This window comes from Hirundo rustica, chromosome 2 (assembly GCF_015227805.2).
Source record: "Hirundo rustica isolate bHirRus1 chromosome 2, bHirRus1.pri.v3, whole genome shotgun sequence".
NCBI classification, from domain to species: domain Eukaryota; kingdom Metazoa; phylum Chordata; class Aves; order Passeriformes; family Hirundinidae; genus Hirundo; species Hirundo rustica.
In genome coordinates this window covers 47,925,327-48,194,352 of record NC_053451.1, presented here as the reverse complement: position 1 = coordinate 48,194,352, position 269,026 = coordinate 47,925,327, and the positions used below count along the sequence as shown (strand labels likewise).

The following is a 269,026-nucleotide window of genomic DNA, read 5'->3' as shown; positions in this document are numbered from 1 at the left end:
CATCATCATCACCCTCCACCATAAGCAGGCAAGATGAGTGCAGTGGGTCTGCACTGATCATCCTGCAGATCATATTTTAGCCTTGAAAAACTCTTTTCTTTGAAAAATGATCCTCCTGCAATTACTACATGGCAGTTGCTGTCTCAGAGTAGTTGCCATGCCAAAAAGAACTGACATGCATTTTTAGACAGCATTTTAGGGTAAATCAACAGCCAGGTACTTTCCAGGTACTTTCCAGGTACCTATGACACAATTTCCTATGGAAAATGAAAGCCTGAACACTGTACGAACAGCTGGGATATTTAATCTGTTCACTTTCATAACTTTTGTGCTAGATCACATGGAAAGTGGGATTCTTATGCATTACTTCTTCTGCTCCCAAGCACATATGACTCCAGCTCCAGCCTTCAAATGCACATTTACACAGACTCATTGTCACAAACGTGCCTGTGCCCCATGAAACTCCCAGCTGTATTACTGAAACGTGTGCTCCAGAGAGTCTGCCTGGCACTGGTCTCACATCCTTTCAATATGTATATGGAGGAGGCAACAAGAATAGTGCCAGATGGCAGTGGGAATGGAAATTATATGACGTACATATGTGATGCGATTTTCTTTCTTTTTTTTTTTTTTCTTGTGAATAAAGCATCTTGTGAAAAGAGGAATTAGATGCAGTATTTATAACAGTCCTTCATAAACATCCCCAAATTCCAAGCAGAAGACAAAAGGCATGAATCATATCACAGCAGGCGCTATAGCTGGGGAAGTGGCCTTTATGAAGATTGCTTCCGTAATTTGGGCTCCAGAATGAAAGAGAGCTGCTCTTAGGAGATCTGTAGGAAGTTGATAATGGCTTATTTAATTGTAGTATTGCTAATAAAATCTGTGTTTTCATCAGGAACATTTCCTTTAGTTAAAAATGCCATGATTCTTCAACTATAGTTTGATCCTGTTCATTTTGTCTATAAATGATATAATGCCAGAAAAATAGATTAGGACATTATAGTTTCCTTTAAAAGGAAACTTTTAGACTGTGGCTGCAATCCACACCATAGAAGATGATAATCCCATAATAACTAACTTGGTATGCAGAAATAAAACGATTACTTATAAACCAGAGATCATAAAACAAGCTAATTTGTTCTCTATCAATTATAGAGGAAATGAGGCTATAATTTACTCTTTATGACTTGACAGCTAAAAATCTCCCATTAATTGAGTCTTGCCATTAAAAAAATTCTCCCCTTGCATAATTCTCCAGCAGTTTTGGCAGCAGTTTTATGTTCTTGACCTAATTGGTGACATTGAATTTGCATTGTATTCCTTGTACCAGAAGACTATCACCCCATTCATATTAGTCATGGGGAAATCCCAAAATAGAAAGGATGTGATCTGAAGCAACTTTTGATGTCACTGAAAAGCATAAGACCTTCTAGATTCACAGGACTGTTGGACACCAACTATCAAATCAGAGGGATCTACACTCACCAGTCATTTTCAGATACATCTGACTTCAGACAACCACAATAGAAAATACTAGCTATCAATATAATTTAGCATTAAAATATAAAGTACTTACCTACCTGCCTTTTCCACTATTTAACAGCAAAAGTTTGGCAAAGCTGACAGCAGATCTCAGATCATTCAGCAATGCCAGCCCTGATGTGTAGCTAGAGGTTTTTCCTATTAAAAGTAGGCAGGGATTTTTTGGGAAGCAAATAATGGCATTAATGAGCAGTATGTACTGCTGGACTCAGACACCTGTGAATATCTTCCCTGTACACGTACAACAGAAAGGGACAGGCCCCTGTAAATCACAAGGAGATGTAAGGCAGCGATGGCCAACAAATACCCAATGACTAGGCACAGAAAACAGCACGATTATCATGGTGTCCCTGATGCTGGCCTTGTGCCTTGTTTTGTGGGCCCTGCAAGGCCTGGTTTGTACTTTCCTTACCTTTGTATCAATAATCTCCAGTGCAGAGGATGCAGCTGGATCCAGAAGATGAACAGAGGGCACAAAAGATGTGTGGATCAAAATGGGGAGAAACTCTTCTCCCTGGATACAGATATTTTGGTACAATTCACCTTACCCTGTTTAAGGTGCTCGGCGGCTGGGCATCACTTCATAGCATCTTCCACTAGAGAAGTGCTCACAGTCAGAGCAGAAAGAAACACAGAGTCCTGTGAGAATCCTGCACACTGCCTTGGTAGTGCTAAACATCAGGAAAGCCAGGCAGAAGAGGATACAATGAGATTTTAATGGGAATATATCACTTCCAGCTCATTAGGACTGCAGTCCAGTCAAGGGAAGATAAGGCTGCAGCATTCCTTCGCGCTTTACCATCAAACCAAAGAACTGCAAATGATAGCTGACAACAGCTTTAAGGGGGAGAAATGGATGAAAGCAGAGCTTTCTCAAGCCAAGCTTCAAAGTGTGAAAGGCAAAGAAATCCCAGAGCTGTCTACTTGCAAGCAGTACCAGACTGCCTGCGGATGACTCCAGACAATAACAACAGCCTCAAGGGGATAGGCAAGATAGGATATCATGATAGCTGCAAAATCAAATATTGCCAGATATTCCCATCCCAGTCCCACATAGGAAATTACTGGAATGATAACCAGGGCTCCCTAATAGCCATTTTACAGATTGTCTGACATTGCATAGCATTCAGGAAGCATCATCAGCATGAAAATTGTGTGTGAGAGAGGAAGATTTATTGTGCAGAAATGTACAGTGCAGTCGTGGCTGAAAGCCATGATTTGTTATTGTGCTCATGCAAATTGGAGCAAATTTGATCATATTTAACATATTATCATCAGCAGGGAAAAAATTCTACAGACAGTATTTTGGAAAAAGAGAAATTACAAGTACAATCAGAAAATAAAGACTGTCGGTTTTTGCTAGCTGAAGGAATGGTTGATATTAAGGGAAAAAATTACTTTAGGGAATAATTATTACCTTGATTTCAATTTTGTTGCCTAGCTGATGGGACTCAGCAACTGAGACAGGTTTGCTCTGTTAATGCTGTCAGGGTCACAACACTGAGGGTGACAACTTATTTTCTCATGACTTCTTATCATACAGAGGATTGTCTTACTGATAGACATTAATATGACAACACTGCAGCTGCCTCCATCAGATGTGCTCCCCGGGGTTGTTAAAGCATCTGTTTCTCTTCACCTTTCTGAAGTAATTGCAATTGTCTTCTACCTGCAGCCTCATCATTCTGCTGAGATATTTCTACACTACATCCATTACTGAAGGGGAATGAATAGTATATCATCAACAAGCAACAGCCACTCACTTTATCTTTCTAAATTCCTTTATCACTACAGAATATATTAATGTATTATAATAGCTGTACCTATGTCCTAATATGCATCTATTTCCTTCCTTCCATTATGTGCAGTGATGATACAGTTGTTGCACAGGTATTATTGCTAATATCCATGAAATATCACTGTTTTTTGTTTTGTGTTTGGTTGTTTTGTTTTGTTTTGTTTTGGTTTGGTTTGTTTTGGTTTGTTTGTTTGTTGGTTGGTTGGTTTGGTTTGGTTTGTTGGTTGGTTTGTTTGTTTGGGTTTTTTTAATAGGACTTAGAGATCTATTATGATCTATAGACCTTGATCATATTTTTTCCATTGTAAATTCATCTTTGGTGAGAATTTTTACTGCATTTTAACAATTTTTTCTCCCATATGCTGCTCAAAAATAGTGTTACTATTCAACAGCCTTTCATCATTCATTAGAAAATTGTTGTGGGAGGGGAGGGGAGGCAGCAGAGAAACCTCTATCTCACATTTCCCCTTAAATTCGCCAGAGTTATCCTCAGTGTTTTGACCCTCCCTCCATCCTCTTAAACCTGCTTCTTGCAAGAAATCTGGCCACTGGATGTAATCACAGAAGAATGTTCAGAACTTTGTTCTCCTGTATGATAGTAGGTGTGTTTTTTAAATTTTATTATAAATGTCCACCATTTACTATGGGATTTTACAACACTAAATTCTGAAACTAGGCTGAATTTTCTACTAGCTTAGAAACAAAATCCACTCTTGAAATTCTAGGAATAGTATAATTCCCTCTCTCTTACAGTGTTCCCTGAACCCTGTAAGTATGCATATTTCTTCAGTTGTGCTCATTAAATAGGTAATTAGTATAAAGGGTTTGTAAGAGTCTGAGGTGATTTCACAAAAAAGGTATAAAATATTTTATGTTTAGTTCACCATGAACAAACCATGAAATTGTATTTGATTTAGACTAAAGAACTGCACTAGGATGGAGAATTAAATCAGTCTTTAACCAGTAATTTCAGGATGCTTACATATTAAAAATATGTACTTTGCTACCCTCAATTAAAGAATGTTTTAGGCTGCATTCATTTTAGCAGCTTTTCAAAGACAGGTAAATAGTACCAATACTACCAAGAAAGAAGAACCAGATATAGTGCAAATCAGTTAAAATACTGGTACCAAATTTTCTTCAGAAGATGAAAGAATGAGGATGAAGTCAACCTCACCTCACCCCAATCATCCCCAAATGAGGTACCTAGTCTATACCACACGCCCAGGGAACAGCATGGGGAGAAGAGAGATGGGAATCCCCAGACAACCCAGCCCCACCTCAACCACTTTTTAGCTCTCTTCATCCAGGCTTTGACAAGCAGCATACAGCACACTGCCTGTGCTTTGCATATGACCAAAAGAAATGAAAAGTGCTAATGACACTGCAACAGCAAACATGTCAGATCTCCTGTAAACATGAGCTGAATTTGCTCACAGCAACTAGGAGCAATTTCCAGAGAGGACCTCAATGTACAGTTTAATGAAAAGTTTCAATACCTTTAACCAAAAGCCTTGCTGTCTCATCATGAAAAGAAGTAATATTTAACTTACAGAGCAAAGGAACATGGCCTGTGACTGTCATGCAGGCAAAGCATTGGAGCGATTTGGTCAGACACTACCTGATCTGCAATAAATCTTATCAATGCAAAGTAGCATTAATGGTTGGGTTTGGGATGAGGCACGCTAAAATTGGATTTCCTCTTTTGTTAAACCAGGGCCTGAGGACAGTGAGAGTATCACTTCTGACAGTCAGAAGTGATACTCTTATTCAGAGGTTAAAAAGAAATAGCTGAGCGTGGAGATATCACAAATCAACCTCTCCTGGATTCGCACAGTAAGTAAGTCAAGATTTTTTAAAATAGTTATATTTGTTGTTGTTATCTTCTGAACATGCCAAAAAGCCAGGCCAAAGACATGCAACTCACCTGTCACTGTCTCATGAACCCAAGCTTACAGGTGGGTTGGTAGACGTGAGCAAGGCTGGTACCTCCTGCACTGACAGGGCTCTTCTGGAGCCCCAGAGGAGTGCCAGCCCCTCAAGAAGCACAAATACGAGCAACAAAGCAGGGCTCTCTACCAGTTCAGTCTTCTAAAAACTAAACAAAAGCCACAGTCAGGAAATTTGAAATAGAAAGGACAAACTTCAAGCTGTGATATTTCTAAATGAGTGTGTATTCATTTACCTCTCAAAATGTTTTGTGGGTTTTTTATAAAACAACAGTATTGTGATGTCAGTCCAGACTTCAGAAAGTTTAGAACAAAAGAAGGGGAAAAGAGGGTATTTCAAATACTCACTGTTTCACATGTCCGGCTTTTCCCAGATAAACATTATTTACACTTGAATACAGTATGTCATATTGTAGATCTATTTTCTGAATTTATTTGAATCACTGAAGATATTTAGTGATGTCTTTGCTAATGGGATTTCAAAAATAATAGAAATGTTCAGTTTATAAAGAGGAACTTTTCCCATGTTGACCTGGAGAATGCATGCAAGTTCAGCTCAAAATATTGTACTTTGAAAGGGTTTTCTTGTCATATTACACTTTTAAAGGGTTTTCTTGTCAATATAGAATAAACAGAGCTTATTCAAGTTCAAAAAGAAAAGGTGTGAGAAGGCTTAACCACTTCAACTCAGAGACTGGATTCTCATTGTTGAAATGGGTGTGGATGGAATAGGACAGGCAGAGAGTAAAAACAGTGTAAAGTGATAGGGAAGCTGAGGACACTGGCTGGTTTCACGGGGAGCAGCCTGATCAGCTAGTGACAGCATGGCTTTGTGGTTTCCAGCTCTTTTTCATGCTTCCAAGCTTCACTCACCTGACATCTGCAAAGAGCTGGAAATAATTATGGAAGGAAGCCCAGGTGCTTCTTTGAGGTGTCAGTGCTGGGGAATGAGGCATGGAAATAACAGAAGGTATTCCCAGGCCTCAGGCATACCAGGGAGACAAGAGCTCTCAAGGCTATCACAAGGCCTTAGCCAAAGAGGTCAGAAGAGAGGGGATGTAGGAAACTGGGCATAAGATGCACCAAAGGAGGGCACAGGGTACCAAGGGAGTTTGGAGCGGCAAAGAGGAAAACCACCACAACACGGTCAACAAGAATCAGCAGCAGAGAAGGAAAGAAAAAGACAAAAGATCTCCGAGAGTCAGGCACTGCTTTTCCTGTTTGCCAAATTAATTTTGCTATTAAGTCCCTAAGTGCTTTATTAGCTGCTCTTTTTCCCGTTAAGCAGTTTTAGCAGCCATGGGCATGGTATATAAATACAGTCAGGGAAAGCAGACAGCATAGTTATGAACAGGAGGTTCAGTGTCTGTAAGGCACACTGTCACTACCAACTTTGTTACGCAAAAGCACTTGATAACTGGTTTCCCATTTCCCCACTGCAAATCTAACTTTTTTGACAGACAGAGGCAAAACTTGCTGCTCACAGCAGTGAGGTAAGCTTAAAGTTCAGCAAGTTCTGATCAGGCTCAGGAAGTCACTTTCAAGTCTGAAAAATACTTGTACCTTCTCACAGAAAAAAACAACCACCCCCAGGCCCCTGCAAAAAATAAAGCTTTTTCCAGGATGTTATGACAAATTCATAACATCTGAGTTATCAAACATTTGTACAGCTGAATAATTCAGGGCAAAACTGCCTGTAACTAACTGTATATGCTACAGCCCGAAGTGTGCATCTTCATGCAAATTTATTTGAGCAGCTTCTCCTTTTTGTTAACTCATACAGCCTTTGCCTTGTATGCTCCCATTTTTATGCGCCCAGTTTTTTATGAAATCTTTTCAAAATGCTAGTTCTATACTTCTATCAGCACAGCAGTCCTACTGAAATAAGTATGGCCACATCAGGTAGACAAAAGTCCCCTACTTCAAATTCCCTTCTATGGCAGGGGCAAAGAACAGATGCTCAGAAAACAGGTTAAAGAACAAGTACATATGCAGACTGTTCTCAGGATAACTCCCCCACTTCCAGGAATCGTCAGTTCAGGAACTTCTTGAACCAAGAACTTCATCTGTCATGGTTAGGTTATTTGGTTTAATAGGTCCATGAAGGACCTATTTAAGGTGCTTAACCTGAGTCTTCACACTTATCATTCAACTGGCTAAACTTAATACCTCCCCTTTATGAGCTCAAATTTCCAGGGGAATGGAGATGCTTCATAATTTACTTTCCTTATAGGAGCAATAAATAGCATTCAACACTGTTCTAGAAGAAATCCATTTAGGGTGATGCCTAAAGCTGGGTTGAAGTGCCATATTACTTTCAGCAGTATTGCCCCATCTTCCTGTTTAAGAAATCTTGCAAGGCACTTGTCTGAAAACAGTACATGACAAATCTGCTTCAGGTATTTTCATAATCTGAAAGAACACAGGAAACTTTCTGCTGTTGTTCTGTGATACCTAAGAGACCACCAGGAGACCTACTGTATCTGCAACTATTAAAAAAAAAAAAAAAAAAAAAAAAAAAAAAGTGTAATTGGGGATAAATACCCAGTGATGTTTATGTGCACAAATACACAGCAGCATCAGGCCAGGGAAGGAATTATTCCAGTCAAAGCAACAGGACATATAGAACATCACTTTGCAGATCTTTCTGAACAGGTCTGGGCAGATGTTTGGAAAATCTGGGAAAGGGTATATCTGGGTATTTTCAGATGGATAGGAATAAGGACTGATAACTGTGCCCCCTGCTGCTTTGAATGTCAAGAATAGTTTTGGTGGTCAATGGGCAGAGAAAAAATGCTATTCCACCTAAACCACAGCTAAGCAGACTGAAGTCCTGCTTCCTCTGAAACCTGTCACAGGTTCCCCTTTGAGAACATTTTCTTTTTCCCTTGAAAATCTAAAACTGGAAAAAGTACATGAAAACCCTGTCTGGGGTACAGACACAGTATCACTCACCCTAATTCAAACTCCTTCAAATGATGAAGACTTTGTCACTGATCTCAAGAGTTCAGCTGGACTGCTCAGGCTCAAGCCTTATGCATGGTCCTCTGGGGAAACAGCAGCAAATCTCTCATTGATTTTGAAAGATGAGAACAGCTCATCATCTGTCACCACCTTCCTGATGATACTCAGCTTAAATACTTGTATCCTAAACACATTCTGCTTATTGGTCTCTGTGAAGCTCCTCAAAAAGCTGGTGTTTCTCGTGAAGGCAATGGTGGATCATGAGTCCCTATCTCTGAAAAGGAAATGCAGCCGGCCAGTCTCAACAACTTGCTAGGAATGAAATGCACTTTCATTTAGCAAACGGGCAAAGAACTTCGCTCTAGCAAATTTTTAAGAACATACGAAATTTAATAGCCTCCTGCAGCATGTGACTCAGAGTCAGCCACTCCAGCTCTGCCTCAGCTGCTTACTTTCAATTCCTCGTTAAGGAACTGTCCACATTAAATAAATAGAAATTTTAAAAAGGAGAGAAACCTGCTGTTTCAGATTAAAATATGCAGAAGGATGCCTCTGTCCGCTTCATCAAACGCGTGAAGTGAAACACAGAGGGAGGAGAGGAGCGCTTTGCTGAGTCACTGTAAGCAGGGATATCTCCAGCTCACGGCTGCTGATCATCGCCACCCAATGCACAGCTCCGGAGGGAGGGGACAGGGAGTGGCAGGCAGCACAGCATTGCCAGCACCACCAGCTGTTTTTCAAAGCACATCTAAGGTGCTGAACTGGAGCTGGGAAATGGCTCACTAGCAATTCTGTGTTAAGCAATGCAGTCAGACGAAAACAACTTACATCAGCTATCTACAGTGAAGAGCTGTCACATGCCTAGTACATAAATGTGGTTGAAAGCAAAACAGGAAGGCAAACAAAAGACCAAATCACCTCAAACAAGACCAAGCAGCTGCATTAAATAAATTTCAAATTCTCAAATAGTCTGAAAGCCAGTCACAGCAGATCTAGTAGCTCTTGTAGCTTTGTTTAGGACTGGGCAAAACCAGGACGGGCTGTCTGCACAAGCTGCACCTGAACACAGCGCAAAGGGAGCTGCTAAATTCTTTTCCACTGAATCATCTAAACAGAAAAAGCACCAGCGTGAAGGGCTTTCAATGGAAATATCTAAGTCTGAGATATGAAGTTATCAGAGATGAGCTAGAAGGACTTGCAAATACACAAGAATGAGAGGTAAATAACTGAAAAGCAAAACTGCTGAATAAACCACACCATTTATAAATGGTTGCTGTTATGTGGTGTATGAGATGAGAGGCCAGCAAGAACACCAGTTCCGTTAAGATTTTCTTATTCAGAAAAAATAAATATGTCCTGATGCCTTACATATGCTTGAGGATTCAAACAAGCACAAATTTTCAACACAACACATCAAGAGAGTAAAAAGTGCCATATGGCATGGAGGCTACACTTAGCAGTAGTGCTGGTGCTGTGACAGCGGTGTTCAGAACACCCCATTTTCAGGAACACAAAGTCAGTGGGATGTTGTTGCCCACACCTCTATAGTTACATCTAAACTTAGGTATGCCTCTGCAGAATTACATTACTTACTCTCTCTTCCTTTCTCCAATATTTGGAGAACTTCCTTCATACATCTTTCTTTGCCCTGCTCATGGGCATGACACAGGGTATGAAAGGTTTCTGCAGAACTGCATTTTGTATAAAAATGACTATGCCAAAAATGTGCTTCTCTTCCCTTTTTAGGTTCCTTTTTAGAATTTGAGTTAACCATTGTTACCAAGATAGCCTTGAAAACGTAAGCTGAACATTAGTACAAACAGTACAGTAATGTTACTCTGTAACCCATAAATGACATGCAGAGGGCTAAGGTTCTCAGCAGATTGTTAACACAGTAAATTAAAGCCAATTAAATTTTTAAAAGTACTTAACTTCTTAGGAGGCAATTAAAATCACATTTTACTTGTCAATATTACTTATTAAAGCACTACTGATGGTTTCAGCAAAATATTTCAGCAAAGCATTTCTCCAAAATGCCTTCATCTTCATCAAAACGTTCTGATAGGGGAAAAAAAAAAAAGTTTCTAGTATCAATGATTCATGTGAACATAATTCCTAAAAGTGTGGGAGGGTTTATCCGAACATTTGTATCACTGAAGGTAACAGAATGTCTTTGACAAGCACTGGTGGGATCTCTCAAAAGTCGCCTAATGTTCTGAACTTCATTGCATGCCTTCCTTTTGCATGCCCTGACAGGCAAGCAACATACCACCTTCAAAGATCAGTAACTTGTTTGCCTTTAGGGTTTGTTTTTTTTTTTTTTTTAATTGGATGCTTAGAAAGTGCTCACAGAAAGCCTGATCTCTACAATGAATGCATGTGCTCCTTCAATTCTTCAGACATTAAGGATGTCATAAAACGCAAACCACTGCAAACTGCAGAGCTGCAGCCACCACGTGCCTGTACAGCCTTTGTGAAGCCTGTTCATGGGCGTGCCACTCAAATTTGGGCCAGTGTGAATACTGGTGGAAGGGGAGAGAGGAAAGTAGCTCGCCATGCATCGTGTTATTTGGAAATGCTCAGCTTCAAAGAATAAGCATCACCCAGCTAAGTCTGATCTTAAAAGTCCAATCACATCTGTTGCTTTTAGTTCCCCTTGCAGGGGCACTCTGGAAACCTGTCTGAGGGGAATATGTTGTGTCAGCACTGGAAGATATACATGAACAGCTTCAAGCTGTTGCACACAGGTAAAAAGGTGCTTCAAGGTGACCAGATCAGGCCGCAGGTTTGCCTTCAGCACTGGTGAGATCACAACCCTGCTGGAGCCATTTGGCTCTCTAAACCCAAGCCCAAACTTAAACACGGTTACTAGAAAGGAGAGAAGCAGAGGATCTCTCCAGAACACAGATCCACAGCTGTACTCCTTGGCACTGGGAAGGCTGTCCTGAAGGAACTGTGCATTAAAACAAGTTTGGCCAGCAACCTGAACAGCATTCAGATACTTGAGTTCCTTCATAAGTGGCACACTCTTCAGCACAGCTCGACCTGGCAAGAAACTTAACGGGCCTGTGAACAATATCCCTCTGTGAAACAAATGAAAGTTCCAACAGGCCTAAAATCCCTTCTTCACACTGCTCAAATAAATGTTATCAGCTGGATGAGTGACCTGAACAGCCCCTCTCACCTAGAAGCCTCACATGGTTGTTTTGGTTTTACCTTGTGACAAACAAAATGCTGTCACAGGATGAGTCAGACTTTGGTCTTGGACAGGTCGAGGAGAAGGACACCACCCTGTACAAGCTGATCTCATGCCAGAGTAGCACTCTTTTTGAATCAGTCTGCCTGTGTGCCTCTGTGAGCAAGCCTGAATGCTAGGCCAAAGTACCTGAAGAAAATGATCGAGGTCACTGAGCTTGTATGCTGGGTTGATCCTATGCTAAGAGCACTTGACAAGCCAATGTTGTCCCTAAATTTGGGACCGAATGATGTGTCACATGGCAGTGAACAAGTTAAAGCTTACTCAAGATCATATGAACCACGTTACAGATAATCTGTCATCAAATCACTTTATCAAGGAACTCAATTTTCATGAAGTTTCTAAACTGCCCTTCTTATTTTAAGAGAGCAAATACATCAGGGAAACTTCGAAGTTCTCATACGCTTTTAGCAAAAGGGACTTTTCGCAGTACTTGTAAGGGAGAACCGGTATTTAAGACTGAAAGATGGTCCTTCGGGACTCCCCCCAGCTATGTCACCTCTCCTTGGTCTGCCACACTTGTGACAAGGGCAGGATCATTACTCGGTGTTGCCCTGGGAGGCCGGTGCAGAGCTGTGCGGGTCCCGTGCTGCGTACAGCAGGGTGGGCAGAGGCCGTATCTGAATCGCACAACCTTTCATGTGGAGATGCAGCAGGTGCCCCAGCAGCTGTTCCAACAGGGACGCGAGACCTTTCCCCCGGCACTCGACACAGCGATGCCAGAGCCAGAGAGAGCGAGATGTACCTCTTCCTGGCAGTGCTGGGTTAATGGTTAGACTTCATTTTATTAGAGGTCTTATCCAACCTGCACAGCTTCATGATTCTGCTAATGAGAGACCAGCTGGTGGCTAACAAAAGTTGCTTTTACACACGCTGACAAGCCGAGACCAGCTGTAATAAAACCTCTAAGCTTTTAGAGAGTGGAGCGCACGACGAACGGCGGAGCAGCCCGCCGCGGGTTCCTCTTCGGCCGCCTGGCCCCTGCGCGGGCTGAGCCGCAGGCCGGGGTCGCGGTGCTAACCGAGGCCAGCGACGCCGCTGATCACGCAGATGCTCGCTGCGTAAGCAGCCCGAACACGCCGCGGGCCCGGGCAGCGCTGAGCGGCGGCGTGCCAAGGCGCTGATGTCTCCCGACCTCTGGCAGCGGCCCCGCGCGTCCCCGCCGCGGGGACAAGCGCTCCCGCGGGCACAGGGACCCCGCTCCGCCGCCGGGCCGCGGCCCCGCCCGCCGCAGCGCCCCACCCGCGGGCCCGGACAGAGACTCCGGGCCCAGATGGCGGCGCCCGGCCTCGTCCTCTGGGCGGCCGCGGCCGGGGGGGCGGCGATGGCGCGGCGGGGGACGCTCCTCCGCTGAGGGCCGCGGCCGCCCCCGTCCCGCCTCCCGGTGTCGCGGCACTGCGGGACGGGGCCGGTGCGCGGCGGGCGGCCCGGCGGGGCGGGGGCGGGGGCGCAGCCGCTGCGCGCCGGGACGGGGACTGGTGCAGCGTCCCCCCGAGCGTGGGGCTGTCAGCGTGCCGGCTGCCGCTCGCCTGTTTCGCTTTCACCTCCCGAGCGCCTGCGGTTTGTTTTCTGGCGCAGGGTTTGAAGCCCGGACCCAGAAATGAGGAAGGTTCTGTGCGTGGAGCCCGTCATTTTCGTCTACATTTTTGCGTTTTCCCTGACGAGCCCGCTGGTGCAGCAGTTCATCTACCGGCGGCTGTGGGAGCAGGAGTACAACTCCACTTTCGTGAGCGACAGCAATGTCAGTCACTGCGAGCAGAATAAGAACAGCTCGGCTTATATCAAACAGAAGGCAAGTGGCGGGGGAGGAATAATAATTGTAAATAAACTTGCAGCCAGGAGGTGCTGTCTCGGTAAAACATCCTGTTTTATAACCTTAAGCTTTAATTCTCCGGAAAGCCGCAGTTCTGTAAGCTGCTCTCACTTCACTCTCTCCTCGCTCTATGCTACGCTGTAGGTGGTGATAGTGCTTTAAAGACAATGATTTGTCTCCAGGAAGATACTGAGGGAAATTTCCTATTTTAGCGGGAGTTGGAAATCGCCCGAGAGCATGGGGACCGAATTAGCGGTGGGCTGACATTACCGTGGGCGCCCCCGGAGGCTCCTCCTCCCACGACCATTGTGCTTGTTGTGCTTGTCTCTGTGCGTTGTCTCCGTGGCTCCTACTGTGCTTTGTAACCATGTGAAGTTTAGCAAATGCCCCGTAATTTTGAGAAACAGGATCTAGCTTAAAATACGTGTATTTCACAGGAATTACAGGAAAGAGGAACGGGGGAAATTAAAATAATTTTTTTGTGGTTTTTTTATAACGTGGAAAAACCCCCCCAAACTATCTTTGCGTTATCAAGTACAGTTAGTGGTTTGCCATTCAGAGGACTAGTCTGCCTTGTTGGAATACAAGGACGTCAGGATGACAGGATCCCATGGTCAGTTACATTTTTAGCACTCTTCCGTAGTTCAGTGTGCTGGATAGCTAGTTGTTGACCGGTATCTCTTCCATTGCACTTCAAATGCAGTTTTAATGCTACATTTAAGCAGAGCTAACTGTGAGCTGCCAGGAGAGGAGATGGACATTCTCCATTTCCCTTTCCCCTCTCACCCCGTGTGTTGTATCTCGCAGTTCTGCAGTTACAGGTTATAGTTCGGATTTGAGTGGGGCACTGATTCAACAGAAAGCTCATCTCTTGTTTCGGGGTTGTTGGTTTTGTTTTTTGTTTTGGTTTGGTTTTTTTTGTTTTTGTTTTCGTTTTTTTTTCTGAAGCAGTACACTGCTCTGGCACACTCAGTGGCCACATGATTTCTGTGTCTAACATGGGAGTAGCAGAGGGAACATATTTTCAGAAGAGGTGCAATAGAACCATACTTGTCAACAACAACTGGCTGTTGGGTTGGATAAAGTGAAAGGTGAAACCAGTGTAGGCTTTTACCAGAAAAGTAAATTATTCACCGTATAAATTACACAGAAGTTGGAGTTACAGAAACAGTCAGCTGGCATTCTCTTACACTGCTGAAAAGATGGTACTTGAAAATTTTTGCTCACATCCCATATTTCAATCTCTGGTGTGCTGCGTATGTGCAAGACTGAACGCCTGAGTTTATCTGCCTCATTTGACATATAAAAGGAGATTGTTAATGGTACATGCTTCCAGTGAAGGTGATCAAAGAAATAATTCAGGACTTTTTGTGTGGCATATGTTCTTTGTCATGTGACAGAAGCTGGTCTTAGTAGAAAGAACGTGAATGTAAAAAGGTCAATAGAATGGTGGTCCAGCATGGCTTCTGGGCTGACCCATGGAGGTAATTACCAGTTATTGTTGGAGTAATGCTTGTATGTTACTCCCAAAAAGTGTTTTCTTTAGTATTAGCTCCCCATTTGATGCCGTGTCTCACCATTTTCTGTAAGCATACGATTCTAATTGCAGAGTCCATCAAGAAATCTACATTTCAAATGCGTCTTTGCATTTAGCAACACTCTCAAATTCAACCTGATTTTAAAATAGCCATCACCTATCGTTCAAGATATAAGACTTCATAGATCTTTTTGCAAAACACTGAAGCAGAGTGCTTCATTTCATCTGAAGTTTAGATAGCATCTCTGATGTAATGGCATATTCACACTTTACAGGCCTTTTGTTTACAAATTATAGTTAATTTGATATTTGAGAACATGAGTCTTTCAAGTCAGTAGTTGAATAATGACCAACAGAACTTCTTAGTTTCCCTTTCCTGCCAAATTTCCATTCCCTGCATTTCAGTGATTGCCAATAGGGCATGAGCTTTAGAACAATTACACTCTTGTCTGGATGCCTCGCTGCATTTTTATACCACACTCATTACTGTAGCGTAACAATTTTAAGTGCTCAAAACACGCAATAATTAAAGTGCAAATGGGCCTCTGTGCTGAGTAATAGTCCTGTGTGTGGGCCAAGGAGTAGATCCAGTAACTTAATTCCAAACCCTTTTGGGAGGAAGTATGAAGTAGGTGTTCCAGATTTTCCAAGACCTTCCTAACTGAATTAGGTTTATAGATGTTGTAACTTTTGCTGTAAGGCCCTGTTTGGCATTAATGTTTAAAAGAACATCTTTCTTAACAGTTAATTTAGTGTAAGTCCTTATGTTCTGAGAATGAAGAAGCTCTATACTAATCTCACCTATTTCAAAGCAAAATGTAAAAGGAAATTGAAGACAAAAATCACTTGGAGACTGCATAAAAGGTAGAATATTGTTCAAAATGGTTCTTTGCAGAATTTAGATTAATTATTTTTTACAAGTTGAAAAAAAATAGTCATCTTATAATCAAGTGAGTTTAAAGGTAATTTGAATATAAACTGAGGCATTCTGATCAGCAACTTGGATAATCCCTTTTTTAAAATATCTCAGAAAGAGCTATATTATTAATCATTAACCATTGTTAATCATCCCACTGATTTATTATCCAATCCATTCATTTCCCCTTGCTTCTCAGTAATATTTTAACTTATGAGCCTGTGAGTTTATCATGTCCTTTATATTGTTCAATCTCAGGTGCTGTGCTTCTCTCTGAATTTAATCCTTATATAAGTTACTTGCTTCCTCATTTTCGTTCTTTTGATTTTGAAATAGGTGATTTTAATATCTATTTCTGTCCACTGTAATTTTTCAGAGTAGAGTGAATTTGCTGACTAAAAAACTAGACCTTTCTCTTCAAATATATGTAGTTCCCTTGATTATTTAATGGAGTAATGTGATTTTAAAGCAGCTGAAGATTTGACCTGTCATTTTCTATATTATTTTCCTTTGGCTTTATAAAACCATAGAGTGGGCAGTTGCATGCCTTACACTCTAAATGGATTTTTCCTGTACTTATGTCTGTAGTCCTCTTTTCATTAGACATCAATTTTTCTTATCTCTGCAAGTTCATAGTCATGTGTGGTATCTGGATGTGTAGCCATGCTTTTTGTGTTGCACAACTTCTTCCAAAACAAGGACACCCAAGACTGGGTTTTTTTTAAATTTTTCAATTTCACACTTTGCTATGGTCTGGCAATAATCTTTTTTTATGTGGTTAATGTGAGTTGAGATGATACATTAAACATTTAATTTTATTTTTAATGTAATGGCATTTGTTTGGTGCTCATGTCTTTGAACAAAACAATCCTAGTAAAGAAGCGATGTCTGCAGCTATATAGAGTTCAGTTTGTCAGCAGCAGAGGAGTTAAAGATCAGAATAACATTTTCCATCTCAGTTTATTCAGTCTTCATGGATTTGACCCTTCCAGAGTGACAGCACTGCTGGCCAGTGGACAGGATGTCATGAATGCTAAGGCAGTGAGACACCATAAGGGAAGGGAGCAAAAGACTTTGCAGTGCTGGGGTTCCTGAAGGCTTTCCTTGGGAACCTCAGGATCAGTTGAATTTTTCTCTTGTAATAAAACCTGGTATCTTGTAAACAAAGGAAGAGATTGAACTAGAAATTCATGGTCTCTGCCTATAGATATAAATATGAATTTATAAAGCATTCAGCAGCTTTTTAAGATTGCCCAAAGTACATTCCTGTAAGTTTTGGGGGTTTTTCATAGTTTTGGATGCTACTCAGTCAGAGTAGAACCTGAAACCTGGAGTATAGATGGCTTGAATACAGGCTGAGAAGGGTGTGGGCAGACTTGCACAGTCGTACCTGTTGCTGATTGAAGAGCACAATGCCTGCCCACATCAGTGTTATGCCTCAGAACACTCCAAGAAGACTTTCAGTAGACTTTACCCTCTGCATCTGAAACTTTATGTTAGCTAGTATAAAGGGTTTGTATGAATAAAGTTGTTCCCTTTTCCCCTGCTGTCTGAACAAGTGTTTCTTCTGTCTGATCAGATGGTTGTCTTTGAAAGGAGTGTTGTGGCTGCTCTCATCAGGTCTGCATCTATGCATTAAAAACAAGATCTGAATTAGCTTGCTGAGTGTCCTTTAGCAGCTGGCTTCATAACTATTTTATTTTTCTTCAATTAAACATTCTTTAGTTCTTTTTTTTTTCTGCAGCCGTTCATTCTCTGTTAAATGGTTGTTTTTCAGTTACATTTGATTTTTATACTTCTGTTAAAAAGAACTCTGAAATTTTCCCCATAATGGGTGTTTACAGTTTATTTTTGTAGTGTAAACTGCTGTTCTTTATGTGACTACCTGCTGTGGTGTTATCTGTAGAGACATCACTGCTTTGGATAATTTCTGAACCCAGAGCTTTGCAGGGTTTGCAAAATCCATTAATTCACATACCTGTGAGTCAGTAGAATACTTAAAGCTGTATTTCACATTTTTGGTTGTTACTATTGTTTGTAGTAGTAGTAAGATTGTGCAGTCAGATGTTAGAGCGAATCATGATCTGTTTACTTGTATAGTGTGCTCTAGTCAATGAATTGTTTCTTGTAACCCCCTCAGTAGAATTATTTGGGAACAAAAACAATGTCCTGTGAGGAGGGAGCATGGGGTGTGTTCCTTAATCAATGACTGGCTTACTACTGATTTCTGAGCAGTATTAAAATAGCCCAGTGCCCTTTTGCCATACCCTGTATTGTAGGAGATACTTGCAGTTAAAGATACTTACAGCTCTTGTAAGTGCATGTTCAAAAGGATTGTTCTCTTGTCTGCATTGAAACTTCTCTGTCAACAGTACTTGTAAGACCATGTCTTAAGCATTAAGTTTTGGGTTAAAATGTAACAGGGAATGTTTGAGGAATATTGAAGATCAAATTTGCTAAAGTCTGGATGTGCAATGTATTTTATTACAGCCTAGTATATCATAATGCCATATAATCTTATAAAACTACATTGCATGAATAATGTTTTATAATAGTATAATTTATAATCTATAAACATGTACAGTTGTATTCATTAGACTGCATACTAATAATTATGTATGTAATGTTGCTACATATATTTTTCCCCAATGTATTATAGTGTTTACAATTATTTTTATTTTCTCTTTGCAGGAAGTTCAAGAAAAAGCCTCTGTTTTTAATATGCAGTTGGACTTAACTAGGGCCATTCCCAGCCTTACAGTTGCCTTTGTCATTGTAGCTAATGGGGATCGCCAGGGACACAAAAGGTCTTTAGTTTTACCATCAGTGGGAGCTTTGATTTCTGGTATTAGCTTCACTGCAATATCATATTTTTCCTTGTCACTCTCTATCCTATTTGCAGTTGCATTTATTACTGGAATGTTTGGGAGTCTAGCAACTTTCCTTGGAGGAGGCTTTGCTTACATAGCAGAGGAGTGTCATGATGAGAAGCAGAAAACAACACGAATAGCTGTAGTGGATTTGATTTTTGGAGTTGTATCTGGATTGGCAGGACTGTCATCTGGCTACTTTCTAAGAGAAATAGGCTTTGCATGGACATTTGTGGTAGCGTCTCTGCTCCATGTCATTAATATCATCTATATTGTATTTTTTCTGGAAGATACCGCAGGCGTAGCTCAATTCCAGCATGAAGCACCTGTATCCTGGAAAGAACTTCTTAGGGAGACATTTTCTGGAGTGTACATGCTTTTTAAAACTGCCCCGTATAAAAAGAGAATTTTAATAATTGTCTTACTTTTTGCATTTATGACTTATTTGTTCACTCTGCTGGGTGGGACTTCACTTTTTACACTGTATGAACTGGATGAGCCGCTCTGCTGGAATGAAGTATACATTGGATATGGAGCAGCTGCATTCACTTCTGTGTCGCTGACCAGCTTTTTAGGAGTTTACTTACTTTCCAAATGTCTCAAAGACATTTATATTGTTTTTATTGGGATCTTTTCTTACATTGGAGGAATGATCATGACTGCCTTTGCCAAAACTACCCTGCTTATGTTTTTAGGTGAGTTCAGAATCAGTTGTTCCATGGTCAACAATGTATATGAAAATACTGCTGTATTATCTGTAGTGAATGCAGGTGTTGGATACTGCATGTACCACCTTGAAAGGGTCATAGACAGGTAAAATATAAATGGTTCATCAGACTGATCTAGGATTTAAAAGATGAACAGTGTGGAGAAACAATGGAATTACTTGCTTATGATTTGGTTTTAGTGCCGTAGAAATATATTTGATTTATTAATTTCTCTGTTCTTGGATAATTGTGTCTCAGTGCACATCTAGTCTGACTTTTCTGTTGCATTTTACTATTTGGGGAACTAAGTGTTCAAAAGTATATGACTGATACAGTTGCAATATATTTGTAAAATCCTGGATTTTAATTACTTCAATGTCTCATGGCTGCTTTACAGTGAGGGTGCCATCTTTGTTCTGCTTTATGCCTATACCTGTTCTCCGATCCATGCTGTCAAAAGTGGTTCTCCCTGGTGAACAGGGTAAGTAGAATTGTTTTTAAACAATAAAATAATATGGTACTTCAGAAGAGAGATGCACAAAGATTACCTTTAAACAAACAGATCTGTATTGGTGTTTTAAGATTGCTTTTCTTTCAAGTTCTGTAAAATATGAGCCTGTGTCTTGATATTAATGGCTTCTGGTTCTGAATTTAATATAAACAACATTGTGTTAAAAACTGCTGCAAGTTTCAACTTTCAAACAAAATACTGGTCTTAAATTAAAGACCATGGGGAACTTGAAGCAGAAGAATGCTCAAGATTTACACAAGTGTGATTTCACAAGGGCTTCTACATTCACAAGATTTTGGCATGCAGAGAAAGATATGCTTCTGTTATTTAGTCAATTTCTCATGTACTAATTTAGAAAGGTAAGCAGAAGGTGGTCAATCTTCATAGCACTTGGAAACAATTAGAGTTGGATCCTCAGCTATGGAGCAGGAGCCCAGCTTCAGGCCTGTGGCTTCTAACATGTCCCAAGAAATGTAACATAATACTTCTCAAAGTCCTTTCCTTATGAAACACAAAAAAAAAGCATGTCAGGACTCAAAATATGGCTCTAATATCCCATATTTTGCTTTTCAGTGTGTATTTTGTAGATTTTGGGAAACACATACTTTCTAGAAATATATTCCTGAGTTGATTTGTTTTATTTTTTAAAAAGTTAATCTTACATACACTAAAACAAAGGTCTCTTTGTACTAGCAGTGCTGAAATACACCTCTGGTATTGAGTTTCTTGGCATTCTTCAGGGCTTTGGCTACTTGAGTAGTTTGATGCAGGAATCAGGTTGCCTCTTGTCATGCTTTTCTGCTTACCTAGTGTGATTTTGGTTATGGTCCTGTAACTATGAATGCAGCTTGGGAAAAGTCACTGACAGGATAGACTGCCACCCCAAAGGGTAGTTCAGTCCAAAAACTGTTGTTTGCTTCTTTTCAGAAATGAGAAGGCAGTGGTTTTAAGCTGAACCAGCAGTCCTTGTGGAATCAGTCTTTTCCACATATAAGACTGAAGATTAGAGAAGGAAGAAACAAGAAAGGGAAAAGTAAGAATGAAGTCAAGAAGTGCTTCTAAGTGGTAAAGGATGGAGTTATGCACAACATAGGTAGTGAGGATGAACAGGTTAAACTTCATGTGATAAGCAAACGCAAGAAAGTGGGCATATGACAGAATAATAGTAAAGAAAAAGAATTTCCATCAACAAAGTGTGTTGTTTATTTGGTGGGTTTTTTCTCATTTAGAAGAACTAGTATTTTGTAGGAGTTGCTACAAAAGACACTTTCATAGCAAAGTATGATCCTCTAGTGCTTGTAACTTGTATACTTGCAAAAATACTGTCAACAGATGTATCTTTTGAATGATGTTTAAAAACTTCAGTACTTCGAAGAGATTTTGTTTTATTTTGTTTTTAATTTGCCCATTTATTTTTGGCAGGTGCTGTGTTTGCTTGTATTGCCTGTTTAGAAGTTGTGACCGGCACTATGTCAATTTCAGTTTTTAATATTCTCTATGCAACTACTGTTGCATGGTTTTCAGGCTTTAGCTTCCTACTATCAGCAGGCCTTTGTCTAATTCCACTGTCTGTCCTGTGGTAAGTATGGATCAGGAGGGTTCTTCTGACTGCCTTTGCCAGTAGTTTCTATTTTGACGTGAATTGAAACTGAATAGTTTAGTGCTATAGTTCTCAAACTTTTCTATCTGCTAGTGTGCTGTAGTGGCTCTAGCTTCACACCTTTTCCCTGATCCAGCTACCTTCCCTCCACTGCGTGCTGTGAATTTCCCCCAAACTGAAACCTGTCCTGAATGTACTGCCAGTAGGATACACCATACCCTTGAATGCACATGTGCCTTCCCTTGATTTGAGACCTTTACGTGGTCTTTCTTCCAGGAAAGCCTTGCCCACAGATCATGTGAACGGCATGAGCTTAATTTTGCCATTTGAGCTCTTCTAGATGCTAGAGTTATAAAATATGACAGTCACCCACTGGGTTTAATGGAGAGCTATCTGTCCTAGTCTTTGGTCATGGGTACCTTGTGACCCAGTGCCATTAAAATCTGTAAAAGATTTTAAAGCCCAAAAGAATCAACCTCTAAACATGTTTCAAAAATAGGCCTCTATAGTAGTTTGTGTCGAATCATATCTAGTGACCATCTAGTCTATGGACAGTAGAAATACCATTCATGAGTACTCATAAAGCAAAGATCCCTTTACATTATTTTCAGTATAAATTACTTCTTTTTAGGATGCTGAAACAAAAATCTAAATGACATAAGAATCACTTTTCATTAAATATATTTACAGTTGGGGGATAAGATGTTTTTCTTAGAGGGTGGAACTCTGGCTGGACACTTGTATATTTTTTCCTAATACTTAGACTTCACCTCAGTCACCTTTTATCTCTGCATCAGCTGCATTTTAATATCTAAATAGGCAGTGATAATGCTGTAGATTTAGAACATTTCACATAATTTCAAGTCTATTCCTGCTTCAGTATAATTCTTTACACAGTCTTTACAGAGAGGCCATACTAATGGTAATTTAAGGTAGTGATGGATCTTAGAGCTGAGGGAATTGAAGCAACAGGGTATTGTGTGTGTGAGTAGAATACTTTCCAGTAAAGTAATAAAATAATTGAGAAATTCAATTATATTAACAAAGGCACAGTAAGTACTTGGTCTATTAATTACCTTTAGTTCAGTGTAAGTAAAGAAAGTGTCTGTTAAGAAAGCAAACTCTGCTGCAGAAAAGGTAACTAAAACATATTTACCATCAGTCCATCTTGCATTCAGTACTCTAGTACATCACCATTAATTTCTGATAGTTATTTTTCTTTACCTTCCGTTTAGTTTCAGGTATCTGATCTTTTGAATACCCTTTCTCTGCACCTTTCTTTTCAGGGTGTCATGCAGTGTTACAGTTGGAGAGCAGAAAGGGTAGTTGTTCCAGTCTGTAGCAGGCAGAGTAGTTTAGTACTGTGCTCAAAGGCAGCAGTAATGATATTGTCTGACTTGTGTAATTAGGGCAAAGAGTGTCATTACTTTTGTTTACTGAGACACATCACCAGCTTTGTGCCAGAGAGGATGGCTGCACAGAGCTACCCTGCGTGTTTGTTGGTGTTGAATCAGCATGCTGTACTGAACTATCCCAGCTAAAGATCTGTCTTATCTCTGTTTTACAGCTGGCTTCTGTGCACAAGCTGGAATGGGGAGGACTTGGCTCTGCTGGTACCTGAAGAAGTATCCAGCATAGAGAGCGCTGATAGTTGAACAAAGGATTCACATACTCGGGATTTCTAATCTGACATGCAGTGGCAGAGATTGTTATGTCACACAGAAAACACAGAGATAACACAACAACAATCTCCCAGTGGCCCTGCAGCAATAAGCACTAAATTGGTACCACTCAATACCCAGTCTCTTTTTAGCACTTGACTAAAACTAGCTCTTAACTATGGAAATAGGCTGGCAATTGAGCTTAATGCTGCTTCAGTGTGAAGGAAAAAATACGGCAGGGTGATATTTTTTCCACTTACCCTTTCTCAGGTTTGAGAATGTCAGCTGTGGATTGTGATACATCTTATACCACTCTAAGCTGGGTGACAGAGATAAGCTTAGCTGCCCAGAGGATGCTGGCAATTCTGTTGAAGCCATTGCAGCCTGTGCCAGCTGAGGGTGTGGTCCACTGTGTACATCTTGAAAGGCCTGTCTTAACACTGAAGCCCTCAAACTATCTAAAATTACTGAACTAAAAAATAGTTTTTATCAGAAAGCAAACTGGAGGCAGTACTTACACCTGCAGTAAGTACACTTACTGTTCTGCAACTAGCAGAGTGTTTAACATAAGATGTGCGGAGCTTGCCTGTGACTTAGTTCTTGAAATGGATTTTCACACAGAACTGTAAAAAAATTTCCATCTTGCAGAATGTGAAGTTCAACCTAAACCTACATTTTACAGAGGCCGTATTGCACATTTATCAATTTCCATATATTAAGGACTGTGTACAGACATCTCTGTTTTGTCCCAGAGGTACTTGGCTTAAATGTTTCTTTTAGTGAAAAGCTGTGATAGCATTTCTTATCTGTAGATCTTTATTTTTTTAACAACCCTGAAATGAGGTGATGGAATCAGAATCATGAATCTAATCATCTTGCAACGAATGCAGCATAATTTATGAGCACTTGAACAGCACTTCTAATTTTCAAAGCACTTTACAAATGCTATTTAAAACATCCTTCCATAATAGATACTACCCTCTCTGTGGCATAAAGAGAAATTAACAGAGAGGATAAGTGACATGCCCAGGGCCCCAGTGCAAACTGGTGAGACTGCCAAACCCAGGAATCAGTTTCAGCACTGACTCCTCACCTTTTCCCTTAAGATCTTTAAGTAGAAATTGTCCTGAGTAGTAGGTTCTGGAATGCACAGCACAGCAGAAGTGTGAATAACACTCTGTTAAAGACCACTCCCATCTGCTGATTTTGTTAAGTTTGACAGCCAATATTGTTCTGATCTCTCAAGTTTGTGTGTGACTCTTTCCCCCCCAAAACAGATAAGGTAGAAAAAACCCAAAAATGTAAAGTGGTTGCCATCTAGAGAATGAAGCCTCTAGGAAAGCAACTACAATGACTTCACATGCACACAGCATAAGATAAAAATGCAGACAGACATAGCATGTGCTGTATAATTGATGACCTGCTTACAGCCACTGATACCCATCCTCTGAACAGACTCCTGAAGAACTTCTCAGCGGTACTCCACCAAAAAAATAGTAATACCAAATCATGATACTTTTATAGATCCTTTATAACTGAATGATTTCATTCTTTCCAAGTTACGTATCATGATCAGAGAAGCCTGGAAGAAGGTTCAAATAAGTTAAAGGGAGAACTTACAATATTCAGGAGACTACTATCTGCTCATCACAGGTGAAAACAGGACCATTTATCCAGGCCAGAGGGAATGTGCTAACACCTCTAGCCAGCTCTTACACTTCTGTCCCAAACTCCCAAGACTGATGTTGGCAATTAAAGATCATTAGCTTTCTCTCAGTGGTTTAGACAAGAGCCAGAAAATAAAACTGCTTAATGCCTTTGAGGTGCCCAAGCTACTGCCAACTTGTTGGAAACATGAGCTGAGTTCTACAATAACCAGTGGGTCCAAAACATTATAATGAGTACTTGTAGAGAGATTAAGAAAACACTGATGTAAAGGATTTTAGCACAAACATTACATTGTCTTCCTTGCCTCTTATTATGCAGTTATGCAAGGCTTTTTGAATTTAACTATTTCGCACAAAACTGCCTGGAAATAAAAAAAACAAATGCAGAAGGGGTGTGTACCTTCACTTGCTTTTCTTCAGTGCACAGCCCTTCTAGCACTCAGAAGCTCACAACAAAGCGAGTGGTGCTGTGTCAGTCCAACTGAGGACAAGCACATACACCTCAGGAATGGCTTTGTTATGATTTGATATAATTGCACAAAGTACTTCCTGTTTGCAAAGTATTTCTGGTAGATGGAGCATTTAGAACTGGCTATAAATTTAGGGAATAAACACATGGAGGATATGAACTGTGTTTTTAAAATGCCTGACGTGGTGCAAGCTGAGGAACCAAGTACTAATCCGCACCATATTATTAAAGCAAAATCTTCTAAGTGTATAATAATTTCTTTATTTGTGTATAAATACAAATTATTTTGACATAATAGTAATAAAGTTTGTTTTTTAAATTCTGTTGCATGTGTAGTTCTTGCGCTTTTAAATTTAGTTTTGACAAATGGCCAGTGGCATGACTGATAGAGGATTGTTGGTGTAAACAGGAGCAGCACTACGGTACCATCTATTTTTTATGGTCATAACAAACAGCAGAGCAGGACTGTGCTTTTGCTTCCCTCCTGCACCTGGGGAGAGGAAAGGATGAAACCCAGAACATTGGCACCAAGAGGAGGTGGGGAGCTGCAGAGGAGGGACTGCACTGTGACCTCCAAGAAGTCAGGCTGGGGGCTTGTGTTGCACCTGCCAGAGCAGTGGAGCTGGAAGTGCCATCCTCCCCTTACCCAGGCCAGATCTGTCCCAGCTCCAGTGCCCAGCACACCCCCCCTTAGCTGCCTCTGTGGATTGCTCCGTGCAGCACCTTCTTTACAGAATGAGGCTTGTGCAAAATGGGAAGAATGGGCTGGGGCAGGAAGCCCAGTCCACAGCCCAACCACCTGCAGCACTGAGAAAATGAAACCCTTCCTTTTTATGTCAGTACTGCTTGACTCCTATTTCTCTACTAACAGCATAAATTCTCACATGGACCTCTTACACATACTATTTGCTTTCCAGCCTGTCTAACCCCTAGGATTAGCTTCCTTACAGATATAATGAACATTGCAACTTCCTGGCTCTGAATATGGCTTGATCTCACCCAAGATTATTACAAAGTGTACTAATCATTGAACAAAACCACCTAGAAATTGCATGGAGCCTCCTAATCTGCTTCTGGTTTTACACTGCACTAATGAGAAACTCTAGTAAATTGCTTGTCTTAATGTGGTTTTGCTCAGATGCAACAGCATCTATCTTTCAGCCACCATTAGGAAAGGCCAGCCAGCTCAATACACTGAAGTGGGGAGCTGTAAGGTACCAGTAAATATGTCTGATGGTTGGATGGCTCCCTGTTTTCTTGAACAGTGCTGGTAAGATGGCAGACCTCCTAAGAATCCATGCCAGCACCTTCAACTTGTCCCAGACCTGGCAATGTAATCCCTCAGCTTTTTTGGCCTGAGCCTTGAGCAATACAAAGCCTACTGAACCCCAAGCTTGCTTTATAACAAGTTTAGTTTTGCTTTACACAAAACTGCAGAGGAACTTGTTAATTATAAAACAGCAGACAACTCTGATATTTAATAAAGACTATCAGCTCACAGAAGGACGAGGACAGCTGTAGAAAACAAAAATGTGAGTAGGTCTACACTTGCATGTGCAATTTATTGGTCCTGTGCTTGACCTCCCTAAGGAAAAAAAAAAACAGCAAATTAAACATCTTGTACTGCATAGCACAAGTCTCTAATCTCAAGTCTCAAGTGAAAGAAAATTTTAGAAACTTCATTCTTTAAATGAAACAAGTTTAAATATAAAACCAAATAGGACCACCTCTAAAGTGAGTCACACTACCATCTTAATGTATCCAAAATGCAACAATGTTTTGCACATAAAAGCACTATAAAATTTACAGGACAGAAGCTAGAGGCTTTGGCCCACACAGTTAGGGAATTTATAGTAGCTATAAGCCCATGGAAAACCACAAGGGATGTCTGCAGTTGTGGAAAGAGTTTTATAGCAACATTCCTGCTAAAATTATCTACAACAGAACACTAATTACATTTAACCAAGTCATTAAAACCTGCTGAATAAAGGCAGTTCCTGTCTTAGAAATTCTGTTTCAAGTTCTTAATATCTGACAACAGATAACATTAATAATTTTTTGAACCACAGACTTTTTTTCCTGATATGCCACATTATATTAGCTGCCTTGCAGGATTGATAAACATATACACATGTATGACACCAGAAATAGTTGTTACAACCCTGAATTTAATAAATAAAACCATTTAGGCATGCAAAAAAACCCTTCCCATGGCCTGCTCCTTTAAAAGATATATTTAAGTATAAATATCTCATTATTCCTTAATTAAGATCTGATTTTTGTAAACCCACAAATAATTATTTCTGTATTTGTACCACCATATCTTCATGGTCTTACTGCAGCAGCTTTAGTGGGTACTTTCATAATTCTGCATTCTTTCGTTATACTAAAATACCTAGATCTGGGAGCGCTCTTTTGGATTATGTTCAAACAGATTTCAAAACATCTTCTTAAACCCCAAGTGGAACTTGCTTCTACTTTCAGAAACCAAAATACCCTCTCAAGCACACGAATGAAAAAATCTTAACCCTATTCTTACAGCAATACTTCCAATTCTACACAAAAGCTTAATAGCTCACTTATAAACAGCTGTCAAGAGAGGGATACAATGTATGTAACAGGCACTGCTGAAGTTAAAGACCTTTAAAGACACCGCAATAAAAAAAGACAACACTGGGTCATGGATAAGAGAGTCTTGATTTAGGATTAAATATATTTTGGAATGCAACAGCATTTATAGCAAACTTTTATTCAATAGTTTAAAAAGTGTATGGAAATTTCATGAACAAAGAGTTATGAAACGGAAAATACCTTCCTCTTCCCCCATTAAATGCATTTACCACAGTAGTCAGTTTTAAAATGCCTGGGTATTTTTGAATTTCTTGTATACATATACAGCATTTCCATATTTAAGAAGCATTGTCCTGAGCAGTTTATGAAAAGGCATTATTTAAACTATCTAGTTACAGGACATTTGTATGATTGATAACAAGCACAGAACAATTTATAGACTTTAAACATTTAATGTGCCTTTTCATTAGGAAGGCAAGTGATGACTAGGTCTGCTTAACACTGTGAGCGTCAGTTTAGTACCATGTACTTAGATCTGCGCTAGAAAGACACACACAAAACATTTTTGTGAAGTATATTTTGTTACAATAAACCGAGCTTGTGCTCCATCATCATGTGTGGTTCTCCCATAATCTCACTCTGGGAAGGATCTGGAAAAAGAAAAGTTGACAGCATGAGGCCTTTAGCAAGCTACAAAGACCAGCAACAACTAATAAAGGTGAACATCTCTTTTCATTATAATGCTTAGTGCAGCAGTTACTTGACTGATTTTTGACAGTGTTGCAGAGTGCAGATCTGTAACTCAGATGCCTCTATCCAAAGCACTGGTCAGAGAACAAACATATCTTGTGGAACAGCTTGTCATAAGGACACACACGCATCTCAAGGAAAACCAACCAGTTCTGCATAAGCACAGACTCCAACTGCCTGAATCTCAAAGGGATTACACTGCTAGTTTAGTGTCTGAGAAAACTCAAGTCTGACTGAAGCTTTTCTCCATCCTGTCCTACACCTCCTTCCAACACAACTTCTCTGCACAGCAGGAGTTCACAGTCCTCTCTTCTGTTAGCTGGGACATATTCCTGGTTTCCCTTCTCCACCCAACTGCCTAGCTTCACAGAAATTCTACAGCTGTAAATGTCTGAGATTTCCTCCATTCTGTAAAGTATGGTTGACATTAGCCACTGTACTCAAAGGCTACCAAGGAACGTGCAGAGCACACAAGAGTGGCCAATACTGACAGTATGAACTTTCTATACAAAAAAAAAAAAAAAAAAATTAAAAAAAAAAAAAAAATATATATATATATATATATATATATAAAAAGGAAAAAACAAACCCAGGGCCAGAACACATGTTGTGACACTTTTCTTTATGGGTACATCAATCATGTTTTCCTTCCATAAATAAGACAAATGCCTCTGATTCCTCCAGAGACAACAAAAATATCTACTATACTTCCTGATAAATAAAGCCTTACCAAAAACACTTGTAACCCACTCACTCCTCAGCACTCTATAAAAATCGAACAGCTGTGAGCTGTGGTAAATAATCAAATTTCTACAAATTAGGTTTGACATTGCTCTACCCCTGTGGAACCACAACAGCCCAAGATTCCTTCCCTTGGTCCCTGTATACCCATCTCAGAAAATAACCCCAGATTTACACCATGCCTCTAGATTCAGATTTGTTCCTCTATTATTTCCACCATCCTATCTCCCCAGCTACTTCCATTCTTCAATCCCACTTCAAAAAACTCTGCCTCTTTCCATGTCCTTAAGTACCAGCTAGAAATAATTCGTTCAAAAGCCATTTTCCAGTTTATTCTATTCCACACATATTAACAGTCAGCAGGCTACCACACAACTGCAGCCTGTTGAGTTCATTTGAGGGAGCCTTTCCCCTGCTAAGTACCTGTTTTATTAGTTCTATACCTCTTCTCTAACATTTCTTCTTATTTATAGGACTTAAATTTTGTAACCTCTGCTTGATAAAATCTGCACAAGTTACTTTAAAAGTTTCTGAGGAAAGAGGCATACAACCTATATGAATATTCTACTTCTTCAGAAATCCAGCCTACAAGCAAATACTGTCTTGCTCAATATTTCAGAGTAATTTCCACACAACTTAAAGCTGAATGACATTTATTTCTCCTTCCCCAGTGCTTCTTTGCTTTTAGGATTTATTTTTGTTCTTTGTATTTTGGGAGTTTAATTCTCTTGTTCAGTAGAGGCAAAGAACTTTATAGCTCGCAAAGTTTACCGTTAAATGTTTCCATAATGTTAAAGCCAGAATGTATTTACCATTAAGGATATCCTCAAAACCAATGCATTCATCATTTCCCCTCAAAATATCCATTGCCACGTTTGAGCTGTGAAGAAATGGTAGACGCTGGACCTGTAAAAAGAGTTCAAGCAAGAGTTCAAGTTTCGGCAAATCTGAAATAGAAGGGCTCATATTTGTATTTCTCAGTCTGAAGTGACTGAAAAGTCAACAGGCAGAAAAAAACAATGCTGAAGTAAGAGAAGTATTGGCACACAAAGACATACAAACACCATATTCTTTTTGTTATCTGTTTGAAAAGAACAGCCTTCTAATAGATTTTTAGCTTTCACTGCAGTGTAAGTAGTACAGCAAATACCGCACTTTGAAAAATAATGAAGTACTTTCTGTCTCCTCTGTAAACCTCCTCTCACAAAGTTGGGGAAGTTCACTGCAAACCTCCACACTCTGAGGTCAGTACTGGGCAATTGATTTATACTGAACAGTTTGGAAACTACATTCTAATCCTCCTACATCTCTGACACCAGTCAGGAATTCAAGTGAAAGAGCTATATTGACTTTCACATTTAAACATAATCCTCCTTTAATTAATCTAAATCATAATTAAGTCTCCAATCTCAACAAATTCTTAAGCTTCAAGTCCACTCCCAGTTACTTTCAACAGTTTTCTTGTACCCTTTACTCACAGTAGTTCCAAAATTTTCAAGTGGCACACATAGATTTCAGAGCATAAATATTCTGAGAATTCATTCACTACTACTACAGATACTTCAGTTAAACCACAAGAAAACTTGTACACCCAACATGAATCTGGAAGTGAAAAACCTTCTGATCACTGTATTCCCCCACCCATTTCCAAAACCATTTCTGGAGAGTAGACTAACAGGATATCCTCACCTTCCTCATTCTCTGCAATGTGCTAATGTTAGTTAGGAAAAAGACTCCTCACAACAGCACAGCTGAGACCAAGGAATGTTTTTGTATCTCACATCCTTTCACATCTTCAGGACCAGTAACTTCTGCCAAGCTTAATGCAGCTTATTAAGGTTTAACAGCACCTCATCACTCAAACAGAATACAAAATTGCTCTAACTCACTTGGAAACCTACTCTTACTAGCCTGACAATCTTTGAGAAGACAAAAAGCCATTAGTTTATTGGACCAAAGAGCTTTCTATGTTCCCTTTCTCCAGCTACCCTCAATCCTAGGAGAAAAGAAGGAAAAGGAGACAGACTCAGCTTCTCAATTAAGAGTTAAAACCTTTGAACTTAACTCCCTGTAGACCTCCCTTGATCTTACCACAAAGGCTGAGGAACAATAAGCACATAGCAAACTCTCTGTTTCAGGTTTCACATGACCTCTACATCTACTCCCAAATCACTACCTGCTTCAGACCCCTAAGTCTCTTTTCCCTACAGCTGCAGAGATTCCTCCCTGTGAAGGTCACACATTCCACAGGGGAGAGTATTAATTTTAGGAATTAATATTCAATTCCTCCTGCTTTTCTCTGAAGGCTTACAGGCAGCTATTCCACAGCAAAGCTAGAGCAGTTACCACTTCACCAAATAACCAAAAACAGAACAGCAGCTAAAAGGCTTTAACATATTGACTGTTCTAAAACCTAGTAATTGCACTGTTAGGTTCACTGTTTTTAGCAGCAGCTTTTTAACAGTGAATTCATTTCTTTTGGAAACATAAGGTATCTCAACAAAGAAAGATGTGTTTCTGAAAGCATGTTTCAAGGTAAACGTTTTTTCAAATGGCTTAAGTCATACCAGTTGGATAAAAATGCCTACCTGTTTCACCGCTCTGAATTCCATCTGCAGCTTTAAAGGTGCATGGATTCCTTGGATGTTTCTCAGTGTGGCAAAGTTTGTTTTATCTTGATTTAACTGGAACTGTCACAAATAGTATTGATTTTTATTTTAGAAAAAGTTACTTTAAAGTATAGCCATAGAAGAAATTTGTGACATCCTGCTTACTAAATTTGTATGTAAAAATTCAGTGATACCATCAAACATGTCTCAAGAGTACAGGAAAGAGAGTGATGCAGTAAGATTTGTTCTATGAAGCTGAAATTGGTTTTCTGCTGGATTTTATTCCAAATTAATAGCCTAAGTTTTATTTTGTTATTTTTGATAATCAGGAGGTTAACACCACCAAGTGGCATAGTTTTGCATTACTTTACTACAGTATTTTCTGGATGAATAGGAAGCTAAGTACAGTTTAATGATCACAAAATCCAACTTGATGTCATTAGTTAGTCATCAAAGACTACCTGAAAACACTTGATGCACTTCTTTTCTGATCAAGAAAACAGAGCACCACTTACACTCTTTATGATTGTGAAAAGCAAATGAAAACTTGTATTTTTCCCAACTGCTCTCAAATTTACCAGTAAGACAAAGAAAATCTATTTAATAGAGGCTTTTTAAAGAAAAAGTGCTCACTCATGTATACTGGAGTACAAAGAAGTACGTTATACTTAAATAATCAAAAAAATTTAAATCTCTAACTTTAAAATCTGAACTCCGTCACCATAGCAAAAGCCCATTATTATGAGAACATCATATTTATGCAAAGGGATCTCAAAAACCAAGAGAAAAATAAAAGTCAAAGACATAACAAGCATTTTCTTTGTAACAATCTATATTGAATGCTCTTCAAAAGTTAGCAGAAAATGCTATTTATATGCCTCATCCTAATCTTATAATTCCAGTTAGATTATTTTTCCATTTCTTTTATTTTATAAGGATAAAGATTTTTGGACAGCAGAAACATTTGGCTTCCACCAGTGCTACCTGAAAAACCTTTTTAACATTTATAGTAGCAAAAGCAACCATAACTATCCCAGGCTAACTTAAGTATTTTCCCATTCAAATGTACATGAAAATAATTCTTAAATTGGCCTTAAACTTACAGAAAAATTAACCAAATGCGGGAGAAACAATTTAGAAGACTCACATACTTCTTAGGGGATCACACGGCCTGTCTTATTTCTGTGCATTTTTGTCTCTTTAGCATGCGATCTTTTAATTATGCAGGGTTTGTATGGCAAGAACAGAGTTAAAAACTAAGTTACAGCAATCAGTTCAAAAAAATCCATCGGCAAATAGCTCTGAAACATTCATAGCATTTATAAATAAGCTCACAAATTTGGTGTCACAATAACATCATCCTTTTAATGCAAGACAACACTAACACTGGCTGAAATTAGAACATGTTAGACCTTAGTCCGACCTTGTCCGGTGTTTAACTTAGCAATTTGGAACATTCTATCCAACATCTTCCCTTCAGGATAGTTTGATACATCGTATCTTCTACATGACAAAACAGGCATCAGAGACATTCAGTTCAACCACCAAGTCTGGCTTCCCTCTACCTTCCACAGACCAGTTGTAATGGTCCATGAGAGATGACTGAGCCAGACAAGATCGCAAACAGTTATGACAAACTGTAGGTGTAAAATGCCTACACAGGATCGAGCAATTTATGGAAAACTACATATGTGTTCACAGGCTGAAAGTCTGAAAAGGAAGACAGATGGTAAATCAACAGACAAAATGGGAGGGTCAGTCTTTAAGAGGTGACAGGCGTGCCCTTGGCCTACCTATGGTGGCTGCACACACACTCTTAGACGACTAAACCTGACCACACAAGTCCGTACTCGGAAGCCTGCTTACACACTTGAAGTGGAGAGAGGTACAAGTAAGAGATAATCCTAAAACAACTTGCTGACAATGTTATTTGCATAAATAAAATGTTACCACTGTTGAACACCTTCATTCTGTTAAAGACCCTGCTCATTACTTGCTACTGCACAAAGCAGTCCAGATAACCACACTGTTAATTTAAACTTCGTAATTAGTTAAGAGTGAAGATGACTACATCTGATTTTATGCTTACATTCTTTTCTGTCAACTCCAATGGGTGGCTGGGCAACAATTCATTTTTCAAACTTGTAAAGCTAGAAGAACAAACAGAAAATACATTAACTTCAAATTAATTGGGATATTGTTTTTTAAATTGCATTCCAAAACCAATCTCAGATACAAACACCAGCCCACAGAGACGCACAACTAGCAAAGTCTGAACTACAGAAAAAAAAAAGAAGACTAATAGTGAAGCAGCAAGTAAAACCTCGAACTACAGCACTACCAGAAGAATAAGTTTCAAACATCCTTTATGCTTGGCAAAACAGAATGGTTTCCTCTCTTGATTCCCTTCAGAAAGAGATGAAAATATCCAAGCTACACTGTACCTTATTTTGAAGTCTCCAGGCTTTTGCAATGGAACACTGCACACACCTTCCCCCCACTGCCAGTTGTATGGTATTTTAAACGCCATGAACTTCCTTTGGATTCATTATCCAAGACATAGACATAAGTTTCACACTCATGTAAAAATGGCAAACTCCAAACTATTTTTATTATATTACTGTTGGGGTTTGTCCCAATGCTGAAATTAACCATTTCCCACAGTGTTATGGCACCCTTATATAAATATATATTAAAACTCAGATATTTCACAGTTATCAATACTTTGCTGTTTCTCTTCTAAAGAACAGCATTACACCGGTTTGCAACACACCTTTCAAGAAACTTCTGTAAAAAGCCAACATGTAACATTTACTGAAGTTCAACACTGTCTATGACACAATTCAGCAAGCAAAAGTAAAGCGTACCCTCTGCGCAGAAGATCATGACCTTCAAATAGCCCTGAAGCTGAAGCGTCTGTAAATGAGATACTATCCTTCAACAGAGAAGCAGTGCCTCTGGAATTCTGGAACAAAAAAACCCACCAAAATTATTTCAACAGAACCAGACCGCTTTTGTGTGGCCATTAGGCCAGCCAAATGAAAGGAAGTGCTCAAAGACTCCTTAAAGCACTCCTGGACAAGTCCTAGACTTTGGTGTTTCTTTAAAATACAGGCAAAACAAAAACACACACAAACACCCAAAACCACAAACCGTACACTAATAAAGATTTCTTTCAGAGAGTCTGATAGAAACTAAAGGTACTCACAACATTTTTGGATCTGGTTGACCCAGATCAAGTTAAACTCACAATATATCCCCTGTTTGCTCCCACCCTGGGCTGCAGGGATTGAGGCCAGTCCCGACAGCTGACAGGACAGAAAGCAGCATTCCTTAATTTACTGCATTACTGACACAAGATCAAATTTAGCCATGGTTTGAGGCTGCCGTAAGGAGGACAAGGTGTATTCGAGCAGTCTAATGTGCCAGTTAACTGAAAGAACAAATGAAAACAGTAACTTGTAGTGGATTACCAGAAGTCCACAGACTTACTAAGTACTGCCTACTAGTAACTTAGGCCACTAATTTCACTCTAATTTACCAGAATTTATTGAAGTGATTTGAGAATTGCTCATAAAAATTGCTCCACCAATAGGGTAATGTCTAATAAACAGGACAAGGTGACAGCAATAATCTCTAGAAGGTGAGTGATGAGCCGTTCAATGCAAGGATTTCCCCCAGCAGCACTGTCAGATCCAACAAAAAATGCTTACAGTTAAGATCTTTTGCACCAACATGTGGGCTCTCAGTAACATAAGAGCTGTAAGACAGTCCTAACATGCCTACTGTTACATGCATATGAAGCATCTACCAATTTACACACTCAGCACTGACCAGACTTTTGTGAGACTGCTATAAATGAAAGCGTTAAAGAGATAGGGCACCTGGGGTACGTGACAAGAGAGATTGAAGTTAAACTCACGGAGAAAACCACGAAACACTCCCCAAAGGCAACACTCACGAGTCACACCAGCGCCCGGCCCGTCTGAGGCGGCCCCAGCGCCGCTGCCCAGCACGGAGGGCCGAGGCGAGACCTCCCTCCCCGGGAGCCGCCGGCTGCGGGAGGCTGGGGACCGCCGGGTCTCCTCATCACATCCCGTCCCGTCCCAGAAATGGGCTTTAACCACAGCCACCAGGCGCCCTTGACGCCTCCCGGCCCCCGCCCCCATGAGGAAGCCCGCCATGGCCGCGCCGGACCACCGTGACTCAGCACGGCCCCGCCGTGCCCGGGGACTCCGAGGGGGTGAGGGGAAGGGGAGCTGGCGGGGGCGGCAGGACGGGAGGCACGGCTCGGTCGGGCTCGGCGCGGTCCGGCACAAGGACACCCCCGCCCGCCCGGCGCCGCCGCCGCCCGCACTCACCATCTTGAGCCCCCGACGTGCTCAGCCACTTCCGCCGCCGCCGCGCGCTGACTTCCGCCCCGCCCCCGTGCGTCGCTGCGTGAGGGGCGGTGCCGCGCGCGGCGGGGCGGGGCGGGTGCCGCGGTGAGGGGTGGCGGAGGCGGTCGTGCAGCTCCGCCCGCTGTGGTGTGAGGGGTTCGTGTTCGGCGCTGTGCCCCCTTGGCCGTGGCTTTCTTACTCGCAGTTAGGTTGGAAAAGACCCATGAGGCCCGCGAGTCCAACCGATCGAACACTGCCATGTCCACGGCGCCATGGCGCTGAGTGCCACATCCAGTCCTTCCCTAAACACCCCGGAGCGGTGACTCCACCACCTCCCTGGGCAGTCCATTCCGATGTTAAACCACCCACCACCCGTTCTGTGAAGAAATTCCTCCTCATGTCCAGCCTAAACCTCTCCTTACAGAACCTGAGAGCATTTTCTCTTGTGCTGTGGCTTGTTACGTGAGAGAAGAGGCTGACCCCCACCTGGCTGCACCCTGCTTTCGGACAGTTGTAGAGCAATAAGGTCACCCCTGAGCCTCTTCTTTTCCAAGTGTATTGGATTATGTAACTTAGAAATGTGTATTCTATTTCATCTGTTGAAGGCTGGGGTTTTTCGGGGGGATGTTTTATCTTTCTCTCACCCTTCCAGTGGGGAGGGGGGAGGATGCCCTCTGATAATGGCCCAGCCATTAAATCCAGGTGGGGCAGTGTTTCTTATCTCTTTCACCACCCCTCCATCCTCCAGGGGGACACCTTTTGATAATGGGCCATTAGGGCCCACCAATGACATGACACATTCCATCGTGAGATGCTCCACCCAGTGGGGGAGGAGCCAGCTGTTCCTAGCTAGATAAAACCTGGGACTGAAGGACACAAGCCATTCTGTTTTTCCACTGGATTCCCAGAGGAAGACTGGGCTCATCTCACCACCACTGACTTTTCTGCAGGACTATCTCTACACCACAGAACCACATCTGTTACTCCAGGAGGACTTATTTGGACTGCTTCCAACACCCTGATCATCAGGCTGCCATATCTTATCCCTGACTCTGTCAGGGTTTTTCCAGGATTTTTGTTTTCTTCCTTGCTTGTTTTTTTTTTTTTGTTTGTTTGTTTGTTTGCTTGTTTGTTTGTTTTTGTTTGTTTTTGTTTGTTTTTTGTTTTGGTTTGGTTTTTGGTACAAAAATACATTTCTATTTTCCTTTTTATTTTTAATATTCCTAGTAAAGAACTGTTACTCCTATTCCCCTTTCTTTGTCTGAGAGCCCCTAATTGCAAAATTATAATAATTTGGAGGGAAGGGGTTTTACACTCTCCATTCCAAGGGAGACTAGTTTTCGCTGGCAGACAACTGTCTTTCAAAACCAAGACACCAGTCTAAATCTCCAGCTTATTCTCGCATGCCAGCTGTCTCAGTGCCACCGTGGCCCCAAGCAGGAGCTGAAGTTGACTAATGCCTTCTCATAACAGAGCAGGGCAGCCATGCCTGTGGTGTCTGGTGTGGGGAGCTTTTCTCCGTCAAACCCATCCTGTCCCACTCTGCCACAGGCAGCAAAAACTGCTTGGGTGATTCCAAAAGCATCACAGTGCTGCTGGCCTGAGGTGGTGAAACCAGGCAGTGATGCTTCCAGAGAGTTTTCCGTATATTTCAATGCATAGCTCCACGTGTGTATTTGGGATATTTATTTTTTATATTTCTTCTAAGACATGTAGCTCATTCAACCCTTTAGCCTTTTAATTTGGCTTATGCTTAGTAACCCAAATTGACCTGTTTTTGTAAATTTTATATTGTTTTTGTAAATTTTAAATGTGGCAATTAAACACCATCTCCCTCCCTGACACACAAACACACACAGTCACAGGCAATATTTAAGCAGAAATTTTATATATGTTTTAGTGGCACTCGGATGTGTCAAAAAAAAAAAAAAAAAAAAAAAAGAAGACTGAAAAATTAGTACACTTTATACTCTGTTTTCCTCTTTCTTGGGCAAAATCGGTACACCACTTAAACCCCCACCCCCTCCTACCCCTCATATTCTCAACCCAAGTTCTGGCTCTTTGTATTTAAGTCTTAGGTTTAAAGCAAAAAACTTCAAAAGAATGAGAATGGAGGACTGGTGTTTTTAAAATAATTTTTAGGAAAATGAGTACCACAAAGGTTTCTCTGATCTTATAATTATAATGGGTACTTGGTTATTGTGGTGCTGGATTCATTATTATAGAATAGATGTGAATACAAAAAACAAATCAAGTTCCTGTTTAACTGCAGCTTACAGAAAGCTAGGTTTTGTCACTAAATGTATTTATTTATTGACTGAGTTTGTTGATCAGGATATGACTGTAGAGATGAAACATCTAACTTTCAAAGTCATTCTTGCAGGACACAGACAGGATGCGATCACTCCATGTACATTTTTGACATCACTGCGATCCACAGTCTAGGCTGCATAACATAAAAGGACATACATTGCAAGAAAGAGCTGGTTTTCCTTTAGAGGCTTTCACACTGGGGAAAACTTCCAGACATAAACACAAATCACACATGTGTTTTTTTCATCGGATTACCAAGTATTTCAAATTGGAGCAAGGCTTGATTTTTTTCACAACCAATTTCGCTTTAACAGTCTTACAGTGAGCATCTCAACAGTGGGTGATTGGGTGTCTCTCTGCAGCCCCACTGCAAATAAATAGGACTTGCACGAGCAATTGTCAGGCTGACCAAACCTGGGATCAGAAATGAGAGCCTGTGGTGAGCGATGAGCACTTTGACAGACAGAAGCAGTGGGTGTGGCTGCTCTGCGTGTTGCAGGTGATTTCAAGGCTGCCAGCAGCACTGGGCTCACCAGAGTGCAGACAGGAGCCCACGGGCACTGCACCAGGCACAGCAGCTCTGGAACACAACGCCCTGTGTGCTGAAACCTCCCTGCTGGGGTGCAGTGCTGCCTGCAGGGTTGGATACTCTGCCTGAAGGCATCTACCTGGCAGATGGTAACATGATAGAAAGTGAGATGCAGTGGCTGCAGTTGCTAAAGGGGCCGTCTTGTCTGGGGACACTCTTTTAAGAGGACGTGGATGCCTTAAAATTAGTGTGAAAATAGCTATAGCTCCTCTAAATTGGTGACTTCCATAAAGTTAGGATGATGAATTTCACATGTTGTCTTTAGAGATAAATTCCAAATGTCTTTTTTGGTTTTTTGAGATTTTTTTCATCATTTTGTGTAGAGGAGGTCTGAAATGTATGACTCTTTCAAGTGTTTTCGGGATATTTTTTACCGCAGCTATTTTGGAATGTCAAATCTGGTATTTTTGGTTTAGCTATGGACCTTCTCTGAAGATTCAAGCTATCTTTAGACTATGGATATTTTATCTTTTGGAAATGTTTACTCTTTTTTAAGAAAAATGAATACTGTTCAAATGGTCTTTTATCAGTTAAATTGTAATTAAATAATAATAATAAAAAAAAACCTCATTAAACAAAGTCTAGACAGCCTGACCTAAAGCAAATTCTGGTTTCAGTTACTTGGCTTTCTCTTGCCTGGTTCCTCACATGGCATCATTTCATGGGAGGTCTGTACATATCCCGCTGAAGCCTGCGGAAGGAGGGTGGATTCAAAAATTGTCACACGGAGGCACAACATTAGCTCAAAGCCTGCTTTAACACAGCAGTAGAGTTCCCAGAAGAGGGCTGGCTTCTGCAGATCTCCTCTTCCTTCAGTAGAGAAGGCTGATATGTGGCAGCCTTTGCTACCTAACCCTAACCCTAGTCCTAAAAATTTTATTGTGTGGGGCAAAGGCTGCAAAAGGAGCATGTTCTCCAAGGAAACTTGTCTTTGTCTCCATATTTTATAGATTGATGCAACTTTGTCACTTTTCAAAATATAATTCCTTTGACGTATCAGTGTCAGCAATCTGTTCTGACTACGTGAACCTCTATCAGAAGAAAACCTTTATCCTGTGGGACTGGGAAACTCTTTCACTGTTTTTTGTCAACAGCCAGTTATAACTTGTTAAAGTGAAAGTACTTTTTATTTGTTTTTAATCAAATCAAATAAACACATTTTCTTTGATCTTTAAGAACTCCTTTCTTGTTAACTTGCTTTATACTTTTATGTTTTGGCATTCATTGTAAATCTAATTATTTAAAAAGTTATTTTGTTTTACATTATTAAACCTTTTCTTAATTTAAGATAAACAGGAGCATGTTTTGTTAAAGATTAAAAATAAATTTCACACAAAACTGCAAAACATAGCAAAGATAATAATGTGTAGGCGTCAGACTGTTCCAAAACAAGACTCTCTAGGGGCTCTTCTGAACACACAGCTTCGTTAAAGCCATGTTCTGAAAGGGCTCAGGAAACCCCTGTCTCTAACCCACCCTTTCCTGAAGCTGGTGAAAGTATGTGGAAAAAAGTTACTGTTGCAGGGAGTAAAAAAAAAAAAAAAAAAAAAAAAAAAAAAAAAAAAAAAAAAAAAAAAAAAAAAAAAAAAAAAATCCCACTCATTGCTGAAGGAGCTTATTTTTTCCTGTTTGTTTACCAGCAAAATCTACAGTTTGTAAGATCTTCTTCAGTCAAAACTTTCCCATCCTCATCATTCAAAAGCAGCAAGCAATCCAACAGGTGACCAGAAAGAGAACATCAGGATATCTAGATGAATGTAGACTTTTTTAACATACTGTAACATCTAGTGGTGAAATAATACTGACAATCCCTCATTTCTTTACCTGATTTATAAGTCATCAGTGAAATTTAAGTGAAAATATATTATATCTGTGTAAGTATCTTCGGTTCCTTTTTTGGTGGGTCAGACAAGGGAAGCCAGTTGTGTTTTGATCCAAGTAATGTACTTGGATTAAAAAGGAGTCCTTATTCTCCGGGAGCGTTGACTTATTTTGCAGCTTGTCAGTGCTTTTGTAAGTCAAGGAGCACGCTATTTGCACTAATCCGTTTGTACTCTGCGAATCTGGGCTTCCCTTTGCTCTTTATGCAGACTCAGAAAAGCAGGATGCTGCACCGGGAGAGCCGGTCACTAGGGGATGCTCAGTACCCGAACACCCCGCGCCTGCTTCTCTCAGCGCTCGCCAGCCGCCTCTGTTCAGCTTCGCTCGGATACTCCTGGCAGGGTTTGGGCACTTTTTCACTCTCAGAGCTGTGAGAATTATGAAAAACAAGGTCAAAAGATAAAAAGTAAGGCATGTGCAACAGCTGAAGCTATACGGGCAGTACTTGACAGAATGCTGGTAGGCTTATTTCCCAGTTAATGGATTGATAACTATTTTCAGTAAGCTCTTTTACAGTAAACTCTGTCTCCTTGTGACCCTGTTAAACTAATCCTTCAGGCTGAGTCCAGCGTTTAACCAAGCCAGTGTTCACGTAGTCAGGACCTCTAGTCTGAAACCAGGTGCCTCATGAGAATTCAAAGGAAAATATTTTTGTGCTTCCCCTCAGTCTGGAGTGATTTTTCTCCCAGAAGCATACCCACTCTGAACATATAGGTGAGACTAAGAGCACATTTCCTGTGAGGGTGTCTTCCTATGGGAAACCTTGAATGTAATTAATGGTAGTCACAGCTGAAAGAATTGAATGGAACATTACTTCCTAGTCCTGCTACTGGGCTGGAAAAAAAAAGTCCCACAAGAGTGTGCCAAAATGCCTAGCAGCAAAAAGGGAGTCAGAGACTGCTCTGACTCATAACCATATCCATTAAGCAGCAAAATAATCAGAAGTCACCTTAATTTCCTCCTATGGCTGAATACAATAAATGAAACCATAATCAACAAACTGAAAAGTTGGCATTCAGCACAGAAAACAGACGTTTTCAGCAAAAATATATGCATCGCTAAGAATATTTTTTCTTTTCTCTCTAAGAAACTGTCAATTAAAAGTATTGTCCATATGCATTTTCTGTTATTTTAAAAATGAAATTGTGACAAAGTTTCTGATCCAGCCACAATGTGCTACTTAAGAATTTGGCACATGGGTATTATGGTTGTGTCTGGCTTAGAAATGGTTAAGGCTCGAATCTTCAAAGGCAGTAATGCGTTGAACTCCTCAGGATGTGAGCCAGCCACTGCCTAGGTTTAGCCAGCAAAATCAGAAATAGGTCTTGAGCCTCTCAAACATTGGCCAGGCTTGTGCTTAGGTTCAAATCTGATGACTCATTCCTGACAGAAAACTGCAGTTTGCTCGCTGCTAGGTAGACAGAGGTCGTAGCTTACAGTGAGCTCACATGCAAGCCCTGACACTTGTAGAGGGCTTGCTTCACTTAGAGAGAGTTCCACACAGGTGCAATGATCCAGCAGACTGGAGAACGGAGTTCACTGAAGGAGCAAAAAACAACATTGTTTTTGTAACTGAGAACTATTCCACTGTTTCTGCAGGAAAAGCTTCTATTGCATTCAACAACATTATATTGTAAAGGGTGTTGGAAGTTAATTGTTTCTAAGGAGAAAATAATGTATTGCAAGTTTTATTTTTTGTTCCTACTTTTTAATTGTTTTTATTTTTTGAAATTATAAGTATACATTTTTCATGGATGATTTTTTTGTACTTCCTTACTGCAGGTTTTCCACATAATGGGCTTAACTTCTTTTGATCTTCATATTGCATCTCTTAATCCCGAGTCTTTACAGCTACCAGTTCCATGGCATGAATTACTTTTTTGTTGTGTCATACCAACAGCTTAAGTCGTGTTCCTAAGCTCCAGTTTATTGTAATAGGATACTGATCATGTGTTGGCTGGAACTTTGTTACAATGAGCTTTCCTGTTCAGTTTATATCATATCACGCTTGTGAAAGAAACTGTCAGTGAATTCAAAGAGTGGCAACTTTTTATTTACTAAGTAAAGAATATTGCAGCAAAGAGCCAATACAAGATTTTTTTCACAGTTATAAGCACATACCATTACAAAGTTGTAGAAAGTTCTGTATTTAATATACTGAACTGAAACTAAAGAGAAAAGAAACAAATGAAGATAATGCCACTAGGTAAATTCTGTATTTTTAGCTCTATTTTTGCAAAGTGTGATTGTGGATTGGCTTCAGAGTGACCTTCAATGGAAGGAAAGAAGTAAAAAGGAAAGAAGGAAAGAAAGAAAAAGGAGAGATAAAAATAAGGAAAGAAAGAAAGAAAGCAAGAAAGAAAGCAAGAAAGCAAGAAAGCAAGAAAGCAAGCAAGCAAGAAAGAAAGAACATTTAAATAATTAGATTTAGGCTTGAACAAAGAAGATGCTAATTAACTGTGAAAACTTGGGCGATTTCTTCTTCTGAAGGACATTTTTAGGTTCTGAAAGACTACCGGAAAAACAAACCCCAAGCCATTTATTCAAAGAAGCAAACAGTCCCGAAAGGATTTGGGAAATATATACAGTGGACATTTCAAGACAGACTGTCATATCCTCCTCTGAGAGTAAATTTGCGTGAATACCTTTGTGGTGAACGATCAGAGTAGGCAGATCAAAGCAATATACATGCTCAAGGGAGATGAGGAGGGGGAAGGAGGTTGACATTCGGATTCAACAGCTCCTCAGGACTGAGTCCTGTCCACTGATGTTACAAAGAGCCATGCTGTATAATTATTTTCATAACATCTTAATAAACTTGAATATTAAGTTAACTTGATCTCATTCTTCTTTCTTCTTCCCTGACTGTTCTTGTTATGAGAAGTTGTGCTCAAACCCCATTGTTCCGGTCATGAAAATTTAATGTCTGGACAGAAATTGTTCAGAGCCAGTTTATACCTATTTTTTCTGGTGGCTTTAACTCACATGGTTCTTTCTCCATGAGGAGGACATGAAAACTCTGAATCATCTGTTCCTTTGATAATCCCAACAGTCCTTCCCAGAACATGCTCCAATTTTACATTCTTGAACGTGAGTAGTCAAATTTTTGTAGAGTGCTTCAGATGAGGTCACATCAATACATACACAGCTACAGTAGTACAATTCTTCTCATACAGTTTAGGATCACATTTGGGGCTTTTTTATAATTGCTTCACACTGGTGCTTTATATGATACTCTCAGGCTTTCTCTTCATCTCAGATTGGCAAGCACTTAGTTTGCTGTAGGAAGTTTTTTTTTTTTATTCTCTAGTCAAAGATCTTGTTTTATTCTGTTACTTTTCTATTATTCTCATGTCATTCATGTGTGATTAGTCTGATGTTCATCTGCTTTCAGACCTCCTGACTTTTTGGGCTACCATTAACTTTAATTAACATATTTCTATTTCTTGAGGAGCCATCAGCTATGGAAATATGAAATAAGACTGATCCTAAAAATAGATCCCAAGAACTCCAATATATGCTGAATCATCACATTTCAAGGCACTTCATTCTAGTCTTCTGAGTAAAGTTGTATTCAAATTTCAATTCTACTATTACCACCCTTCTTCTCAATCTTAAACATTTTTTCCGAATAATGTGTCAAGCACTAAATTAAAATTACGCTAGATCAGAGCTGTATTTTACTATTTTCAAAACTTCCTTTTCACAGTCAAGTAAGGATTATTTTATTGCTACGACACAGCCTCCTCTTGGAAATTGTTGGTTTTTTCAGTCTTTTATTTTCCAATTACCCAATGTCTAATTACACTCTCCTTCAAAGTTCATTATAAAATTATGCATATTGTTATAATCAGATTATTGATTCTACTGCTACCTAAAATACTCCTTCCCTCGCTTTCCTAAATAGAGCTCCTAAGTGTACCTCGAGCTAGCAGATAAAACCAATATTTATAAGATTTCTTGAAAACCCTTTTTGTAAGATTTGTGATTACTGTGCTGATTCTTTGAGAACTGAGGGTGAAAATCACCCAGACTTTGACATTTTGGTTATTCAGCTCTCTAAAAATTTTCTGCCACCTTGGAAATAAACATTTCCAGTTCTACAGATTTCTTCAAAATTAACATTCAGTCTTTCTGTGGTGCCATACCTTCTCATTCTTCTTGAAAACTGAGGAAGAATATTAATTTTTGGTGGCTCTGCTCTGACTAGAAATTGAATATACACCAAATTTCAAGAACAGCTATATCTGCACGAAAATTGCGATTTTTTTTTTCCAGATTTGATTTTTCCTCTAGATTCCTACTAAAGCTGATTGCAGGAAAAGCTATAGCTTTTGGCTTTTCTTTGGGAATAGCACACTGACCATCCTGAAAAGATAAAAAAAATCTTTTGAAAAAAGAGAGGAAGGAAGAGTGTCTGGAGCCTTCTCCTCTGGGATATTTATGTCTAAAGAGCATAAATAAGGATCATACCCTAAATAATGTGCTGGATTGTAGCTTCTCAGTGCAGAAGATTTGGCTAAATGAGGACAGATTTTTCTTCTTGTAGTAGAGGGGAAGCATGTGGATCTGCTCTGTGTCCAAGAGAAACAACCTACTTTTTATTATATGTTGAAAAATAGTACCGGGAGTGAGTGATAAGCTATTTCAACTATTTTCTCTCTCTGAATGGCAGATATATTTGACTATGTTTCTATTCTGCCTTATTTCATACCCATTTTCATGAACACAAGACTAAAGCACCAGGCCTCACCATACAAATGCAGTAACTACACTATGCCAGTGTTGGGCCCAAGGATTCTTAAAACAAAGTCTATCCAGTGTGCTTCCAAAACTCTAAAGATCAGGATTTTTCCAATCTTTAAATAAAGAGACAATTGTACTTACATCAAGTGTACATAGCATTTTGCATTACTCTTATTTAGATCATCTGCCAACACGTTTTGTTTCTTCTCAGAAGCAGTGCTCAGATCCAGCCTAAAATATGTGCTTCTGCACATTCCTAGGTGGTTTTCAAAGACAGACTGGAAAAATACTCATTCCTTGAGACACGTTCCTGAAGGTCTACAAACTGGATCCCACCAATTCACCCATTAATGATGAAAGGGTGATTGGGCATTGGAATGGGCTGCCCAGGGAGGTAGTGGAGTCACCATCACTGGAGGTGTTTAAGGGAAGACTGGCTGTGGCACTCAGTGCCGTGGTCTGGTTGACAAGGAGGCGTTTGGTCAAAGGCTGTACTTGATGATCTCAAAGGTCTTTTCTAACCTAACTGATTCAGTGATCCCACAATCTCAGCTGGCTTCTTACTAGTCTGGTAGTGAGAGGCTAATGCAATAATCTACTATTCTGTTTCAATGCCACATTTCCCAACCATTTTTCTGGCAGTTTTCCTCAAAGCTTGTGAAATTAGTCATCCATCATTTCAAACCTAATATGCCGTGAGCTCATACTTTCTTTAGTCTAATGACAGATATTATGGGAAAAAAAATCTGCTGTCCGTTGATATCTTAATCTGCTCTGCTTCCAGTGGCAACTCATGCATGTTGTAGAGGACTGATAACTTGCTGAGTTTGGTGTCACTGTGGCTTCCCAAAAAATTGCCCCAGATTCCAGATTCCAGAAGGAGAGAATTCCTCTGAAGGAAGATTACAGAGATAAGGAGCATGAAGTGATGTGTTTGGTCCTCATTCTAGATACACTTATCTATTATTAACTGCTGTCTGGCATATTTGAACATAATAAGATGTGAATGTTAGGCGATAAGAAAGAGAAGAGTAGATTTCAGGATTATTTCTCTGTTCAGAGGATTTGACGTCTGTCTTATCCCCCCACTTCCTTTCCTAGCATTTAAAACCACAAGCTACTGAGTTATGCTAATACATTATCCTTTGTAATACTGCTAAAATAATTCTATTATTTGAAAAATTATGAAGAAAGAAACTCAACCCAATGCATTTATTCAGCAGTTAAAACCACAGCAATAATTATGGACAAGAACCCCTTGAACCTCCATCTGTGTTTATTCACAATAAAATATTAAGAAAACATAGCTGTCTTGTAGCCAAAGGAAGGATGTTATGTGCTTACTTACTGAAACAAGAAAGCTAAAAAACAGTTTTCCATTGTCTCCCACTCACATATTTTTCTTGCTTTTCCTAATTTCCCTGTAGTAAAACATGACTCGCTGACTTTGCAAAATACGTTATTAAAATTTTGGAAAACATTTCCTATTTTCTGTGTGAATTCTGTGAACACAACAGAGCCAGATTTTCCTTGAAGCTTTGAGAGTCCAGGGAGCCAGTGTCCAAGTATGGACTCCTGGCATGCATTATCAGGTTATCTCTATATCCTCTTACTTTCTTTATCTTTTCTTGAGCGTGGAGCCTTTTTCTTCTCTTGCAATGCATACTCCTCTTTGGCCTTCTTCCTTACTAGCAGTGAAATCCATATTACAGGCATACTTTATAAGCTGGTTTTTTCAAGCAGGGGAGAAGCAGAAGAGAAAAGCAATAAAGACATAAAGTATTTGCTTCTTGTCATCTAGGTGAAGATTGTACTAGAAGTAATTTTTAACAGGCTATGAGCCTTAATTACAAAATCTGTAGGTAAGGTAATGTTTAGTCCTCACACTGTAGCCTCTTCCTTCCTCTCTAGATCACTGTTCCTTGGAGCTCACAATGTGTCTGCATTTTCCTAAAAAATCATTGTATCTTCCTCTCCAGGAAGTGTCTTGTTCTTTTATAGCAAAGCCAATCTTTGTCCTCTTTAAAGGCCATATATCCTCTGCTGTCTAGGGACAACAGCCCTGGATACATCTGTCTAGACATACTAGAGCATGTCTTCCCTCTTCCTATACTGGAGAGCTAACATTCTCAAAAAAAGACTTTACAGCTACCTTCTTGTGTCCATGCAGATTCAGAACTGATTTTGAGGGGTATTTGTCCTTGCACACCATTGTTTGCACAAACATGCCTGTAAGATGAACCATAATTCTTCATAAGTAAGCCTGCATGGGTCACTGGTCATCCATTCTTTCCCATGCTATAAAGCACAAGAAAACAAAATAAAATACATCATGGGGTTTTTTTGAGTGAGCTGGACCCTAACATTTCAAGAATAAAAGACAGCCTATTCATTCCCTGTTGATTCTTTGTGGTCCACTGGTAGGGAATGTGGGGTGTCCTATAAATGTTATTTGATAAAAGCTGAGGCTAGGCACCCTGCTGTTTTTAAGGATCATGCTGAGACAAACTGCTGGTAGGATATGCAAGAGAGCAGATTTGTTTATCCTTATTTCTCCGCTCACATCCCTGAGCACACATGGTTGCTGTTTTTGTTTTGACTAATTTTGACTTTTTTAAATGTGAGAAAAGTGGTTAAAATGAAGTCATCTCTGTCTGAAGTTGGGACTCGTGTGAAACAGTGGAAATGCTGACAGGCCTCTGGCTGGAGCAGAATGAATAGCTGTCCTCCAAGGCTGGATGCTCCCCTGCCCTCCCAGTCCCATTCATAAGATTGTTCTCAAGGAAGAGGAAACCAGGCAGTGGCATAAGAAAGCCCACATGCTTCACACACTCCAGCTCACTGGGATTGCCCAAGACCTTGTAGAAACCTAGAATACGGTGAAAAGTTGCAGTGATATATTTGCTTTTCTTGCCCACTTTTCTTACCTTACCATTCTTCCAAGAGCCAATCAGTATGGGGTTTAAGCATTTTGAATCACATCTTGTCACTAAGCTCTGCAAGCAATGACAGTGGATTGTGATCATTTGTGCCTTGGTTTTTACTTATCTATGAATACATAGATTTTGCTGGTTTCTTAAGCTAGAGGTCATTTTCTTCCCATGCAGGTTTTCTGATAGTTAAAAAAAGTAGAAAATGTTGCTTATCAATATTAGTTATTTCTTTTGTGTAAAATATGCAGGAGTCACAATATAAGACAAGGATCACGGTCTACTAGGTAATGTTCACAGAGAGAATGAAAAGATATTTTTTACTGTAAGATGTTTACACTTCAAGCTTAAGAAAAGTGAAGAGATGGAGCTTCTAGACCAGCCCTGCAACCTTTAATTTTTTGTATCATAAATGAGGATTTAAAAAGCCCTTGGGAATACAGATACATGCTTACAAGAGTGTAAGTCAGTCTGTGGTAGAAGATATTTACGTCATGGGTAGGAAGGCTGTGCCCTAGGCAGAGGGATCTGGACAGGCTGGGTTGATGAGCCAAGGCCAGTTGTATGAGGGTCAATAAGACCAAGCACTTGGTCCTCCCCTTGGGTCACAATGACCCCAGGCAGTGCTACAGACTGGAGGCACTGGCTGAGAAGCTGCCCAGTGGAAAAGGACCTGGGAGTACTGTTCAGTGGCGGGTGAATGTGAGCCAGCTGTGTGCAGGAGGCCAAGAAGGCTGATGGCATCCTGGCCTGTATCAGCCGTGGTGTGGCCAGCAGGAGCAGGGCAGTGACCGTCCCCTGTCCTCGGCACCGGTGGGGCCACGCTTTGAATCCTGTGTTCACTTCTGGGCCCCTCACTGCAAAGAAGACATTGAGGGGCTGGAGCGTGTCCAGAGAAGGGAAATGGAGCTGGGGAAAAGTCCAAAACACAAGTCCTGTGAGGAGCGGCTGAGGGAGCTGGGGGTGCTTAGGCTGGAGAAAAGGGGCTCAGGGGTGACCTTATTGCTCCCTACAACTGCCTGAAAGGAGGACGAGGAGGGTGTAGCCATGTGAGGGTCAGTCTTTTCTCCCACGTAACAAGTGACAGGACAAGAGGAAATGGCCTCAAGTTGGCCAAGAAGGTTTAGATTGAATATTAGGAAATATTTCTTCACTGAAAGGATTGTCAGATGCTGAAAGAGGTTGCTCTAGGGAAGTGGTTGAGTCACCATCCCTGGAAGTATTAGAAAAATGTGTTGATGTGGCACTTGGAGATATGATACAGTGTTGGAGTGTGCAGTGCTGGGGTAATGGTTGGACTCAATGATCTTAAAGGTCCTTTCAAGCCCAATGATTCTATGATATTTTGTTAATTAAATTAAGTCAGGATAACAGTAACAGTGACAGTAACAGAAGAGTGTCAAAGTAGAGAGAACTGAGATGGGATGTTCTAGAAGCATGGTTAGGAAACTAATCTCAGCAGTAGATAAACTGGTGGATTAATTTGCTTTTGAGACAACTCCTTTACATTTATATCAATGATAAAATTGTTGGGAGAAGAGTTTCACTCCAAGAATTTTTTCTTTTACTGAACTCAGGATTGTGAGTAGAGTTTAAATTTTGCTTCTTTTATATATTGCTTCACCTACTGACTCACCTGGGGAATAGTCACATTGGGATTTGTGGAGAATGCAGGCAGACAGACCACCACTTGGAAATATAGGACAGTGTCTACTAAGCGTTATGTGGAAGTCATCTCTAATTTTTGTGGTGATCATGGCATTAAAAGAGCACTGTGCAAGAAGATTTCTGCTGTTTAAAGAACTTGCAAAGATCTCTGTGTTTGTGAGCAGTCAATGTACTTGTCTTAGGACAGTTCCTGAGAATTTTTTTTCCCAAGAATCATTCATATTTAGCCCAAGTTTAATTGGAACCATTTGTTTTTCATCGGGAAGTTTATTTCTTGGAAGTGATTGGATCAGCTGTATGATTTTAATGATCTAGTTTTTTAATACAGATATTACAACATGATTTTTCAATGTGTTATTGACAATGGTGCTGAAAAAACCCATCACCAAGTGCAATTATTAAGACCTTGAGGAAAAGAAAGATCCATCCTACTTTTTATTCTTTTCTGATTAATGCTACATCTGAAGGCTTGAGGAAGAAGCTTTGCATCATCTCTTCCTGGGTGAGACTCTAATAACCAAATCCAGATGTCTACATGATAGATTCCTGGTGCTAAACTTTCCAGCTTTGCTGTTCATGACACTGTTATGGCACAGCTTGCCTTACAGTATTACAAATGATTCATAATTTAAGGAGATACATCCTCTCCTTTGCCCTGTGCACTTTCCACTTGTGCACTTTCTTAAAGTATTATTGAAGGATTCACAAACATCTAAGTATTAACATATTTACCCTTTGACTTAATAAATCAGCAGCTGACTTATAGTGGGATTAAGATATTTGCCCCAAATCAGAAGAGCCTATTAAAATGTTGGAAATTACATATGATCTCTTTGGTTCCAATCTGCCAGGCTAGACAGACCATCCTTCCCAGTTTCAAAGTATTTGTTACCTGTATATTGGCACTGTATCTCTCTGTGTCCTGCAGCTATATTTCTCTCTTGGTTCTGCTTCAGCAATAATTCAAACGCATACTTAAATGCTGCTAAAACTAAACTGGATTTCAGCATGTGTCTTCCTGCATTGTGTTTCCTCTCATGACCCTGCCAATCATATAATCAGATAATAATTTGAGTTGAAGGGATCTTAGGACCTCATCTGGCCTAAGCCCACTCTCTCCACTCCAAATGGAGTCAGCTTTGAAGTTACGCCGTGTAGGTCGGGGCCTTGAGTAGCTCTGAGGATGAGGATTCTGCTGCAGCCTCTTCTCCCACCTGGGCACCTCATTAGGAAGATTTTTCTCTTACATCTAATAGCAGCTCCCCCAGCTGCAACTTTTCTTTCTGAGAAGAATCTGTTTTCAATACCACCCATTAATTAGTTGTAGACAGCAATCAGATGTCTCCTTTGGCTTCTGTCCTCCAAGCTGAGTGAACCCAGTTCTCTCATTCTCACTTCCGACATCATGCATTCACCCCCTTGAACATTTTGGTAGCTTTTCTACCGGTCTTGCTCTAGCTCCTCCTCCTTGTACTGAAGATCCCCACACTGGACACAAGAGACCAGATTTCTCTCTGTCAGATGTCTGTTATCTGTCAGATACACACTGAGCACAGGGGGACACCTCTCTGCTCGGTCTGCTGGCTGTGCTCTCACTGCTGCAGCGCATGGCTCTCGCCCAGTGCTGCACAGCAATACTGATGCACAGCAAGCAACATGGAAGAGAGGGCACAAATCGCAAGCGCCAAGCGGGTTCTGCATTTATTTATAACCATGTGAGATCATTTCTGTTCTTTGCCTGAGGGCTGACTCCTGCCAGAAACAAGGAGAAAATCAGAATGGGAAAGATCCACAAATTCAGCGAACACTGACTGCCTTTGAACTTTGGTTCAAAAACCTTTTTAGTTTCAAAAGAGTATTTGATGATTTATGCATTAGTTTGTCACTGCTTAGTGCAACATATTAGTTTAATGTATGCCTTCCAAGCGCCTCCACTGAGCCACCAATTTTTCTCACGAACATTTGTGAAAGGTGCTTAACACATTGGGTAAGGGATGTGTTCAGTTGAGTTTGACAAAATCAAATACCTCAGACAAAATTCAATTGGTGGTGCACAAATTGTTACATTTCGGGATTCACACCTGCAAAAAAAGTATGTCTTCATGGTGTAGGTTCAATTCTGGGTGATACAGCCTCTTACTGTGTAGAAGACCAAACAATTAAACTAATCAGAAATTATGCTATTAGTCTCTTTATATAGTTGTTGGTTAATGATTGCTTCATTATCTCTGACATTTAGAGCTAGAGGAAAATAAGAAAAAAGAGAAGAACACTAGAAGATGTCAAAGCTAACAGAATAGTGTTCGTAAAAAACTAGTCAGATATCTGGATGTACAAATTCAACATTAGCAGTAGCTGGGATCCAGTTTTTCATCCTTGACCAGTACCAAATAGAGTTTCCTGGCCTGGAGTTCAGACATGCTCTTTGATTCACCTGCAATCCCACAGCCAGAAAAAGCCAAAACATATTCTAACTATCTCTAATGCTCCAGACTCTCACTGAATCCCTGTCCAGCATGTACAAGATTTTCCTTAATCAATCTGTGAAGAAGCGCACAGGCTGGAGTGACACATGCCCTAACCCAGTGATTTTGTAGCACTAACTTGTGCTTTCACTGTTTATATAAAGTTCCTTCTCTTTCGGATGACTTGGCAAACATTTAAAGCTCTTTTGAATGCTTAATATTTGTCTGTAAACACACGAGTCAGTTTTTTGGGGGTGGGTTTAGTTATTGTTCATAGCCTTTTGTGGCCTCTGACTGACATTTCCTATTATTTAAACAGCTAATTAGTCCCTTTTTATTAGGTGTAAATGTGTTTCCATGCTTTGACAGGCAAACACTAATCTCTGAACTTCAGTAGCATGTAGGAATTTATTGCCTGTTAATTGTGCCCTAGGGCATAGTGACTTTTAAAAGTGAAATAACAATCATTATTTCTCTATATATTACTGCAGTGCCTGTATTGTTGTAACATATGTCCAGTTGGATTATAAGTCATACAGAGGGCAGCCATTCAAAACTGTGCTGATTTTTCAAACAAGGTGGAGTTTCAGATATTACTACAAACAAAATACCGTATCTGCTTTTTACGCGTCAGTCCATAAGTGATTTTTTTCAAACGACTTCATATTTTTTTCTTTTTGTCTGTCCTAGTGACAGCATGAGTGCCAGATTCTGTGGGTGTTACCTGATTTTACCCTTTATGTCTAATGATTTTAAATCCTTTTCCGTTCCGCTGCTTCTGTAAGGTCTTACTTGTCAATACAGTATACACTTGAGATATTTTCTATGTCCTGTGTCAGCCGATGTGCTTCTCAATGTGTGACTCAGTGATACCACACTGAGTTTTCGTTTCACTTGTCAACGCATTTGCCTTTTTGTCATAAATGCTGAATGCTTTGTGGGATCTTATTCAGCCACCCACTCTTCCTTCTACAGGCCTTTACTCAGAAACAATAAAATTAGCCAAGATTCCTCTTATTTGTCTTGAAAAACATTCCTCAATGTGACAATGAAGTCATGCAAAGATTCATTATCAGTTTTGGGCTAATTTTCTAAGCTAATATGCATCCTTGAAAAACATACCAGGTGGAAAACTCTGAAGGGACTGAAAGAATGACCCTGTACTCATAGTGCTGAATGTTTTGGTCAAGGACTTCCGATGCAAGTTTCTATAGTATCAAATTAATGCATTGCTTACACATTTTGGAATCCAAACGTGATTCCCTTAGAACTCCTAAGGAAATGACTCCATAACTGCAAGTGATTAGATACAATATAGAGAGTGTGCGTGTGATTGGAAGGGGAAGCAGTGTCCTTGATTGCTCAGTTTTATTCTTTTTGGCCTCCATTCCCAAGCATCTAAAAATATGCTGTGCCGATCCCTTTTATTCTGAGGCTATATCCTACCTCTTACTTCAGCTCCCACTTCCTTTTGGCTTACCTTCTTTTCATTCTGACCCCGAAAGATATACTATGTAGAATTTCTTCAACCACAGATATCTAAAACCAGACAACCCAGTGGGTAACTATGTCCCATTGTTCCAGAGGAGGAACGTTTGTACCTTCCATTAACTTGGTTTAACAATGTCAATTCCTGGCACCTTTAGAATGAAGGAAATGTGTATTGGTGCTAAGACAAAAACATCAGTACAAACTTTTTATCCTGTGTCACGCTTATAAGTCTTTGTCAGAAGACTTGAAGAGTCCACAAGCACAAAGGAGAGTAATATATAGTCCATATTAACCTGTCAATTGGGTTACTAAGTGGACTGTGCCTCTGCTTTCTGGTCAGAAGAAAACACCAACATTTTGATGGTGAATTTGTTCTCCAAATAGTATTACTACCTCCCAGTTGCACTGCTCCTCTGAAAGGCTTTGGAAGGATAAGTTTCAGTGGGAAAAGGAATGAACTTGCTAAAGTTTTGCCAAAATGTTCATGGAGATGCCCCACAATTTTACTACAGAGTGTACAGTAAAGTGAAATCATCATGGGCAGACAGATCTTGAACAGTAAGTTACATTATCTAGAGTGAAAAGGAATAGGGAATGAAGTCATACCAAACAGTAAAAAATAAAGTCAATATAATCCCAAAAATGGTCAGCAGGAGATACTGTAAATTTTAAGAATACTTCTCCCAATTTCCTCTCACAAATGTACTTTTTTCATCTAATGGAAACGTATTTGGTCTGCCTTGAGATCAGCAGTATAAGAGGGGGAAAAAAAAAAAATTAAAAGAGTTTCATGAGGGTAAAAGAGACATTGTTCTTTTGCAGCCATGTTACAGGACAGGAGATCGCATCTTGCTAGTCCTGAGGGACAGCTGCAGGTGGAGCTTGGTGCGAGGTACTTCTGCACTCAGTGGGCTGGGCTGTATCCCATCGTGATATTGGACGGGGCTGGAGACTGATCGTGAGATTGGTGGCTGAGTGTGGTGAGGCTCCATATGGTGTATCCAACAGCTGATCAGGGAAACAAAAGCCTCTAATTCCCTTGATAAACTTGTACACTCCATTCTCATTCTCGTATCATTTTGCTTTGATTTATTTTGTTAATGGTCAGAAAGTCCGAGATCCAGCAATTACTACTTTCAGTAGCAGGAAAGTCAGGGCAATTCTACTATTACTGTATGGGCTGGGATGGAATTTTTATACTTCTCGAGTTTCTTCCTCATTAGTGTAACAGTTTCTGTGCCACCACCAGTATCTCTGTGGTTTACAGGCTATCTCACTATTGCAGTGCCATCTCCTGATAGTACTGTCATCTCTGGCTCCCCTGCCACTGCTATTCAAGAAATTATGAAGTAGCTACTATATTTACCAATTGTCAGAGATGATTTCATTGCCTAATTTTGTGGGCAGCTTACATGCCAGTCTCCAAAAGTCTTGAATTTCAAACCCTGCTGCTTTCTGAAAACCAGATCCACTTAATCAATATTTGGATGCCCAACACCACTACTTCAGTGGTGGAAATTCTGGCTGTGATAGGCATGTTTCTTTCCTGGATAAGCATTTTGATATAGGACAGCTTGGTTATTAACAAGATCCTTTAAGGATACAGTAGCACACATTATGATTGTTTTCTTCTCTGTATGGCTACTTCTTGTGCTCTGTGACAATTCTCACAGCTCCTCCACCAAAATCCATGGACCCAGAGGAATTTCCACTGTTACTTTAAGATCCACTACTTTAAAGATCCATTGCTTTAGTCCACCTTTGAGTCATTGTAATAGAGAGGGTGAGCTAAGTTTGTTACCAATTTTTGAATTTACTGAAGTCTGGGCTTGCCTTAACCTTGTTTTAGTTATAAGACACAGGAGCTGTGTTTTGTCTTTCAATAATGAATTTGATTCTAGCTTGTTGAATAAAATCCTGTTGAATAAGAAAGTCAGGCTAGGTTAGGGGAGGGGATTCAACAGCAACATGGGTCTGTGAATGACTCCAGTCTTTCTTGACTGGAAAGGGGTACATAGCTTTTGTTCTTGAGCTTTTTCTAAAAATAAATTTAAAATATCAAAAAGAAAGAAAATATAAATTATTTGAGATAAGTAGGCATTAAATAATCCACATTTCTATATATTGTGATAATTTTTCTTAATTTTCTCTTGTCCTATGTTGGTAACCTGTTCTGCAAGTTCTGTTTATGATGCTCAGGGGTGTTTCACTAGCTGCAATGGGTTAAATGAAATTTTGGGGTTGGAATAGAAAAATATGGCTTCTTTCTTAGTGGTTTCCAGCAACTTCCAGTAGTCTGAGCAGAAGAAAAATATTCTAAGGTATTCTCCATATTTCTTCTTAGAAAATACAGTGACAAAGGATTGGTTCATCTGCCGGCTGTTAATCGTCAAATCACCACACCAGTTGATTTTTATGGGACTATTTTTTAAATCTTTCCTGTTTCTACAGCATTAATTCCTGTTATATCCTTTGATACTAGCGCTAGTGTTATTTTTCTTTCCTTGTGATTAGTTAATGACTACTTCCATTTCTGTAGCAATCACATTACTATTGTTTCTATGTTATTGTGCTCAAGCCCAGTGCTGTCTGTCAACACACTTCATGTTTTCTTTTTTTAATTACTAGCTGGAAACCCAAAGTAGAAAAGCACAAAAAGATGTATTGGTACATTCTGGAAAATGGTCTGTTTGATAGCTTTAAGGAACTACTCTATAAAGCTGTTAAGAACAATTTTAAAGGCTTAAATATTTAAAACATTAACATTTAAAAGGGTGAAGTGAATTATGACCTGGACATTTTTCTCCTGCAACTGCAGCAACTAGAAAGAGAGATTGAAAAAAAGATAAATGTATAGTTATGATATTTAAGCCAGATGGCAAGGACTCTATTTTCCATTCCATGAGAGACTTTTTAATTTAATTATAGAATTATATTTCAATTTTCTTATTCTTCTGTTTCTTTCAAAAAAATAGGAAGATGCCAGGTCCCTTTCAGCTGCTTCAATAAGAATTACTGATTTCCCAGCAAGTATAACTTGAGTCCAGATATATAAGAACAGTATGGAAGGAGAAAAGAATCAAATGAAACAATACCCCTTCTGGATAAAGTTAAAAGCCTCTATTAGATAAAAAACCCAAATCACTAACAAGAAGAGAGAAGAAATTTATGGAATATGTCACCAAAGAAGTAATCATTTGTGAAGGAGAGAAGGGTGAAATGGACTTTCAGATCAGCAGCCTTCTGACTTACAAATTCACACCAAACAAGATGAGACCTTGGAAATGGTTAAAAATAAAACCCAACAGAATGAAACTATAGACAAAACACTCTAAAAGAGTGCCAACTGAAAATGAAACAGTGTACTATACACTGTCACGTTTCCCAGCACAATAGAAGTGAAAGATGCCAAAAAGAAAAAAATAAAAATAAAAAACCAGAAATGTGCAGGTGAGGATTAACTTATGGGGAAACACTTAAATGTCCCAATGGTTGTGATGAGGAAACATCATTAAGTCTCTGTTCTCTGAAATAAAAGGAAGTTGTAAACACAATGACAAAGAAATGTGACCAAAGTGATTGTGGCATCTGACTGTGTGCTACACACCACTCAGAGGCAGACAAGCCTTCTACAATACTACCCAAAGCAGAATAAAGAGAACAACTGCTGACAAATAAGGGAAGCAGAAATTCAGTTTCTAAAAGGAATATTAGTTCCTCATCCACAATCCTTCAAGCTAATGCTTGTGGGTTAATTTTGATCCTGGAAACTGTAAACCACAGAATAATTTTAATTTCCATATGTGAGCCAGAAGAACACAAGCATTCTGCACTCAAGCAGGCAAGGCAAATGAATCAGTGGAAAACAAACATAAAAGCAGTTTAGCCAACTTTTCACTGAATTAAGTGAAAATCCCTATAACAATTCCACTAGTGACTGTCTTTTTTGCCTGAAAGATTGGGTATTCTTTGCATTAGAAAACACTGACAAGCCCTGAAACAGAGTGCTAAATGGAAGAGGAAAAAAAAAAAAACAAAACAGCAGCAGAGGTTCCTCACTCAGTTTATAGATTTAAAGACAGAATTTAGGTAATCACCACACAAATATATTTGGAAATACCTTAGGATTTATGATAAGCTCTTATAACAAGGAACTCCATCAAAGGTTTATGTAAAGAAGTTGTGTTCAATTTAGATTTCAGCAGTAGAAATCAGGATCAGTTACTTACTACTTCTGGTTTGAATTATTGCTGACATCACTGTGAAAAATAATAGGGAGGCACAGACTGAATACTTCTAGAAAATCTTGATTATCCTGGCAACACAGCATAATAAACTGACAGAAGAAGGTTTTCAGCACCCTAAAGAAAGACTGGAGAACTGGTATCAGAGCTTTTAAACCAAAGCATTTTCTCAGGAAGGAAAAAGAGTCCGAAGTGTTTCAGTGTTCCTACCTTCTGAGAAGTATTTTTCTAGTTGACAATGGTGCAGCTGCATTCACCACCTTCAACAAGGCTTGATTGCTGAAATAGGCAGCCTAAAGGCCATCCAACTTAACTGTTATTCCACCTTTGCTTAAGAAAACACCCTAAGGAAAAAAAAAATACTATGTCTCCACAAGACAAAAGTACCCAGAAGGTAGATCCTCCTTGTGGAAACCAGGCCAAGTCCATGGAGCACATTGCAGAAGGATGTTTTAGCTCAGAGGAAATATCAGCCAAACATGACTGTACTGTTTCCAGATCTAGGCTGGCTTTATTCAGTCAACTCAACTCATCCATCTGCTTAGTGTTTCCAGTTCAAAGGTTAACAGTCCTACCAGGAGGAGTTGAGGTCTCTCTGCATCCCTCGGTGCAATTACAGTTGGGTGCCCACTCTGGTCCATGTGGCGTATAATTTCTGTTGGCTCACTCCAAGCCTTCAGAGATGTGCAGACAGTAGAAAACATCAGTTACAAGGACTTAATTTAAATCTTAATTTAACTCTTTAATATTTTTGTGCATAATGCTTAAAATAACTTAGGACAGTCTGTGAGTCAACCTGCGAGTAAATCATAACTTCATGGAATCAGGAAGCAGAAAAGTACATTGACTTTTGTTCTGAGCATACTCCTCAGAAATATCTGCTGTAGGTTTGGCAATCATATATTGACAATGACAGAGGGGAAAAAAAGAAAAATCTATTCAGAGTCTCAGGATTGTCATGACCCATCAGTGTGAAACTGCCATGAAAAGACATGGTGTTTTCTCATGTTCCACTAAACAGATTTAAAACAGGGATAGGTGTAGGGGAATGCCTATGGAGACAATTCTGTCCTGTGAGAAGAGGATTATAGCAAAAATAAAGTTGATTCTGTGTCTGACAGAAGTATTTATCAAGGAATAAATACCTATAAATAGTATTTAAGCTTGAAAGAAAAAGTCAGCATGAAATCAGGAAAAAAGTCATCTCAACAGGAATTAACTTGGGTTGGAAATTGGAAGAAATTCTCTAAAGTAGGGGAATAAGGTTCTGTGGTGGCAAACAATCTAAGCAATTGGCATTGTTTTCTAAAGAAATGAGAGCTGTATGTGCAACATGAATACCTACATGGCTCATAACGCTACACAAATTCCTCCCTTTGGAATCCCTTGGCCTGTTTGAATCAAAGCTGATGCAAAGGAAGAGGCTTTAAATGTAATTATATTCTGAGAGTTTTCATGAAAATAAGGGCTAGGTAGGGAGAACCCAAATTGGAGGCTATAGAGGGAAAGTCACTAGTGTGAATTCATGGTCTTGTTGTCAGCAGCATGTCCCCGAGCTCATTAGGACATTTAAATGCCATGGGAAAGGCATCGAGCAGAGCCCACAACAGGAGCTCAAACACAGAAGCTTCACTCTACACTGGAAAACAGGTTTCAGTAGTTCCTCTGCTCACATGTGGTGCATTTCTAACACTGGAGCCTGTTACACAGTGAAAGGGTTTGAACAATGTGTTTGTCTGCAGAGGATCTGATGACTTCACCAAGAGAAAACATTTTCTGGCCCAGTCACTCATGCTGTGTGAAATTAGACACATAATTTAATTTTTACATGAACTTCTTGCATTTACCTTTCACAAAGCAGTCAAACTGAAACCTTAAGCTGAATAATATTTTAAAGTCTTTGAATTAGATATGTTACTAACAGCAGTTTGGTTTGGTGGGTGTGGTTTTTTGTTTATTTGTTTTTTGGGTTGTTTTTTTTTTGGGGTGGTGGTTTTTTTTTTTTTTTTTTTTTTTTTTTTTTTTTGAGTCATATTAATAATGAACAGTTATGGATATGCCCCGTCTGGATGAAATCATAATTTGAAACACTGAAATTTGTAAGAAGTTTATACTGTTCTGGGAAATTCCAGGTAGAGGGGAGATTACCTTTTTGGTGTTTTTCTGTTTCACAATTATGAAATATTTCTGTGGCAACTTCCACAATAGCTTTCGTAGAACAGAAAATACAAAGTGCATATTTTTAAGTTTTCATTTGGTATGTCCTATCCTTTAGGGCTGTGCCTATTTCCTCTCTTAATAAGCCTCATCCATCTCTCAAAAATGATGGGCATCTTAACTTCATTTCTGGCTGAGTCCAGTGTAAAGCGGATGACTGGCCACATCCCAAGGTTCTGAAACGCTTTTTGTTTTGCCATGAGGAGGTCCTACACATACAGGCATGGGTGAGTGCAAGGAAACGATCCCTCCCATTCCCAGCCCGTTCCCAACAGACACCCAAGCGGGCAGCTTTTTTTCTATGGCTTAGTGACAGATGTTTGCAGGCAGCTAACTTTTTTTTCCATGGCTGGTGACAGATGTTACCGTAGGCATTGTCTGACACCAGTCATCGCCAGAGGGCCAGGAGTGACATACTCTTAATATTAAAATTTACTTATTCGGTCAAGCCTGAAAACCCCTTGAAAGCAGAAGGTGGCTGATGTAGTGACCTGCTCATGTGCTCATGGCAGTCTCTCCGTTGTTCCCGCTTCTGTGTCAGACGTACTTGCTGTTTCTTCAGCTGTTTCTCGGCTGTGAAATCTCGTAAGCAGAAACTTTTCTCCTTGTGCTCCTTCTCCCAGTGGACTCCTAACTGCCGACTTGGACTTGTGAGTATACAGATGTTGAATTACAGCAGGAGCGACAGCAGCAGCGACAGCAGCAGCAGCAATAAAAGAAAGTTTAGCGCTTTGCCTGTGTCAGACTGTGGGTACTTACGTGATCTCTGTTACACAAATCGTGAGCAACTTTGTAGATTATCAGCGGTCTTTAGACAACTACATCCCTCATTCTGATGGGAGTTAGGCACTTCAATGCATTTAAGGACTTGTGCCTCTGGGGCTTTTTCCAGATAACAGAAGTCTGTGGCAGAGTCGGTGGGAGATAAACTTGAATTGCCCACATCTAAGGGCTGGGGGGAAGGGCAGGCACTACCGCCGGCAGAACGAGCGCGGCTTTTCCTGCCTGCGGCATTCCTGGCCTTTACAGAAAGCCTGGAAGGAGCATGGAGAGCTGGCATGCTGACTGCGTTAAAAATGACTATCTGACATTAGACGGGAGCTAGGGACCACGGACCAGAGCTGGACACGGAGTTGCAAACTCTAACAAAACCCAACCCGGTGTCTCTGAGAAGCGGGACAAGGGAGTGTGTGAATGAATACAGCTGTAGGGTTGCGAGTCCGCCAGCGACATTCAGCACCTTGCACAACCAGCTATACTCAGCCGTGAGCACCTTGCAAGCTACTGGAAACTCGGATGATCTGGTTTACGTTGGGATTTTTGTTCTGATATGCTTTCACAACCAAGGAGACACAGATAATGGGCACCATTTAGATTGGGGGTTTTTTATGTGCGAGTTTTTTGCTTGATTTGGTTTGGGATTTTTGGGTGGTGGGGGTTTTTTTGGGTTTTTTTTTTTTGGGGGGGGGAGGGGGTTTTTTGGGGGGGGGGGAATTTGTGGGGTTTTGCTTTCTATTTTTATATAGAAAAGTTTCTAAATCATTCTTGAAGGCTCCTCATATCCTCTTTCCCTAAAATTCCTTTTACTCAGCCCATCTACATGTGTGAAGAGGAACATTATGCTTTCCTTTTGACTGCAAGCAGGCACATTTAAAGAAAATTATTTGCATTTTCTCATAATGAGCCACTGTCCGTCATTAGTCGGCCAAAGTGATTCCATCCTGCAGGCAGCTAGATGCCAGAAAACACTCAAAGCAAGAGATTGACCCTGCCGCTCTGACTGGACAGAGACTTCCCTTGGAAATGGGTTTTTTATCCCATTAAGAAAGGCAGGAACTCGCCTTTAATAAGAGCTAATAAGAAAGTTTATAAGAACTATTTTAAGGATAAGAATTGTTCTTTCAAATCCTCTCTTAAGGAAAGACTAACCCTTTAAGAATTGTTTAACAATGCCTAGCATCAGCAACATTGAATCTATCAGTATATCCAAAAGAATCTGTGTACCCCCTCTTCTGGACCGACATGACCCTTCTACAGTAGGAAGAATATGTGTTTATTACTTACTTAAAGGAAAGCAAGCCACGATATTTTTAAAGCCTGTGACAGGAAAGCATCGGGACAGGAAAGTGTCCCAAACTGCTTTTGGAAACACCGTGGCTCTTCCTCAGATGTTACTTATCCTTTCCTGCTAAGAATCTGCTGGGACCCGCAGCTGGCGTGCGCCGGTGCAGGGCGGGAGCCCGCGGGGAGCCCGCCCGTCCGCGCAGGGGCTTCGGGGCATCCAGCCCCCGGAGCCGTGCGGGCTGGCAGCTCCCGCTCCCGGGCCCGTAGCGGGAGGGGCCGGCACCGCCCGGGTCCCGCCGGGGAGCGCCGGTACGGCCGTGCAGCCGCAGCTCTACCGGGGAAGGCATTAGCTCCTTCCCGGTGGCGGAGGCTTTGTCATCTGCATTAGACCCGGGGGGTTAAGTGAGGGGGAGGAGAGGGAGGAAGACGCTCCTGATTCCTGGTGACTTTATTCCGGCTTGCACACATCGGAAGCGGGGCCGAAGCAGTGCGATCACTTTGCGTGGAAGAGGAAAGACATTTGCGGGCACTTTTGCGCATCCTGGCCTCCCGTGCGGGGTTGGAAGAACGGCGAAGGACGCGCCGGTACCCTGCTCCGCCGCCGCATCCCTCCCAGCTCCCAGCCCGCACCCGCTTTTCTCTCCACCACCCTCCCACCACCACTCACCCCCCCAAGATCAAAAGCTCCTTGCTGTTGCAAAAGGACCATTTTCTCAGGAGCCCTTCCCCACCACGGCTTTGTGAAAAGGACAATAGACTCTTGTGTCAGTGTTGTTGGCACCAGCCTTGCATAATACAGGAAGCAGCATTTCCTTTCGGGGGTGGAAAATTAACTTGGACTGTGCGTTTCTCCTTTTATTGCTAACCGTACACACCCCGGGAAATTCGGCTCGCAGGCTCTCGGGAAGGGAAGCGGCAGCAGCCTCTTCTCCGCATCCTCCCCGGCGCAGGGAGAGACCCGAGCGCGGCCAGCCCCGCCCGCAGCGGCGGGGGAGTGCCCGGGCGGTGCCGCTGCCCCGCAGCATCCCTGAGCTCCCTGCGGCTGCCTTGTGCTGGAGGCGGCACGGAGACGCACAGCTTCTCTCGCTCTGTGAGCGACAGCGCAGCCTGCTTAGCTCCTTAAGGAAAAAACCCGACAAACCTGAAAATAAAAAATTCTCCGAGAAAAAAAGAGTTTCTTTCCAGTTGTGAGAGTTAAAAAACCAAACGGAGATCTCTGCTGTACCTGAGGCACAGCTTACGGTACCTGTTAAAGTCCGATTCCACAAAATAGGCTTCAATCAGTTTCTTCTAAGGATGTTAGTCCTTGCACAGTGGCTGTACCAGGAAAGTCACGCTTGTTAATAGAACATTTGAATGTCTTTCTAATCCAGTTCTCTCCAGGAGAGATTATAGGGTTAAGAAATATGTAGCCCTGTATAGACATAGATCTTTGGGGCAAATTTGACTTAAAAAAGGTTCTCTGTGTGTGTAAAATATAATGCATATTCCAAAATTGTTTCTCAAATGACGTTATGGTCCTCATTGCCTTGCAGTGCTCAGGCAAAGGTAGGTTTGGATTCTGTGACTGCAGCCCAGTTCTGGCTTCTTCATCTTCCCTCTGCCCACTATTGGGACTGAGGAAAAGTCAGTGCAAACTCTGACTGTCTCAAGAGAACTCCCATCACCAAAATCTTCTGGTCTGCTCTATTTGTCTTTCCTCTTTTATGCCAACAACAACCCAAACCTTACCTTCAGGTGGTGACCTGCTATCTTTGCAAGGTAAAGACACACATGAACCGTATCAGCAGGTCCTCGTGCTTGTGAGGGTAGTTTGTGCACAGATCATTCACCCTGCACCTAGTGACAAGAGAGCATTTCCAGATGGGATTTCTAAGCACCAGTTGGACAGTTCTGAGGCTTGTCAAGTGAGTGGGTACCCCTTTTCTGCATCCTCCATTCATGCTGTTCTGCCAGTTAAAGTTTTCTTGCACCAAAGGAAGCAAGGATACTAATTTCATAACATGGAAATGACACTGTTGCATCACTGAAGTAATGACTGCTCACATCACCATGAGTATCTTGTGGAACTAGAAGTGAAACAATCTTTTAACTATTCCTGTCAGCTAGTTTAATTTCTTTCACACTTCTATGCTTTACCCTTTTCTGCCTGTTTTCAAGGAAGTGTTCTGTGGAAAAGAGTTGTCTTAAAACTGTTGTCATGAAAAATCTCAGTTATGACTAGTGAATGAAAGAAAAGACAATTTTAGTGCATTTTGGAGGAAACTTTTATTCCCACTGGACCAGTGGAGCTCTCCTTGGTCTTCCTCTGTACAATGTCATCCTTGCTACTTGCAGACACAGCTGGAGATATCCCTGACACGGTTTTGGACAAACATTGCAACTAGAGACAGCTGTGTGAGGTTCTGGGCAAACATTGTGCTGGTTCTTCTTTCTTTCCACCTGTTTGGTAGACTTGCATTGCTACTGATTTAGCCCGGTTTAGCCCAGAGCTCCAAACTTGTGCCCTGAACTCTGTCTCCTGAAATGCCTTTCCCTGTGGTTGTGTGAGTGAACCAGCACGTGGAGCATGGAGTACGCTGGTCCTGCTATTTGGGGCACATGTGGTGTAACCGTATGCATTACTCTGGTGTTGCAGGACCGTGACAATGGATACGGGAGTGCCGTGTGCATCCCACACTTCCCAGTACAGCTCCCAAGACACCGCTGTGAACACCGTTTCTGTGGCCACATAACTGTTTGCTTTTGTTCACATTTTGCATCTGATTTGTTCCAAAACAATCAAGGCATAGGCGTTTGTGCACATCACTGACTCACCAGCTTCTCTGGAGCAGCAGCTGTGTGGACTCCCAGCACGGAGGCCTGGTTTGTGTTATGGTGAGGGAAACACTAAACCTCTGGGGGTTAGTGATAGGGCTGGTAAGAGGAAAAGAGCTCTTCACTGTAAGTTTGGTTTTCTTTTCATGGCTCAGTATTTTCTTGGGTAGTTTTCCCTTTTTGACGTGTTTTGGTTTGGTTTTGTGGTTCTTTTGCTGACCTTCTGGTTGTCTTTCCCACTGAAAGGCAGTGACCTTGGCCCAATGCCACAAAGAGGATATGCTGTTGATCCTTTCATGTGGTCTTGACTCTTTCTAAACACTTATCCCGGTACATTCATGCACTTATGGCTCTAGGAAAGGCCTATATATATATCCTCTTGGATGAAGAGAAGAAAAAAAAATGGTTGGGAACTAAATTTCAGATGGCTGGGAGATGAAGCCAAGAGCACTGGGTCACCACCACACTAACCCTGCTATGCTGAAAGTAAGTCATTCCCATATTGATGCAGGTGTGAGTACATGTGAGTGGGGTCCAGCATGCAGTGGAAATGCTTACTAGCTTTCTTCTATTGTACTTGTGTTTTTCAGGGACCAAAAAAACCCAATAATAATAAAAAAAATCTTATTCTACTCTTTTTTTTTTTTTTTTCCTGTTCAGTAAAATATCGCTGAATGCATGTATAAAACCAATTGTGTAGTATTTCATAAGAAAATGTGCATTGTATTAGATTTTGCTTTTAGTAGGGAGTTGAAATCACTGGCTTTCTGCTGTATGGTCCAGAGGAGGAGTTGTGGGCAGAGCCAAAATCATGTTGGATCTGCCACAGACCAGTGAGGGCCAACTGATTCTTAAGTGAGCCAGGGGCAGGAAACAGGCAGGTAAGAGCACCAGCAAGGAGCTAGGATGTGGAATGGCAAGTTTGGGTCAGGATTGGATCCAGAGACAGTTGTCAGACCATGTCTGGTAATTGCCCAGTAGGGCCACAGTCGTGGTACAAGACTGGGCACAGATGCACCTGTGTGAGCTGTGGTGCAGCATAAGCAGGGATCAGTGGCACGGCTTCTGTTTCAAAGCAGCTCCCAAGGAACAGGAGGGGCAGGCTCTCTCCTCTGGCTTTCTCCACATCACTTACTGCCAGTGAAGGCAGTGACCTTGTATGGGACCAGCTGAGCTCCAGCCACTGCAAATCCTGGAAGAGGGACATTCTCCAGGTCCAAGTATTCCAATAAAATACCAGGTAACTGAATTAATTTCTCGTGCCACTTGACTAACTATTGTGAAAAATGAGCAGCATCAAACTACATGTTCCCATTGCCTCTACTTTCTTGTTATGGTTAGACAGCTGCCTGCTTGGCCTGCCCTCAGAAATGAACGTTAAGTGTGATGCAGGTGAACATTGACTGGGTACAAAGTCAAGAGTCTATACAATGTAAGGTAAAGCTCAGCCTTGCTGAGAGAAAGCACCACCACAGCTGTAGTTTATGTTTCTGCACACATTTGCCTATGCTTGTGCCCAGGGAGCAGGTATAAGTTGATGTCCCAGGAAACACTGTAATACAGAGAAGAGGTCTCAGCTTCTACTTCTCACATTCCTTGATAAAGCTAAGGATAATGATGATGGTAAATGGGATTTCCTTGACAGAGTGCTTCTTGAACTCTGTTCCTGCCAGAGGATGTCACAATCACGGTGATTGGAAGCACCTCATTGAAAAGAGAGAGGAAAAGAGAGTCAGAGGAAGGTCTTGGGTAGACCAGCCCATCTCATCTCACCTCTTGCTCCAGGTTACAGTCTCCCCAGTAACTAGATCAATACACAAAGTGCCAATACTCTTCTGGTCTTCACAGCTCACTGCATCTCCATTGTATGGATGTGCTTGCTGTAAGCTGTAGCAGTAAAATGACATGGGTTATAAGTGACTCTCCATAGAAAGTAATCAAGTTACATCCCAGACTTTTTCACCAAACTGTTTTAAACTGAGCCTCAGAAGCAGCTCTGCCAGTGGAACTGACAGGGACTATGGGGATGGAGTATGGTAGACAGGGAGCATTGGAACCCCTCACACTGGTTCTGCAATAAAATTAATGTTTGCAGGTGATCAACTGAAATATTGCTCTGATTAAATTTTCAATCCTGGAAGCATCCAGTCAAATTAAGTTGGCAGATGCAGATTCTGCAGAAGATCTGCAGAGGGAGATCCAATCTGCTCTGATTTGACATCTTCTCTCCTGACAAGAGCTTGGGACCATCTCAGAGACAGTCTATCTGTTCCTGTGAGGTGTCTACCTCTCTGCTGTGAGTACAACACGCATCGTGAAGTCCCTCAGCTGTAACTCTGACCCATGCAGTATTCTTCCCTGGGCAGGCACCTGCTGTTGTATAACGCTCTGAACATTGAAACCAGTGCCACAAGGAGCTATTCTGAGCATTGGTGCAAATAAGGAATTGTTGCCATGACTAGGAAGAGTCAGGTCACTTTGGGAGGGTACCAGCTCGTGGTGTGAATGAGATTTTCCAGGCTCTTTATTTTTGCCAGGTCCACAGGAACAGTCCAAGCAATTCTTCCCAGAAGACTTGGCTAAAGCCTTAACCAAGAATGTTCAAAGTGCCCTGTTCCCATTGAGGAGTAGAAACCACAACTTTGGAATATGTTCCAGTGACTTGACTAAGTCACATCCATAGGGGAGTTGCCACTCCATCTAGCTCCTGAAGCCAGACATGCAAGAGTCAGAGAGCAGACAAGAGGCAATGGGCTGGCTGAGTATTCAGCTATGAAAAGCCCAATATGCTCAGGGTGATATCTCTGTCCCTTTGTCATGGTAGTCTGCTGCTCAACATGCACCTGAGGTCTGAGAGCCTTGATTGCCCACCTTCTCAATCAGATTTCCTGTTGCTCATTTCCTGTGTTGTTCCAATGAGTCTTCCTGGCCAGGGATGGGCAAGGGATGCAAATGGTAGAGTTGGTGCTTTTGCTGCCTGACAACTTGATGATTTTAGTGTCAGATGTGTGGGTTGTTCAAGCAAAAGCCTTACTCTGATCTTCCTGCAGAGCAGGGTAAAATTCAACAATACAAGTTACTGCTGGGCTGCAAGAAAACACTGAAAACAAATGTTGTCTACTGAAAAGGCTGTTTCTCCTCTCTCTTTTTCAGCTTCTGTAGTGCTGGAGATTGAGCAGATGATCAGTCTTGCAAAATGTTTGCCTGATATGTTTCAGAGGGCTTACGCTCAGCTGCTAAATTTGGCTGATTTCCTTCCTAGTATTTAGTAATAGTATTTTTAACAAATGCTAGAAAAATGAAAATTCCCACATTTCAGAGCTAAAGGGAACATACCAACTGTTACATATCCATTATTCATAGAAACATAAAATCATAGAATGTTCTGATTTGGAAGGGACCCACAAGCATCATCAAGTCCAACTCCCGGCCCTGCACAGGACATCCCAAGAATCACACCACGTGCCCGAGAGTGTTGTTCAAACACTTCTTGAACTCTGGCAGGCTTGGTGTGGTGGAGAAGCTGTTTCAGTGCCCTGTCACGCTCTGGGTGAAGAATCTTTTCCTAATATGCAACCCAAACCTCCCCCCTCCCCTGACACAGCTCTGTGATGCTCCCATGGGGCCTATTACTGGTCACCAGAAAGAAAATAAAAGCTACTCCCCCTCCTCTTCACCCTGTAAGGAAGCTATGGTTCACTGTGAAGTCTCCCCTCTTTCTCCTCTTCTCTAGGCTGAACAAACAAGTCACTTGAGCTCCTCCTTCTAAGTTTTGCTCTTGAGGACATTCACAATCTTGGCCCCATTCCTCTGGACATACTGTAACAATTTGATGTCCTTCTTATATTGTGTCACCCAAAACTGCCCCCAGCACTGAGGTGAGGCCCACCAGTGCAGAGCAGAGTGGGACAATCCCCTCCCCTGGTCAGCTGGTGATGCTGTGCCTGAAGTCCCCCAGGATATGTTTGACCTCGTGGCTGCCAGGACTCACTGATACGAGTCACTAAGAGGAGTCACACTGCGGACATATATTCAACTTGCCGCTGAGATTTTCTGTGGTGTTGCTCTCCGGCAGAACCTGACAGACCTGTGGTTATCAGGGTCATCCTCCTTGCCCTCCTTAAAGCCTAGGGCATTAGCCAGCTCCCAGTTGAGTGGGATGTCTCCAGATTCATGCTCGTGCTCCCCAGGGGGCCCCTAGCTCCATCCTATGCTGAGTCAGCCTCTCTTGTGCAAGCTGTCAGTTCCATGTGGGCCTCTCTTGGGTTTCCCCTGGCTCTAGAAACTCGCCTTACTCTCCATGATCCCCTGCTCTGCCGCGAAATGTGCTTTGAAATGCGCTGGAGCGGTTTGCCTCTGTGACTAATGGTTGAATTTCAATCATAAATTTGGCCTCACTTGTGCCACCCACTACTTAGGAGCAAATCAAGGCCCAAGATTCTGGTATGAAGAAATCATATTGCCTGCAGGATAGACTTTTGCCTGGGACAGATCTATGGTTGTCTCATTAGTGTTTGTCCAGCCACAGCACCTAAACTACTCTTCAAAGGTAGTTTGCAGCCGACCGGGAGTTGCGAATTCCATGGTAGTAGTACCAAAAAAAAAAAAAAAAAAATCAAGTAAAGATCAAGTACATTCCACACAGCCCTTCCTTTCTCCCTTTCACATATTCATTGTACATCCATCCAGACATTCCAGTTTAGGTGTTTAGACTGTCCAGTACCAGGCATAACTTCCTACTGTACTTTCCTTCTGGTTTATGGGAATATCTGCTTCTTTTTTCTTTCCCATATCTCACTGCTACGGTCTTTCCATTCTACAAGCTCCACATCTCATCTCTTAACATATAAAAGAGCGAAAAGAGGTTAGGAGCAGATCTTCAGGTTTGGCCTCCCTGGTCCACAGCTACTTGAGCGGATCAGGACCAGATGACATCTGTTGAAGAAGGAAGAAGTTACATCTTTGCCAAAGAAATGTGGTCTTTGGAGGGCCATGACTGATTGCAGCTGTGATGTAGGAGGTGTGAAGAGGATGGGGAGGAACCGGTGTGGCACCGCTGCTGAGCTTGTGATTGGGTTTGCATCATCCCAGACTCAGCATGTACTCAACACTAGGTTGGCCAAAGGCAGGCACAAACTGTTCCCTGAAGTCCTTCCATAGGGGGGCCCTTGCCCCTAGGGGGTCTAAGCTGTCAGGATGCTCAGTGTCCTAGTTCTTGTTGGTCTGTCCTCCCTGGCTGACTGTTTTCCCAGCTGCTGTCCTCTCCAGTGGAGGAGGTGACTTCGTGTGAGTCATCCTCTTCGGGAAAGAAACCTCTGGGTTCTTCCCCCCATGGTGTAAGCAGCTGAGGGGAAAGGTATCCATAGCTATTTTATTTTCAAGGTCTCAGCTGGGGGCAGGAAGATTGGAAAATGAAGACTTAAATTTGTAGCTTAGGGTGTAATTTATGAATAGGAGTCAAACAGACGCATGCAGGAAATATTCTCAGGGACTTTAAACTTTAAGGCTAAACAGTTCTCAAGTTAAAAACAACTTTTTTTTTTTTTTTTTTTTTTTTTTTTTTTTTTTTTTCACAGGATGGTCTGGTGGGACACGGGAGGTCTGAGTTCTATTTGTGTCTCCTGTCACCAGCTTCCTATGACCTTGGACTAGCTGCCTAACCTCTCCATGCGCCTCCGTTTCCTTCTCTGTGAGAGGGGACGGATCACATTTACCTGCCCCATGCAAGTCACTCTTGTGACTTATTTCACAGCATAAAAATATAGGAAGGGCCACATCAGGTCAAACTGAAGACCTGACTCACGCAAGGGCCTTTCTCTGGCTACGCAAGGAAAAAGTGGAAACGCAGGGCCTGAGTTTTGCTGTCATGGACTCTCTGCTGATCTTTCACAAAGTAAAACATATATGGGAAACGCGAGGTATGCGCATAGTGGGGAGAAATATATTTCCAGCCTTGCCCTGGATGTAATAGAGTCAGTGAAGGCCAGCAGGACGGCCGGCAGGGTCGGCTCTCCAAGCATCCTTAGCCAGTGCTGCCCCTTCCTGGCTTCCCTGCTCTGAGCGCTCTCAGCGCTGCTGGCCGGGGACCCGTGCTGCTCTGGGTCCGGCCCCGCACAGAGCGGTCTGCCTCGCGGCTCCCTCTCCCCAGGGAAGGCGGGGAGCGGAGCCCCGGGCCCCCGGGGCACGGGCAGCGCTTTTGGGCGCTCCGAGCATCGCTCCCGGCAGCCGGGGAACGGCTGTAAATGGCCCCGGCCCGGCAGCCGGGGACGGGACGCGGCGCTGTCGAGGTTTTCCGGCGGAGCCTGCGAGGGGCTTCGCAGGACCGGGACCCCACCGCTCAGCATTCGGTCCAGGAATCGCAAGTCCGCTGCACGCCCTCCCCAGGGGAGCCCGGAGACGTGCGAGGGACGAGTCCCGCTGCCCGCCCCGGCAGCGCTGCGGCCACGGCGGCTGGAAGCATCCCAGACCCGGGCTCCGGCGGGACGGCACGGCCGGGCTCCCTGGGGACCGGGAGCGGCCGGGAGCGGGAGCCCCGCGGGGCAGCAACGCGGTGCCCGCCGACGGGGAGGGCGAGCGGGCGGGGGACGCGTCCCGGGGAGGGCGTGCTCCCGGCGGAGGATGTGGGCGGGGGGGGTGGAGGGGTGCGCGGCGAGGGGTGGAGAAGTTATAAATCAGCGAGGCTGGGGCTGGCGGGTATCTGATGCCCGTGGGAGGTGAAGCTGGCAGGGCGGCTCGCAGCGGATACTCCCTTTCCGCAGGTCGGGTCGGGCCGGGGCGGACGGGTAGGAGTCGGGGGCTGCTGGATGCGGATTCCGCGCCTCGCTTTGCCGTTATCTCCGCCGCCGCGGGAAGCGCCCGGGACCGAGGAGAGCCCATCGGAGCCCAGCCGACGCCTCTGCCCCTGCCTCGCCGCCGTCGGCAGGGGACAAGCCCTGCGTTCCCGCAGGCAGGACCATGCCCCGCCAGCTGCTCCCAGGGACCGTGCTGCTGGGAGCCGCCCTCCTGCTCGCAGGTAAGGGACCGCTGGTACGCGCTGCCCCGGCCAGACCCCGTTCTGCGGCGAGCTCTCTGCGAAGGGCCGACAGAGATGTGCCTCGTCGGCTGCGCCTCTCGCGCCCCTGACCGGTCCCGCCGCGCCCCGCTTGTCGGCTGGAGCCGGCGGGCACCTGCCTCCCCTTCGCCCCTCTCCTCTGGGCAGGGCCGGGAAAGGGATCCCTGCTTCCAGGGAGCGGAGAAACGCCGCATCTCCGAGCGGTCGTTATGCTCCGGATCCCCATCGGCGTGCCCCGGGAGCCGTGGTGCCGCTCCTCCTCCAGGCAGGGCAGTGGTGCCGCGGAGGCGAGCCTCTCCCGGGCACAGGGGACCGCAGTACATCATCGGGAGTTGTCCCAACCGGTGCATCGCGGAAAGAGAGCGTGTCTTGGCTGCAGGGCGCGCTTCTTTCCTCCGCATTTTTTCAAGTGTCCCAGCTCTACCCATGAAGCGGCAAAGGTGTAGCTTTTCTTCGCAAAAATCGAGGTCCCGCTGCCTCCCGCCCGAGCAGGTCGGCGGAGCGCCGGCTGCGCTCCCTGCGGCGCTGGCTGCCGGGTCCTACCGGAAAGTGGGATGAAGTTGCTCTCCGGTGCTGCGTCCCGCAATGATGGGGATGGATCATTGCAGATCGGATGTCCTTAATCGAGTTTTATTTTACTTTGAGTCAAGAGGCAGTCCCCGTGAGCCGAAGCACCGCGGTGGGCTGTGCTTCCCAGCGTCGCGTGGTTGCTCACCTGGGAGCAGAGGTGCGTGGTGGCCGGGCAAAGGCCAGTCCCGCGTGGGCTCGTGGCTCGGCAGGGCCGCTGACCCCGGGGATGCCCGCGGAGAGGCGCGGATCGGCGGCCCCGCAGCGTGTCCGCGCTCGGCTCCCTCCCCGCATCCCGACCGGGCAGCGCGGGACGGCGCTCCGCAGAAAGGGGCTGGCGGCCGGCGAGGAACGAGAACAAACCCCGGGTGGGGAAGCGAAAAGCCGAGCTCCCCGCGGGACAGCCGTCGAGGCCCACGATCCCCTCGCGAGTGGCCGGGGGCTCGCTCTGCTCCGCGCCGCTGAGCCCAGGGGAGCGGTCCCGCTGCCCGAGGCTGCCCGGGAGGAGAGCTGGCGGGGCCGCTCCGACGAGACGTTTTCCTGCTCGGGAAGTGCTGATTCATCAGCTTTGATACAGATATATAGGTATTCTTCTACTTTTTTTTTCCTCTTTCTTTTCCCCAGGAAAGTGCTAATTTCCCCACATTATTTGTCTCTGCCTAGGAGGTTCTTATGCCCAGGATGAAATAGGCACAGGCGTGGGACACCCACCCTGGATACAGGAAATGTGGATTCAGATCCTTGCCAGGCTTCCTTCACAGCTTGAGTTTGAACTTCGGCGTCCTGCTCCTCCGTGGGCTCCTGCAGTGAGCAGCTCTGCTAGGGGACTGGCTTCCTCTTTCCTGTCGGAAAGGTTTTCCATTGTGCGCATCACGGCAAGCCCACTGCCCGGGGAGATGGTGGGCTCTGTGAGCCAGGGACTGTGAGAGAGACCCCGGTTCACCTTCCTTTTCATGTGCACCCTAGGCCAGTCCCAGTGGGAAAAGTTTACCTTGCTTAAGGGACAACCTGGGGCTCTGGGTGCTGGGGACAAACATCCCGATGGTCGTTTCAGGTGCTGTAGGCATTGGAAAGTTGCTTCTCTAGTTTGGCTGCGTGCCCTTACAATCGTTTTGCTGGAAATTTGTATCCTCCCCACATACAAGAGATTGTGCTCAAATCAGAATTTAAATGTTTTCAGACTCATTGGCTTTCTTGCGTTTTTGTTTGTTTGTTTGCTTGTTTTCTAGAAAAGCATTCTTGCTCAGCTTTGTTTGGACATCTTAAACAGGTTGATCATTCTTCTTCTGGGCCACTGTCAGAACTCTTGCATGGAGAGTTTGAAGTTATAGTTGAAGTGGTGGGATGTTTTGTACCATACATCTCTCTCTGCTTTTCCTCCAGTTTCACCCCCCTTCACTGCTTGTTTGCCCACTTTTCTTACTCATGCTGCCCAGCACCTGCTGTTTCCAGTGCTCTTGATGAAATTCAATTCATCACTCTTGTAAGTCAGTCTCTGCAGGTGCCTGCTGAGCTTCCATTTACTGACAGGTTCTAGAGGAGATTCTCAGAAATAGTCAGTGGTTCAGAAAGAACCTAAAGAGACCTCCACAAGGAGGAGACAGGAGGTCTTTCAGCTCATATAAGTCTACTTGATAATTTAAAATTCCCCAAAGCGACATGCAGCCTACAAGCTTTGAGAGTTCCCATTTGAAAAATGAGATTAAGGAAGTTAAATTCATTTGCCATGTGAATGTTGGGCACTTCAGCTCTCTTGTGCACACACATATTTTGGTTAACTGTGAAAGAACAGTACTTTTTTTTCTGGGTTTTACATAGTATTCACATATGTTTTCTTTATATCTTATAATTATTTGTTCCATAAATTGTATTGCATATGCTTGCTAATGACTGTACACATAATGATCAACATGAATATGTGGTAGCTGTATTAAGTTCAATCTCCTAGTCCTCAACTTTGTATTATTATAGTTTTTAATCTCTAGCATTTTGGATTGTGAAGGACTGTGTTTAAACCCTGAAAACATCAGAATCTGCAGCATGGATCAAGGCTTATGTGTCATGTTTCTAGAAACATAAACTGATGGTTTAGCTTTATTTCCATCTGTATTTCTGGCTATCCACACAGAAGTGGTACCTTACAATTTGCAGCTAGAAGGTAAATAGACTCTATTACAGTCTTATCTGTGAACAGCACTATGTGGTCTGAGGAACTAGAACATCAAAATCCCCAGTGGACTTTTCAGTTTCATGGCCAGCTGGAAAAAATGAAGAAAGAAATTGCAGGTTAAATCTAATCAGTGCTGAGGCTAATTTCTTGCAATAACTAACCTGACTTCTCTGAAAGTGCTGTTCAGATGGAAGTTAATATGTTAAGGTTTCAATTTCATTTGAGTACTCACTGAAGCAATGACACAGACAGAATGGTCCAATTTGGGATTAGGGCTGAAGTTTTTAACAAAGTTGAGAAAAACTGGCTTTCCCACTTCTTCTGGACCTTCATAGAAATGGGGCTCCCTAAAAAATCACAAACCGTATTTGTACAAAGGAGAAGAGTTAGGCACTTCTATATATCAAAGATATATTTAAAAAAAAAAAAAAAAAAAAAAAGGCATGTGTGGGGCTAAAGCATCATCAAACTTTCTGACTAAAGAAAGCTAAAGAAAATCATGTACCCAGCTAACTGATGTTTTACCACACAGGTATTTTGCCAATGTGCTCCACACAAAGCTAGATTTCATTCTCTTACAGCTGGTCTAAATCTGGAGCAACTCCTTTGGGCTGGGCTAGCATCTTCTAAATTTACAGTTTGTGTTGGATGAAATCAGGACTTGGCCTGTGCTGTAGTAAAGATCTTCATATCCAGAAGCACCTAATATATTTAGAACCCTAAAAATTTGCCTTGGAGGAGATTTGAGAGATTTTTTTTGGTGGTGTTGGGTTTTTATTTTACATCCGAACAATAACAAACAAGCTTTCTATTTTTTGTCAGATGCTTCAAAGACTAAAACCAGTAGTATTTCACATTGTGTGGGTGTATAAGACAAAAGGAAATTGTCCAGATTTGCAGGACAGTTGATAAGTCCTTACACTTTAATGTGGTTTGGAAACTTCCAGTGCAGTGTTTATCAGCTTGCTAGTTTTCATGACTGAGACTGGGAAAGGAAGAAGCTCGGCAGATGAGGCTTAAGGTTCGGAGTTTCAGGAGTCTATGTCCAGAGGGGCTGTGGTGGGGCTTCTTCAGCAAAATTGTTCCTTTGAATCCCCCAGAGTCATGATTTGGGACTTCCTGCTGCAGGCCCAGAGGGAATGGAAAGCAAGACTGCTGCAAGAGTAGGTTTTGCATGAAATGCCCAATCACAGTCACCTCTGCTCTTGGAGACAAGTCTCTCCTCTCCTGCCAGTGTGAGACCTTCAAGAAGCAAACTGCTCCTTCCAATGACATGCTTCATCTTTAGATCTCAGCCCTGTCCCCAGTAGTCTCTTTTTCCCCTCTACCAGTATTTGTGAGAATGTAGAGAAACATTTCTGTATGTATTTGAGCATGAATTCTACCCACAGACAGAACCAGGCTGTTCTCTTTTTGCCCTTGTGATGCATCCTTACTGCGCATATTCCTGCACATGGGAAGCAATCTTTCCCAAGCATCCTCAGCTGGGAATGGTCTGACTTCTTGATGCATCATGAAGAACTAACTGCTTATCTTAAAATTGGTCCAGTGATTGTCAGGATGGTGCTCATACAGCTGGCTCTTACTGAGATGCAGTTCAGTTTCATTCCCCTACAGTTGGAGGTCAGTACTGCATAAATCCTGATGCTTAAAAGAAAGAACTATGCTACAAGGAGGAGCTGGAAAAGTGAAAATGCAGTCATTAGTGGTCTCTCCAAAGCCAGGTATGACATACTATCGTGCCTTTGTGACCAGCAGAATGAACTCATGATGGAATTAAGCAAAGTGCTAGCAGATTGGGAAATCAACAGTGAGGGTAGAGATTTGAAACTATAGCTCTCAGAGGTATTTTTGTCTGAAACTTAAGTCTTGAGCCATTGAGATATATGGAGATATTTGGACAGGGAATGTGCATGACTGTATCTTCTGCATTAAGTAATGTTTGCATTTGGGAGTTTTTTTGTGTGGCACAGTGAGTGGAGATGTGCCAGACTAACGATGAAGAGGAGGATGATTTAGCTTGTGGTGCATCAGTGTATTCAAGACCATTATTGATGTTTGTGCAATAGTTCATAGATTCATTAATCATCTTTCTCAGACTTTGGTTTGTCTTGTGCTACCGCTGAAGCAAAAGGTTCATGTTCATGGTGAGCTGATTTTACTCTCTCTGTTGTTTTCCCCTCAAATCACAGTTGATTTTTCATTACCAAAATCCATATCCACAGTGTTAAGCCACCCCTGTAACATATTTAGAGCATAATTCAATGTGATGTTGTTGACACCGATTTCTCTTGGTATGACTTTTCTGGGTGGTGGGGCTGCTTTTCCATCAGTCATTGGTATGTGGCACTAAGTGCTTGTGCCATACAACTTCTTTTTAAGTTGTATTCCTCCTTTTAGAGCTATGGCCTTGAAACAAGGTTCACTTTGCTGTTGGAGCAGCTGAATGATGGGCAAGGGGCTAGAAGGTAGCTGCATCTAGGATTTCAATGTGTTGAAGAGGCTGTGGCAACGTGGTGCCATTATTTCCACTCCATGCAGGAAGCAGGTGAAGCAGGCAGAGCACAGTGGCCCTTGAGAGCCAGGGACCTGTGAGCAGATGTCTCTGCTCCTCAGATGTTCTCTCAGGAAGCCTGTGCCTGGGAACAGACCCCCTGCTTAGTGCGTGGGGAGCGACAAGGGATGAGTGTGAGGGCATTTCATGAGAGGAATTTCACAATTTCACATAGCTCACTTAAGCGTCCTTCCTGTGGGATTCTTCCTTGACACAGAGTGAAGGAATTCACCCCTTTTGTTCCCATTGTCATTCCTCTATGGAAAAACCTCTCATCAGGATCACCATAGACTAATGTTAACAGAAGCGTGAGAGTTGCCATCCTGGATCAGACAAGGGCTTTTTTAACTTCATGTCACATCTTTAGTGGTGTCCAGCATCTGATCTTCAGGAAAGGTTCAAGAAGCCTTGCAGGAAACAGTTATCTGATAAAATCCTCAAGAGAGGATTTTTTTTATTATTATTATTTTTTTTTTAGTATAATCTAAAATCCATTATTTCATAAGAAACCATGGGACTGAGGTTCAAAGAAACTAAACTTGAGTTGTTGTCTATGTTTATGCAAGTGGATATTGCATAGTGGAAATAAATCACATTAAACTGTATAATACAGAGAACTTCCTTGTTCTGTTGTACTGAAAGTGTTTGGGGCACCTTTCTTTGTCTCATGCAGTGCTCCAATTGACAGTCATCCTAATCTATTTTATAGATACTAGTGATTATCATTTCCCAATGTAATTCAGCCATAGGCAATCTTGCCAGAAGATTTCTGCACGTGCATGCATCTACCTCCTTAGACTTGGTGCTTTAGATGTCATTTAACAGCAAAGTGGGTTTTGCTCCTAAGCTCCTAAGTAAGGGACTCCTCTGTGCAGGCTGTTCCAGTTCTTCTCACCTCTCTATTTTAAATTATTGTGCTGCATTATTTCCTTGCTCCTATTCTGAACCCAGGGGCTTTACTTATAGCTCTGCTTGATAGGTTTAAGTGGGGTGGAAAGTCAGTTTTCTGACTTTTCTTTTTGTCTTGGAGCACTTCAGCTGGAAAGATGGAACTTTGGAAATAATAACCAGCAGCCTTCAGCAAAGTTTAACTTCTTCAACTTTGCTTTACATTTTCTTTTACATAGTTCCTAATTTGTTTCTGTGCTTGCAGCCTAGTGATTACTACTGTCCCAGATGAGTTTGACAAGCCTGTGTTGCTGGCTGAGCAGGTAGATTACTGGCAGACAGGCAGTTTGTCTGCCTTTATGAAAGTCTTCCAATTCAGTCCTATTATACTGCTTCCTTTGTCCTGCCAGGGAATCTCTTACAAATTTTAAGTATCAAACCAGTTAAGAAATTTAGTTTGGCCAGGAAAATACACAACTTTACTTTAAATTCCTAGGAATTCTAAATTGGTTTTGTGTCAATTTTAGCGTACTTGTTTTCTCTTTATACCAACCATATCAATACTTTTCTATTCACTTATTAATGGGATAAAATTTCTGAAGACTATTGAACAGATGATTATGTGCTAGGATCTGTCGGAGTGGAATTAGAGCCAAGGCGCTGTGCTTGCTGACACATGTCAGTAGGTAGATCTGATGGCTCACAGGCATGGTCTGGATGGAGCTCTCTACACTGTGTAAGCAGCACTGGCTGAATCCTGTGTGGAGGCACGAAATGACACTCCTGGGTGAGTGCCACTGGCTGATCACGTGGCATCCCTTGGGCAGGTGACAGAGTCACAACCACTTCTCATCTGAATGGCCTGAGCAGGATCTCCATGCAGGGCCAGGACAGGCGCATCAAGGTGGAGGGGTATGAGAGCCACATGGATTTGTGCTGAGTGTGGCTGTGAAAGTGTTGCTATAGCCTATAGCCTGGTATTACCAGCCTCAGCTGACCTGGTTTGCTTTGCTTTTAAGCTGGGCATTTACTCCACTGCAGTGAAGACCGGTCTAAGGAGGACACAGCTGTGGTGTTTCTCTTCTTTTCTCAATGCACATCACACCTGTGTGTGTATTTTGCCTTCTGGGTGTGGTTTACCAAAGTGGTCCCACAAGGGTTCATAATGGAGGTGGCAGACTGTGCATTTGGATATCCATTTTCAATTCCATGTTCTCAATGGGAAAGGAAAAGTTTGTGGTTATGGCTGGTTTTATTTCTTCTCTGTAAATATATCTTCCTTATATAGCTGATGAAATGAGCACCTTCATCAGGCTAGATATTGGCCAAGATCCTAATTTCAGACCCTGTATTTCTAGAGATTTTAAAACTTGATGGATACTACAGAAAACCAAGATTAGTTTTCTCTCAGATCTCTGGCTGTTAAATATTGAAATTTATTTTTCACTGGCATTGTCTAAAGTGCCTGTGCTCACGCATGGAAGTTACCCGGTGAGTTTAGGGCAAACAAGGCACAAACTTCTGACAAGCTGATGAAGTGAGTGCCTTCAAGTGGGTCTTGTGGGGCACAGAACATGGAACTGCATGGTTGCCCAGCTATGATAGCAAATGTCAATAATTTCAATCGGTAGTAATTGGAATTAGACTTTGTCAAATTACCAGCTGAGTTTGCAGTTTGTTTAATTTCTACATCTAAACTTTTAAATGAACAACCGTTCCCTGCTCTTTATTAGAAAAGGCTTTACCACAAGCTTCTATAAAACCAACCTGACCCATCTAGGGCAAATACTGGCAAAATGTTTGGCAGTTATTGGGGAAATATATATGTGTTTACATTTGCAGCTATTGGCCATATTGGCATGATAGTGTGCACTGCTCAGGAGTGTTAATGGAGTATTATCAGAACTATTGCATTTTTTTTAGCAACTGGGTATTTTGCTTTGGCTCTATAACATTCAATCTTACATCAGTGTGTATACTCATCTAGGAACAGCAAATGCATACAGAGAGTAAATAAATTATAACTTGCCCTGAGGTCTACAACTAAAAAGGAAGGAACACATTTGTTCAAATACCTTTCTATGCCTATGAAGGCCTGGTTTGGGCAGTTGCACATCCATTTTCCTTACTGACTGATTTTAGTTCCACAGCATGGAGTCATGGTCAAGGCTTTTATTCTGCCCAGAACTCATTTAATCTACTCTTACTGACTTTATGCTGTTCAGACTTAACTATGGTGTGTACCATAAAGCAGCTCAGCTTTGCCATCCACTAACCTATCTTTCTGGTTTTTGGCTGGCTGTGACATACTAATGGTACTTTGAATTCTTAAATTATAATTGAGATTGATCAAACTAAAGCATTTGATCCAGAAATCATTTGACATGTGTCACAAAACCTCAGACAAGATGAATGGGATGCTTCTCTTGGACTGGAAAGGGATGAACAAATGAGCTGATAATTTTTGTGTTTCTATGTGTACTTTGTAAGTAAATATAAATCCAATAGTTTTCTTGGTCTTGAATGCAGAAGAGAAGAAAGTTTCAGTCACCACAGAGATATGTACAAGTGATGGTTCTGTTAAGGAGTGATACAGCTTGGGCTGTTGCTTCTATCCTGAGGGTGTTCCTGTCTGCCAACTATGTATCAGCACACATGGTGCCTCTCTGCACAGGAACCAACAGGAAACAAGTACAAAACTACCTCTTGAGTCCAGGGACCTGTATCTGCTAACACTTGTAAATCCCCACGGTTCTTAATTGACCTGCGAAGTTCTGCTTCAATAGAAATAATGGCTACATTTTGCTGCTTCAGGTAATGAATTTGCTCATCTGGACCATTGTCAATGTCAACGTGAGACAAAGTCACACCTCCTTGCTCCTCTCACACTTCAGCTGTCCTAGTTTCTCTTCTGCAGGCTTCAGGTGTGAAATTTGGATTTGCTTCGGAGGAGTGCTGTGAAATTAGATGACTGTGAGGTTTCCTCTTGAATGAGGGCTTAGATGGCATCTGAAAGACCTGGAGATACTACTTTGAGTCTCAGGGCTCATGGTTTGGCACTGTAGGTCTTTCCTGGAGACTGTCTCTACGCACAGGCAATGGAGAGTGTGCTTTTACCCGTGGGAGCAGGAACCAGGCTGTGCTGTCTTGTGTTTACCTGAGCATCAGAAACCCAAGTGAAAGATGAGATGGGGGCTGTTGATGCCATGGGGATAGAAGAGTGTCTCCTCCCAGTAGCAGTTCTTCCTAGCCACTAGCACTCAGAGAAGTAGAAAGCTTCATTATCTAGGGTGTTCCCTTCTCCCTCTAGTCCTGCAGCAGGACCAAGCCAGACAACACATCAAACGGGAAAACAAAATTTTCTTTTCCATTCACCAGGCAGATTTTAAGACAACTGTCCCTAAAAGTTCTCCTATCTTTACAAATGCAAGTATTAATGCTGAAGAGAATCTCAGTGTTGATTAAACTAGAAGGACCTGGTGGTCAAGACTTCTTCATATGGTCAGATAGATGTAAATTGAAATTTTAGGTGGCTCTTAAGAGTTGACCATGAGATTTTTTTCTCTTTATATACCTGTTTCTTCTTAAATAGAGTGAATTGGTGTAATGATGTAATTGCAATTATTATGGATAGGACAACTGTTTGACCAAAAGATAGCTATATCTACTCACAGAATGGATTGAAGAACTTTTTAAGGAGGCAGTATTATGATAGCTTGTCAAGAATGGCTCTGAAATGAAGAAAACTACAGATACCTCAGGTTTCCTTACAAAATGGAGTAAAGTCACATACTCCATTTGAGGTTAGCTGGTGACCATGTTCTGGTTAAGGTGCTGCTGCAGATTGGAGTCAGCTCATTTTCGCTGGAGATGCACTGAAGTTCAGCCCACTGGGTACTGTCACATTCCTTTATATCTCTTCAGGATTCTGGAATTGCTTATTAGTTGTGCACACGTGGGTGTTGGAACCCTGGGGGCTGAAAATTTCAGGCTTTATGAGCTGAGGGGCACTGACCCTCAGGCAAGCACCACATTTGACTTGAGGCCTTGGAATAAGCTTCCGAGATTGTGTGATAGCACAGGGGTTGTGGGTGTGTAGTTTGAGTGGTGTTGTGTGGTCTCACAGGGTGAAAAACTTGGATTTGGGATTTTAGTATAGGGTAGTGTATGTAGGCCAAGATGGAGGATTCAGGGCGTTGCCTAGGTTCTTGTTCTTCACCTTCTTCTTCCTTCTTCTTCATGGATTTGGGTGGTTTTCTCTAATTGGGTGAAAAATGGCCACATTGTGGACCTTTGGTGGTCGTTACTAAGTCAAAAGAATAAATAATATAAGTATCACCTTAGTATTGGGTAATTATCTCTTAAAAAGGCTTAGTAAGAGTTAGAGGCACTCCATTTTGTCTCCTTTCTCTAACTAGCAAGTTAGAGCTCACGCTTTGCGAGACTGTAAATAACTAAAATATAATAAACAGCCAAGACTGAACACGATTTTACGTCTCCCGTGTCTTTCATCCTGACCTCAGCCAAGATAAAGCAAGCAAAACTGTAACATGGGGGTATTCCCATTCCCTTCAGTGGAATGGCCCATAGGGAAGTGCTCATAAGCAAGAGTAAAATCCTGGGCTGCATCTGCATGGAATGACCAATGTTTTTAAACAGCACGGAGAGGTGGCTACCCTGCTAAGAAACAACCTGCCCTCTTCTTCCAATGCAGGAATGTCCTCTACAAAGTACATTTTTGCTGAATATTTGAATCAGGAGAAAATGATATTTGATGGTAAAACCCTCAAAGGCTCAGATATGTTTCACAAGGGGTAAAACGTGCAAATCCAACAGTGACTGAAACAATTACTTCATGATGGATAACTTTATTGCCCACAGATGGCACTTTAAACCCAGAAGGTCAGATTCTTTGTACACACTGAAGCTGCAAAGATAAACTGATCATTCTCCTTAACCTCTCATTGTGTGGTTAAAAAAAGATTAGTCAACACATTACGGATAACAGGAGTGGCTGGAAGACAGTCACAGCCCCAGATTATGGAAAAGATGCTACAAAGTCATCAAACCTGTTAACTTCAAGGAGATTTATAATAACTTCTAATATTGTAACTTTTTTAAACTAAGTGCTAGAGCTAGCTTTTGGATTTCCGTTTTTTAGTCAAAGGTAGCAGAAATTCTCTGTGTATGAAAAGAAATTTACAAGTAGAAACTGGGAAAATTGGAATTGGAATAATAACCCACGTCATGGTCCCAATTTTGAGTTCAGCAAATCTATCATTTTTAAGAGAAACCAAGATTTTGCAGAAATCAGTGAAAGGTTCATCATGCATGCATGGTTAGTCCTTTGTCTGTAGAACTGGGCACATATTGGAAAAATATATGCATGTTCATTTATTTTATCTTCTTTTCATGACTTGTGATCAGAGGGTTTTTTGGTTATCAGATAATTCAAATTTTTATTTACTTAATTCAGAAGAGGATCAATTTTTTTTTTTTTTTTTTTTTTTTTTTTTGCACAGCAGAAGATAACTGAAGAAAGCTTTCTGATTTTTTCCTTGCAAATCCCATATTGCTCTCCGCTTTCATTAAAAATAATATTTGTCCTCGCCTTACTTAACTTAGAATGGCTAACTTTTGCAATCTAAATTAACATTTGCTCATTAATTAAGCAACCCCATCGACTGACTTTTACATGTATCTAATAAGCCTTCCATAACAAATAAAATGCGTCCGAAAAAAATCACCCCTTTCCCCGTGGGAGGAGATTCCTCAGTTATCAGGATTAATTAGTTCTCTTGTTGTCACATGAAAAGAAGTCGCACCCCTCAATGTAGGTCAGTGTGAGGGTAGGCTGCTGATGGTCGCTTAGTGACAGGCACAATGATAAGTGAATGTGTCCTGTTGAGCCATGACCCTTCAGAAAAGACAGTGTCAAGTAAAATGCCCACAGAAGGTACATAGAAGGCATAATCTGCTTCTAAATATTGACAGTAGGAATTTCCCTGCTATTCTCCTTCCTTTTTCTCTCCTGGTGAACACGTCAAACTCTATTTGGTTTGTACTCTGCATCAGTTTTGAAGCATTTAAAAACGTAAGGAAGCTAATGACCCATGAATAGTTAGGATGTAAAAAAAAAGCTATTTTTCTTCAAGACATAGCATCTTGCTGGTAAAGGCCTTGTCTCCCATACTTGTAAAAGCAACAATATTGGTTTGAAATAAGACCTCAGTTTTTTGTCAGTGAAAAACTAAATAAATGAATATATAATCAGGCTTGTATCTCTTGCCAAATATGCTGACATTAAGTCTTGAATGTTACAATGATTAACTACTGGAGTTAAGTGTCTAAAATGTACTTGAAATCAATGATGAGATGCTGGCTTGTGTCAATGGGAGCAGAGTTAAACAAACACTAAGCGCTCTAAGATCCCCCACACAATATTTATAAATACTGCGCTGTCTTTTAGATATGCATAAAATGTGTAAAAGGGCAAAAGCTTGAGTCTGTATCCAGTATATTTGGGTTTCTTTTACCTACAAGATGGGGTGAAAAGATAGAGGTGGTTTTGTTTTTAATTTTTTTATTATTATTATTTTTTTATTTTTTTAAATGACTCTGAGGCAGTTCTGACATACAGGCTTCCAGGCTGCCTTGTGTTGTATGCTACATTTAAGATAGATCTTAAGGCTTTTGCGTCTTTGTTTATATCACTGTAAAGCTGTGAAGAGAAAAACCTTGTGACATTTATGATGGTTTGTTGCTGGTCACCTTTGGCAGACTTTGAAAACAGCAGCAGCCCGTGTTCCCAGGGCTGATCTCCTGGTCTCAGCACAGCTCAGACATGGGCATGGTGCTGCAGGATTGGCTTTTCTCCTGGCCATGGTGCAGTGCCACTGCCAAGCAGAGCCAAGCGCTCGGCACCACAGGCATGACCAGGCACCGCAGACTCGCTCTCCTGTCTTGCTGTCAACACTCGTCACTCACACGGATTTTTCCACTTTCCCACCAGTTTTACACAGGAAGCAACGTACACGTTGCTCTCTAGCAACCAGGTTGAATGTTGCATCTCTAGCAGCAGGGCTTTGATCCCAGTGGTTTCCTCTGGCAGACCATCACTGATGTTTTTTTCATACACATTGAACTGCTTATAAACACTGTTGCATGCTTTCAGCTTTTCCAGAGCCTCCAATAAGGAGCAGTTCAGGGAAGCTTGAGGTCAAGTTTCCCCTGAAGTAGAAACAAAGATTCATAAAGCTGGATATAAACTCTACCTTCTTGGGAGGGCATCTGACCCTTCAAATCTGGGATGAGAAGAGGAATGTGAATGAAATGAGGGAATGTGGAAGTTTCACAAAGCCATCAGATTGTTTAGCTGGAGGATGTTGACAAGCCCTCTCAACCAGAGTGCCTGGGTTGCTCTCCAAGAAGCTGCCAAGGATGTTGTAACATCTTATCTCAGTTTCTTGGTGATCGGCCTCAGAGGCATTGTTTCAGAATGGTGAATGAGAAGACTCATAGACTGTAAGCATCTATGGGAGACTATCCCACAAAAGCACACTTTAGGGGAGCCAGCCCTTCAGAGCTGAGATCCCTAAAGGGGAGGTGTGGAAAATGCATGTTTGCAATGCATATCCCATAACAATTACTTCTGCCAAAGTTTTGCTGGGCCCTTTTTCTCCCCTCTTATCAGCTGGCAGAATATATTAATTTCTAGTTAGAAATTTGATTGTCTAGACAGATCTCAGGGGAAGTCTGTGTATATGTACAGTCTCACCATTCAAATCTATGATGTTATTTGTGGTGCAGTCCAGAAGACCTCTTTATTCTGAAAAGTTGTTATGCCCTTGCTTTCAGCTTGTGCAAGTGAGCTATAATTTTGTTTACATCTATGTTCAAATGTACCCTTTAAATCTTGTTTTGAATTGGCACAGATGTTAGAACATATTGGAAAACTACTGGAACCACGTCTTAAATAAGATATACAGGGCTAAAAAAAAAGCCCCTGAATTTAGAACAGCCATTGACTTTGACATGTTTATACATCAAAATTTTAGTCACCGGTCTCGGCAGGAACTGGTGTCCAAAAGTTCCTTCTCTAGTCAACAAAGGAGGGAGGTGTTTCTGTTGCGTGGTTCATAGCCCCAAGTAAGGTTCATGTATTTCTACTATGTTTGGTGCATACAGATGTTCATACTTGGCTGTGGCAGAGACCTCTTGGAAGGACTTAAAATAACTGAACTAAGACTGTACTTGACTGAGTTTTAGAAGAAAAATCTGCCTTACCCTTGACTATGAGATGCTGCTTCTCCCATATGTTGACAAAGTAATACTTTCTCTTGGAGTACAGTGGTTTGGGGTAGTTGCTGTTGCTCTCTCTCAAGGCTGAAATCTTAACAAATTACACTTGACTCTCAATTAGACTACAACTGGTTTTCAAATTTTAACTCTTTCAAAGTATTTTTATGTTATGTTCCCAGCTTCTGGAACATTTTGCTGTCAGTGCAAAGGCAATGGGATTAATCAAGCACTGTCTCTTCCCTAAGGCATGCTCTTCTGTCATCTTGACATGAAAGGTTTTGTGGCCATAGCCTATTATAGGGCAAAGACAAATCATGGTGTCTTTCCAGCCAGCACCTCCTGACTTGATGAGAGGGAAGATCTCACATTCTTCTGGTGTTCTGACCATGGGGACTTTTTCATGGTCTTCTTAAAAATGCCTCCATGTAGCCTTTGCAAAGCCCACCTGGATGTTTTCAGGTGTCCTAAGCCACCTCCTGTTATGCTGACGCCAAGGGTTTCACCCACACCAGAATGGTCTGGCCACAACAACATGCTTGCTTTCTCAAATAAGCAACTAACCTGGTCTGGAAGATGTCTTGTTCTTGTTCTCAAAATTTACTGTAAAGCTCTACCCTTTGACATTACTTCATTGACAGGAAGCCCAGAACTGGCGAGGGACCATAGGTAACACTGCTGTAACCTTCGGCCAGGAAGGGAAGATCCTTAATGCCCTTTCACTCCTTCCACATCAGTTCCAGCTTTGTAGCAAGTTGTTTGAGTGGGATTTCAGTATCTTAGAAGTCAGTACAAGGCTCTTGCCATGGGAGTGGCTGACTTTTACCTTTCCCGTTGAAGGGGCTGCCATGGCCGTGTTTCCTGAGGAAATACAGCCAGTGGTGTTTGAGGGCACACTTCCTTGGTTAGATGTGGAGCTACAAGTTCCTCAAGTTTCTTCATGGCATGTTCAGTGAAAGGTTTGAGAGGAAAGTCATTGACTGATAGTTTTCAATTCTGTTTTCTTTCCTGAGTAATGCCGCTGGAAGATTATTTGAGTCCTGAGTCAGGGGAACAGGACTTTTCTCAAGGGAAGAGAGTATGTGTGGTGAGAGAGGCACGGTTTTGTTTTCTTTTCCTTTCCAGTATAACAGCATAAATGTGAGTGGGCTGGAAGTGAAATTACTCGTCTTTGTTAATGTTTTGGTTTGGTTTTTTTTTTTTTCTTTGTTTTTCTAGGATCTAGTTCAGGATCAAAACTAAAAGTTCCTGAGCTGAGTGTAGATGGCATACAGCACGTTGTTCAAGCTGGCCAGACTTTAAATCTCACCTGCAGGTAACAAACTGAGTTGGATTATGGTAATTTGGCAGGGACTTCATACACCTGCCACTTTCTTTTTTTTTATTTGTAACTGAAATTAGAAAAAAAATTAAACCTTATGTTGTGGGGAAAGGTGGGGATTGAACTTCAATGGCAATTGTTTAATAGTTCTTTGTTGTTTCTGTTGTTGTTTTTGGAAAACAAGATAAAAGAGAACCCCATAAATAGCCTGATATAATAAAAAAGAAAGCTTGGGAACTGGAGCTATATAATTGCAGCCCAACATAATTGTTTCTGCTTCCTTATCTGTGTTTGCAGGGGGGAAATGGTTCATTCATGGTCTTTGCCTGAAACTCTTAGCAAGGATAGCAAAAGGCTGAAAGTAATTAAATATGCCTGTGGAAGGAATGGGAAGCAATCCTGCAGCAGTCTGACCTTGAGCAGAACTCAAGCAAGTGACACTGGAAATTATAGCTGCAAATACCCAACAAGTCCAGCAAAAAAGAAGAAGGAATCTACAGTCTATGTATTTATTAACGGTAAGATTAAGTTTTTTTAACACTTCTTTGTACTTGCTCTTCAATACAGCAAAGTGGAAAAGTAAGGCAGGTCAGCTGTGGCTGAGTTTTGAATGACATTTTCAGTCTTGCAAAATGGAAATTTACCCATTAATGTATAAAAATTGCCTTCTCATATAGATAGATAGATTTTTTTTTTTTTCCCCCCGAATACAAATGGTAGTCCTTTATCTGTCAGGAAAAAAAAAAAAAAAAAAAAAAAAAAAAAAAAAAAAAAAAAAAAAAAAAAAAAAAAAAGGAAAAGACTCAATCCAACCACTTCCCTAGAGTAAACAGGAGTCCAGACAGAAGTGGACTACAAGTGAATATGTGAAATGGCTATCAGAAACCATATCCTAAATGAATGCATGTGGTGTGATTTCTAGGCAGCTGAAGGATGATAGAGCTGTCTGTCCGGATCACTGACTTGCCTCATGCTGCAGAAAATTACTATTTGCATGTGAAGTCATATTCAAAAATGTCCTGTGCAGTCCATGCCACACAGATTGAAAAAATCTAGAATAAATGGTATCAAATTAAACACAGAGTTGTGTTCAGCAAACAAGTATTGTGTAATGTATAGGAAGTGCTGGAATTAGGTCAGTTAGACTATAAAAGAAATTTTCTGATCCTGTTTCTTTCCAAGGTATTAATCAGACAATTCTGAGAAGAGTTGAATTCAATAGACACAACAATAAAAGAATAAATTAGAGACACTTTAGGGATTTAATTAATATTTTAGTTTTCCCTTATTTTTACAGATTAATATTAATAGATTACTGTAGTATTTCAGTACTCACAGATTTTGAAAGCCCATATTACAGGGAATGTGCAACTGGAAGTTTTCCAAATTCTGAGTCTGCTGCATCTAATGAGTTCACATCAGAGTGAATTAGCCTTTGTTTTCATTTTGTGACATGAAGAGTGAGACTGGCACCGTGAAAAAGCAGAATGAAGTGGACCTCTCACTACACTGATAAAAAATAAGATAGCTTTCCCCGTTACTGTGTGTTGCTTTATTGAGCACTATTGGCTATTTCATGCTGTTCATCCTGCTGTTCATCCTTCATCTAAAATATGCTGCAGAGAGTTTTCATCGCCCAGCTCTTTTCATATGATTCTCTGTAAATCCAACAACAGATGCATCCATGGCAGAATAGCCAAAATAGAATATTCATTTAGTGACCAACAGCCCACAGCCTAGGAAAATGTACAATTTCCTTGGATGCCTTTTGAAAGTTTCCCATCAAGGGACCTTCTTGAACCTCCCACCTTGGATGTCATCCCTGTCTGAGACCTACCCACAATCCTCTCCATTCACCAGAGGAGAAGGACCTCTCTGCTAAACTGACTTTATGATACAAGGGATGCCTTCGCACTCTCTTGGTCTCTTTTTCTGGATCCTAAATTTTCACAAATGAGAGACCAGCCAGTCCTCTAACTCTTTACTGTTTCCCAGCTTGTATGTAGCTTGCCTGCCTCTAAAAGGGACCTTCAACTAGATGATTGTAAACCAAGGTTATCTGCAGAATTCACATGGTGATGAGAGAGAAGTGTATAATTGTAGAAATTGTTTTAGAACTGTCCCACACCAACCCCTGTCCTTCCATCCCCACTAATCATTTAAAGAAGGCTGCTTAAGTGTCTTGGTTTTGTTGATTTTTCAAGGACAATCAGTCATAAATCTTGATGTCACTGTTGAAGAGATGGCTAGATTTTATAACTCCTTCTACCTTCATGGCCAAAAAAATTGTAAAATGTTTAAGGAATAAACCTGTAGCAAACTTAGACCTGTCTGGCACATTAAATTTCTGAATTTGACAATCATTTTGGTTGAAAACTAGTTTCTTAACATTTAAGAGTTAATTGTGTCTCTGTCCTAAGGTGGAGAAAGCTCTATTAGTCCTCCAAAACTTTACAGTTTCAGAAAGAAATGTTGAGAAAATTAGAAGGAAACAAGATACTGAGTACCAAAACTCACCCTTTTTGATAAGTGTAGCATTAGAAAAAGTATTTTCTTTCTCTGTGCTGTCTCATTATCTCTTTTCTATCTGTCTCTTAATATAAGTCACTGTTTCTGTGAGCATGCATGAAATTCAATTACCTAGCTCGAGTGGGGTTGAGATGGGGGTAACAAAGTCCTCTACGAAGAATCTCTTTCCTGAATTTAGTTTTACTTTGCATTAATTTGTGGGTGTTTAGGAAATGAACATTTGTGAAATATGGGTCCCTCCTAGTTTTGTATTGTTTCCTGTGACAGGACGTTGTGTCAGTCCATTTCCCATATTAGCTCCATGTGGATCACCAAGGTGCCTGTTTCCCATGTCTTAGCATGCTGCAGATGAGAACAAATAGTTGCTATTTACAAACACAGAATCCAAATCAGGAAAGTTGATATTGTTTGTACAGGAAGTCATCACTTATTGTTTTAAAAATGTTCTTCATTTCCGTAATTGGAGTGATACTGAATATGAACTGGATGTTTAAAAAAAAAAAAAAAGCCCAAAGACCAAACCACAATCAACCCAGTAAGTTCAGTGATGAAGGTATGCTACAGCAGAAAATGATCTGGTATAGACAAAAACAAGACACAAGGCAATGAGAAGGAGACTGGAAGTCTCACAGGCCCCAGGAGGACTTGAAGCATTTCTGAAGTCCTGCTTTTGGGGGTCAAGGAGAGGCAGGCTGGTGACTTGCCTTGGAGGAGCGAGTCCTGACACCACCCTTCTTTCAGCTGGAGAGGTCACTACTGAGTTGCAGTGCAGAGGGGAGTGAGTGCACAGAGTGTCTCGGCAACTCTTGACCCCACACAGCTCAGGAATTGAGACATTAAGCAAGTGAAATTAATTCTCTTAAGAGTCTTCAACTTTGCCTCAAGAAAACTGATGGCCTGACTTCCCCCACAAGCCATGGGAAAAATCTGAAATGAAGCAAAGCCTCTTTGCCAATTTCTCTACTGTCTCCGACCCAAAACAGCTCAGAGCTTTGTTTTGTAAGGGAACTGCAGCGTAATCGTAAAAAGAAAATATTTGCAATGAACGCTCACTGCATACATTGCAGTGAGGCAGGGGGAATTTTCTGCTTGAAAAGAGATAATGATGGAATAAAGACATTTAAGAAACACCAAATTATCAGCAGGCTGTTCTGAATCCTATGTAAATTTCCCTAAGGATGGTACTAAGGGCATTTCTTTCTGTCTGCTTTGTCTCAATACTTCCAAGGCACTTTTCAATTGCTGGAGCTCATTCATTGTCTTCAAAAATGTGTGGTACTCTTAATTCTCGTCTCTCATTATTTCTTGCCTTTGAACAATTGCTCCCACGGTATGACAGAGGAAAAGCTTGTAAGTTCAGTTACATTGATATATCAAAGTTAGATTTTTGCAGGAATTTAAGCAAACTGTGATTCAAGTTGAAATGTTGCTATTTTCTGTGTTGAAGACTGTTTTCAGCTAGTAGTACAAAAGAGTAAAATCTTAATTCTAGTGCAACAGAGGACAGAATTCTTCTCAAAGTAAAACTGTATTTGGCTCTAGGGTGGTAGCCCATTTCTTGGCCAGTGTTCTCCTTCTCCTTATCTTTCCTCATAATGCTGCAGTGTATGTCTTCTGGTCACTTACGTTTCCTTGCAGAATAAGATGTTTTAAGATCAGACCTCTAAGCTGGGTTAGTTGCCTCTTCTCTTTCTATACTTAACAAAGAACAAAAGGAGGTTTTGGAACGCACTTTTCATCACTGACTTTTCAAGAACAAGCTTAGAATAAATTTCTTGCTTTGAGATGATTTAAACCACATGAGGCAAACCAGAACTGTGCAATTAAAGGTACAGGTCCAAAGACTACTTGTGCTCGGCAATGCCTAGGGTATCAAACATGCCCAGTAGTTATATGTATTTGGTTTGATGTGTATCTTTGGCTCAGCAGTACAAAATGAAAGGCTTTATCATTAGGGAATTGTTCAAAATGTAAGCCATTAGGGAATTGTTCAAAATGTTAGCCTTTGAAATCCCAAAACATCTGGGATTCTGAACTTTTTTCAAGCACTAAAGTTGTATGCTGCAGGTTCTGAGTGTTTTAGAACTTCCTGGGCATCTCCCTGGGAGGTCCTCCTGCTGACAGATAGCTGGATCCAGACCAAGAACTGACATGCATTTAAGATTTAGCTTGAATGGATTGACTCCTGTAATCCTAAAGATACTATTGTTGCAGAACATGGAGGGTATCCAAAGAGTTCTGCAAAAGGGTCTCTTTAGATCAGAAGTATCAAAGTCAAAACAATGAAACAGGTAAAAAAAGCCATAAGATAAAACACCCTAAGAGCTAACAGAAAGGGAGATTTTTTCTTCTTTTTCCTTTTTCTTCTTATTTACAAATAATGCACTGATAAAAGGACCTGCTAAAGCCTGGGAAACTCTTCTTCCCCTGTGCCTTTTTTTTGTCTTTGCTTTTGGCACAGTTTTAACCTGTGAGCAGTACGGTTTTGGCTTACATCGTCAGAGTCAATACCATGATAGCGCTTCTGCTAAGAAGAGGAAACTCCTTGGAATTAAACTATGTTGCAGCTGTATCAAGTATGTGGACACATTTTTAGTTTCTAATGAGGTTCCTGTTACAAAACAGAGACCTCTAGGACTCGCTGACGTCAATGGCCTATAATTGCCGCGCTTTTGTCATTGCGTGTATCACAGGACACCGTGTGGAGCGGGGCTTGTGCAGGCACTTTGGCAACATGCAATGCTCTGTACTCACCCCTCCATGGCCCTTCTCCCTCACCAAGGCTCGTAGCTCCTACTGAAACGAACACCTTTCCAGGGTGAGCCATCACAATGGAGGGATACATCTGAAAGGGCATCCCTTATATCCATTAGCCTTTCTAGGGATTCCTTGCTGAACGCAGTAATAGCTCTATCGTGGATTTCCTGGCTAATATGACTACTTTTCCTGAAGATTTTTAACTGTGTTTTATTTGTGTCATGGTCATATGTTAATGATAGCACAGTATAACTAGTCTCAGAGGAAAACAAACCAATCTTGCCTAAAAATTGTTGTACAATTGTGTTAGAATTTTTTTGTGCCTGAATGTGCCCTAGATATAAAATTAATAATCATATAGGTCCAGGTAAAAGAAAGAAAAACAAAAAAAGGAGGGGAATACTTTATGTCTCGGGATTTCTTTCAAGGTTGAGACACTTTGTATTTGAAGAGCATTATTTTACAGGTAAGAACAGGCAAGAGTGGAACAACCTTTCTTCTAGAATAAAACATACCAAATGGGATTGTTTTTCTTTAAGGAAATTAAGCATATGAACCGGTTCAACAGACAAATTTCCTAGGACATGATTCATCTCATGGTAAAACAGATGTCTAAAACAGGTCAGATGAGTCCCATTGCAAAATTCCCGTTCTCTCACCAGGGACAACACTGTTTGATTCCTAGCTCAGTGAGAAATGTCTGTATTGTAGATGTGCAAGTGAGGCTGGAATGACCCTTGGTGTGCAAGATTCTTTTGGAATTACTTCTGAACAGCCCAAATAATTTATCTGGGATAAATAAAGTCAAGGGGGTTTAATCCCTTTAATGGAAAGGGAATGTGGCAATTGGCCCACGAACTTCAATGAAGTCTGCATGTCTGTTCTTTACTAAAGGCTGTGGTCCTTTATACATGCATGAAGGAAAAGGCTGTTGTGTGAATGTGATGAAAATATTTCACCTCTTTTAGCCTGAAAAGAATCTTAAGGATGAGCCAAGTGTAAGTAGGTATTTTGGAAGAACTTCAGAGGATAAGATTTTAGAGATTTCAAGGAGCTTAGATTTTCCTGCAGAGACTTTTCTTCTTGCAAATGGATGTGTAAGTCCTCTGACTTACATAGCTCAGATTATTAAAAACAAAACCAAACCAAGAACAGTAGCTGAAGCTTGTGGACACCCCCCCCCACCCCCCCCCCCCCCCCACTCCTTCTTTTCTGAAATTGGTATTTCAATGTTGGCTAATTTAGTTGTTTGTGCAAAACCCATAAATAGCCTAGACAGGTTCCTGATACCAGACATAATATTGCTTGTGCTAAGTCTCTTATCAAGTTTTTATCTGGCTGCCAACTAGCTTAGCAAAAAAGCTGCTATTTATGCTCTTTAACAATATAGCAAATGACCTTCATGAATTTTGTGATTTCATGAGCGCTCTTTGTGGTTTCATGTTGATTGTAACTGAGAGATATTGTAAGGAACACAGTCACCCCAGCACACAGTCATTCATTCTAGGCATAATTTAAAAATACACTAAACTGATTTTTAAAGTAACCTTTAACATATGTAAATATTCTGGCTGTCCAGCTTTCATTTTGCTAACTTCACAGGCAGCTCTGAAGAAAAACAAACAAACAAAAAACCAAAACCCCAAACGAACAACAACAAAAAACCCAAACCCAAAAAACCCCCAAAACCAAAATAAACCAACAACTCAAATCAATAATTCATAAAACCAGGGTCAACCCCCTTAGATCTTCCATTCCAAATCCCAGTGAAGCTGAACGTGTAACCTGGATGTGGTCTTCAATCTGTGATGTTCCTTTTACACTAGAGCATTCTAAACATAGAATTGATTGGAGCTGGCCCAAGAGGCTGCTGGTGGGAAATTAAGTCATGTCAGATATGCTGCTAACCAGCTATGCAGGGAAGGCTCATTTACCTCACCTCAGGAAGAAATTTAGAGGAAATGTAGTGGGAGCTAATGGCAGTAGCTGGGATTGTGATGGGAAAAAAAGAGGGGGAAAAAAAAAAAGGCAAGGAGAACTATTGTCTGGGGAACAGAAGAATTCCTTGTTGTTGGCAAACCCTGTCAAGGTGGCATAACCCATCCTCGCGCTGGTGTGTGTTCAGCTTTGCCTCACCCAGGCTGGTAAAGCCTGCACCAGATTCCAATCTTGAGGCACCAAGAGTACCCCATTATGGCATTTAAGATGGAAGGAGTATAAAATCAGAGGGAATCAGGAAAAGCCTCCACGCTCATTATGAAAACAAAACCATGCTAGGAAACATGATGCGTACTTCTTCTAATCAAAAGCAGGAAGACATTTGGAGCACTCGGGGCCATCAATTGCCCTCTGGCCAACGGCGGAAGTCCCCAGTGATGTCAATGGGAGTTCTGCACGCGAATAGCGGGGGCACGGCGACGCCTTGGCGCACACGGCAGGGAGTGTACCATGACAGGCTGTGACCAAGCTCTGGAGCCCACCAAGGGCAGCCAGAGCGCTTACGCCACTTTTATACAGCACTTTGTTGACTTCTCCAGGCGTGGACGTGCATTTCCACTGAAGAAGAAGAAGAAAGAAAAGCCAAACATGGCGTTTTATGCTGGTTTCCTGTCCCTGCCTTCGGACGGGCAGGAATCCTCAGAGGTCTGAGCTGACAACCCCCACCGCCTTGATATTGGCATCAGTCAGTGGTGATACTCTGTCTGCAGACAGCACCGGCAGTCCCCAGAACAGCTCTTCCTCACACTTACAATGATCTGGAGATTATGGAACAGGAAACCACTTTGCAAAGCTTGCTGCTTTTGGGCAGGAGCTCTTAATTTTGTGACAAAGACAAATGAGCCTTTGGGGAGTAGTAAATTGGTTTGTCTGGTGATGTTAAGGGGCAGGTGACCTCTTCTGTAGCTGCACTCCCTGAAACAAAAAAGGTTCTTTTCCCTGTGCTACAAACAGGTTCATTCTTGGTCTTTCCTTGAATCGTACTGCAGAGGAAACGCTGGCCTAACAAGTCCTCAGGGCATTTTTTATTACATATGCATCCTCTATTACTCATAAGTTCCTTTCGCTATCTCAGTGGACGTTTAATACCTATTATTAAATAATACTTCGTGGCTTTCATTTCAGAAAGTTTATATAGCAGTTTCATTAAACCACTTTAGGAAAACTTTTTCTGTAACCGAGAGTAGATTTGAGATCCTCTGCCTTAGGATTCTCACCAGTATAAATTAGAGCAGAATCTGTTTTACTTCCTGTTTGATGTCTCAAACAAAAATATTGTTGCATATAGTAAGAAAAGAGGATCCTAAGGGCAGGACAGTTTGATGACCCTGAGAAGTGCATATCATACTTTTGAAAGACAAGCAAAAGTAACTTACTTGAAGAACTACTTGAGTGAACATAGGCCAACAATCAAAAGTTTGGGGCCAGAACACTTGAACCAAGTGTTGCAGTTTGAGGTTTTTTAAGGGATTGGTTCTTGCTAGCTTTACTAATTTCTTATCCAAGAAAGACTGCCATTGTTATTTCTAAGATTTTTGACTGAGTGAAAATAATGGGATTTGCCTGAAAAAACATTAGAGCTGTAGATAAGCACAAAATTAAGATCTTAATGTTCCGCTTTTCTTAGGAGTTAAAAACCAAACCTTATGTGAATTTGGAGGTAGTCTATCTGCCATGTGAGTCAAACTGAAACTTCAGACCTGAACACCTGCAAAGAAGATTTGGAGCCAGCGCCTGTGGCTTGAGCCCCTCTTTGTTAAGTGGTCCGAACAATAGCGGCAGCAATGTTCCCTGTTCCCAGCGCAAGCTATTTATGACAATGCCCTTTGTTAAAGGGATTGTTCAAGGGACGGTAAATTACTCTGCCAAGCTTCAGTTTTGAGTCAAGAGGAATTAATATTTTCCTGGCATTTTCATTTACCTTGTCACATCAAAAAGAGATGCATAGGTATTGTGATAGTGGGAAGGAGGAGAAGCATTAACTCTCTCTAGTCTGTACTCTCGGAGATGAAAATAGGGCTGGATAATCATGGTAGATTCTTTCTTCTGCAGTCAATGTGAATTTTTCCTATCAATTTCCTTGCAGACAGCAGGAAGTTGTCCTTTGTAAGGGGTTCCTGATAAGTGAATTTTAACTCACTTCCCATATATTTACTTTTCCTGGTGGTAAAAAGATTCAAATGCCATGAAATAAGGAGCACATATCTCAGCAGTAGAGGTGTTGCTGTAATGGAAAAAATTGACTTCGACTGTCCTGAAATGTAAAGATTTCAAAGTACTGTACTGATGTTGAACGATAAATATGTCTTCAAATACTCAGTAATAGTTTGATGAACATGTTTAGACAAAAGTAAATGGAAGATTGATTTTAGGACTGTGTTTAGCTTTCATTATGGACAGGGCTAGTCTGTTTTTTAAGTTGGTGTGGAGTGTTACAATTCCCATACACTGCCTTAAAGTCTCACATATTAATCTTTATTTTTCTTCTTTTGCAGATACAAGCAATCCATTTGTAGAGATGCACAGTGATATACCTAAAATAATAAACATGGCTGTAGGAAGAGAAATGATCATTCCATGCAGAGTCACAGCACCAAACTTTGCTGTTACTTTAAAAAAGGTATCTCTATCCAAGCATGCTCTGAAAGTGTTACTGTGGATGAAGCTTTTGTTTGTTTGTTTACAGCTATTGTAATGTTTTTTAAATATTTCAACAATTTAATATTTCTTATGCAATGTTTCTGGGTGTCAGCATGTTCAGAAATATTTCAGCCCTGGAGGCTTCATTTTGTGTCGCATGGAAGGGCTTCATCAAATCTCCTACAAAGGGTGGGAATTCTCTGAAGAAACTTGAACTTTTCATACTACTTTATTAAATCCTCACTGGCAAAAGTTTCTTAAGCCCAGGAAGGAATTTCTTGTTAGGAGAAGAGATTTCCTCCCACCTCTTCCCCTGCCCTTCCTCCCTTTTCCTCTTCTGTCCTCTGGAACAGCCGGCGAGTCTCTGGAGACTTGCTGTGGCTGTACAAGGATCTTTGCAAGACTTTGCCCTACCTCCCTCCCACCAGAGACTTTGCTGTTTCCTTTTAACTATAAGCACACTTAGACACGGGATGGCTTTCCTTTGTGGGGAAACTTTGCAGAGAAACTGCAAAATTTGATGTGGTGGGAATAGTTTTAGAAAAAAAGAAAAGATATTTCCATGTCTGGGGAAACATTTGTCTCCTTAGGTGCCTTAAGAGTTACATGGAGAGCTAATTGAACCATACTTATGTAGTAAAGTCCCTGGTATCAAGACAGAGGATGGGGCATTTTTTTAAAAGTACCTCTTTTTTTGCCTAAAAATTAAGTGACAGTGGCAAAGAAGTTTTATTTCTAAATAAAGGAAGTTACACACATAGTGACAATGAAAGTTCATCACTGTTAAAAGGAAAAGAGGTTTGTCTCTTGATAGAATAACATGCTACTGCCAGACAATACCACTGTAAGATGCTTATCTAGTGTAACACAAGTCTCTCATTATTCTTCGACTGCAGAGCTTTACATCAACCACAAATTTTATCAATTCTTTCAAGTGCTGCTTTGCTAATATAGATAGTGATTTTGCTGCTTGGTTTTCACCATTAAGTCCCATGAAAGAGAACAAAATGGAAAAAAAAAAGAAAGTGATCTCACCCAGGACATTGCCTTATATGTGTGGGTACACACACACAGTTCTGCAGGAAGATGCACAAGGTTGTGTGGTAATAGAATCAAAAACAAGTGAGACTTAGCATTCCACAGAAGGGGTGTTGTAAAGTGGGAATTTATTTGGGCACTGTAGTGTTGCATCTGAAATCTCAGCATATTAGATTTCTAGCTGAGAAAATTCCTGTCAGGTTTCTCGCATTAAACAATACTAAAATAAATTCTCCTTATTTGGAGAAGATTGAAACATAGCTACTCTCTTTTTTTCATATCAACTTGCCCTTATGTTGGGCTTGTAGTGTAGAGGCACAGCTTTACACCATCAAAACCAGATGTAATGCTCTCAGAAGGAGAAAGAGGAGGTGGAGCCAAGTCTTGAAAGAAAGGGTTGCTTGCTTACATGTTTTGCATTCCAGGAAAAATAAATGTGTTCCCTAATTAATCCTAGAATTTCCTGAAGCATGTAAGCTACAATGCATTACATCATATCTTACTTTATGTATCTTCTGTGACATCCTTATATGAAGATTCCAGCAAGGTTCTACTCACATAGCAATTAAGAGATGTGTTAAATTCATTCCACAGCTGCAGGCATTCTATTGCTGGAGAAATGGCAAGAGCTCTTTCGTGTTTTCCATCAGTGATAAAGGAAGAAGTTGGTGTCCCCATAATGCTGTCCTCTGGAACTGGAAAGAAAATCCCAGCTTTAGTATCATTAGTTTCTGCCTTCTGTATTGTCAGGAAGTAAAAATACAAAGTATTTTTAATAACCTCTCTCTTCTGGAGGGGCTCCCTACAGTTGCATGAGGACTGCCTCCAGCGTTTGTTTCTTTGCAGTGTTACTTCTTAGTTTTAGTGGACCAATGTGGGAAAGGTTTACTACCCATCTTCAAAACTACAGATTATTTTTTAATTCAAACTTCATCTTTACCTTAGGCAAACAGTTTTAGATACTGTGTTGTTTTCATTTTCAGGCTGAACATCTGTGCAGATTGTATTTTACAGCATGGCAATCACACACAACACAGTAAGGGTGGTCTTCAAAAATCAAAAAGACAATAAAACATGGACTGGGAAATGGGGATGAAGCTTTTAATTCTTATCTCAAATTCAGCCTTCAGGTCCCAATATAACCTTTATTTGCAGCATCTGATATTTTTTTCTCTTCCTTATCATATAAAGAATTGTGAAATCAATTAATAGTTTTGATCTAATGCTTTATAGTTAGATATCCTGAGCCTCTGGATCCATCATTCCTATCAACATGATTCTGGCAGCCTCGTTCAGGATCCATAAAATAGGACAAAACTTATTGCAAGTAAGCTGTACACTTCTCTTACCACTTCATTTGCTCTAATCTTGATAAATGGAGAAAGTATCACCTTTTGATACAATGATTTCATCCCTCTGTTTACTGAGAATCCTTTTGGATTCTGTATCATAAAAACCATGACATTCATAGGAATAGAAGTAAATAAGCTTCAGTACAAGGAATAAAAAGTTTAAAAATCCCAAGGGATGCTGTGAATCACTTACTCGGACAACCTGAATTCTTAATAATAACACCTCATCCTTCCCAAACTGGTGGAAGGGGAAACATGAAAGAAAAGACAGGCGTTCGAGACTCTAACATACATTTTTATTAAACTTTTAGTTTTCTCTTTCCAGTACAACCTGCCTTTGGAGATGTGGGGAGCCACAGCTTGACTATAACTCTTGACTACACATACATACACAGTTTGTGGCTGTACGGTGTTAATGCCACCAGGTACCAAAAACATTCGGCAAAGACTGAGCAAAGAAGGAGGCACAGCCTATACCAAAAATAGTTGCATTTGAAACAAAGTACAAAGAAGGTAAAAGGCCAAGAATGCACTGGGAGCCACAGTGATACGGTTCACAAAGATTAGTATGTAGACAATAAATTCCATGTTAATGCAGCCGTCGCAACAAGCTGATTCTTTGAATGCTTCTGACTCGCCGTTGTTTCCCATCTGAAAGCTATTATTGTGGCTGAATTTATCTTCTGCTGCTTCAGTGAAAGTCTCACTGTTACAGCACCGTGTTTCTTCGTAGGTTTTCTACTTCTGTGATGACCAAATGGCCAGGATTTTTGATAAGGCCTTGAACTACACTGGCTGTGGTTTGCATAGGGGCAGGACCAGATGACCTCTGGAGGTCCCTTTCGACCTAAATTATTGTGTGATTCTCGGATCCTCTGTCTTGCACCATCCATGCAGCAATCATCATGGTGATGACCATACCATATTTCTAGTTGGTGGTCTGAAAGCTGGCTTAGGGCAGAGCAAAACAACTGTGGTGGGAAACAGGTAATCTGAGCCAGTGGGGTTGGCAGAGAACAGCGTGGAGAAGAGCTGGGTAAGAAACTGAAGCAAGAAGGGAGAGAGGGTAGAGCTGTGAAGGGCTGTAGGCTGAGCACCCAGCCTCCATCCATCTTCTCATCTGAGACAAAGTAGTGTTATTTCCACCCTCCAAAAGGGACTGGTTACAGCATCTTGGGTTTTTCCCCTTGAGATGTGGTCAGAGACCAGCTATGTCACATTTGCTAGTCAGAGATCTCAGTTTTCTGAAGTTTTCCCTCGAGTAACTTAGTGTTGTGTTAAACTTTCACAGATGCCTGGGTGTAACTTCTCTGTCTTTGAGCTGGAAAAAATTGTACAGAAAAGATGTAGCTCTATGCTTTTGAGGGGTGTCAGATGAGTAAACTGTACAGGCAAAGATTTGCCTCCAGGATAAGTAAGCCTAGTGGATAGCCAGACAGCTCACAAAATTACAAGTTGCAAAATAGGACTCTTCTGGGTGTTTTGGTTACTTTTGTATTCCCGGAGTAAGTCTAATTAAAAGTCAGTAATACACCAGTTAAGTGATGAATGTGCACTGAATGCATATCCTGGGAAATACCAGTCTAGGAAGGCTCTGACCCTCTGGCTTCACTTTCTTCATGAAAATCCACACAGAAATATGCTCAGAGATAGTTTGGTTTCTACCAAAGCAACAAGAGGAGAAATTCAATTGAAGCTCTTGAAAACATATCTGCAAACGAGTTAAACCCAAGTTGAAGTGTATTTATTTATATATTTATTTTTAGAACAGGAATGGCAACAGAGCTCTTAGGGACCAAGATATTATTGAATGGTAGCCAGCAGGCTGTAATGTAACGGGCGTTACTTGTGTGTGTGCTACACACACTTCCCTGTGATTTGCCTGCTTATTATAGCATCTTATCAGCTGTTGTAAAGATAAGGAATTCTACCACGTCATTTTGTGCTCTGTATTTATTGTTCATTTGATTCATCGTGCACTTAATTATTTTGGGGGAAGTGGCATGAGATGAGTGAGTGTGGTTTTAAGGGTGTATTTATTTCTGCACAAGCTGAGCAGGCAGCCACGAGGGTGCCTCATTGTAGAAAGATGTACCACACAGGAAGGAGACAGACATTCATGCTGCCTGCAGCCTCCGACAGCCACCCATGCTGGCTTTGCCTGTAGGAAGGAAAGGGCTGTCCAAAACATAAGTCCTCTGCTCAAATAAAGGGGAAAAAGGATATGAAGGGACACAGTGAGACTGGTGCACAGTGGGAAGTGATGGGCTGCAAGGTGCTTAATTGATCCAGGGATCTTTCCTTATGATAGTAATTCATTTAAACTCTGCCCTGTGCCATCTTTAAAAAGATCTTATTTTCATCATTAAAACAGGTGTTATCATAGTAGAGTCATAGCCAGGCTTTATACTCATGGCTGGTGTCTGTGCTATCCAAATGGTGGCATTTAGTCCATCAATAAGGGGTATAACAAAAGAGCATGATCTGAAAATGAGAGGTTTTGTCTGAGCTTCAATGGCTATGGTAGGCTTTACTTTTTCAGGGTTTTCTTGATACCTTACTAAAATGGGGCTTAAAGTGCAAAGGATCGTAATGTAAAAGATGAGTTGTACTGCTGACAGAGTGAATGTTTGATCCCACATGGCAATAATTTTTTTTGTTGTTTTTTAAGTCTTTTAGGCAAATTAAATATGGCATGCATGGAATTGAATCCTGGCAGGAATTTCTTAAAGCCAGAAAATGACAGTAAATTAAGTCCATTTGTCATCTCCATTGAAAAGTGTGCATTTGTTTCTCTTTGGTGAAACTAGGATACTTAATTATAAAGGTTCCTGGAGATGAGCACTTTATCTGCCAACCAGGAGCCAACAGAAAAGCAGCCCAAGTGCTGAAGCTAATGGTAGTGTCAATCTATTGTGTCATAAATTACATCCTGCTATAAATAATGAAATCCTGGAAACAAACGCATCATTTGCCTTCTTCACCCAGGTTTTTCTTCTATTTTGTGATGAAAATGTGATTTGAAAAACCCACATCATTAAATGCCATCCTTTTCACATTGATTGGCATTTTTTTGGTGCTTTTTTTCCCCACATCCTTTTTAATAGGCTGCTTTTATTAGAGTGTAGACATGAGGATGAGTTGTTTTTATGATGTGTGTTTGGCACCTCCAGATTCCACGAGAAACCCTAATTCCTGATGGCAAGACAATAATCTGGGACAGCATGCAAGGCTTCAGAATACCTAAGGCAACTTACAAATTCATCGGGCTCCTGAGCTGTGAGACAACTGTCGGCGGGCACACGTACAGCACGAAGTACCTAACGCACAGAGAAAGTAGGTGGCACTCTCCACCCCCTGTCCCTCAGAAAGCCCCCTGCCCTGCTGCCATGACTAATTGTTCTCCCTCTTTGTCACATGCAGCCAACACAATTTTTGATGTTCAGTTAAGCACCCCGCGTCTTGTCAAGCTGCTGAAGGGAGACAGCCTAGCAATCAACTGCACTGTCACTGCAGCCTGGAACACCAGAGTGCAGATGACATGGACTTACCCCGGCGAGGTGAGTGCTGTGGTTGGAAAGCAGAAACCAGAGGTTTCCCACAGATCATGCTGCATCTAGCATCCCGGGAGGAATTCTGCTTCAGAATGCTTGCCGTTTTTTGCATTCCAACATTTTGACCCTCGCTGACATGTCTCTTAAGGTTTCTTTTTTTTCCTTCTGATGCTTAATTTCATAAGTAAACATGTTTACACAATGTGCTCTAGTTATATTGCATAATCACATGCGGATGCTAGAATTGTTTCATCTCTGGGAGCTTCTTTTCGACCTGATGAAACGAGAAATTTATCACCCTGTCCCAGGCAGGGGCTCTCTCTTGTGACAAAAAAAGTTTTCGGTGAGGTTGTCTTCTCAACACATTCATTTCAAAGACTGGCAGACAGTCAGGCACCCGATTCAAGCATGTTTAGAAAAGATATTTTGATTTAGCTAGCCAAAATCTCATTTGTTAAGTGTCACATGAACAATCCTCTTGTTTTGACAACTACAGGAATGATCTTGAATGTGCTTCTCCACCCCCCACATTGGGAGCATCCTCATAAATATTTGTCACTTACAGAATAACTGCCAGGGAGTCCGTGTAAAACTGATAAGAAATTTGACATTAGCTTAAGGTTTACAACTCCCATTCCTTTCATGTCAGTTTGATTTATGCTGGTGATTCAAGTCAAGATCATTTATTATGTCACTCATTGTATCTAATCACAGGCTGAAATTATGATTGCATTATATAGGGAAGATTAATGCAATTGTTTATTGCTTACTGTAGCCATTTTCCCTGGCATTTTTTCACTTCAGAAATAAACAACTTAGCAACAAGAAACGCACCAAATATATTATATTGCTCATTGCTGCCCTACCAAGCCCTATCTGGGCACCACACTTGTGAAATTGTGCTTTGTTTTTATTTAGATGGTAACTGAAGGGTGCTCAGTGTTTATAAGACATCAACAATGTCCTGGGTTAAATAAACTTTGAGGCCAAATGCTGAGGGGGAGTTGCAGGAAATAACTCCTCAGAGTCACATTATCTTCAGTTCCACCCTGCTATTCCCTTGCCAAATCTAGTCCCTTTTCCGTCTGTAGTGTTTCCAGAATTCTCCCCTCCTTGTGTTAATGTCCTTTTCTTCTTTGTGTCTGCTTCTTATGGCGCTGAATCCAGGCACCAAACTATGTGCTGCTCCATATATCACGGCTTCAGGGATATTTAGGAGCAGTTCTGGATGATGGCAATGGGGGGCTGGGCATGATGATATGACAGGTTATACAAAAGGGAGGATCTTCCTCTGGAAAGTACTAGTCCATATGCCATGACAGCTTGGGTGAAGACAGGGATGAATTGCTCTTTAAGGTTGCTTATATTTTTTTATTGTTGATCCTCTGGAAATGTTAAACATCTTTTGCTTGTCTGTGTTGTGCAAAGGCATCTGGGATTTTTTTTTTTATTAACTTATGGTGGCGGTACTGAAAAATAAAAAATCTTAATAATCATGAAAATTGGCTTGATTAAGCTCTTTCTTGTTCATTTCTTTGGCTTTTATAGACAAGGAAAAGAGGTTCTGTAACGCAGCGTATTGACCAGAAGAATTCAGAGGCCAACATTTTTTACAGCATCCTCGTTGTCGACAGAGTGCGGGATATCGATAAAGGCCAGTACACCTGCCACGTGAAGAGCGGGCCATCGATCAAGGCCGTCAACACAACAGTCATTGTCTATGGTAAGAAATGGCGCACACTGGTAGAATATTCAATGCTCATGTACCAAGGTCAGTCATGTGGTACTTTTACATGGTGACAGAAGGAAGAAACTAATTTGTAGCACATTCATCATGGGCAGAAAAAAGGAAACGAGGGAGGGAGGTGCTCCAGGAGGGAAAATGTGCCATTTCATCTATGTCTGTTTTGTACTGTTGGCAATAGACATGTTAATGTTCAATTTCATCACCTTTGTCTGCTAAATATTGTGATGGCGTTGTCCTCAATTAGTTTCAGCAGATACAATCAGGGAAACTCTAGTTTGGGGGGGGAAAGAAGGTACAAGCATAATTTAGACAGAAGAACCCCACTTCTTCTTCTATGGTATGTAAGCATTTCTTTCTGTAAAAAAGAAATAAATACCCTAACTCTGCATAGAGCTGGTAGCTGGTAGACCATTTAAAAAATGCAAATCATTAATGGTTTTATGGCAGGACCCTTGATCAAGTTCCCTATGGTTTGTCTGAGCCTTCTGTGAAATCTCGTAATTCCTGGCATTATTTCAAATGTATATGAATAAGGACTTTTTTGCATTGAGACTCTCTGGGAAGTGACCGTCTTTGGGACACCCCTGTTACAATCAGAGCTATCCAGGATCTTTGTATCACCTTTGGTTCTAAAGACCAAGTATCTGGTGGGCGTCCTCTACAACAGATGACTCATGGTTGGAGTAATGGATTTGTTAGATATTTTCAGTGGTGCATCTTTTCTGTCCTGTCTGGAAGTGTGGACTAAGCGCTCTATGTTGGTATTCTTAGAGAGAATTTCAGCCCATTTTCCCTATTTAAGTGCTGGAATAAGGCACTGGGAGCATAAGATGAATCATGATAACCACTTACTGTATCTTAAACAGATAAACTGCCTCTGTCAGAAACTGAGGCTTAGATTAAAATTAAAGTCAGGGAAGTTGGAGATTAAAATTAGGGTCAGAGAAGCTGGAACTGTTGAAGTCAGCCTGCATTCATATAAGCCCCATCAACAGTATACCCATATTAGAAAGACCCTGCCTGAATAAAGGTTTGCAGACTCAGGGCTGTGTCTTTATAACTTGACTTGTGTAATTACATTACTTATTTGTCTTGCGCATATTAGTTTCAAAGTACGTGGTAAGTGTAATTAAATGTTGAACTTGTTTAATGGATATCCATCATCCTTATGCAGTTCATAATGTGAGTAAATATTGCACCATGGGTACCATCAAAAGAACACTCAAACATTTTTTATACTTTGAATGTTTTATTTTGCACAGCTTGGCAGGGGAGAAAGAGATATTTTCCAATGTACTATATGAATTTTATACTTAATTTCCTCTGGTAAAAGCCATCAACTTGGCAGAGAGCTGGAGATATGGGGCAGAGCAACTGGAAAAGAACAAATTCCAGCAGGTTGATATTATTCCAGTGAAGTCACAAAGATCTGTTTGTTTGATGAAACAGCTGTTTACCAATGATACTGAAAGTTTCTGCCTTTTCTTTTGCTATTTCTCTGAAGGTCCCTTAAATCTTCTCTGGCAAAATATTTTCATTTGGAACATTCATTGATTCTTGGCCTGTAGGAGTGGAAAGGTCATCTGACCATCCTCAGTTCAGCCTCCCACATGCTACAGACCACTTTATCTCTTGTGCATTTTTTTTCTGGCTGGAGCACAATGTGAATTTGGCTAACGTGTATCTTCTACAAGCAGATTCATGCCCTGGGAACTGCATCTCAGTTCCTTGTGTGTTTGTGGTATTATTTTCTATTTTATAGATCTCTAGGAGTTTAGGCTCTATTCTTGCTGTTAACATGCGGGAGTATCAAAATTATTAAAGATAACTTTTATTTTGAGTCACATTTTCTTTAGTAAAGCTACTCCTTTTGCAGGATGAAAATCAGTAATACAAAGCATATTTTTATTTTATTTAAGATAAAATGTTCATTAATTTGAAACGTCGAAGAAAAACTGCGCTGGAGGCTGTAGCTGGAAGAAAATCCTATCGTTTGTCAATGAAAGTGAAGGCATTTCCCTCTCCAGAGGTTATATGGTAGGACAACAGTTACTTCCACATATGCATCCTGGACATCTTTTTATAATAGAGTTGGGGAGGATTCTTTTGAAGTTTCAAAGCTTCCTGAGGTTCTAACAATTTATGAGAATATTACATCCATTTCTCAAGTGTGAGAAAGGAGATACGGAAAGTTGAAAGCTGAGATCCTCAAATAGGTTGGATATGTCTCCTCTTGAAATCAATGGGCGTTCTACAGCTAAATATCTCTGCCAGCCTTGACTGAAGTGTTGCATCCAGCTTCACTCAGACCTAGATATGAAATCTGAACTTGCTTTGCAAACAGTAAGAGAAAGAAAAGAAGGCTTTCATTAAAATAAATGATTGGCCTGAGTCATGGAGGCATGCACTGTTTCAAAAAAATGGAAGCTGGTATAGTTAAGCAATGATCTGTAGGTTGTAGATCTACTTTAGCAGGGCATTCACTGGATCATTCATTTTGCCTCATGTACACTGTATTAAGAAATTTTTGGAACTTTCTTTTTTCATTTATCTAAACCTCTTTCATATGTAACAATGTTATCTATTCATGATCTCAAGGGGTTTTTTGTTTAAATAATTTTAAACACCAGTAGCTCTGGCTCAATTTATTGAACTTTAACAAAGGGTCTATGACAAGACTGATTAAGAAAACAAACCATACATACATGAACAGTGTGAGTTCATGTTACAGCCAGGAGTTAATTTTACTCCAGAAGTGTTGTCTTGTTTTACAAAACCTTTACACTTACGGCTCCATGTGGAAAACTAAGGGGTGACTATCAAACTGATGCCAACAATTTATATATAATTTTCTGTTTCTCCAGTGTTTGAGATTATTGACTACACATGCAGATTCAAAATTTCTGAACTTAAAAAAATCTCCAAACATTTTAACTTTTTTTTTTTCAATTTAAAATTGAAGTTGGTCAAACATTGGATTAAATAGTCCAGAGTGGTGGTAGAGTCTCCATTCTTGGAGATACACAAAACCATACTGAAAATGGTTTTGGGCAACTTGACCTTGCTTTGTATAGGACATTACACTAAATAACTTCCAGTGACTTTTTCAGCTGCAGCTGTTTTGTGTTTCTCTAAAATACACATATAGTGAAAGGCCTAAATCCATAAGTCCTTTGACCAAATTTTAGTCCTCCTCTAATAATACTAAGAGCTTTCTGTAAATACTTAGTAAACGCTGTGAATCATTTAGATCAAATCCATCATCATCATGAATATATGTTGCACCCTTCTACTAACATCATGTTAACCTTCTTGCAGCTTGTTAAAATGCCCTTTACATCGTATTTTAGACTTAGATCTTTTGCTTCAGGAATCTGTGTGTGAGCAACAGTTAGTACTTTCTATGTTGATTTTCTGTTATCTTTAAAAACATTCACTTGATAGCACGATATCTGATTCCTGAGTGCTTATCTAATCTACTTACTCTTCCTCTTCCTAAAATCACAGCTGTGCTTAGAGTACTGCAATACTTTGTCCCAGGATGTATTCTGAGGTCATAGAGAAATGGCCAGTGCAAGATGATGCAACCTTGTTTTCTGTGACCAGCTCTTAGCCAAAATGGTTGTCTTTTGGACTAAATGGCAGTCACAGCCATGGACAACTGGGATCTTCAGAGACAGAGTTGCAATTTTCAGCAACTCTCAAATACCATAGAGCCATGTCAGATTCTTTTCACTTTTAATATATGGAACAGTATTCTCTAAAATGGTTTACAAATATCAGCAATCTTATTTGAAAGGAATGGGCAAGTCTCTGGTAAGCAGAATCTCAGACTGGAAATCCAATCCCTTCCCAAAGACTGAGGAATATGATGTACCATGGGTGGTTTAAGCAGAAATATTTCTCAAAATTTTGATTTCTGGAATTCCATGAAACAGGCTAAAAGATGGGCTACCTGCTGCTGAAAAATGTGCCCGGTACATTGTTAAAGACTATTCATTAGTCATCAAGGACGTTGCTGAGGAGGATGCTGGAAACTACACCATAATATTGAGCATTCCACAGTGGAACTTGTCGAAGAATCTTACAGTCACTCTTACAGTAAATGGTAAGTTTGCAACATGTTCCCATGCTTCTCCTCAACATGTAAATTCTCAATTTCCTTCGAGCTGGATTGTCACCAGTCTTGCACACATCCAGGTATTGTGGGTTTTCTTACTGACTTCATGAACCCAAACCAAAGCCTCATATGCAGGGTGAAAGACCCATTTTTGAACCAGAAGATGGACTCTTGTTTTCATTAGAAGTGTTTCTGTCTTCCACAGCCACATAGTTGTTCCTGATGTCTTAAATGCATTACTAACCACTCGTCTGACTTGACTTAGGACTGTGTTTTTATTTTGTTCTTCTGGGGATTTTTCTTGTTACTCACAATGCAGGAATGTAGTATTTTTATAAGAGTGCAATACATTGTAAATAAGCTTGTTTTAATTGCTTTCCAATTTTGACCCTTTCCAGTGAAACCGCAGATATACGAAAAGGCCGTGTCATCATTCCCTGATCCCAATCTGCATTTACTAGGCAGCAAACAAGTGCTGACTTGCACTGTGTATGGCATTCCTCCACCTAAAATTACATGGATGTGGTATCCCTGTAAGCAAAACCATTCTAAAACAAGGTAGGACAACACCTTTACTTTTATCTAGTATGTTTTCTTTTATTATTACACTTAAGTAATTTTTTACAAGCGTGAAGCTTGCTGCAAACCTTGCTTAGTTAATAAAAGTTGTCTAGCTTTTATTAATATATTTTTCAGGGGATACATAGTCACAATTTAACTTTTCCTCCATCATTATTTGAAAATGGAAGGCAGAGCAGTTATTTGTGTTTGGGTTATTGCAGTTATTGCTGTTTGGGTTTATTTACAGTTCACTACTATTCATGCATGCAATATTGGTCCAGAAGTGATAATTGCTTTTGCATTTTCATGAGTGAAGACAATGTCTCTCAAAGTTCACACGCTTTCACACGGAGAAGTTTTCCTCCATGCTTTTCTCCATACACAGTGACTCCTATGTGTGGCTTCTTTTGAAATCAACAGAAAACATGGTAGAAAATTCTTCCATTATGAAGGTCAGATCTGCCCTGTGATATGTTTAGTCATAGGTTCAGTTCAGCAAGCTAAATGTGCCCACCATTCTCCAGATGATATTCAAACAACATGCAAGCTTACTTGACACTGATGTGGTGCTCAACTAAGCCTCTTTTCACATTTTAGTTTTCATTTGAACTCTGTTTCTTATGATTAAGAGTTTGTGTTGACTCACTTACCCACAACTCTTCCTGCGTAATGAAATCTGACAGAAACTTAATGATTAACACTCAACCTCCACAACAACATTATCATTAAGTTGCTATTGGAGGGTTCAAACAGGCAAGGTATTTGGATCACAGCCCAATGAAGATATTTAAAAACCTAACAAGTTCAAGGCACAACATTTTCTCAGTTTCAGTGAAAAAATAATCGTATTCCCCAGGATTTCACTCTTTTAACGCTCTCACAGAATTGGGATTTAGCACCAGGCAAATAATTTAAGTACACATTTAATTGCAAGGGAATAAGATACGTCCTTCAAATAAATAGGACATCTCAATACTAAGGGTCTCAATACTAAACATCTCAAACTAAGAATACTTGTGAGTGCCTTGATATCAGTGAGAGAGAGGTCAGCACTTCCTAGAAGCACGTTATTTTTCCCACTATGTCTTTGGGATTATGCTAATGGCTTTCTTTCCGTGCCCTTCTCACCAAGAGGTGGCACTAGCAATCTCTCCTCTTGCTGGAATAGGTATGACCTGAAATTCTCCATTTCAAGGACAGGTGAGAGCTGCACTTCCTCCGTCTGGTATGTTACCTTACAAGGACAAGTTGCAAAATTTATATTTACTAATATATGCAAGAGAAGAGAAATCACAACATCTCTTAACTAGAGAAACCCTGAGAAAGGCATATATGAACATTTTCAGTCTTTTAGTTTCTTTTAAGGGTTTATACAACTACGAATACTCTGGATTGAAATCCAGTGCAGCACTGTAGAAACAGCTGGTTCTTCCCTGGGAGTCGAGGTGGTGCTCATCTGTTGTCAGATACTTCCTTCTGTTAGCAAGCGCAGGTCTGCGCTCCAGCACAGGAGAGCGTGTCATCAGGAAGAGGAATCAACATCTGCATGCAGGTGTTCAAGGAACGCGCTGAACTGTAGACTCCATTAAATGCTAATTAGGAGTGTGTTTGAGCAGGTGATCAAAGGAGAAATGTAACAATTTGAATCAGCTATTGGCTCTGTTACAATGTTGTTTCCAGACTGGCTTCCAAATTGCCTTCACAATTGTCCTGTGATGATTCCTTTTAACCCTCTCCCCTTCCTTCTCCTTTAAGTACTCATTGAAGAAGTAGTCTGGAGAACAGCATTTTCAATGCTTTGCCTAAAAGGAGTGGGATGACTCCCCCTGAATAATATGAAAATTTACTACTGCAGAAAGGCAGAAACACCTGAGCAATTACATTCTGTTTCCTGCTCCAGGAAGGGAGCAGAGTGGAGTACCTCAGCAGCTGGCTGATGGCTGTACCTTGCTCAGGCTGATGTCTGTGCAGGTTCAGGTGTTCTCCCTGAAGAACTGGGAAACCCTTTAATCCCAATTATTTCATTATAGTTCCCTCTTTGTGTGATGGGAGATCTCCCTAAGCAACAGATTTAATGTGCGTGTACCTTGTGCAGGAGATAAGAAACATTTTGTTCTGCCATTTATTTATTTATTTATTTATTTATTTATTTATTTATTTATTTATTTATTTATTTATTTTTCTGCCCAACATTAGGTTTCCAATCCTAAAATGCTGCTCTATTTGTGCTCAGGTAGTGCTTGTTTCTGTACACAGATGTACCTCTTACTTTGAGTCAATAAACCCCCACAGGTTACCCTTCAGCGTGAGCTGGTAGAGATTCTCAGGGAATTTCTGAGTCCCATGTCAAAGGGCAGAGTGTGCACTGTGAATAAAAGGACACTGTTGCTGCAAAGACCTTGCAGTGCACTACTGGCTCCAAGATCTGTTTGCTCCAACATTTATGTGTGTGCTTAACTTCACACCACTAGAGCATTGTCACTGCAAGCTGGGGACTGACTGCCTGAGTTAGATACTTTTATTTTTGGAGGACTGTGCCTATGGCCTCCTTTAATAGCAACCATTTGGTTGTGTGGGTACTTCTTTCACTTTATTTTCCAAGCGATATTTCAGTTACAAAAATATAAAAATACCTCAATAAATTCTGTTGCTTCTAAATAGATATATAGTTTAATGCTTTTTGATCGATACCATCAATTCTCATAACTCTTCTCTCTACTTCTCTCAGGCCGGTAACAGGAAACTGGCCAAATGAAATAATTTCCATAGTTTCCTCATAGCAAATTAAAAAAACAAAAACAAAACCAAAACAAAACAAACAAACAAACAAACAAAAAACCACAAAAAGAAAAGTGGTAAAATTGCTCAACAAATGTGAATTTTTAAAACATGGAAAGACCAACATCATTAAAAGTTCCCTGTTCTTTGTTTTCTGTTACAATTACTTTGCTTAAACCAAGTCTTGTCATTAAACAACCTTTGGTTAGCTAGCTAGCTAACTAGATAATGTAGGTGGAAAGGTTCACTTCTGATGTTCACCCAAACAAGTAAACATAGAAGGGCCAAGGAAATCTGTTTGGGGCAAAAAGCAATATTCTGGGACTTTTTAAAGCTTATGCAGAGCTATTAAATTTAGAGACGGCAGCCAAAAGAGACAGTAAAAGACTCAATGCAAAATAAAATTAAAAGCTATTAAAATATATATAAATTAGTATTTCTCAAATGATTGAGAAACTGCATTTCCAGGGCTATCTTACTGCAGCGTGTGCTGCTGCTCTGTAGCAGACATTCCCAGGCTGGGCAGCCCCCAGGTGTTCAGTAGATACAGAAGAGCACAGCCCAGTGGGATGCCTGTCCTGAAGTGCCCAGCAGCCCCCTTAGTCTCTTTTTTTCCCACCCTGGAGCCATCCTATCCATCCTGAATTTGTTTCAGGCTTGGTTGTCAACAGAGGAGTATGGGGACAGACAGCAGCAGGGCTTGCTGAGGATCTCCAGAGCCAGGCAGGCTGGGATCCACCTAAAGCAGATCAGTTCTGAGGCTGCAGAACAAGCGTCTGCATGCCAGGAACATGCTTGATGTTAATGGTTCTTGACCTGAATATCTTCAGTAGATTTTGTTCATCTTAAACTGTCCTGGCAGAAGTTGCCAAGAAAGGCATGTGGGATACTGCTAGTGCTCACTGGAAGCACTGGCTTGTTTAGCAGCTGTGCAGCATTGTTTGGGGCCAGCTTATCTCTCTGGACATTTATATGAGGGTAGTTCAAGAGAGATCTTCAACCTCTGCCCAAGGTTTGACTGATTGGCCCTTCAGAAACTGCAGACAGTTACAACACTGAAATTTTACCACGGGTGTTTCAACTCTTCCATCACCTTGCTGCTTCCCTCCTCTTGAGCTATCAGTTTTATTTAGTCTCAAACTGAATGTTATATTATTATTTTACAACCCTGCCATCACATCAATCTGTGGGTTTTTTGGCTTTCAGTTGTTTTTGGGTTTGTGAGGGGGTTTTTTTTTGTTGTTGTTGTTGGTTTTTTGTTTGGTTTTTTTGTTTGTTTTTTGTTTGTTTGTTTGCATGGGCGGGTGGGGTTTTTTTGTGTTGTGTTTTTTTTGTTTTTTTTTTTTTTTTTTTCCTCTGCATTTATTTGCTTGAGGGAGAGAGAAATGTAACAATATTATGGAGTTGCTTACAAAAACAAAGTAATTGGGAAAACTGGTACATGATTCTCTGCTCTCCTGACTAGATATGAACTCATATGAACTAGATATGCCAAGATATGAACTCTGCTTGATGTTAAAACCACCCAGTGCTGGGATTGGAGATGGAGGGCTGAATACATGAAGTGTTTGGGAGGAAAAAACTAGAGGTGTTCCTTAAAACTTCTGCAGAGACTGAAACTATCATAATGACAGTGCATGGCCAGACTCCCAGCAGCTTCAGTGAAAGAGGAGGCAGGCCATGTGTGCATAGCAGTCTAATTGCAGTTCTATGTTGTTTATGTCAGGGTAATAATAAGGGATTGAAAGACAGAATCATTAGGATGTGCTTGGATAGATGATCAGGGGGAAACCAGATTTGGAACATCAGTGAGGTATGTAAAATGAACAAGTAAAGAACAAATGTTAATTGTACTTAATTAGGAATGTACTGAACCACCCAAATTTAATTGTTGGGTGTCTGCAAACATTGATGCCCATTAGTTTGTCCACAGTGACTGGTTTTGTTCCCCATGCCTCCTATTTTCAGGAAGGGAAAATGTGAGTCTTTGGATCTGGTATAAGTAGGTCAGATGCCATTAACGAACAGGTAGCTCTAAAATGCCTTTGTTTAATTTGACATGTGGCTGGATCCTCAGCTCTACATTCACACTGGCTGAGGATCTGGCTGGTGGTCTTTGTGCCTTTGACCCTGTGCTACAAGAAAATCGTCTTACACCAATCTAGTAATGTAAATGTACTTACCGGTACACCAAAATCATGCTAGCTATTCCCTTATTTTGATGTGGTTGGGGAAGCAGATTAGTGTAAATAAAAGTGAAACCTTGTGGTTTTTAACATAACCTTAAGCAAATGCAGAGGAACTGTCATGAGTGTACATTTGCAGCAGCATGGACTTCCAGGCAATGTGAAGCCAAAGGAAAGAGAGGAGTCAAGCAGCATCTGATCTGCTTCAGCTTGAATAAGCAATATGCTCAAGTATCTCATTCTGCACTTCCACAGGGAGCCAAAAGCCAATGCTTGCTTGTGAACACATTCTTTCCTCTGAGTAGAGCTATATCCTTGTTTTCAGTCACTATTATGGAATTTTAAAGTACTTTTTAATATTTTGTTTGCAAAATGCCATTTGAATCAGATCTGGCACATGCATATGGTTACATAAGCTTGACAAATACATGCTTTATACCGAGTACAGTTTACCCCAGTCTGTCCACAGGGTTACACACTGATGAATTTATTCTGCAAGTATAAACTATATACTTCATCATGGGTCTTAGTTAAATCAGAGCCTTAAGCTTTCAAATTTCAATATTGTTAGTTTCCAAATCACTTTAAATCAATTAGAAAAAACTGAAACAAGAAACATCGTATTATTTATTTTGTCATTGATCAATCTTCAAACATAAGAACTACAACAGGATCCAGATGGTCAGGGATACTCTGCTTAGTATCACGCTTTCATTCTCACTTGCCTATGTTGGGGTGTTTTTTGCACTTGCTCTTCGCTTTATTTTTTCCTTGTTTATCTTTTTCCGTCTTGTTGCCTTCACAGGGTGGTCTCTTGGCTTTACTGTGTGCAGTGTGACACCCAGGCGTAAGGAAAAACACTTCAGGGTCACGTAGATGGTGGGATGTTTCTGCTTGATCTCTTACTCGGCGTGGCCCAGCCCAGAGGAAATAAAGTGTGTGACAGGCTGTACGTGGGGACTGCACGACGTGAGCGAGGCCGCGCACGCTGGCAGCGTCGGAGCCAGTGGGGTGTCCCAGCCCGTAGCCAGAAGCCTGCTCCTGCACTAGCAGGGGCTCCTGGCCAAAGGAAGGCACCCGGTCAAACTCTGGGTGTGCTTAGGAGTGATTATGAATGGAGTACTATTACTGGATCGAGTACACCTTTTACAAAAATATACAAACTTTAGCTAGCATCCTCTTTCCTTTTATGTGTATGCCTTTCAAAAAGCCTTTGCAGAAGGCTTTGAACAGGCATGTGAGGTAGGATCGTGCTCAGAAAAAAATATTCAGTTAAAAAATAGAAAACAGAGGTTAAGAGGAAACAACCAGTTCTCGTAGCGTAGGGAGGTGATCAGTGAAGCTTTTCAGGAGCTGATGCTGGGGTCTGTACTTGTCAACATGTTCAGAAATAACCTGGAAAAGGTGGTAAGGAAGTGACAGTGTTTGCTGATGATGACAAGTTATTCAGATTTGTAAGGATGAGGAGCTGATTGCAATGAAACGCAGAACTCTGTGAATCTGGGTATCTGAGTGAAAAAGTGGCAGGTGAAGTTCACTGAAGATAAATGCGCATGATATGTATAGGAAAAAAAGATCTTGCTTTCGTATGCAAAATACGTGTTAAAAAGCTGTTGGCTGATCATTACTTCTACAAAGAGGGGTCTGAGTGCTGTGATAGATGGGTTTGTGAAAGTGAACACCACTATGAGCAGCTCAAAAAAAATCAAGTGCTAGGAATTACCAGGAAGGAAATAAAGACCACAGTACAGAACACCATGATAACTCCACAAATCCATAAGTTATTGACGACTTTTACGCTACAGCATTTCTGATCCTTTCATTTCAAAGGATGCAGCCAAACTGGGAGGTACACCAGGAGCAGCATCAAAAAGGATCAAAGGAATTTCAGAGAATGAGAGGAATGTGTGAAGGATGAGTGAGGAGGGAGATCAAGACTCTTGCAAACTGAAAAAGATGTAGCTTGGGAACCACGGGATAGAGACTTACATTACAGACTTGTCGAGGGCACACGCCTGAGGATCAGTTGTGTGTATCTTTTCCAATTCAAGAGGTAGGGGCCATTAGAGGAAGACAGGAGGAGCAGAATTTGGAAATGAAAAAGGATATAGCTCTTCATGTAGTGGATAGCATATCGATGAATCTCCTTGCCAGAAGGTTTTGGGGATTTGAAAACTTTCTACAGCCTTGGAAGAGAAGTATAGAAACAGTCTATATTGCGGGAAGTTCCTGAGCTGATAATAACTGGTGACTGGGGGAGTATTAGAAGGAAATATCTGAAGTTAGTCCCACTCTTACTCATCCCCAACCATCTGCATATGGTCATTGTTGGGACAGGATATGGGGTACATGGATCCTTGGTCTTACATCCATGCCTGTCAGTATTTTCTTTTCCTGTTTTCCCTCTAATCAACTCCCTTCTCTCCTAAAAAATGTTTCCCTCCATTCTTTCTCATCCCTTCCTTGTTTTCTGCCTGCACTTCAGTCCCTCACTCCAGTCAGCCCAGAGTTGCTCCCAGACCCCTACTTGAAGAGAAGCTGAAAACAAATCATCTTGAAAAACACAACCTCAGTGGATCAATGGCTCCTCTGTCTCCTTTGCTAATCACTGGAAAATGGAAAGGGTGAGAGTTGTGCTTAGAAATTGTCAGCAAGACCGGCAGTATGAAGGACTGTGCAAATAGGCTACTGAAGAGTTAATCCTTTCAAGAAGCAAGTGGACCCAGTTAGGACAGCAAAGGAAAGAAGGAGAATTTTGGGCATTCTGAGAAGGAAGGGATTGTGGGTACATGGATCTTGGAATATTACAGATGTAAGCTTATGTCTAGAAGTTGAGTGAGCTACTAGAAATGAGCTGTGCAAGGAAAATAACTTACACTAGAAGGGTCTGAACAATATCTCGGACTTCATTTTTAGGGAACATAAATTAGAAATAAAAAAACTGAGTGCAAGAGTGGACATTGTATGTAGAAATTTTTGTGGACTTTCTCTTTAGGATTCTGACAGTTCAACCAAATTGCAAGACCCTCTTCCTTGCAGTACTACTGACTCCCAAGATCAAACATTTTTTCCCCCTGAGAGAAATTCTAGGTGCTTGTGAAAATCTCATGTGATAGTTCTACAGTTCCAACCAACATCCTGCTTCTCTGTACAGGACATAATTTTTCCTTTTGCACAGAGAAAGTGGAGGCTGAATCACAGTGGCTTCATGGGAGATGAGAGTGATCACAGTTTAGTAAAGGAGGAAAGAGAGTTGTATAACAAGGAAGGAAGATAGGTTTGGCTGAAATATGATGGCATCCTGTGTCCATGAAACATGCTAAGCAGTGTGAAGCAGAAAATTGAGGATCAAGAAGCAAAATATAATTTTCTGATAAGACAAGGTGAGAAAATTTCAGATAACCTCAGTATGTGTAGACACCTGAAAAATTGCTTTCAAATGTTGTTATGTTCCCTAGTTGCCAGAGATTTCAAGTAATGGCAAAGAAGTTGGAAGTAAAATGAGGTTTTTTTGGCCTCAGTCATCTGCATTTTTTGTTGCGAGTAACTGGTGTTGCAGGGTGCTCAGGCGTGCCATTATAGAAGTGATTTTTTTCCTGTGGAAATCTGAGAGTGGGCTGATGAAATACTAAAAGTTGGGGTAGGTAACGTTATTGATCTTGCTGCTGCTTTTGAGATAGCTCAGATCAATCAGCTTTCCAGGCAGCAAACTGGAATAGTTAAGGGCAAGTCATAATGTTTGGAAAGGATGAGTACAAAAGGAAAACACCATCCAGTTATCTGGTTGCATATCAGTAATAGCGAGAAAGGCAATGTGCAGCTATCAAATGCTTCCTTTCTTGATAGAGCCATAGAAGTATATGACAAAACTCTAAATGCCATCTACCCTACTCTTTTCAAAGATACTTTTGGGACATCAGGGACCTGATCCTAAATAAACAAACAAATAAGCAATAAACAATGTAAAATATATCCCGTTCCTACCACCTGTAGTTTTCCTCCTAGCTCCACTAATGCTCATATTAGGGAAGGTGTTTGGGATGAGCTCCTAGCTGCAGTTTTGCCAGTATTTCAACCTCTAACTGATTGGTTTGGACCTCGAGAAGGAACACCTGGACCCATAGCTTCTTAGAATCACAGCAGCATGACATAGCAGCATAGACAAAGCTGGCAGGGGGCCAGCACATGTTCTTCTTCCCCCACCCCCATAAAGCACGTTTTGCAAACTGTACATGCTCCCTGCTACTATTTTCCCTCTCCGTTTCCTGCTTCAGATTGACTCAATATTCCCAAGGACTCGTGGCTACACCAGCCCTGTGCTATCAATCGCACGGCGCTGGAGGCTGAGGCGCAGAACAGGCATGGCCCATGCCATTCAGATTATTTTGGTAACTTGCAAATAAAAACCAGTTCCTACGTATTCTTTACAATTCCAGGAATTTCCAGAGTTCCTGTCTTAATGTTAGTGTCATCACTGTTGCCTCTTAAAAGATGTGAGTCAGCCCAGCTTGAATTTGTAGCAACACTGCCCTGGCGCTGCTAGGAACTGCTGCCCTAAAAACGGATAGCTGCTGAGAAAAGTATGGTGACTGCCAATAATCACTTTAAAAAATGGGCACTGATGGTGACAGGATGGTTTCCTCTCCCTCCCAACAAATACTACCCCAAGTGAATGAGAATGTGAGCCAGGGGCTTTGCCAAGAGGAATGCTTAGAGAGTTGAATGAGATGTTACATGAGGTAAAGACTGCAATGGCCCTTGGAATCACACAGAAGGGCTTGGGAGGGAGAAGCTGGGAAGACAAGGAGACAGAAGATGTGTATTTTTCCAACTGATCTGTAGATTGAGGCTCTTTCACTGGTATTTGTTGTTGCACTGCCTGAACTGAAAACTGCAGTACTGTCTTTGGGGATGGGGAAGATGTGTCTGGATGGGCTAGATCTGGGGCTCTCAATCAGAACTGACTGTCATACTCGGGGTCAAAGCATCCTATGAATAATTGGACAAATTTCTTACCTCAGCTCCCATGCTCTGCTATAAATCACCGGGCAGCTTTTCTTCTGAGACCAGTAGTTTCATCAGCAGGACTTTAGCTTGGAGCTGGTTTGTAGTGTGATTTCAGTGAAATACATCAAGATGACATGAAGTACACTCTTACCCTGGAAACTTTTCCCTGTTGATAGTTATAAATACACCATGCTATTGTGCTTGGCATGCTGCATGCTAATAGAAGTGAGGGCTCTGAAACTCATTAGGAAAGGGAGCGGGCCGCAGAGCGGAGCGAGGACAGTGTGAAGCGAAGGTTGATCACCAGAGCCTTGTCCAGAATAGGCCATGGGAGTTTTCTTATCTCGCTTTGGCAGGAGGTGCTGCTTGCTTCCTGTGCGAAATCACGAGCATATGCTGCTTTCCTCTTGTTGTTTGGCTTCCTCCGCTACACAAGACGGTTCCCAGCACTGTGATTATCTTTGCATCTTCAAACATGGCACACTCTGCTTCCTCAAGGGCTTGATGTATTCTCGAGTAGGAGGCTGGCTCCCCTCCCCCCGGCCTCTTCTCCAGGGCCCCCGCGGGTGCCAACTCTGCACATCACAGACCTTTTATAAAGCTGGACACACTTCTGGTTGCATAAACCACCCTCAGCCTCTCCAAACTCGTGTAAATCCCCAAAGCTCTGGGCAATGAGCAGGTCTGACAGCAGAACTCACCCTGCCACAGGCAGAGCCACTCTCGCTGCTCTTTCCCCCTGTGCTGGCTTCTTTGAAAACCTTACAGAGAGTTAGTGGCTTCTGTTTTTACAAAAGAATAGACTTTTTCTTAGGCTCTTGACACAAAGGCCGATGCGTGCCTGTGTGGGTGCACCCCTGCAAATGTGCATGCCAGCACGCATGCAGGCACATGGGAAAAACTACTTAGGGTCTCACTAACCTGAGTGCTCTGCTTCTACCGGCGCTCCACTAAGGCAGCAGAGTCTGATTACCTCGCTCTGAGGTTGCGTAACTTTTATAAACTCAGGTTTGTACACACCCCGGTCAGCATTTGCTAAGTGGGATCTCTACACCGGCAGAGTTGCACCCACAAAGTAGAAATGTGAGAAGGGTCTGTAGGGACGCAGGTGAAAGAAATGTGTAGAAATGTGCTGCTGGATATCAGCTTGTTTATCAGTCCCTGCGCACAATGTGTGCTCATTCATTAACCCGGCGGTAACCCTGCTGTAAGATTTCCTGAAAGATGCAAAGCACCGAGGCTCATCCCACAACAAAACATTTCAGGAATTCATGTACTCTGGAGATATCTGGAGTAAGATTCAAATATCTAAAACGCAGTGGGATTTCCCTGCAAACACAGCAAGCTCTTGCTAAAAATGCGATGCCCTTGTTATTTTACTGAGTGGGTAGTTTGAAGAAATTGGTAATTTCCTTGAAATCAGAAAAATATGTAGCTGATGTTATGTGAGGACACGCTATGAAACATCAATCGAGTTAACAGGAAGGCGATTGCCTATTTTGGTTCCAGCCAGCATAGATTTTTGTGTTTTCATTTTTCCCTCTTTCCCTCCAAGCATCTGTGCTCAACACAAACATTTGATTTGATGATTACATCCAAGTTCAGCAGAATCTTCTTTCTGTTACAAAATACCCATTGTTAGAAGCTGAGGTCAGGTTAAGAGGCAAGACTTTTGACTAATTTTTCCCTTCCCCATCTCTGCCTGATGCTGTTGGCTTAGGCAGCACCTTTCACATGGCACCCCTGGCAGCAGTAAGAGGTGGGATGACTTGGAGTATTAACCTGAGTAGCCAGCTCAGGATAGTGGACACAGCTCGTGTGTCGCCCCTGAGCTATTTTAGTGTATTTGAGGTTAAAGTGAAGAGATCTGGCAGCTCATGAGAGGAAGCATCTGGTTCTGCATGCAAAGGGATGAGTCTGAGTCTTGTCCTAGACTCCACCTGGCAGCCGTGCTGCAACTGATCCGTAAACGTTTGCTGATCCAGCAGTCAATGGAGCTGATGTGTGTACAACAGTACTCACACCTCCAGCTGTGTGCTGTTGGATGTAGTATTCTCAGCTTGATTGTGACTCCTTTTTTACTAAAACCTTGCGCAACACCTATGAAGTGTATTCAATTTTCTACTCTAATTGCATTAACGTTGTAATCGCCAGTTTGGATATAGAATGGAATGTGATGTCAGTAGAGTCCACATGTGTGCCTCCAGGGCTAATCTAGCACTTTACATGTGTTTTTCTTGTTATTGTGATGTTATTGTAGTTATGATGGTGTTTTGCATTCTGGTATTAATGAGTAATCAGCACCTTATTGCGCTGGGCATCAACAAAGACATAAGACTGTCCTCATCCCTGAGACATGGCAAACTAAATAGAGGCACTTTTTTTAAGGAATTGTGAGGAAGAGTGTAATAATAGCAACTGAGTCTGGAGGCTCCAGAGCTGTAAGAAAGGAAATTGGAGATGATGCCTTTCAGAGATGCACGAGCAGCTTCTGAATATGCATTATGCCTTCTTTCTGTCCTTTACCAAAATATGTGGAAGGACTTCTGTGGTAAAGAGTACAAATTCCACACTGTAACAGAGAAATATAAATGCATTCTGTGGGGTTAGGAAAAATTAAAAAAATTTAGGAGGCCCCTTTTAATATGGGGTGAAGTGGGATTTTGTTGTCTCTATTTTCCTATATAGATTGCATCCAGTCACAATTGTGCTTTTGATACCTGGCATCACAAATTGAGTTTTGATATCTTCTGTGGCATGAAAATGTTACCAGCTTAGCCAAATTGTCATGCATTCTGTGTTTTATTCTTGTTACAGAACCAGATTTCCCGAAGTTTTAAATGTGCAAAGTAGATGGTATCTAGTTTTCTGAGTAATTTTAACCATTTTCCCCCATCTGAGTGTAACAGGTGCCCTTATTAATGCACCTGTCTTTCATTCACTCTGGCCTCAACAATAATGTATTAGAAGTTGGCTTTTAAACCAGAGGCTGAAAGAAGCGGTTGTGTAGATAGGGCTTTCCTGCCATACTCTTGCTCTCTCTCCTCTCTCCATGCATGAATCTCCATTGCCTTCTTCTGTTGTTTTTTTTTTTTTTTTGTCTTTTTGACACACTGATCCTTTCAGTGGACATTGTGAAATTTGGGTAGCCCAAGTTAGTTTCCATGTCATTATTTCTTTAAGCTGTAATATCTGCTAAGTCATTGGCCAGTTTGACGCAAAGCTGCACAATTAAAAACAATCATGTAAAGTTGGTGTACCATTGGTATTCTAAACATCACAAAGTTTACAGCGCAAAACAAACTGCACAGTTGGCTGAAGGGAAATGAACCTCATTCTTTGGTCAGGATTGCATCATATTCTGTTTTTTCAGTCACTAGGCTTTAAAATTCATTCCTCCAAACAACTGTTATACAAGCTAGAACTATTTGATTACAGATACTGCAGCCATTATCTTTCAAATCCAAGGAACAGAGTGTATTTGAAAGAACTTCATCGAACTGAAGAGTTAATCTCTGCCAATGACGCTGGAATCGAACAAGTAACATCTAAATTCTGGATGAAAAACTGAACTAGATATTCTCAAAGAAGAACAGGGTCAGGCAGCACTTAAGAAGCATTCCAATGTGTTTATTTCCATGTGTACCAAATCAGACTTCAAGAAACAAAATAGCTCCACCATGACCACACCTGAATGTTCTGGTTACAAGCCAATTTGTTGCATAAGGCAAAAATATTTTTTCTCTGGGACTTCCATTCATTCAGATGTATTTGATTTTCTTCCAGTTAAATTATCATTTAAATCCCTTTGTCATTTGGGTATGGTTTTGTTTAACTTCATTTTGTTAATTTCCAGCATTATGCTTATTTTTACTCTGTGTCTTGTAATCATTGAACCGCAGTATTATCTTACTATTTTGTAAACTCAGCTAAAAAAAATTCAGAAATTAAGACCAGCATAATCTTTTGTTAAAACAAAAAGAACCTGCACAGAGTAAAAGAGCATCATCCAATGAATTAAGGAATGCATCTTGAAACCAGTATAGTTTGTCTTGAGTTAAAGGGTAAAAATAGTATGAACTCATGCTTTGGCAATATTTGAAAACAGGAGCATTGGAAATGGGATGTTGGTCTTGTACAGCCCTATATTTAGGCTCTGACTGTAAATTCTGGCCTCACAGTTTGCAGTGGGTTAAATGTCAACACTGACTACAGAGAGCTAATATTCAAGGAGTGGCTGTGGAAGTGAATCCAATTATCAGGCTTCAAACCTCAAGATTTAATGAAAAGCAATTATACTTTCCTGGTCATCACAACACCTGCAGTTTTCCTGATTGATCACTGTTTTCCAAACAATTGTTTTGTCTTATCTATTGAATTTCTATCACCAAATCAATACCATTTCAATTTTTGTCATCTTTAGGCATGGATTTTGCTTTTATACTGAAGGATCTTTCATCCTGAAAGCTGGCAGCAACGTAGGAAACAGGATACAGAGCATCACTGAGAGAACGGCTGTAATAGAGGGCAAAAATAAGGTATGATTTCTAGGAGCACATAATCTTTCTGTGTGACAGCATGTGTTGAAAAGACACTGTAAGATGCTATCAAGGTAACAGAGAAGAAGCCAGCATTTTTATATTGTTTATATTTGGGGACCTGCATACATGCAGGTAAGCTTCATACTTGGTATTTATCTGCTGAGTATATTTTTTTCTGGAGACAGTCAAATTAAGGTAAGTGACATGCCAAGAGTGTGTATCTGTGAGATTCACTGTATCTGCTCTCTTATTCATGGTCTGAAGTACCTTGGGGTACCTCAGGAGCCGAGGGCAGGGTTCCAGGCCATCTTTGCCTCATTTTGTGCAATTGCACAATTTTTTTTTTCATGTTGTTTTTCCTATGAGAATTGAAGTATTTACTCTCATTAGTCAGTTTATTCACAGATATGGTCCTAGATCATTAGATGGCCAAGTCTTTCTTGGAATAAATTCTGAAGAGCCAAAAGAATCCAGATTATGGAAGCAAAGTTTAAGAGAGGTCTCAGTCAGAGACAGCAAGATGGGATTTAGATTTATCCCAGCAGTATTAACCATCTAAATTTAGGTGTTAGTCCAAGTCAAGCATCCTTTTATGGGTCATGGGGAGATGCAGATCATTCTGAAGGGTGTGTGGGCCTGTAGTCTGTTGGTGTCTAATGTGGAAGAGAAAGCCAAGGAGATTAACTTGCCAAAGGCTAAGGACGCTTGTCCATCAGTTAAAGCCTCAAGTCAAGGATATCCTAGATCAACTTCGCTTCCCTGGGATAGACATGAGACTGATTTGGTGTAGTTGGGTGGCCTGTGCTACAGAAGAGCTCATGACACTCTTACAGAGTCTGTTTTCACAGGCTAGCTTGGTTTGTGGCAGTAATAGTTAAAGAGGTTATAAATTTTAAAGCCTGTCTTACTCCAGGTCTTTCATTTGTAATGACACCAAAATACTTTTTGTAATCCTAAGGGCACTGGGGTTATAGGTCTCTTTTCCTTGATGGCTGCCTTCAGTTTCCTGCATATGAAAATGGGTATAAACTGTAGTTATTCTCATGTCAAGGCCCTTTCACACACCGCAGAATAAACAGGGTTTTACGAGCAGCCAAGAATCAGATCTGGGACTGCATTTTTGCCGGCTGTTATATTATTTAGAAAGTATCACAGGTGTTCATGGCATCATTCCAGCGTGTGGGAACAGGCTGGATCCCAGTGAGGCATTTGCTCTATTTAGCTGTCCAGCTCTACATGCCTAAAGATCAAGGCAAAGATGGGAGCAAAGAGTTTCCTAGGGTACACTCTCATAGGAAAGCACATGAAAAATGAAACATAAGGAGGGATTTGAAGGTCGAAAGGGAAATCATTTCAGGCACAGGAAGACACAGTCTATTCCACAGGGGGAATGATGAACAAGATGATGAGAATCAATTCTTTTCCAGCAGTCATACACCTGTGCTATGTGTGTAGTCCTACCTGTCCACACGGTGCAGAAGGAGCTGTCTAATGACCACATCTCATTCTCCTTGCGTACCATGCATTTTGGAGACAGTGGAAAAGGAGTGACTAAAATGTCAACTTCCAGTCAACAGCAAATAAATTCCTCCCTGGAGGAAGATGCTAATAATGGCTCATTGCGGCAGAACTGCAAGTCTTTGGCAAGTAGCCCTTTTCAAAAATGTGCCCAGAAATTAACCAAGGGATGGTCTCTGCACGGAAGGATTTCCAGTGAAACTTATTGGTCCTCCCCAGTATTCCTTGTCTTTTTGCTCCTTAGTTCGACTAAGAAAGCCCTACCTTGCTTTGTTTTATTCCTCCTGGACCCTATGGGGAGGGGGAGGTTAGTGAAACAACCTCTGTACTCAGCTTTTTCACAGCTTTTCTAAAGTTCCTCTATTTCTGCTGCTCTTCCGTAGCTTTTCAAGCACAGCTGGATGGCTATTGTAAGTAAAAAAAATGCTCTCTAAGCTCAGGCTCCTGGCCAAGCTGAGGGCTGCATGATCAGTGCACACGCAGCTGCTCTAGAGCATCCAGGATAGTTCTTTTAAATCCATGGGAGTCTGTGGCTTTTCACTCTTCGCAGCCCAAGACTCACTCTCAGTCTCTCTGGGCAAACTCAAAGAGACAATTCAGACAGAAACCTTGCCCATCTGCAGCGATATTGTCAGAGTGTTAATAGCACTGTGCTCACTGAATGCAGCATGTCACCACAAGAGTCTCTCTGATGGACTGCTACTGTGAACAGTTCTATTCCTGCAAGCAGCTGTGAACAGCTCTCTGAGGCACTCCCACATCGGTGGTGCCCTGCTAAATAAACAGTGTCTACCCCACTTCCACATCCCAACACAGCAAGCGTGGTAAAAAACAATCTCAGAGCTCAATGGAAGCAACAAAGATGTAGGAGACAAAGAGGTAGGAAATGAATGAAGAAACTCAGAAAGTTTCACATTTGGGTTAGCATGAAAGGAGAAATGCGTGTGGTCACAGGATGAGATTATTGTAAGCAAGGGAAGAGATGAACAAGGAATGATCAACAGGTTTCTTTAGTGATTAAGGTAGCCATTTTCACCTTCCTAAAGACGTAGTGCCAGTTCCATAGGCTTCCTATATGTGCAACATCTAAGTGCCAACCTGTGGTAGGTTGGTTGTTTGTCTGTGGTTATCCAGGTAGCCACAAGTATATTCTAAAGTTGAAAAACCTCAAGCCCTGTGCCTGTGCAGTTAAAATAGTGCAGGAAGCCTGCATTACATTATTCTTTGATGACAGAGAAGCTGTGACAACGGTGTTTTAGTAACATTTCCGCTAAAGCCTCTCTAAGCGGACATTAAGAAACTTGAGTGGTACAATGGAAGAACTTCGTAACCTAAGCCGTAATACTTAATCATAAGACAACTCTTGAAGTGATTTAATTCCCCCACCCAATGTTTTAATTTTCTTTTTTTTTTTTTTTGGGACATTTCAGTGACTTCCTACAAAGTCACGCTATTCTTAGGCCTATTGTGTAAACAGGTCCCAGACACTCTCCTGTTGTTCAGCTACTAACACCCATCACTTCTCAGCGTTCCCAGCTAAAGCTGGCTGCTGCGTCTATCCGAGGGCCAGCGCTGATTATTATTCTGAGCATGGTCAGTGTTCATTAGAGTGTCAGTCCGTGAATGACCTGCAGTAATAAGGTACAAAGAGCTGGTGCGTTCATTGTGCCAGTGCATGCAATTGGTAGCAGCGCATGCATTCAGCACGTTCTGTCCCGGGTGTGCAGACACACACTGGCTTATCAACAGCTTTGAAAGCACTTGGTACTCCTTGTACAGGGCTACAAGGGACAGCGCACTGTAGGAGAGGCCAGCAAGGATCCTGGGCATGCGGCATGTGCCGAAGACCACTAAGAAGGCAAGCTCAGATGAGGGAAAGCAAAAAGTGCGGGCCAAGAAGAAAGGATTATAAATCCAAGGGAAGGAGACAGTAGACAGGAAGGCAGTTGAGTACAAGGAAAATTTGGAGAGAGTGAGACAAAACCCTCTTGGTTTTGGGAACGAACGTATTGAGAACCTGAAATGGAACAGAATGTCCCTGACTGCCTCATGCCTCTGCTGCTAGCAAATGTTGGAGTACCACTGACCAAGAGCATGTACCACGAAAGCTGGGTCTGTGTCACAGGGTATGCCTCCAGGTATTGTGTATAAAGGGTAAAAATGCATGAAGCTGGAGCTTACCATGCACATATGTAGGTGTGTCTCTGTGAAAAAGTCTATATATATGTATGTATGTATGTATTTATGGCTCTCTTTTCCACTGCATGAATACCAACTGACACAGGTTTTTAGTGATTACAGCACTCGTGAGTGACAAAGCCACTCGACTTCATGGAAAATGGAACATAACGGCCCTGTAACCTGATTCTGTAAGACAAAATTTAGACTCACCCTTGTGAATCTCTAGTTTGGCTGGCAAAGATCTGGCTGCCAATAAAAATCTTTGGGTCAGCCTGACTGGTGATAATTTTAAGAGTAACACTCCAAAGTGAGGTGCTAGATAGTCAAAAGAGTCAATCTTTCCTGGACATGACTGATAAACATAATCATGCAGAATAGAGGGGTTCCATCTTTCTTGAATCTTCTATGACAATCTCTAAACCTCTACCTCTTTTCTGAGTTCCAGCATTACTGGTGAGATGAAACGTGCTGTGTCTGTTCTCAGTCCTGCCACGTGCCAGCTGTGGCCAGTACATCTGTGCAGATTGGCCATCTGGAGCCCAAAGAGGAAGGGAAAGCTGTTTAGCTCCCTACAGCAGCATTTTGATCTTTCTCTTCTACCCAACATCTGGTTTTCATGACATGCATGAGATCTCATGGGCTTTGAGTTGTCAATAAGTTTTGGTTGAAACTGGACAATGGATTCAAAAATTACTAAGCACATGGCAGGGGAGAGGATGCTGGCAGACAGATGGACAGGCTGGCAGACAGATGAACATACGGACAGTATGATCTTCCTCAGAACCCAGACTAAAAATAGCAGTGGGAGTGCCACTTGCCTCTCTTCAGCACATTGTAACTTCTCCTGGAGCCTTCCTGAGTGCTACTAGAATTGCTGTCAACACTTTTAAGTGAATCTTTGGGAGGTACCAGCAAAGCCAAGCCCTTGGTGAGATTAAAACCAGCAGAACTTGGGGCTTGTTGCTGCCGAGCTGCGAGGTAGCAGAGGGAAAACACAGCTCTGCTTGATGTACAGCAGCAACTCATAGAGATTCTCCTGTCTGACCCCAGGGGGAAAGCGGGTTCTCTCCTGCTCATTCTCATGTCCTCCTGCTCTGGATATTTTGGTGTTTCTTCCATGGTGGTCTTGAAGGTGAAACCTGTTGGCCAGATGTTTTGCACTGATGCTCCTTGCCAACATGTGAGGCATGCAGATCGTACGTCTTTGGCAAAAACAGACTAATCCAGCAGTGCATTGTCGATATTTAGATATGGATATTTCTAATTTATATTCCTTTAGACAAAGATAAATGCAAGGGTGCAAAGAGAGCATATTTTCATTTTTCCCCTTTTTTTTTTTTTTTTTTTTTTTTTTTTTTTTTTTAACCAATAGCTCTTCTTAAAAGCATGACTAGAAGGGAATCAGCAATAAGTGACAGACTTGCACTAACCCGCTCTATGTTGAAAGGGCAGTATTTTGCTTTTTAAATACATGGACTGTTTCAAGAGGTCAGGGCAGCAATCTCTGAACAGAGCAAGTTCACGTCAGTGTCTGCAGAGGCCTTCTGGGAGTCACATAAGAGCCAGGTTGCCAAACATTTTCTGAAAACTTCTTTTCCTTCTCTGCCATCAGCTGGAGTGCTGGGAATCCTCTATCTCAGCTACTCTGAGAAAAGAGAAATTTGAGCAGACCCTCCAGGGGAAAGACCAGCCCACCATGGCTCCAAGAGTAATGATCATGTCAGCTGCCTTGCATTCTCTTTGTCTCCCCAGTCTTTTCCTCATCAGTTTCCACCACAAACAAATCTGTAAATTCCTCTTCCATCTCTTAGGATTTCTGCCTTATGCCTCTTTTATTTGCCCAGCAAAGCAGCAGCAGTAGAGGACTTACTTCCCTAGCCCCTGGCTTTGAGATTAGCCTGTAACATGGTGCTTCAGCTGAGATGATGAGAGTAGAAAAAAGGCATAAAAGGCCAAAACTTTGGTGGTAAATGGGGTTTGTGGACAGATAAAGCTCAATATATTGAGTGTGCCGGAAGGGATTTGCCTGTTCTGTCTGATCATGCCAACTCAATTTAGACTTTCTGTATATAACGTCATTGCAAATCCAGGGCCTGAAACTCCCTGTTGTGATGCCAGATGATACAAAATAGCAAAAACTTTTGCTTCTTTTGCAGCAATAGCTGTACAGAGGAACCATGCTGCACAAACTGATCTCAAACAGCCATCGTTTCTCCATAAACAGCATGCCAGGCTTTGTTTTGTACACACTGCTTCTCTGGTGGGTTTTGGCTGGCATCCACAATGAAAAACACAGATTGCACCACTGGAGGGCTCACAAACTATTTAAAGAGATGTTATCTTATCCTTGTGACTAATTTATAAACTAAAAGATTTACACAGAGATGTGTTGTCTCTAAAATATTCTGCTCTGTTGCAAAGTCAGTCTTGGTTCCTCCTAGACACCGTGGCTTTCTCTGCCTTAGTCAAGTAAAAACACCAGCGTGTGCTCTCTGGCACTAACGCCTCCTGTGCTCACAGCATTTATTTCCCTTGCTTTCCAAAGAGCCATTGCCTGCATGGGGGTTGCCTGTTGGAAATGATCCTTGGCCCATGCTGAAGAATTACTTGGGACAGTGAAAGTTGATCAAAACCAAAACACTGCTGGGGGGAAAAGCTGGCAGTTTAAATCACTGGCTTTCAATGCCGATGAATGTTCTCTCAGGCAATTTTATACACAAGAAAAGGCATCATCTGTAAGTCACTGCAGTCATACTTCTTTAGCATAACCCTATGCACCATCCTCAGCATGATAAAAGTAACCATCTCATCACAGTAGGCTGAAGCAAAAAAATTCAAGATAGTATGCACAATTTTTCATTAAAAAGTAATACCTAATGACGTAAGGACAAAACACAGTCTGATACTTCCAAAACCTTTTCAGACCTTTGGCATAGGTGTGGGAGGAGTAGTCAGCGTGTGTTTTTCAGGCTCAGAAATGCTCTGCCTTTGTGTAGAGTAGAGGCAGGTGTCCTGGAGTCAGGGAGCAAGAACTTCATTCTCCTTCACTGTGCATGTTAGATCACAGTTGCCTCCTGGGAAAAGTTGGTGAGGTGACACCAACTAACAGAAAAAAGTCTACTTTTTGGTGGAAAATCTGGGATGGCAGAAGCAGTTTTTAACCACCCACATTAGCTTTCTGTGGTAGATATTGTGGGGCTTCCTTCTGGTCTTAAGTGTTGATAAAACAGATGCAGGAATCCCGGTGCTGTGTTCCGTGTCCATACTTTAAAAAAATATGTTTAGAACCTGGAAGAAATTCAAAGATAATGACAAAGTATGGACAGGGCTGGGCCTGCCCTTTGTATTTAGAAATTTGTAGAGGTCAGCCTACTGAATTAAGCAAAGCAGGATGATTTTTTTTCTAAGGGCTGTAATTATCTATCTGGTATTACTGACCCTCTTTCATCTCACAGAAGATACAGAAAGGTAGTTTATAAAATTTATAGCTAGAAATATTATGTCGTGTGTTAGCAGACAGGTTGTTGGCTGCTGAGACAATTTTATAGGGTAGAGGTGCTGTTAGCATTACATGTAGTGAATTTACCCTAGCAAAGCCTCCTAAAACAAATAAGTCAAAACCAAATTATTTGCCTTAATAGTGTTAACTTGAGTAGTAAGAAAAGTAATAGACTCTTTCTACTAAAGAATGATTTTGGGAAACGGGAATATCTATGTCATTTAGGGGCTCAACAGGAGTTTGGGAGTAGCTATGGATTCTCCCAGCAGGAGACAAAAGCAGAGCAATGTTCAGTCAGTGTTTATGTGAAAAACATAGATAACTGGTCCTTATTTATTCCTGCCTCATCCTCTTTTGCTTGTCTCTGGACTCCAGCAATCAAGCAGACTTAAAAGAATGTATTAATTGCACAGAACTTATTTTTAAGATTTACAGAAAAGCCAAAAAATTCCAAACAGTGGAATTCTGAAGCCCCACAATTTCCTTTCATCACCGTTCCAGTTCTGCCCGTAACTCCAGCCAAACCATGTTTTACAGAACAAGTAAAATGGCAACAGAAAGACAGAAAATTAAGCTAGCAAGTTGTAACTGGGAGCACATGACGCTGATGAAGACCATATCCATGCCTCATGTCCCAGCTCCATAACAGAATGACACGTCACTTGTTTCTGCATAACTTTCCTCTTCTGCTTAGTGCTCAAGCCATTAGACCATGGCTTTACATCACCCTAAGATGTATAACTCTTATTATTACAGTGGTTTTTATGTTTCTAAGGGCACATTAGGTGTTTTGGATCCCTGGACTTTCAAGGTCTTACCTTTCAAGTCATATAACTCTGAGAAAATATTTAGTGTACTGGACCTCTTAAGATTGTGATAGAATATAACATAAATAAAACTGACATATTATTATTTAATAATAGAAATATTAAGTCCAAGAACAGAAAATAGTACAAAAGAAGATGGGTAAACATCCTTTCTTCCTGTCTCACCTGACACGTATGTGGGAAAAAGAAAGAAATTAAATGAGCTTAGTGCCAAATTGAGCTACTTTTTTCCCCCAGGATTATCCAAACGCCTTGAGGCATGTCTCACCTATTCCCTTTGCAGTCTGGCTCTCCTACAGGCTGCTTATCTCCTTGTGTGAAACACACTGTGTCGTGCTTCATGTCTTGTACCTTACCATTACATCACCAGCAAGTGATAAATCAATCTGAGGGACACATTCGAGTATTTTTGGTTGTGATCGCTTTGATGATATAAGGGTCACCCAAGGAGCATGTTTCCTGTTATTCTTCTATCCTTTGCAAAACTTTACATGGTGACATCTCCTTTAAATAGCCCCAGAGGTGCCCATCACTGAAGGAATGGAAAGAGTGGATCATGGGATTGCCAATAGGAAAAAGAGAAGGCAAGCTTTAACTTGGCTCTTGAGCCAATGAGAACTAAAGCTCTTCTTTCTTTTGCAGACTGCTAGCACTCTCGTTGTAGCTGAAGCCAAATCCTCAGGAATCTACAGCTGTGTGGCATCCAATAAAGTGGGAAAATCTGAAAGAAATGTCAGTTTTATTGTAACAGGTAAGATCTTCTCCTCCATACAGTCAAACATGTTTACTGATCCTGGAATTATAACAGCTAGGCTGTTGTGGCTTTTTAATATACCACTATTTCAGAATTGCTGTAATGTATGCACTTGTAAGCTCATGCCATGCTTTTGGGTTATGCTGGTAGGTTTCATAGCAGCTGGTTTGGATTTCTACGGTCAACAAATTGGTGAATGACTCATTCCTCCCTCAGGTATTGAGCATGACACAAATTACTCACAAATACAGCAGTGAGTAATTCCCCGTTTTGGTTCATCTCTGCAGTCATTTTGTACATGAAATTTTAGTGTATTTTCGCCCACCAAGTAAGCCAGCTTCACCTGTGACATTGACAGTGTCTACAGCCTCATTCTGCTGCCCAGAAGGATATCTCACAACACAGTGTCTAGAACAGTGCCAGTGTCTGCAGGCAGCGTGGTGGTAGAGATGTCTGGGGTACCCCTCACAGATCTCAGGGACGATGACAACTCATAGGTGGAAAAGTGTCAGGATACATACAAACGACAGAGTTTTCTTTCCTCTTCTGAGAAAGACAGCCTGGAATGTCATTTGCACCATGGCACTGAGAATTCTTATCATGGTATCTTCACGTATGCTTTCTGTTATTTTTGCATTATGAGATGTGTTTGGAGTGTTCACAAACAAATGACTTAATGTTTTACTTCAGGAATTACTGAAAAAGCCCACAATGTGTTTTTGGGAATAACTACTGCCTTATTCAGCAACATAAAGTCTGCACACTCATTTACAAAGGATTTGTTTTCTGTCAAAAGCTTTGTTTTGTTTATAAGACGGTAGTTTTATAAACTTGGGCTGTTGGCAATTTTCAGGGTAGATCATTAAAAAAATACAATTCATTTGAAAATATGGGAAAAAGCAAAAAGGTTAAAATATTTAGATGCTTTAATCCCCAATAATAATCTCTGGGGTTTTTATGTTGTCATTCTCTTGCTTATAATTCTGATGAGTGATTTTAGTGAAACTCATTCTATTTCTATTCTGAGAGATATCAAAAGAGAATAGACACACACTCACTGGATATGGTTTAAAAAAAAAAAAAAGGGATAAGCAACTTCAAAAAATGTTCCCTCTCCCAAATATTTTTAAAATATTCTGACTAGCTGAATAGAATACCAAGTTGGAAGGGGCCTCAAGGATCATCTGGTCCAACCTGTCTTGGGAAAAGCACAGCATCTTGTCCAGATGGATCTTTCCCTGGGGAGATTATTCCAATGAGTGATTGTCCGCATCATGAAAAATTTCTTCTTGTGTCCAATCAGAACCTCCCCAGGAGTAACTTGTACCCATTAACCCTTACATTTTCCATGTGTCTCCTTGTAAAATAGGAGTCTCCAGTTTCTTTGTAGCCACCCTTTAAATACTGGAATTTGTTGATAAAGACTCCTCTAAGCCCTTCCTCAAAGCTGAACACACACAGTTCTCTAAGCCTCTCCTCATATGGCAGACTTCCCCGTCCTCTGATCACCTTTGTGGCACCTCTCTGGACCCTTTCCAGACTTTCCACATCTGTTTTGTATAGAAGGGACCCAAACTGAATGCAGTTTTCTGGATGTGGCCTGGCAAGTTCTGAGTAGAGTGTAATGACGTCTTTTTCTCTGCTGGAGATGCCCTTGCTGGTGCCACCCAGCAGCCTCTTGACTTTTTTTTTGCCACAGCAACACCCTGTTCATTCATGCTGAGGTTGTTGTCCACCACAGGTCCCTTTCCACGCAGCTGGTCTATCTGCCCATCTGAGTAGATCTGTTGATCCAGATGAACTGGTTTTGTGCTTCCAGTAGAGCGCCCCTTCCACTAGCTGGTAAAAGAGAAGGAAAGATAGCTTGGGCACCAATACCTTTCTCCGGCACCTCCCAGATTTTGTAGTCTTCCTGGAATCTGCCCAGATTCCATCTGGCTTCCATCCAGCTTGTGATACCACTCCTGCCCACACAGAAGAGTAGCAATGAGTAGTAGTCAGTGCTCTTGACAAGTTGTGGCACTATCTCACCAAGATTTCAGGCCTTAGCTACCAGAAGGCAGCATAATTCCCTGTCATGCCAGCACACGGGCACCCCTGCAAGCGCTCGTCATTTCTTTTTTAGGTATCCACTGTTGTGCTGCTCACGCAGTTTCACCTGGCAGACTTTGTTAGTGGGTGTCTACAGCTGTTAAAGATCCATGTCATAGCGCACTTTCACATTTAGAAAGTGCCAGTTATCTATAAATACAGAAAATTCGTAAGAAGCCTGAGAAGTATAAACAGATAAGTGACACATAAGCAGGTTGTTTGTTAAAGTACAGAAACAAGAAAAATATTTCCACGTTCTATTAATGGAAGTGACAAGAACCTTTACCACCTTGAAGATGACTCTCGTCCCCACTCTCAGTTTTGCTTTCATCCTTATCATTACATTGTGCGTGTTTGGACTGAAAGCTGAACACCACATAGCTCTCCATAAATTAGCATGCCAATGATAGTTTCGTCTTTGTGTGGGTACTTCACATGAAACTTTGAGAAGTCATTGAGAATCATTCCCAGAGAATGCTGCTCTTTAAAGATGCTGCAAGATGCTGAATTTGGCCTTCTCTTACTCTTGCTCCTCAGTTTTCTCTATATGACATGGAAGTTCCTGAAACCAAATGAAGCTGTACTTTGATGGACCCCATTCATTGTATCCAAGCCTCCCTTTCAAAGTTTTGATGGTGGTTTCAAGTATTTTAGTGCAGTGACATGAAGGAATTAATTTTCCTACTTAGACCTAACATTCCCACATCATAACCAAGGATGGAAGGAAATCCTTCTCCTTGCATGAGAACGTGCAGAATGTTATGACTTTCCTTTGAAGAATCTTATATTGGCTGTTGCTCAGAAAGAGGACTATCAGCTTTATCATGGCTTGAAGTTTCTTAACATCTTGACTGGTGGCAAACATTCCTCATAGGGTAGTGAAGTTGAAATATATTTGTCCTATGAGCTCCTGGAGCTGAGCACCTCACTTGTGTGACATGGAAAGTCCTGATCATCCTCTGACACTAGCATTGATTGAAAGCAGTGTAAACAACACTGGTTTTCATCCCTACAAAAATCCGGTTACTCTCACCATAACTCTCCTCCATCAGGCTGAGACCAGACTGGTGTGGCTGGGTACAGCTTGTGTTTCACATCGAGAAACAAACATGTCCAGAATGTGCTGAAAAATGCACTGAGGGAGTAAAAACCTGAGTGTCTCAAATGCTGATGGATGTGAACAGGACACTGCAAAGTATTTCCTTCTGATGAGTCCAAAACCAATACTTCAGGTTTTGTGTGACAGCTTAGGGCTAGTTTATCTTAGGTTGTTGAGTCTGCTGGCGCCATTTGAAGTCAGCCTGAGCCACACAAATGTGTCTAAAACGAAGAAAAGTGTCTAAGCAGGAGGGGATGATTCCTTGTAGGAAAAGGAGCTGCTGCCCTCTGTAGAAGGGACATGACAGAAATTACTCCAAAGAGCAGATGGAGACAAAGCCTGCTCTTAACAGGAAGATCCCTTTCCTTGAAGGCAATCTCCCTCAGCTCTTGTCCTGGGGGTGAGAAAATGCACGTACTCCAGTGAAGTGCCTGCAGTGCTGTGAAGGGTGTCTTTCTTGTAGGCAGAAACCATTAGGAAGGTGCTCGAAGGCAGAACGTGTCACAGCAGCCCTAGTTCGGAGTTGACAAGTTCTGCTCCTTCAGGGAAAGGGAAACATGAGGAAATTAGTGCCAACAGAGGGAACCCAGGAATAACAAGCACTTTCTTTAGTTACTGTAAATATCATTATTTCTGGGCTTAAAGTGAAGCCTGCCCATCTTTTTGTAGAAAGTTTGACAGTGATACACATGATTTTATACACTGTGCCTGAGGGTGTTTGACACGAAGACCATGGGCTGTGAAGTAGCTTTCCTATGGCTTCTGACAGAGGAAGGGCATTTTTGGTGTATTGTCACTGACTTAGCTCTAAAAGCAAATCGTTGTTCAAGACTCAAAAGTAGCCGTGAAGCTTATATAAAAGCAATGTAGAAAGGTGATTTCTGAAAGCTCTCCTGCTCACTGGTATGGAAGCAGTGTCTGTAACAACACCTTTATGCCAAATTTAATTGTATTAGCACCCTTTCCTCCAGCCTGCCCCTTTCCCTACATTTTGGGCTGTTTTGTTGGCACACAGCAGGCCCATGGGTGTGTTTGCAATTACAGAGGGTGAAACAGGAACAGCTCTGCCTTATCTCCCTGGTTTCCCAATGTCACTAATCGCATTTTATTTTGAGATTCCTGATGGTGCTTGGCAAAGATAAACAAAATCTTCCATCAGGAAACCTGGGAGCTATTTCCACAGGAAGCTTCAAATCACTAAAGTAAATAAAACCCTTTTACATTATTCCCAGCCATGTTATTTAGCTAGCCTAAGCCTGTAACAATTGGTGAGAGGTGTCATATATTAGGAGACTCGTAGCCTTTAAACAAATGATTCTTTTGGAATCCTGTGCATTTTGCTTCTGTCCCTAGATTTATTCAGAAAATAGTCTCCACAGAGGGCACATTGAGGAAGAGCTCCAGACCTGATAACATAAAAGTAGCTGTAACTATTATTCTGTTGGCATGCTATCCTTTTAAGCTAAAAATAGTTCATGTGCTTCAGTCCCCAGGGATCTTTAGTTACATCTTAAGAGTTTTGCTTGGCTCTTCCTAGCTTTTACTGAGTACTGGCATCTGCAAAAGCAAAAATTACCGCTATTTCTAACCAATACCCTGGCTTTCCCAACACGCATTGGAACAATTTGAAATGTACTGTGAGTAAGATGCAGCATCTTCTTTCTTCCAAGTACTTATCCATATTCAAAATGTTGGACATTTGATTGTTTTTAAGTGTGTCTGAATGTAATGTTTTTTAACAAAATCAAGTATAGGAATTGCATCTAACTTAAAACTAACTTAAAGCTTATGGTTAGGTATCTAAGTCTAAGCTGATCATGTAGGATCTCTTCATAATTAAGCATGAGGGACCAGGATCTCTGGAATTTGACCCATCTTAAAGGCATGGTTTGCAGTGCCCTCTGGAGAAGCCTGTGTCACCCCATGAACTGTAAACTTTTGGCCACATACAGAACATAGAACATCTATATTCAAGTAGATGTCTACATTTTGGCAGCTGAGGCTAAATATGATGTATTCCATGTATAGAGATGTTTCATCTTAATAGCATTTCCAGTCAACATGTTCTTAATTGAGATTAGAATCTGGCACCACACACTCTTACATATCGAACAGGATCCTGATGGCAGTCACTCACAGATGAGTTCATTAAATTTGAAGATGTTCTTATAGCTTTGTTTGCCAGAGAGAAAAGTGGTATCTCGATGGAATGTAAGTGGAACAATTTAACCCCCAGGCTTTAAAACCCAGTCTGCTACTTTAGCGTCACTGTCTCCACTAGGCTGATCTTTGGAGTGCACACCTGAACTACAGCCGATGACAGGCACACACTCTGCTCCCACTGCAGGGGCACGATGAGTTCAACCAGCAGAAATCAGCCCTTTCCCTGAAAGGCATCTACTGTCAGGAGAAATTTCAATCCAGGACTAGCAGGAGCTCATTGACCCTCTGTTAACCACTCAGGGCTAGATGTGGAAGAGAGGACATTAAGGGGAATAACTGATGTCGGGCTTCCAATAGGCAGAAAGCATTAAGCAGATTATGCTCATGGTTCACCTGAGAGGCAAGGCAGCCCAGTTTGCAATGTGGGGATTCAGGGAGGAGTTTTCTGATGGATTGGTCAATCAATGAGAGAGGTTAATGAAAGAATATGTGGAATATTATTCACTTGGGAGGTACTTTTTACACATTCCTGATGAAGAGACATTAAACCTGAAGCAACACTGGTAAGAATTAACAGAATGGAAGACAGTGTTGAGTTGTTCATGATCTAAGAAACAAGAAAAGATGGTATAATTCTCCCTCATGAAAGAAGAAGCCATTCTTGGGATTTCAAGTCAAGTTTACGGCCAAGTGCCATAGCAATTAGTAGTGAAAGAACAATTGAAAATGGCCACAGTCAATGTCACTTGACCGAGAAGAAGGAAATGAGTTTATCAGAATATTGGCTACAAATAAACCAAGAGAGGTTGCATTCTCAGAGTAAAACTTGGAAGTGCTTTCTCTCAGGAACTTACTTCTACTTTCACTGAGGTCAGTGGTGTAAGTGCCTCGCCAGAGGGATGAGCCCCAGGTGGAGGCAGCTGGGAGGCAGCTGACACCACCACAGCTCTGCACCACTCCCCAGGGGGAGGAAGTTGCAAGTGACATTAAATAAACTGCAGAAAGGACCTTTTCAAGTAAGACTTTCTACCTTGTTGGCTAAAATACTCCTGCCTGAACCATCTGCCATGAAGTGAAAACTTAGCCCATGTCTACACTTAGTAAATTGTTAGTGCAACTATCCTTGGTTTCTCTCAGGTGAAAATATCTTTCACCCGTGTTAATGCCAAGCCATCTAAACAAAATATCTTCATCCTAGTGCTGGCCACCCAGGGCAGAGGGTACTGCTTTTGCTTACCTCTTGGGTGGCTGGTAGGCTTTAAATGCAGGGAGGATAAACACTTCTGTTTCAAGGGAAATCTCAGGACTTGAAGCATTTTTTATAAGAAATAGACATAATTTATCTGAATGCTTGTGAACAACAAGAAAACATGCATGATGAAATACAGTATTTTTATACTGCCCTCTTGAGATTCCATTTCTCTTATGCAGTTCACAAGCTGGAGCTGTGATCAGAATATTCCTCCTCTTTCATAGTCCCACTATGCTGTCTTTAAATAATTCTGCTTTTGGTACCTTCCTCCGGTCTGTCTTGGCACAACGTTTATACAAACTTATTTCTTCCAAGAGCAACTTCAGTTTACACCAACTCACATCTGAGGCCAAGCCTATCATAGGTCCAAGACAAATTATAAGAGTAGCTGGAGCTGAGTGTATGAAAGGAAGGATTACATGCCTGTGCAGGAAGACAATGACATTGATTAGTTCAGAGACTGCCTGATAAAGGGGAAAATATATGCTGCGTTAATTTTGGCTCAATAAACTAAAAAGTGTTCTTGACTTTTGACAGATGTACCAAGCGGATTCCATATTAATTTGGAAAAAATGCCCATTGAAGGAGAGAATTTGGTATTGTCCTGTTCAGCCAACAAATTCCTGTACAAAGACATTGCTTGGATTTTACCTAGGACAGTCAACAATCAGACGAAAGCAAAGAAATCTCACAACAGGGAATACTCCATCACCCTCACTCTGACCATCAAAAATGTTTCCCTGGCACACTCAGGCACCTATGCCTGCCGAGCAAGGAACATATACACGGGGAAAGAAGTGCTTCAAAAGAAAGACGTTACTATCAGAGGTGAGCACTGCAACAAAAAGGCTGTTTACTCTCGGATCCTCAAATATAAAAGCACAAGGAGTGATTGTACAACACAAAGCAATGTAAAACATTAAAGGACTCATTAAACAGTAAGAGATGTCTCATATCATCTTGATTTTTTTATTACTGTTGCTACCTTTCAAGCCCTGAGGTGGTGCTCATTTCCCCATGGGTTGGAAATAGGAGGAATAGCAAACAAAATCCTAACGTGTGAGCTTCCAGTTCAGTTCAGACGGGTGTTTTCTGCTTTGAAAAGGCACATGGAAGCTGGGGTTTGGAAGATCCCCTGTGCTACATTTTACATGTCGCTATTTTTTTCTCTTGCTGTCTCCTACTGAGCAATAAGGAAAACTTTGGATCAATCTTTTCTTCCGCTTTGATATCGGCCTCATCAAAAATGTCAAAGCTGAATAAACTGATTAACTTTAAAAACTGCTGTTTTCAGTCAACAATGGACATTTAATAAGCTAACTTGAATGTGCAGAATGAGCACAATTCAGTTTGAGATTGACTGGACTACATATTTTTTATTTTAATCTGATCTTGATGGACTTATAAATATTACCTGCTGAGCAAGTTCTAATACTTATTTATTTGAAATTATTTTCTACACTAAAGTACATTAATCTTAAAAAAGTATCTTCTAAAAGAAGTATGCAGGGAAGAAATAAAAATGTTGATATAATGCACAGACCTATCATATCATTTATAATAATGATGATTTTACAACTGACAGGCATGAACCATGTTTCTCCAAATAAATCCAGGTAGACTTCCAGTTGCTGTGTTGGTCAATTTTTAAAGTCAGTTCTGCACTAATGTAAAAAACTACTGATAAAAGTGTGAGTGTTGCTTCTGGCCTGAAGATTCAGGAGTTTGTAATGTTGTAATTATTTTATTAAATGAAGAATGTTACACTAACATGACTGACAAGGTTTTACCCAGCACAGTTAGTTAATACATTTTTAAAATACAAATGAAAATTGAAGCCATTAAAACTATTCATTGCTTTTGGTATGCAAATGACAATTGGATTTATTATGGGGATTAAGAACCCGCAAAACTGCTGAAGGACAAATAAGGGCAACTTAAGAATTCCTTGTGAGCATTTCCCCTTTTCTTTTTCTTCGCCATGATTTTGTTATGAGTTGTTTCTGTGTGCTATAAATGCTGTATAAGGAAGAAGTTACTATTTTTAATAGATCTGATAACTTTATTTTTTTACAATACATAGCTTTTATTATTTTTTGGTTACATTTATGATCGATCATTTATATAGCATTTACATAAGCCATAACAAAACAGACCACAATGACCAAAATAGCTACAGCAAAGGAACAAAGTGGCTGTGTTTTTAAAATAGAGGGTGACAACATGACAGTTTCTTGCGCTTGGGAACTCACCAGACTATTTCCTCCTTTAGGTATCGAGACTGTGTCCCACGGCTAAACTTGCCTTTCACGTGGGAATTGCTTTTGTCAAGTGTGAAAGGGTAAACAATAGCATTTCCCCATAATGCCAGTTTCATGGAGCCTAAAATGCTTAGAAAACAATTGATAACCTGGAAGTTGTCAGAGTAAAGAAAAGAATAATCATTTATATCTTGAAATGTCACCTATAGCCCGCTTGTATACAGTAGTTCTTTTGTTCATTATTAGCGTGATGGCTCCCAGAAACAATGTGTTCTTGCAAAGGGATCAGGCTCTCTTTTTTTCCTAAAACATGCCTAAAATGCAAGTGAAGTCATTGGTGACGGCTTAAAAATGGAGCAAGCGCACTCTTTAGCATTTGCAATTCCTCAGAAGAACTACAATACAGAATCCCCTTTTTTCCTAGGGTGTTTTGTAGGAAGACATTTGATGGCAAGGTGGGCGGTGATGACAGGATATGATGAATTCTCCACGGCCTTGGGAGCCGAAGCACGATGATTTTTAGCAGCCAGTTGCCAGGCAATATGAGTTTGGGTCAAAAAAAAAAAAAAAAAAAAAAAAAAAAAAAAAAGAGAGATGTGGCAATTAGACTGTTATGTGGAATTGTTGTGCATTGCAATGGTGTATGTCACTGCTGAGTGGAGGTCCCACCAGCCTGGTCTCGACCAGCACTCAGAGGGCCATGCTGTGCAAGGATGTCATAACATCCCAATGTGGCTGTCCGTGTTGAAGGGCACAGAGAAATCTCACTGGAAACCTTTGAGGAAAGCAGTCCTTGGTGGTGGGATAAAAACTACTGATGTCACTTTTGATGTCCTTGGATGACTGGAGAATCTCATGGATTTGGAGAGTTTCTCTGCCTTCTATTGTGTAATATATTACTTAGGGAGAAAGGTGTGAATTATATTTCTTTTTTTTTTTTTTTTTTTTAATTGTCTAAAATAAAGCTTGTATTTATATTTTTGTATGGATTAATAAAAAACAAGTGAACATACAACATAATCATAACAAAGGGCAAAAATTGATGGAATGCAAATGTAAATCCGAAAATTAACGATGTAATTTTTTCCCTCTGTTTGTTTTTAAAAATGCAGATTTCCCCCCCCTACCACCCCCCGTCAGACAAGTACTCTGCCACCAGTGTCTTCTTCTCCCCTCTGTGACCCCCCTGTCATTCCCCTGGGCCAAATTCTGCCTACAATGAAGTTCCTCAGAGTAACTGAGAGCAGAGTTTGGCCAGCAAGGCATTATTTCTGGGCAAGCATGAAGGTTGGGGTCAGGGGACTGCCCTGGGCACTGAGCCCCACACTGTGCTGGTGGCCAGGCTAGCCCCTTGGCTTTGGAGTGAGCAGAGTGGGACACTGGAACCTGTCCCCCTTGGCTTCGCTGCAAAAAGGAATGGGAAAAAACAGATGGTTTGCAAAAGAGAGTAATCCTCAGGTTGATCAAGTCCTTGAAAAAATCAGCTGATTGTAGCAGAGAAAATACTGAAGATATGTGAATGATGGCTTAAGTTTTAAGCAAAACAGTTTTGCTTGATATGAAATCCCATCTTTAGTGTATGGCTGTAAACAAATTAAAATTAATCACAACCCACAGAACGTGTGATTTGCCTTTGTTGTGTCATCTTGTCCACCTTCATTTTGAATGTCTGGGCTGGGGTGTCTGTCAGGAACCATTGATAAAAGTGGAGTTCTCAGCACGCGTGTGTGCATGCCTCAGACCATACCTGCTCATAGCGGTGTGAAAAATGAGGGCTGAACAAAAATCAAGGCGAGGTGTCAAGGAGAAGAGGGCAGTCTTCTTGGCTGCAAGGCAGCTATAGTTGATTATGTCATTGTGTAGGTATGTCATGAAGAATTTATAGTGTCTCTCATAAGAAATGCTGTTTGGGAAGAGAGAACAAATTGTCTACCAGGCTGTAAACAAAAAATGTTATTGCCTGTGGAAATAACTGGCTTGCAGCTCAGAAAACCCAAAAGCCATAGTCATTGCACAGTCGTGACTATGTTGGGATTAATTTCAAGGGGTAAGGGCATTGCAAAGATAGCTCACTTTAAAAGTGCTTTTAGTGCTGTGGGGCTCACGCACACCACATAAGCTGGTGGTACATAGGAGTTTAATATCTCTGGAGAGTTTTTATTTATGGCTGGTAACAGGATGATTATGAAGATGGAAATGTCTGATGGCTAGTTTTTCTGTAAGGATAAAGAGTAATCTTCCAATCACAGAATATCAGAAATTCAGCTGATACTGAACTTGGTGCACTGGCATCAGTTGCAGCTTGAAAGAAAATATTTGCAAATAGCTGTTTTCTGCTTTTATTTTGTTTTGTTTCATATTTGGAATGTGTATATTGCCATGCTAGTATTGCTAATCCTGGCAGTGTCCTTGAAGGGAAAGGTTGCAAAGAATTGGGGAATTTGAAGGAATCTTCAAAACATTTCCACCTGTGACACTGCTCAGGAGCTCCCTGAATTCTCTGTCACTGCTTTAAATGGACCAAATTGCCAAAAATAATTATGTGAGGGTTGCACTTGTGAACGAAAGATGTTGTCATATAATGTACATAAATGTTGTAAATATCCAGACCTTTGTTAGAACAGCCTTCGACACTGTATGAACTGAGGGAAGGAGTGGCAAAGGGTTGAAACAATCATGAGATTGTTTTGTTTCTTTCAGGGATGATTTTAACACAGTGTTTGTAGTGTGTTTTTGAAATGCAGTGGTGTGGTTTGGCCAGGCCTGGTTATGTTCAGCCAAATATGTGAAACGCAAAAGTGGAATTATTTGTGAAGACTTTGGTACAATGCTTCTGTGATCACGGTTACTGGTTTTTGATTATGTGAGTTTACTGAATATGATCTGTAACTGTACTCTTTGAAGTAAGTAAATCATCACAGTCACATTCATGGATATCATGGTGTACGGAGCTGCAAAGTGCTATCAGCAACACAAAGATTCTCTGCTACAAGAGAGTCCTGATGATTCTTCAATTCTTTGATGTCACAGTTTGTTTCTTTTGATGATGAAAAACTGAGCTTCCATAGAAAGTCATTGCTTTTGATATAATGGTTGGTCATGGAACTGAGAAACTCTTTTGAACACTTTCATGATTGGGTCTTCATTAGTCACCACAGCATGCTATTGCCGAGTAGTGAGAGTTCTCTGCACACACCAAACCCTCCTGAGCAAAGTAGCACAGTAAATAAAATCAGTGAAAAATGAACTTAATAGAACAGCCGTAGCAGTCTCTAACACCAGTAAAATTAGTGTAGGGGAGATAATTAAATCCCCACCATTACAAGAATGTAAAACAAAGGTGTTGTTTTGTCTTATAGCTCAAGAGGCACCAGCCCTGCTGCAGCACCTTACGGATCAGACAGTGAACGCCAGTAACTCTGCCATGTTGGAGTGCCAGGTTCGTGGTATTCCTGAGCCCCAGATATCCTGGTTTAAAAACCACGAGGAAATACAGCAAGAACCAGGTGAGAGCTTTGTGTACTCACCTACACCTTACAGCAGGCTTTTTATGTTCCCATCTGCCTTAGGTAGCCATTTGCCATCAGTACCTACATGTCAGGAAGACAGTCAGGCAGCAACCCTGGAGCTCCAGGTTATCCCGTCTCACTCCAAAGCATGAGCCAGGCTGGAGATCTAGATACAACAGGTCTCTATGGAACTGGTGAAAAAAAAATTCATCTTATAAGAGTCATCTCCAGAGAAACATATTTCCCTCCATTTGTTATAGCGGGACCCAGAGAATCAGGTGTCTTGGCCAGCAGATAATTAGGCAAGAGAAAACCAAGCTCTCGTGATGTGTATGGAAGTACCAGCAGGAGTCTGTGGTCAGGCACTCAAAGTCTGTTCATGAGTCAAAAACTCTCCAGGAGACTAAATCCATGTCTGGGGTGTCCAAAATCCAAATGCATCTACTGGCAGCAGAGGAATCCAGGTCTCATGCAACAGAAAGGAACAGCTTCCCAGGTGATATGTTGCAACAACAGGAAAACTTTGGGAGCTGATTACTGCTGTCTCTGGAATGTGACTTCAAAGATCAACTAAGGCTAGATGTCCAGCAGCTGGCACCACACTCATGGAAGTGCTCCTTGGATATCTCAGATGGAAATGAATGATGGAGGAAAAGGCAAAACCTTCCTCATGGGAATTCATGCACATTTGTTTCAGAAGCACACACTGAGATAGTGTTAAAACATTCAGCAGAAATGTTCAAGGAGGTTTGATCCTTAAATTCAAGGAACTTGAATTTAAAGTGTAGCCTTCCACAGAACATTTTAGCAAGATTGTATTTATTCAGGTTGTGTCCTGAATTATTGGAAATTACTATAGCATGAATAGAAACAAATGGAAAAAATTCTGAGGATTTCTCCAGCTGAGTTATAAGCCTGTGCAGAGTTGCAGCCCAGGCACTAATCTTAATCTAGAGGCAGATTCCATGAAGCTTTACAGTGATCACATCACTGTAGCATGCATTAATAACACTGTTTTCCAAAATTAATGTTATGTGTCTCACTTGGGTGCAATGCAACAGATCCAGTTAAGAGGCAGGGAGATGTCTCCGGAGGGTAGGTCAGAGCACTTCAGTTAGGTGCCTGAAATAGATGGTGGGAATACATTTTGATGGGACTTTAGTTCTGATGGAGCCAAACACAAGTGTATACTTGACTGCACATTTCCTGGCTAGAAGGTGCCTCAGCAGCAGTCCTGAGGCCAAATCTGCTCCCTGCCTCTTCCTTGTTTCTTGGAGCATTGTCCAGGCTGTCTTCTGGGTTGACCTAGCTGGAATAAACAAGATGTTTTAAACTTCAGGTAACTCCTATGCTTTAGGGTACATGCCATGGGAATTCTCTTTGCATTATCTGGAGCCCCTTTGTGAAGGAGCCCATCGTTCCATGCTACATGGACAGCTGAGATTTGGGGCAAGTCTGCTGCCCATAGGAACAGTCTGACTGGCTTTTGGAAGGGCTCTAAGCTTGAGCTGCTTCTGGGGCAGACCTGGGTCTGTAAGTGTAGTAATCAGATAATCCCTTTTCCAAAATCTGCAGACATGCTAAAGCACCCACCTGGATGAAAGCAAAGGCACAGTGCTATCAACATAAACAGTACCAAGTACTTCCAAGATCATTCCCTTAGGCTGAGCTTTTTGACTCACACAAGTGCTTTGTAAACACTGACCTCCAAGGGACTCGCAAGGCGTCCAAGTGTATTTGGCTTTCCTGCAGATAACATTGTGCCGTGCAGTCTGTGGCTCAGATTTCTTTCGAGTAGAACTTGAAGTAGATATTATTACACAAGGGCCAGTTTTTGTTTATATCCTGGCTCCCTCTCATTGCAAAATATTTCATTTCACAGGAATAATTTTAGGGCCCGGAAGCCGAATGCTGTTTATTGAAAGAATAAAAGAGGAGGATGAAGGACTTTACCAGTGTATAGCCACCAACTTGAAAGGGTCCGTGGAGAGTGCGGCGTATGTCACGGTACAAGGTAAAGCACCACACTAAATGGGAAGAGCAAGCCTTCCAGAGTGATGTTCTTAGGCTGGAAGGGCAGGGGAATGACCTGGGACTCATCTGGTGATCTCCGAAGAAATTTGAAGGAAGTCCTAGCAAGGGAAGCGTACCAGGTTGGAAAGGAAGCCCAGCAGGAAATGCTAACTCAGAGTGTGTTTACACTGACCTAAAAAGAAGAATTGCTTCAACCCAACAAAGATCAGGTCAGGGTAGAAGACAAATGTAAATTTAGTATCAGCAAAACAAACAAAAAACAGAGTACGTAACACTCTCCTACCCACACGTTCTCCCATTTCAGGTTAATTCCATAGAAAATAGAGGCCTGGGGTATTCTCATATGTTTATTTTCAGTGTAAAGTGAACTGCCAAACCAGACTGGAAGATTTTAGCCTAGCAATAGTAACATGTGCAAAGGTATTACAAAGCAGTTACTGATTTAGTTATTTCTGTAGCCATTAGTTGAGTTATCTTGCTATTCATTTAAATGTGCAGCATTGTTCTGCCTTCTGAAAATCTTGACTCATGCCTGTGGCAGTGATTTCTATAAATTAATTTTACGTTGAATAAAAATAAAGTTTATTAAGTGACCTTTCAGTTTCATTGAGTACCCTTTTGGCTCATGAATTATGAGATTAGAGAAGTAGGTTGACCTTCTCCATATAAGTCAGTGTTGTGCATGTATTAAATTTCACATAATCTGTTTTACGGACCTGGTGTTAAGTAAGTAGTCAGAGATGCATTTAGTTGCTCTTTATAGAACACATTTTGAATATCACCAGGCCTCTTAGGCAGAGATTATATGTTTGTGGATGCTCTCATATAATTGTTAGATGTGTCTGAATACTTCTCAGTATTGATTTTTGCCATGAGTGTGTTAGCGGTTTGAGTTAATGGTGATGATACAATGATGCTTTTGCTTTAAAAGGTCAGGGAAATGCACATGTGGCCTGGCCTAACTGGTAAAATTGAGTTAAAACCTATCTGCTTAAGAATAATTATAGAATCTTAGAATGGTCCGCATTGGAAGAATCCTTAAATATCCTCTAGCTCTGGCCTGGTCTAGTGGAAAGCAGGAACACCTCCACCAGACCAGGTTTCTTAAAGCCAACTCCAACCCATCCGCAAACACTTCCAGGAATGTCGCACCCAGAACTCCCTTGGGAAACCTATGCCAGGGCCTCATCATCCGCAGAGTAAAAAATTTCTTCCTAGTATCTAATCTACACCTGTCCTCTTTCAGTGTGTAACCGTTCTCCCTTGTCCTGTCACTCCACCCCCTGGAAGAAGTGACTCTCCAGCTCTCTATCAGACCTCTTTTTAGTAATGGAAGGCTGCCAAAAGGTCTCCCTGGAGCCTTCTCCACTCCAGGCTGAACAATTCCAGCTGTCTCAACCTGTCTTCGTGGGAGAGGTGCATCAGCCCTCTGGTCATCTTTGTGTGCCTCCTCTGGACTCGCTCCAAAAGATCCACATCATTCTTATGTTGGAGACCCCAGAGCTGGATGCAGCACTCCAGATCTCACAATAGCCTCACAATAGTAGACTAGAGTAGAGTAGAGTAGAGTAGAGTAGAGTAGGAGTGGCAGAATCACCTCTCTCTAAGTGCCATGATAAGACTAAGGTTTTTTCAGCTGCCGTAGCAGTTAAATGAACAACTTATGCCAGCTGCTTGCAGTCCAAATCTTCCCACTAATTCATAGCCCTGGACAATGTAATTCATTATTGTATTGATTTTTAACATAATTGAAGCTTGGCTGTTTGTTACAAGCATTCTGTCAGATGGATTCTAGGAAGTCATATATCCTAGTCCAGAGTAGAGGGAAGAGAGCAGCCAGGAAGGCTTCTCCTGTGGTTATGTGTCCTGAGGGACCACAAGCAATGTTCTTGCATGACTTCTGCAGGAGCAGGAGATGAAGACTACTACATTAAAATTTATGGCTTTGAGACTGGCTGATAAAAAGAGAGAGAGTTTGTCTTATCTACTACGATCAAGAAAAGTGCCTTTCCACTCTTTTACTACTACATGACGGGATGTCACTAGAGGTTTTTTGGCTCATTACCTACACTGGAGTGTCTGTTCCTCTCCCAGGAAATGGCAACCTCCCACCTCACCCCTGAGCCTGGATGGACAAGATCAGGGCTTGAACGTGGGGATTTCTCTAAGCTTTGCCATTTTCTAATCTTTCTGAGAAACACAGGCCCTGTGCTTGCTGCTGTGAGCAGCAAAGCCTTGCCTCTGTCCCAGGACTCTCGGAACAAGGCGCTGCAGATGAAAAGGGAGCAGAGCAGCGCCTCATGTCGATGGCTACGTTTAACAGGTTGGAAAAGCAGTTTGTGAATGAGTCAGGAAGGAAACTGTCTGCTCTTTTTATTTCCTCTGAAGAAACATTCCTATACTCACAGATAAAACAATGTGTTATTTTTGTGTCCGAGATGGATGAATGGAAGGTAGAATCAAAGGGCTGTTTTTAAATAAATGCAGGCTGTGTTTGGTTTGGAAGCAGGGCTTGCTGGGCTGTCTGTGGAGAAGAAGGGCCACGTCTGTGGGCATGTCAGAGTAATCTCTCTGCTTGCTCTTGGCTGAGGAACTGAAGAGGCAGCAAATCTGCAAGGACAGAAGAGAAACAGCAAATGGCTGCCAGAGCACTCAGCAGGTGGAGGGGACTATAATCCTAAAATCTTGGGAGAAATGCTGCCGGCCATGTGGGGAACACGGACTCTTGGGCAGATTTTTGCGGGGGGTCAACATGCTTGCAGAGTTGCCATGAAAGCCATTTCCTGCTTCCCCTGACGAGGACCCCTCCAGCCCCAGGGATTTTAGTTGCAGAGGTGCTGCTTTGAAGGAGATGTGTTGATAAAGGAAGGAGTGTCTTTTACAGCTCATTCTCACTGAAATATGGACCCATAACAAGCAAAGGAATATAGTAACGTGTTCTGTCTTAAAGCGGATGTTTGATAACTTACTGTGAATCCTGCTGATGGAAAGGAAAACATCCCATTTATTAAGTATTCACTGAACTATTCTGACATTATGAAAAAGGTGTTAGCTTTTAAAGTAACTTTTATTTAAATGACTTATTTTAAATAACTTTTCTTTCTTTCTATCTATCTACCTGCCTACCTACCTAACCTTTCTGACTGTATCTCAAAAAGTTGTTCTGCCTTTTGAGTCATGCTGAAGCCATCAGGACCTTCTCCATGAAGTTTAACTGGAATTCCCACAGCTAGTAAATTCACGTGTCTCTCTCTCTCCTGGAGCCCCTGCTCTGTTTTTACCTCGCCTAGCTTGAGAGAGAAACCACAGCCAGAAGGATTTTTTTCCTCAGGGCCTTAAAGATCCCAGAGGCTGCAAACTTTTTCCTTTAGAGAGAGCAGGCATCCGTTGATGGCAAAAGGAAAGAGTCTCTGCCCTGGGTGCGAGGGGAATCACGGCTTTATTCAGTCTGCGGTCCTGCCCCTGCAGGGTCCAAGCTCAGTCCAGTCCCCATCCCAAGAGCCCAGAGAGAGCCATCCACTTGCTCACCTTGCTTTTACCCAGGGAAGGGGCTAGAGGCAGGGACAAGCCACTACCCAATCAGGGACAAGGTGGGAGTGGAACAGAGTTGGGTTACATTCCAGTGAGGGCGGATGGGCGGGGAGAAGGAGCAGGGATAAACCTTGTGGTACATGGTGGTACAGAAGAAACCATTACAAACCCAATATGAAAATGAAATACAATATAAACCCAAATAATGCACAACAACAGTAAATGAAGATCAGCCTGGGCTATGACTTCAATTTGCTAGTTTAAAGGCAGACATCAGGGGACACTAAGACTCCTGTTACCTCCGAAGTCCAATAAGAGTGTTGGAATGGAGCCCTGGTGGTCGGTGGTTCAACCTCAGTTCAAACAAGGGTCATCACCAGTGGTGTGGCTAAGTTATGGCAGCCTCCAAGGATGGACTTTCCTCAGCATCTCTGAGCACTCATCCTAGTGCTGCAGTGCTGTGATTGTGAGATCACATGGATTGAGCAGGGTAGATCCCATTGGGGTAGCGGTGAGGGATGCTTTAGGTGCAGCAGATTAGCGTTGTTGCCCCAGGCATGGCTTTTTCCCTGGTTGACACCTGAGCCACACTGCAGTGTTTAGGTGTTTAGAGCTGAAATCCTGATGATAAAGCCCATACCAGCCAAAGGCTTGAGCTTGTAGCTGGAGGGATCAATAGATTAATCCAGGCTCTCATCCAGGCATGCTTGCATGGTTCTGGTGGCTTCTGTTGCTACTGAAAGAGAGAAGCTGCTGCTGGTGGTACCTCTTCACTCGCCCCCTCGTCACCCCTCTGCAGTCCTGGAGACATGGGGTGGTGCAGGGGGGCCTTTGGAGGGGCTCTGGAGGAGAAAGGGGGCTGCTGCTTGGGGCAGAGTCAGGCAGACGGGACGGAGCTGCGCACGGGGAAAAGTCTTTGTGTAATGAGGTGTCTGGTGAGTAAAGGTCTGGGACAAGGCTCTAAGGGAATGCTTGAAATCTTTGGCTACCAGGCAGAGAGAAGGATTTAGTACTGCTTACAGCCTCACCAAACTCTGCTAATCCTCAGGGCTCTTCTGAGTGTTTCTGCATGTTCTGCCTCAAATAAAACCTTTTTCTACCCAGCTGAGAGAGACTCAGAGAGCTCTGACTTCAAGGCTTTCAGCAAGACTAGGGCTCTGGCATTTGATAACCCAGCCCAGCTGGAGAAATGCTTTCTGGTTGCTTACGTTTGCTCAAACGTTTCAAAGACAGCACCTTCGCATCTCTTTGCTGACTCCTGGGCAGCTACTGTAGTGGTTAGAGGGTCACCGTCTTCCACTCCAGACCTGACTGTACCTTGTAGGTGTTCTGTGTCCTGCCATATGAAGCTTTGGCAACCAATGAACCTTCAGCCCCTCCAGGTTTTGCTGAATAAATATCAGAAACTATTACCTGCCATCTGCAGGAGTGCTGCTCAGAAGCAAGAGGAGACATAAAAAGAAATGCTGACGCCAAAGAATAGGCAAGCTGCATTAGGCTGTATTATTTATGCTATCATTATGTTCCATACCAAAATCAAGTACTTAAAAAAATACTTGTGAACAAAGAACTCTCTTGGTATTTCTGAAGACTGTTGTATCTCCATTCGTAGCTGCAGCCATGTTTTTCCTCAATGAGCTTTATTCTCAAAGATCCAGAATGGACATGCCAGGGAAATCTTAGATATGGGGCATGAATACAAATCTGATTATCATTTTTAGGGAGGGAAGACATTATGCTAATTAATCAACACATCCTCTGAACAAAGCTTTGTAGCCTTTGCCTAAAACCAGGCAGCACATCCCTCTGGATTACCCAGTAAATCCACCAGTGAGACACAACAATACCTTTTCCATTTTTCAGGAGTAACACCAAGCTGCCAAACTCTGAAACTCTGCAAGTGCAGTTGACAAAACTACTGTGAAATCATGTTCACTCCTCCTTGTTCTCTCATTTACCCTGTCTAGAGTGTATATCAGAATAAGAGGCAGGATATGATGGTTCTTTTTGCATTTTCTACCAATCAGATGGAAAACATATTGTGGGAAATGTGGGATTTTGATGTGATCACAGGATTTGCAAAACAAAACGCTCTGAAACTATTTTACAAACCCCTAAATAGCAGTCTGAAGTGAGTTTTATTTTGGCCTTCTTAAAAATCTGTCAGTGGGCTCTAATACTTTCCAGATTTCTAATGTTCATTTTTTCTTGCTGCTTCATTTTCAGTTGTTGTCGCTTTTGTTTTTCCTTTTCTGTGTTTAATCAGTTCCCTGGTTTCTAGAGCTCTCCCAGCTCCCTGCTGTCTGGGTTCTGGGGGGTGCTGCTGGCGAAGGAGGGGGTCCTGTGCTCCCTCAGGGCGCCTGGCCATGTGCTGCTGGTGTGACTGGCAGGAGGCCTGAGGGCACAGAGCCTGCCAGGGGAGCAGTGGGTTGGAGGGAAGCTGGTCCATATGCCCTGGGTTTCTGCCCAGTGGAAAGGAGGCTCGAGACCCCGGTACTATGCTTTCTATGAGCTGAGCCCCCGGGTGACAGATCAGATCCATCCAAGCCATGGGAAGAGGAGCTCATGGACTCCTGCTGGCAGCACCATGAGACTCCAAGGGAATCCCCAGGTCACCCCCAGTGATAGTTTTGGTGAGGGCTGCAGGGTTCACAGCATGTTTGGGATGGAGGGGCGGGCTGCAGGGCTCATCCATCAGCAGGGAAGAGCTCTCTGAGAAGTAGATAGGGAAAGATGTCAGGTGACAGCAAACCCCAAGCAGCAGCACTGCAACGTGCCCTGGGTCCCACCTGGAGTCACTGGTGCCTCCACCAGCACAAGTTCTCCCAGGGGTTTCTCCTGCACCTCAGCAGCAGCTCCCACACCACTATGGGAAAGGCCCAGCAGAGCCATCCCCTCCGTGCAGCCTTGTCCTCTCCTGAGGCTGCAGGAGACCTTTCTTTTTTGGCTCTGTGAGCCAGTCCAAACGGAGATTAATACCCCATTGAAAAGAGCTGGTCCTTCCTGGTATTTTATTTTAATGGCAAAAAAACACATGAAGTGCCCTTGGTTTGCAGGTCATTTTATAATACGTTTCCCATTTGATTTTCCCAGGCATATCAGAGAGGTCAAACCTGGAGCTGATAACTCTGACCTGTACCTGTGTGGCTGCGACACTGTTCTGGCTCCTGTTGACCCTCTTCATTCGCAAGCTGAAGAGGGTAAGAACAGACAGGGATCTCCCTGTGGCACCTGCCTCTGCTTGGCAGCCCTTTGCTCGTGTCAGAAAATTTTTCCCAGGCTTTTGGGATTGCCAAGTCTACCAAAGAAAAATTCTGTTTCACTTTTACAGCACCAAGTCTGCCAGAGTTCAAGGAGTGTTTGGATTTGGACAACACTCTCAGGCACATGGCATGACTCTTGGGGCTGTCCTGTGCAAGGCCATGAACTTTGGCCTCTCTGATGATCCTTGTGGGTCCCTTCCAACTCAGATTATCCTATGATTCTATGATTCTTTGATACTGCTCACTCTTGATCCTGGTGCAACAACCAGGCTGCTGGTGGATGCTGGAAAACTGTGAGTTTCGAGGCTGAGTATGAGTAAGTCAGAAAGAAAAGCTCTGGTGGGGACAAGGCTCTGGGGCTCACAAGAATTTGGGTGCCTGACTCACACCAAAGGCATCTTCATTCCCTTATAAAAACTGTGGGGGTTTGGCATCCCAATGTCTTTGAAGATCTGAGTGAGTGGGAATGACAGATCTTCACAGAATGTGCTGGGGTCTGGTTCACACAGTGTCTGGTATAATTACATCAGTTCCAAAGTGATATTTTGCTGAAGGAGTTTTGATGGTGCAGCTTCTAGAACATGTACCAACATGATAAATTTAACTGCCCCTGCAGCTGACCCTCCTTCTTGTCCAGGGCTGACTGTGATGGGTTAAGACTCCTTTTTGCTGACAGCACCCTGTGTCTGCAGGCTAAACCACGGCAGCTTTCCCAAGCAGAAAATACAACTCCTCAGCCGTGCAGGAAGATCCCAGTGTAACCCGTAGGAGCAGAGGGATTTGGGGGAAGGTGCTGGGGCACTGCCAGGCCTGAGCTGAGACATGGCTGTGTGCCCCCCTCTCCTCACTCCCACACCACCCCAGGCCTGGGGCAGCACAGCGCAGCAGCACGGGGATGTGCTCACAGCTGGGCATGTCCCAGGTGGCTGAGGGATGGTGGCTGAAGGTCCACTGCAGCCTGGCAGACCATTCTATCTCAACCTGCATTAAGACCTGCCAGTATCTTAGGCTGGGTGCTAAGAAGTTCTATGGACTGGTGGGAAAGCAGCGCTAGAGCTCCAAATCAGGGTGGCACGGCAGCAGTCACTCTGCCTGCACTCCTACCGCTGCGAGCTTTAGGGAGGGGAAATGCGTGGGAGTTTGGGGGAAAGGAAAGCAGAGGTCAGCTGAAGCTGTGGAGAAACTTCATAGCTGTAAGAGAAATTACAAGGCAAGAGGGACCAGTACTGAATGCTCAACAGAAATGATGAAGCAAGTTATAATGTGACTGCGAATCTTGGGAAAAAGTAAGCTTTAAATGTAGCAAGGGGTTGCAGATCTTTTTTTTTTTTTTTTTTTTTTTTTTTTTTAATGAGACCAAAACTTTTAAGTTGTTAAAAGATAGTAAAAATATCATCATCAGTGTAGAACAAGGGACTTTAACTAAATGACATGTCAAGGCAACTTTCCAGATGAGCCTTTCCCTCTAGTGTTAGTCTATATTTATGGTCTTCACTGTGTTTCACTTATAAACCCTTACTCTCAAAGATTTACATCTGGAATTAGCTCTGAATTAAATTTTAGATACAAATTATGTTGCCACAACAGAGAAAAAAAGATGCTCTCCAAGAGCATTTTCTTAAATCCTCTCTGTAATGCACACAGGGACATAATATAGCCTAAACAATTTTTCATCATTGAAAACGTTGCTTCAAATGTCTTTTGTGCCAAAAATTTGATATTGAATGCATTTGAAGAAAGAACTGTGAGAAACTTTCTCTGAACTTTCCTCTCCCTTGTTGATGTTTCTGGGATGGGTCCACTTAAAACCTCTTTTAATGCGATGGGAAGGAGCACTCTGGTACACACATCTCTATCTAGAAATGCCCTTTCTGGGGCACCACACAAGTTTCTGCTCCTTCTCATATCCCACTTACCCACGTCCTTTCCAGACTCAGTGGATGTTTTGGAGCCAGGCTTTTAGCCTCCTTCTTCCCAAGCATCAGCGTATCCTTCTTTGGACAAAATTTATGGATTTGGGGAGGATGAAACACAACTAGAACAGCAGTTGCTAATTACTGTTATTTTAGTCTAGTTGTGTTTGTAATCAAGGCATGCAAGCTAGGAATACCCTTTTCAAAAAACATGCCCGGAAATGCAGGCATTATGGACATATTTCCAAGCTGTAGGGGAGGAAAGTTGAAAGTATTAGGAGATAGATAAAGGAAATAATAGAAAAGAGAATATGTGGTTATATCTGTATGTTTGTGGTACCTGTATATCTTTATCCATGCGCTAATTCCACAAGTTTAGGAAAAGCAACTCATTCAGGTTCAGTTTTGCAGATTTCCCAAAAATTCCAGCTAGTAGCCAGGAAATTATGGCAAACACTAGACCTTTTCTATAGAAAGATAAGTACCCCTGTGTCAAGAAAAGTCCAGTGGACAAGAATGGCAATCTTGATGCTCTTTGAAGGAACATGTATTTCAAAATGGATGAACTGCAGGAAACTTTCAGATCAGATTCATCTTTCATTATATTTCTCAAGTGACATGGATAATCCATTTGCTCAGAAGAAACTAAACTGGCAAATTAATTTGTAATTTTATGTTTTAAATTATGTGTTGGAGTCCAGCTATTTATAAATTCCTCCAGACTCAAATGGTTTGAGAAAATTTTTCAGAAATTATACCAAAGAAATGAAAAAATCCTAAAAATTTGTCAGCAGTTTGTGAAGTGTATAATGTCCAGTGAACTGACGACTTGTCTTGCACAATTTCTAACCACATAAGACCTATCTTTGCAGGATATATGGAACAAATAAACACTGGCAGTAGAACTCCATCTGTTGCATGTGGCCACTTCTTGCTTTGCACAATCATGAAGGAAAGTTATTTTTATCAGCAATGTTTAGTCACTTGCTGAAAGTATTGCTCCTGACTGTGCAGACAGCCTGTGTCATAACACCATATGTTAATAGAGACCCACACGGATTCCATTGAAGAAACTGGTATGTCACATGGGAAGAAAGCTAGAGGAAGGAGTTTCTTTTATACAAAAACTCTTGCAGTATATAGAAAAGACAAAGGGAGCTTAACCAAACCATCCCTTGTGCAGTGAAACACCCAGCCTTGTGAAAAGAATGAACTTGGAGCCCTTGATCCAAACAAGATGACGCTGACAGGTACCCTAATCCATTTTTTCATTTTGCAATGTCTTTGTTTTCTAGCCTCGTTCCTCTGAAATGAAGACCAACCATTACCTGTCAATCATAATGGATCCTGATGAAGTCCCCTTAGATGAGCAATGTGAGCGTCTACCTTATGATGCCAGCAAGTGGGAAATTGCAAGAGAAAGGCTAAAACTAGGTAATATGGGAATAGTTCATATAGAGTTTGGGCTGATTGAGTAAGATGTAAGTATGGGTAAAGAGGAGCTGGATGTGTTCTAGGCGTTCGGCACAATGTACTGCCAGGTTTGTTGTGACCTGTTCCTCACTGAGAGCACTGATCTGTGATGAATTACAGCCTTTGGGACTGACTGACCATGTCTGCTTGATTTTTCACATGCATATTTGGACTCCATGTAGAAAAATGAAAATAGAACCATGAGATAATTTAGGTTGGAAAAGATCCTTAAGATGATGCCCAAGTGTGGATAATCTACCTGTTCATTCCAGGAAAAAGCTATGGGAGACAGTGACAAAGGTTTTACTAGGGTCCAGGTAGACAACAGCCACAGCCTTTCCCTCATCTATTAAGTTGGCCAGAGAAGGAGAATATAGACAAGAATAATGCATTCTATATTTTGGAAACTGATTTACTAAAAACATGACACAAAAAGAGCAACCAAAGAATTCCAAATCAGACTGCCAACTTCGATGTTTCTCTCTCTACACTCAGGAGCCTGAGCTTTGGCATTTACTGTAATTTTCATGATTCACTATTACAATGATGAAGGGTCTGGAGGGGAAGATGTAAGAGAAGCAGCTGAGGTCACTTGGTCTGTTCAGCCTGATGAAGAGGAGTAGAGAGGAGATCTCATTGCAGCTACAGATTCCTCATGAGGGGAGGAGGAGCAGCAGGCACTGATCTCTTCTCTACGGTGACCAGTGAGAGGGCATGAGGGAATGGCCTGAACCTGGGTCAGGGGAGGTTTAGGTTGGACATTAGGAAAAAGTTCTTCACCCAGGGGGTGGTTGGGGATTGGAACAGCACCCCAGTGACATGGTCACAGCACCAAGCCTGCCAGAGTTCAAGAAGCATCCAGACAACATTCACAGGCACATGGCATGCTGCTTGGAATTGTGCTGTCCAGGGCCAGGATGATGCACTAGGATGATCCTTGTGGGTCCCTTCTAACTCAGGATATTCTACGGTTTTCTTCCCTTTCTTCAGCCTGGAAACTAGGAAAAAACCTGTGCAGAAATGGGTCCTCATAATCCATCCATTTCCTGTTTGTCCCTCTCCTTCTTTTTCCAGCACAATCTCCTTGTTTTCCCACTGTGCTGCAGTTTTATAAATATTGTGTTACTGCACCATAAAGTGCAAGAATGTGACATGTAAGTCCACGCATAAATAAATGGATATCCTTGAAAACTTTAAGCCTACAGCCAGCTCCCCTATAGATGTCCCAGGAAAAGGCATGCGTTTGGGATCATTCCTTATTAAGCCTTAGCGTGGGGCTGATGAGAAGAGAAGGGGGGAAGGGACCTTATTTTGAAGTTGACGAATCCCTCCAGAAACCACACGGATTTTAGCAAGAAGGTCAACGTTAAAATGTCAGCGATAAGCTCAGCCTCGTTGCTATAGTGCTGTTTGTTCTTTCAGGCATGCATTACATTTGTCCTACAGCAAGGTCTAGAAAATCCTTGCAGTTTAGTTAGGGGCTGTAACAGATTCCTCCTGTCTCCTGGGCATCAGGGACAGAGCTTGGTTAACACGTGCAAAATTAGGATCACACTTAATTTGCCTGCCAGGAGACACAAGGTGGCCAGATGTGGATAAGCACAGCTGAAATACATTGCTCTCAATTTATAATTGTCACACATAATTCTGGGAATGCTGGAACCTTGTGCTGGAGTGACTTCAATCTTCAGAAAATTTTCTTACAACAATGGACCAAGAGCCTGATGTGCAGACAATGTGACCACTGGGAAAGAAACAAACAGAAATGGAATGTAAACACCAAGGAAAAACCCATGCCTTGCAGGGTTAGTGTTTGGAGTCCAGAGGTGACGAACGATGACCAGAGAATGAATTAAAAGTGGAAGAACTGGTGTAAACAAATAAAGAATGCTGACAATGAATGAGAACCAGATTTGAAGAAGTTGTGTATGTCCAGTATGTGAGATTAGCTCAGTGCAAGCCCTGCCTACATGGCAGTTGGCTCAGTCTTTGAGTAACCTTGGCAGTCTCTGAGGATCACTGTCTCACAAACACAAAATGTGCTTCTATGGTTTTTAAAAATATTTTTTACTTAGAAATGAAACCCTTTCCAGCATTTGATGTGGCTGTTTTAATCTTTCCACCTACTTATCCTCAAGGACACGTATTTATTATAACTTTTGCAAAGAAGTCTCTCCTTTCAGCCCACATCTCTTTTGCTGTGTGTTCCTCCAACATGCATACACACAGCCCACGGCTGTGATGCAATGCTTATATAACAGGACTCTCCCTTCATCTGTAACGGGTATTTATATGAAATCTCCAGACACTGCAGGAAATTTCATATGGGCATCACTGAAGTCAGGGTAATTAACATTCAGCATAGATTAGTCTCACTGAGAGTAAAATGTCATCTTTTCATTAGGCAGAGAAATGCTGGTGCTATAAATCACTGTCAGCGTGGTCCCTGACAACACACCATGTCAGCTGATCTACCATGTGCTTCTCCCCTTACTCTTGGGCTCGACCTTCCCAACCTGGAGAGGTGACAGAGTGGGATGCAGGACCCGGGGCAGTGTGGCTGGGCTCCAGCAGTGTCACACACGCTGGTGGCAGCCGCCTTCCTGAGCCCCGCTCCCTCCTGTGCGCTGCCAGCCCACGGCGCCGGCACCAAGCACTTCCCACAGCTGTCCTATGTAACACGGGGGAAATGTTGTATAGGAAACACCCATCTGGGGACAACCCAGATGACTCCAACAGTGGCAAAGAACCCCAGACATGAACACACCTTTGAGCCTGTGCCTTCCCACAGACATGGGGAAGCAAAAGGCAAGTGCTTTTTGCTGATGCTCCAGGTCCAGCAACTGACATGCTTGAAGAACCCTGCTAAAATGGGACTGAAATTAAAAACTCCTGATCCGAAACTCCTTGACTGAGGTGTACGTTCACTTTAATGGGTTCTGAGCGGCCCAGTAAACCCAAGTCAAGTGTGGAAAACTTAAGTGGAGCACTTTGCTTCATTGGTCTGGATCTAATGCCGCAACATTACATACCTGAGCATTACCCCAAACACATCCAGTGCAGCTGCTCAAAGGCTACGACAAACTGACTGCTCAGACAGTCAGGCAACTTAATATTTCTCTGTTTAATAATTTTGTACTTACTTTGTATGTCAGCAGAAGTAACTCCTGCAAGAACAGCCATAGCCACAAGTGCATACTAAACTGTGGAGTTTTGAGCTACGTGCTGACAAGTTAAAGCGGCCCTCTCTTTTGCTACCCTTCAGCATGGTACAAACAATAGCAGAGCAGCAAAGAGGAGTGTTATTACAGTTTCCCATTGAATCACACTGCTGTTTAGAGAAGGAAATGCTGTCTCCAGTGCTCATTCTCCTTTCTGAAATGTTAGCAGCTTTGTGCAGCTTTATGAGCCAGTGTGTTTTCCAAGTGGTGACTAAGTAGGTTATCACAATGTGGGAAGTGAATTAACAGTGATGGGAACAGATTAAAGCTAGGGATTAGACAAAGGTATGATGGGTTTTCTAGGACCTCAAACTGCAAGTTCTTTACGTAGAAATCATGTAGTCAAAACATTAAGGACTAAAAACATCAATTCACTAATAAAACTAAGACCTGACTCTTAATGACGCTTTCCTCATACATCTGCTGAATGAAGAATCCATATGCAGTAACTGAAAAAGGTGACAGTAGGCTTTTACTCACTCTATTTCTCTATCAAACTAATCCCTTCACAAACCAAGGTCAGTGTGTTGATGCTTTTCAGTCATGTAGATCAAGTTCTTCATTGTTCTTATTTTATGTAAAAAAATGACAACACTTTTGCACATCTAGTGTGGAAATAATTTTCTGGGGTTTTTCTGGCTTAGCATATTCCGCTTTATGCTTCCATTGTTTTAATAATATATGGTATTTGCTTCTACTGACAGACATACTAAGAATTGCAGTTTAGATACAATATACACATATAAAAGGCAGAATTGATTTAAATTAGTACAGACAGCAGCTCTTTTTCTCTGCTTGCAAGTATCTGAGTGAAAGATGACTCTCACTCAGACACCAACAAGACCGATGTCCAAGTGAGAGTCAAACAGGTGTTCATCATAGGAACAGGAAATTGTCCTGTGGAGATGGTCACGTCACATGTGCATATCTGAGAAATAAATATATGGCACATGTTACCCTTAGCTTTTATATGAAAAGCTGACTGTTATTTTCCACTGTTCTCTACACCGCAGATTCTGCTGCCATACTCTTTTTAGCCCCTTTGGTACCTGAGTTCTGCAGAAGGTGAAGCACTAAAGCAATCTGAAAATAGTTACTTGGAAACAGAACTTATTGCTAGCTGATATGTTGAAAAGATCACCCTGACCAAGCCCTGACAGCCTCTGCAGCCGGGCAGAGGCAGCCAGACCTGTGACCACATTGTCAAAGAGGGTCGGTGTTATTGAGGACATAACTGGCAGCACCACAGGCTGCTGCACGGCACAGTGTGCTCAGGGAAGAGAGGAGCAAATTCTTTCTCTGGCAGAGCTAGACTGAAAAAAATCAAGTTTGAAGCCAGCGTACCTCCAGTGAATGGTTGCATTCGTCTGGTGACATTTTCACTCCTATCACTTGCTCCCTCTGATGACTCTGTCTTCTAATTCGACTGCTTACTTTAAAAAAAACCCAACAGACCAAAAAACCTAAACCAGCTGTATGTTGGAAATACACCTGTGGGATTCATTGGAAAGTACATTTTTCAGTTCATTATCTATGAAGCCATTTGCTGACAGGATTCCTTTTTTTACCAGATGTATCTCTCCACTTTTTCTCTACAGGAAAGGCTCTTGGACACGGAGCTTTTGGAAAGGTGGTACAAGCATCTGCCTTTGGAATTAGGAAATCACCAACATGCAGAATTGTTGCTGTGAAAATGCTGAAAGGTATCTTGCTGCAAAGCTGCATTGGAAAAAGTGGCGCCTTATATAGTGGTGCATTTTTTTATACAGTTCTGCCAAAAGGAAAAGCTTTCCACAATAACTTCTTGAAGCCACCAAAATGTGCACAAATCAAGTTTCAGGTCCACCACAAATGAAATGGCAGAACTATGAAATAAAAAATTGCATTCTCAGTAAAAAGTCATACCACTATGCTAGACTGACCCTATACCAAATGCTGTAAATGAAATTTAGCTGAAGTAAAAGGTATCCACCTTGATGTGAAGACACTTGGATAGAGGCTTTCATATTCTCCTTGGCCATTCATTCCAAGGAATGATCACCTTACAGTTAAAATAAGATGCCTTATGTCTCATTTGCATGCACCTGACTTTTGCATCTCATTCTAACCTTCTCCATTAGATTTTATAATGATTTTTCTTCATGAAGGCCCTTTTATTAAGCTGAACACATTGGGCAGTTTAACTCTTGGTGGTGTTGTGCAGGTGTTTCCCCTCTGAACCGGCTGCAGGCTCATCACACGGTGTTTAGGATGCTGACAGCCAGGTTGTGCAATGGATTTGCCAGCACTGTTCACACACCAGTGCTCATCTGAAAGTAAAATCATCACCCAGCTATTCACTGCCACCTTTCTCATTGGAGCAGAAAGGACAAAAGCCCCTCATTAATTTGAAGAGGGTGTTTGGGACATTAGCAAGCAGGATGATATTCAGTCATAGCCTGCAGCAGCTGTGATTGAATTTCCTAACCCAGAGACCTGGTGGCATCCCTCTTATGGATTTAACTTCCCTTTCTTTATGTGCGTAAGGATCATAGAAGGCCTTTTTTTTTTTTTTTTTTTTGCATTGCCCCAGGAGTTCATGCTGCACTGCTTATCTGTCTTAATCCTTTTGGTGTTGTTTCTCTGCCAGGACACATCCCCTGTTCTGCCAGTATGGCTTGGAACCCCGATGCTCTCTGTTGACTCTGTTCAGGAATAGTTTGAATGAACCTGTCTCAGCCAGGGGCTCCCAGCTTCACGTGTGCTTACTTACCATTTATCAGGAGTTGTCCCCATGTAAATTCCAGCCCTTGGAGTGGACTGCTGGGTTCAGGGTTTCTTAATGTACATCAGCAGGCTGTTTGTGCCAGCCAGCTCCACCAAGGAGCAGTGGGTGCTTCTGGAACAGATGGGAGCAGACAGCAGCTGCAGGAAGTCTTCCTGGTGGGATTCACGTGTGCATGTGCAGAGTAGATGCTTGTATCCGAGTTGGTCACTCAAATGCCCTTCATTGGCAGTGGTGAGGGACAACAGTTCATCCCATCCTAGGGCAGATTCCTGCATATGGGGAGCTGAGTCTTTGTTCAGCACTGCTGACAATGAAGGGAGCCAGAGATCCTCTGTAGGTATCTTTAGTATCTCACCTAAAGCATGGGGTGATCTGCCTCATTCCTTGTGTTCTCACTAGAATACCCAGGACCACTGCAGTCATTCATAGGCCTTATCCTCACAGAATTCCCGTGTGGTGGGGGGGAAGTGTCACCACCCACACAAGCAAATAGGGGATCACCAAGTGGAAGACAAGTTTTGTCTGGGACATGAAGAAAAACTGTTTCCATTCAGATGTTGAAAATAAGCCCATTAAGACCTAGCTTGTGGTGTTGTTTATTTTTTTTTTTTTTCCCTCAGGACTGTTCTTCTCTTGGTATCACTAAACTGAAAACTCCTTTTGAGCCTATGCAAAGCAATATGGGGGTTTTTTTTTCTTGTTTTCTTAACAAAATCAAATTCTGCAGGAAAAAAAAAATTGCTCAGGGGGAATGAAAAGTTTCACTCAACACTAAATAGAATGCTTTGGATTTATTTGAGGGACTTCTTATGTCATTCTTATTATTATTGACCATGACTGGTAAGGGTGAGATGCAGTCACTTCACTTTAACCAATTAATATTTACTTCCCTGGTCTATCTCCTGGCTTCCTACATAATGAACAGAACCAGGCAGGCAACCCCCAGGGGCAGTTCATCCTTCCCTTATACAGATGACTAAACGTGATGGCTGCACCAGCTTCTGGAAATACTTTGCTCTTGCCACTGACCCCTTAAGATGCTGATTAGCTCAGGCTAGAAGATAACCCTTAGATCGCTGAAGTCAGGTCAGACGAAACCCGTTCTAGATAGAGTTAATTATGATCTTGAAATCCCTTTTTATTTGTTCTTTCAAATTTTTGGCTGAAACAGCAGAACTATTCATGTAAGAAAAAAAAAATCTCTCCGTTCTAAATATAAGAGGGTCTACTGGGAGGAAGCTGAGTGCCTGACTGTTTTTATGGGTTTAATTGCAACCAAGAGGATGCTGAGCAGGGAGGAATAGAGAGAGAACATCAATACAAGAAGTACATCCACTAATGGAGATTATGTCAATGGAAAGTAACAAGAAGTGGTAAAGCTCAGCAGGACCAGCACTTCGCCTTTTCACGTTGATTTTTTATTTTGCATTTACAGAAGGGGCCACAGCAAGTGAGTACAAAGCACTGATGACTGAGCTGAAAATCCTAATCCACATTGGTCATCATCTCAACATTGTGAATTTGTTGGGAGCTTGCACAAAAAATGGAGGTAAAAAAGTCTGCACTGCTCTGAAAATGAGTTTGGATTATCTCCCAAGAACAGACAGTGACCCATGGGGTTTTTTTCATCCAGAGGTCAAGTTAGTAACTTTTATATTCGAGCTCATCCTGTAGTTGGTGAAAAAAAAAGAGGAAAAGAAAAAGAGATTTTTAGTCCCTTAATGAAGTGATTAAACATTTCTTCTCTTTAAACTCTCTTTTAGTATTAATATATGAGGTGTGAACTTAGGAACATGCCACTTGCTCTCCTTTATCTCACTCCCTTCACTGCTCAAGCTCAAGGTAAACATGATCTGGAAAGGCTGGGAACAAGGGATATCAGCCGCTGGCCCTGAACTATGAATCACAATGCAGCTGTTGTAAAATCCTTCATGATATTACACTAAGAAAATCAAAAGACCAGTATGGGAGATTGTTTGTTTTAGATATGTCACCTATTTTAGTTCAACAAGTGTGTGTGGGCTGTGGGACTCCAGTCTGAGCTGCCCGAAGAGGAAACAGAGTGTCCCTCAGGACCCAGAGTCAAGACCCAGCTTTCAAAAATTAGGCCCTGCCCTAATTTCCAGAAGCAGTATTGTTTTGATAATGTCCAGTGTCCTTCAAGCAGCCTTCTAGTTCTTTGGATAAGCTGCCAGTTATTCTGGACTCAATACAGGCATGAAAGAGTCTCTCTCAGAAATTATGCCACCTTTTATTGCTTTATGCTGCTCAAAATGCTTTTTTTTTTTTTTTTTTTTTTTTTTTTTTTTTTTTTTTTTTAATTTATTTAATTGCCCAGGGCCTCTGATGGTGATTGTTGAATACTGCAAGTATGGGAATTTATCAAACTATCTGAAGAGCAAAAGGAATCTTTTCTGCCCTAACAAGGTGAGGAGGCCAATGGTCCTGGCAGGGTTCATCTCACCTGATGCAAGTGTTGGTAATTGTAGGCGTCAGCTCTGAGCTGCTCTCCTCAGACTCTCGTCTACCAAAGGAGAGAAATGACTTCTGGGTGAAGTTCACCTGACCTGTATTAATATCTGGTGTGGGATGTGTTGTGCCAAGAAAGGATTCACCTCTCTCTCCTGGACTGTGCAAGGAGACTGCAGTGACTCATTTGGCTGGAGCCATCTACATGCAGTGAGGGGAAGGGAATCCTATCCAAAGTGTCCCCACGCGCTCTTGCCCTGCTTCTGATGAACCCACTCCTGGTGAGCTTGAGGTCAGCAAAGCCAAAGGAAGTGGTTTTGCCCACTTATTTCAGTACTGCTGGGAGCACAAACAAGATAATATCAATTAAATCTCATGTCCCAAGACACTTGAATATTCAGAGATTTACAAGTAATCATATTATTATGTGAGAAGAGCTATCAAGAGGAAAAGAGATTAGAGTCGTGTCCTCACATCCCACAGCCCTCTGAACCAAATTCATTATACGTTTCTTACTACAAACTTATATCCAAACGTCCCAGAAAATTCAAATTGTTCCAGAAAAAATCCTCCAAAGGACCCAGGGCTCTGACACGAGACTTAGGAGCCTGGATAGAGAACAGCAGGTCTCAAAACCTCTGCTCAGCTGCGCCAAAAGCTCGGCAGCATCTCAGGGATTTTTTTCGGGAGGGCTCTGTGGGAGACCTCACTCAAGAGGACGTCCCCCTCTAAGAGGCCTTTGCTGAGCGTCTGTTCCCAAGGCTGTCCATGGCTTACTCCACATGAGACACAGCAACTGGCTCCTCCTACACGCGGTCGTTGGAGTCGGATGCTCAGCAGGGAGTGTGGCAGGGCAGGGTCCATGCTGAGCAGAGCCATTCCCACACCCCGTCCCACACCCGTGCTCTGGCACCCTTGGGAAGGTTGCCCAGGCAGGAAGGAGGTGGAAGTTTGGCTCTGCACCAGCATGCGCAGGGAACAGAGATGGTTGCAGAACAAGAGGAAAAGTAAGAGGGGGCAAAGAGCACGGCCAGGCAGCCAGGCTTCTCTACAGGTAGCAGTGAGAGAGCTTTTTCCAGTGCTGCGTGTGTTCCATTAAACCATGACGTGAGTGGCCGTAAGAAGAAAGTGCTGGATAAAGACATTGAAGAGAGGCAGTCACTTCCAACAGCAGCTCTGTTTCAAACACCAAGTGCCCTTGCTCCTCAAGGAAAGGGCTTACAGGCCCACACCAAATCATGTGCAGGGACAGAGACTGATGTCCTAAGCAGATTGGGACCAAAAGCTGATGTTTGAGAGGTCTGGGATTCAGCCATTGTGGGCACAAACTTCCCAACCTGTTTCTTTGTGCTCCTTCTGTCTGCTGGAGAGAAATGGGCCCTCTCAGATGTCTCATTCCAGGCTAAGATGAGCCACAGCCCAGCAAACAGGTCCATCCATACCCCTGCAAATCCTCACTGGGCAGAGGTAGCCCACTGCCCTGGTTACCCCAAAATCATGTGCTGGTGTTCCCAAGCCACCAAATTTCTGTCCTCTGGGTATGATGACTTGGTGGAGCAGAGCTCTGGCACTGGCCCCTGCCTGCCACAGTGGCACTGGACGCCCCTGCCCCTGAGAGATGTGACCACCCACACCACAGACCACCAGCCCGGCAGAAAGGCAACAGCATTCTGACTTGGTTCCTCCCCACCCCCTCCACTGCTCTGATGTAACACCTCTTCTGTTTTCGTTTGGAGGACTCCTCTCTGCAGGGAGAGCCAACGAAAAAGGACATTGAGCCAGTGGAGAGCAAAAAACAAAGGCTGGCCAGTGTCACCAGCAGCGACAGCTTTGCGAGCTCTGGGTTCCAGGAAGATAAAAGCCTGAGTGATGTGGAGGAGGACGAGGAGGGTAGGTATTAATTCCTTCCTGTCCCTACATGGACTGTGATATTTTTACAACATACTGTGAATCCCTGAAATTTTTTTCCTCATTTATCACCCTAATAAACATCCGTGCGAGATGCTCAGAGGGTCATGTCCAGAGGGTAGAAGATTTAAAAAAAGATTATTTCCAGGGTTACTAAATCTGACAGGAAAATGTGTGATTGTTTCTTCTGACTGCTCCTTATCTTTGGGGAAAACACAGCAGTGTCCAAAGCACGGGGTGTAAAGCAAGCACTATTTTTATTTCCAATGACAGTATCTGACCTCCAAATATTCCTCCATGAAGACTGACTTTATGGGAATAATGGGGTCTGTACAAAAGGGGGAAAACAGCTGCCTGTGAGCTATCCTCGTAACAAACCCTGCTTTCCGCATCTGCAGACGCTGATGACCTGTACAGGTTGCCCCTCACTATGGAGGACCTGATGTCTTACAGCTTTCAGGTGGCCAGAGGCATGGAGTTCCTCTCCTCCAGAAAGGTGAGTTTTGCACTGAGGGTTTTTCACTGTAGAAGGACAGGATTCGGAGGTGAAATCATGTCTACATTGCGGTGACACCTTCCTTGGGAGAGGTCCCAAAGGAAGAGCTGTTTTCCTCTTAGCATTATAAATATAACTGTGTTTATCCAAGTATCCACAGTCCATAAACACAGGATCATGACTGAAGGCAGTGGGTCAAGCTCATTCATTTGGGGAAGATCTTTTGGGTGTGGCAGGTTTTTCCTTAATTTCAACATATATTAGGGAGCTCCAAATGATTCAGCTCTTTCCCCGCAAATGTCAACGGGCTTACAAATTTGTCACTTTCTGGACTTAGTAATTTTTTAAAAAATAATTACTGCTGTTTACAGTAACTTCATGTAAACTACAGGCAACTTCAAAAAATTATTATTATTATTATTATTAATAATAATAATAATAATAATAATAATTTAAAGGATATGGGAGACAGGAAATTTGTGGGCAGGAATAAGGAAATGCAGTTTGATTGTGAAACTGTTTTATTATAGTGCATTCATCGTGACCTGGCAGCCAGAAACATCCTTTTATCCGAGAACAATGTTGTGAAGATCTGTGATTTTGGCCTTGCAAGAGATATTTATAAGAATCCTGATTATGTGAGGAAAGGAGATGTAAGTCAAGATGCTGCTTATTTACCCAAATGTTTATAACATGTCAATTCAAACTGTCCACCAAAATGTCCTGTAGACATTCAAGTTTCCCGAATTTAAGAGCTCAAAAGCTGTCATGGTTTTTATGTGAAGATGAGCTGTCCAGATGTGTTGTGGGTCTGGGAAGCATTTCTATCCTCAAGCATAAAGCTCAGACATGTTAACTGCTTCACAGATTTGCCCTGTTAATACTAAGTTTTTTAGACATTTCTTGGCTGGCTCACCGTAACCCCCTCACCCCGTAAACTTCCTTCAAGGAAAACAGTGCCTCCAAAAGAAGTTGTGTAGCCCCCAGTGCTCCCACGCCAGGGCCAGGCTCTGCTGGTGGTGCCCCGAGCAGCAGAGCAGGATTTGCTCCTCCAGCACCTACTTGGTGTTTTTTCACCCCTGCTGCAGAGAGCAGGCAGTGAGTGCCCTGCCAGCCCCACTGCGAGGGGCTGGGCCAGCAAACGGTGCTTGCACCCACCCATGCCATGGGAATTTGGTGTGGGCATTAAAGCCATGCAGAGAGTCTCTTTCTGGAGGTCTCACCCACCTGCCAGCTATTGCCACATCTGTAAATAGCTTCCAGGATTTACAGCATTGCAAATCAGCTGGGGGATGTTCACATAGCTTTGGTACTGCTCAGGAGACCCTAATAAGTTGTGCTGAGGGGGCTTCGAGGGTTGCTGATGTGCTCCTGCAATTGTGGCTCTGAAAATTTCCCTGACAGTATCTCCAATATCACTGCAGAATGGTTGGTGCCCTGCCCTGTCTCTATGATGCTGGCAAGAGACCTCTGCTACTACACACTCCCACATCCCTGTAAAGAAAAGGCCTGGTCACAGGTTTCCAATGTCTGGTGTTTTGTGCCACATATTTCTTAAAAACAGCCTTTTACTCCAACAATTTGTTAAGTGTATGAATGAGTGTGGCTTTATCTTGACTGCCTGTAAGGAAATCCCACAGGTTCCTGCTTGAATGGTAATTATTTACATAACAATATATAGTTGATTCATCTATGATTAAAATCTTTCAGGCTTTGAAAATAATAGTCAGATTTGTCCTTTTTACTCCAGGCTCGACTTCCTCTCAAGTGGATGGCTCCCGAATCTATATTTGATAAAATCTACAATACAAAAAGCGACGTGTGGTCCTATGGGGTCTTGCTGTGGGAGATATTTTCCTTGGGTACGTTGACTCTGCACCCCAGGATTTTGATAGGAGTGGGCACTGCTGCTTGAGGAGAACATCCATTACCTTCAGTGATCTTTTGGCAGGTGTTTCAGAAAGACCTAAATCAGAGGCAGAGGGATTATCATGCCCCTGTGAACTAGAAATTTCGGTGCTTTTAAGAGCACCGAAAGCTCATGTGCCAATCTGAAAGCCTTAAAGGATAGCACAGCTGTCTGAGACCTTTACCACCGACTTTTGCCATGGGCAAAACCTAAGCTTCCCGCCTTTCCCTGTAGAAAGCCTTGGCAGAGGATGCAGGGCAGCAGAGCCAGAGCAGTCACAGTGCTTTGTTTGACTGATGGCACTTGCCAGGAAAATCAGGCAATTTTTAAAGCATTTTAATTGAACGTGGAACCTTGTGCGGTAACACAGAGCTGTGATTCTGGGTCATCAGCTGCCCATGACCAAGGCACCACCTCCTGTGCTGCAGACAGCATTCAAGACACCGAGTGCCACGAGCTGAGTGCTCTCTCAAAAGCTTCTTACTCCTCTCGTGGGAGCAAGGGAGCCAAACCCACAGTTTGCATGTCTCAGATTCTGTCACCTCCATTTCCAGCCCGAGTCCGGGAGGTCCCCCCAGGCCAGGAGGGATCCAGCATCCTCCTCACCCAGGCTACTGGACACAGCAGGCGAAAAGCATCTGCACTGATGCCTCAGGATGAACTAGAGCATGCAATCCGAAATTAAAATCCAGTGAAGCCTTTCTTTTCCTTTCTTTCATGTGGAAAAGGCAGGATACAAGATGTACACTGAGTGGGAACAACAATGACTGTCAGAATAGAAGAATCTTAATTGAGTTCAACACAGAGGCTGACAAAAGAGGCGAACAGCAGAGGAAATAATACTATACAATTCTCAGGACAATCAATCATTTATTAGTTTAAATACATGTTGTTGGTCAGCCTGCCAACTCTTGTGATTTTAAGGTCAGCCTCATAATACCTGCTATTTTTTTCTTAAAGCCCCAGCCCCCTGAACCTGGTGACTCTCTGACTCTATGAAAGGTCCTTTTTTTTTTCCTTTCATTTTCCCTTTTCCTGATCTTTTTTTGTCTACAGAAAAAAAAAAAAAAAAAAAAAAAAAAAAAAGACCAACAATACAATCAGGCTGCACCTGGATAACATAGAAAATAGGAAAATAGAAAAATGCAAATGTTCTGTTATCTGATTTAAAACAATTATTTTAAATTTTTTATGGTGATTTTGGGCATTTGGGGTTTGTTAATATTGTGCTCACTAGAATTTGGAGTAGTCCAAACCAATAGAAAGATCAAACTTGGCTTTTAAAGGATTGTGCTCGAATCAAATTCACGTGCATGCATTTTTTCTATTCAGGCCAGGAAAGCACCACCAATAGTTGTGGTCCTGATCTTGCCCCGCTCCAAAGACTGGGGCTTGGAACACGACCAGCAGAAATTCCCTGCCTGTGGCATCCAGCAGGGCCAGACCCTGCAGGGGGGGCACCTCCTGACCCCCAGCTCTGCAACCTGATGCTGCACACCCCAAGCGTTTGAGGGAGATGCACAGGGCCACAGCGAGGTCACAGGTACTCAAGGCATGTATCTATTCTCCCAATGTCACCTCCAGGTGCCTCTCCTTACCCCGGAGTCCAAATAGACGAGGATTTCTGCAGCAGGCTGAAGGAAGGCACAAGAATGCGAGCCCCAGAGCAAGCGACCGAGGAGATGTAAGATACCTTTGCTTGCCTCGTGTACCACTGCCCTCCTGGGCTGCCCTGCAGATGATGTTCCAGTCTCTAAATTACCCTGTGCCAGCCTAAGGAGAAACAACCCAATCCTGCATCGGTACCTTCTTGTGCACCCCCAGTCTGGCCCCAGGCTCTCCCATTGGGTGGGAAAGAGCCGGGGGCAACAAGGACCTGGGCCCAGTGCACCACCAGGGCAGTGCTCTGAGGGCAGCTGAGCGAGGAGGAGGAGGAGGAAGAAAGTCATTCCTTGCCAGGTTTAATATTTACCGACATGCACCCAGATACGTGCTGGAGGAATGTGACATTATTAACATCATCTTGACTTAGGAAGCGACAGCGGAGGCTTCCTCGCAATCACTCGGGTAATGAGGGTCCACCCTTTCCTGTGCACTGTGTCTGATGGCAGAGGAAGGTGACGGGGACCCGCAGCCTCCCCGCCCGGGTTGTCTGAGTCCTTCCACCGCCACGTCAGCCGTCACTCCCCACTCCCCTGCCTTCAGGCACAGTCTCAAGCTCCTACTGCATGGCCAACACCTACTTGGAGATCAAGGTGGGTCAGGCAGAGCAACTTGCCCGGGGCGGCACATGCAGCACACTGAACATTCACCCTGTGACACAAATCACTGAGGACCGTGAACAAGTCCAGGGCATTTTACCTCTGGAGGCAAAATCTTGGTGTCCTGGTGCCTTCCCGAGTGCTACGCCATGACTCTAAATAGCAACACTTACCAAAAAATAGTTCTAGCAGAAGAAAAGGATGCAAGCCAGCCATGCCTATCTGGGAGTATTGCCCATTGACTAATTTTATTATCCTAGTGACAGTAGATAAGAGCTTTTTTTTTTTTCTCTTCCACATATTTTATTGCAGGAAGGAAAGCTCGGCTCAACCAATACAAGGAAGTGACACATCCATATAAGTCATCTTAGGATGCCTTTAGGATACCTTAACCTAAACACTGCCAGTTAATAGATGTTTAATACAAAGGTTTAATGCTTAATTAGGGATGAAAAAAAGGATGACTGGTTGGCTGAATTATCCTTTTGATGTGGTCTTCTGGGGTGTTGCAGGAAGGTTTTCTTTTTTTGTGGAAAGCTTACTGCTTTACTTTTAGGAAGAAGCTTCGGTGTTAGAGAGAATCTTTGTAAAACCAAGCGAGCTGAGGAGTTATCTATCTCTGTGTGTCTATCGATGACAAGCTCTCAAAGACCACCTGCCTTGGATCAAACAGAGCTGTAACCCCCACGACGTGCTCACTTTGCTGCTGTCCTTACAGTTACCAGATCATGCTGGACTGCTGGCAGAGTAATCCCAACGACAGGCCACGGTTCTGCGAGCTGGTGAAAAAGCTGGGCGACCTGCTGCAAGCAAATGTCCAGCAGGTATTAATGTCACAACCGTGTGCTGTCACCGAGGCAGGGGCAGCTGGCCATGTGGAGCCAAGTGTAACACTATAATTTCTTGTTTGCATTTAGGAAGGTAAAGACTACATACCCCTCAGCACAATATTTACAACAGAAAGTGGGTGTCCTCCTGCATCTGATCCTTTGTGCAATGAAAAGTTTCCTGTTACGAGCTCAAGTTGTGGAAGCACTGAAAACGTCAGGTGAGATAAGCAAGATTAAGACTGTGTTTGTTTGTTTGTTGGGGGTGACAGCTCGCTGCATAGCCCAGTTTGGACCTGGGTGGGACAAAACACTCAGGGACAGCCCACAAATGGCCTGAGTGTCCCACCAGTTGCTGGGTCACCCCCTGCTGTGGCTCTCTGGAGTGCCCCTGCCCAGGGGGACCTACAGGTCTCAGGGTTCAGGCCCTATGAGAGGCACAGCTGTGTGTACCTGTGGTGGGACTGGGGAGTGAGTTTTGGGTGGGGTCTGGTTGACAAGCTCCTTTTGTATGACCTGCCACAAAGATAGCTGGGAACTGCCTAAAGAAACAGAGAAATACCCAACACTTCCTGCTTGTATACTTCACACTCACCAAAAATTGTCCTGCTTCTCTTGTCAAACAGATATATAAACACTTTCAAAATAACCCCCTCCCAGCGCGTAAAGACATTTGAAGAGCTTCCCATCAAGGAAACACTTGTATTTAATGTAAGTGATGCTTGGGACAAATGATATGCCATGTATTTCTTTTTATTCATGTGACAGATTTATACAGGGATAATCAGGACAGGGGGTTACCGCTGTGTCATCTCTGATACAAGGCGCAGAATTAGCTGTACTTGCAACAAGAGGTTATCCCACTGCCCTACAAACTGGGGTCAGAGATCTTTGCTAGCCATGTCATGGGCTGCAAACACTCCTTCCCTGATGGGAAGAAGTGGTTGGTTCCAGTAGGTCAGCAAGGTACAGCCACAAAGAGTCCTACCCGAACCCCACTGGTGTGCAAGAGACACTTAAAATCCCTTGGGATCTGCATTTTCATCTGAAAAGTAGTGCACAAGGGAGAACTGTGAGTCCCTTTTCCATCAGCCTGGTAGGAACAATCCCTGTTATCAGGACAAGCTGGAGCCGCATCTAGCAATGGGACATACACCCAAGCCAGGCAGGGATAGGCATAGGCAAGAGTCTGGGGCAAGCTTTTAGTGACCCATTAGAATGCATTAAGCAGCAGGAGGTGGGAAAGGCACAGTGGTTCTCACAGGGTTGAACTGGTGGCTGGCAGAGCCTCAGACTGCAAGTAGATGCTATTCTTCTAGCACCCTGGATCTGCATCACCATTACCCATCTGCTGCACCCCAAGGCACGGGTGGCTTGGAAAGGCACCATTACGTACCTGTGCACTGCAGCAGCACAGAGCTGCTGTCTCCTAGAGCTGTCTCAGTATTAATGACCAAAAGGATGCTGTAAATCAGACCAAAGAGGAACTGAGTCCTTTGTAAAATATGGCTAACATCTAACAGGACTGCATCATTCTTTTTTTTTTCAAGGATTATCGAGCAGACAGTGGGATGGGGCTGGCTCCAGAGGAACTGAAACGTTTCACATGGACAGGCAGCAAGCAGAAACGGACACTCTTTGGGTCTGTATTTTACGTTCCCTTCTTCTCAGGTTTTAGATGGCAAAGGAGAATTCAAGGTCCTTGTGCTAAATAATGCCTTGTGATAGTAGCTGAGGTGTCCCCAGTCCCTGCAAATACTCTTGCTGAGGTGGGTCCTGCTTGGTTGAATCAGCAGCCAATCATCTTCTGAACCTATGTATTTGAGGAAGCAAATAACCCTCAACCCCTTCGATGCACATCAGCAATATGATTTATTACCACTTATTGATCCAACTAATGGTCAATTTAATGCCAGAGTGTCAGAGAGCACTGGGCCTAAGGTAGGAGGCAGGTAACTGTAGGAAACAAGCCCTTAATAACAGGGGAGGAGAAACGTGTGGCTGTGAAGGATTTGCAGTTATTTCTGCAAGTCCCAAGGGCACCCCAGCCGGGACAAGGCCCCCTGTGCTTGTTTTTGCCCTTCTTTTCCATGACTCAGCTAAGCACGGCCCATTTAACACCCATGGGCTCAGGATGCTAAAGTGGCAACTTTACAATAGATGGATGTGAGGGCCTCACTTCTCTTCCTGCCTTTAAGCACTTGAATATATTGGCCATCTTCCTCCACCTAATTCCTGACAGCTGCCCAAGCAGGGAACTAGGGCTGCTCTAAGAAATGAGTTGCACTGACATGAACTCCCTGTAAATGGGAAGTGTTTATTTTCTCAATGCCGGCGCTGTATCAGTTCCCAGCCGCTGCAGAGCTGGCAGTGTCCTGGTTTCAGCCCACTGCTCTCAGCCAGCCCGGAGACTGCCCAGACCCAACCCATCGTTCATCTCATGCTGGCAGGAGGTCAAGGCCAGCCTGCCATCCTGCCAGCACCAAATGTGTCAGTGCCTTGCAGTTGGGCAGGCTGGGAGGTGTAGCATTGTCTCAAGGAACAATCAGAGCTGCCTGAAACGTGCGGTCAAGGCAGAGGGGAGTCGCTTCATGAAAAATTCCAGTGACTTAGAGGGCGTTGGTTGAACGCACAGGAATACGTGTAGGAGAGCGTGCACACTCCCAGGGCTGGAGAACACGGCCTGGGTAAACGTGCTGCTGGCAGCAGCCTGCAGTGGAGCACTGCTCATGCTGGCAAAGCCAGGGCAACACAAGCCACTCCAAACAAATGCTGGGAAACCCTCTCTCTTGCCTTGACCTTTTGAAAAATAGGAGCAGTTTTATGGTACTTCAGCTCTGTTGTGGCATGCTGTCTTTGGAGGAGCCAGGGACTATAGAGCTTGGAGTGTATGTGGATATTACAGGGTTCCAAAGGATGCAATGTTCCCAAGAAGTGGTTTAACTCCTTTTTTCTCTGCATATTTCTGAAGGCTGCTGTCAGCCACACAGACAACACAACAACCTCCCCAAACAAAATTTATGATATGCCTTTTCCTTTGCATGGTAGAGAATGCATGGAGCGTGCCCCCAGTATCCCTCCAGCAGTGCTTTAAGGGGCATTTTCAAATGCAGAAGGAAAAGGAATGCTTGAATAAGGAAAAATCTTGAACTGCACAGCGGCTGCTAGAATGCAAATCCTTGGGAAAACAGCGCGGTTGGCTGAGATCATACAAGGTCATCTGGCCTGCAAGCGAAACAAGTGGTACTGTAGCGCTGTGCCAAAAGCACTCATGGATGTGAAGGCAGGCAGTGACCCCTCTGTCTGCACACATTCCTAAAAGTGGTAGCATCTTAGCTAAGCATGCTTTACTTACAATTAATTGGTGCAGTAAATAAGTACCCCTAAAATTTGTACTGAGCAAGGTGGAGCCTGGAGGGGTTTGAGACATGGAAACTGATCTAAGCAGATGTACAGTCCTGCTTCTTCCCTGGCATTGCAGGCATCCTGCTCTGTGTTCCTGTGCTCACTCTTGTGCTGATACTTCAGCCTGGCTTTTCTTGCAGGGAGCTGATTCAGGTTGCCAGATTGTCAGAACAATTTCGGAGTGAGCAGTAGTAGCTCACTGTCAGGGCAGCTGGTGCCAGCACCAGGCTGAGGAGGGGTTTCATCTCCCTTTGGCAGCAGCTTATCTATGGTTAGATCCCTTTGCTGTAACAAAGCTTTGGAAGATTCAGACTGTGCAGAGCTGAAGAACTGCATAGTGTGGAAGGAGCCAAACCCAGAGCACCGTACCTGTCTCCAGAAGCACACCCAGGGTTTGTTTCAGAGAAAACTGATCAGTTGACTGCAGGAGAGAGCCAGCATGTGCAATGATGCTTGCTCAGTGTGACCAAGCCAAGAGCCAGGCAAGGACAGAGCCGAGCAGGGAGCCAGCCTGACAGTGCAGGGACAGCCCACTGACCTTGGCAAGGCGACTCCTCTTGGACTTCCACTTCTCCTACCTGGGGAAAGGCATTAATGCCAAAGCTCACCCTTGGTTTCAACACAGCAAAGAGCTAGGGCCCAAACCCTGGTGAGCCCCTTAGGCCCAGGTGGTGGCCAAGAGCATGAAATAGAAATGGTTGCAATGGGTCTTGGACTTGCTAATGCTACTGAGAAGAAAAATGGTATTTTGAACAGCAAGAGAAGTTTTTCCTAATGTGAGGCCTCAAGTAAAAAGACCCTGGTAGAAAGGCTTGGGGGCAATTTTCTGAGCTGTGCTCCTTTGCATGTGGAAAGGATCCCAACTGCAACCCTGTTCTAGCTTTCCAGTATTGGTGAAAAAGCCCAAGTAAGCCAAAATCCTTGGGCTGAGGCAAACCCTTGAGTCAGTGTAAATTGCAAAGCCAGAAAACCAACAAGAATTCCACCTCCTGCGAGCTGGAACAAGCATCTCAAGAGCTGCAGCCAGTCTCTAACCTCACTCCGGTCCTGAACATGGCAGGAAACCAGCAGCCATTTCCTCCAATAAACAATCCCAATTAAAGACCAACTAAACACAGTTTCCAATCTATATTCCTATATTAGCAAGAAGATAGTCCACATCTAGAGAAGCCTTTACTGACTAAACTCAGTCTCAAAATGAAGCCTAACTACAGATGCCAAAACCCCTTAAGATCCCTCAAAGTTCTTTGCGGGAATGCATGCCCAGGTACAGCAGTGCACTCCAGATGAAATTAATAGATGCATCTCCACTGGTATAAACATTTATTAAAGCAGAAGCCAAGTCTAGCTCACAAGAAAAATCTCAGGATGAAAAAGCTTGATGATAGTGAAAGGATCAAAGCATGATGGTTTTTAGGCTCATAACTTGCCACGCACACTCCACTTTTGCCAGCTCCCAAAGACTCACAATTACAATGTAAGTCACAAAGGCTTTTCTCTTTACACCATCACAAAAAGTCCACTGCACCTGTGACTAACCTTGTCATAGTTGTGGAATTTATCCCAAGGCAATTACTTCTCCATCTGCCAACAGATGCAATATAAAAATATGGGATGCATCTGCAATCCTCATCAAAAGGGCTCCTCCTCATGAACTCCATTCATCTACTAATAAATGTATTGGGGTGTTCTTCTTAGGGAGGCCTTCCAATTTCCTATAGTAAGAAGACAGAGACCACACTCCTTAAAAAACCACACAGGCTTGTGAGTTAAGAATTTGAGAAACTGTGATATCTAAGAGCAACTTGCAATCACAAATGGTCCTGTGCTACTATTTCTGTAGTTTGACCTAAAGTCCTAACAGTGCAAAATAGAATGAAAAGCAAAACCCTGGGCTCTGCAAGCCTCAACAGATGCTCTGACTGTCTTCTCTGGAATTCAAGACTAGGGCTGCCAATGTTTCTGACCTCATAAATGGAGAGGAGTGGACTGTCCATGAACTTATAAAAATACAAGGGAGGAAATCTAATTTTAGACACTGTGGTCCAACATGTTTACTTTAGGATTTCATATGTAAACAATGATGAAAAATGCTCTCGCTTGTCCTTTGTCTACAGATAAATCTTTGGTATACAAGTTCAGTGGTGTGAAAATTCTATTTGCCCTAATTTTCTTTATTATTGAAAAAGCCCTGTTAAGCACTGCAGTCTCTGAATATGGGTGAGAAAGTGCTGTAAGGTAAACAATGCCTTTAAAAGTGCCTTCACTGAGAAGACATTAAACCCACTTTGTAAAGAGCATCTTATAAAAGGCAGCCTACAGGATAACTGATCCTTTTATGGGACAGGAAAACTTAATTCAAACCAGCAGTTCATGGCAGCTGCCAAAAGAAACCAAAAAAGGAGGAGCTAGCCAGACCTCATGCCCTTCCTCACAAGTATCAGCCATTTATGCTAGAAATTCATCCCAGCATTAGCTTTGGCAACACCTACGCTAGTAGTTTTCTACATTTCAAGTAGAAAAATTCTTAAGTAGATATTCAAGGCTGGAGATCACTCCTGCTCAAAACTCCCTGTTCCTTTAGGAAGAAACTTTTAGATGTGAGGATACACCACCTCAGCATCAGCAGAGCTGCCAGACACTCCCCACTGCTTCGCCCTGCAGTAAAGTTTCACCCCCCAGCACCTGCCACAAACGAGCAATTAGAGCTTAGGCTGAGCAGTCAAGTACTCCCCAAAACTGGTGGCACGACTGATACAATGAACACAAACACCTTTAACAGTGATGTTCACTCACAGCACCTCTGTTCCAAAGGGGACCCACGGGGAACACAGGAGGGCTCCTTCATTCCTCTGTTCTGCACTCCCACTGAACGAGTCCATCTTCATCAACGCCCCTCCCACAGTGTAAGAATAAACAAAGCTGCTTCTTGTGACCTGGGTTTGCCCAAGTCACTAAAACAAAAACTTGTACATGTTAAAAAAGCTCACAACGTCACTGCTCTATTACAGCGCTAAAGGTGCCAGCAGGAGCAAGGAGTCAGTGCTGTCTGGAATAACCAAGCCGAGAAGCTTCTGCAGTTTCAGCTGTGACCAGCTCAGTGACTCCAAGCGAAGATACACCTGTGGTTATGCGATGCTGGAGAAAATGAATGCCAGCCGTTCTCCTCCTCCTGACTACAATTCTGTTCTCCATTATTCTCAGCCACCAGTTTAGGTACTTCGAGGCCAAGACCTAAACATGCAGGTTCTTATGAAACACTGTCAGTTTAAAAACTCTGTCCCAAATTACTTTAATTATCATAAAACTTTAAAAAGTTATCATTGGCTTAATCCCAGTGATCTGCTTTTCTACAGACTGCAGCACAAGTATTCAAAATACAGCAAAAGACTCTTGTCTTTCCCAAATGCTCAACACCAATAGCTTTCACTAAAAATGCTGAGTGCTTCTGCATCCAGGAAAACCTGGAAGGCCATTATTATACCTTCTGCTCAGACTTGGGTCACTTCTGTCCTGATTGGGAGAGGCAGCTGGGAGCCCTAGGGAGCTGGGAATCTGCACCAGGCACTGAAGTATTTGCATCCTATTGCTGGGGTATGTGTTGTGCTGGAAAACAAAGGAGCCTTCAAGAAGATAAAAGCCAGAAACAGACCACAAACTATATTTTTAATGGAAACTATTTCGAGAAACTTGTGGGAAGGCTGATGCTCTAGGGAAGCAGAATAAGCTAACTGGGGATGGGGCATTATATGGATCTTACTGCTCCAGATGGCAGATGTAGCAGGAAGCCTTGCAAGGCAAGAATTTAAAATGTGTTGCTAAACACAATTGGCAAGGATAGAGGAGAACTAAGACTAGACCAAAGCTGTAAAAACAGAGAATATGTATCAATTCAGTTTGAACAATCCTGCTGAAATCAAGTAAATATTGAAGTTTTGCACTTTGTCAGTAAGCCAACACGCATGCACTGGAACCAAACCACAAGATAGACAGGTTAAAGCCAAGCTCTGTCCACAAAACCTCACATACCTTCTAACACTGCACTGATTATATTTTATTTATGGGAATCTGTCTGCAAAGATAGGATGACTACTAGACTACACATATTTTAATTGATCACTATAGAGTTTGAAGAGATTAGTTAAAAATTACAAGACAATCTGTAAAGTTAGGGCAGCTTTTCTATGAGGACACCCGAATTTCCATATTAAGTTACCAGTACGTACAGGAACAAAAATGTATCATTCATTTGCAAGACTTTTGTACAGCATCTCAGAAAGGTGATGAGTACTCTGCTGGAGGAGCACCAGGATGCACCCATTCCCTTTCACCTCTGAATGCAGTATTAGAACGAGAACTGGACATTTAACACAGTAACGCTGATATCTGCCAAAGCAATTACAGCCCAATCTCAGCTTCTCTAGGTCCACTAAAATATGTATTAACTCAAATGCTACATATTATATGATCTCTTGATCTCTCCGAATTCAGCTAAAGAGCTGTGAATGTAACCCACTAACAGACTTTAAGGCAAATGACCTTTTGCATTATTTCCAAATAAAAACTATCTTTGATATTCAAGCAAAATAAATATGTACCACTACTTCTGAGCTAAGTATCTCTGCACAAGAGATCATCAGTTTTAAATATCTATTGCACTGTCTCTTCTTGGTAAAGTATATTTGACCTTGATCAAAACAAAAGTTTCAGAACTGTTTTGTTACTAGAATTGAGCAGGAATAGTTACAGGATGATGCATCTCAAAGGACGCATTTGCACAGTGTAAATATATAAATATGCTTTCGTGCATAAATATTTAAGAATAATGGACTATAAAGACTACTTTTATATGAACCCCTACCTGTCTTCAGATGTGAATAACTCCCATTTTGTCTTGCATTTTCTGTCTTTATATAATGTATTTGACTACTAAATTCATATAATAAAGTTTGCTTTAAAAAAAAAAAAAAAAAAAGAGTTCTGCCAGTGTCAAAGACTGCTGTGGCACACAAGTCATCACTGGGCAGTGCCAACATCTGGCACACATCCAACCCACAGGCTGGTTTTGTGAGCAAAGGAGAACATGGAATAATCACACAGAAGGCAAACATCTCACACAGCAAAGCGGCTACAGTGACAGACACTTGTCAGTGCTCCCTGTGTGGGCGACATCCCCTAGGTTCAGCATATTTCAGAATATGCTGGCTAGAGACAAAAATTCAACTCAGCCTCTGGGAGAGGCAAGGTTTCGTGGTAGGGGAAGACAAAGCAGCACATGGACTAACATCCACCCAACCACCCACCATTCCTGGTTCCTTCAGCAGCTAGAACATGCACACCAGACAAAAGGACAGCAAACAGAGCTAAGGTGTCCCCAACAAAGCCTGTTCTGAAGCTACTGTGACAGCAGGCAGCACCTTAGGCCTGGGCAGAGACTCTCCTCTTCAGAGAATCTCCACAGCCCCACCCCATCCATCCAAAGCTGGGGATGCGCCTCCACAGATATGTTCAATCAAGTGCGGGGCCCTCCAACGGCTGGAGCAAGTGGAGATGAAAATTTCTCTGGGAAAGCAGAACACAGTGGGATCATCAACTGCTGCAGGAGCTGTGTAGCTGTTGCTGCACATTACTAAAGAGGAAACTGGAGACTGGATATGTGCATCAATCAAACCTACTGCAGCTTACATAATAACGTTCCTAAAATACTGCAATTTTAGTGATAATGACTCCATGTTAAATATGTGCAGGGACTATTGACAATTCACAATATATCACACAAAATTACATCTTCCATAAGAATGGTCAGCATTGGATGGATATAGGAGATTTTATCCCACCAGAAAATCATCTAATCTTTGCTGGTTAAAAATACAGAAAAAGAATTCCGTGAAATGAAGTTATCACGACTCCACGCGCAAATTCTCAGAGAAATTAATACATTTTGTTACTGAGCAAAAAAAGCTGAAAAACCACGGAAGTAAGGGTACTTGAGCAGAGTTTTCAAAAGTAAAGCAGGGTAACACAGATCTGATCAAATTGAAGCAGATGGGATGTGACTTAGGATTTACAGAAATATGTGTCAATACAATTCTAGGGAACAATATCTCTCAGTTTAAGGGCACCTAAGTGGCAAGCACTAAACACAGTTTGTGACTCCTGTTTGTTTAAACTCTGCATTGCAAATAGAAGGAATACAAAAGAAGTATGAGTCAGAATGAAATAAAATTCCGGCACAGAAGTTGAAAAACCCTGGATCCAACTTCAGAACTTCACATTGTCAAAATAAGGCCACGTTACTTCTGGTATTCTTTATTAAAAATACTGCTGTACACATGAACAATGAAAACAGGATTAAAGATGAGTAACACATACTGGGATCATGACATTAGAACTTAACATACTGGTGCTTTTTAGGGGAAGCAGTTGACACCTGAATTACTGAAACAAGGGCAAATCAAAAATACATAGGTACCCTCAACAAAATATTTACAATATAGTAAATACAGCAACAGAATTTAAAACAGGTACAAAAATTAAAATGAGCAACATCAGATGATTTCAAAGGTTGTCCCTTCTGTGCTTTTGGCTGTAAAAAATAGGAAGGTCAGAAATAAATTTCCCATCTGGGAGGGCACATCCTGGTGACTCTTCTTTTAAATACAGATACACAGTTCTTCCTATGAATGGATCAAACTACAACTTTAGGACAACCTTCTAAATGGAATTAAAACGGGGTAGAAGGGCTCTCCCCCAAAAAACACCCAAGCTGAACTTCAGACTGTTCAAAATCATTCCCAAATACAGACCAAATAAAATAAATAGAAAACAAAGCTCAACTTCTTTGTAATTTTATGTATTACCTGACACCAAATATTTTCTGGCTGACATTATGTATGAAAACTTATTAGCTGTCTACCTTTTTATTTTTAAACCAAGTCCTGAGGTTACTAGGGGCTGAAGCAAACTGACATTATGCAAATACACACAGGTTTGCAATTTAGACATGTCTTGCAGAGGGTGTGCTGGTCTAAAAAGGATGAGAATTCAAGCCCTATTTTACCCCTGCCTTACACTTCCATAAAATATTGGTCCACAAATTAAATTTTCAAAGGTTCCCAAACCCCACAACTGAACAGATGATCCCCTTTCATTTTCAAAGAAAACAATACTGGAAAAAACCTCAGCCCGCTTATAAATTAAGCATTCCACATTTCTTCTAGAATACAAGTACTTCTTTTTTTGTACAAAAGAATTACAATATGATTTGTCAAAAAACATAGAAAAGACAGCTGCTCTTCCTCAAATACATGAGCTAATGATAAAAGACTGTTCTGCATGTTCACTTTTCAAAGTTCCTGTTCCTTTTATATTAAAAAGAACATTCTGGCAACTGTTATTGTTTGAATATTAAACATTATGTTCCTTTTAAAATTGCAACAATAATTGATTTTTAAACTCAACAACTGATGCTATCTAATGTGGACTCAACCACATTTCTAAAATGTGTAAAGCATGTCCCTAGTCTTCAAAGCTTTCGATGTGAAGAGAGTTGCTTTTTTCTTGATGCAAGTCTCAAGGCGGAGAATCATTTTAAAGCTTATAAAAGTGGACAGAGAAATATTAAAAACTTCTCTGAAAACTACAAATATTGAGAATTATTAAAATTGATGTCAGTAACATCAGTTGCAAGTGCTTAGAGTCTGTCCTGACCTTTTGAGTTTCCACATTTTCTTCATGGTGAGCACCCAGTGCTATTAAAACATTCAGTGCTGGGAAAGGATAGATACAGTCTTCACTACTGCTTTAAGAAAGGAAATTCCTACATATTTGGCAGTCTTCAGTATCAAATGTAGGTGTTTAACTAGAAATCCCATGAATAACCAAGTTTGGAGACAACTGCATGTCCAAAAATTAGAAAGGTAATTGAGAAGCAAATTCCAGACTTTTGAGATTGAAATATTCATGTGTTGAGTATTAGCAAAAGTAATATTACTTTGGGCTAAGCAGTGACTGCAAAGGCACAGCAGATCATTATCCCTCCAGATTCAGGCCGTAAAACTTGAAAAGCTCTTGATGCCAGACAACTGCTGTGTTTAGTTAATCTTCTTTTAACAGTGTCTTTGTATCTGTATCCAGTGTAGCGTACCATAATAAAGCTGTGGTTCAAAGAACAGAACTTTATACAAAAATTATACTGTAAATAACCTAAAGTAATACACTCCTGAAACTTCAGGCATTTAAACAATTTCTTTAAAAAAAAATCTATTAAAAAAATTGCATAAATGTAAATGCTTCTGACTACCAGGAAAATGTACAAACAGTTTTTAAAAGGCGCTGGTTGTGTTTAGAGCAAGTTTGATATGCTCTTTAAATTAAAGGTGTTTCCCATTATGCCGTTTTTGTCACTTCGCTTAGACAAAGTTTAAAAATCGAATGACAGGGGACTTTCCTTTTTAGTTAATTCATCAATACTTCACTTGACTGGTTTTAAAAAGTTGTTTCTTCTCACATTTCTTTGAGCTAACAGTGGGTGGCATACAGAGCTTGCATACAACACACTTTTACAGAGATTACGAACTAAACGGTCATTAATAGAACACAATTTCTATTAAATTATTTACCTGGTCCTTTATGCTATTCTGGGTGCAAATAATATCAAAAAATGAATAAATTTTGCTATATCCTCAGTGACAAAAATGTATCCCAGAAATGTCCTTGCAAAGAGTTTCCCTTAAGTATACAATGTGGCAAAACTTCAGAGATCAGAAAAGTCTTAAAAAAATTAAAATTAGTGCATATACAAGTGGAAAAAATAAAAGTAGGAACATCATGCACCTGATGTGTTCCTTAATCTAAAATAAATTCTTCACAGATAAAGCCTCCAATGGCAGCCTTAGCTCTAGGATAAGTGAAACATTCTTCCCTTCAAGTAACAGTGTACCTGACTGAAGTGCAAGCAGCTTTGCTCATCTCCTGTTTGTTTCCCAAATGTGAAATGAGATGACAACAACAATTCAGCTGTAGTGCAATTTGCTATAGGTTAAGTTCCTCAGCAATGTCCTGCATGCTTTCAGCAAATACTACAACTGACCATTTGCGGCTGCAATCAGTTCTTGAAAAGTATTTTCAAAGCAGCGTTTTAAATCGCTGTAAGTTACCACAAGTACACTCTTCTCATCTCTGGAAATGAGGCTTATTTTTTCTGGCACACCAGCATCTAACTGTAACAAGAATGCAAAAGATAAAATAAAAGAAGTGTGAAAGAAATGACAAAACATTTCCCCAACAACAAAAGCAATCAATTTCTTGGCAAGCACATTGTTATGGTGCCGTTCAAATCTGCTAACAGGACACAAAGGAAGGATCTGAATTGCACCACAACAATGTCCTCGCCAAAAAATCGAGACATTTAGGTCTCAACCTGACGGACATTCCAGACCTTGGGACTAGATTACCATTGCCTCCTTCCCTTTCCACAAAGCTAATAATCGTGCAATGCTATACCTTCCCTGTGTAGAAAGCCTGGTAAAATTTTCATGTACTTCCTGAAGAACAAAACTAAATTTGACATTACATTTGCACATACAACCCATGAACCTAAACAAAGGGTAGGTAATTTACTTCTTGTCCACTCAGAAATGAGATAACGGATGGATCAGCCCCAGGTAGCCTGAAAACTGGTAGAAACCCAAACCTCACATTTTTGGCAGTACTAGAAACAAACTATTTCCTATAGTTCCTAAGCTGTATATTTCATCCCTTAGAAAGAAAAAATTACTTTGGTATAATCCACAACCAAATGGACAATTTGAGGTTGAAGATCAACATTTGTTCCACATTTCTTTTCATGGTTTGTTCTGACTTCTCAAATTCAATATGTACTTTATTTTTTATATACCATTAGATCCTAATTTCTAACAGAGGAATATCCTCCTTTACATGTCAAAGCCCATTACATCGCAGTTTCTTACGTTCTTCTCGCTTTGCAAGAAATGTTCATCAATAGAGATCTGTCAGACTCTCTTATTATGCAGAACTTTTGTAATTTTGTTTTAGTCAATAGGTTGATAGTTCCACCACACCACAGTCTTTCTTATTCCAATACAAAAGGTGGGGCAGAGACAAGTGAGATATAACACTACCAATCCATTCTTTGGAAATACAACCTCAGCAGGTTTAAATATATGTATTATAGTGTTGTACTGAATATAAAAGCAATTAAATTTGTCATAGAGGTGTTCCACTATCTGCTGTCTGAGGCAAGACAGCAAGCTAGAAATTTCTTGCATTTCTCTTCTAAAGTAATGTTTTGAGTGTAACCTTAAAAGCTGGAACCTCCACATTTTAAAGCTGCTGCTTTGTGATTGGTATCAGAAGGACAAAAGCAAGCCAATCAGCTTCTAATTTTTGTAGAGTAGGAGAAAACCACCAGTGTCTTCCAATATCCACTACAAAATACTAACGCTATTAAGGTATTTGTGAAATATTGTCCACTATTCATTCCCATTAGCACCGTAGAACGAATCAATTAATTACCATAATTAATGTAGGACATGGAAGATCTGTATTAAGAAAGTAACAGTGCTAACCACAAACATCAATATTTATGCCTTTCTTTCTCTCCTCCTGTGGAGGCATAAATCAGTATTCTCAGCTGAAAAGATACTCAAAACACCACATTGAAAAGGAAGGTTTGTAGGTTTGGGGGGTTTGTTTTTGTTTTTTTTTAAAACAGAATAGCTTTCATTCAAAAGGAATGCTTTTGGCAAGTACCAGTAAAGTCCATATAACTTCTACTAGTACTTCTATAGTTTCTGAAGTGCTTTTTAGAGTGTATTTCCAAAACAGAGTTCTGTAAGCCTTAGATTTTTTTGTGTGCTGAGCCCACAACCACAGAAGAGAAGAGTCTCTGTTTAAAAAGGTAAGCCATGAACATTTATAGAACAAGGCATTCTTTGACATTGTCTCTTACCTGACCTATGAATTCAGGACTGTCCCCTCTTGCTACAGTATTGTATGAGTCACTGCTTTCAAATCATGATGGCATTTCAATGCCTACTTGAATGTCAACATGCTTTCTTTTTGATTTAGCCTCAATCCCTTTAATGTCCTTTTTAAAGTGATTACAGACACCAACCAGAAAGATAAAAAGGAGGTTAAAAAATGCACAGCAGTGGTCTAATAGGAGGTTAGAAACCCTGACAATTTTAGAAAAAGATTTAACTGTACAGTTATTACATGTCAAAGGATCTGAACATATTCCACTTTTTTTTGGAGGAGAAAGTTGGCTATCCTAGACCTAGAAAAGTAAATACTAGGCACTAAAACTGTGTATTGTCAGTGTCTGCATCATCATTTGCTACAGAGCAAGTGAAATTACCAAGCAACTACAAAAACAACAACAAAAAAAGTTGCAGCATCTTAGTCTCCCATGAATTATTGAAGTTTGGCAAAACAAAGTAAAATAAGTTGAAAGCTGATCTACCAATAAAAAAAATAATCCGCTCACATACTTTTTTAACTTATGGAGCAAGACAAGTTCTTCATCTACCAAAGATCTTGCAGCTTCTCACACATCTCCTGCTATTAATTTTGAGAGTGCTCAGATAAAATTCTGGTAGTGGTGCAGCTCTTAGAAAACTGCAAATAGCTTTGTTAAGTCAGCCTTGGAAAACAAAGGGCTGGAGAGGCTAGGGAAGTTATTACAGAAGTGGACTTAACATTTTAAGTCACAGAAATTTTCCAGCACTGTCCTAGATAGCAAGACTTTTGCACAAATTTTTGTTGCAGTTTTCCTCCTGTCTCCTACTCAAGTCAGCACAGTTTAGGAATGGATCCTGCCTTATGACCATCCTTTGTGATAGCTATGAGCAGAAACCTCCCCCAGTTAAAGGAGTAGTATGGATCCTTTATGCTGTGTTGAAAGACCAGAGTAGCATAAAGGGACCAGCATTGTTTATCCACAGTAATCAATGCATTCTAGGATGAAAAGTTAATACTGTATCTCACGCTATATTAACAAAATTTTAATATTCATGTACTAATTTTATTTAAAATATCCATAGATGTTGGAATATTAGCTTAGTGAATACATGGTTTTAATCCAAAATGGGGAAAATAACCGCCAGCTAAACCAAGGGCATTAACCTTCCAATGCCAACTTGCTTTGCAGTGGAATACTCTTAAAGAAAGCTAACCCCAACAAATGTTTAAAAGCTAACCAAAGTACAGTGTACCTTGTTAAGACATGAGATAATGTGACTGAGGTCAATCCAAGGAGTACCCGCTTCTGTCACCTGATGGAAAAGGTGATCTCGAAAGAGCTTTAGTAAATACCTGTCTCCAGTTTCTGACCACGTTGGGTCCTTCTGAAACCTAGTGTAAAACAAAGGCTCATATTAAAGCTGAGTAAGTTAAGAAAAATCAAACCCCACAGATTTAAAGAACACTTCAATCTCAGCTGAGTAGTCTTATTGCATAGCTAACCTACCTGCTATAAATTGCAATTAAATTAGTCCCCCCACCACATACAGAAGATAACGTACACAAAAACTCTCAGCTGCTTGAGCAACTAAAGCTAATGCCTTCCAAGAGCCACAGAAAAATAATGGAAGAAAGCAAGAATTATCTGCAACAAGTTTACCATGTAAAACACATGTAGAAACCTGCATCATGAACATAACTAAGGTTACTCAAAAGGATGGACAACAGACAATAAACACTTCTTTTTGATGCAGTCAGTCAATAAAAAAAAACAGGTATTCCTGAAAAAAATTCCCTAGCTTAAAACCAATATCTACATCCTTTGCTTCAGTTAAAGAAAGCTGTCAATTTCCTCCAAAACTACTGCCACTCACAAGAGACCACTAAGAGAAACCATACTAAATACAATGAAGCAACTTTGGCTATCTACTTGTAGCCTTCTCCTGTCTACTTAAAATTTGTCTAATTTTTCTCAAGGCTTCTTAAATACTCCTTTCTCCAGGGGCAAATAGGGGGGAAATAATTAGCTTAAATTTATGAAGGAAGAAAGTGCATTGCAAACTGGATTTTACTCAGCATACTCTAAACCACAAAAACAAATATTTCTTACTCTGGCCTCTCATTGATTGTTCCCAATTTTGCTAGAAGCCTAAACAACCTTCCATTTTGCACCTCCTAGAAAACAACAAAAAAAAAGTTGTTAAGAGTCTCTGAAACAAAATTAAGACATTTACTTGCAAAAGATACATGGTAATAATGCCAATGAAGCACTATTAATTATAAATACTTATTTATTCAAAGAAGAAATTTATTCAGATTTTTTCAGACAGAGATCAAATGCATTGTATTATGTATCAGTAGTCCAATGCTCAGTTTAGCACTTCAAATGATAATGTGAAGATTCAGCAACTAATGATACATCTCTGTCCCAGCAGGAACTGGACCAGGCAATCTATTTCTTTGTGGAAATGTAAGTCTAATGTTTTGCTAGCCTGTACTCACAGGTATGCTAAAATACAGCAAGTTAAACAAGAAGAATATGAGGGTTTTATATATATGCCCAAATAAACAGTTACTAAGATACGCTGAAGTATGCAGTATACCATATTACCATACCCTATTTCAGGTAAAGATGAAAAGAAACCATCTACCAGATTTGCTTTTCAGAAATGCTTTGTAGGCCATTATTAGTAAATATTTAGCAACAGTATCATCGGACTAATACTCAAATGATAATTGATGGCAAAAATAATTTTGAAACAAGTTTTTTCAAAGCAGTTATAATCTAAGTCTTAAAAGAGTATAAATGCTGAGTCCATAAATGACAGAAATAAAGCAATGACAATGAGGTCACACAGAGGCAGAACATTAAGAATTATAGATGCTTAGCAAACATGCAACTGAAAGTTGATTTAGCATGGTTTTCCACATCACTTGGGATGCAGTAGAAACAGTAACATCCTAGCTTACAAAAAACAAAAAAATAATTCACAGCATAAATCAAAGTTGTCAGGAAAAGATCCTCTCTGGTATTACTCACCTTCTCCAATGGCTCAGGTCTACAACATTATTCATGCTAAGATACATCTAATTCCGTGCATGATCATATTGATTTCAAATTAATTCAGTCTGGAGTAGACTACTGCACACAGCTGGGTAAATAAAATAGGTCAAGGTAACAACAGCCTGACCTTGGACAACCTATGGGTTGCAACTTTCTATTAATAGTCTAAAAGCACTGGAGCACGGCTTGCACCACAGTAGTAGCTTCACTTAAAGAGACTGACATGGAAAGCAACCATGTCCAGCTAGCACAAGTCTACTATTTGGTCTAACTTCCAAATTTATTTTTGGTATGTGGTCAAATACTCAACAGCCAAAATTACATGTGTCAAGTTCACTGCCTTGCAGATTCCCAGTCAATGGTGACACAGCTGAGCAACAACATTGGCACTGAGTCTCCAGATGGCCTCACTGCAGGCTTGGTACCCTGGGAGGGAGAGACCCTCCACAGGGCTTGGATAAATTGGATAAATTGAGGCTTTAACTGCTATTACAACAATATGATGAATGAAAAAGTGAGGAAGGAAAGCTATAGCATAATAGGGTTACTGCTCTGTGAAAAGTGAGTGTTATGAAGATATTAACTACATACAAACCACTCTCAGCATCACAAGTTCATAAGCTACACATTACTGCATGTCTGGACAATATGGGGGGCAGGGGGGGAAATCACACATGCTAGTTTTTTTCTAATACTCCCCTCAAAGGAATTGCATTGGGGCAAAAATGAACAGAGGGTACCAGGCTAGAGTTAAGGGATACTGTGGCTCTGATGTTAAAGGAGGGGATGTCATAGTACAAACAAGTCACAGCATGACAGCTAATTAAGAAGTGGAATTTACCTGTCAGGTAAACAGCTCTTGCCAAACTGGGGGCTAAGCAACAACTTGGATTTGTTGGATGCCTACCTGTCAGTGATAAACAACTGCTCAAACAACCTGACTAAAAATACAGAAATCTTAATGCTGATCATAGGGCAATCTCCATCTTTGCTATGGGAAAGAGTTCATCTGCCCCAGCTTTGTGCAGGCACATAAGCCACCTTAACAACACGTGATTTTAAACACCTCTGGAGAAGGACTAGTAGTTGATTCTGATAAAGTGGGCACCCGGTATCTGAGACGTACACAGATACTGTCTGACTCTTCTACTGCTCTTTGCTTCTGATAGATCTCAGCATCATGCAAGGAGAGGAAAACTGTTTTCCAACAGGACCATACTGGAGAAATCAAGAGAACCATGTCATCAGAATCCCAAATGGATTGCCTACTGTCTCTTAAACAGTTCTCAGTGAGGGGTTATAACGGAGTGGAATCACAAGACTTGATTAAATCCTTGTGAAATACCCTATCCACACATTTTCAGGGCCAAGAAAGCATTCTGTAATCCATCTCAGTCCTAGTAGAAATCCTGCTGTCAGTTGCTTCTAACATACACTCCATCCTGTTGAACAAATACACCCTGACTCGATACACAGTACATATTTCCTTTATAGCTAGCACTTGATATCTTGACTGAACACCACAGACCCCTACAGCAAGAGTGCACACTTCAGGAAAGTTGAACACGGTATCTCCATGAATTAGAACTCATTCAGAAAGGAAAACATATGAGAGAAGGGACATCCAAACCTAAAAATTTAAGAGGCTGTATATACACTGCTGTATAATCTTTAGCACACATTACATGATTTACATGATCTACAAGACATACACGGCCTTCTTTACTCAGAATGCTATTTTTAACCATGCTATAAAGAACATAATTTTCCCCAAGACTACTGGTTGGAAATGAAGATGCTGCTTCAGTTAAAACACAGCTGAGGACGTCTTAAAACTAGCCATTTTTAAAGCTTTGGGGCTTTCAAAAGCCTGATCTTAGAGCTGTCACGCCTTCAGGCAGATTGCTTAGGTTAATAAGCAAACAGAAGGAAAAAAGAAAACAACAGAAACCAGTAGAAAACATTCTCTTTTAAAGCACAGCTCTAGGAATACTGTTCTACAGGAATTACTGCATGATTTACCTTTGCTAGATCTTCTTCTATAACATCATTTCGCATCTGAGCAGCATCCAACTGAGTATAGAATCGTGCACCAATCATAGGCATGATATCATTTACACTGCGAAGCCTGTTTTGGTCGGTCAGCAAATACCTGCCAAAGTTACCCCACCACAAAAAGATTATTTTCTACAAATGCCAGACATTATATTCCATTCCTTCATAACTAATTGACTTTTTGTATTGTATACACAAAGCTGACAATTGTTATGTTTCTTAAAAGAAGATACCATCAGAGCAAACATAGTTAATTTGCATGTATACATCAAGTCAGTTATTTAAACAAGACAGGAGTATACTTTCACAAAACTGTGCAGTTCACCCCATTCAAACCGCAAAAACCTATATGAAAAGAGAGAAGGATACAGATTCAGACTGTAATGCAATTGTTTTTCAAATGAGGAAAGAAGAAAAGATTTCTACTTTTCCCACTCAGGCTGCAAGGAGAAAAATGCTGACTATACCAAAATGACACAACAAGAATACCCAGCCAGAAAAAAACTAGCACTCAACTTTTGGCTCAAGCTTTTGGCCAAAACCTCAATGTGCCTATTTCTCAGCACCTTCTGAAACTGTAAGATAAGACTAACATACTGCTATTGTAGAGAACACACAATGAAGCTCAGTATTGAAGACAACCTTAAGTGTTTGTTTTGTTTACACTCCTACTTCTTACTAGGAGCTTTACCAGCATTATACAAAAAAAATTTATATCAGTGTTTAACACTGCACTGACCACGCAGACAACTTAACAACAGTAGATTTATCTGCAATCTTACTTGCATTTAAAAATACCATTTGATGTTTGCATTTGTATACATAAAAAGGTACTGCAATATCCTTTAAAAGATTTAATGAACAAACTTACAAAATCAGATTCTTCAGATCAGAGGAATAGTTGATTGTCACCAGTTCCATTGCTTTCTGCAAATTCTCTCTCTGAATTCCTGATAAAGAATTGCAAGCCAAAGCCAACACAACTTTCCCCAGGGAGATCAGATCTGCTTGCTAATAGGGAAAACACACAGAGGTATGACTCTTAGTATAGATAAATACTACCTATGGTACTACATGGTGTTAAAGCAAGACAGTTCTTCAATAACCTTAGAAGAATTTGAGCAACTGAAGTAAGTACTAGTCAAATCATAGTTCAATATAATTGTTCAAGTTACAGTAGTTAAAATGTACAGAGGAAAATCTGTCCTGACACCTAGCAATTTTTAAGTACTACATTTATCTTTGAATTATTAAAATGTACCTATTTTTAGCTTAAGGACAGTACCAGAGAGAACTGTATAGTGAGCAGAAGCTCTGTAATGAGGTTCTCTGAACCACCCACCTGCTCAATCCTGACAAGTCAAGGAGTTGGTGGCAAACAGAGCAAGTCTTCTCAATATGAGATGTAGAAATAAAAGGATTATTTGTTAAACTGAAACCAGCATTTTCTGCATTCATATCTTTTCAATTTAGCCATCCAGTATGAACTCCATACTGGGATCCACATCACATTCTAGCACATGACATTACCATTTTAACCAATTGTTCAAGTATTTTCAGCTCTGATGGGCAGTGCAAAAAGAACTGAACTGTGCAAAATAACTAAACAGGCCTGTAATGGCTGACAAGCAGAATAGCATCGTGTGTTATGAAGAAACCTTTGCATTACTAAACACTTTTACTAAAAGCAGAACTGCTCTTAAAAGATAAATGCTGGATACAGCCTACTTTGCCGTAATAGAAAATACTGCCAGCATTAATAACCAGCCGTGAAAAATGATCTTGAAAAGCTGTAACAGATTTTAAAGCCCACTGCTAAAAGCAAGAGCCTAATTTAGTAGCAAACAATGACATTCACAGGAAAAGTTGAACTGATTCTTTCCATGGAAAGGCTTTCAGCTGCACACAACTTGGCCAAACTTAAAACCACCTGCAGCTTTCCATGCTGGATACATGCCTCAGTGAATTTAACAGTCAGCTAGAGATAAGAAATTAGAATTTTCCTGAGGGGTTTTTGTTTTTTTTTTTTGAGAAAATAAGATATTTTTGCAAAGCTAAAAACAAAAGCTACTAGTAACAGAGTGTCAGATTTAGCAGAGCATGCAGTCATACAAGGAATCCACCTTCTGTTATTTCTTTAAGAAAGGCTAAAAAATCTGGCAGCATTAAAAGTTCTGGTTAGAATCTGGCAGCTTTAGAAAAGTGTTGTGATGGTGAACATGCCACAGCCCCTCACAGGTCTTTCACCCAGAGGCATAACCACACTTGCTGCCTCTGGCTGCAGTAGCTGAGCAGAGCCTTCCCTGAAGCCATGTCTCACAGGTGCTGAGGGACAGAGAACAATACCACACCTTTCCAGGTCTCTCAATGTCCCTGATGTTTCTATATCAAGTATGATAAAGCAGCACAATTTGGACATGGACACGCGATATGTCGGAAGTTAAAAAGCATATTATTCTTGTAGCTAATGAAGACAGAAACAGGATGTGGAAAATGAGACAAAAATAAGGACAAAGTGGTTGATAAGGAGGTGGGACTGGCATTTGTTAGGCTATTTCCTAAGCAACACGGAATTTCTGAGTATCAGCATTCCTTTTAGTAAATAGAAGTTAATCAAAGCAATAAACCCCCTTTTTGGTATGAACTCACTTCCACTGCCAAGTAGTCAATTTCAGCAGCAGGGAACACTGCTAAACAGAGGGTTTCTGCTGGTGCAGTACCTAGAAATGAGTGTAATCTGCCACAATAGTATTTCCGTTATGATTTTTTTCTCTACAAAAAGACTCGGAAGAAATATGCATTTGTACTGACCACAGTCATACTTCTTTCTGCAGTCCTCTACTTTACACTTATTACCTTTCAACTTTTAGTCATTCATAAGGATATAGCCTATATAAAGTCTGTATCATCACACAACCCCGAGACACTGAAAATATACGGCTTCAGGCAAGACCCTATGAAAATGCTGTCTTCTTTTGCAGGTGCTTTCATAATACAGACTGCATTAGATTTTAGAAGGTTAAGAAAGTCTTACATTTAACATCAGACAGGAAATTTTAAATTTGAGCTTCGTGGAGTTTTGACCATTTGACTTACAACCTTAAATTTTTGTTTATTTTGCAAATTACATCTACCAGAAGAACTGGCAGAGAGGATACAACTTCCCAAAGCAGCCTCAAACACACAGTTTTCAAATTACAGTCAGTGGTTAGCTTGTTTTAGAAACAAAAGTGACTTGCATTCATCCCATTTATTTTAGGAACTTTAAGCATTCAGTCAAGAGACTGATCAATTTAAGATAGAGCTGTAACTCTGTAAGACAATTCAGACTTTGAGCCAGTTGAACTGCTCTCTGGAGGCACTTCACTACTCACTGTTAGCTGAAACCCTAAAAGAAAATGTTATCGCAATACCCAATGTTTGAAATTTTACAAGAGCACAAAGGCAGTATTTTTGTTGTGTGACTGGAGAATCAGCATATCACAAGCTGGAAAGACCAAGAAAGTTCACGATTTCTGAGAGTCAGGTTACTGTTTTAGAAGTGACTAAACTACCATCCGCTGACCAAATCTATCCATTCAGACAGGGTACACGACTTCCCAGAAGCTGGGTTACACCATTCTTTCTGTAAGGAAGCAATCCACATATGCCCATTAATTCCTAACCTCTCCTCTGAAAATATCAGCAGATTCAGCTCTTACTGCTCCTAGGCAGAGAAAGGTTAAAGGCACACAAGAACCACCAGACTTCCTTGAAGCAGGAACACCAGAAATACATGCTGCATTCCTGTAGTAGCCTTGCAAATGCAAGGTAAAGATCAATATTAGGTATAATCATTTCCTCATTTATACTCCCTATGGCGTTTGCATGCTGCTATGGATCCCATAAGTTCATTTTGACATATCTGACAGAAAGCTTCTAATATGGTAGCTATCAAAAGTGACTATGAAGTCATACTAAGTTGATTCTGTGATTCAAGGAAAAGCTTTACACCTAAGCACAGGCAGTGTTTTTTTCAAAAATGCACCTTGCATGCAATTAATTACCATTTAATTAGTAATTCAATTCATAACTGTAACCTGTACCAACTTAATTTTTTATCTCTTGAAAGCTTTCCTAGTAAAGATTTTAAAAGTATTTAGTTCATTGGTAGAACTACTAAATAGCATTCACTAAAAACCAGCCCTAGGAGATAAACTCAGAAACAGCCCCCTTCATTAACATCTCGCTGTTACCAAATCAATTTCAAGCATGTCAAGTGAGTAATTTAAGTGCTAGTTGCATAGGTACCCTTCCATTTTTTTTTTTAATATTAAATAGGCATGTGCCACTATGGCAAATGCTGTAGAGTTTATTGAATATTTTATACACTTGATTTTACCAGCCAGACAAATAAGCTATTTAAATAAAACTTATTTTTGACAGGATTCATTTTCCAGAAACACTTTGAAACCAATATCACTTTTTCTTCTGCTTTGTTTATCCTGATCCACTGCTATGCTTGGATCAGTATCAGCTCATCCATACTCCACTTCTGTGGATTCACTTAAAAGGCTAAGTTCTGCAACTGTCCTTAGAAGTGCCTCCATGTTCCTACATTTTGGTGGGGTTTTTTAGAGTCAATATTAGTACTTGAGATACCTCTTCATACTAGTCTCTTTAAATTTGGGGAGGTGCATGTGAAAGTTATTTTTGTGTGCTAAATTGAAAATATTTACTTTAAACAAAAGTAACCTTATAGCCCTTGTTGAAACAGTAAAACTTACATACTCTTATTTTATTCCAAATACAGAAAGATTTATTAAACCTTTTTACTGTTTCCTGAATCACCATTTAGTTTTCCCATCTGTACCTTGCAACTGACTGACACAAAACTTATGGGGGGACCAGAAAATCGTGTGCTGCAGTTTATACAGGTTTAACCCCTGGTTTTTAATGCAAGCGGCCATTCATATTTAATATACTTATTTTTTAGCTTCCCTTATTGTTGCCTTTATATAACTCTTACATGATCATAGAGATCAATGTGTTTAACACAGATTGTAAAGAAACAATTGCATTCCTTTTACATATCCTTCTACATAGCCCCTCACTGTTTTGGCCAAAATCTCTCTCTTTATATTAACCACGGGAAATAGCCAGAAAATGGCAAATCCTAACAAACGTACCTTTCTCCATTGAAGAAGACAACAAGGAAATGCATATTAGCTGGGCAGTAAACCAAGAGATAACCTACATTTTAACAGTTACAGGAGTCCCAGAGGAATTCAGGAACTGGGCCATGGATCAAAAGGAAAAAGGAGGAGCAACAGCTGTTATTTTGTAATTATCTTGCTAGGGGCAAACAAAGGTAGAGTATGAGAAATTACTCCTAAATTTCAAGGAATTAACTCAGTCTGGCACTGCTGAAGGAAGAAAATGGGCAGTGAAAGCCTAGCCCTTTTAGAAAAGCAACAAAAGAAAATGCCATACTGTATTTACAAATTGCAGTTTAAATCTTCCAAACTAAGTACTCAGGAGTACTACTTCTCTGGTTTGGCAGTGCAACCTAAACTATTTGAATATTAACAACATATAAAACATGAAAAGCCATTGCCCCTCAACAAAACTAAGCCTCATAAGCAAGTCATCTGCCATGTTGAGCTGCTGTGGTGGTAAGTGCTTTTGACAGAGTTGTGTACCTGCAAGTATTTTAAGATTTGTATCTCCAAGTATTTTAAATGTTTTTCTTTACTTGAATGCCATAATATCTCAGGAGAATCCCTTTCCACGCTGAAATTAAAATAGAGAAGTACTTAGATCTTAACAAAAAAACCCTCTCATTACATTCTTAGGCATGGAATCCCTTAATTACATGTATTTTCATCTCCTCTCAACTGTTTTCCAATAAATTATTGCCAAAAATCCACTGATATGTAGCTGAGTGCGTGTGTGTGTGTGTGAGCGTGAAATCCTTTTGTGTGCTCATCAGAGTACACTGAAAACTTCTTTACTGTATCAAAAAAAAAAAAAAAAAAAAAAAAAGCTATGTTCTAGGACATGGTCTCCAACAAGCTAGTTTCTGCTGGCCAAAGTACAAACATTTCTGTTATTATTCAAAGACTCTGAATAAGCAGTTCTAACAGTGAATAAGCTCAATTAATGAAAATAAATTAAATCCGACTCCCTACTGTAGTCTTTCACTCCCAGTACAGACAGGGTATGTGATGACTGCTGAAGTAATGTACTTTACCCTGAGGGGAAGTTAGGGAAAGAGGCACTCCTGTACACAGTGATGCTCCAGATGACTGTGGAACAGTTTTTGTTAAGTCTAAAGGGGTTCTTCTTAATTCAGGAATTATGCAGTCCACGCTTCAGAGAACACCAGGAGAGCACGGAAAAACTAGGAGCCCAAAATAAAGATACACTAGAATCTTTCAGGCATGAGAAGAGGGCCTAAATGCAGTTAATTGAAAGATCGTACTCCTCTCAATAGGTATTCAACACTTAGGTATTTATGCCAAAATCACAAAAGACAGAGCAAAAACTATTACTGAATCATTATTTCTTATCTCTGACACTAAATGTAAGATTTTTCTTCTCCTTCATTTAGAAATTTGTGTTTACATTTGTTTATGACTTAAGTTTGTTAAATACTATAGTTCAACCTGTTCGGTGAGCTTGCTGAAATTTTAGAAGCAGAAGATATCAAAGTGAGCATTAACACTTATAAATTACAAGCAAATTTGTATAGTGTATGGAAGAACAAAATTCAAATCAGAAATTAAAAAACTCAAGTGTTCTACAGATAAATGCACTGGACTACAGTTTAATTAAAGTGCTTGTCTTCCAAAAAGAATCACACTGGTTTGCAGTAATTCCTCTGCCAAGCCACCAACCTAACTGGCAGTGTTGCCTTACCTGAAACTGAGCCATTAATGCCAGCGGATTATTTTGACTGTTGTCAAATGTCAAAACATCAAAGATTCCAACACAATTAACTCGTAACCTTTAGGGACAAAAAGAGCAATGGAAAAATTGCCATTAAACTTTATTTGTTATTCAATTTTTCCTTTAGCATTCATTGAATTGTTTGATAGGATAAAAGTCATCAGTACCTAGCAAATTATTATGCATCAGAAAAGACTGATTTTACTATTTGATAAAATGCACAGACAGTATTCAGTTTAGAAATAAATCAACAGATTTCTAAACTGACAATGGTGGGTGTGATCTATAGTTTGAGGATAATGTACAAGTCCTCCCAAAATACGTTTTAAAGACCTTTAAAAAACCAAAGGCGTAAGCTTTAGCGCACTGCCTCATGCCAGTTGAGAGAACTTAGTAGCTCTTTATGTATCAGGTGCACAGTCAGCGGCTGCCACGAACACAGAGCACAGGGAGAATGAATGCTTTCATCACCTTGTTTTGCCTGTTACCAGAATCTTCGTTGGATCCATAACTCTGCACGCCAGTCCTGCTGTGTGAATGGTCCGTAAGGCAGAGCTGAGCTGCACAATATATGCCCATATCAAAGACTCCGGAAGCAAGCCCGCATGCTGCCGTGGCAGAGGCCCATCATGCTGACCTAGAAACAAAACATCGTAAGCATCAATAGAAGGCTGCTGTGCAAAAAGCAAAGAACATCATCTTGAATTATATAACTAACTCACACAGTCACTTCATTTAACTCTTAATAGACCTTGAAAGACACATCTGTTTTGCTTTAAAGGTGAGTTTTCTTTATTGGTTGGTTTCACTTGTGTTTTTTTTGAAAATGTTGGCAATTTATTAGGCATTATTATCTTCACTCTCATATTCAGGGAAATGATGTTTTGAAGTTTAGAATGAGCACTGGTTGGAAATTGCTTTAAGTAGATGGTACATCAAAATATGCAGGTACTTCAGAAGTAAAAATACCAGTATCCTGAAACAAAGAGTATGTACCGCAATAGCTGCCACATTTTATTTCCTTTATTGCAGGTAGGCTCCCCAATTAAACATTTTCTATCATCTAATAAGAAAAAAAATAACAAGCTAATTTCAAATTACGTGTGCAAATCAGACAAAGATTTGGTGGCTAAACATCATTGAACACAACTTTACCTAAGTTCTGCTGTGACACAGCTGCCTGGCAAGTCATCACTGCATGACCCCTATTTCATGGGTCTTATGAAAGAAATGCATTGCTCCCCTTCCAAATGTATTTGTAGTTCTTCTTTCAAAAGTAAAACTCAATCTTTGCAAACACACTCAAATCCTACATTACAAGCAGTTTGAGTAATAGTGAGTCACAGATGAAAAAAATGAAGCTACAGATAACAAATGTTATTTTAAATATGTGTGCAATTCAAGGGAGCTGGCATTGTTTGCCTTGCCCAAAGGTGAAGCAGAAGTACACCCAGAGTAAGACAGTACATCTCAATTTTACAAACCCTGAGAGACATTTCAAGGGGTTGTCTCCGTACTGATTTTCCTAATTTTGACACCAGTTGTATCATCAGTGTTAAGTAAAATCATGTAAGCATCTGACAGGTTTCACTGTAAACAGACTGCACTCCGCTCTAAACATTTCTTTCTTTGGTTGGTTTTTGTTTGCTTGGGGTTTTTGGTTGTTTTGGTTTTTTGTTCTTGTTGTTTTTTGAGGTTGGGTTTTTTTTTCCTCCCCTTTTCCTATATTACCATATCAACATCTGTGCATTTGATCAAACTAAGTGTGTGTATGCTTGCATGCATATGCACACACAAAATAAATGCACAGTGAAAAGAAGTGGAACACACTACTGATAACTTTTTACTTGGAACTTTTACTGACTTGGGGGTGACAGGCTAGGAATGTTACTAGCTTTCATTTGAGCTTTGTTTTGTCCATTTTTGAAATTTCAGTTTGCTTTTAAGGTTTAAGGTGCTTTGGCTTAGATTATGAAGATCAAGTTCCTTTAAAAAGCAATAAGCCTGGCATGTCTACTGAAGGCTGAATATAATGAGATACTGTTTGTTTTTTCTGGCCCCCTGATGAATCATTATGCAAATCACTTCCCACAAAAACCATCATACTAGAAGTCTCATGTAGCAAACTTTTTCCCTTCATAATTCTCTCTTTTTCAGCATGACAAAAATTATAATACAAAATGACTGAGAAGATACAACCTCCTGTTTACTACTTGCTGCAGAATGCACTTTACATTTGGTGAACAGCAACATGAGTAGTAAGCTTAATAGGGATGTGTATGGATGCTGTAAGACAGTTACATCTGTATGAAGTAAATGCAGAATAGAAATGTTACTATAATATCCCAAGGAAAGAGAAAAGGCAAAATTTGGCAGTTATTTTTCTGCAAGCATAACAGCACCTGCCCTTTGATTTTCAAATTAAGGCAACGTAACCACGAGAATATCCAAAATACACTGAAAGACCAGAGTTCAATACAGCTTCTCCTCATCTCTCAGAAAATCTCAAGCAACATCATTTTACTACTGGAAAAACTGCCTTGAGGCTACAGCCAAATCGAGGCTGCTGCTTTCACACCAGTTGGCTGCACCCTACATTCAAATACATTAAACATGTAAGCTAAAACATGGAAGGATCAGCTTTGAAATGCCCTCTTACATATCTATCTGTTCAAAATAAGCATGATTAAAAGCAGTTCAGTTGGCTGCAATGCTGACTATGATGTGTGTCCCAAGAGGCCCATCAGACCTGCCACAGACACCACTTGAGGAGCAAGGACCCAAGGAGATGAGACCCAAAAGCTCACTCTTCAGGAGAAACCCACAGTTGGAAAGCTTTTCTGAACAGTGCTGAACACAAGGAAAACCATCACAAGGATATAAGTAAACATCACCCAAGTGATCAGAGTATTACTTGAAAAAGTGTTTAACAGATTCCACAGTTGATTTGCAAAGACTTCCCCCCACCACAGGCTGAATCTATGGCTACAACAAGAAAAATTTCAGACTGTGTTCTTCCCACTTACTGCATGGCAGATTCACCTCTCCCAATAATTTCATCTCTGTGAGGCAGAGCACAGCCACTAATGGAAGAGATTAAAAATTTAAAACCTGCCATTTCAAAAACACAGATTATCCATTATTTTTCCTTGCCACATTGGGATAAACATAAATAAATAAAAATGCTGACAATTAATTTTAAGTTCTGTGGTATGCTGTTGACAACAGAACAAAAAAAAAAATTACCCTCTGTACCAGTGTGCATGTGTATATTAAGCTTTTACTTGTTATAAGAAGCATTCAAATGAAATTTGAAGAAGAGCAAGTATGAATCCAGGAATAGCCCTGGGGCTGGAAGTAAGACCTGGGGACACCAGCAGTAGGACCTGTTTGACATCATCAGGAACACTGTCAGAAAGCATGCTAAGAAACAGCAATTCTCATACAGTTATGAAGAAAAAAAGAATCGAATGAAAGATTTAGCTGTTTACTAAATTGAACCTCTCAGGCTTGTAAATCAGTCTTTTACAGTTAGAATTGTGAATTGTTCAGTGTTTCCTTGGTGTTCCTAAGTTAAAGTACTGAAAACAAGCCAAATGCAGTAGTTTTCATTTCTCGTTCAAGGAAACCTGGTATTTGGTTTTACATTTCCCAGTTTTCAATATACAGAAACGTTCTGAACTACTAGAGTGCAGCAGTACTTTTTGTAAAAATTCAAAAGCTACTGAAAACTTGAACTCACTTTGAAAAAGTTGCCACTTTTGGCAAAGGTATTTTAGGATCATTATTAATCACATATTTTGTCTTCAAAGATATCATGCTGACTTTCAATATTCATATTTTCTTACTTCTCATCACACGCTATTCATCTAGTCATCACACAACTTATTTCTTTTTCAATGGAAGGGGTATTTTACGAAAAAACATTCAGCACGTGGGGATGCAAAAACTGTAAAGTCAGCAGTGAAGTCCATTTTTGTGCATGACATACTACTATTAATGTGTCAAAAGCAAAGCAAGTTTCCCGGACTGTGCTTATCTTCATCAGAAAGTATTTGTTTGCTGAAAAACAGAGACTGTGCTGCTGAAAACTCCTACTAACAGCATGTACGCCAACATTTAATTACTCAGTGTTTCAAAGCAGACCAAAGGACATATCAAAGGCATGCTTATCTCTGCCAACTCCAAAAGCTCAAAAGGACAAACCTTTCTGGAAGCTGTCAATAGTTACTGTTAATTTGCAGGATTCTCTGGTCCTTAACTTTTAAGGTACATACATTCACAATTTGGTTTACCATTCAGACATTCAGACCAATTATCAGACTGTTAAGAGCAACATTTCAGTACTTTTGGGTTAATTTGCTAATGCAAAGAGAACATAGTTTAGGCAGAGATAAATACACTAATACATACTATAATCTGAAGCTAAGAAATATAAGAAAGGTGGAAGAAAACCAGAAAGTTCCAGAACAACAGATTTAATGTTTAGAGTATGAAGAAGTCTTTTGAGGAAATATGAGAAGTGAGAATAAAATAAGAAGAAACTTCAAATAAATGTACTTTGTGTAGCAATTAACTGAAAATTCAAATTCCTGATTTTAAAACATGAGCAAATTTAGTAAAATACGACAGGACAATGTTAGATTATCACACTGTACCATCTGAAGGAAGAGGAAGTATCACTGAATGAAGAACACAAGTAACAAATTCTACTGCATTCAGAAGTTAGAAACGTTAGTTTACAGTATAAAAATAAATGTAAGCTGCTATTTTTCTCCCCCACACCAAATCTCTACCAAGGCAGTTCTGTAACAGGCTCTGTAAATAACATGGCAAGAAGAAACACCCAAGACTGACCACATTGACACCAGTGACATGCAAGACAGCCATGTAAAACACAGTCCTCATCTTTTAACTATCAAGGTCTCATGTTGCCAACTGAAGTGTTCAACATAAATAAGGTTGCATACCTGAAATCAAATTCTCTGAGTTCACTGATCAGGTTCACAGTGTTGTGCCTCCTAAAAGCTTTAAAAGCAATTGTACTAATCTGGGCCTCATGCTGCAGAGTACCCAAGTTCCATCCATTCCCCTGCTTCTCTTGGGAGTCTCCTCTAGGCAGGCAGACGGCCAAGAAACTCTGTGAGGGGATGGAGAAAGGATCCGTGAAGGCAGGCAATTCTGAGAAATCAAGTTATAGGTATGCAATCTTATTTTTCTCTCTTAAATTGCTCCTTCTGCTGAGGACCAGACTAGATAGCAGCAGTTAAAAAAAAAAAAAAAAAAAAAAGAAAAAAGCAAAGATATTCAGAAAGATTTGGCAAAATTTGGGAATTCAGGTGACTATTCCCCTAATTTATCTACTAAAAAGAGTGAAAGAGCAGGTAGTAAGTGCCATAGTCAGGAGACAGATCTTCCCTACATATCCCTGCAAGTTCTGTTGCAACAGCTAATTCTAATTAAATAATACTTTGGTTTGAACAGACATTGATGTCTTATTTCCAGCTTCCCAGATTATTCCTGCCCATAAAAGGAAGCTGAAGTAGGCCGAAAAAAGAGCCCAGATAGCCCATGAGCCTGTTTCAAAGACACATACACTAAAATCTGCTTGCCACGAATACTGAAGTGCACAAACATAAACAAGTAGAGTATTCTATTAGTTTCCAGGGATTTGCAGCCCTGAAGTAAATATCATGTCTTGCTGTCCTCAAATACTTCTCCTTGAACCTAGGCAAATGTCCACAATAATCTGTGAAAGTTCCGTGACTTAATTATCTTTACACAAGCTTTGAATTTACTACCTATCTAGTTTCATTTTTAAGTCCTTAGTTTTAGGCTGGAAGAAATAATAAACATTTTTTATTCATTTCTTCATTATTCCAGATGACTTTCCAGACCATATTCCAGTCATTTTTAACCCCATTATCTTCCTTTCCATCTTTACAAGCATGAAAAGCATTATTCCACTTTGCTGTTCCACACCTTTGATCATCCCTGTCTCCTCAACTTCTTTGCTGCTCTTCTACACCCTTCAAAATACATGAGGAGGGCCACAGCTACAGGTAAGAGTCTATCAGCACACAATACAGTACTTCAATACAATGTCTACTATTTTGTTGCTCTTTTCTTAATAAGCTACATCAACCTATTTCCTATTTACAGCTATTCAGCATGAGGACATATTCTCCTCAATAGACTTAACTGTGGTCCCAGACCTATTACTGAGTGGCAACAGTCACAACAGAGGCCATCATTTCATGTTTAAAGCTAGTTACACTTTCCGTTTGATCACATTGGTTTACATTATTACATCATCTGCTAGATCATCAGTAAGAGTTCCAGTCTTGTAAGATCCTTCTGCAATCAGTCACAACTGGCCTTTGTTTTTAACAATCCAAATAATTTAGTATTACCAGCAAACTTTGACAGACCATTTATCTTCAGAGCAAACAAATGAATGTGTTAAGAAATACAACTCCCAGGACTCTTCTTGTGAGACCCGTCAGTGATCTTCACTGTTCACTTTTTTATTTCCAATATTCTAACCAGTCATTACCCTAACTGAGAACTTTCTCTGCCACATGACTACTTAGGTTCTTTTAAAGACTCTGTTGGACTTCATTGAAAACTCCAAGGTCTTATCTACTGGATCTTTCTTTAAAGAACTTTGGTAGATTAATGAGACATGACTGCCCTTTATAGGATCACAACTTAATTATTTTCCAGTGTGACAAATGAATGTGTTCCCAAGAATTTTACTGTAACTTCTATTATTTTATCTAGAACAAACATCATTCTTCTATGATTCTCTAGAGAGATATAAAAACATAACAAGGACCGATTTACACGGAAATTGAAAACCATGACTGGAAAACACTCAGAAGTCTAGTCCTGCACATAACAGCCATTAACTTGGCAGCAAATCTTCCAGTTTTATCTCACCAAATTAGTTTCACATCAGGCTCATTGAAACTGTAATTGCACTCTCTCATTTGCCACCAAGTATGACACATCAAACTAGGGTTTCCTCCATCTGAGATGTTACCGCCAAAATCAGTGGTGGAAATCAAGTTCCACCTCCACTTATACTGGTCAGCTCATTGCAAAGTCAGTGAGAATTATGCAATATGTAAGGTATTTGAATTACAAGTCTTTGAATGTATATATGGTTTTCTTCAAGCCTTTGAACATATTCACACACTACCAAACTACTATACTCTGATATAAGAGATAGCCAAGTGAAGTTTTACATCTCAGCCTTTGAAACAGTTTGAATTCACAGCTAAAAGCTCCAATTTCAAAAGATAGAAGAAAGAAAAAAAAAACTTAACTTCTTCTTCTCTTCATATGCTGGGAGCCTAAAGACATTTAGGGAAGATCTGCTCTAACTTAAAAAAAACAAAAAAACCAGGCTACTTCACAGTCCTTAATCTGTATCCTTAATGCTGGATACAGTTTCAAGGGTGGTCCTGCACCAAGCAAGGAGTCAGTCCAAAAAAACTCTGTGGGGTATTTTTCTACCTTAAGTCTCTCTGATTCCATTCAGCAGTAACCACCTCTCTTTCTCAGCATGGCACTACTTTGTTCCAAATTTTTGTTTCCAGTTTTACAAACTGCAGGGGTCATGAACTGGTCCTAACAGGAAGGATGATTGACAGCACACTGTTCTGGAGGGGAACAAGCTTTAGCCCCAAGTACATGAGCTCTACTGTGCTACTTGACGAGACACAGACCATCCTGAGGCAGATTTGAAGAATGTTGATGTTGTTTTAGTGACCCCATTGAAGTAATGTATAAACGTGATTAAAAAAAAATGCAGACCTAAGATGTGAAGTTGGTGTCTGAAAAGAATATGGTACACGGATATTTCAATCCATTTCTTGTCTTAACTAGTACTTCACATTTCAAACCATCAAATAAAATACTGTCTAGTTATTCATCATAATACATAGTGAGGAGGAAAATAGAAGGGTAGGACACCTAAACAGCAAGCATCAAATTGGCATAGCAAATCTTTCGAATTTTGGAGTCATCATTAAATGTTAGGTGTTATCTAGTGACAGACCTGAAATAAGGACACCAGAGCTCCTGGCTCCCAATTTTGTTCCAACTTATTTTTCTTTCAAAGAGCTGTAATTCCCTTACATGCTGACATCAATTTTTACACCTGTTTGATAACTTTAAAAAATTTACAAAGAGGAGGTGAAAAAGAGTTCTCTCATATCAATCATTCAGTATGACAGAACTGATTAGCCAAAAATTAAGCTGAACAACTACTCTTGACCAGAGGTTTACTGCTGAAGTATTGGAAACAGTGTACAGAAGTATTATATGACAGCGTGGCTTCCTTACCCCATTTCCGCTTTGTGAAATAGGAATCAGCACTAGGGTCATTGAAGTGTCTGCTCATCATAGTCTCTCCTCCAGCATGAAAATCATATGCAAACACTAAAGCTTAAAAACAGAAAGAGGTGATATTTATTAACTCAAGCACATTTGAAAAAAGTATCAACACATCAGCTGGAGTGAGTAGGAAAGCGGAAAAGAAAGAAGAAAAACTTACAATGTTCTCCAAAAGCTTTAGTGGTGAACACTTCACGCAAAGTTACGATATTTGAGTGCTGAATCTTTTTCCACATGTCAACCAATACCATGCACTTTGTGTTAACAAGACGAAAACCTAGGAAAAAAAAATGAAACGCATGGTTTTAAAGTATAATGTTTAGAATGAGAAATTTTTACTTTAACATTTTGTCTGAAACCGCTGAGAAAAAAACCAGACATTAAAATATGACTGGCATGCTTAGAAATGCTAGTCCTACTGAGACAACTCAATTTTTCTCACCATGTATCCTCCGAAGGCAATATGGCAGGTCATCTTTACTATTTACAGCTTTATAGCACGATGTAATGTACCCAAAGTTGCTCGTTTTCTGTATCCGATTGGGCGGTGGCAGTGGTTCCAAAGGAAAGAGACTGTGGTAGCTGTCCACTTCCGCAGGAACTGCTAAAATCAGTTCAGACACAGAAACACATCAGGCCTCAGCCGACTTTGAGAAAGTTACTGAGTAGCAGAGAAAATTAATATTACTTTCACTAATAGATACCCAAATACATAAATTTATCTCCACCATCTTTTAAGTGCATGTGAAGTTAAAATTCACTGTTTTTGCTTTAATACCAACACATTGGTAGGTTCCTAGAAGTGATCCCACAGAGCTGAAATTACTGTTTTCAGAAAAAGTGTTACACCAAATAAAATCAACAGAATAGATGCACAGCCCCATCTGCCATTTTTTCATTCACCTTAGAAATTCATCCCATGAATGATATATCTTAGGAGATTTTCCTACACTGATTCAATAATAAGCACCAATTTCCATGCAGACTTCATACCATAGTAAGAACCCCATTTATATCAGGGGAAAAAAAAAAAGGCAAGTATCAGTCTCATGTGTTTTAAAATACTGGTTTAGAAATTAGGAAGAGAGAAGTGCTAAAGGTTTACAAATCAGATTAAAAGATTACCCGGCACTTCATCTGGATTAAAACACTAAACTGCATTTTTTTAAATGCATCATTATTATATTATGCACACATTTAGAAAATACAGCAAGCAAAAACTGTTCAAATCAAGCTGAATAATGTAGACTCCCCAAAAGCCAAGTCACAGGAAACAGTATATAGTTCTTTTGCCCGACAGCTAGTACAAAGCCTTCTCTGATATACCAGCCCAGTCACTTCAAAACAAACTGCTTTGCTAGTTTACATCCAACCTTTGAAAAATATATGCATCATTTAAAGACATACCTAATATCTACAAAGTAATACAAAATACGGTTCTTCACAAGGCTCTACTGCCTTAATGGTTTTTCCTTTCTCAGCAATTTGAAGGATTCCTAACCATTAAGGAGTTTCAAAACAGAAGAAAATTACAATAGAAGACAAAAGAATAATTCATATTTCTTGAATTTTGCATTTGGTTAACCACGGCTCAGGCTAGTGAGTAAAGATCCATGAAGAAATAAAATCAGGTGGCATTTTTTGCAAGATTTTATTAATATAGATGATGGTTGCAGAAAAACATGATCACTGTTTAGAGTTTTGAGAAACACTTACCAGGAATATCAGCCTGATCAATCTGGGCCATAGTTATTAAGTGTCTGTTGATGAGTTCCTTAAGGAAAAATTAAGTTAAGTTTTGAACATCATAACTTAGCTCATTATTGTTGATAATTTAAAAAACGCTGTCTTTGAAGTACTAGCTATCCATACTAAAATAGAGAATTGATGCAAGTGTCTAGGGCAGAGAGGGTCAGAAGACCACCAGCTTGAAAATTTGAATGATAAAATACCTAAATTCTTGAAGGAGCTTCAGAAGGCATTTGTTATAGCTGGCACTGACAAAGGTACCTACTACAGTAAAGCTGAAATTAATAACACTCACAGCCAGCCTTGAGATGATGAGCCCTGAGAAGAGCTCTTCAACCAACATACACTGCATACACTCTCATTTCAGTGGGAGACTTTAAAACTGAATAGCATTGCAGCTTAAAATAATGCTACAAAAATAAACCCATGCACACCAAAAAAATCACATCAGTGATAGTACTGAGCTAAATAGTAAATCATGACATGCAGATTAGATTGCAGTCATACATGTTGTAACTCACCCCCACTCTCTGCTGTACTTCACCTACTACAAGATTTGCTTTTTCAAATTCTCCACTGGGAAAACTGACTGCACAGATTGTAAGTTTCTATTCCTCCTCTACCATTAGCAATTTTCTATTTTTTACCAAGGTACGCATTTTTCCTTTAAACTCTCTACTATCTTACCTGTCTGAGCTCATCTGCCATGAAAAAGGAAGGTGCATTTGCTTTTGGTTGCATGTAAGCAACATGAGGAGCAGCTGGATGGTAGATGTGGTAGTTTGGAAAAACCTAGAAATAAAATATTTCAAGAAGCTTTTTAAAGTCTTTAAGGGTAAGGTAAATGAAGAGTTTTCTCACTCTTTCAGTTCAAACTACAGAACTATGCAATCTTCATGGACAGTACAAGTTACAAATACATTGTCAGATATGTTATGATTTTTTATGTGGTATTCACTTCAACAATTTCAAGGGAGAAGGAGATATATATGTATATGTATGTACATAGTTATTTTGACAGCTCTGCCTTTTCCCCATCACTGTAGATATAAGAGCTATATAACCTATCAAAAAAAAAAAACCAAAACCACCCTGACTTCTTAATGTTTTCTCATTATGCTTGTATCCACTGAGATATACAGAACGCTTTCTTGCTGTTCCTGTGTTAAAACTCCAAAAAGCTCTACACAGCTGTACATGAAAAAATATATAAAAAATTCTCTGGTCCTTATATTTCAGCGATTGTTGGAGAACAACTAAAATAACTAAAAGGCCTAATCTTCATACAGAATAAGTGGTTTACAGCATTAAAAATAACATCTGTAGTATCAACCAACTCAGCACTTAAAAACTCCAGACAGTTGGGTATTGAAAGCCAACGTACCATTCCTGTGAGAGGTGCTGGAGTTGTATCAGTATAGAAATATGTTGTTCCACCCACTGTTTCCTTCTGGATCACCTGGCCAGTAGATGGAGGCTGGGAGACAGCGTTAGCGACAGACGCAGAGGCACTAGTAGGCACCATATAGTTTGCTGGGTTAGGAGTATGACTTCTTCTTCGAGGAGCAGGAGATGTATGAGGAGTTATTTTGGGAGAATGAAGAGGAGAAGATCCTGCTGACAGGGACATTCCTTAAAGAAACACAAGAAGATATTCTTGATCAAATCTGTCATCAAAAAAAATTTAGCAATTTCAGAAAAGCAGCCTTCACTACCAACAATATTCTGAGCAGGGGAGACACTTAACTCTTCATATAGATATAGAAATCCTTGAAACATAAAATAGTAAAAGAGTGTGATGGAAGAGATATTATTTTCCCAAGAATCTTTGCTTAGTGTAGAGAGATAGGGCTTGGAAACTTACTATATACACATGAAGAACTGAAATGAAAAACATAAGAGTAGCTGAAAGGGGAAGACAAGTCAAAATAATGCTGGGTCTAAAAGATAGTTCATTCAACTGCAAAAAGATAAAATATTAATGACTATGTGAGTGTTTACTTAACAGTTACATGAGCAGTCAATGGAGTTTGCTTAGCTGTAACTCACTTCACCTAATCGTGCATGGACCTTTTATTAGAACTCCACAGCAATGAACGTCTCCAGTTAATACAGCACACAAATAAGTGTGTTAATAATATACAAGATGCTACTATTAACAACTTCAGGGGAGCAATTACCTATTTTCCTGCAATTATTATATTCAAAAGTCATCCTTCAAAAGATGTATTTAATATGTAAAGATAGATAACACCTCAAGATAGGAAGTCTATTAAACATCCCTGTTGGGATTTTCTAATTTATTAGAATTATTTTATTGGCTTGTGTCCACCTTCAACATTACAGGGGCAACTCCACTGATGCCTGAGAAACTCTTCTTCTAAACAAAGGTCATCAATGAGAAAAACAAGGGTAACTTCTGCATACACACTTTTTAGTTACAAAACAGTCTAATTACTTCAATAGTTATTGCATGCCGAATTCTCAGATTTGCTTATTTATAAAAATTAGGTGTAAAAATAGACATTCCAGGGTACTGCTGAGGAAGAGATAATCCTTCAACAAAACCTCCTTGCTGAGTTACTTACCAGCAGAAGATCTGACATATTCAGGTGTTCAGATTAACACCAAGGAAAACATCTTTGAAACTTATTATTGCTCAGTTCAGACTGGGATGTACTTGCTCTTCTATAGTCAGAATAGTATTATACTAAATTTTTTTCTTGAAAGAAGATACACAGCTTTCATATTTAACATTCTATTGACAGCTGAGACATCTTCTCTAATTAAGAATTGTTAGTTATCACTCAGATAATTGATAAATTAAATCCATAAGCTCTAGTAACCAGCGTAATTTAAGCAAATACCCATCTAATGAAACCAAGAGTTTTTTGGGTTTTTTTTGCATACACACTTTTTAGTTACATAAACTAGTTTATTTAACTTCAATCACGAGTTACTGTATGCAGAGTTTTCAAAATGCATCATCAGCAATGTGTAGGAGTGATTTCACACTCGTATCATGTCCCGAAAGTAATCTCATCCCTCCTACATTTTTTTTTTTTTTTTGATTTTTTAAAACAAAAGAAAAAAGCAAATAAGTTTTGGTATTAACAAGTAAGCAGTTGGGAAAAATTACTTTGACGAGATATTATCGTAATGATATTAACAGAATATATGTAGCCTTTCATTTAGCTCCTCTCATTTACTCCTTTGACATCTCAAAAACCATGTTTATTAATTCAGCACAATTCTCTTTTGTTCCTGAAAAGCGAATAGTTCCAACAAAATGAACAAGATGTTTAAAATGCAACTGCGGTAAAATCATATGCCTTTCTTTTTAATTGGGTCTTTTAAGTAATTTATTTTTTTAATAGAAGTGTAAAATCTAAGAATATAAAAGGAAAAAAGTCTGCACTTTTCTAGGCCAGAACTTTTCTTTTTATTAATACATGTACATGTGTGTACACACATCTTGTAGATAAGCAATACTGTAGAATATTGCTGATTAGTATATTAACTTAAAAAGTTAATTATAATGGGCACTGCTAGATGGTAACATAAACAGTCTCCTAAAAATCTGTTTAGAAATTACCTGTATGACTGTAAAATGTTACATATTTTGAAAGCACCAATTTATTCTACAAAAGAAAGTAAGTTTTCATTAAGGTAGAAGTTACCTTGAGTGACTGAGTAATATGTCAATATTTCAACAGCTACTGTAAACATTGTTACGTTTTTAACAAAAGACCAAAACACAAATACATTCTTAATCCAGTGGGGGAAAAGATCAATTTCAAAGGAAACAATGTATTAGTATTAAAAGTCAAAGGATGATTAAAGTGGACATTAAACTGAAGCAACTCTACAGTTTATCATATCTCAGAGTTCTCTTCATCTATGGAAAGTTACTGACATGTCTTTTTCACTCTATTCCAATAAAACAGTATTAACTGAAGTCCTTGCAAGCACATTATCTCAACCCAGACAGGAATAACTGGCTTCAAGAATAACTCAATAAAACAGCCAGCTCTAGGGCTCATGAAATAAAAACTCAGCAGCCTTCATATATACTGATGGAAAAATAACCGAAGACCTCTCTGCTTTAAAATAAACACTATATGTACAAGACTGTAACTAATATCTTACAGAAAAGTGAAGACTTACAACTCACTGAAATTATACTGTGAAAAAAAAAGATTTCTAGTGGTTTTTACAGATATAATTTAAAACAATTTCTACTTTAAGGTTTACTTTAAAAAAAAAATTATTCCTGCCAAAGAATAGTTACACACATAAATCCTTAATGTCTTTGCACAGGTATTAATGAAAGATTGAAAGAAAAGGATCACAGCATTACACAAATTCTTTCAGATGGCCTTCCACTCTAGTTAGGTCTCATTTTGAAAGGACACAGAGTTCACTGAAAATCATCTGGCAGGCAGAACATATGGCCTCCTCATTTGCCAATATGCATAGTGAGCTCAGGAGATGAAAGCAGCTTGACTAGAGTTTGGTTCTATTCTACTGGAATAATGCTACACATGCTACAAGAGTGTTTCTCCTAGTGTCATGGTGGGTATGGACAAGCTGAGACAACAAATACTGAAGGTGATAGATTTATCTGAAAGACTTGCATTACATTCTGCACAATCTAAATAACTATTGAAAGCCCAGTGTAACAACAACAAAAAAAGGAAAAATTCTTAATACAGTGAAACAGATGGATATTTAAGTACTTAAGGCAGCTAATAGAGTGCATAAACTCAAACAGATATCACCAACTTAATTAGTATTTCAATCAGTTAAAAGCATACTAAAATTAATATTTAATCATAATAAATAGAATTAGAGGAAAATAGTTATATTAACAAGTGATTATATATTCCTACTGACTCATACTCAAGGAAGAAGATGTTACTAAACATATAGTAGTAACAACAGAACCACACCTCACAGAATTAGGTGGATTTTAACAGCACAGCTTATATAAACACCTATTCACTTAAGAGCCTAAGAAAAAATGAGCTTTTAAAAATCTACTTATGATTTACATATATATACACACATGGGTGTATATATATACACACGTATACATTTCTCTCTCTCATATCAGGGATCTTGACGAGTAACATTAAGCTTTCCCTATGAAAGAGTTCAAGATTCCCCTATATTAAAATTCAAATGCCAAGAGGAATACTATGACAAACATCAAAAAGCCTGTTTCAAACTGTCCCTCCTGAGATTTTTCTACCAGCAAAGGCAGCTCTTCACTCCTTGTCTTGGGGCATCTTAATATACTTAAATGAAGAAGTCAGATACAATCTTAAAAGATGAACTGCAAGGGGAAAGGGCTTCTTCCACCTTTACATCTAAAAAGAGGTGGAACAGTACGCAGCTGTCATTGTGTCACACCAGCATAGAAATGGTTGTGGAATTTGAAGATCTTTCCCCAAAATTCATAGCAATTGTGTAGGCTACCTACACACACCTGCAGCTCCAGATACTATTCTTTTTCCATAAAGAGAGAGATCATACTTACATATCCCTCTTTATTCTTCTGTTTCCATTTCTTGCCCTGTTTTTTATTTTTGAAGTTTCATTGTGACTGAGGAAAGGGAAACGGCAGACTTTGACACACATTTGAGACAATGCTCAAAGACATTTTATGAGATTAATGTTTCTAATAAAACTTTGTAGCGCACAATGTATTTGAATTAAAAGCTATGTTACATTTTGAATCTGAGAATTCACACAAATAAAATCAGAATCGAAGGGCATTAAGCATGATCGCTGAATGACTCAGTATCTACAACTATTTGATTTAATGAGAAATCACAACTTAGGCAGGACTTCATTAAGCTTGTATATGTAAATCAGCTGGCCTACAACATTAAAGGTTAAAAAAACCCTTTAAGTTTTGCCTACAAATTTGCTAATTTACAACCATATCCCTATGCCTCTAATGCTTATAACACATTCAGAGGTCAAAAAAATAAACATTTAGTATTTAATCACTTAAATGTTCTGTACTTCAAAGATACCCCAGACTACTAGGTAAATTTTGAAGATGACAAAACAAAATATATTATAATATCAGATGATTTCAAGAACTTAAATTCATTAACTATTTCTTTTTATTGTAAGTCTTCTGCCAGGTCATTAGCATTGTAGCTATGCATTTTCAAGTTAATTAATTGCCTAAACAAGTTGAGTCATCAATTCTTCCTCTTCAGTTTAAATTGGAGAAAAAAAAGATAATTTTAGTCTCTTAACCTTCTTCTGTTCTTACATTACTCCAAAATGGCTGCAGAACTTCATCTGTACCCTATCTGATCCAGGACGCTGGAACAAGCTCTTGGGGCCTTCAGCCACACAAACCACCTCAGCTGGAAGTGCTCCATCTCCAGCTGGGGCTGTGGGCTCTGAGAACTACACTCCTGCAGCTCACCACAAATGGAGATGCGTCAACTGGACACAAGCACAACACCTTCGCACTCCTGGCTCCTAAGCCTGCAGGTTCAGACTGGCAGCAGAAATGGGATCTTCTACATTCTGCATAAGCTCAGAACCTGACTTGGACTAAATACAGAAGCAACAACAATTTGCTGTCGCTTCCATCAGTGAAAAACACATCATTCTTTAGGTATAACCCAGATATTTTTTGCTACTGGGGGCTATACATCTGTTCTCTCTCAAGTTCAACACAGCGATGATGTCTTATCACTTCAGTGACGCTCGTTAATTTCTTTCATACACTGTGTTGCATATTTTAACAGCATTAATACTCGAATAAAGCTACACTGGACTGAGCAAGATAAGCTTGTTAGCAAAAGTGCTATTTGAAGATGGTCAAATTTTTACTAAGTTTCCCACACAAATGACAAATGGTGTGTTTGCTAGCAAGGAAAGGGAGGAGCAATAAGGTAGTGAGTTTATGGAAAAAGAGTTTGGAAATGGTAAACGAGATCTGTTTACAACTCCTTAGTGAAACAATTTTCTTCTATCGCTTGTGTAAGTGGCATTTTATATCACTCTATTCCCATATTCTATTAAAGGCCACCAAGATGAACACGACCCTGTGTTGAGATTACCCTAGAAAGCACTTACGTAAGTAAACATGTGAATGTAGGAATAACCTCCTTCCATGCTACATCCTAATTGATACATCAGGCATAGATCAAACAAGTTATCCACTGAAGTATTTTAGGCTTCCCTGACATATTTTTCAGTATTTCTGCAGTACTGTTAACAAAACCGGCAGAACAAATATTTTCCAAGGACAAGAAATACTAGATGTCAAAAGTGGCTTTGATTTACACCTACCTTTAGGGAAATCTCAGACATTAGATATGTGAAAGAACTTACATTTTTCCATCATCAAAAAGGAAATCAAATGACTGCTTTCAAAATTTACCTACTTTGTTATGGTGAATAAAACTATGGAAATATTAAATACTCCTACTACATTTCCTTATTTCTCATGAAATTTTGATTTCCTCCAGTACCCTGTAAATTACAATGAGCAATCTCAATCTCACATAAATACTTAAATCTGGAATGTTATTCTACTGCAGAGTATGCAGCCTTTAACTAGAAGGAGACTTATCATTATTCAAAGGAAAATTCTTATGAACCCTTGATAAAGGTTTCATTTGAATTTGTTTTCACTTATTGAAAGCTAACATATCTCAACCATTTTTTCATGACAACTTCACAATGTGTTTCAATATTTTTTTATTCTGTTATCCAGCATGATCTAAGTGGTGAAGTTTTCATACACAAAGATACTGCTTTCTTATTTAAGAGTCTAATTTTTTAGAAAGAGCACCTCCTAGCTGACCTTGAGGTAACAGGAATTTCTGTGGATGGATCCTGTTGACAGCTTTAATGTTGACATTTAAATAAAAATAAATTACTGTGAGCAGTATTTACATAGGACACTTAGGTTCAGAGAATTCTGCACTCAGTGAGAGAAGAAAAATTCAGAGAATCCAGTGAAGATGCCTGCTTTGAACTATATTTTCATTTTAGTTATACAGGAAGAGCAGGGAAAGAAGCCAACTCTGCCTGAAGTTAGTTCTTAGGAATATTCCCCCATCCCTCTTGTCCATAAACAAACAATAGTATTTGAGGCTAGAAAGTATGCAGCATTGGTATCTTTATTGCTAGGAGCTGAAATTGTTGTGCGAACTTCTTTCATCAGTGTTACTTATCCTTTCGAGTATTACTTACAGATAGTAAAGAAATTGGACTGTGAAGGATCCCTCTGAGACCCCACTGGACACTTTCCAAAAGCAGATCATTTTACTGTATTCTATTTAATCCTTTATACACTTTTCAATCCAGGTGACAAGGCTGAGAGGCATATAAACACAACAGTTTTCCAATAAGACGGTACAGCACAATATAGGATCAAGCAGACACAGTACCACAACACGTTCATTTGGGCAGCAGAAGTATCAATCCCTTTCCCAGCTTGCTCTGGTATGTTTTTGCATGCAAACTAAATGCTGGCTTCTACTGAGGCCTTGAGAGGCTACTTTAGTGTGTCACAGTGACAGCAGCATCATAAAGACTGACGTATATTTTAATAAATGGTAACTGCCAACAGATGTTTAAAAAAATCGTTTAAAACATGTGTCCGTCTGTCTTTTGGCAATTACCTAATGCTTCTCAGTAGCCACAAGGGACTACTGGAGGTTTAAGTACATACAGAAACTCATTAAAGAATCTGCAGTGGGAATATCCAGATTTGCTGATGGCTACATATTAAAAATATTTTAATTTTATTTAAACAAAATTGTTAGAATTAAGTTAACATCTTACGAACAGAAAACTAAAAGATGCATGAAGGGCTTGAACTTATTAAATGTGTAAAAAAGCCTGTCATTCAATTACATGACTGCATGAAGCACATTTCAGAAAGAGTTTTAAACCTGGGAAATAACTATAAATTGGTCTTAAAAGTTAGATTACATGTGACAAATACAATAAAAATTAATACTATTTTGCAAGGTACAGTATTATCGAATTAGCTTGTCTTCTACTTTGTGTTTTTAATCCAGATTTTTAAGTCCTCATATGCACTCATTAATACTGCAAAAAATTACTTCTATATCACACAATCTAGAAACAAAACAAAAAGAGCACATTGGTGTGTAGTAAACCAAGATCATACGCATTGCATACCATGCATTTCTAAACTATGGGTAGTTTAAATCATCTTCAGGTACTGCTCTGGCAGGAACCACTTAGGACACACTATGTGATAACTCAGCAACCCTTTCCTCAAAAAGAGCAGCGTTAAGTTGTTCATTTCAATGCTGCAGTGGCTGAGCAGATTTCACAGCCTGCATTGTCATTTCCATACTACTGGAATATAAATCCAAAGTTCCTCTGCTTTTTAACGATTGCCTTAAAATTAAGAGCTAAATTAGGAGGTAGCTACATTTATACCCAATAAATCTGGTAACTATATATATATATAGGGTTATGTTTGACAAAACACACCACTGTACTAGAAACCATTACTCTCAACTTACCTGGTGCTAACCCAGCAGTAGCAGGACTTCCCATGGAGGGGTGAGAGAACAAGGCTTGAGAGAAGGCAGACATACTTGACTGGGATACATTACTCAGCCTGGAGGTTGAGCCTCCTTTAGGAATAAACTCACTTGCAGAAGGATTTGGTGTCTGTTTAAAAAAAATAATAAATCAAATGTTTATTTTAGATGAGAAGGGACGGAGAGTGCCTATTTAGTAGAAAACACTTTCTAGAAAGGCCTACTAGTACAGGGGACATTTTTAAGGTACATACAGCTTACTGACAAGAACAAAGAATACTGGAAGCTGGTCTGCATGAACAAATTTAGACGTGTTTTTAGCTTATGTCTTAAGTGGCATAGCAAGCTTTCCATATGAGCAGTTGGTCTACAAATTCATACAACATTTTGCACAAGGCTTTCCATAAGCTTTACATTACAAGGTGGAGAACAGACTTGACAATGAGAAAGCAATGCCACAGCTGCACAGACTGTTCCCTCATGACTTCAGCAATTTCATCGCAAACTAACTAGCAATTTCAAATTAAAGGAGTAAAAATTATTCCTACTAGAAAAGTCATGCCTGCCTCTATTTCAAATAGATCTGTATGTTCAGGTTTTTTGTGACGCTAACTTCTGCTTTAATTACCTCTTTCATTTATCTAGCACCCTTAATAAAGTCTAATTTGGTGCCACAGAAAAAACTTGAAGCAGAATGATGGTCAATCATCAGTATTTGTTAGTACATGGAACAAACACTCGAGCAATTTTTAATTTCTATTAAAATCAGTGCAAATGGTTTTGTAGTTTGGGATTGTAGTGTTTGTTTTGAGGTGAGGTTTTTGTTTGATTTGGGGTAGAGAGGGTTAGGAAAAAAAAAAATCCCCGTTAGAGCTCAAAACGCAAAAAGTTTATAATTGGACAGCCAACTACAAATTACAGGAGTGGAACAAAAATTACATTAAGCCAAGAAATAAAATCAATTATTACATGAACACTCTGAAAAGCTTGAAGATTATTAAATTATAGGCTTTAGTTTATTAAGTAATCTGCAGAATACCTCTCAAAAGTGTCTAAACAAGTTAGGTAAAATAAGAAGACAGCTACAACTCCCAACAGACAAGGGTTACTGTTAAGATAATCCGTAATGGTTTTTTACAGAAAATTATATTGGACTACCTTGGTTTTAGGCAGTTTTAAAATAACCAAATATATCAACTCTTAGCTAAATTACCAATATTGATTTTATCACTATAAAGTGACAACAGAGGAAGAAAGTTAGTGCCAAATTAGAAGTGCAATGCAAACATCAATTTAGACAGTGAAGAAAGCATTTGAAAAGAGTTTGTTAATTGGGTTTTAACACCTTCATTTGAATATTTCTGCCAAATATCATAGTATTAATGTATTTCAATGGACTGAAAGATTCTCAAAGTCGTAAAATTAAAGAAGATGCCCAGGTTTAAAAGCAAATAGCAAAAATATTGTACCTTTAATCACACAGTAAATTTTAACCACCATCCACTTTATGATATCAACTTTACCACCTTATTTGTTACCTTACATGAGCACGTTTCTGAATATTCAAGCAACAGCTATAAGTAAATATGTAGATTGTGAAGCAAAACATACTTAAATGGGTAAAGAGTTCACATGAATTTTAAAACTTTAATCACAGTTAAGGAAAACACGTTAATATATACACTGATAAAGCAAAACAAATAACATACAGACTGAAAACACATAACTGACACATTCATACTCAAAAGATAATACCCTGGACTTATTCCTGTACCTAAATTCAGATAGCTAAGGGAATGGTGTTCCTCTAGATAAAAACTGGCATGCAACCATTCAGCAAAATCTGCACTAAAACTAGAGAAAATTACAGGGGTAGTAAAGCAGAACTTTTCCAAACAGTGATAGAGCTAAACAGTCATCAAACAAAACAACTGGGAGAGCAAGAGACAGGTGTTGTATCATCCTGATAAAAGAAAGAACTACAAGATCCACATTTTTCCACTGCTAAAAGTAGCAATGACACATCCACAGCTCTATCACATCCAAATACTGTGTCAACCAGGCTACAAGGGCAGCACATGTGTTACCCTGGTTTTTCTGAGTTTCTTTATTAGCCTTTTGATTTTCATAAATGGAGTCAGATCTTTTAGTTACTGTAGAATATTAGAGCAGTTCTTCTACCTTTCCCACAGAAGTAATATAAACAAATCCTTTGTTTTTCATTCTCTGTCCTTTGTTTGCACATTTCTAACCTGAAAACAATTGTAACTGACAATTCGTCTGGCCACTGAGGCTGAGGGGTGGAAACCCCAAAAAGCCAATCTTCTGCTAGACCCACAAATGTATAAAAGTAAAAGAATAAACAAAGGGGTCTCTTCTCTCCGCTCTTTCAGCTGGGAGCTAGATCAGAGGAACCTCTGCGAAAATCTCTTGTCTGCGTGTGATTGCTTTGTGTGTCTCAGTGACACACATGGCATTAGGTTTGAAGCATGCAAGCAGAGAATAGGACACCTCCTAGAAGGCAACTCAGACTTTCCTAGAGCAACTGAGAGAGTTCCGAAAATTCCATCCAATGGCATTTTGGCTAAACTCTGATCATTTTCACCTACTGATTCAAACAAGTTCTACATTTGCAAATGCAACTCCAATGCATTCTGCAAAATTTTACGGACCAGTTTTCATGTCTAAAAGTTACTTACTTGGTAAAAGTTATCTATAACCATCAAAATTTTTAAATGCAGCTTCACTTTAAGAGAGATCTCCACTTTAACTGGTAGGTGTTTTAATTTATCCAAATGAAAGAGTGAAAACCAGGAATCTGCTTGGGCTGATCTGCTTTATGCCATAGGATTACAAACAGCAATGGGTCAAGTCTGATGGAAATTCAGTTTCATTCCATTTTTTGATACCGCAATTCAGGATGAGCATCAAAGCCTGGTAACATTAAGTTGTTTTTACGTACCTTTGATGAAAATGTTGTATATGAATAAACAGCTTTGATTTACAAAGATAGGCCCTATACTATGAAAGCCTGTTTTACTTCTCTGTGATGCTAAAAACATGAAGCTGCAATCCAAGACTTTCCCCACTAAAAATGATTTAACTTTTGGTTACAATTTTAAAAGACCCTTCCATCTTCAAGTTGTTTTCTAAATACAGAAAAATACTCAAGTTCCACAGTCATTAGCTAGAATAAACTAATCAAAGTAATAGAGCAAATTCTAATGATTGGTGGTCAAAACTAGCAAATACTGTCTGACAATGTGAAGCTTAAGCTCCAACCCACATTTAAATTTATTACATCTATGTGAAGCTGCAGCTCTTAAAAACTTTTATACCTTTTGAAAACACTTTATCTGAAGTAAAATAATTTCCTGAAAACAGTTTTCTTCCATGAAAAGAAATAATGAGGCCACATTAAGTGACTAAACTGAGGGAATGTAATATTACTGTTAGCTCTTTAATATACAATATTTTAATTACTTTTGAATCTTTGTAGAAAACCATTTGGCAGCAATGACCATGCGAATATGCCAGAATTAGAAAGCCACATTGTTAATGGCCAATGATTCAAAATATTATATTCTTGGCCTGAAAAAAAACCGAACTACTTTCACTCTGTCAACTCATAATACAAAGTATAAATTCCACTTTTAGCTTTACATTTGGATCAATGGTAAGCTTGAAAATCTGTTTAAATGGTAACCATGCTTTAGAACCTGACAGATTATTCTCACAGCTTTTCCATTAGAATCTGATCAAACTTCCTGAGATGACAAAAAAAAATTAAACTTTTATAAGAATGAAAATCATCTACATCTTCTTATTGAAAACATTTTCCTCATTCTGTATTATGTTTAAATTTTGCACAAGTACAGCTTTTAAACAAATTTCATTTCATTAGTAATTAATTATTGGTCTCAGAAGAAAGTAACTTACTCATGCTAGATGAAGCTCAAAATTTTAAGTCAGAATAAATCAGGATTGGTAAAATACATAGAGAAAATGGATATTGAAAACTGTTACTAATTTTCAAGAGTAACCAGAAGAATGGACATGCAAGAATCATGTAATGATCATGCAATACTGTGATGTTAAAAAGTAGCAAATGTACTTCTAAACTGAAAGCAAAAAAAAAAGCCTACTAGTACTGCCTGCACTATGTTAAATAGGTCTACTTTCAGTTTCAAATGCAAATGTCCCATAAAAAGGCACATACAAAAATTTCAAAATGGTAATCACCGTGTTTTCAACAAACAGCATTAAAGAGAAGGAAGTACAGCTGTGTCAGCTACATTATGTATTTCTAGCAAACCACCTAAGGTGACTTCTAACTGATACTTTTGCTAAAATTGCCTTCATTCCCTTTTCCTCTCAACTTTGCCAACTGAAATCTCATCCCCCTTCTTCCAGTATATTAATAAAGATGCTGTCAAACTAAAACAGTGAAGCAACTTCCCCAATTATTACCTGAATACCTCTGTCATGCATTCTCAGAATGATTACACTAAGAAATTTCATCTAAATACCTTGTTTTCAGATTCTTTATGTCCATGCCTCTTGTCAGTCAATTTTGCAAAGAAACTTCCAAAGATAAACCACAAAGCTGAATCCATCCAGCTCCATTTACAAAAACAATTCCTACGCTTTTGCACATCAGAGGGAAAAAAAACTTTATAAAACACATAAAAACAATCCAAATGAAGGCTGATTTTAGCCATAATACAATTACTAAGGATGGAACCAAAAAAGTACAAAAGGAGGCCAGGACTACTAAACTACTCATTTGCGTCACCAGCCAGCCCAGACCTTTTCTGCTGGCTTTTATGCTTTTACAGGTATATAAAAGGAAATAAAATTAAAATATAGCATGGAGGAGGAGAAACAAAATATTCTGTGAGTAAAAAAAGAAAAGAAAACAAAACAAAACAAAAAAACCACACACACACAAACAAAAAAAACAAACAAACAAACAAAAAACCCACCAACCAACCAAAAAGCACAACAATGCCAAAAATACCCTACCACAACAATTCAGGGCTCTTTAAAAGAAGATACAGATGAAAGCAAAGAGCAAGCCAAGGATCTAAGCTGAAGAACATCACTGGAAGGACAACATGCAGCATGTGGCATTACTGTATGTTAATGAGTTGCATATAACAGATTTCTGTAATCCGTAAATGAAATCAAAATTCCTGTTTCATCAACTATAGACTTTAATACATATGATTTGTCTTTATGCTCCTCAGTGATAAACTTGCAAGGTCCCACTGCTGCACTAATCAATAAATGAATCCTCAAAGTGCCTTTCAGTGCAGGAGTGAGCTGGAACACAGGGACAAACACCTTATGAAGCCTTTGGAAAGTCATGCAGGGATCCCACAATACTGGAAACCACTCTTCTCTCTCATTTCTCATTCAGCAACTCTCAACGCAGCTGTACAGCAGCAGAGACACCACATCAGCTTCAGAGGCTGTAATAGTACTTCACTAGTTTGCTTCTGGTTCCACATTCAACCAAAGCCAGCTACCTAACTCAAAAAGTAGGCCAATCTCATTTTGATTTTAGAAGGATGTGCTAATGTACTTACCATGCTAGAAACTGGATACAAGCCTCTCTGTTCTGTTTTTATGTTCTCTTTCACTTCCAAATTCATGCTGATCTGTTCTGACATCCCAAATTACATAATCATGTAATGGGTACAGAAAACCACCACTAACCCACACCCATGCTACAAAGCAGGGCACTCCTTTACCAGTCTATTTTTGGCATAGGTTTCACAACATCTCTTAGGAATACAGAAACATGCAGAAGCCTTTCTTGAGCTTAACATGTTGTTATTTTGTTGTTGATGGGTTTTGGGGTTTCTTTGTTGTTTTTTTAATGGGCAGAGGTTCTATGAGGAGATTCACTTTACAGAGCATTGCTGCAATTCCTCCAAGGATTCCTTGTGAGCCACAGCATCAGGAAAGGATGCATTTTGTGATGTCAGAGCAACCCAGAAGACATGAGAGCTCATCAAGGACTTCAAAGCAAATCTCTTTCTATCCCACCACTGAATTTGTGTAACATGTGATATTATAATTACTGACAAGTCATCACATCACTCCAACAATAGGCTCTAATAAATTTCAATTTGCCAATATTATTAGTTAATTTACTACTCTTGCAGAAAAATTGAGTCAATTCCATTAAAACTGTGTAAAATTTGCTGGCTAAAGATCTATTGGTTTATAAACCAGAACACAGGCTCAGAAAAAACTACTAGCAAAGTCTTGTTACAACTGGCAAGTAGATCTCACTAAAAATTAAACTTTAAAATTAGATTTGGAATACTTTCATGTTTCTTTAACAAAAATCCTTCAAAGTACTGTAAAAACATCTAAAATTTTAGACGTCTATGCTCCTAACACAACATACTTGAAAAAATTCATTTCTATGATTCTTTGTTTTTTGAGCAAAAAATAATCAGTTATTGATGGTGAATAAGAAGTAATTTGTGTAATTAACATGTATCTATTGCTATTATTTTAAGGAGAATTACCATTTGATATGTATCATGTCATAGTATAGTAGCTCAGGACATTTCCTAATATAAGGTAAGACATATCACTATACAACCAACTTTGATTTGGGTATTTTGCCTTTTTAATGCACAACCCAGAGTACAATTCACTCTGCAGACTTCACTTTTAATCATGTAAGTGTAAACACCGTATTTTAAACAAAACAGATCTGGATTATAAATTCATAGCCATGCAGGAGTAACAGTTAAATTATTTTACAATGCAAGTTTTAACATCTTTCCTTCTTCAGTCTTGCCAGACTCCACAGTTTTTCTTCAATCTCTTCTGTTTCTCCTTCAATTCTATTTATTATGGCTAGCACATCCTTCTGTTCGTATTTCCACCACATGTGCATCCATGTATATGCTTTGTTAAAGCCCACATCTGCATGGGAAGCTATGCAACCGCAGAAAGCGTGAAGCACCTTGAGCCTCCTTCCCTTTGCCACACTACTTCAGAGTGCACAGGTACTGAGAAGACAACTGCTCCTGGTGAGAAGCTTCATGTTCCAAGCTACTGCCTCTTCAGCCTCCAAAAGCATTAAGTTTATTTGCCTCTAACCGAAACGGAGTAGATTAACAACAAAACTTGTTGTATCACTGTACGGCAAGAAAACAACAGAGGACAGGAGTGCAAACAGGACTTTTTTTGGCCTTTAATGTCCACCTGAAAACTAAAGACCAACTTTCTGATTCTCTCTTCTCAGAACAATTGTCTTTAATTACGGCTTACATTCACTGTTAGATACACACCATAAGTTCAGTTTGCCAGTCTTCTCTCCCTTCAAACAGTACTGCTTCACAGGCTCTCACCACTGTCTTTCAAGCTTACCTGGTCCTTCTACCAATGCATCCTTTAAGCTCCATCTTTCCTCCATCAGTGGCTATGCTGCTTCCCCAGCAGCCAAACTGCCAAGACAGACTGAAGGTCCAAGTGTCCCTAAACAACGTGGCATCATGCTGCCTACATCACGCTGTGCATGACTGTTCATTTCAGTAACACAGAGACGTCCAAATATCAAATAATGCAAAACTAGGATCAGTGTGGAAAGGAGCTCGTACGAGCATCATGTTGGCCCTCACACAGCAGAAATTCAGTGAATGGAAAGAAAATCCTAAAGTGGTACAAGTTCTAATTAAAAGCCTGTTACCAATCACTTCATTCACTTAGAAAACACCAAAATAACATGAGCTTCATAGGAAGACTGAAATAATAATCTCTGAGGAATCAAAAGCACTACACGAGCAAAATCAGTATTAGCAGCAGTAGTGCAGTTCCCACCACTATAACAATCTCAATCTAAACTCCACTTTAAGGGACATGAAGGAGAATTCATCCTAGGCTAGAATTATTCTTCATTTTCATCCCAAGGATTACCTGCTACTTTGGCAAAGACTTACTCAAATCCAGTTGTACCACTCCCCCTCTTGCAGGGCTGAAGAAGATTCAGGAATTAAGTAAAATAATGGTAAGAGATGCATATATTTCTCAAACAAGTTGAGAAATATAAACTATCCCAACATTAAAATTAAGAATTTATACTTCCCGTTCATGATGGCAATGTCTTCAAATTCTGTACTGAGGGCATCTACTTGCATTGTGTCAATCATTTTAACAACAATCACTAATTTTACCAGTAGATATCTTCCTCAGATGAGAATTAAAGGTTGTGGTTGTTTGTTTTTAGAATACATTAAATGATTACTTTTGCTCCTCCTTCTCAGATTATACCAAAATCAAGTAAAGCATATAGCTCAGCAACGTGTGAAGCTAATTAAATATCTCCAAATCACTCTCTTAGAGGACCACTGTGCGTGTTACGTGAAATCAATATTTGATCTTAACTCATACTGGGTGTAACTCTTTCTAACATTTTCCAGAACTGAAAATAAAACATCCAAAATACTGAAAAAATTACTAGTAAAAATAATTTTACCTGTAAATTGTTTTCTGTGACTCTGTTCCACCAAACCATATTGATGGGTACTCCTGTTTTACACCTGTCAGCCAGACAGCCAATAGGGTTCTTTGATTTTCTTGCTTTTGATCCCACCGGAACTATCCTCTCATCCAGCATCCCCAGTCGATACTTCCTGGGCTATGAAAAAGAAGGAGAGAAACCAGGCCACTCCTAACAACCCACATCTAAAGCTACACTAAAATAGGTATTACATTGTGATATGATTCTGGATTGGTGGAATAGGAAACAATTTGCAAGTAAAATTTAACTGAGACTGTTTCCTTTCAATCCTGACTATTTGGTTATAATAAACAATGCTTTAAAAAAATGAAAAAGAAAATAAATTTCAGGGACTACTAATTATTTGTAAGCAAAGCCATCCATCACGAGTCAGCCACTGAAATATGCACATAAATTTGCAAATTCTGTCCAAATGAGAAATTGTTTTTAAAAAATTGTTTAAAAAATATTTTTTCAAAATAAATACCTTCAATCACATCATAATAATGAACACCTCCCTTGAAATTTCTACCAAACAGATTTTAAATTCAAATTTGCCATGACTCATCTCCTGAAAATTTGCTTTTAAAAATCAGGTAGAACTGAGTAGCCAATTGCACTGAGAAAACTCTGAGGAAAACATTTCTGCTCACGTTAAGATTTGAAAAAATAACTTCAGCTACTATCTTAAGTGAAAACAGAGAAGAATTACTATGACAAATACATTGGGAACTGTCATAAAATTGAGGAAATAAAACACAATTGAGGACATTAACATGCAGGAATTACTTGCACCTCATTAACAGTGACATTTCTATTACATTGGCAATGATCTCTACAAATGAAACTATTTATAAAGAATAATATGAACAATAAATTCAAAAGGCAGACTGTAAAAAAGAAAATCTGTTAAATATTTTCCAACAGGTAAAGTACAGAAGTTTCCCAGATTTCTCTGTGCTTTTAAACCTATGTGTATCTACCTAGATAGTAAATATCATCAAAAGAAGTATTTTAGCATCTGTGCATATTTAGACAAGGGCTTTTTATGCGAATTCTATCAACAATTGGATCAAACTGAGGGGTTGGCCTGTTTTGTTTTGCTGTGGGGTTTGTTTGGGCATTTTTATGTGACAGTGCAACAAGCACATGGATATAGATCACTCTAAGTAATCCAAGCTTAACTTACCTTTATTCAGATATCTACTTCACCTAGCACCTTAGAAATCTTAGCAGCATGTACCTTCATACACACTTTAGAAATTATTCCTCAGGAAACAAGGCAAGAATCTAACTGGAGAAGATTTCCTACTCACACAAACAATTCGTAAAACACAGGACAAAACTACCATAAAATGGCTGCAAAACAAAACCTAAACAGATTTTCTCCTCTACTTCCCTGGAACATTTTAGGCTGAAAGAATTAAAACTCAGTAAAGTCAACAGTACCTCGTTTGCCCAAAAAGCCCAAACAAACCAACCCCTCCAAAAAACCCACAAAATCCACGAACAAAACAACAAAATACTCACAAGGATACCAACATGGACTAAGAACTACCAAAGGCAATAAACTCCATGGAGGAGTTAACCAAACAATAAACAAGACTGAATTTTAGCATAACAATAAGAAATCTATGATAGGTAGCATAAAATCTTCCTGCAGTTCAAACACACACCTGATCATGGTAAATCTAAATACCAGATTTTTATTTGGAGAAACACTCAACTATTGTCCAACTTACACCAGTAAATCAGAAAGACTACTAAAATCCTAACCTGCAAAGCCATTAGAGCTGAGAAGCTGGACATTCAAGCAAGACTGGACTTTAGGACAGAGTTTGAATATAGTATGTATATTTTTAGGTTGACTATTGGAAATAACATAATGAAGAGAAAACAGTTTCCCTGGAAGCTTTCCCATCTCTCTCTATGCTCTACCAAGTGCAGGGGCAATCTGCCTCAGACCACTGGAACACAAGCCAGTGCCCAAATATACTTCCATTCAGAAAGGGTTCCTCTAATCCTCCATAATAACTGGTTGTCTACAAATATTTTGAAAAGGAGAACCAAAACAAAAGAGGAAATGAGCCAATCTGGAAAAAGGCTATTTTCCTCACAACAGGATTCAGATTCCAGACAACACAATGAAACTGTATTCTAGGCTTTATGAAAGACCATACAGGCCAGAGACAAATATGAATTCATGTTCCAGTAGCTCTTTACTTACTTGTACTAAAAAATGAAGTTAAACACTAGATGAGTCTAAAAAAACATTTTCCCTTTCATTGCTTATCATAAAATATTAGGGGATTACTAGGTCAAGATTTCATTATTTAGACAGATATTAGAAGATGGAACATACAATATTAACATTCGGAAATACATTTTAGTCTATGTGCACCAAAGTCATTCTAAATAACACTTGTTCTCAATGAGCAAACTTGGATCTGATTTAGAAATGCAATCTGAATTTAAAAGATATCGGAAAACAGTATCTGCCAAGAGGAGAGAGTAAACAGAAGGGAAAGCAAATAGATTGAGAAGTTTGAATAAGCGTATCAACTTCACTATATCCCTGACCTCTACACAGAGCAGGAAATAAAGCAACACAAACAGTTCACCTTAAAATGAGCAAGAACTCATTAATCACTGATCATTTCTGAACATATATATAAATAAATATGTACATATATCTACCTAAAACACAGAGGGCATGACAATCTGGACTAACAAACCAAACTTTTATTCTTGGGGACAACTTCTCTTACATGTTTACAAAAACAATTGGTTTTTTGCTTTCCCTACAGTCTGTGAGGTAAAAAACAAACCAAAAAAAACTGTTCAGGTGTAGTAATTACTGGCAGCAAATGTTTACATGAGGCAGGGAACAGCTAACTATCTTTAATTGCTAGCAACAGCTTAGCTTCCCCCAGGGTGAGGCGGCCTTGTAAGCATTTTCAACCATAGCTAATAATTATAACCCCTGTCCTGCAGAACCAAGCTGCTGCCAGCAATTCATGATAGGAGCCTATTGGTTGGCACAATTACTAGGAAAGATAAACCCCTAAAGTCCAAAAATCATTACACTGGAAACAAAAGAAAGTCACTCCAAAAACAAGTCCCTCCTAAATAGCATCTTCACATGAGAACACTACTCATGATAATTTACTTCACTAGCCCATGCTAAAAGTATTCCACAAGTCAGTTTAATTAGTTGGTTCTCATTCATTCAACAAGAACTTTGGGAATGTGTTCAGCAACTCTATTTTCCTCCTACTATTTGCTGTAACAGTGTCTTTGCCTCTAGTTCCTCCTGCTTCAAGGACAGTGGGCAATATCACACTTCCTTTTTCTAATTCAGGATTAAACTGACCTCTAGTGTAAGATGTTCCATGGCTATCCTAGAGGAGTAAATTTAAACAAGAAAATAGCTACAAACGTTTAAACCGTAAAGACTTTCACATAGTATTTAAGTCTAGATAAGCTGACAAATCAAACTACACAGCTGCAAAGTGAAAAATCTGCAAACTGGATTTTTCTCAGGATCACTCAGGTCCTAAATTACATTTCTGTTCCTTAAAAAATGCATTTACCTCTAGCAGGTTTTGAATTTAGATTTACAAGACCTTTTTAGAACCAAAACACACCCAATTAAGTCTTAGCATACAAACACCTGAGCAGACTATTGTGTTTCAAAGTATTGTGAAGAGTCTGAACTATGGTAATGCTGTCTATGTGCTTCTACTATCAAACCAAATAGAAGTCATCTCAAGCCTTCTCCATCACAGGCTAAATGAAGCAGCATTACCTAAATTACTATAGCTAAAAGGTATCACTGTAGCATTAATTAGGGCTCATCTGTTGTACAGTGAGTTGACTGTATCTGCACATACAAACAATAAAATATTACATTATCAGAGAAAAAAAACCAACTCACGCTTTCCTTGTACTACTTACTGTACTATCAAAATTACGTGAGACATACAATTTTAAATTTCAATGCTGACTTTTGAAAGATTTTTTTTTTTTTTTTTTACACGAACGGCAGAGAGACCATCAGAAAAAGAGGTTAAGCACTCAGCTAGGCTGCTAGTCCACTGACAAGGGAGCAATTTCTGATTTATTATGCTTTTAAAACTAAAACCAAAATAAAAGTTCTTGGTGTCATTATTGCTGTTTTCACCCAACAACCATAACTGATTAGCTGGAATAAGCACTTGAAACACCAAGCAATATGAACTTCAATGTGTTATTGAGCCCCTATAGTGGCACAATCAGCTAAGCAGCACCTTAATTGCGAGTACAACTCCATTACTGTGTATTACCGAACCCAGTTAAGCATTACATCTGAACATGAGTTATGGTCAACAGGAATATATTAACAGATTTGTAAGATGGAAATATGAAAAAGAAAAGCTGTCTTTTAAGTGAAGTTAAACTGTTTAAGTTTTGTAGCCAATAAAGCCGCAAAATGCCTTTATGTGGATTGGGTTAACTGCTAACCAAAACACCCTCTACTCTTCCTTTTATATTACAATCTCCCACTGGTAGACAGGCAGACCACACCTGTGGTTTTTTGCATCTCAGCTTCCAAAGCCTGGAACCAATTTTTTAATTTTGATATCCGCAAAAAAATGGAATAGGAGCTTGGTCAACATCTTAAAAATAATTGTGTGGTTGGCTGGTATTTGTTGTTGGATGGAGAGTTTTTTCCCCTTGTGAAAAAAAGATGACTATGCTAACACTTATAATGCTTATAAGCTTATAATTTTGAAGTTTCCAGTGTTACACGTTGAGGTTAGATGAATTTAATAGACACCCTTCCATCCAGATTGCTCATGAAAACTGGGTTTGGCTAGGGACAGAATTTCACTAGTTGAAAAGAATCATACAGTGAGAAGGAAGATGTATTGTTCTACCCCAAGAAAACTTAAGCGTGACATTTGGCATGGAAATTTGTCTTATTCCAGACCAACAACATCTGATCACTGCAAAGAATAAATAATTCTTGGTTTAAACAAATTCTAGAGATGCAATAGATCAGTCACTGTATCAGGTATTTTAAACCATAGCTCAGGGAAATTTTCAGGTGAACATACTAAAAAAGTTTATTGCATGAGTATCTATGCTGAAGGCATGAAAGTCTTGAACAGCTCAGGAGCAGGAAAACTGACATAACTAAGTCAAATATTTTCTCATCAATTTTGAAGCCTAGCCTAGTTGGGATGAGGTAGGAATTAGCAAAACTTTAAATCCTGCCATGGATTTAGTTATACCGACAAACTTCTTTACTAAGAAATTCATATCACATGTTGAATGGATGTAAACTGGCAGAAAAGCAGACTTTTTTTCTACCACCATTAAAGCAGCTAGTTCTAACTGCAGTAAAGACTTGTCAGAGTACCACCACCCCAAGATGTACTTTCAAAAACTCCACTGCTAAATGAACACTATGGGCAAACCACAGATTTTCTCAGTGTTTAAAGGTTTCTTTTAATAGGACAAATTTTTGTATAACTTACAAATGGGAAAATCATGCGCGGTTACCAAATATATAGGTAAGAGGGTTAAAGACTGATACAGCTTTTACTCTGGTCTTTAACAGACATATGATTTCTCAAAAGTGGTATATTTTATAGCTGCTTTAAATATTTGTCTAGTGCCTTCAATGTGTGCACGAATTTAAAAAAAATGTTAATTATTTCACTGCAAATCACTCTTGCAGACTACGTGTACCTTGGCATAGAAAGAATCAAACAAAACTTGTAAATATAAACATAAGCATCTAGCATAACAGTTACATTTGAAGTTACATGACTTCAAATACACAAAAGGATGAAGCAATAAAATGTAAAAGCATTACATATTTTTAAAGGGAAATGCTTTTATAATTTGACTTGTATATCATAATGATCACGAATCCACACAAAAATAAAACCGAATAATATATTCTCTCATGACACATTTAGAAGTGAAAAACACATACTTATCTAAATAGTAATAACTAAGACAGCAAGAGCACACAACCAAGGAACAATTCCAGTAACTATTTTAAGTAAAAACAAAGTAGAGTACATTATATAATATCCCTGTAACACATTTTAGACCATGGTACTACCTACAAACATTTGTTAGTTTTCTCATAAAGCGTGGTCCTTCTGCATTGCTGCAACAACTTTTTTAAGCATCAACTATAAAGGTTTTATTATTGCAGTATGGGTATATAAATCCTAGAAGGAAAAAATTTCGGTTTGAAATATAAATGTAGTCTAGGTACATCAGAGTCTGAAGCCATAATTCTGTCTCTTAGAACACAGTGACATGATGCTTGACCATTACCCCTCAACTCATGAGAACATGATCCATGCTTCTGAGATGGAGGCTCTGAAAAGTGAAAACTGTCTTGACACATTTTCATTAAAAGCAAATTCAGCAAGGCCAAACATAGCACACAAGGCTTTTCAATGAACATCACTGAATGAGAAAATGATCAGGTATCAGAGGTGTCAAGATAGAGCTGGAAACAGGAAGCTGGAGAGAAATACAGCTTCTCAAGAGGTAACAAAACTAGATGGGAGGCAGGACACTCAAAAATAAAATAGCAACTATTTAAGTCTTAAGAATTTAATATCCACAGGACCTGACGTTATTATTTTTATTTTTTTCTTTTAACTTGAGAGGTCAAACTCTTCTCATACTCATTAAAAAGCTTGCATTTATGCAGACTAGGCTTACAGGTAGTCTTTGCTTCAAATAATTTTCTATGCACATTTATTTCTGCTGATCAAAGTAAATTAATTAAGTCTGCTGTCCAGTCTCCCTTGCTGTAAATCTCCACAGATGGCACTGAACAGCTGCATCCCATTCGGGGTGAACTACAATTCAGATAATCTCTCATACTTTCCTTTCTAATCTAGAGTTTTTGTCCTTGTCTTTACTCACCTAAAATGGAAGGCATTCTAGAAAAAAAATTTCTTCAAAATATATAAAAATCAGCATTAAAACTGTGTTTAAATTGTTCAGTACAGCAATTAGTTCACCGCTTGCAGGCTGTGAACTGAAGTTATTCTCACCTTAATGGACCTCCTCTAGGTGTGACTGAACAATTAAAAAAATGAAATGGAAATAAGTCAGTGTTAGAAGCTTTTCGTAAGAGTTCCCTTTTCATGAGGATTGAAGGTATGAAAAAACAAAGTAAAATGTAAAAGTAAATGCTTTTCACTATCCTGTAAGGCTGACCCGTGACAAGTCCAGGAACCTTTTAGCCTGGATTGGTGGCAACAGTCTCAGAACAAATTTAAACAGAAGTTTCATAATGTATTGTCATCTTGGTGCATTAAGCTGTCATGTCCTTGACAGCAGATTCTGATCAGTTTGTCACACAAATTTTTATGAACTGTTTACCAGAAGCACCAAAATGAAAGCAAGAACTTTTCCAGACAGATCATTTCAGGTTTAGAGAGGAGCACTTCTCTAGATAATGGCTGAAGTCAATTTAGGAAAAACACCCAGGAAGTTCAAGTTCAGAATGCCACCCTATTTTTAACAAGCATAACATGTATTTGAAGAAAAAATGAAATAAGCACGACATTATTCTTGGGGAAGGATGTTAGTTTATTGCTAACTCTAGCTTTTGTTCCATGCTTCACAAATCCTATTTGTGCATTGTAGATCAATACTTACCTAAAAATCTCTTATAGGAAATTCACTTTAAGGTTGCTTGTCTTACTGCATGTGGAGTTACAACAACCGGACAGTAAATCCAGAAGGTTTTACAGTTGACAGAACCTCCACCAAGGCTCCATCTACAGAAATACTTAGCTCCTTTGATTTCATTTTAAGTATCCTATAAAAATGTCTTTAAACAGTAATCTTAGCTTTCCTGAAATCTAAAATTGAAATGCAGTTTAATAATTTCTAAACAGAGATAATTACCTCAAGAATGTTCATAAAAATTCAAGGACTATGTTAACTTTTTAAACAGAAAGAAGAATGGCTCTCAATATCAAATAATCAAAAGCAAATTAAATAGCTCAGTCATACTAACTAGTTTCAAAAATACTGTCTAATTAAAAAGCAAGGCTATTCAGAATTACAATCATCAACTTATGTTTAGTATTTTATTGATCTCAAATATTTCTCCATATGGCTTGCCCATTGTTAAAGGGCTGCAAGCATAACATGATCAGCAATATCCAGAGACAAATAATAAACTTGCTACATAGTACATGCTTTTACAGAAACTATTCAGTTTTACACAAAACAAACATGCAGTTTTTACATTAGTTCCAAATAACCTAATACCACAAAATATTACAAATTAGAGTTGTGCTATTTTTAAAGGAAAGCAATTGTTCTTTATTCACTTACCAAGACTGTGTTATATCTGTCCTCCAAGTCAGTGATAAACGAAGGAAATGCTGGTTTTGCCAGCTAGTTCAGAACAAACAGAACCTTAGACTTGGTAAGATAATGTAGATTTTTTTCAAACAGTAGATGTTGTAAACACCTATATTTGCACTAGTCACCAAGGCTCCCTTTATACAGCAGGCACCAAGCACTGGCCTAATAAACCCCATTGTTTAAGCTCTAAACAAACCCTGGTTAATGGGCTAGAGAGGAATCACACAAGTTTTTAAATATCTCGAGTATTTAGTGCTTTTAAGGAAATCACTTCAGACGATTTGGATATTGTAATAAAAATACTAAAAGCATTTAAACCCTACATCATAACTACTTGCAGTGTATTGACAGGCAGCAAAAGTCAGTCACAAAACTTACTAATTTCTCATAACTTTAGCCATCAGTTTTTGTCCACTTAAAGCAATCACTGACATCTGGTCATTCCCAAAGTATTTTTCTCAGAGAGTTAAATGTTTCTTTAAACTACTCATGTCCCTGTGCTGACTATAGAGGGAGCCTGGATGCCTAGATTTACACAGTTCAAATAGTATTTTATGAAAACTTCCCCATTACTAGTATTTAACAACCTTTAATACAGGCATACATTACAAAATAGCAGTCATAATTAAAAAAAATTATTAATATGAAAAGAAAAACACAAACCTCTTTCAATTAATGTCAGTTACAGCTGAAATGCTAACTATAAGAAAATCCAAGTTAATCAATTTTACAGATAAAACTTACTCTTAATATTATTTTATCAGCTAGTGCCTTTAATTTAGTTATTTTTCTTGAGCAAAAAATGGACCAAGTCAGAAAGCACTCTGAATTACTATTTGAGCTTTCAGGTATCTATGCTTTACAAGCAAACATTAACTGGTTTGTTTTCACTTTATATTGCTTAACTTCAAAGCAATTTTTAGAGACAGTAGTAATTTTTGCAATACTTCTGTTTGATAGCTTATTTTCTTTGATGCATGTGATTCATACACAAGCAGACGTTTACACCCAGGTACACACGTACACGTGTATATATTGGCTCTCAAGGCCTATGTTAACGAGGCATGTACAATTATTTTTCATTTTTACTTGGTAAAAATGGATAAGCCTTTGTATGTAGAGAAGTAATACATTTATAGTTCTTTACATCCAACTTTCAGTGCACTGTGGTGGCAATAAGGAAAAGAGCAAAGCAGATATTCCATGTCGTTTGGATACATCATAATTTAGAAAATTAACGTTCTACAACAGCATTAAAATTTAAAAAACAGTGTGATGGACCAACTATAGCAATTATCTTTAAGCTCAATCTTCACCAGCAGGAATAATACAGAACATGCTCATGCAGCTTGCTTTCGTTATTTACTACAGGAAAGCTCAGGATAAAGTGGCTAATAAGTAGTAGAACATGAAAGTCACCAGTGAAAGTAAAACTTAATAACTGTTTGGGACAAGATGATGTGTGGTTTTGGTATGTGACAGTCCACAAAAATGAGAAGGAACTGTCATGTAATCAAACTTTTGTCTCTTATTCCAGCCACTGAGTGTATAACTGGAGCACACAACTTGCACAGCTACAGCTGCAGGTCAAAGGTGTTTGAAGATGCTGTCTAGCCCTCAGCAAAATAAAGATTTCTCAATACAAATTAGAGGTATAGAAAAAAAAAAAAACCCAAACCCTCACTTCCCGATGATAACAGTATAATTTACCCTAAATGCATTTTGAACTGTTGTAATTACTATGACATAACATACAAATAAATGGGAAAATGGTTCTTAATGTATTCTGAACTTTCTGCCATAAAGGCTTGCAGGTCACATATCCCTTAGTAGAATAAAAATAATTTGATTTCAAATTCAATGGGCTATGTACTAAGTTTCATATTCTATAAACTTCAATTACAAGTGCCTGGAGTATTTCTTAATAGCAGCAGCAGTCTGATCTGATGTAGCAAAAATGAATGAAGCAATAAAATCTTATTTATATCAGCAGCAACATATTAAAATAAATCTAGTAACATCAGAGGAATTATCCTTATTTCATGCAGCATTTCAAGTTATTCCAGATCTTCTTCCCTGTCAACTCATATATAACATGCTACATATGATTTAGTAGTTGCCTACCTTCCTCCTTTGAGACACGCTGAGGGCAGCAAAGTCATTAAACAAGGATGAATTTGGTGAAGTTAGTGGATCTACAAAACCAATGTAAAACCAATGTGTTACATACACACACACTACTAAAAGAAAATTACTATTTTTTAAACTTATTTCTGTATGGAAAAAAATCCTTTTGGCAAAGCTCAGTTTAGCAATCACACTGCTAAAACCCCCAGCATTTATTAGATTCTGTGCAACTGCTTAATTGAAATGGTGCTCATTAACAGAACTCAGTAAGTTTAATTGCTGTTGACACTATTTAAAGGCCACCTAACATTGCACAGCTTTCATCTGCTCAGAAGGCTTCATCTGTTGTAAGTGTTCTTTACATTTGCATGCCATTTTTAACCCTGCAGATGATACACTACATTTCCAGTTCACCATAAGATCCTCCCAAAGGTTTGACAAGCATTGCCCAGCAGTGCCTGAGTCACCATCCCCTAGGGGCACTGTGTAAATGTAGTACTGAGGGAAAGCTTCAGCAGTGCTCTTGGCAGCGCTGGGCTGACAGTTGCACTGGATCTTAAAAAGCCTTTTCCAGCATAAAAGATCCGAAGAGTGTATGATCTCCAGTTACCTGAAATTAGCAATCTTCTGTGTAACAGGTCTTACAAATAATGATGTGGATTTCGCTTGTCCTGTCACTGTTCTGCACATCAAATTTAAATCAGAACCAAGGATAGCAGAAGTCCACATTCCATTAATAACTTGGTTGTTTTTTCTTTGTTTCTATTCATCTTTTCCAGAGTTGAAATATCAAAAACTGTATAACATTCACAGATGCAACTTAAGACTCCAAACTACATGGCTAGAACTGTCAAATTAGCAGATGACTGCCAGCTGTAAACATTGGTGTTTTGATGAAACACTTTTTTCAACATTAAATTCTTAACAGAGAATTTATCTTATTTGTTCAACAATAAATATTCCCCCAAAGGGCAATTCTACAAGTGAAGCACTACTTGGCAGAGCCAGGGAGAGAGGGGGAAGGATCTGAGACATGGCAAAACTTAAAATGGTTTCTAAAAGTTGGTCTGGTTTCTCTCCTTGACATGCATCACCATTACTATTTGGCCTGTCACAGTCAAACTCTGACTGCATTTAAAACTGGAGACCTCCACCGCCTTGAATAGCTAATTGTTCAGTGGTACAAAAGAAGCAGAGTTAATCTCAAAGCCTACTAGAAATAAACCAGGAAGAAAAAACAAGAAAACACCCGCAATTTTTGACTTTCAAGCAAGTTCATTTTATAGTAGTTACCAGCATGCTTAAAAAATTATAATCCTAGTAAGTAGACTAGCTGCAGGGTCAGACATGCAAGTGGAGTTCTAGAGCATAATTTACACAGCAATTTTCAAAGCAGAAATTTACTTTAAATGTATGTCCTTGCCATAAGGGAGCAGTACCCTCTTCTTTAAAGAACTTAATTTAACAGCTACAGATGAAATAATCTGCAGTGATTCTGAAGAGCACATTACAAAGCTTAATACGCCCTCCACAATAATTTAGAGAGCACACAGGCCTCCACTACCAAGACATTTTCTTCAGCTGAAAACCATGTATATAAAACACGTTCCTACAGCAAGGAAAAAATTGTAAGAGGCAAAGTACTGCTTGTACAACAAAACTGAATAGCTATTAAAAATCAGTTATGTGACACTTATAGCTATTAAAAATAATCAGTTATGTGACATTTCACAAAATCCACACACCCTAAATTTAACAGAAAACACCTGTACACTAATCCCACACAATAACTTATCTAAGAAGCATAAGAAGGGATACTAGAGTGAAGCAACATAAATGCTTAAGCTATCAGTGCTTTACAGTGGATATCCAAACTAACATTTCACTTGAAGTGACAAGACTGATAATGACTTTATTTTTTCCCCCTACAGCAAAGAAAAGGCTAAAACTCTGAGTTCATACAGTACTGTTGGACTGTTCTACACTACTGTTAAAAAATAAAAGTTCTGCTGTATCTCAAAAATCAGACAACAAGTAACACTCCCTTAAGCCTCAGTTCTGTGAATCTCTCAAATTTTCAAACATACTTTCATATGTATTATTTTAAACAGACTTACCATGGCCTGCATACTGCTTGGCACTGTCATTGAGAAGGCTAGGGGAACTGCTGCTATTTGTCATCCTCTGTGAAAATAAAAGATGAAAGTGTACGTGTAAAATAAAGCCTGAATAGATTAAGTGAGGGCATTGGGGATGACCTTTAAAAGGTTTTAAGGACAGACTATGAAACTTGTGCTCATCCCTCATTTAGTGACTATGCTAAGCAAACAGACTTGTAATTGACAAAAATGTTTAGTAAAATAAAGCATTTTGCACAACAGAAATGCAAACCAAAAATTACTGTATATTAAAATGAAACACTATCTTCATCAATTTTTTCTAAATGAGAAGGATCTACCAAACCTATGGTTCTTTTCCTGCATGTTGTGAAAACATTAGATAAGACAATTACTTATCTCCATAAAACAGTCTTTCACACTGCACTCCTGAAACAACTCCTCCCTTTAATATACTATCACCACAACATGAAACTTCTCCAATGAAAAATACTTAAGTATTTGATAGATTCCTTTTAAAAACTAAAGAACCTCTTGAGACCTCTCAGCAAAACATCCAATTCTTCCAAGTCAGCAGGACATCTGAAACCCTTTTAACATTCCTCCTAGGCTCCACTCGCTTCTCCTACATTCCTCTAGAGATATCAGCTAGCAATAAACTGGACTAAAGTGAAGCAGTGCTGCTGTAAGAGCTACTGGCTCTTTGATAGAGAAGTTTTTATGTGCCTCTTCTTATTCCTGCTTATTTTTTTTTCTTTCGCCAGCTTCCCAACAGGAAGAAAAAGTGTGAGAAGAAAAGAAAGGCAAGGTCAGGAAATGTTCTCCGTCACTGAGAGAGACAACCACTAATTTGTTAAAATACTCCCTGGCATGCTTTTGGCCCACATCAACACAGAGTCGCCCAGCCAATTTCCAGGCACTATTCAGCAGTGAAAAGGTTTGAGAACCCTTCAAATCAACAGTTTGCATGCAGACTCTGCTTTAGTGGGTGAGCACAAATAGGCCATTTTTTTTGCCAGCTGGCCCTAAGCATCAAGGAAAGTTTCCAGGCATGTTTCATTTAGTAGTCTAGACACAGACTGACTCAGAACTGGTCACTCGAGTTGCTCTTTATGGTTATTTTTCTCCATAGCCAGTCTCAGTGTTGGTGACAAAGTGCGGGAAGCTTACTATGTTATATTACGATGCCATTTCATCTAATTGTTGACCACAAAGATCAATATTCTGGAGTAATTCTGGTAAGAATAGAGGACAACCAATAGAAGCGTAAGCGCTATCCAATACGATAAAACTGCCAATGTACTGCTATTCAAGTTTCCCAACACTTGCAGTTTTCAGAGCACCATGAACTTCACCAGGAGCTGCTGCTTTTAAAATCTGTATCTAAAAGAATAGATGGTGTAAGGTAGCTTTTATGTGGAATGCTTACAACACATAAATAGCACGTAAACCCTCAGCTTTTTCAAGACTTCAGGCAAGCTGTTTGCTACATGCTCTTTCCTTATTTCAATGTCACCTGTCTCCTGCTCCTAAATATGACCTGACACATTATAAATATCACTAACTCCTTAAGTGATAAACAATTCTATGCAGAAAAGGCAAGGATCTAGTGAAACAAAGTTGACTTATTTTTACAAAACAAGTTACCACTCTGAGACACCCACACTAAACTGACAAACTATGCACAAACGCAAAGAAGTTCATCCTACTGCTCACTGTCATCAAAATAATTTCTGGATTATACTAGCTCAAGTAGTCATAGTTCCCTGCCTAAGCAACGGAAAGAAGTTCAACAGTTCGACACAAATATTTCAAAAGTATCCCTGTTATGCATGTTCTTTTGGCATTTGAGACATCCAAACCGACCCTCATAAAACAAAGGGGTATAAGAATAAATTTCCTAAAGGGAACCTTTCAGATCTGCACAAGATTTGTGCAGGCATAGATAAAAACAGTATTAATGTCCACTAATAATAATACCAGATTTAATAATAATTTTAATGCAAAAGGTAATGATTTGTTGAAACAGGAATAAATATGGTATTGAGAACTGTGTTGGTATGACATCTGGTTAAGCACATAGGTTAAACATGGAACAAAGTACTTTTATTCCATCAATATCCACCATCCTCAGGTGCAGGAGTTAAACATTCAACCAACAGACTTTCAATGTGAACAGGAGCCTGAGATGATGAAAACCAGTGCTGACACAATCACTGAGAACATACAGTGCACACAAGGCAGACTGACAGAGCGTATTGTTCTAGATTCTGAAAGCAGAGGGCAACCCAAATCTGTGAGCATCAACTGTGCTTTTACAAAGTTACAAATCCAAGGTGCATCTTACACACACCAGGATTCAGAAAAACAAAAACTTGGGCAGCTCTTGCCTTAACAACTGCTTGGAACCTATACCTTGAATAGATAGAAACCTCCACCACATTCATGAATTTTTCATTTTGCTGACTTTTATTACACATGTACAAGCTTCTTACCTTAATATTATTCATAGAAGACCTGCATGTAATCAGTAAAAGCTTTTAAAACTGTTTTAATATTAAGATTTCTACCACACCCAAATACATTTAGTCTTAATGAAGGCTACTCCAGTATCTGATTTTTATCAAAAAGGTCTTGAAAGAAAAAAAAAAAAATTAAAAGAACATAAACTGTTGTTTGTTATTTGTGTTTAAGGTAGCTTTGATTTTAAATAACACTTCTCAACCCCTTCTAATGATGTTGAACTTTTTCTATACAAACTCAGTTTCAAGAAGATTGTAAGCACCTCAAGCCCAAGGGATGAAAGCTCCAGAAAGGCTAAAGCAACCACTAACGGGGAAGAAAACTGAATATTAAGCCTGACAGGGAAGGTAAGCACATACATAGGAGAACTTCAGACTGTTTTACTACATCAGGGCTTTTATCAGGGAAGCTAATACAGAAAGACAACTTTGTGATAACCAAGCAAAAACTCAATTCCACAAACTTCTCTTCTCTGCCTGCGTATTGCAATGATTTACTGAGGCTCTTTAAACCGTACTCAAAATTCAACTAGGATGGCTGGCACACGTCCTGCCCCTCTTCCTTTAAAGGCATTTAAAAGTTGTTCCTGTTTTAGCTTTTCCTCACAGGAGGGGTGCTCCAGTAGCCTTATGCTCTTTGTGACCCCTCACTGGGCTCTCTTCAGTACATCCCTGTCTCTCATGTACTGAGAAGCCCAGCATTCCAGGTGTGACCTCACTACTGCTGGACAGAAGGGAAGGATCACCACCCTTGACCTTTTAGCAATGTTTTACCTCAGGCAGTCCACTTCCTCCATGCAGTATACTAAGAAGAGAAGCGTTACAACAAACATTCCCACCTTTAAAAGAAACACACCACCTTGCCTCGACCCTTAAATATTCAGTAACAAACCCCAAAATCATAGCTGCACTTAAGGCAAGTTTGCTTTACTTTCACCTTCCTCAAAAGTGTATTACAAAGCTCTCATCAAGATAAAGCACTCATAAAACTTTGATGCAGACAATTAGATCTAGTTTTGCATAGCTTATAGGATTTATCTTGAAGTGACTTTCCTTTTTCCTCCACCACTTCTTTTCTCCAAAATACATAAGAGATGATAATTATTCCTTTTTGCTCCATATTCCCTGCCCTAACCCTGAGAAAATAAGGTTTTTCCTTATGGTCATTCCACGGTGCTAAGCATACCATATCAAAATATTTTGCAGTATGTTACAATCTAGTCTCTTCATCTTACTACCATTTCAGTGGAACTGTATTTCAGAATATTTCTTCATAATTTTTAGAATAATGTTGACTGGAGTATAAACAGTCATTCTGCAAGAGATTAAGACTGATTTGTTTGACTGATTAAGACTGATTTTGTCAGATTCTGTGACCTACACAGGATGCTATCTTCTGCTTTTCTTTTTAAACAATCCAAAACCTGTCTTTGACAGTTAGCACATGTGGCACCATTTACAGAATGACCCACTCAACTGCTGAAAGTAAAGCAACTAGATTTCTTCAGAAAGTATTATGAAAACAACTGCATTATTTTATATTTAAAATAGAACATCTGTAGTTACACTCAGTTCTCAACAGTTAAAAACTGAAGACATTTACAAGCTTCTGTGCTATAAGGGGAATTTTATTACTCAGCTGTTGGCAGATGCAGCAATGGCAACAAAGGTCTTTGTATTTATTCAGCTGCAAGGCTTTGAAGTGAACTTGGTTGCTACTTCTCAGGCTATTCAAGAATGCTTAGTACACCAACATTTGCATGGAGAAAGCAAGCAAAACCAATTCTCCATTGCCTGGCCTTGCCAATTTTCATGCTGAAGACTGTTACTCCCTTATTATTTCAATTAGGGTGATTTACTGAGAACTTGAGATTCTTTCTTTTTATGAAACCCGCTGTCCAATGGAATCCATGTAGTTAAAAATCTCATCCCATCAAAATAAAGAAAACCACGTTTCTGTGAAGCAGCGTTGATTAAGGCACCTTCTACTTTTTTATGCTCTTACAACCAAGCTCCTAAATTCTAATACAACAATAAAAGCTTTAACATCACTACTTTTCTGCCTTACCCTGCTATATTACCCTTTGAACAGCTCAAAGTAATATTATTAAAGCTTCTTTCCACACCACCTGTATATTTGGTCAAGCCACAAGTTAGTCAAAGGGCAGCACTAATGCCAGAGGAAAAGTGACACCAGCTAACCAAGTGGCACACACAGAGAAACTGAGCAAACAGCCAAGCATTAGAGGCATCCCAGCCAGCCAGCTCCTGCCTCTTCACTGCTGGGAAAGCCAAAAGCACTGAGCTGCTTTTCGAACCACACCTCCGACTGTCTCTTGGCAACTGCTGCTATGCCAAAAAGGAAAAAAAAAAAAAAACCAGCTTCAAGGACAGCATGCAGCCTGTGGGCCATGTGTTGCACAGGCCTGCTCTGCAGTCAGTATTACTTAGAGAAGTGGAAAACAGAAAAAAAGTTCTTTGATAAGATGGAAAATAAAACTGTTAATATAGTATGTGAAAGCATATGCAGATTCAGGGAAGAAGAGACACGTGAAACTAAACAGTCTTACGGAAAAACACAAACCAATGAGGACAGAAGACTATTAGTCAATAGGAAACTAAGTAACAACAGAAGATGATGGGGGACAATGAAAAGTTGGCCGACAGCAAAGACCTCTGAAGCAGGAGAAGTGGAAGGATGACACAGATATATTTTTCAGAAAGGAAGAAAAAGGAAGAATTACAGCCATGGCCACTTCAAAAAATCCTGCCTCTTCTGAACTGTACCAAGTACTTTTACTGTTTTCCCCACTGCAAAGTGAGTATTGCCATTAACTGCATCTTCACCACTAATCTAAGCCCAAAGATTTGTTCACGTCTTGTAAAATATTCTTCCACAGATATAAATGAAACCTGAAAATCAGAAATAGCCATTCTACAGAAATGTTGACAGCTATTTACCTGCATTATTTGTGGTCAAAGCAGCATATCCACTTCCAATTCATCATGATATAATCCACTTTCCTCCCTTTTGCTGCTTACTTAACACTGAACCTTAGAAATCAGGCACTACACACAAAAATGTGGCAATTGCAAACTTTGATATAGCTTTGCTTGATGCAGTCTGGTTCTATTATATATGCATTATGATAACCCAAATATAAACGACCACATACTCTTTTCAACAAACCTCTGTTTTATGCGCTGCACATGACAAACACATTCTGGAGATCAGACAGGAATAGTCAAGACAACTCATCAACTGAATACCTGACAATTATGTTGAGAGGTATGTAGTGAGTAAAATAAGGACAGCAGAAAGATTATTTTATGGTAACAGAAATGAGCAATACCCTCAAGAGACTGACTTTTTTACTATCTTTGCTAAAGTGAGGCCAGTTAAACAACTTGAACCAAGTATTTTACTGGTGGTCATTAATTCCACTCTTCACCTTCCAACTGTAAAGACTAGTTTCAAAGACTCAGGTCTCTTGCCTGCCAGCACTGTTGTGGCACTGTTTGTTTAACTGCTATCCTCTTCCATTATGTGCATCTGCAAAATGTAGACTACTTTCTTGTTTCATACAGAAAGCACTGCACAGAGTTTGATGGAATAATTGTAATGACACCCAAAAGTGCAATGCCAACTACGATTCCTCAATGCAAACACTAAATGGAGAAATGCAGAATGCAGAAATAAAGCCCAGAACCATATACTGAACATTTAGCCAAATATCAAACAGATGTTCAATCCACACAGATGTGCCACACATCTCGAATTCTGAGTAAGTCCCACTAATAATTTTCCCACTGAAAAAAAATTACACAACATTATGAGAAATACAACTCTAGATATAACCTCAAGGCTGCACTGGCCACCTAAACTTACCATTTCCTAACATCTTGCTGCATCTTACTACTGTTTTTCTATCAGTGCGTTTATTTGCAGGTTTGTGCAATCTCTCAGTTAAAAAAAAAAAAACAAGCTGAGAAGTTTGCCTCATATTGTATCACTGATGCATCTACTTGTGAACTACACAGATTCACCAGATATGACAAAGTAACTCAGATGGAACTGATGTTTCTGCAAAAGCAAAACTAAGAGTTAATGAAATACTTTACAGAAGACATCTGATGTTTCATTGAACACTAAATTTTTATTATCTTTAGTTTGATTTGAGAACCTGGAGAGAAACAGGAACATGGATTTGTTCTCTCCACCCTACTTTGTCCTACTTTTACATTATGAAAACTTGTTTTCAGTTTCTGTGTATTGTGTTTGTACCGTTCCAGTTCCCATTCTGTGAGTGTCCCACTAAGGTCTCCTCTCTGCTTCAGTCCCTTTGCTCAATCTTTCCTGGTTTCCTCTTCACTTATCTTCAGCTCAGCTTCTCTAAGCCCACAGTGGAAGGTTCCTTTCCCTTACCAACCCCTCTGCTCCCATTAACATAGATACAGCTCTCTCTCATTAAACATAGATCCACATCCATGCTGCTTCACTCTGAAGTGGAAGAAAAGGAAAGAGGGAAATGAAGCTCATCAGTGTTCCTGCTCTGAGTTCAGGCAAGGCCTAAATTAGGCCGGAGCTGTAACTGCAAAAATGTACTCAAGATAGAACATGCCAGTGCAGATTACATCTTTGGGAAATTATTTAACATCTAGGAAGTCTCCAGTGGGTCCATATAAACCCATCCTGCAAAGGTTTAACCAAGTGACAAAATCTGTGCAAAAACAAGCAAGAGGTATATCCTTGACACAATAGCCAATCTATTGGATTCAAAGTCTCCATTCCAAATCATAAAGGACCAGTATTATTTAAAGTCAAACTCACTAAAATTTCTCCCTTGCCTTGTTCTCCAAAGGGCTGAATGACACACAAAATGTCATTTCAAGTGGCTTAACTTTGTCAGTATGGATTTAACCTAGAAGTTGACACACAATCAAAACAGACAGCATTACCAGCTTTATCTATGTAAACAAGAACTTAAATTACAGGATTCAAAGGAAAAAAAAAAATCAATACAGGAATGCTTTTCAAACTGTATTTTGATGTCTGTAAGCACATTCTCAACACTAATAAAACCATTTTTCTGAAGTAATTTTCCTTATTCTCCAATGGCAAGAGGCACATTGATTTCTTCTCAAAGAGAAACAATAATGCCTTGACTGTAATCTCAGGCATTAGTAAAGTATTTAAAAATCCTATGAGCATTCATGTTAGGTGCATGCCTTATTGTCTGTCTTTCTAGAAGAAAGAGCTATAATTAAAAATTGGTGCTTAGAAAGACTAGTGTTTCTGTAGAATATAGTTTAAGGATAAAAACCATAATGACTGTGTTATAATTTTAAGACCTCAGTTATACAAAAATTTGTAACTGCCAGCTTCAACAGTACACTTTGGGATCAGAGGTTAAAATTTTTATTTTTAAATCATGCATAACTGTCAAGAAAACATTTCCATACTTCTGCAATTCTGTCCAATAAGAAAATCCAGCCTTCTTGAAAACATGCAGTAAAAAAAAAAAAAAAAAAACAAACAAAAAAACCCAAAACTGAACAACCAAACAAAAGAAAAAAAAGGAACACACCTAATTAATTCCCACCTTTTGCTGAGTTATTTTTCAATCCATAATACAGCCACAACTGAGATCAAAGTAACCTCATAAGGAGAGTTTCCTCGATATAAAAGAAGAGAGTTGTTGTCAGGACTCAGTGTGAACTGTTTGACATGTGCTCTCTCTGTCATTTACCAGAAGTTGCTTTGTTTAGTACAGGACAGACCATCTTCTTCCAGGGACAGACTGTCTTTTAAAATGCATAACACTTTGAGGGAGTTATTATAGTACTTCATGTGTTAATTCAGTAGATACTTATTTAGGTTTTAAATACGACAGACTTTTGTTGTAAACTTTGCATAATACTACCTACACAATAAATTCCACCTCATGGGAGTTCCTATGCCAACCTCTACAGAACACTATAAATACAAGGAAACATTTTAGAAGATTTAAATATTAATCCAACATACCACCACCAGAGTTTGAGTTGACAGATTCTGAAATTTTTGCCCAGTGATTTCAGGTTCAAAAGTTCACATTTTCCTTCAGCGACTTGTGATCTTTGAAAAGTTTCAAAATTTGATTTTTATATATTTAGCAAAAGGCTATCAAAGGCTATGAGCATAAAAAAATCTAGAAAGTCACGTTGAGAAAAGGAACCTAACAGAGTTAATGTACACGGCAGAGCTTAGCACAATAGCTCAGGTAAGTGCAAATAAAAATGGATTCATTTTAAGGCAATGATACTGTTTCATTTCCATTTGCAAGAGTAATGTAAGTATATACTCTGTATATCATACAAGGTGACACACTTTTGTCCTGTCTCTCCAGCAGTTTTCCCTTTTTGGTGTAACAGCAGCTGGAACTAATGAAACATTATACAAATCACGGCTATTACCTGCATCATGGGATACTTTGTGTCAGCAGGACTTCCAAATCCATTAACACCAATAAAGCTGGTGCTAAAGTACGAATCCGTTAGATTAGCATCAGCTAACCCACCACCATCCATTCCGGGAACTAAAAGGAAAAGAGAAAAAAGAAACAACAGTTCAGAAGAAGTTTCCTTAACCATGGGTTTTATTCACCAGTATCTATTTTATATATATATTTTTATATATATATATTTTATTTTTTTTTGGGGGGGGGGGGAGGGGGGCAGGGGAATAGAATATCATACTACTGTCTTCTCAGCAAAATAACCAAAAACATAATAGTGCATACCATAAAAAATGAAGTTAATGAACGAAGTTACTAAATGAGAGGACTTGTAGCATTAAGTTACAGCACAAATGCAAAAAGAAGCAATGAGGAATGTGAACTCTAGAAATAAGAATAACAAGGACAATACTGATATCAAAAAGAAAATAAATCAATTAAAAGACTTAGAAGGCAAGCTCATTTTATGAAGACCTGTATTCTTGCATGCCCTTCTTGGAAATGTATGCGTTAAGTAGAGTTTAGAACTGGATGCGCTGGCTCTTTTAAAGGGTAACATATAGAAAATGAACACTCAAAAATAGCTCAAACCCTTTCACAGAAAGCACAAACACTTGAATGCTTCCTTAAGAGCTTTAATACAATTTTCATCATCTCTTTCTTTGTAAAGTGGCAACAATTTCCTGAAATGTAGCCAAAAAAGTCCTTGATTGAAAGCAATTGTGAAGGATGCAAGAAGAAATTCATCCCGCCTAGAAACAAGGGCTTTGACATACAAGACTTTAACCACAAATAAATTAATTCAATACTAAAAAACTTCAAGGAACAACAAGAAGCTGTCATAATTAACACAAAACTCTCAAGCAGGTATTACTTCGACAGGAAAAACAAAAGCATTTACAATGGTATGCAAGCTGCAGTTCAAATGAACCTTCTGTAAAAGCACCCACAAGTAAATTATAAAAACACTAATCAGTATGGCCAGGCCACTGCAAGCCAACAGGCATGAGTAATGGGCAGCTTCAAGGTAGGAAGGCACACATCCAACTCAGAGGAACATCCTGTACCAAACTATCCAACTTGAACTTCTGGGAGGACTCGCAGCCAGGTGGTGACACCCGGAAACAACTTCCTGATCCTAATTCTCAAAGGAAATAAAATGCAACTTAGTGGCACAGCTAAAGGAACGCATATTATAAACCCCCAATTTTCATCAGAACTGGCATGTTCCCTCCAAAACAGACTGCATAACCTGGTGAGCCATTTCCATGTGTTAGGCACAGGAAACAGCCAAAGAAGTACAGTCATACGTAACCACAGGAAGGGCTGGAAGAGGAGGATGACGAGTAGCGCGCACACCACAGACAGGAGGAAACACTGCCCAGCTGCACTCCCCTGAAACTAGAGCTGTGTGAATCAGCCCACTGGGGGTAACAACAACACCAGTTCAAATGGAGAACTGTATGTGAGAGATCAAAAAAATGGAATATCTCAGCAGCAATAAACATCAGTTTTGCAACGGAAAAAGATTCTTGAACTTTTGCTGCCAAATCTAGAACATTATTTGTATATTCTGTGGGTTTGAAGAAAACATCTACGAAACTTTAAAGATGTTAATTATTAATGAATTACTACTTCTTTTTACGAAAACTTTAGTTAGCTAAGAGAATAGGAAAATAAAACTCCCTCCACTATCCATGCTCTAGCTTCTCCTTCATAATTTTAAGTAGTCACATAATAACTTCAGAAATCTTCTTGCTGCAGCCCTAAAAAAAACTTTTTTGATTTCTCTTTTAAATGACTTTCTCTTTCATCTTCATTTGGGAAAGTTACATTCAGAAATCTAGGAAAAGTATTTTATAGTTCAACTGCTGTACCATGGAAAATAGTAATGTCTGCAGTAATGCCAATTACTGTCTCATCCTTCCTGCCACAGTCAGTCCCTAACTTACACTGTGAATGTTAGCATCTTATGCAGGGTTTTTCAGCATCACGAAAAATACTAGGACTCATTTGTACAAGAAATCAAAAAAGACAGCAAATCCATGTCGAATTGTAAGTAGTTTCAGTCCAGTTTGCTCATACATTATCCAAGTTTTTAACTGTGGTTTTTATTTATTCTAAAAATATATTTCCAATATAGCTTTCTCTGCCTATAAGCTGTTATCAAAAATTCCTAGAGTTTTTTATGCTACATCTTGACTGACCAGGAAAAACTGTTTTATTTCCAGGAACAACTGTCATTTCAAGGTACACTATAAAATTTCAGCAGTATATCTGCTACATCTTATGCTTTCAGCAGAAAACAGTGTCTATCCAATTTCTAAACTATCAACACACTCCCTCAAATGACACCATCAGCTTTCCAAATCCTTCAGGCTCTGTTGAAGAATTAAGCAAAAGACTATTCTCTCTGCTTCTCCCACTGCTCCTCACTAGCCAGAGTCATCACGAAAATCCAGGTACCTCCATTTCTCCCTCAAACAAACATAGTTAATGCACAAAATCCTTCAAACTGGGAAGAAGCAAATGAAAACTCTCAAGTTATTCCACACTGAGAAACCTCAGAGCTGGCCTGCAGTAACTCCAGAGAGGTGGTACAGCTCAGTCACCCAATATCCACACAAAGCACTTGAACCTGTGACAGTAACCTTGCCAGGACACAGATACAGCACCAGGTGCTTTGCTCCTGCTCTGGATGAAACACCCTCAGTGCCAGGCAGGTCAAGCTGCAGGCAGGAGCAGGCTTTGGGCAGCAACCCCAGAGCTGAGCAAGGCTGAGGATGCTACTGGGATTTTTGACACTGCAGCCCTTCTGCTGCTGGTATTTGCTATGTAAGCCTATCCAAGACACTTAAAGCTGCTCAAAGTTACAATTTAGGCTATTGGCACAGTGATATCTAACTGGGCACTTCAAGCAGCAGAAGCTACTCAAGAACATTTTCTTTTATCTTGCTGCAGGAAGACGTCTCTGTACTGAAGTGCTATGGCTTGGCCATACCAAATCACCCTCCCTGTGCCACTCCAACAGATTGTACCCCTGTGCTCACACACCTCTGCAGCGCTCAGTTCCACTGGTACCACAGCAATTTCAAAATGGCTTTCAACACCAAGGATTTTTATTGTTCTCTTCCAAACAGACTAGAAACATACTGCTAGCAGAGGGACCCAGAACACAGGAACACATATTCCACAAGAGCAATCAAAAGAAAACCATCAAAAGTACACTCATTGGAACAAAGGACAGTTTTCTTGGCAGTAGATCAATTTTAGAAGAGAATGCTCTAGAAGTGGCAAGTATAACTGTTGCCTTCAAAAGAAAATTCAATACTAGCTTCCTTAAACTGACTTGCCTGTAGCAATTAGCAAGAAAATTAAGCCTGCAGAAAAGACAAAAAAGTAACTCTTGCATTACCTACAGAGTGAAAAAAAGAAGTGTTCAATACATACGCCACTTGTGTTCAAAGCGATATTCAGCTTTCACACTGCTGACAGTCCAGCAAATACCTAACAGCCAAAGCATTTTTACTGCATTTGCCACCTGGCCTTCTCAATGAGAAGTAGACAACTTTCTCTTCTTTCTGCCAAACGTTTAACAAATCAGAAATTCTCACTAGCTTCTTGAAGATCACAGTAGTTTAGAAAAATTATTTGTCATAAGCAACTCATAAAAGGCCTGCAGAAGTGGGCACACTTTACCACACAACCAGCATGGTATTAAAAAAGTTGCAGCATAGGCTGGAAAAAAAATACCTTAGTCCTCATAAAATTTTTATTCTTATGTGTCTACTAATTCACATCAGTCCTTGTATTTGATTTATCCATCCAAATCTGTCCCATAGAACAATTGCAAGCAAACACTTTAAAACATTCCATACACCATGCTATTAAAATACCAGTGAAGTTCTTCTGATGTCTGTCTTCTCTCTCTTAAGACATTGATTACAACTTTAGATAAGTTTAGGCAATTTTAGGAAAACCCTGAATTAGCTGTTTTTTGTTAAAAGAATAAGCCTTTCTGTTGTGCAGCAGCACTGTCCATGCATTGAAGCTGTACATATTTTCAACAGATTCTTCTTGGAGAGAAGCAACAACTTCCATGTAGCAGAAAGACTGACCAGGCAGGTCTGAGTAAAGACGGATGTGCAAGAGAAAAACAAAGAATCCAGAGGGGAAAAAACTGCTAACAGATTATGTAAGCACCTGTGTGAAAATAGGACAAATTTTGAAATTCCATCAATATTTAAGACAGAAGGTACATCCTGGCAATTCTGGAAAGAAATTAAAATGAACATCTTGAGAAATTAAGACAAAGTCTTTTACTTTTTATACACATATTATCTAATACATTTCTTGCTTGGTGAGTAGCACTGCAGCTTAATGTGACAACTGCAATTAAAAATAAATATCTTCTTATATAATTCCTCTCCTACAGAATTTTAGCAGAAAGCAGGCTTCCCGCCAGATGCAGACACCGAGGGGGGGGGGAAGGAAAGATAGCTACTTTTGCCTTGCCCATTACAATGACATTTTTCAGAAAGAAAGTATCTCATCACAGCTTAAGTACTGCCATGAACTCAGCACATATGCTTCAACTGAAGGGGTTGGTTTCAGGGAATTTTAGTTTAATGCTTGTCTTGTCTAACACCAACCCTATCAGAACACTAATATTATCTGAAAATATTATCTGATATTTTCATTCTCTGATTTCACTAACCAGTAAACAAATACTGTATTATCCTAGACTACTTCTTTTATGAATCCAGTATCAGCACTGATGATCTCAGACATTGTTCTTAATACAAAAAAATGTTCCTTTCCAATAATGTGATATATTACTCCCAAAGTGAATGGGCTAAAAGCAAGGCCACAACAGATTTAGCTGACAATTTTCAAAACAATATTTTAAAGATGTCTGGCAAGGTAAAAAAACATCGATTGAAATATTTCATTTTGCTATTAGTATTTTTTCCCCTAAATGTACAATTATTTTTAGACTAGATAAAAAGTTTATATATAATCTTGATTTAAACTCTCAGCACTGCAACAGTGCGCTTTTCATATGCTGGTAAACTGAACCATAGGTTCACTGCATACATGTGCATCCTAAGGACAAGGTGTTATCTCAGCTAGATATAAAGCAGTAAAAACTACAGTGCCATATCTCCAGAGGAATTTACAGCGATAGCTATCCTAATATTGAGACAAAAAAAAATATATATACAAAGCTTATCTAAGCAAGTCATTTAAGATTTGTGTCCTTTTAGTTACTTAGAAGCACCAAGGTGTCAGAGGAGCTTACACTTGTTTTCCTTTTTGTACTGACAAGTAAATTTCCATACACCAGGAAATCCTGTGCTGGTGAAGCTAACCTCACTTGTACACCTCAGTGTTATTTTCTCGACAGTGCTCCTACATGGAACTTGGTAGGGAAATTGGATTCTCTGCTGCTTTTATGCTTCTCTCATTTAATGCAATGTTTTTGAAACACAAACTAGGAATCTCTGAAATAGAGTAGCACCAGACAAAGAAAATGAACGATGCTTCCAGGCATGGGAGGCAAAAATAAAAGCACACGCCTGGGTTAGGACACTGTGACAGAGTGCAGTTGGAGGGCAGACAGCACAAATGAACCAAGTTGGCTGAAAGGCAGACAGGAAGCAAAACAGTTTGGGAAATGCTGCCTTATTTACAAACACTCCCACTACACCGCAAGATATTCATGGGCAAGCAAAGGAAAACAGCTGTCTTTACCATAATATTAAGTGGCTGGGCTGTATTTTTTTTATATGTATGCCTCATGTATCATAAAAGCATCTGATGAAGAAAAAAAAAAAAAAAGAAAGAAAAAAAAAGCGTAAGTGCCATCCTTCTCTGTACAAGTCTTGTTACAGAGTCTGGAGCAGCAGGACTCCTTGTCATGGACCAAGTCCAAAAGCACAGTGATAATACAAATTAAAGTTGATACTTTCTCGAAAGAGTAATCAGAACTATTCTGTTACCAGAAACAGCAATTTAAAGTGAAAAAATGACTTAATACCACAGCTTTCAGAGCTAACCCTCTCCAAGATCTTCTACAGTTCCTAAAATATTGCATTGATCTACTCAATAAACTGCATCAATTTTTTCAAACATTTAAGCTTTTGTTTTAATAGCCTCCAACTCAAACTTTTTATAAAAATAAAAAAGCTCAGCTTTTTATAAAAATAACTGCATGAAGCATGTGCAGGTAACCTGAAGAGAACATAAGGATATTTTTCACAGCAGCTGGGGAGAATGCATAAAAGAAAGGAAAAGCCTTCCTGCCATTTGCCTCAGCAGTAGACCGACTCAAGTTGAGAGACCATCCATAAACAACAGTAATCACACATTGTATGACCAACTTGAAAACAACTCATATAACGTGGGTCTCTGCTCTCACTTTTATATATCTGTGCTTTGTTTCTAAATCCCTATTCTCAAGTTTTAAAAACGCCAGGAGTAAAAATTTAAAAACGCAAGTAAGTTCTAAGCACAAAATATCTTTGAGGATCAAACAAGGCAAACACATATTTGGAACTTTTTTAACTACTGAAAGACTCATGAAGCCTTACACACACCCAAAAGAGTGTGAACGATTTCAACTCAGGTCCAATACTCATGCCCATACACAGTGATTCACCACACCATTTTTCTGGTGGTGCAAAGCATTACATCTTTACTAGAAAGCAACAGATCAGGAAAACATCAGCCACATCAGCTTACTATCTAAATCCCTGCACTGACCCCTTTTCATCAGCTGCCTAACAACCAAGATTATTTTTTTCTGCTTTGGAGGTTCTACAGAAATGCTTGTATCTACCACCCTAGCCTCACTTACCATTTGTCCACTTTTCCCACAGCAGTCTAAATTTGCATCTAGCTGGTTCCTTACACGTGGAAATCTTCCTGAGCTAATCCTCAGAGTCACTATTTTCTAGACATTTGAATCATTCCTGAAGACCCACTCCTACAGCAGTACCTAAAAAAAATCAGTTTCTAATACTTGCTAGATAAAAATTAAATAGGGATGTCCTCAGTCTTGAAAAACAAGCTTCCAATTACTAAGATATAGCAGAGAGTTTGTTCATGTAACATAACTGAACCCACATTCGCACTCCTTTTCATGTTTGCCTTTGAAGCAGGAAAACAACAAGAGTAATACTGCTACAGTATTCTTCAGTACCCAACACATGGTGGGTTCTACCAGAAACAAGTAATTACCAACACCCCTCAGATATCCACGATTCTTGTGAAATATTTGGATACTGAATGATTTCCTATATAATAAGAAAAACCCACGACATATATGAACAGACAAAATCAAAGCAAATTAATAGTGTAATTTTTTTAAAGTTTCACTGCCCTCAAAATCGCAAATAACTTTGCAGATTGAAGATCTTTTCCTTCTCTTTTTCCTTAGCTCCCCTGAATAATTTTCCTTCTATGGGTCATTCAGTTAACAGTTGGACTCAGTGATCCTTGTGAGTCCCTTCCAACTCAGAATATTCTGTGATTCTGTTATTTCCACATGAAACACATAAAAGCAAAATGAAAACCCATGTCTAATTGCCTGATTTCTGGAGCTGACATACAAGACAAAAAGTGATTAAGTGAACCTAGTAATTTTCATTTCCTCTCATGCATCTCTAACTGGTTATTGGTTTTACTCCTCAATTCTCAATTGTATCAGTCTCCAAATGCTAAGAATTGTTTTCCTATTTCTTAAAAATATTCATAGCAAAACAAAATGAAAATTGTATGATCCATCAACTCCTGGAAAAGGCATTATGAAAATTAAAGGGGAGGTACCTCTAAAAGAAAAAAAAAATCCAGCTGAAGTATACAACTAACACAGCATCACTCACAGAAAGTACAAACATGTTTGGAAAAAAAATTCTCAACCATATGCCTTTACTATAAGTATTTTTTCCACAGAAGTGGAAAATAAACAAACCCCAGGAAAAGTGAAGAATAGGTGACATACTGCGACTATACTTGTACTTAAAAGTTTCATATAACTGTTTCTAAATACTTCAACCTGTAAAAACTGAAATGCTACCAAAGAAAAGAAAAGTCCACATTTAGAATAACCCTGACCAGTTTCACTGCATTAAGAAGTGTAATCCAACAGATTATTTTCAGTATCAGTTTTGATGAATAGCTATCTTTCCATTTTCTTCTATATCAGCTGCTTCATCTTGTTTTAAAAGGAGCATATTGATAAAGAATCAAACACCCTTTAATAAAAAGCAGAAAATTCACAATGCCTATGTCTTTCCATTCCAGCGTATTTAGGGAGTTCTGTAATGCTCGCGAAACAAAACAGGGAGTGATTGCACATGGAATTGCTACAGCAGTGGCCACTACTGCCCTGCCTAGACACAACATGCAGGTGGTTGGCTGTGAAAACAAAAATAATGTTTTTATTAGGACTGTGAAAACAAACATAATGTTTTTATTAGGCCAACCTAACACATGCCAAGTCCTGATATCCCTTTCCACCTTCTCGCGGCTGGCAGTAAAGTCTACTCACAGATGGGCTATTCTCAGCAGCCATAGAAAAATGCCACCTTGCAGAAACACAGGACTGTTTCCCAACTACAGATTTCCTAGGAGGGCTTTGCAAAAGGCTTTCTAGCACAGAACCAGATGCAAACATGTCACAGTGAAAGGATGGGCTAGGATCTGGCACTGGAAACCCATGCAGCAGCAGCAGCACTGCTGCTGTGGCCAGCTCCCCACAGGCAGCTCCACGGCTGCCACTGGGCCCAGAGCACCCCCGGCACTCCTCAGCTCAGCACCCCAGTGTTTTACAGGAATCAGACGCCAGAGGAAAGGCAGAGTACAATGTATTATGAACTTCTCAGCAAAAAGCGAGGCAGAAATCAGCAAACGTTTGGAGCCATACCTCAGCTTGTATCTATCAATATACATGGCATGAGGTCTACATGCAAAAGAATATTACACCTGTTCAACTATCTGAAAGCTAACAAATACAATGGCAGTTGTCCATTCAACTTTAACTTGTCTGACTTAGGTATAGGCACAACACATTTTAATACCACACTTTCCTCTCCACCTTCCCTCAGGCGGCACTGAGAAGGGATGGCAGCCTAGGAACAAGTCCTCAGCATGCAGCAAAGCAGGCTGCTGGTCTGCTGCTTACAGAAGCTGCAAAGTGCCACAGAGAACAGAGGGCACAGACAAGAAGAGAAAATCTTCACGCTACCATGCCCTCTACCCATCCTTCCATAGGCTACTCCTTTAAATCCTGTTAATCAATGATTTATTTTCCCTTAAATAGCAAGTACCAGTCATTTCCCCACCTCTGCTCCTTCGATAGCCTTCTGACACATGGGACATACAGGTATTAGAAAAGCACCGTGGGCAAATTTAAGCAGCTACCAAATTTGGAGAAAAGGTTCTTTTCCTTTCCCCCTTATTTTGTCACAGAAGTTCTATGTAAAAAGCATTAATTTTTAAAATAAAATTTTAGATAGGCGATATCAACTACATTCCCTATTCTGTATGCAGTCAGCAGGCCACCTTACCCTTGGAAGGTGAACCATGCAGAAGGCTGAGCACTCAACTCTGCTGAAAGAAGCAGTCATGGTGCTCCAAACATGTGTTCTATGTCAAATAGTCTGGGGGCAGTGGGCAGCAGCTCTGCCTTCTGAGAGTGGGTGGAGCTCATGGGCATGGTCAGTCTTGCTCCCCCGGAACAGAAAATCCACATTAAATCCACTGCCTCATCTCTGACAATGGACAGCAGTAGATACATGCACAACAGCGTAAGTATGAGGCAAGGATAAAGCAGGATTTCCCAGCAGCCTTTCAGGCAAATATATGTAGGGGAAGAAGAGTCTGATCCAGAAACAGGGAAATTTTTGTATTTAAGAATCTCAAGCAGTTTTCTTCCAAGACTATCTGATCACTTCTTGAATTCTGTCAGATGTTAGCACTCAAAACATCTATGAGCACAAAATAGCTTAACCACATATCACCTGAGAAACTCCTCCTGGTTAGCTCTCAGGACGTCAGCTGCTAATTCCTCTTCATACTCTAATAGCGAAATACTTCCACACTGGAATATTTCTTGCATTTTCACTGTTCACCATCTCCTCATCACCTGACATTCCTACCACCAATGAGGTAAAAATAAGATGGTATTTGGGATGCCCTTGTGATTACCACAGAAAAACCTGTAAGTAAATTAATAATCCTGTACTCAAAGCAGGATTAGAGTAACACGCATGTTAGAATGAGGCACTGACCCACTTTTAACAATAAATAGGACTACCCAGTTAATTAGTCAATGAGCATTATCTGCTCTGTGCACTGAATGAGGCTGGTGTCCAGTGAGGAAGGAGTAAGAGAAGCTGGCAACAACAGTCACACTCAGACTACCAAATACTTCTGAATTAGACAGTCAGTGAGTGGACAGACAGGAGATTTTTTGGCAATTCCCAATTTCATATTCTTAACTTCAGAACTTTTCTTTAAGACTTTGAGTCCTACTTCCTACATCCACAGAAATAAAACTTACATTCCATACACTTGGAAATCATAATGTTGACACCACAGGCCACCAGCAAGGTAAGGAATTTAGATATTAGCTTGTCAGTACCTCTACATACCAACTTCAGAATTTGAAGAATTATTTTCCTGATTTTTTTTTCTTTCCCCCCCACAAATGCATCCCAAAGCAAAGAAGTTTAGAAGTGAGACTACGCCCATTTCCTCACTTTTCAACTTAAATTTCCCTGTCTTTCATTTCTGGGCTCTTTTTCCTAGCTAGTGTCCTTCAAGATCATCTACCAGCCAAAGCTTTTGCCCCCTACTGCAAGCAATGTGGCCTCCCCAGCAGGCAACCACTGACAGCATCAGTGTGGGCTTCTCCATTCCTGGCACCCTCGCTCCTCAACCGGGTACAATCGCAGCAAGCAGATTCAATAGAAGCATTTCAAATAATTTAACAGCTCAGCAGTATCAACCCCCAAGCACACAAAAATTCTGAAAGTTTTTGCTTTAGATTCAGAGCATGGGCATATTGTTTTCAACTGTTTCTTAGAAGAGCATCCTTCATATAGGAGCTTTTAGATGCCAAGTAAATTATACATCCTCTCCCCAAGTCTGAATCTCCTAACCAGTTTCTTTCACACAGGTAAAAAGTGTATTTCACACCAAACTCTGTCCAACAGAAAAATTAAAAGATTGACTTATTGCTGCTGAATCCCTCCAACATATTTCTATTTAATTAAATTTTAAAAAAGGCAAGAGAGCCTTCAACTTGAATAACTTGAGTTTAAGAAAAATCTGGAAGACTTTTAATAGAAGGCCTTATGCAGTAGTATATTAAAGGCTCCTTCCGAAAGGGGAGACATGACAATGTTGTGTTAATGTAAGACACTAAGAAGCTACCAACTACAGAAATAACGTTCCATGGCACAAGCTCACCACATCTGGCAAAACAACAACTGCAGGATCCTGAAAGATTTATCAAGCACTAAAATCCTACATACAGGATGTTCAGCATGGTCACATCTTAATTTCAGAAAAAATATGGTTGTGACCATTTAGTAGCTAAAGCATCTAACGTAAATAAATGCCAGGTTTGTGTAAAAAAATCAGTAATGCAGCCAAGCTTAATACGCTCATGTAAAGAGGCACGGCTTTTCTGAAGGAGCACGTTTTTCCTAGCCTGTCAAATGCTGCTCACCTACAAATGAGTATTAAAATCAGTTTACTGCAAGCTCCATCTAACTATCGGCCTGCACATCAGGAGAATGCACAAGCGACCTGCAACAGCAGCGCAGCTCTGTATGACATACAGGCTATCTGAACTCTCATCGCTTGAAAAGGGGCTGTGCATGAGGGCTGGAAAAACCTCAGAAAAAAATTTGGGAACTATTTCTACTCACAGTAGTAAATAACGTAGACATCTACCACACAATCACAGTAGCGTTAAGGCTGGAAGGCATCTGGAGATCATCTAGTTCAACCCCCCTGCCAAGGCAGGATCACCTAGAGCAGGTTACGTAGAAACCTGTCCAGGTGGGGTTTTAATGTTTCCAGACAGGGAGACTCCATAATCTCCCTGGGCAGCCAGTTCCAATGCTCTGACACCCTCAACATAAAGAAATTCTTTCTCACGATGAGGCGAATCGCAATTTATACATTTTCTCTGTAATTTTAACGTCGTCTTTTAGCTGAAGCATTTAAACCTCACAAGAGCCGACATTCAATATACGCTGTTCGGCAGAGCTCATCCAAGGGTATCGCTCCGGAAAGCGCTGTCTCCCTGCTCCCGGCCTGACTTTGGGCAGGCAGTACCTGTGAACCTGCACCAAGCCGGGCGCTAGAGGGACGGATAGACAGCCGCCCCGGAGCCTCTTTAAAGCCACACAGGAGAAGCCCCTTCGCACAGCCACCTGCCCGCTCCTCCCCATGGGTACGGGCCGAGTCTGCCCGTCCGGGACGGCCGCAGCCGGTCGGGCGGCCCGGGGTCCCCCGCCAGCACCACGGCTGTTGTTATTTGCTTCCGGCAGCACCGCGGCGTCTCGGCGATGAGGAACAACGCGCCGCCCGCCGCCCCCTCCCGGCGGCGCCCCCCACCCCGGCCGCCCCCGGCCGTCCCGCCGCACTCACTCGACAGCCGCGGGCCATCCAGCCCCCCGCCGCCGCCGCCTCCGCCGCCTCCCGCCCCCAGCTCGGCTTTCTTAGGCCCCACCACCGCCGCCGCCGGGCCCGAGCTGGCCCCGTGCGCCGAGTAGCCCGGCCCGGCGGCGGCGGCGGCGGGTGGGGGGATGCCGAGCGGGAGCCCGCCGAGCGGGGGTGCGGCGGGCCCCGGGCCGGCGGGGGCGGCGCCCGGCTCCTCATGCAGGAACTGGCACTCCTCGCCGTAGAAGCAGGTCTTGTCCTTGGCGTAGTAGCGGCAGAACTTCAGCTTCACGGCCGCGCCGCCGCCGCCGGCCCCCGCCCCGCCGGCCGCCGGCCCCGCCACGCCGACCCCCGCCCCCGGCGGCGGCCCCACAACCGGCGACGGCGACGAGCAGGGCAGGCCGCTGCTGTTCATGGCAACCGCCCCGCCGCCGGGGTCGGCACCATGGGGAAGGGGGCGGGCAGGGGGAAGGGGCGCGGGGACCGCCGTCACCCCGGGTCCGGCTCCGGAAGGGGCAGGAGGAGGAGGGGGCGACTCCGCGCCTCTTAAAGGGGCCGCGCGGCCCGGGGCGGCGGCGCCTCCTCCTCCTCAGCGGTCCCGGCGCTCGGGGTTGTTTATGCCATTTTCCTCTTCCTGAGCGGCCGCGCCTGCGCCGGCGCGGAGCATCCTGGGTAGCGCCGCCGGCCGGGCCGGGGAGGCGGAGGGGGAGCCGGTGCTGCGGGAGGGGGAGGAAGGGAGGGAGGGAAGAGGGGCGGAATGGAGCGAGGGGGCCGCGAGCGCGGTGTCCGGCGGGGCGCGGCGCCGGGCCGGGGCGGCGAGGGGCGTTAACCGCCCGCGGCGGGCGGCGGGTGAGCCCCGGCACACGGCCCAGCCCCTGCCCCGAGGCCGCTCGGCCGTCGGGCGCTCCGCCAGGGTGGATCTCGAGCCTTCTCCCGCACCGCGGGGTCGAGGTCGAAGCACCGGCCGTCCCAGCGGCATCTCAACCGCTTTCCCTCCACAAAAGTCTCGTACCCCTTTCCTGCCGAAAAACCGCAGGGCAGCCTGCTGGCCGTGCCTTGCCTGCTGGCATAGCGGGAACGCGGCCCGAGGGATTCTCCCTCTCCTGGTGACCAGGCGCCGTTTTTAAGGAAATGCTTCGCCTCTTTTCCTCGGAACTTGGAGAACTTTGTTACGTGAATTTTAGCGGACTCTCTTGCAATGCTACTCGAGATTTTAATTTTGTAAATTTTTACTCAGTCGAGTTGTTGGCGTATCTTGTGTAATCTTTGAAATAATGTGTATATATGTAGTTGAGAAAATATAAGTTAAAGTGTACTTGACATTATTTTGGTAAGAAAAACATTTACTGTAGAATTAAGATTACTTGTTGTCTGTCATAGGCTTCTCTCTTATTAAAAATGAAAAGAAAATCAGGGCCTGCCTAGAAGATGCTTTGACAGTTTGTGTGAAAAGAAATTTAAAAATAATGAGTGAGCTTGTCTCGCTGGAACAATCAAAGTTTTTCTTCCTCAGATAGAGTGTTCAAAGACTCTGAGAAATAAACATGCCTTAAGCTGAAATCTCAAGATCAAAAATTTTGGACAGAAAACTAGAGAAAAGAGAAGACTACAACAATCCAGGCTTCAGTTTTAGACTGTAAACCAAGAAGACAGGGTGAGGATATAATCACTCTGTTGCTCCCCAGCTATTTTTCTGAAGGTTTTTGCCTTAGATTCAAGGCATGGGTAATTTTTTTTTTTTTTTTTTTTAACTGTTTCTTAGAAGAGCATCCTTCCTATAAGACCTTTTAGCTGCAAACTAAATTATGCATCCTCTCCCCAAGTCTGAGTCCCCTAACCATTTTCTTTCATATGGGGGAAAATCTTTTACTTTCTTTAAACAGTATGGCAAAGAGCTCGCAGCTTCTGTCTTCTTCCAAGCTTGAAAAGTAGGCCAAAGGGTGTAAAGACCCTGTCGCTTTCTCCAGGAAAATCTCAGTGTCGGAGCTCAGACAAACCACAGCATATTCCACAAGGGATAAATGCCTCAACCGCAGGAAACATTTCAGTCCAACTTGCACCTTCTGAGATAACCAAAATCGGTTTGCTTTAGTGCACAGATTGGCCTCAGCTGCTTTCAGTGAGGTGCCCGGTGCTGCTTTGTTGTCCATCACTCAGCCCCCTGGCATTAGTGTTATGTTTCTGAGGACTGAAAACAAGGGCTTCCCTGCAGTGTTGCAGCTACACACAGGTGCCTGCAGGTGACATTTCCCTCAGCTGCTGCATTGAAGAGAATCTGGGAGTGCACAGTTTTCTGTCCCTTTATCCTGCTGATGGGTGTCCAGGGAAAACGCCAGCAGAACATGGGGGTCTCATGCAGATGAGGACTTTGGGGTGCATGAGTTCGTAGACAGGAATGGGAGGTAGAAGGTGGTGTCTTGAGGTAATGCCAGGAACGAGGGGGAAACAAGTCTAATATCATCCTCTATTTAAGCCATATTGTCAATAGTCTATTTATCACTTCATATTCCAGGAATTATGTCCCTTGGAAAGCATCCCTCCCCAGAGATCAATCTGGGTAGAAAAGTGTATATACATGTGAGGTGGTTTGAAAGGGAGACACAAAAATGTTAGTAAGGGAGAAGAAAAATCTCAGCTTTCACCCAGAGTTTTCCCAAGATCTGTGAGTCTTTTGTCTGGAGCTTTAGTGTTGTGGATTTAATGATATCAAATTATCTTACAAGAGATTTGATGATATTCATAGGGTAATACCTTTTCTGGGTAAACTGGTTGAACATGAAGTTTATCCTTCCAAGCAGAGACTTGAGATGCATAGCCACTCCCATTGCTGAAGTGTATTCTGAGCTGTATGTTCAGCCTTGTGGATCTGCTTTTCCCACAGCTCTTTTGCTGATCTCTGCATACGTCTAATATTACATGTACACGGTGAGGTTAGGAACAAGGACACAAATGGGCTTGTGTATGCACGACCCGCATTTATTCCCTCTGCATGCTTGTAGCTCAGATTCAAAACGTTCCCACTGGATGTGGGAAGAGCTGAGGTAGTGGACTGGGAAGCAGTGCGTGATCCTGCCAGCCTGAGTGCCCGGCTAGCATTGAGGTGTGCAGTACGGTGCCGGGAATGTTTGGGTTCTCCCCCACCAAAGTCAGCCCAAGTACTGTACCTCAGCCACTAAACAGTGAACCAACTTGGAAATGTCCTTCATCTTTTCTATGTTGTGCTGGCCAGCAGAACAGAACCAGTAACGGGAAGAGGCTCAAGGTGGCATGAGCCTGTTTTTGTGACTGGCAAGTTTCACCTCTCCTCTTTCTTCATTTCTGTTCGCTATATACAAGTACGTGGCCTGAAGACTGGCCAGCAGGGAGTGAGTGTTCATGTGGGAGCCTGACATCTTCTCATTGATCATGTGTTCCCCACCAGATTCGGATTTTTATTGCCTGTTCCTGCTGGTCAGCCAGAGTGCTGAGGAGGCCCGCAGACCATTCTCTCTCTGCTTCAGCTTGCTCCCCTGCTTTGTGTAGTACATGGAGATGTACTATGCGTTCCTGCAAAGGAGTGATTGTTTTCACAAAACTAGGTCCCCTGATCCTTGCAGCTGGCGCCTCTGTGGAGAGTGTTGCTGTACTTTGCATGAAATTCAGGAGGCAAGAGGAAGAAGAAACAGATAGATACCCCTGGGTCTTGTCCCACTTTGTAGTTAAGTGGTAACTGATGTGCTATTCAACCCAGAAAGGGGGATATACCGCTGTATGCACACATGCAGCCGTGGCCAAGTGACAAGAGTGTTTTTGAGCTGTGCCAGAAAGGCAGAACCAAACATTATGAGATGAAAAACTGAGGTGGGGAAGGGAATCCTTGGAAGGGAAACATCTGCCAAGAGCTCTTTTTTCCAGCCAAATCAGCTTGCAAGTGCCAAGCAGCTTCTCCCTAATATTTGAACCACTCCTGAGAAAGCCATGTTTGCTATTGAGAGTGACAGTTTCTCTTTGTGCCAACCCAGAATTAACATGTTTATTAAATCATGTGGAAACAGAGCCTTAAGTGCAGCCTGGCATCAGATAATGCAAATGAATAACAATACTTTTTAAGGGAAAGAGTTACTGTAGCTGACTTTTTTTTAAGGTATAAGCAAGACAAGTTTTGTAGGTAGGAATCTTGTTTAACCAACCAAGTAGTTGAAAAAAGTCGTGTGTGAACACTGGGTTTTTTCCAACAGTACCAGCTGGGTCTATTAGCAGATACTATCTCTACTTACAAAACTGGCCTTAGTATTATTGAAACAGATCAAAGTAAGTACTTCTAAAAAAAGCTTTCATGTTATCTGCATTTAACTTCTAAAGTCTATCATTATAGTATATAATCAAGGAAAAAAAACCAGATGTGATCAGGGTCCACAGAAATATTAGCAAGAATTTAGCATTTATGATTTTTTCATAATTGCTAATAATTAGTGGCTTTTTTTTTTTTTTAATACAGCCTGATACTTCAGGTTATGTACACCAGCTGCTGTCTGAAGTCAAAGGGAGATTGCCACTCTTGAGCAGATTATTCCACAAAATTAGGGAGTTTTTTATCTGCCTTTGAAATATTTGAGAATTGCCAATATGGCAGTTAGGGTATTGGACTGCATTCACTGACCTGTTGTGGCAATACTCATGGTTCCCTAACTGGGCAGTTATCTTTGCTAACAGTATTTGGGAAGAAACCAGGTGTTGCTCTCAACCAGACTCCCATGCATGTGCAAAAAGAATACGTTTCAACTCAGTGAAGTTTTGAATTCAAATCAAGTTGCAAATTGGGAGTTGACCCTGATGTTCTCTTCCTAACACCTACATTAATAATGTATGCTAACACTTATATTAATAATGTATGGGGGGAAGATCTAGCCCTAAGCTAGAATTAGTATTAGTATGAGCACTAAAATGTAAGTCTAGTTTCACTGTGCTGGTAATTCAATCATATGGTTTAGCTAGAGAATTTCTTACTGTGTGGCTGCTCCCACTGGCATAGGCTTTATATACTCGTTGCAGTGAAGGCCAGGATGTGACATAAGCTGGATAAAATACTTGGCAACAGAAACCACTTTTTCATGGTGAAAAAAGGCCTTGCTCACTGAAAGAATGAGTCATTTACTGTCATATACATGTGTATGATACATTCATTGAACCCTTTCTGACCTCAGTCCAGCATCTTTAGGAATAAGTTAATATGGCAGAATTTATAAATATATTTTAGCTTAGTCCAGTAGATGTGAACTGTCCTAGCTGGTGGCATCTTTCACAGAAGCTTTTACACTGGAAACCTGACATATCCATTTAGATTTCTGATATCAAATCAGCTGAATCACCAGCAACACGTTTTCATTATTAAATGGT

At 40.5% G+C, this 269,026-nt stretch overlaps 4 protein-coding genes across 7 annotated transcripts; 2 read left to right on the top strand and 2 right to left on the bottom strand.

Annotated features, from left to right (window-relative positions):
• The first annotated feature begins 12,970 nt into the window (after positions 1–12,970).
• Positions 12,971–25,582, top strand: SLC46A3 (solute carrier family 46 member 3). The gene is made up of 5 exons (XM_040056945.2): positions 12,971–13,304; positions 18,470–19,343; positions 19,753–19,836; positions 21,289–21,445; positions 23,034–25,582. The coding sequence occupies exons 1-5, from the start codon at positions 13,113–13,115 to the stop codon at positions 23,119–23,121; spliced, it is 1,395 nt and encodes a 464-aa protein (XP_039912879.1). The 5' UTR covers positions 12,971–13,112; the 3' UTR covers positions 23,122–25,582.
• A 2,411-nt stretch (positions 25,583–27,993) lies between these two features.
• Positions 27,994–36,355, bottom strand: POMP (proteasome maturation protein). 2 transcript variants are annotated; one of them, XM_040056948.2, is made up of 6 exons: positions 36,296–36,353; positions 34,802–34,899; positions 34,024–34,084; positions 31,914–32,015; positions 30,138–30,231; positions 27,994–28,484 (listed from the first exon to the last, which is right to left on the bottom strand). In XM_040056948.2, the coding sequence occupies exons 1-6, from the start codon at positions 36,296–36,298 to the stop codon at positions 28,417–28,419; spliced, it is 426 nt and encodes a 141-aa protein (XP_039912882.1). In that variant the 5' UTR covers positions 36,299–36,353; the 3' UTR covers positions 27,994–28,416. The 2 variants fall into 2 exon arrangements, with proteins under 2 accessions (XP_039912882.1, XP_039912881.1); XM_040056947.2 differs by lacking the exon at positions 27,994–28,484 and having other exon boundaries at positions 30,053–30,231; positions 36,296–36,355.
• A 36,045-nt stretch (positions 36,356–72,400) lies between these two features.
• Positions 72,401–182,929, top strand: FLT1 (fms related receptor tyrosine kinase 1). The gene is made up of 30 exons (XM_040091065.1): positions 72,401–72,750; positions 88,485–88,581; positions 88,885–89,105; positions 98,367–98,491; positions 104,075–104,237; positions 104,325–104,461; positions 106,004–106,178; positions 108,122–108,239; positions 110,141–110,310; positions 110,721–110,880; positions 125,278–125,392; positions 134,063–134,171; positions 141,317–141,607; positions 146,400–146,546; positions 148,432–148,563; positions 155,208–155,314; positions 158,586–158,724; positions 163,583–163,687; positions 166,187–166,300; positions 167,090–167,178; positions 168,957–169,110; positions 169,527–169,624; positions 170,155–170,277; positions 171,375–171,486; positions 173,118–173,217; positions 174,513–174,618; positions 174,712–174,842; positions 175,248–175,332; positions 176,172–176,263; positions 181,038–182,929. Exons 1-30 carry the CDS (start codon positions 72,693–72,695, stop codon positions 181,240–181,242), a joined length of 3,978 nt encoding a protein of 1,325 aa, XP_039946999.1. The 5' UTR covers positions 72,401–72,692; the 3' UTR covers positions 181,243–182,929.
• A 1,394-nt stretch (positions 182,930–184,323) lies between these two features.
• Positions 184,324–264,251, bottom strand: PAN3 (poly(A) specific ribonuclease subunit PAN3). Of its 3 annotated transcripts, none has more exons than XM_040054592.2 (20): positions 263,639–264,251; positions 250,929–251,050; positions 241,951–242,017; positions 239,831–239,901; positions 237,674–237,736; positions 229,280–229,441; positions 220,756–220,906; positions 212,595–212,842; positions 211,898–212,002; positions 211,178–211,235; positions 209,904–210,065; positions 209,622–209,738; positions 209,411–209,512; positions 201,530–201,695; positions 201,029–201,116; positions 195,000–195,139; positions 194,096–194,225; positions 191,120–191,184; positions 190,263–190,401; positions 184,324–187,247 (listed from the first exon to the last, which is right to left on the bottom strand). In XM_040054592.2, exons 1-20 carry the CDS (start codon positions 264,063–264,065, stop codon positions 187,107–187,109), a joined length of 2,724 nt encoding a protein of 907 aa, XP_039910526.1. In that variant the 5' UTR covers positions 264,066–264,251; the 3' UTR covers positions 184,324–187,106. The 3 variants fall into 3 exon arrangements, with proteins under 3 accessions (XP_039910526.1, XP_039910527.1, XP_039910528.1); XM_040054593.2 differs by having other exon boundaries at positions 184,324–186,182; XM_040054594.2 differs by lacking the exon at positions 229,280–229,441.
• Positions 264,252–269,026: the final 4,775 nt, after the last annotated feature.

Coding starts and splice junctions, on each gene's coding strand:
- SLC46A3 (XM_040056945.2), top strand. CDS start 13,113: ATGAGGAAGGTTCTGTGCGTGGAGCCCGTCATTTTCGTCTACATTTTT. Junction 19,344..19,752: donor TACCCTGCTTATGTTTTTAG/GTGAGTTCAGAA, acceptor GCTGCTTTACAG/TGAGGGTGCCATCTTTGTTC. Junction 21,446..23,033: donor ATTCCACTGTCTGTCCTGTG/GTAAGTATGGAT, acceptor TCTGTTTTACAG/CTGGCTTCTGTGCACAAGCT.
- POMP (XM_040056947.2), bottom strand. Junction 32,016..34,023: donor TGGAGTTGACAGAAAAGAAT/GTAAGCATAAAA, acceptor TATTTGTGACAG/TTCCAGTTAAATCAAGATAA. Junction 30,232..31,913: donor AATTCAGAGCGGTGAAACAG/GTAGGCATTTTT, acceptor CTCTTTTTACAG/GTCCAGCGTCTACCATTTCT.
- FLT1 (XM_040091065.1), top strand. CDS start 72,693: ATGCCCCGCCAGCTGCTCCCAGGGACCGTGCTGCTGGGAGCCGCCCTC. Junction 110,311..110,720: donor AGTCACTCTTACAGTAAATG/GTAAGTTTGCAA, acceptor GACCCTTTCCAG/TGAAACCGCAGATATACGAA. Junction 148,564..155,207: donor GGCGTATGTCACGGTACAAG/GTAAAGCACCAC, acceptor TGATTTTCCCAG/GCATATCAGAGAGGTCAAAC.
- PAN3 (XM_040054592.2), bottom strand. CDS start 264,065: ATGAACAGCAGCGGCCTGCCCTGCTCGTCGCCGTCGCCGGTTGTGGGG. Junction 195,140..201,028: donor CATTAATGGCTCAGTTTCAG/GTAAGGCAACAC, acceptor TTTCCCTATTAG/CAAGCAGATCTGATCTCCCT. Junction 187,248..190,262: donor TTATCTCATGTCTTAACAAG/GTACACTGTACT, acceptor TTCTTGTTACAG/TTAGATGCTGGTGTGCCAGA.